General features: G+C 41.8%; 4 protein-coding genes across 5 annotated transcripts; 1 reads left to right on the top strand and 3 right to left on the bottom strand.

Annotated features, from left to right (window-relative positions):
- Nucleotides 1–14,861: 14,861 nt before the first annotated feature.
- On the bottom strand, nucleotides 14,862–146,937 carry clmpa (CXADR like membrane protein a). The gene is made up of 7 exons (XM_074672978.1): nucleotides 146,652–146,937; nucleotides 32,464–32,621; nucleotides 31,925–32,123; nucleotides 28,406–28,573; nucleotides 28,124–28,246; nucleotides 23,920–24,061; nucleotides 14,862–21,198 (listed from the first exon to the last, which is right to left on the bottom strand). The coding sequence occupies exons 1-7, from the start codon at nucleotides 146,683–146,685 to the stop codon at nucleotides 20,826–20,828; spliced, it is 1,197 nt and encodes a 398-aa protein (XP_074529079.1). The 5' UTR covers nucleotides 146,686–146,937; the 3' UTR covers nucleotides 14,862–20,825.
- On the bottom strand, nucleotides 46,815–66,764 carry LOC141791691 (uncharacterized). Its single transcript, XM_074672321.1, has 12 exons — nucleotides 66,632–66,764; nucleotides 66,229–66,309; nucleotides 52,160–52,222; nucleotides 51,908–52,038; nucleotides 50,064–51,080; nucleotides 49,867–49,944; nucleotides 49,679–49,768; nucleotides 49,460–49,534; nucleotides 48,670–48,762; nucleotides 47,878–47,970; nucleotides 47,192–47,281; nucleotides 46,815–47,044 (listed from the first exon to the last, which is right to left on the bottom strand). Exons 5-12 carry the CDS (start codon nucleotides 51,046–51,048, stop codon nucleotides 46,815–46,817), a joined length of 1,734 nt encoding a protein of 577 aa, XP_074528422.1. The 5' UTR covers nucleotides 51,049–51,080; nucleotides 51,908–52,038; nucleotides 52,160–52,222; nucleotides 66,229–66,309; nucleotides 66,632–66,764.
- Nucleotides 146,938–207,407: 60,470 nt separating the features above from the next.
- On the bottom strand, nucleotides 207,408–217,660 carry smfn (small fragment nuclease). Its single transcript, XM_074672581.1, has 7 exons — nucleotides 217,351–217,660; nucleotides 216,236–216,319; nucleotides 216,082–216,159; nucleotides 211,286–211,397; nucleotides 211,095–211,203; nucleotides 210,572–210,625; nucleotides 207,408–207,837 (listed from the first exon to the last, which is right to left on the bottom strand). The coding sequence occupies exons 1-7, from the start codon at nucleotides 217,612–217,614 to the stop codon at nucleotides 207,705–207,707; spliced, it is 834 nt and encodes a 277-aa protein (XP_074528682.1). The 5' UTR covers nucleotides 217,615–217,660; the 3' UTR covers nucleotides 207,408–207,704.
- Nucleotides 217,661–217,893: 233 nt separating this feature from the next.
- Nucleotides 217,894–249,969, top strand: hlcs (holocarboxylase synthetase (biotin-(proprionyl-CoA-carboxylase (ATP-hydrolysing)) ligase)). Of its 2 annotated transcripts, XM_074672871.1 has the most exons (11): nucleotides 217,894–218,470; nucleotides 220,754–220,894; nucleotides 225,629–225,791; nucleotides 225,875–226,887; nucleotides 226,992–227,171; nucleotides 229,912–230,189; nucleotides 245,351–245,418; nucleotides 245,521–245,681; nucleotides 245,808–245,922; nucleotides 248,623–248,836; nucleotides 249,001–249,969. In XM_074672871.1, exons 1-11 carry the CDS (start codon nucleotides 218,201–218,203, stop codon nucleotides 249,170–249,172), a joined length of 2,775 nt encoding a protein of 924 aa, XP_074528972.1. In that variant the 5' UTR covers nucleotides 217,894–218,200; the 3' UTR covers nucleotides 249,173–249,969. The 2 variants fall into 2 exon arrangements, with proteins under 2 accessions (XP_074528972.1, XP_074528973.1); XM_074672872.1 differs by lacking the exon at nucleotides 220,754–220,894.
- The last annotated feature ends 7,009 nt before the right edge of the window (nucleotides 249,970–256,978 follow it).

Genomic DNA, 256,978 nt, shown 5'->3' with positions numbered 1-256,978 from the left:
ACTACTTTCATAAGCAGTTTGTAGTATGACTGTTCAGTTGGGTTAATTTTTGTAGTATGCTACGCTGGTCTTCAGTTCGAAGAAAACGGAAGTTGGCTATGGCTGACTTTTTTTCCCAAAAAAACTTCATTGAAAATGTAGAAAATAAACGAACCACGAGTAACTTATCTGCAAATATATTGCCAGAGAGAGCATTTTATATTAACTTTCAGTGGTGGAGATGATGAGGATTTAAAGATAAAAAAAGAAATGGCTCTTATATTTATATTCCTCTGCTACTCCGGTTGTTGTTGCTCCGCCCTCTGCCATTTTCACTTCTGATATGGGACCAGGCCCGTTGCATTGTGGGTAACAGTATGGGAAGCAGACTGGTCCGATGCATACCGTGGATTTTTCCCGATTCAGTATATCATCCGGGTGTTTTTCTCATACTACAACTCTGACATTTGTTCGCCTACTGCATACTGCATACTGCATTTTGGTCGAATCAGTAGGCACTGCTAGTATAGTATGCGAATTCGAAAACAGCCATGGTGTTTAAACTTTAACAGCTATGTTTTGATTGGCTTATGATAGAAGCTGAGACAATGTGATTGGATAAAGAGAAAAGCTGACATGCCCCTGGTCAGCTGATAGTGAGGGTGTAAGAGTGTGAGCACACAGATGGTCTTCCTGACTGAACAATGGCTAAGCTTCATTTTAATCAGGAAGGTTTTACACCAGAAAAATTTATGCACATATTTATTGAATAAATGTTAAACAAAGTTTGGTGGTTAGACCCCATCAAGTATTTAGAATGATAGATGTAGGGGGTGTGATGACGTTATGAGTTATAAATATCTCCTCAAATAAGTAAAAATACTTACTTGAGGAGAGTCCAACAATTCTAGATAAATTCAGAGAGAAGACACAGAAATAAAGTTCAGATGATACAGTCAGATGGGGTAGCCACTGGTGGAGATTTTGAAAGGAAATTTATTAATAAGTAACCCAACTGTGAAGTTAGCAATGACAGAGTTACTGAGGTCTGACATGGATATGACATGATAAAACATGGATGTAGCCTCCGTGATGTCACCTGTCTGTTCCTGATACTGTGAAATAAAGCCAATGGGGCACCTGGGCTTTGAGCTTTCTTTCTTACAGCTGTAAGGCGCCTGTCAGTTGACAATCAGATGATCTTAATAGCTAGTTAGTAAAAAAAAAATCACCCAATGGCGATAATAGCCAAAATGAAATCAGTGTTTTAGACCCAAGCTGTATTTTTTAAATACGCTATTTAACATCCTCTGAATGGCTGAGTAAGAAAAAAAATTAACCCCAGTACAGTGTGTGCTGATGGTAAAAACTAGCAACTCAGACTGGAGACGTTTTTTGAACCAGGCTGTCTGGTTAATTTGTGCTTTGAAAATGGTTTTTTTTGGCTTGGTGTGTTTGTGACTTCTGGAGCCAGACTCAAGCGGACACTTGAGAAACAGCAGAGTTGTGCAAGCTGTGCGAGTTGTGCACGCATTCGGCATTGTTGATAAACAAATAACCTCTCTATACAGCAGAAGAGTTTCCTCAGATTGAGACATGCAGTCTTTGCCTTCATTGAATGTGTGGTAAGGGTCAAGTCCTCAATACCCAGGTTTCCACCAAACTTCAGTTTGTTGAAAATCTGGAACAAAGAGTCTGATGACTCATGATTCCACTCTTGAGACTTCAACGTCCAAACAATTGAAGAGAAATGAAAGTCAGCTTTTACAGTTTTAGTACTTACAGGGAACAAAATTTTTAATGGCTCATCGAGTTAATGTTTAGCAAATATGGGCCATGTATTTTAGCCGTGTTAACCGTGTTTATAACCTATCTATGTGTCTGTATCTGTGCCGAATGCTTATCAGCACTTAGAAGTGTTCGCCTCGCCAATCTCAGCTCATTTTGATGACCTTTGAATCAAGGTAAGTAGGCTACAAGATGCTCCCGCTCTTAGGGCACAGTCGTGCACAATAAAATGTGTGCAGACTGGTGTATAGTTGTGCATAAATAAAAATTTGTAAACTCTTGTTTGAATCAAATCATTTACGCAATGTGTTATGTATTTTCTCTTTGAGAATACAACTTATGAAGTTACAACTTCACAAAACTACAAATACAGATTGTGCTTTTGCCGATGTGCTTTTTCGTTATGAATATGAATCTGAGAACCAAGACATGACTGTCAAACTATGTCAATTCTTCACACTGTGCATGTGCTGTAAGTCTGAGCACTGTTTTGATTGCGTGGCAGCTGAATACAATACAATGTACTTTGCTAATCCCCAGAATCACAGCAGCAAAACAATTAAGTAAAATAAGGTATATAGTGCAAAAATTCAAGAATATATAAATAGAATAATATAATATGTGTCAACTAGAAGAAAAATGTCCATCAGAGACGACAGCTTGGTCAGTCAGCTTCCTCTTCCACAGGCTCCAGGACTCAGCTGGCATTAATGGACGGGATGAATTAACATTGATATACCAATAATGTGATTAACAGTGATGGAAACTTTTGCCAAAAAACTCACATGAAACCTCGAACTGCTGCTAACATCCACCCACGCTTTACTCTCTATTAAAGAGGGAAAAAAAAGTGGCAGGCTTCCCAAGAGTTCAGGTGACAGGTCCGTGACAGTTTTTTTTTGGATAATTTTTACGCATGAGCAGACCAAAGCCAAGGATTGGCTTGACAGGTTTCCATATCTTACAGACTGGTTGAAACGGCTGATATATAAATGAAGTGAAGAGCTGCAGGTCACTCTTATCTCACCAGAGGGACGAGGAACTGAAAACATGTCTGCACAGGTAAGTTTCCTGCAGCTGGAACTTTTGTCGCTATAAAGATTAGGTGTATCAGAGGAGGCCTGAAGTTCAGTACCTGTAACATTTTGCACTTTTAGAAACACTTTTAGTCTTTTACAAAGCTGGCATGCGCTGTATAGACGGACATTTTATTAAAAGTTAAACTTTTTGTTTTATTTTTAGGCACAAAAGCAGGAGCATAAGGCAAAACCTGGAGACCTGATCAAGATTTACTGTAAGGGGTATCAGCACTGGGTGGTTTACATCGGGGATGATGAAGTTGTCAGTTTCCTTGGCCCCAGTGAGTCTTAGACGTTCTCTATGAATTTTTATCAGCATTAAACACAATATGAATTTCTTGAGAAATACAAGGGATTCAGGTTTTTAGTATAATCTGTGGTCAGATTTTGAAAATCTTAATCAGCTACATTGACTAAATAACTTTAACTTTTGCCTTTTCAAAATCAAAACAAACACTTTTTTCCTGAAGTCATAATTTCCACAGCATCACAATGCATATATACCTGACTGTGTTTATGGATCACATAACAGCTTGTTTAAAGCACTGGATGTGGATGGATCATGTAGACTAATCTCTGCAGACACAGTCAGAAAGTGTCATCCAGTGACTTGTGTGATGCAAATGTGAAATAACAGCTCAGATGACGGCTTGGAAAAGCTAAGAAGTTCTTCCTTTAGATTCTCTTCATTGGTGATTCTTTTCTCCTCATACTGACTTTCCTCTTCTTTTCTGCATCACTCTCTTATATTTCAAAGAAGAAAATGTCGATGGTGCCATTCCATCTTTGGTCAACGGTGAAGCAGAGGTGTCACGTGAGAAAATCTGGGATGTGATTGGAGATAGTCAATTCAGAGTGAGCAACCTGTGGGATAAAAAGAAGAAACCTCACAAAAAAGCTGTCATCGTTAAAGAAGCCTGCAAGAGAGTGGGTCAGAAACTGGAGTACTGCTGGTCAGATTACAACTCTGAGCAATTCGCCAAAGAGCTGCGATACGGGGACCAGGTGTTCCATCAGGTGGGTAATCCATTTCTTTGGTATTTCCATTAAGTTACCATTCCTGAGTGTTTCACCTTCTGGTAGAAAGTGGTCTCTGCGCTGGACAGCTATTTAAAAGTAACTTTTACCTGAATACAATAGTTTTTATGATGCAACTGCATGTCAGCCTGTGTCAAGATTTTTTCCTCAAGTGTTTTTATTCTTCTTTGGAGATTAAACAAAAGGCTCATTTTCCTCCTCTTCAAATGTTTCATTTTGTTCACAAAGTTACAGACAAAGATCAGAGGGCTCAAAAAGCTAAACAATACTATGATCAATATAATTTTTTTTTGAAATATTTAAAAATGTTTTGAAAAGAAGAAAAAAAAGAGAAAGAAATTAAAGCGGCAACCAGCAAGCCCTCACTTTATGTGCCTCTGTTGGGGCGTGTCACATTCACTGCATGTGCAACAAGATCTGCCTCTGCCAGAAGCTGCATAGATACATGAGGTCTGGTCTCTACAGCAAGCATACATTGTTTATATGAAACATGGAATAGACTGCAGTGCGACTGTTGACTACCAGGTATGACTGTGACTGTGGGTTTAGAAACTCCAGTAACGTGAGTGAGAGACATAGACTGTATAAAACATGGATGTAGTCTCGCCGACGTCACCCGTCTGTTTCTGAAACGGAAAATGAAGCACATCGGCTAATGCGGCCATATTGGTGGTGGCAAGAGCTTCGCCTACAGCCATAGGGCGCCGGCCGTCACGTGACCCTCAGCTGTGCCTCTTATTGGTGGAGCCCGCGATCTTAATATCCTCTGAACGGCCAAGTTAGAAACCCCCCCCCCGCAGTGGGTGCCGGTAGTAAAATTAGCGACTCAGACAGGAGATGTTTTTTGAACCAGGCTGTAAATAGGTTAATTTTTTTTTTGCTTGGTGTGTATGTGACTTCCAGTACTTCTGGAGTCAGCCTCAAGCGAACACTCCAGAAACAGCAGATTTCAGCACTTCCGCATTGTCTCATATTCTCAGACCGGGGGTTGCCGCTTGGGGAGAGATTATTAAATAATATGGATGATTTGAAGTATGTTTGAAAGTGTTTGTGGTGCTCAATATCACACTTGTCCAATCTGTGGCACTTTTCCTATTCCCCAAATCAAATTCAATATGAGACTAGGGCCCTGTTAACACGACAATGTTTCATCTGAAAACGCTAAAATGCAGGGGAAAAAAACTGCGTTAAGATAGAGACGCCGAGGTACTGGAAACACTGCAGTAAGCATGCCAGGCCTATAGTCGGCGCTAAAACTGTCTTGTCCAAAAGCTGCTTTTGGGAAATCTTCACTGAAGTAGAGTTGGGCCGATCATCTGGTGTATTGACGACAGATGCACATTTTGTTGAAAGACAGTCTGCAAATTCAGCAGATTGAGCAGCACAAGCACAACACGGCAATCGGCGACGATCGTGACAACGATGCTGTTGTCGTGTTATATGCACTCATGCCAGACTGTTCACACAGCAACGGTGTCGACAGTGTTTCAGATTGATCCTACTCTGGAGGCCGTTTTCAAAAGTTTGCGTTTTAGGGCGGCTAAAACGCCTTTTTCAGTGTAAACGCAAGGCTGAAACGCAACAAAACCTTTGTGTTTCAACCACTGTCGTGTAAACCCCCCTAAAATGGGACTATGATCACGTGTGTTAAATTCAGAACAGATTGGAGAATGTTTGTGAAACACAGTACCAAGCATTTCCAGAAGGTGGCACTATTGCAGTAGCAGATTTTTAAGCTGAAACGTATCAGAAGCTAGACCTTGATGATGTGTGTGACATTTGAATTTTGTGGCACGTTTCACTTGCACGTTCATTAGCATTTGAAGCACTTTGAAGGCACACAATTGGGGTAGGCAGCAGAAACAAGGAAAGAATAATAATAACTAGAAAAGGTGCATTTCCTTGAAGCAAATGTGTTGAAATGCTGACACTAAATGCAGCAAATTTGAAATAAAATGTACAAAAGCAATTTATTACAGCTCAAAATGCAAAACAGAAAATGTGGAAGGAAAATACAGAAAGGCTCTAAAACATTTTGATTTTCCAGTTGCAATAAATAGTGTGCTGTGAAACCGTAGCCTCTACAACCACCTGCTGGCTTTGAAAGCAGCAGAGATGGTTATACTGCAAACAACCTGGAGGAACCACAAAAGTACTCTAACAAAAGGGCTACAACATCACTTATTTTAATAAAGATGTTTGTCTGTTCTACCTTTTGGGGTTGCATGCTGACGCCTTATTATGATCTAATCTGTGTTTTCCTCCTCTCTCCTAACAGCCTTCACAGTTTGAGCAGTGGACGGTGCCGGCCAAAAAGCAGCGGGTCGAAAAGCCGTTGGATATCAAACCAGGAGAAAGACATGTGAGCAAATACTGTGAAAAAATTGGCAGAAGCTTTAACAAGATGATTGTAAACTTAGCTCACTTTTTGTTTGGGCTTATTAAACTATTTGGAAAGTGTTCTGCAGCTATGTTCATTGGGGTTAAACTAAAGGAGCAACATCTGGTTAAAAAACCAAAGTCTTTGTGCAAGTATGGAAAAAAACAGACCTTTGTGACACTAAAAAGTCTATTTACGATCTGGTTTAAAAAAATGACTTGGGTCTGAAACATTAATTTCACTTTTAGCACACACTTTATAGGGCAATGGTCTGCAACCTGTGGCTCTGGAGCCTCGCGTGGCTCTTGGACTCCTTTGCAGTGGTTCCTTGTAGCTTTGGAAAACAAAAAACAAAACAAAAAATAAAATAATATATATATATATATATATATATATATATATATATATATATATATATATATATATATATATATATATATATATATATACATATTCATATGTAAAGGAATAAAGATATATTTTTTAATTTTTCTTGTAGACTTGTACTAAGCCAGAGCTCTTTACATTTTGCACAAACTCAACTTTTAACGTCTTTGAGTTAAATGAATTAGAGGATGCAAAACCAGATTAAAGTTATAACATAGAGCAGAAGAATAATTTGAAATTTGAGATAAGAAATATTTGGGTATAAAAATGTTTTCACTTCAAATATTATTGCTCATCACTGTTGACTTTACTTTGTCAGATTTAGTCAGATTCTTTTTATTTACAATGACGTTGCAGGCGAGGGCATTCCGCTGTGAAAGAACTCATGACGCAAAGCCTGGAGACCTGATTGAGTTTTTCCGTTGGTGCTATCGGCACTGGGCTGTCTACGTTGGGAACGATGAAGTCGTCGGTCTTACTAGTCCAAGTGAGTGAAGTGTGCTGTTTAGTCAAAGTGTCTCAGACTTTCTCCATGGCTGTTCCTCAGCCTCCAATAAAAGAAGTCTTTTGGAGGCAAACCCATCATCCAGTTACCCGTGAAATGTCAAAGAAAAGTAAAACAATAGTCCAGGGGACTAGATTTACTTCAGATTTTCTTCATTAGTTGGTCCATTTTCTTTGTGTACTGACTTCACCCTGACTTCTTCCCTGCACATCTTTTTTTTTTTATTTCACACTAACAGACCAGGGTGATGGTGTTCTTCAAAACCTGATCAATGGCGAAGCTCTGGTGAAACGTGAGAGCCTCTGGGATGTGATGGGAAAGGACGATTGCAGAGTCAACAACCTCTGGGATTATGATTGTGAACCTTACAAAGCAGAAGAAGTCGTTAAAAAGACCCTGGAGATGGTGGGTCGGACACTGCGCTACTCTCTGCTTTCTCATAACTGTGAGCACTTTGCCACAGAGCTACGATACGGAGAGGCCAAGTCCAAGCAGGTGGGTCATTCATCTCTTTGACATTTCATTTGCTAACAACTCCAGATTGTTTAACTCTAACACATGATGTTTTCTCTTGTTTTTTAAAAATTTATTGACTCAGTTACCTATTTGATGAAAAAAAAAGGCAGGAGTGTCCACTTTGGTCTGAAAATCAAATCCTCTAAGGTTGATCTCAAATCATGTCAAATTGATTCTGTTGACTCGGAGGAACTTCTCCTAAAGGGACTAATGATGCAATAAATAGATAAACATGATGTTAAGATGCAGCAGTTTATCTCTGTACTCACACGCTGGTTGTGGTTGAGTATTCATCATTTGTTATCCAAATCACTCTGATTGGATGTTTTCTGTTCTCAGAGATGTTGAAAACCTTATGGGGGATAAATGAAGGAGCATTTCTTTAAGATAAGCTGTATTCATTGATCTCCTCTTTGCAGGTCTACTTTTATACTTTGGGGTTTTGGAGTTGAGGGGTTGGGAGTGTGGTTCTCTGTTCAGCCTCCCTGGACGAAGAAAAGAGTCTGGCCCCACCGAAGAAGAGAGAAGCTCCTAAATGATTTCATTTAAAGACCTGACTCTGTAAACAAATACTCAGAGATGTGTTTTCTCAAGTATCAAAATCAAACATTGGCAGTTCTTGTTTCTGTGCTTAAGTTTTTATTGCTAATCATTAGGGCTGTGACTTTAACTCGTTAATTAGATTAATTAATTACACCGCACATTAACGCATTATAAAAATCAACACAAGATTAACTCATTAGCTATTTTCAGAGCATCTTGAATGATCTTTTAAGACCCAAATAATCTTGTTTTCTATGACTATATAAACACCAAAGTTACTTAAGAAGAGTGGACTCTCTTCTTTTATGTCTCTCTTGGTCCAAAAAATAGACAAATCAAACTTTTTTGATCGCATTCATCTCAGGCGCTCCATCCCTTGCTCCTCTCCATGATCTCCGTCGTCTTTTCTCACGATGGCGCCGCTTTTTCTCTCTAAGCTACAGCAACACATCCTCAGTTGGAGCGTGAGCTGCCTGAACTTTTCTGACTTGCAGCGTCTCTCTGTGTCTCTGTCATCTCACATTTCTCCTCATATCCATGCTGAGCTCTCGTCTAAAGAGCGCACCGCTGTCACCCACAGTAGTTTACGAGCAGGAGTTTGATTGACAAGCTCCACCAGACCCCGCCTCTCTCCGCTGAAAAATATAGTTTACTTCTATAAACGCAATAAACAGTAATCGGATGTCAATGGCAGGAAACACGGACATTTTAATTAATATTGTCCAGTTGAAAAAAAAAAGGATTTACAAATCTTCTCTTTTTCGTGTATTCATTCGACTAATTCATTCACTCATTAGTCATGCAGTATGATTTTGTAATGCCTTAGATTTCAAATTCTTTATTATAAACAGATATAAGATTAAAATGTGATTAATTAGATCAATTAATTACAAATCCTGTAATTAATAAGATTATTTTTTTAACCTCCTGACAGCACTATTTACCACATAACTGCTGATGAATGTACTTGAAAGTAGTGTCCTCAAAAAAACATCTTCTGAACAAAATAAACAGGATTTTGTTGTTTAAACTTGCGTATGAGAATATTCAATGATTTAGTCTTCTACCAAAATCTGTTTGAATTGAAAAATGTTGCTTCTGATGTTAAATATTGATGTGATTAAAATGTGATTAATTACGATTAATTAATTACAAATGGCATAATTAATTCGATAATTTTTTTTAATCAAGTCCCTCCACTACTAATCATTCAACATTGTTTTGCTTAGCAGATGTGTTAAAGTGATAAAGTGTGATCAGAGTCTCTGCAGACATTTGTTCACACCACAGTCTGAGAAATAAACAAATGTCACCTGTTACTAAATCACTGTTCTGTTTTCAACAAACTTGATTCCTGGGTAAATAAAACAAGGTTGCTATTGGTATTTTGTTTTCTTTATGCACGCTGTTTTGTGAGGTTTAGGGGCTTGGGAATCATGTTGGTACTTGTGTTGAAGCTGCAGATGTGCAACGTGTGTGTGACATTTAGCTTCCCCCCAAATGGGGCTCAAACTGACTCACCTTGGAGGGAATGAGTCTGTGTAGGAAGGAGATCCAGGTTCTCTTTGTTTCCTTTGTGAAGTTGTCTGTATGGTTTTAGGAAATCTTTAATAAATCTTTTGCATGCCTCACTGCATACATCTTATTTTTGGTGACATCCAGGAATCTGCAAAGACTGCAGACTGCTTTGAATGTTTTTTTTTTTTTTTTTTTTTTTTTTAATTTATCTTATTATTATTATTATTATTATTATTATTATTATTATTATTATTATTATTATTATTATTATTATTATCATTATTATTATTATTATTATTACTTTTAACAGTTTTATCTGTGGCTCTTTCTCTGTACTCTAAATGACAGTTTTGACCATAATGCAAAGACTCTCCTTTGTCTCTTGTTATAGCAGCCCCTCATCACTGGAGGGCAGCATTGGCTTTAAAATGGATAGTACTGGTTGTTCATGAGTCACAATAATGAGTGAAGGGCTGAAATAGAAGAAAACAGGCTTTAAGGAGAGTTAGTCCATACTGACTCAGACTCCTCTATTTTCTCTGAAGGGATCTACAGAGAACCTGAACAGCTGTTTTATTCCTCAAACAGGTGTGCACCCGGTTACACATAGACCCTGTATTACCTGTCGTATAGGTTTGTACTGTGTCTTGTAATCTGTGAATCTCTCTGTGTTCTTATTTTGTGTATATCATCTTGTCCAGTTTGGATGAATTTAAATCGATCTCTGAGTTTGATCTAGAGCACAGGCTTTGTCTTTTTCATAGATGCTGTTGGTTGAAAGACTCAGCACCATCACCTCACCTCTGCAGTGTTAAAACGGGTAAACCCAAGTTTGTCCTCCAACATTTACCTGAGTCCACTTGTTGGTGTGTGATTCAGAAACCAAAGGAGCACAGAGGGTTGAACTAATGCTCATGGTGTCATCTCTTTCCTTCCTGTATGAAGCTCTGTTAGCAAAACTCTTACTAAGACAGATAAGGGTCAGACCAGGCTTTAGTTTGAAGAGGACTGAATCAAACCTAGTTTGGGGTTCATACCAAAGACTTGATGGATGATGGCAAAACCCATTAACACCAAACACATCTGATGTGTTTTGTGCTTCTGACCCCTTACAACACTGAAACATCTGAAACTTGGAGTGCCTGCAAAACCAACCAGCTGACACTGTAACTTTGTGTATAAAAATAGTGTAAAACTTTAAAAATTAAAAATAAAAAAATGGCTGATCTCATAAAATCATCCACACACTTTTTTCATTAAAATACTTGCTTAATTCAAGAAGTTGCAATATAAATAACATCTAAATAGGTACTCATTTTTTAAAATGTGTATTTTCTGCATTAAAACAATACATATTTACTTGAAAATACAGCCCTATTTATCAAATGTGATATGAAGAAATACATCACAGATAAGATTTTATTGCATTTTTTGATAAAAGGGTTAATAAATATCTCTGCTTCTAATAAAATATACTTTTTTTTTCTTTTTTTTATGGGTCAGACACTACAGGGTTAAAGCTTTTTTTAACTCAACCATAACTTCTGTGACCTGTTAAATAGTTCCAATCAGGCTGCGAGGCCATGTCGTCATATCCTCATCATTTATGTTAGACTCACTTTTTTGTTCAGTCTTGTCTTCTGTTTGGTTTTGTAGTACTGTGTCTCCTTTTGTTTCAGGAAAACGTCTCTCATGTGTTTCCAGCCTTTGTGATTGTTATCCTCGCCCTTATTGTTTCCACCTGTGTTACATTGCCCTGTGTATTGATAATTATTGCGTCCTTTGGTCCTCTGCCTGTTTGTCTTGCCATTTCAAGTTGGTTTCTGAAAGTCTGTATCTGGTATCCAAATTTTTCCTTTAGAATAAGTTAAACCAAAAAAAATAGTTACTTGGTTTGGTTCTTGTCACCTGTGATACTTTTTGCAGAGGGCACACAGATCATCCTTTGACACAGTAACTGAAGGGGCTGTGTTTCCAAAAACCTGACTCTGAAGTTTGTTTCTGTCACCCAGAACAATGTTTCTATGTAAATGATCAGCCAATAAGAGTCAAAAGTTTACTGTTGATTATGTTCCCATGTAAACAGGACTGTAAAGGAGGGCAGGGTGAGCAAGTTTATTTTTCCTAGGATGAAATCGGGAAATCCACGCCCCCAACCCAATGTGATTGATTTCTGCAAAGTCTCTCACTTCCACACGCTTCTACCTCGAATGCTCGAATGGTCTTTAAATTTTCACTGCAATTACATTGCCGTTCCCATCATGCTGTGTTGAAAGTGTTTAGTTCTTGAATTGAAATTTAATATGCGATAATTGTATAACAGTGTGAAATTTTAAATGTTATTAATCTTTGACGCTTTTTTTGTTTGATGCTTTTACTTTTCATTTAAAAAAAATAGGCTTGGTTAATCATTTCCTTTTTTTCTGTTAAACTCTGAAGCACTTTGAGCTGCATTTCATCTCATTAAAAGTGTCCTTCACACTACACTTCATCATCACAATTATCACCACCATAACTACTTACCCAAATTGTATAACTAGATAATAATGCATAGATCTTCAGTTAATAGGATACTACATGGCTTCCTTGAAGTTGGACCACCAACACTCCATCAGTCAGAACCATATGTAGCCGAAATGTTTTGAAGAAAAACTGCATTAGCTTTGGAAGGTAGGCGCGCATTTCCACTAGATGCAAAATAGCATACAGATGATGCTGTTACCGAACATAATTAAGTGCAGAATATTCTACTTTAACATAATTTCTAATCTCCAAAAGCGGACTTTTCGAGTCTTCGCCTCCTGGCCTCTTGCAATGCTGACAAAAGATAGCCATTGCAACAGGAAAATATTCAAAATCTGCGCATTTCTTCTTGTTCTGATTTTATATATCATTCTGATAGGTAAATGTAAACTACCTGCGAGGCGCCTCATTTCCCTCGGAGACCGATGGTGGTGCATGTAATGCACTTCGATGTCAAATCAGCAGGATTACATAGTAGAAGAAGAGATGCTACAGGAACCAGTCACATGGGTTGGGGGCGTGGATTTCCCGATTTCATCCTAGGGAAAAAAGTCTCGCGCAGGGTGAACCATCAAAGCCTAAGCTAATTAACTAGCTAAATGTGTCACTAGCTAACCTCAGCTGGTATTTATCCAGGATTAAGTTTTAGATTTAGTCTTAGGCTTGCCAGGCCATGACCATCTTGAAAGAGTAACAGCTCTGCTTTTAAGCTGTATGAAGTGGTGCATTAAAAACTACCTGTTGTGTTTTATTTATTTGCCATAGAACTGTCTTCTTGTGGAACCACAATTCCAGGAACTTAATGGTTCCTCTTGCCTGTTGTTATTTACCAAGGCCAATGGAGATTATAAAAATCAGTCCAGTGCTATATATAGAGAAATATAAAAGTAACTGCACTACACCACCAGACAAGCAGAGGGCAGTAGGACGACACAAAACAAGCAGTCAGACAATCAGTAAGTTGCACGCAGCAGTCCAGCTAAGGCCATAGCTAGATCGTCAAGTTTGTGTATACATGCAGAAAAGAGAATTGCACTTTTGGCAAATAACATCTCTTTTTTTTTGATAAGCAGAGCTGGTGTGTAATATTTTTTGGTTTGCCTAAAGAGGAAGCAACATCATAACAACAATGCAGCTGTAGCCCCTTGTGTTTTTATGGATGTATGTGCCATGGTGTTTGTTAAGCGTGCTGGAGCCATAGACTGAATGAGCGCAGCAACCCCATTTATCGTGGTCATCTACTTCCTCTCCCAGCCGAATGCTGAGGTGTACCGAGACCTGTCGAGTCCTACTACAGTCTGATTTCAAACATTATCTAGGTGTGTCTCTTCTCAATCTGACTAAGCTCTTTACATGCAACTTAATAGTCTGATCTCACGATGATTAAGCTCAAAGTCCGATTTCTTAAGCTGCATGTAAACGTACCCACAGGTGAAGGCCATTTAGCAGAGATGACAACAGAGAAAGAGAAGGTATTGGCTATGTTAACATGCAGACAATATTCCAGTTAAGGTCAGTATTCTGGTTTCTGGAACCTTCTGAATAACTTTTTTACATCCGTGAGCAAACAGGGTTATTCCTGTTTACATGGTATCCCGATCAAAGCGGCAGAACACAAATTAATGTTCCTTTGGATGGGGATATCCTGATAGGTGTATACATGACCAAATAATCAGGTTAGAAAAGGAGTATCCTGGGGGTATTTTGGGGGGTTTAAAAAAAACAGAATATGAGTATACTCCCTTTTTTTTAAAGGGTTATTGGTGTCTACACGGCATTTGTGCAACCAGGCTATTGCTAGTATTCCAAATAAGCAAGTGTTAATACCTGCATGCAAGGAAGCCATTGCTATATATGGCACTTCAGTTAGCCTGTTAGCATGGAGAATATCCAACCTGTGCTGGTCTTGATTGTACTTTATTTCACTGCATTGATTGGTCGAATCAGCACTTGAAAGCATTTTTAGAATGGCTACGACTCTGCAAAAGCCAGTCAATCTCTTCCATTTACAGAGTGAAGACAGCAGAGATGGACCGATGTTTCAGCTTAATGAGTGACCCTGTTGACTGTTGACCTTCAGCATCCTTTTCAAGTGTGTTCAGATCATCATTAAATGCTTACTTAGATAAGGATATTATGACATATCTTAAAATAAACTAGGATGTGTTCCTGAGGACTTCCTCTGTGTTTGAACAGCAGTTGTAAACTGGATCTCCACTGACACGTTCAGCTGAAGGTCTCCAGTTTACAGGGCTCTTTAAACTGGAACACCAGGAGCTGACAGAGACACATCCACACCATCAGGCTCAAAGAAGACCTCAGTTCAGGAGGTACTAAACCAAGTCCATCACAGCTGGGGTTCATCTTATTGTAGATGAAGGGAGGGGGGAATAAAAACACTGTGGCTGCTCCACCAATCAGAAATGTTCAGCTTGCAGGCCCCGCCCTTAAAGTCCCTGGATCCCATGGTTGTTTCAATGGGTGGACCAATAATTCCAGAACTAAATGACCCAGTTCCTGTGGTTGAAAAACACCTTTTGTATTGATTTCATCCAGTCTGTGTTTGTGTGTGAAGAAGCAGCTCAGCGTGTATCAGAATAACCACAGCAGCTCTGTGTGTTTCTCCATCCAAATTTATGTTTTAAAAAAAGGGCAAAGAAAAAAACATATTACTCATATTCTGTACAAATATACATTGATCACTCAAGCAGGAGCTATAGTCACACCTTTCTTCAAAATAGAAGCATTGCACTGAGATCAGGGGGAGAGAAAACTTCCAGCCTCTCTTGGCACCGTGTTGTTGCCGTACTTTGAAGTTTTTCATATTTACATGAAGAAGACACAGAGAGTACAAAGTACTTTGTATTTAATGCACATTATTAACAGATTAGAATCAAAACGAAACAAAATATAAAAAACTAATGACTTAACATCTTGATTTATATATGACCTTTATATTTAATCTATAGAAGTATAGTTCTGTGTAATATAAGCTTTGAGGCAATAAAGAACAAAATTCTCCCAATAGATAGTATCTGTAACATGCATATAATCATCATTCCTTAGCTTTACCGGGGGTTTCACCACAGATATCTCTTCAGACAGTGCGATGTGTGGGCGACAGCTGAGGAGACACCATGACAGGGACGACGTGGACAAGATGAACAAAAAGAGAAAGAAACGCTGAAATGAAGGCCGCTGCACTGACTCCCTGTGTGTTTGACACTGTTCATGTATGTTTCTGTGTTACAGCACAGTAAACGTGTGTCAAAGCTAACACCGTGATCACGACACAATCACAGCGGTGGGTTAAGAGTTAGGGGGTGTCTTCTTATCTTGATAATACCTTAAGAACAAAACGAGCCAAGAGAAAAGAATCCTCGCTCTGAGCCACAAGATGACAACATCTGATCTTAAGTGGATTGTGGGGGATTAACCAGTGACTATTAAAGATGACTGTGAGTGGGATACCCTGAGTGTGGTACTGTCAGTTCACCAAGTTCCTGTTCATCTCTAGGATCAGGGAGCTCAAGGATGAATCCTCTGACTGTGTGACTTCTGGTTTTGGTAACTAACAGGATAAGAGCCAACTTTTTCAATCAGTTCAAACTAGACATTAACATAGACAGCTTTGACAACATTCATGAGACACTGTGCAGATACAACAGGGAAACACATCAGCGTCACGTGCAAAAACAGAACAATGTTGCAACAGGAAGGACAGAACCAGTCCAGACCAAACACACATACGGAGCCTTCTCCAAAACCACTGCCCATCCAAAAACAAACAAGTTGGGCTGTAATATTTTGTTGAACCATCTTTAGCTTTAAGCACTGCACACATTTGCCTGAGTTGTAATATTTTACCGCCAAGATCTTGTGCTGATGATGGGAGAGTTGGACAGCTGTGCAAACTTCTCTCCAGTGCATCCCAAAGACTTTGACCTGGCCTGAGTTCTGGACTCTGTGATGGCCGATCCATGTGTGAAAATGATGTCTCATGCTCCCTGAACCACTCACTCACAAGGTGAGTACGATGAATCCTGGCGCTGTCCTCTTATGATACACCTGTGCCACCAAGGAAGAAAAACTTCATTCATGGAAAGACCTGGTTCTATGTGCACGTTCAGACATCAGCGATGAAAACGGATCGTTTGTAACAATAGTGTAAAAATAAAATGAAAATCAGTTTGGGGTTTACATGAACCAGATTATTGCCCCAACAGGGCTATGGTTTTATGGACCCCATCATCAAAGGTGCTAATGGCAGGATTATTACCTGTTCATCTGCTTTACAGAAGGTGGACATCGTGCTATTTCTTTAGATTCTTGACTTTGGTCTTGGAAACGCCACATGCATTTACCCTGTTTGAAGTACTTTGCCAAACTTTCCCTTTATCCTCATTTGCTGTTCGCTGTTTGTCCTGTATGCGGCTAACGCAATGGCCAAATGGGTCTTACCATAACCGCTTGTTCTGACTGAAGACCCATTTATCCTCCCTTTACATATGAGAATGTCATTTTCAAACAATGTAACTGTCCCTGCTCACATATGTCCATGTGCCCTTTACTTTGTCATTGCTGTAAACCAATACATCCACCAGGGGGGAGTCAAAAGTCAAAAGTTTTAAACAACAAGAAACTCGAAAACAAAATGGCGACTGTTGAGGCGAAGACTGGCAAGGAGGTATCGCTAACTTACCTTTTGCGTCAAATAAAAAAATGTTGGGAGAACTTTCTAACCAACTCACAAAGTTTTTATCACAAAGTTCCACCTTTGTAATTTCTTGTTCGTGCCTCACTTAAGCCACATATCGAGTGGTAACAGCAACACTGCCCCCTACACTGCCTCTGGTGGTACTGCTCTATTTAGCTTATATCCGTTAGCTTAATGGAAATGTACAGAAATATGGACGAGAGCACAGACAGAAGGCAGTGTCTGTATCTTGATGTGTATTTAACGTTGAGTATAAACAGGTAATAATGGTCCTGTTTGTGTAATGACTGGACGTGCACACAGGCCCTGGCCATTCAGAATGTTTAGGTAGACAGTTGACCTCATTCTTTGGGCTCATAATGTCCCTGATCTTCAACCTTTCCAACTGCAGCAACCCTGGATCAGAACATTGCAGGCGTTTGGCATGATGTATGGATCACTTCTCTCCTTACCCTGATCCTTCCATCACTCAGGAACAGATATCTGGACTTAACAAACCACACAGTCTTCTTAAATTCTCCACAGTCCAACCTTTGTGCTCCTGAGCAAAGTGAGGCATTTGTTCTGATTAGCCTCACTGATCAGTGGTTTTCCATGGACTTAACAGCTGTTAAGTCACAATCCCTTGGAATCCCTTTGCATTTGGGTACAGAAATACTCCTACTTTCACTATCAAACATAACTGTCAGTTATGCTGTTGATTTCACCAAACGTTTCCTAGGACCAAGGTCATCCAAGAGAACAGAAGATGATGGTGGTGATTTTATTAGTTTCAGCAATCCTTGGTTATTTTCTATCTTGATGCAGGCTGATAGTTTGACCCTCCTGAAACAGGTCATCCTTTCCATGACGATGGGATAAATCTTCTGACATGGTTGTTCTAGAAATAGGAAGCTTAGCTGTTGCAAAAGGGAGGCTCTTTCTAACTTGCTTGGTTAAATCCAGGTGGGGACTATTTTTTGGAAGGGAAGTGTAATCTCTGTCGTGATGTGAGCACGCTCGCTGATTTGCAGCTGAGGTCAGATGATGACCTTTGGAAATGGGGAAGGTCCACTTGTGTTGACGGTACATCAGCTTTGGGTCGATCAGACACAGCATCCCACACACCTGAGCTCCACTGGTATAAAACACGACAGTTACTATCAACTTCAGAAGCTCTCTCCTTGTTACACAGATGTTCATCTATTTATCTTTTATAGTTGTAACATTTCAGAGCTTTTATTGCTTCCTGGATTGCTTTATCTTAATATCCGAAGTGGGTGCTGCTGTTTTCTCATCTCCTCTGGCTCTGTGTTAAATTTATCTCTTCTCCGTCATTGCAAACTAGACAGATTTATTCAGAGAGTATGATGTGAAGTTGCTCATTAATGAGTGCTAACTCAGACGTTTAGCCGTGCAGGTGCAGATCTGACACCCTGAGGTGCGCGGCTGCTGTGTGTGAGAGTGTGCAGGCTGGTTTATCTCCTCACACCTACAGGAGCAGACTGTCAGTGCGAAGCTTCCTGTGAGGGAGGAGTGGAGCAGGTTTGTAGCTCTGTGTCTGTTTGATCATTAGAGTGAGCATGCTGTGACTAAAAGCAGACAGAGGGATCATTACATCTGATCTGAGGTGCAGAAATAAATCTGATTTGAAGTCGAAAAAGGAGAGAAGCCTCACATTCATACAGTCTTTCATGACACAATGAAACAAAAGTGGGATAGAAGAAAGTAAAGACATGTAAACCATCATTATGTGGCACTTTCTCAGCCCTGTAACTATCTGTAAAATGATCTTCACACTCTATAATTACCCGTCACACTCTGAGTCCTCCACCGTGTTGACTAACAGTGTGTTTTGAGCTGCTTTCATCTGTTTTTTTACTTCAAACCGGAGCAGTTCAGCATTTTCAGAGATCTGCAGAAACGCCCTCAGCATCTGCTCAGTTGGAAATAGTTTGAGACGGTTGTTCTGAAGACGTATGCATGTTTCAAACATCTCATTCTGCTCGGTGAAGCCTGTTGGGCCAAGCTTGAGGTTACAGGGTGTTTTCAGAAGCACTTGACTGTAACGATTTCTCTCTCTCAGCGAGACAAAGACAACCAAGGTAAGCACCTGATCCATTCTGTTTATCAGACTCCAGGCTGGATCAGAGCTGCGTCTACGCATCCTTGTGTCAATCATTGATGCAAGGTAAGAGTTTATGAATAATGTTCCCACTGAACAGCCATATCTGGTTAACTTGCCTCCAACTTCAGCTCTAACTCTGGGGTTATCATGCAGATGGAGGGTCTGACAGATCAAACCTGGCATTGCACTCCACTCTCTTTCCTGTGCACCATTAATGTCATTTCTTCTTGACTGAGCTCTACATAAAGTATTTCAACGTACGCCACCAGAGTCTCCTGAGTCGGAGAGTTAAGTCTGTCGATACATTCCACTCTTACCAGGGCTGGGATTAAAACCAGCCCATTCCATTCCCCCAAACCACTACAAAGACAAGTAGTAAGTGCTTTGTACAAGTGGACCAGTTAACTGACCCACTGCTGGCTGACTCCCTGGTGATCAAGGGTGGCTGATCAAAACGGAACCTTGACCGGATCCTGAGGTGAAGTATAATCAGTGTGTAAGGAGGTTCTTGGATCACATAGGAAGACTCAGGTGTTTGGGGTCTGGACACAGCCTGTTTATTGTAAAGGTTTATGAAAAAAATCAGAACCGTTTGGTTTAACTGACTCAGTTTGGGGGAACGTGTGTTGTTCCGTTCATGTTTTTCTTTTTTGTTTTGTTGTACGACTCAGGGGCCGTACACGACAATGGTTTTAGGGGGAAATGCGAAATTATTGTTGTGTTTCAGCCTCTTGTTTTACGCAAACTTTTGAAAACGGCCACCAGAGTGGAATTTTTCTGAAAAGCTGTGAGGACCGTTGCCGTGTTAACAGTAAGCCGATGTTTTCAGTGGAAACACTGACGTCACACTCCGCTTCCCGCAAGCCCATTCAACAGTCCAACGGTACCATTGTTACGATTGTTGTGGACCACCATGTCGTGCTTGTATTGCTCAATCTGCTGAATCTGCTGACTGTCTTTCAACAAAATGTTCTTCTGTTTCTCCACTTCTGCTCTCAGTGCTCTCCAATACACCAGAAGACCGGCTTGACTCAACTTCAGGGGAGATCTACCAAAAGCTGCTTCTGGACAGGACAGCTATGCAAAGAAAAGATTGGATGAGAAGATCCACTCAAACATTTCTCACCAAGCTTCAGTAAATGATGTGACTGAGCACAAAAATCACTGTTAGTGGACACAGCCTCAGATCCTCAGGTGTGAACATGACGACCACTTCCTGTTTGAATTCAGAATAACTCTACTGAAGATGACTGAAGACCATGATGAAGCTCATCTACCTACGAGCTCATGTGAAAGCAGAGACATACTGTTTGTTACAATGTGACACAGGTGTGTATGTATGTGTGTGTATCTATGGGTGTGTTTATACAATCAGAGCGGTTTGTCCTGTGTTTGTACAGTCTCCAGCTCAGTCACAGGTGCAGGGTGTTGAAACCTGTCCTACTGCGTGGAAGAAGGTGTCTCAGGTGGTTCAAAAGATACGCTAGTGGACGTGCTTGATTTGTCCCTGCTCCACCTCAGTGTCAACCCCGTCTCTTCAGGTGTTGGTTCAGGTGTTGTTCAGGTGACAGTGTGTCTCTAAACACCGGCAGGTAAAGCTTGTTCCTATAGTGTTAGTAGAAAGCAGAGACTCAGTGAGAGTTGAGCTGCTGCCTGTCTCCAGCGGCCTGTGACGTTGATTTCAACAACAGAACTGGGTCTTTATCCTTTCCTGAGGCTGCCTCTTCCCATGCGCCCCCTTTCTCCTACACAGTCTGGAAGGCCTTGGTTTGGGCTGGGATCATGACAGGAGTGGCCCCCATGCGGGTCAGGTTCCCAGGACTCAGTTTAGGGGGGGTGCTGGGCTTAGAGTTGGAGGTAGAGGTGGAGGTGGGGGTGCAGCGGGGCTCGGGGGTCTTGGGAACAGTCTGATTGTAGCCAGGTGGAGACTGGGGAAAGGAGGCTTGGCAGTTTTCCTTCAGGGCTGCCACAGCAGGGATGCAGGGTCGAGGGCCCCGGGGCCCCATGTTGTGCACCATGGACTGGGTGGAGGAGGTGCCAGAGCGAGAGCTGCCAGAGCGTGACGAGGAGAGGGAGTTGGGCTTCATCAGTTTGGCTTTGGGGGCCTCAGCATCCTCCCTGCAAAGACCACATGGTTCATTTAAAGAGGCTCAGAGATTCATCAGATCTGTGTTTACCAGCAGGAACCAAAGACTCTGAAGAGAGCTCTAGATCTGCTTCAGTGAGAGGAATACACACTGAGAAGGTTTTCAGGATTAAAAAGCGTCTGACACATCCTCTGGCTCAAACTAAAGGAAATGTTGGAACTCCATCACTAAATTCCTGAGCTTCTTGCTGGAATCTGATTGGTTACAACAGGATGAATCCAAATTAGCTGACTTGACTGCAACGTAAGTAAGTATCATAAATAATTCTTCATTCTAGCCAAGGTCTGTGGGCACTCGTGCTGTGGGGATGCAGCTCCCCCTGGTGGCGGCTGGATGTGACATCTCTTGTGAGGAGCTTCATTAGCTACACATCAGAACATCAGAACACAAAGCCACGTTTGGTGCCCTGTAAATCAAGGTAATAATCATTTATTCAGAATCACTCTCAGAGTGAATATACTGCTTGCTTATTAATTTCATGTGTGTTAGATCACGCGTGTATGTAAGTGTACATAAGGCTATAAGTAAAAATTCATAACTAAAGTGATGGTGAAAATATTGAACTTTTGCGAGACAGCATTTCTCTAAACTACTTGTTAAAAGGAAACAGTTTAACTGTTGTGAAAAGAGGGAAACGTGCGGATTATATGTAAAACAATCTTTCCCTCCTTCATTTGAGTTGGCCTACAGTAGTAACATAACATTAGCTGTAGCAGCAACAAAAATAATTGCTAACAGCTTTTTGTGTTGTTTTTATTTCAGATATGCAAAGTTTTTTGCCATGGTGATCCTTGTGTGCTGCTGGTTTGCGTGACTTCTGTTTTTCTGCCACTGGCTGTTTGATAGGTTTATCTGTTCGCCGCTTGCTGGTGGTGTGCAGGACTTGTGTTCATCAGCTGAAGTTGTTTGATCTATCCCACTCACTGACATGTCGGGGGTAGTGAGATTTTGGGCTCTAATTTCGTAGACCAGGCGCAAGCGCAGGCGCACCTGCCCTGCAGTGCCAAGAGAGGCGCAGTCAAGGCGCAGAGGAGCGCGTCCACGCTTTCCACCACGCAAATGGCAGAGAGGGAGGAGAAAAGCCGTGAGTGGGTTTAACACAGCAAGGCGCTGTTTTCACCAATCAAACGAGCGGCTCTTCTCGCCTTTAAATGCGCTCTGGCCGAGGCGCAGCGTCTGATTGGTCTAACTGATCCCCGACTCACTGAAAGTATGCTGGAAAGACCCGGTAGTGGAGACGGTCAGAGCCACTGTCCCTGCAGCAGGACGATAGACAGCGGGGCTCATCGGAGAACATGGAGCGTAGCACCGTGTGGCCAGCTCCCGGGACAGATTTAATCTGTTCCTTTGTCATTAATAGGAGTAAAAAATGAAGAGACAGTTACACAGCTGGCTTATCCATTCAGAATACTTTTGATCCACCTGCACTCCTGGTTTGTCATCACCAAATAGCAGAACCTTTGGTGATATACTGTATACTCTCCCGGTGTCTCCGCCTCATCCTCCTTACAATTATGTACTCCATCTTTTTAGATCACGTTAAAAATAAAGACTAAAACAGAGAAATATGGGAAATCACAGGTAAATCCTGAGTGACATACATTTATTTTGTCTCTTTTTTTCTTTGTCTTTTCTCTCCCTCTTTTCTTTGAATTAAATGAAATGAGAGAAGCCAGATATATACTCAGTATCAGATGTTAAGGCTGTTTATTGTTTAATTGTAAGATGTGCATCAAACTTCCAGCTGCCGTCAGGTTAACTTTCCATTATGACAAACAGCTTTAATCTGACATCAGATGTGACGGGACAGTTAATATAGATACAAATGTTTATGCTGGTTCAGACAGTTACATTTAATAGTGACTTCTGTGATTGTTTATTGCATTAAAATGTGCCTGACACTCTGGAAACCTGCCTCTGAGGTTTTGATGACATGTGCGCACACGTCACCAAATTACAGCTGCAGAGGGTGCGCTCCGCCTTGGATAGACCAGGTTGGAGCTGGCGAGCTTTCAGCGCACTTTCTGCTCTTTTTTTGGCACGAAATGATCACTGCGCCAACATGAATCTGCTGACACCTCCCCCTGGTGCGCCGTCAACTCCCCCTGGTGAGCTGTCACACCCATCTCTGCGCAGACGGTCTAATAAATTGTCAAATTGGCAGTGCACGGCGGTGCGCCGCACGAAATTAACACTGCGCAAGTTGCGCCAGGCTTGCGCCCCCTGCGCTGCGCCATGAAATCAGAGCCCTTGGAGTTTAGACCGACTTGACTGTTTCTGCATCTTCAGCACCAAGGACAGCTCTTAAAACAAGGATGATTTACTGCTGTCAAAGTGATTTTGTTTTGGTCTGCTCTTGTCATAAGATGAATTACTGTCAGTCTCCTTATGGAGAAACAAATTGAAAAAAAAGAGATGAAAAAATTCAAAAATTGAATTTAAAATTTGAAACTTTTTTGTTTTATTTGTGTGAAGTCTAAGGCAGCCAGTCAGCAGCCTAATGAATGGCGATGTGCTATACAGCAGGAAAAAAATACAATCACGTCACTCATTTGTTCATGTAGTTGGAAGCCCACCCTACTTAAAACAGCTTCCTGCACGTCTAGCTGTGGGTCAGTGTGTGAGTCGGGGTCCTGATCACGTTTTTCATTATCATTAGAAGAAAACATTCCCCCCCCGTGACTCAGCCAACCTGATTTCATTGGGAGTCTCCTCTTCTTCGTATTTCTTCATCTCCTTTTTGCGAAACACCAACCAGATGATGAGGATGATGAGGAGGACACCGAAGGACACACCAACCACTGCTCCTGCAACCACACCCATCCCCCTGACATCTGCACACACACACACACACACACACACACACACACACACACACACACACACACACACACACACACACACACTGTGTTACTCAGTTCCCTGAAATAACAAACTGATAAAAATAAACTCCTCAGAGGTGGAAGCCGTCTCATGTAAGGGTTAGTCTCTAAAAAACTAAAAACACTACGACGCACAGACTCGCCATAAACACCAGTTATTGCATCAGACTTGGAGCTTTCCAGTGAAAATCTGTTTGTTTCTGCAACATCAGGAGGATTTTCTTGTGGTTGTGATATCCAGATTACTTTTACGGGATGTGATTGTCCCTTTCAGTTAATTGGGCTAACTGAAGGCCGCCATCTTTGTTTTGGACTGTCTTTAAATCCTGCTGTAGGTTTATGTATCGTTACATGCATCTATTGTATGAAATCAATCAGCATCTGTTTTATGAGAACAAGCACTGGAATTTAGTTTGAAGAAGGTTAAGCCAGTTTAGGTGAGTCAAGTTTAAGCTTAAGTTGTTTTGGAGCGTCAGGACTCAGGTCGTCGAGTGCTCTTTCACTGGAGTTTCAGTCACTCTCTCAGGTACAATAGGAGAGGTCAGCTGACGTGGGTCACACCGTCTATTGAACTGACAAGTGAAACCAGACAGTGGCAGTCCAGCCTAGTCCCATCAGCCAAGTGGGAACAGCTGTGACTCTGCCAGGTATACAGGTGCACAGACTCTGCTTGAGTGTTAGCCCATATTGTGTGGAGACCAGAGTTGGGATCCGTTACTCAAAAAAGTAAAGAGTTACCCATTACTCACTACTTTTGAAAAAGTAGTGCCTTACACTACTTGATCACTCCATGGAAATAGTAAAGAAGTTACACTACTTTATCCCCCTGATACATCTTTAGATGCTTCAAGAGATTTGAGGTTATATTCCATGCAGTATTCAGCCTCTTATTTCCTGGACATAACTTGCATTTTACGGTCACGTTCTTCTCCTTTTGCTCTACAAAATCAAAATAATGTGCATATCGCCATCCCTCAAACTTTGTTTTCTTTCTAGCCAGGGGCTCAGCATTCGCCGCTTTGACTCTGTCCTCCTCCATGCTGTTCACTATTTTGACTTGACTACAGAAGTGCCCCAGAAGTGTATGTTACATGCAAATTGGTGTCTTATGGCAGTAGCGCGGTCTGTGTGCATTTCTTTCAATTCAATTCTAATGAGCTTTATTGACACGAGAAAACGTCCGTTTAAATTGTCAAAGCACGTACAAAATACAAAAACAGTTAAAAGGGGCATTTGCAGTGGGAGAGAGTGCAGTGTTGTCAGTGGGGCACAGATTTATATAAGGCAACCAATTTTACAGTGACAGTTCCAGCAGCCCTGACTCGGAAGAGACAGCGAGTAGTTGCTCGTATGGCCACCATTCCATCCATGAACTCCACTTAAATAATAATATTTTGGTTGCTCTATTTGCAGTCATTGTAAAAGTAACGATTGTAGCGTTTCATTTGTAACTCTAGTTTAACTACCAATCTAGGAGGAGTAGTGCCGTTACACTACTTGTTCCTATCAAAAGTAATTTAACTACTTGTAACGTTCGTTACTTGTAGTTATATACCCAACTCTGGTGAAGACCACATTGGGTGCGAGTCTACCTGCAAAAGTCCAGCGAGAACACTGGCTGGCTGCTTCTGTCTGGATCTCTTTTCTTGTCACTTTTAAAACAGTCTATTGCATCATGGTCCCTTCACAGATCCCCGTCATTATGGGAAACAGAAAAAAAAAAACATCTTTCACAGACAAAGAAATCCACAAAACCTGTCCGCCTGTTTAAAATGTGATACAAAAGTAGCCTCGATTACCTTTGGCCTCTGGAACTGTCAGTCCGCAGGAAACAAAACTGAATTTATCAGTTCAATGATTAATCTCAGAAATTCATAGGGGTGTGCATTGGTCCTGCTCTAACAATTCAATTCAATTCGATTCGGCAAGGTCACGATAAGATTCAATTCGATTCTACGATGCATTGTGATGCATCTAATTCTATATTACTGCAAACAACATGGTTCATTTTTTTATCAGTCATGAGTAAATACAAGTAGTCAGATAAACTTAACAAAGTTTATTAATAGCTAGCCTCTGTGGAAAGGAAGCCACTTAAAGTGAGGAATCAGGGCAGAGTATGAAAGAAGGAAGAATTCTCCCCTTCAGTGTATTGTTGCTGTGAAATACACTTACAAGACAGTTAAATCAGCTGCAAACAGCAAAACATCAATTTGTAATAAAATAAATTAAATTGTAGACCAAAAATACTATTCATTCTACCACTGAATATGGTCGTAGATCTTTCGCTATGAAACATCCCACCACGCGCGTGATCCTCTTCGCTCTCTCTGATGTGGACGACAACATGGACGTGAGTGACTCGTCTATTTTTGGCTGGGATGGCTCAACTGGTTTTACTTTTGAATTCAACTCAGGATGCCAACGGTGAACGTGGTTCTTATGGTTCATTGTATTGCCGACATGTTTAATTTTAGCGTGGCAGGTTTTACACACCACGTGAGCTTTGTCCAGTTTTGCATCGACTTTGTAGAATCCGAAATGTTGCCAGTTGTCCGCTTTCAAAGTTTTAGGGGTGTCTTTTAGCACTCGGCTTCCCAACTCCTCCTCTTTGGCCAGCTCTCGTACTGTTCTGCTGCTATTTTTAGCACTGCTGCGGGACGCGGCTGCTTATCATGGAGCCGAAGCCAGAGCTCTGGAGCACAATGGGCTGTGTGCTTACGTTATCGTAACGTTACTCCGGAGAAGCCCCCTGATGTAATTGAAAGTTAACAAAAAAAAAATTGACACATATGATTGATTATGTGACGTTGCCGCATCGATGTCGAATCATGCAAGCCCCGCAGAGCGATGCATTGCTGAATTGATTATCGTTGGCGGGCCCAGAAATTCCGGTCCTAGCTCTGACTGAGACATGGATCTACCCAGAAAACACAGCGACACCAGCTGCGCTTTCAGTGTCCTCAGCATTCTGTCATACACCTCGCTCTGCTGGACGAGGAGGTGGTGCAGGCATGCTTATTCCAGACAGTTGGAATTTTACCGATCTCTGTCCACTGAGCAACAACACAGCACTTGAATATTGTGCTTTAAAAATTACTGCGTCAAAGTTAGTATATGTTCTGGTTGTGTCCACCAGGGGGTCATCTGGATAGCTTTGTCTCAGAACTCGACTTGTTACTCTCTGACATCCCCGATGATGGCACACCACTGATTGTCATGGGAGACGTGAGCATTCACATTGACAAGACACGGGCAAATGACCCCCCCCCCCCCAAAAAAAAAAAAAATTAAAATAAAAATAAAATAAAAATAAATAAATAAATAAATAAAATAAAAAAAAGTCCTGCACTTAATGGCAGCATCATTCACAGCCTTCCTGATGCCTTCACTGAAGTTATTCAAAATTTAGGGGGTTTGCTTTACCATTTTTTTTGTTATATTTAAATTTTGTAAAATTCTAGGTGTAATGGAAATGGAACTATTTCATTATTTTAATTCGAAGTCTTCCCTACACCAGTATATCGTTGGGTATAACTAAAGCCCCACAGGAAGCTCAAAACTGTCAGCTTCTTGTCCCCACCTTCACTTGTGTCACACGCTGCCTCAGACTAACAGATAAATAAAACAGCAAGACATTTTGAGAGGATGTTTGAGATGAGGAGAACTTTTTCAGTCTTTTATCGACCGGCTGGATGCTCAGCTCAGTGTTGGTGTCAAACAGAGTTTACAGCTGGAGAAATGCAGCCAACAAAACCTCAACAGAAAATATATGAGCCTCAGCCAGCCAGTGATGTCAGCAGTGTGAGGCAGCATGTGTGTGTGTGTGTGTGTGTGTGTGTGTGTGTGTGTGTGTGTGTGTGTGTGTGTGTGTGTGTGTGTGTGTGTGTGTGTGTGTGTGTGTGTGTGTGTGTGTGTGTGTGTGTGTGTGTGCGTGGTCGTTTACTGGTCAGATACTGTAACTGAGGGAGAGCTGGTGTGAAATGAAACAGGTGAAACTCTGCCGTCACTCACAGTGCATCTTGACCTCCAGTGTGCAGCTCTCCTCTCCCACATCGTTGCTGGCTGTGCATTTATAGACTCCTGTGCTGTCCTTGGTCAGGTTCCTCAACGTCACAATCTCTGGGTTTTTAAGATCTGAAGGAACCAGCAAAGAAGAAACAGGGATTATGACTGAGACCTGGTCCTCTGGTCTTACAGTGTGGCTTCAGATGTACTAGATCAGCTTGGAGTCGGTGGTTAGAAAAAGACAGTTAGGGGATGACCTTTATAGACACAGTAGGTCACTGGACTCACCTATGAGGGCCAGTGGAGGCAGCTTGCCCACATACTTGCCCTTGTCCAGCAGTCTCTCCCATTTATAGAGGAGGGGGTCCGAGCCATCTGCTGACTTACAGCTCATCCTTACATCAGCGCCCTCCAGCAGTTTACCCTCCATCCAGCAGCGCGGCTTCGACGGCTTCACTGCAAACACACCAGAAAAGAGACACAACCCCTGTAAACATACACACATGGAAAATAAAGTGTGCTTGAAGTCTGTTTCACATTGGACTGGTGTGGCTGTGGGCTGTACTGGCCAGCAGGGGAACAACGTAATTGTGCTGGAGTACAGCCCGGTTCAGATGGCCAGTGTGACCTCGCATTAAGTGACGACCTCCAGAACTGAGATGAAACCATTTTTTGCCCCCTCCAACAAAGAGAGATTATCATTAAAAATCTGAGCACTCTGTCAAAACATAAACCTGGGTATCATTTTTGACCTGTGCTTTGAGCCACATGTAACAAAGGTCAGAAATATAGCAAAAGTAAAGTTCATCATGTGACAAAAAATCTGGAAAACCCAGCATGCTTTCATCTTCTCCTGTCGCGATTACAAAAAAAAAACACAGTGTGCTCACATCACTCCAATTCTAGCTAACCTGCACTCACTGTGTGCTGCTTTAGGATTGATTTTAAGATTCTTTTCATCACATTTTAAGTGATACTCCGGGATGGGACAAATTGGGTCCTATCACAAGGTTTAGGGCAGAAATTACCCCAACAGCAGTGTTTTTGTGCAGCAGAAGCCCAGAGCGCTCACACCAAACACCCCCTCCCTGCTCCTCTGCCGGTTTCCTCTGCACTCAGACGGGGCCATATTTTACTTGACCAAAAACACAAATAAACAGACTCCCACCAAAAAAATCTGATATCGGTCTGCTTTCACGCTATATTTAGAGAATTTTCAGCGCGTTACACTCACACAAAAACACCGCTAAATAAGGCTCTAGTTCTCATCATGTCTCTTCGTCCTGGCAGACTACCTGCGTTTGTTCATATCTGGCACGCCGCGTGTGGACTGATACACTAAGCGCCTCGTAGGCAGCTGTGGCTCTGCAGCAGAGGTAGCGCCATTTTACGACACGATGAGAGGATATCAGATTTTTTCGGTGGGAGTCCGTTTATTTGTGTTTTTGTGTCAAGTAAAATATGGCCTCGTCTGAGTGCAGAGGAAACCGGCAGAGGAGCAGGGAGGGGGTGTTTGGTGCGTGCACCCTGGGCTTCTGCTGCACTAAAACACTGCTGTAGGGGTAATTTCTGCCCTAACCCTTGTGATAGGACCCAACTTGTTCCATCACGGAGTGTCACTTTGAGGCCCTGCAAGGATGGATCATCACTATGGGCCTCAAAGTGATACTCCGTGATTGTTCAAAGAACATCCCAGATCTGGAAATACCATTTTCTGCTATCCAGGATCAGGTAATCCGTCTTAGTTTTAATACGGGTTTTCAAAGCAACATTGGATTGGATCATCCTGATCTGGATACACAGTTTTCTAGATTACCAAATCCAGATTAGCTGAGCTCTAAATGGGACCACGCATCACGATGTGGGCTACCAGCTCTGTAAAAAACCAACAGGTAGAGGAGCCAAGACTCACTTTAAGAGTTTCTGATTTTGAAATAAAACACAGAAACAGAAACATTTACTTCTATTCATTTTTTCTTTTATGAGCCCTCATCTGAGCCAGAACATAGAAAAAACAATTATTCATTAACGGAAACAGTGTGGATATTTTGAAAACTTATTGAATTGAAGAAAAGGCTAAATGACCAAAAGTGAACAAAATAAAGAATTTCAGGAAAACATAATACACATCACACTTTAGTGTATTGTTCTGCACAACCTGGCTACCAGGCTCAGTGTCCCTCCCTTTGGTGATGTTTATGATGCACCTGAACCTGCTGAAGAACCGGACCAACCTCTGGCCTTCTGTAAAGAATGAGGGACTGACTGGACGTTGACTAAGGGATGCAGTTGTTAGGAATTATTTTGACAGGTTCATCTCTGATGATTGTTTCTTTGAAATTAACATACTGTGACAAATGACTGAAAAATTTAATTTATTATTTTTGTTTATTATTAAAATCTGTTTGGGGGATTATTTAATGGGGGCAAGAACATTTTTATTTCATTCTTACTTTAATGAAAGGCTTTATCAGTGGCCTATGTCTACTTTGTCCAATTTGTCACTGTGACAGTTTAACAAGTCTGGTGTAAAGCAAAATAAAAGTATATGCTCTAATCAATACAAATTTTGTATTATTTAACCAGTTTAAAAGTTTTCTTCACACTTTCTTGCCCCCTGTTGGGATCAGGATAATGTTATCCAAATCCTATACACAGAAAACCTTTTATTTTGTGATTTTATCTTTTAGCTTGTTCTTATCTTATTCTATTTTACTTGATCTTTGTTTTTGTTGGTTTGCTTCTGTGTTAACTTATGGGTTTGTTTTATTTCTTGGCCGCTTCTTTTATTCATTTTTTCTGTTTAGTTTTCATTTTAACCTGTTTTGACTCTTTATTCTGAAGCACTTTGTGGCTCATACTGAAAACTGCTCTATAAATAAAATAATAATAATAATAATAATAATAATAATAATAATAATAATAATAATAATAATAAATACTTTTGACTCACACTCTTTCACCTATGGGAAATTTTAGAGTGACTGATCAACCTGATTAGCGTAATACCACTGTGTGAGGAAGCCAGAGAGGAACCCCACATGCTTGGGAAGAACAAGAAAACTCCACACAGACAGACTCCTCCTGGGTCGCAAGCTGTAGCTCGGCTAAGCAGCTGGTAGGGGGGTTAAGGTTGTCAGAGAATTAAGAAACCAAGTGATGATGGATAAAGAAAGAGTGACCAGTGAAGCACAAGAATAATGTGTGCCCAGGAGGCGAGGAGGTGTTTCTGTTTTAAAACATTTAACATAGATCAGAAAAACAGTTTGTTGTAAAATATGTCGGGCATTTGGCATCATGGCTGTCTGATCCGGGACCATTATTTTCCATGAACTGAGGTGTAACAGGGCAGAAACGCTCCTTCCAGCTTTCAGCAGAGCTACAGCTCATGAGCTTTACCCAGAATGCCTTTGTGAATTGCAACAACACAGTCATTAAAAGCGTGAGTGAGGAGGGAATGTGGTGCAGTGGCAGACCTCTGACAGTCTGTTGAAATCACATGGATATATTAGCCCACGATGCTAAATTAGAGAAATACCGTGATTAAACCATGACACAGCCTGATCTAAATTTACTCTCATATTGCCCAGCAGTCCTAACAGTATGAACAAAAAACAACAGATCTGCTCTCTGCAGCAACTTCTAAGTCCCATTTTGTTAGCCTAGCAGACAGGAACCCCACTGGGTAAGAACGTTATTCCTAATCTTTGATTGCACATTGCAGCAGGAGAATCAAATCATCAGACTTCACTTTGATAGTCTTAGTAACCCCCGGAGCTTCGTGACAGCAGAGTTTCTGTGTCTTACCCAGGACGATGAGGCTGATGGTGCTCCAATGGTACTGAGCACCGTTCTTGACTTTGCAGCTGTACTCTCCTGAGTCAGTCAGAGTCAGGTCACTGATCAGCAGGGACGCGTCGCCCTTCAAGTACTCTCCAGCGAAGGCCACCCGGCCTCGCTCCGCTTCGTTGGGGTCAAAAACACGTCCAGCGAAGTAGGTGATGACCTGATGAGGAGGTGAGAAGAGGGGATGGGAGGGAGATTTTCTCTTTGTGGGGAAGTCCACGCCACACATGCTCAGAATGCCTTTGGATGGACATATAAACTGAATATTATACTCTTATCACTTGATTACAACCTTCCTCTGGATCACTTCAAGTGAGACTTTCATTTGATGAGTCATTGGTATAATTTGTATCTCTGATAGTTCACAGACACCCCAAGAGGAGCTCCCTGTGATGAATACCAGACTGAGTTTTAAAAATGTAGATGAAACCAACAGAAAGGTAGCTCTCAGATTAAAACCTGTCTTTGGAAGAGAGGAGTATTCACATTTTGACACTCACCACTCTCTGCCTGTTAGTGGGCTTCAGAAACAGCCACTCGATGTCCAGCGTGGGGTCATCCCCCGCCCAGAACTGATGGTGGCAGGGCAGCGTGGCATTGTCTCCAACCACCCTCTTCATCTCGGTCTGGGCACATGTTGCCAGGACATGCAGAAGAACTGTGGACACACAGGAGGTGCAGAGTTACCACTTGCTGCCACACATATCAACCAGTCAAGCATCAGTCTCACTGGGAGTGTGTGGGGCAGAGGAAAGAAGTGACCTGACAATGAAAGGAACTTAGATATGTAACAGAACACTCAACCCACAACACCGCTCCAGATGTTTGGTTCACACAACAGCTTTAATGTTTTTGGCCAAAACTGTACATTCAACATGTATTAAGTGTTTGCAACTTTACAAACAGCATCCTGTAGTGACTCCTCAAATGTAAAATTGAGCTGCTGTTGCCAATAACAAGTAAAAGCACTGGTGCTAAAATAATACTCAAGTAAAAAGTACACAGCACTCTTCTCAAAATCTATCAGAGTATTGATTACATTTTAAATGATGAATATTTTATTATTATCAACAGCAGACATTCACATTGATTTGATGAGATGTCGCTGTCAGAGTGATGTCATGGTACTGCTCAGTCTTTGATGGATGTTTCCTCTGTAGAGATAAGCAACAATTTCAGCTCATGTTTGATTGTTTAGCATCATATGAATGAGTGGATTTGGTTAAACTTTGCAGATATATTGCTGTATCAAGTCACAAGTGTGAACAAATTTTGGAACATTGAAAAATAATCTATCTGTATCTGTGTGTTTGAGAGTTTGACAGCAAAGTCCAAGGATACTCGCATCAACCTTGAAAATGATCAAAGACACGAACGTCTAAAGATAGAATGACTGATTGATTGATTTATAGATATAGAGAGTGAGACATTGATTTCCACATGATGACTTATTCCAACATGCAGGCTTAATAGTAGCTCATTCAACATCTCAGAAAGTGATGGAAAGCACTCAGGCTAACCCATGCATCTTTAGGCTGTCTCCTGTTCTTACCCTGTACATGAAAAATTACCCCAGGTACAGTGAAAGAATATATAGCCCATGTAGACATGTTTTTATTAACAATACTATACAGATGTGCTTTTACTAACTTGGTTGTACACGTGCTCATTGTTCTTGGTATGTATTGCAGGACACTTGAGGGGGGCTGGGGATTCCTGAGATTTTATGGAGCACCCAGAGTAGAGAGTGACCACAAGTGAAGTTAATGTTTATACCCAATAATAAAAAGAAGTAACTGTGTAACACTAATAACGCAAATCAGTAATTACTCTTTTAGAGTTGAGGTGTTTCAGTCAAAGTGAGGAAGGTAAACAATTAAAGGAAGGAAGGAAGCGAGATTTGTGTGTCTAAAAGTTTCTCTACAGATAAGTGAAGGGGGGCTGATCACCCACTTGATGAATGCCAGTCACAGACAGAGACAGAGGACGGCCAGCAGCCAATAAGAGGGGGACAACACCTGGAGAGCCAATAGGAAGACGACTGAACCTACATTCCTTAGAGAAACTCTGTTAGTGACTTTATATTGGTGCTGAGAGAGAGAGTCAGGGTCAGTCTCATGAACTATCTGCAACATGTAGGGAACAGGGGAATGAGGCTGCACCAGAGATCTCTGTAAATGCATATTCTTTACCTATTGGTAATAAATTTGTGTTCAACTGAGAACCAGGAAGCCTCCTGATCCTTCCCCATCAACGAACTGCGCGGAAAGAGGTGAGAGGAGAATGGAGCCAGATTAATAATTTTGAGGTATTTTGGTCAGATTGATAGCATCACATCTCCAACAAGAAGTAGTTTGAGTATTTGATAAATTTAGAGCTAAGACATCATTTTGAGTGACAAACTACCTGTGAGGTACCCTGTCAGGATCGCAGTGTGGGAACATGACTTAGTGCACAGTAAAAGGTACCCTGTAAGGCAGTGTGGAAAAGTACCCTGTCAGGATCGCAGTGTGGGAAGATTATTGAGCACCCAGTTAGAGGTACCCTGCAAGGCAGTGTGGGGAAAACAGTAGAAGTAACACTTAGATGTATGTCATACACCTCACGTCTTTTCCAACAACAGCCACTCCTAAATTATCAACCATTGTTGGTATATTACCTCCAGAAACCTGTGCTTGCAGTGGCAGAGTTCCCTTTGCTTACACCATTGGCACGGTCACCATCAGACAGCCTTACTGGCTACACTATGCAGATTGGAAGGTTTAAATATTGATACAGATGGTGGCGTACTCAGTGGACACTTGTGATTTTAGATATAATGAAGTAGATTATATGGTGTAAATCGTACTGAAGTATAAGTAAAATTAAACACTAAAAACAAATACTCATGAAAGTACAAGTACCGAAGAAATCTACTCAATTGCAGTAAATTAAGTATTTGTTATTTCTTACTTCCACCCCTGCACATCTACTTGTGTATTTACCATCCTTTATTGTTATAAGTACGCGAACTGTATCTCTATATGGCCCAGCGGTTACATATGCTTCTGTTCATCTACAGACAATAAAGATGTAATCACATCAAACAAGAGAAGTCAAAGGCAAAATGTGACCATCTATCAGTGAGCGATGCCAGAACCCTTTAACCAATGACCCTGTTCTGTTCGAAGGATGCAGGTTTACAGAACAGTGCCCCTTCTATGATGTGCATGTGTTTAAAATATGAGGCATCAGGTTATTGAACTGATAGCTGCACAGGCTGACTGAATGGCACACTGCATGGTGACCATGTGAAAGGAAGGTATGAAAAACCAATAACTGTGAACATTATCAAAGTCTTTATTCCCACAGTGCCACCCCATTCACACTCACACTCACACATACACACACACTCACACTCACAAAGACTACAAAGAGGATGTGTGAGCTCCAGTGGGGGTATCAGAGCACAGCTGTTCACAGTGATACTGGCCTTTCAGAGTGGAAAGGATTTACCCAGAGATGAAGAGAGAGCCAGAGCCAGAGCATTGTTCCCCGCTTTATTTATTCATCCGCTCTTTGGACGTTCATCAACTGTGTGGGCTCTGATGTCCCACCGCATGGACACAAAGGTGACCAGAGCCAAGATACAACCCTGAGTCTATGTTTGTGTGTGTGTTTGTGTGTGTGTGTGTGTGTGTGTGTGTGTGTGTGTGTGTGTGTGTGTGTGTGGGATGAAGTCAAACATATGCTGCACTGTGTGTGCTGTGTGTGCTGAATGTACTGGAGTGATTGTTACATAGTGTGTATACCATCACTGCAGGTGTGTAAACTGTGTGTAGGAGTGTGTATGCAGTGTGTGTGAATTCCTGTTTATGGATGGAGGTGCACCACACGGTTCGCTTTAAGGCCCCCTACAGTTTACTATTTAAACACATGACCTGATTTTCTCTTTGAGTGGTTGACATGCTCCACCTTATGTCCGTGACCCTACGCTGTATTGAAGCTCTGATTCTGAACAATGTGTTTAAATGATCTTCAAGAAGCTCTCATCAGCCTCAGACTGCTTCTCAATGTCAGTCAAATAAATGTTGGCCTGTAATTTGCGACAGATACTCAGCCTCCTGAACAGATATAAATCCAGTTACCCTCGGGGACAGTTGTCCATAAAGTAATATTTTTTGCCTCTCTTGGATCATGTTAATGTAAGTTATCATCATTATACAGTGTCAACTCTGAAGCCCTTTGTAAGACTCTATTTATCATCCTGCTCTCAGGTTCATTAACTCAGACAGATTTACAGCTCATCACTGTGTTCTCCATTAGAAGAGGTGCTGCTGGTCACCTTTCCTTTCCACATCACTATTCATATTTTTCCAGGCCCTTCCTGGTCTTCCCTCCTTACCAAACAAACTTGTCGAAGAGGCTTTAGAGAACCTACATGACTGGCCAGGTCCCAGAGTCCCTCATGCTTCCACTGATCTCAGTTAAAGTGCCCATCCCTTTGATGCCCTAACTCAGTGAATAGCCTCCAGATAAGTCTAAAGATTAAAGTTTGGCCCTACTGCAGATTTAGGACTTTGATGTCTAACCACTGGGTTTCTGTCTGATTGTACTCGTTCTTTAATATTTCATGTTCAGTGTTTCTCAAATGTCAGAGGCATCCATAAGTGACACTACAAAGTCTGAAAATAAAGAAATACAATAAAATGAATCAAATTAAAATAAATAATGCAGGTGTGTATGCTGTAATAACAGGTGCATATGCTGTTATCAAAGTTGTGTATATTATTATTACAGGTCTTTATACAGTTAAAACAGGTGTGTATACTGTTATCAAATGTGTGTACATTGTTATCAAAGGTGTGTTTACTGTTATTAAAGGTGTGTAAATTATTAAAACAGGCGTGTACACTGCTTTTATAAGTGGGTTTATTAAGAAAACAGGTCTCTACATTGCTATAACAAGTGGGTATACTGTTATCAAGGTGTGTGTATAAGAGTATAATTAGGGATGGGTACTGAATTAGGTACTTCTTTAGGTACCGACTGAATTCTGTAAAAAGTACTAAAATCTGCTGTTTCTTGAGTGTCCGCTTAAGGCTGGCTCAGGAAGTACATGGAGTCACATACACACCAAGCCAAAAAAAGCCATTTCCAAAGCAGAAATTCACCTATTTACAGCCTGGTTCAAAAAAGGGTTAGGTCCTGTCTGAATCGTTAGTTTTACCACAAGCCCACACTGTACGGGGGGTGAATTTTTCTGACTCAGCACTTCATAGGCTATTAAGATCACAAGCTTGCCCAATCAGAAGCACAGCTTGGGGTCAAGTGATTGACAGGTGCCCTATAGCTGTACACAAAGCCCTTACAACTACTAATATGGCCATGATAGCCGATGTGCTTCATTTTCCGTTTCAGAAACAGGCGGGGGACGTCGGGGAGACTACGTCCATGTTTTATGCAGTCTATGGTAGCGATTCAGGTAAAATCAAAGGTACCATTTTTGGGTACCTAAATCCATCCTTGTGACTTTGAGGAAGTAGAGGAGTAGGTGATTTTCAATGCTGGACAGGAACACAGCATTACAAGGTTATATAGTAAGAATAAACATGTTAGATTTATAATATTTTACATTTTATTATCAGAAAAATTGATCTTTTTTATCACATTAACACGCAAAAGCACCAAAAATTAGGTACTGTTCGGTACCAATACTGATTGCCAGGTACCCGGAATTGGTACTGTATCATTTCAAATGTGTAAGGTACCCATCCCTAGTTAAAATAGGTGTGTATATTAGTAAAACAGGTGAGTATACTATTAATACAGATGAATATCCACTGTTACAGGTGTGTACACTTGAATTACCAACTGGGTATGTTATAATTACAGGTGTGAATATTATTATTGTAGGTGTGTGTGTGTATATGTGTATATCTATATCTATATCTATCTATATATCTATCTATATATCTATATCTATATCAATCTATTTCTATCTATCTATCTATCTATCTATCTATCTATCTATCTATCTATCTATCTATCTATCTATCTATCTATCTATATATATATATATATATATATATATATATATATATGACTTGAGGATGGAAGCAGGTAAAGTTTGTCAGATATCTGTTTGTGAGCCATCAAAGCTGCTGCTTAATGACAGATGAGGATGAAGTGTTGGTGGCTCTCCTCTGTTTCATCCTCTGACTTCTAACTCCTGATCAGAGCCTCTGAGAGGCTGCAGGCCAGGTCTCTGTGAGCATCGCAAACAGCTTCATAATGTCTGAAACTGGTCATTTACATTTAGACAGGAACTCCTTATGATTCAATAACCACCCACAGCATTAGACAGTCTTTAAGGCCAATGCATTCTTTGTGAAGTATGACTTATTTCATATGGGATATTTTCACGCTGATGTAGAAGTGAGCTGGTGAAAAGTGATCTTTGAGGCTCAGTTAAAGCTTGTTAGAGACACTCTGGATTGAATCTGCGTCTGTGCTTGGTCTCTAAGAGGAGAGAGAGGGGACAGGGTTTGTAGGTGTGACAGCTGAGACGTTTGAGCTAAAGACAGGCTCACGTTGTCATGAATAAAAAATGCGTGTGGATGGTTTGAGGACAGCCTGAAGGTGACCGACAGTCAGACTGAAAGGTGCAACAGAAGAAGTGTTTGTGCTCCACAGACAACATCAAGTCACAGATCAGATCATTGGTGTATTGCCACCTTTAGACCTGTCAGTCTACAGTCTCTCTCTTAACCTTCCAAACAAAAGATAAGCAGTTTAGTAAAAAAAAACACTAAAAAAATAACAACAGGAGGACATGATGTCCTTGATAACTTTGGTACCTGAACACTTGTTTGATTTTAGGGCAACCCCAATCCTGATCATAAGACCTGGTTGGGTTTTTTTTTTTTTTAAATCTATGTATTTATTTTTTAATCATCACTTTAGTCAATCATCTTATCTGGTTTGTGGCAGAATAAAGATTTAAATCAAAGGTGCAAAAAGATGACATGAGATTTGCGTTTGTTGCACCTTTTCGTGTGAGTTGTGTTCAGGGGCTCCTTAGATACAGACACAGTTTTGGGTCTCTCTCCCTGGAGAGCATTAAAAAATAAGACTAAATCTCCTGGAATAAGTTACAAAGAATAAGCTCAAGACATATTTTTGTGTTTATTTCTATTTCTTACTCATTACCATTTAAACCCAAAAAAGAAGAAGTGTGCAGCTGCACGCTTCGGATTCAGTATCGCTAGATATTCCGTAGTAAAAATTCAGATCAGACCAGCAGCCAAAATGCTGTCAGGACACCCCTTTCTGATTTATGAAACAGACTGCAGATTGCTTGGGAGGAGAAGAAAAAGAAGAAGTGATGACAATCAGAGGGCTCTGCAGCAGAGCTCCTCAGCTGTGTCTGTGTAAAGCAAACAGATGGATGCTCATTGTTTCTGTTCTGCTCAGAAAATCTAAATGTACACACCCACCCGTCAGCTTCACCGCTGCTTGATTCCATCCGTGAGAACAAAGAGGTGACTGGATGAGCTCCAGCTGTGTGTTCATGACTCTGAGCTAATGACCTCAGTGGTCTCCACCCCGTCCCTCTCTGCAGTTTACTGAGCAAAGTAAACAGTTCAGTTCATTAAGAGTGTTTGGATAGGTAGATCAAACACATCTGTGCTCAATAAAACAGCCACACTACACCCTTTTCTTTTTTACACTGACCTGAGGAATCATGGAGTCCTTCCTCTGAATATCAGCTCTAATTTTGTTTGAGTCTGTCACAGTTTGAGCTTTTTTCTTCTTCTGGGTCCAATAAAACATCTCTGGCACAAAGCAGTCGTTTCACTTTTTACAGCCAAACAATGTCAGAGGAAGCTGACAGCATCCTGCTGCTTCTACAAGGTGCATTTAATAAACACCAGCTACCTGCCCCCTTCTCTCCCCCACCCGCACGCTGCAGAGTGACCCAGCACACTGCACCAAAATGAAGTCATCACATGACACAAACATGAAAACCACACACAGCCTGAACCAACACGTACTCAATCTGTGACCTGCTGAGCAAACATGAAGCCTCTGGACCCTTTTCCAGCACCAACCACAGACCAGAGGAACTGGATCAGGTTTGAGGCTCTGGCTAACTTTGTTTCAGGGATGACTTCAGTAAAGTGGAGCTGAGTGAGCGTACAAAGTGAGCTGGAGATGTTTGCAGAGTATTATTAATATGCATGTGTTGTGACGTGTCTCCTCCCTGCTGCTGTACCTGTCTCTCTGCACATTAGCTGCTCTGTGGAGTGTGCAGAAACTTCGAGGAGGAGCAGGGGAGCGGGCACTCACAGTGAATCATCCTTCATGTCTGTAGCTACAGCTGCTGCCGTCCCATCCTCTGGGTGGGGGTGGGGGGGCTTTCTGGTTAAATGTTTAATCTGTGGCCTGAGCATGCTATCAGAAACTTAACGCTTCCATCGTCTGTAACTGTGTGTTCTATTGATCCCTCACCATGCAACAAACACACAGACATCATGTGTCCAGCTTTGAGCTCAGGGCTCCTTCACGGTGTGAATTGATTAAGAAGTCAAATGCTGAGCTTAATGTGACGTCTCTGCTGTCCTATCCTGGGTTAAGCACCCTTTGGTGCCACAGAGCGGTTGGTTTGTGGGCTTCGATTGTAACAGCTCCACATGTTATCCTTTTCCAGGGACTAATGACAGGAAACAGACTGTACAGCTGTCTCAACTCAACACTGTAGGCGTGCTGCAGGTATCATCAACCTGTGTGACCTGCCCAACATTAGTGTAGGTTGATATGACATCATAGACAGCAGCAGCGGTGATTGGTCCATTAATGAGACACAGCATGTGTGCATGTTTACTGGTCTGAAGTCATATCAGTCAGGCTATACTGTCTAACAATCATAAACATGTTGGAAAACTTGAATCCTAAGTGGAATAAAATCACTCTTTTCTATCTTTGCTCTCCTGTATCAGACCCTCTGTACTTGCATGGAAGCAGTTCAGCACACCTAAACACAGGACAGCTCCGAACACAGCTCTCACAGGACAGTGTGTGATCCCTGATGCATCTCTACGATTGTACATATTAAACATTAACAAGACTATTCTGTTTGGTCTTTAAACCCTCTCAGGGACATTATCTTTTACAGCACAGATCGTGCTGGTTGAGCAGAAAGCTTTTCCTGTTACTTAACTGTGTTTTATGTTTTGAATGTTGTATCAGATTTTTAGTTCTGAATGCAGCTTTACTGCTACATCCTCATGAGTTGATGGTAGAGCATAAAGTCACGGCTGTTGGCAGAGCCGGCCCTTGGCATGGGCAACCTAGGCGGCCGCCTACTGGTGGGGGTGTGAATAAACATCTGTTCGGTGTTCATTTTCTGGCGTGAAATAAAAGATGAGGAGGGATGTCTGACCAATGCCGACTTGGCCCTTTTATTGCTGGACTTGTTAGTACTTGTTGATTGTTTACCATCTGTTTACAGTATTCTTGATAACGAATGAAAACAAACTTGGAAGTGTTATTACTTTTTTAAAATTTTTATTATGGTTCTAAACATTCCAATGATGTGCATTTTTTGCTAATTGCACTGGTTTGAAAAGTTTTAAGATTTGCTGTATTGTTTTTATTTTCACAAAAGTTCTGTTTGTAAAGTTTTAGTGCACATTGAAGTAATAAAGAATGTAAATATGTTTATCTTCACAATTTATTATGTATTTATTTTATTGTATATATGTTTGAGTGTTTGCCGCGGAGGGCGGAGGGCGGAGGGCGGAGGGCGGGGGGCGTGATTTGGCGCGTTTTTGTCTTTCAACTAGGGCGCCTGCTGAGCTAGGGCCGGCCCTGGCTGTTGAGCTGTTTTCACTTTCTACTCTGATATACAGGTGTTAAAAAATTGAAAAGTCTCTTTACCATTTAAAAATATGCCTCAAGGTCAATTGATGAGACATCTTAATCAGGTTTGTTCTGTGTACTCAGTAGTTATCAGGGTTTTTAATTACATTGTATTTGTGTATTCCAGGTTTCCTGTTGTTGAAATAAGTTCTGTTGAATGAACCCCTAAAAAATGTCTACTCCACAAGAAAAGGCATGACGTGTCACAGTTTATTAAAACAAAATAAGATAAACAGACTCAGAGAAACTACAGAACAAAGTGTGAAAGAGATCTACTGTCAGTTATGGAGACAGGGACAGAGTTGGAGAAAGGGAGGAGTGGACGACTCCTCATTTTGAAACAATTTGCACATATTTGTTCAATAAATTAATCAATATTTTTTTTTAAGCATAAAGAGACTTAACGGACACCCTGCGTTTCCAAACTGCTGACACTGAAGCAATTGCTAATGCTTAGCTAACTGACTGTTTGTTTGTTTTTGCCTTTTTGAACTGTATGTCCCTGGAGAGTTACCGTAGAGATGCTGTAAAGCAGGTGTTATTGCTGTAAAGTGTCTGGTTGTGCTCATGCGTGGTTCAAGATCAACGGACCAGACATTGTTTCATTACTTTATCATCATCTTTACAAGGCTGGATAAACTCAGAATTTGAAGGGATTTTTATTACTTTTGGGAAAAAAAAATTCTTCCTTTTTGGTCAAATACACCTTTGGATGACCTGTATGATGTCATCAACATGCTGCAGCATTGATATTCAGATATGGATGGTAGGTTCTGGGTAGAAGTATGTTTATTAAAGATACTTGTGCTCTTGTCTACAGCTGTAAATCCCTCAGAGGTGTCTTTAATTTCCCGCTGTGAACAGTTTGCAAGAGTTTGATCTGTAAGATCTGACAGAGTCTGAAACACAAGAAAGAGGAGATTCAGCTGGTGGTTGGAGGATACATGTGTGGGATCTGTCCCTCCTCTCCCTGACAATAAAAATGTTTAATTAGCGTTTAAATAGAGATATAAAAAAATCAGCTGCAGTTGTTTTGAACAAAGTTGATTTGATCAGCTGTATCTTATTCCAGGCTCCAGATTTACATCTTCCATTCTGTCTGTCTCTGTATTCTTCCTCTCTCTGTCTCTGTTCCTTCTCATGGTAGAATCTGAGGAAGTGATTTTTAGACTTGTTAGACAACAGTTTTCCTCCAGTGTTCATTCAGCCTCCTCAGTGTTTTCAGAACAGCTGCTTAAAGAATCGACCTCTCCGCTCAATATACAACACAAACCTTTAACTGCTAAGTCCTGAGCGCTGACTGTGAGTATGACAGGGATCACTGCAACACTAAACATCAGCTGTCTTCCACTCACGTTTCAGTAACATTAGAAAACACACACCCATCGAGTGTTGCAGCTCATGTTTGGATCTGACGTCAGCCCTCTGCTGAGAGGAGCTCTTCCCCTGATCGAGCTCAAATACGTCAGGACACAGATGACGAGTTGGAAGTGGAAGGAGGGAAGTTTATGAGTTTATCCTGGAGTCTCCAGAAGGGATAAAAGTTTCACTGTCAGTGAACAACAGCTCCACCCATGGAGAGGAAGTGAAGATATGATGATTTCATTGAGCAGAAAGTGTGTCCATATGTGCTGGGGTGGACCCACTGGCTGGATATTTAGGAGCCTCCATCTTTGGGAGACGGCCTGCTGACATACAGGTGAAGCTGAGGCAGGAGTAATGTGACCCGTGCTACTCTACATCTCTAAAAAAAATAAACTACTCCAGGTTTCTCTGCATCTCTGTAACATGGGTGGAAGAACTGTTTAAGAATGTGTCAGATTAAAAAAAAAATCTGTTTAATTAAATTTACAAGACTTGACTTTCCAGTGTTAATGCACCAGAAACTGAGTGAGAAATGATCCTCCTCTGTTGTAGATGAATGGTTTAACTCACAGACCACCTGTTAACATTGGAGAGGGAGCATGAAGAACTTCCTGAGTCAGCCACCAGGGGGAGCTCTAACATTTCTATCTTCACCCAGATAGCTCCAACTCTTTCCATTTTCTATGAAATCAGAGGGATGAGACTGAGACCAGCTCATACACGCATGCTGATTTAGGCCTGAACCACATGTATATGGATATTTTTTTGATCAGATATCTTTGTCCTCATTTAAAAAAAAATCTTCATCCACACCACAGAAATATCTCTGTCCATAGGAAGAGGCCAAACTGAAAACGATCGAATCTGAAGCCTGCAATGCCATGCCTGGCCGATAAGTGGCAGGTTAGCAGGGCATTAACCGTTGCTACAGTTACTTGTTGCTAGGCGTTTGACGTCATCGCGTCAACACCAGCTCCGTTTAACACCACTACACGGATCCACTCAACCGGATCATTTTTTATTTCTTCACTTTTTTATCCGTTTTTAAAAATCTCTGTTTATGTGGGTGAAATCGCTGTGTTCGTGTGGTTGAGAGGCCAAATCGGACAGAAAAATGTGCGTTTAGGAATATATCCATATACATGTGGTTCAGGCCTTAAGCATACCCACATTTATAAACAAAATCTAAGACGCAAGGGTAAAAAAATGAAAAGAACTCTTCAGCGCTGATGGAGCAGAAGAAGGTTTGAAGTTGAGCTTTGAAATGCAACAAGAAGAAATAGGAGCAAGAAACTAAAAACAGAAAGCAGGTTAGCCACTGAAAAGAGCACATGTCTGGTTGGGTCGGATGGAATTGATTTATGGCACATAGTTTCTATGACAACACCACACCAGCCAGCAAAGTTTTGTAGTGATGCTGAAAACAATTTCTGTGATTAATTTTGTCGTGATGGTTGACACTGGAGCCTAACTGTCACCTTTCAAACAATAGCTCCATATAAAGACTTAACCTCATCGCTTTGCATCCTGGATAAAGTTGTCTAGAACAAAGAACAGTAGAGCTAAAAAGAAGATCTGCGCTCCAAAACAGTTGGGTTTGGTAAGAGTCACGTCCTCAAGACAGTGGGTTCCAGTGCTCATGGGAAATGAAGTCTCAATCTCTGGCAAACACAAGCTTTTCCAGACAACCCCCAGAGCTCTTTTGAACTCAAACAATGATGTTTATCAGTGGATCAGAAGTTTAACAACAGAGCCTTGAAAAGATAAAAAGAAAAAAAACTAAACAGAGCGAACAGTGTGAAAAAGCTCATGATCAGGACTATACAGAAAATATTTAACTGTAACCTACTGCAGTCAGAGCTGAACCACCACACACACCTCTGCGTGCTTATATTACAGCTGCTGCAGCCACACACACACATACACACACACACACACACACACACATACTCGTTTATCTGGCCTGGTGAGGACAGTGGACGTAGACATGCCTGCTGGGGACCACCTTTTCTAATGAAGATACAGCCATGGTTTTAAGTCCAAAAAATCTTTTTCAATTTTAGATTTTCATTTATCACTTGAAATAAAAAGATTTCTCATTTCTAATTTTTCACGTATTGCGTCTCACTTTTCCAACACTATGGGGACGGTAGGGGCCTGTAATGGAAAATAGTGGGAAAATAGACATTTTCCCACTATTTAATTGAAATAGAGACTGGTCGTGCTCCAGAGGGACGTATTGAATATTAGTAAGTAAAAATCTTAGATATAGCATACTGAACACTTATAGAACAGAAGGAAGAAGAATGAAAAGTCTAAAATAAAGTATTAAAAACAACTAAATTATACAAACAACACAAATGTCTGCTGAAATGTCTGTCACTTTTAATTTTTAACAGCAGGCAACAAACTGTGAAACTCATTAGATGAATGATAAAAGATTCTGTACATCAGCCCAGTTCATCACTCAGCTGGTACTTAAAAGAAGTGCATTAACATGGAGTCTTTAATATCAAAATACATTATCAGTTAACCCTCCTGGGTCAAACTAAACCAAACTGTTTTAACTTGTCCTTCTTTCCTTCCTTCCTTTATATCTCCCTCCTTATCTTCTTTAATCTCCTCTTACCTTCTGTATCTTCTTTCCTTTCCCTCCCTCTCCTTCTTCCTTTCTCTCCCCCTCTCTTTTTTCCTTGTTCCTCCCTACGTACTTTTCAATTCCTTCTTCCTTCCTCTCCCCCACTCTCTTCCCTGGTTCCTCTCTACTTACTTTTCACCTCCTTCTGCCGTCCTCTCCCCCTCGCTCTCCTTTTTCCTTTTCTACTTAATTCTCATGTCCTTCTTCCTTCTTCTCAACCTCTCTCTTCTTTCCTTGTTGCTCCCAACTTACTTCTCACCTCCTTCTTCCTTCCTCTCCCCCACTCTCTTCTTTTTTTGTCTTCCCAACTTACTTCTCACCTCCTTCTTCCTTCCTCTCCCCCACTCTCTTCTTTTTTTGTCTTCCCAACTTACTTCTCACCTCCTTCTTCCTTCCTCTCCCCCACTCTCTTCTTTTTTTGTCTTCCCAACTTACTTCTCACCTCCTTCTTCCTTCCTCTCCCCCACTCTCTTCTTTTTTTGTCTTCCCGACTTACTTCTCACCTCCTTCTTCCTTCCTCTCCCCCACTCTCTTCTTTTTTTGTCTTCCCGACTTACTTTTCACCTTCTTCTTCCTTCCTCTCCACCACTCTACTTTCCTTGTTCTTCCCTACTTACTTTTCACCTCTTCGTTCCACTCTCCCAATCTACACTACTACTTGTGCAAAATTAACTACAGCTGTTAAATAACTGAAGTGCAAATTAACTACAGCTGTTACATAAATAAAGTGCAACTTAACTACAGCTGTTACATAAATAACCAGTAAGTTAACCATAGCTGTAATCTAAATAAAGTGCAAAATAATAACCTGAGCAGATCACTGCTGTTAGAGGAACTCCAAACACAGCTTCAGGTGGCACAAATCAAACGGTCACTTTCTGAGAGCTGCATTAACAACCTCTCATTCAAACGTAAAACAAGAGAGAAATAATCAACTTGCAGCATTTACCAGCATTTCTTTGTAGATTGCCGCTTCCAAGCGTCTATACGGTTCTTCACATAGAACTTCACAGCATCCCAGGTCCTATCTTTAAGTTCCTCTGGAAATGCATGAATACACTCAAGACACTGTACTTTACCAGGAACCTTGCCAGTCTTAATGCTGTGCATCAGCTTTTTTTCCACAGCTTGGACTTCCTCCTTGGTCCACATCTTTCTCTTTCTCCTGGATGTATCTATAAAAATAAAACAAAACCAAAAAGTTCACACTAGAACAGCCAAGATGACCTCAGAAACCGTTTTGGTTTTTGTCCTGTCTGAAGCTTACTGAAACACCAACAATTTCTGTATGAGACTAAAAAAAAAAATTATTGGTGAAATACCGCTGCTTGGCAGTGATGCGGTCTCAGACTCATCATCCTCCTCTGTTCTCCTTTTGATGGGTTTCTTCATCTCTTTCACAGGTTCTGGCCCTTCTCAAAAACAAAGAGATACAATGGTAGAAAAGTTCACTAAAAGCACTGATTGCAACAAGTTGGCGGATAGTTCATCATTTCACAAGTAACATAATATAGCCAAAATGGCATTTTTAAAAGTAAAGAGTTTTTTAAATAAGGCTTGGAAGTAGATTAAAAAAAAAACAATAAATCCTTCCTTCTTTGACCCCACACTATGTTCCCTTTCTCCTTCCCTTTTCCCTTCCTTCCTTCCTTCCCTGTTGCCCTTTGTTCTTAATTTTTTCTTTCCTTGACCAAATCTGTTCCCTCCCCAAATCTTCCCTCCAATTCTCTTTCCTTAATTTTTCCCCTTTTATCTGTCCACAATACATCCTCTCTTTCTACCTTCCTTCCTTCTTTCCCTGTGTCCTGCCCAACTTGACCCACAAGAACAATGGGACAGTTGAAATAAACCAAGGTAATAAACAGTGCAATTTAAAAAAGGAGCACAGCTCAAAGACCAATACATGACAGTAAAAGCAGTCTGATGTGTAAAGAGTTGCTCAACATAAAAACTGAATTGTGCATTAAGTGGCTTGTTACACCCAATCAACCAGTTATCGGTGACATACCTCTGTTTGGCGGTGATGCGGTCTCAGACTCTTGGTCATCCTCCTCTGTTCTCCTTTTGATGGGTTTCTTCATCTTTTTCACAGGTTTTGGCCCTTCTCAAAAACAAAGAGATACAATGGTAGAAAAGTTCACTAAAAGCACTGATTGCACCAAGTTGGAAGATAGTTCATCATTTAACAAGAAACAGAAGATAGCCAAAATTGCATTGTTGACAAGTAAAGACTTTTTAAAACAAGGCTTGGTGGTAGATAAAAAAAAAACAATAAATGACACTGTAGAAGTGCCATTATATAACAAGATTTGATTATTTTTTTTAAAAAAGTAAAGTGGATTACACCCACTGAAACAGGTCCCTCTTTCTCTCCCTTCATCCTTCCTTCTTTGACCCCACACTATGTTCCCTTTCTCCTTCCCTTTTCCCTTCCTTCCTTCCTTCCCTGTTGCCCTTTGTTCTTAATTTTTTCTTTCCTTGACCAAATCTGTTCCCTCCCCAAATCTTCCCTCCAATTCTCTTTCCTTAATTTTTCCCCTTTTATCTGTCCACAATACATCCTCTCTTTCTACCTTCCTTCCTTCTTTCCCTGTGTCCTGCCCAACTTGACCCACAAGAACAATGGGACAGTTGAAATAAACCAAGGTAATAAACAGTGCAATTTAAAAAAGGAGCACAGCTCAAAGACCAATACATGACAGTAAAAGCAGTCTGATGTGTAAAGAGTTGCTCAACATAAAAACTGAATTGTGCATTAAGTGGCTTGTTACACCCAATCAACCAGTTATCGGTGACATACCTCTGTTTGGCGGTGATGCGGTCTCAGACTCTTGGTCATCCTCTGTTCTCCTTTTGATGGGTTTCTTCATCTTTTTCACAGGTTTTGGCCCTTCTCAAAAACAAAGAGATACAATGGTAGAAAAGTTCACTAAAAGCACTGATTGCACCAAGTTGGAAGATAGTTCATCATTTAACAAGAAACAAAAGATAGCCAAAATGGCATTGTTGACAAGTAAAGACTTTTTAAAACAAGGCTTAGTGGTAGATTAAAAAAAAACAATAAATGACACTGTAGAAGTGCCATTATATTACAAGATTTGATTATTTAAAAAAAAAAAAGTAAAGTAGATTACACCCACTGAAACAGGTCCCTCTTTCTCTCCCTTCATCCTTCCTTCCTTCTTTGACCCCACACTATGTTCCCTTTCTCCTTCCCTTTTCCCTTCCTTCCTTCCCTGTTGCCCTCTGTTCTTAATTTTTTCTTTCCTTGACCAAATCTGTTCCCTCCCCAAATCTTCCCTCCAATTCTCTTTCCTTAATTTTTTCCCTTTCATCTGTCCACAATACATCCTCTCTTTCTACCTTCCTTCCTTCTTTCCCTGTGTCCTGCCCAACTTGACCCACAAGAACAATGGGACAGTTGAAATAAACCAAGGTAATAAACAGTGCAATTTAAAAAAGGAGCACAGCTCAAAGACCAATACATGACAGTTAAAGCAGTCTTATGTGTAAAGAGTTGCTCAACATAAAAACTGAATTGTGCATTAAGTGGCTTGTTACACCCAATCAACCAGTTATCGGTGACATACCTCTGTTTGGCGGTGATGCGGTCTCAGACTCATCGTCCTCCTCTGTCCAGGTCCTTTTCACGGTTCTTGATCTACCTATAGACAAACAGATTCACAGTAGAATATTTTAAAAAGCTCCTTCAGTAAAGCACTGATGAGGGAACAGCTGACCACTTCCAAGCACCATGAGAGATCAAGTACTGTGCACATAAGAGAAGTAAACAGGTCATGTTTAAATACCTCTGGTAAGCTGCAGCGAAGCATCAGACTCTGGGTCCTCCTCTGTAGGTGTCCACTCAACAGGCCTGTTCTTTTTGTCTGATCTTTGACCTTCATTGAAAAACACAAAGATGCTTTGTTAAAAGAGGCTTCATCCTCCAAGGGGTACCCAGTCCCTGAGTTGAGAACCACTGGTTCAGTGAAAATACCTGATGAGTTAGATGATGGACTCAACATCACATCTTCATCTTCACTTCCAGATAGAGAGCTGTCTTCAGGTACTTCCTCTGAATAAACACAGCAAAAAAACGTTGTGAACTAGTATGTCAAACTAATGTGTACATGGCACCTATAAACCATCACAATTTAAAATGATAAAAATAGTGCGTGCAATGACAGGTATTACCATCAGGATCAACGCTGATCTCGTCCAGAGTCATGCCTTTAAACTGTGACAGTTCTCCTCTCCCGCAGGCCATAAGCAACTTTGCAACTTTGGCAACTTGTAGTGTTCCTTCAGGCAGCCGGTAATATTGTCGATGGACTCTGATGTTGTGACCCATAAAATCTGCTAGGCAGTCCTGCTCGTTGTCTCTCAGGTTTAGAACTTGTGACATTGTTGCCATCTGTTTCCTTAATCTTGTTGATGTCAATGTTTGAGGGTCCTTAGCTCCGCATTCACATGCCATTGCACGGATGGCATCAGATCCTCTGAGGTGGCTTTCTGCTTCTGGTCTCCCAAACAAATACAGATTCTCATCCGGCACTTCACATTTCCGACGATAATTCACCAGCAACTGAATGGAGGACACCATTTCTGGGCTGAGTAAGACAGGAACCTTTTTGTCCCGCTTACCTCTGATTTCCACCCGCTCAAAGTATTTGCAGAGCTTCTTTTCAACATCGCTCAAGGCAAGGTCAAGATCTGGATTACTGGCAAAAGTGTTTCTCAACATGAAGTCATTCAGAGACATCTTCGAGACCTCACCCTCTCTCCTTCGATTGAAGACGATTACTTCACAGAGTGTCAGTTTAGCAAGACGTAACCAGTTGCTCTTATTTTGTTCATTTTTGAGACTGGATTGACACTTTGACCTTTCTGCGTCAATATGGTTGTGAAGTTTCACAACATCTTCACAGTAGGGGATTAGAAGAGGTTTATTCCATTTTGACTCTCTGAGGTTCCTCAGTGCGTGCGAGGATACCCACTCATCCCACTTTTTTTCTTTCAGTGTCCTGAATGTCACCACATTTTCAAGGGCCTTCTTGTTCTCAGCCATCCTTGCATCAACCTCTGCAATATCTGCTATTTTGGTTAGGCTATGACCAAGTTTGAGCGCCAAAGACGGAATCTTGAAGCTGCTGGTATCTTCACTCCATCCACAGACCATCTTCACAGCAGTCACAACATGGCAGAAGTTTGCTGGGAGAAAGAAGTCATCCATTGTTTTCAGCTTGCCAAGGGTCTTTGCTCGGAGAACTAACCGTCCCATTTCTCGCATCTTTTGCCTGATGTATTGGTGTTGGCTTGTGTCTGTGCCTTTTTTGTTATAGAAGTGTTCTCCTAGCTTCAGAATATATTTTTGTTGCCGAATTATGTCTGTTATGTTGTCTTGATTCATGTCATTTACAAGGGCCCAGACTTTGTCATTTGTCCCCTTTGGGACAGGCTGTCCAGCAGCACAAAGTGACTGCACTCTAGTTCTGCCTGGTTTTCCAGCTTTTCTTTTCTCTGCCAGTTTGCATCTTTTCAAGTGGCGCCACAATGCCTTCCTTTTGAGGAATGCCTCACAGTATATGCAGTGTAGATACTCTTTCACATCCACTGGTTTACTGCTTTGCTGAGAGGGTACCATCACCCCTTTTCTTTCCTCCAGGACTTCAAAATTGTGTCGACGATTGCCTTTATTTCGAATAAGATTTAACTGCACCTTCCTCTCCGCTGATCCTTTTGGAAAAGAAAATGCTCGTGCTACCTCGGTCAAGTTGCTGTGTTTCATCTCCAAGTGTCGTGCAATTTTTGCATATGGTTTAGAACAGTACATACAGTAGTGCCTCTTATTGTACACTCTACTGCCGTTTTTCTTCTTTTTCAACCTCAGGACTTGAACATCGCTGTCCCTAGAGGATTCGGAGATCTCCCATTCTCCTGTGGAACTGGAAGAGGTCAATGTGTTCTTTCTGGTTTTTACACGCTTGACACAACTTTTCTTCAGGCATTCATCATCCGAGTTTCTCATTATACTGTACTTTATTTTAGACTTTATCAGCTTCGGTTCCTCTTCTGATTCTTCCGTAGAACTAGGCACATACTCATCCTCACTTATTTCACTGCTTATCGGAGAGTCATCAGTGGAGATCCCAAGCATTTCCTTTGTAAGCTAGAAAAAAAAGTCACATGTGACATAATTACCACATTTTTAAGAATATATCCTATTTAAAATTTTAATCCTACCATCAGAAGTGATTTTAGAATACACACTGGTTTGTCTGCATACTTACAACCACACTCTCAGTACTGCTCAGCGGTGAAACGTTTGCATCTGAAGGGCACTGGTCCATTTTCTGAATGAGCAACCAAAAACATAGAACATGTCAACACATACCATTCCCAATCTAAAAGCATTTTCGCTAGCATTAGCTAAATTAGAATGCTAGTGTGGGAGGGGCTTAACTAGCTTGGGGGATGCTAAAAAGCACAGAAAAGCACTGATTATCATTTTTGCTAGCTTTCAAGCCCTCAATGGTCTTGCCCCTTCTTACCTGTTTTACTTTTATTGTTTTATTGTTGTATAGCTTTATCACAATGTTCTTGAAGCAATTATATTGCTTTTATATTTTGATTTCTATGCTTTTTGTACAGCACTTTGATTGACTGCTGTATTCTTTAAGGCGCTCTATAAATAAACTTGACTTGACTTGCATTAGCTAAGTTAGCATACTACCACTGAATGGGAGAGCTTGGGAATATCAATTAACCTAAGAAAAAAGTAAAAAAAAAAAAGTTAAAAAAATTAATTATATATATGATAATTAGCAATAAAGTTAGTGTATGCTATTTAATAGTGCTGTCAGGCGATTAAAAAAAATAATCTAATTAATTACAGGATTTGTAATTAATTTATCTAATTAATCGCATTTTAATCTCATATCTGCTTAAGGTCCCAAAATAAAGAATTTGAATTCCAGGACATTAAAATTACATTTAAAAAACATTAAAAAATGAGGTGGGAATATATACAACACACTTTTGAGGACCAGGGCTAAAGGCTAAAAACTGTGAGGAACTATGTACAAGACACTTAATTCAAGTCTTGGATCAAAGAAAAGTGAAGTATTCTCAGTTTAACATGCTCTGAACACACAAACAGTTGCTGATTGGTGCAGAGCAGCCCCAAGCTGAAACATGACACCAGGAAGATGGAAGGAAATTTTCAAAGAATTCTTTAGATTTAAATACAGGACAAATATCGATCATTCAGGGCTTGTTTAATGCAGTAAAAAGTGTAGAAATATCTGTTTTTTACAGAATTGAGCTAGAGCAAACGGTTGATTTTCTGCAGATTTTCAAAAAGGACTTGTGAATAAATGAGATACATTCAGGGACTGTCGGAAATTTAAGAATCTGACGAGAACACCACTTTTTCCTAGTAGGACAAACTGTTTGTAAATGTCAGACATTTGAAAATAAGTGCGTCTTTGAACGCCCCGTGGGTTTGGGATTCAGATTAATCTGTGTTAATTTTTATAACGCGTTACTTTGCGGTGTAATTAATTAATCTAATTAACCCTTTAAAATGACAGCCCTACTATTTAATTGTTTTCCCCATTGACCACCATTGGTCTAACAATTTGGGCAAAAACCTACTTTCACATCTTAATACTAACCGACAGCCTAGTAGGAGCTGAAATTGCTCATTTGTGACCTTACTGTAGACTGCAAGAGGCAATTACATCAAATGTGAAGCTTTGATAATGAGTAAGAAGTTGCAGTCTTCGTTCTTGTTCAAACAAGTTGAAACATGAGAAAAAGATTCTTGGCTGTTTTGGATAATTCTGCATTTACAAATATATGAAGTCTCAGCTTTTATACAATGTCAACATGGATATAAAATTCTAATGATGAGTATAGCTTTAAAACTCTTAAATATAGCATTGTGAAAGTTTTTTGTGGCACACAGCTGTTAACAGACAAAGGCTGAATGTTGTGGTTGACAGATAGTGGTAGAAAGAGCTGGCTTTGTTTAATGGAGACTGAGATAGCTGGGAAGTACAAGTGGAGCAGCAAACTTCACAACAGCAGCCCCTGCTACCTGCTATTTACTCCGGAGGAGACATGAGAAGACACCACCAAGTTAAAGAGATGATGGTAAGTGCTTAATATTTAGCTAAAATTATTATTTTTTTCTGTTTGTAAAGGCTATCAAACCCGCCAGAGCAGGTTAGGAACGCTGCTAATAAGTGTGATAACATCAGTTTGTGTAACATTAGCCTAGGTGTCTCAGGTGTATGCTTTCTCACAGAAATTCCATTTAGGTTATTAACATGATGAGGAAATGTAGTGTTTCATTCAATAAAAAATTGTCTGACTAATCGAGGCAGCCACTGATTTATAGCCACACAACACAAGAAATTTTTTTAACAGTAATATACAAACCTCATGCCTAGGACACAGGGTTGCTGTGAGAGACTGAGGTGAAGATGTCATTAGACTATTTAGCCAAAATAAACAGCATAAGGTATGGTAAATGTATAGTAAAAGAAATGGGGTGAAAGTATTATGAATACGTTATGTTTCTGAATATTAGGCCTGTGGAGTCTGTCTATCTCTAAATTATACTGACCATGTTTTACTTACAATGACATAAATGTATCAAGCAGATATTCCTTACATGTTCCTGCTGTAAAAAGAAAGAAGAAAATTTACAACCTAGATGTGTTGTATAATATTTTCAGTGACAATGAAAAAAACTATTAGATTTTTATAGGGGCTTAAGCTGTTGAACAAGAAGTATGCATACAGACCAACATAAATTCCAGAAGGTCTATATGGTAATGATCAACTGATTTAACAAGATTTAGCTGCTTAGCTAGATGTTTGTATATTTAACTAGCCAAAATTGTTCATGATCTAATTTTTCATTTATTGCCATTTCATTTATAGAAACGTTCTCCTTGAGAAATCAGCTCCTATATGACTCTGTCAAAGGACAGGGCGTGAGATACCAGCAGCACCAGAGGACTGCCAACTTATTTAATTCATGTGACTGTTTAAAGGTATAATTGGTAGTTGGATTTAGATACACTTTTTGTCATGCTGATGAAAATGATCTATATGTACCGATGGCAAGAAATACATGATGTGTTTTTAAAGTAGAGCGGAAAATATCCGCTATCTACAGCAGGAGTACAACAGGGAAAACACCAACCAATCATCATCCAGGGCCACCTTGTTTGTAAACCAATCAAATCCCATCGCCATTCTGCCTGCCTCCTGCGCGTACATTTCACTGGCGTGCACATGATTCAGTGCGCGTGGCCGAGCTGAGAAGGAAGGAGCAGTGCTGCAGAATGGCGGAGAAGCTACCTATACCTCGATTGCCCGTTGCTGCTCCTCCAGCTAAACAGAGCAAGAAAAGAAAGACAGAGGCTTCCTTTTCTTGCTCTGTTCCCCTGCCTCTAACTACTGTTCCTCTCGCTCGACCTCGGGCCTGTCCCCTCTGACCCGATGAGGTACTTGGCTCTGGGCTTTAGTTTCGGATCAGAGTCTAATAAACTCTCACCACAGGGGCTCTGACAATCAGAAAAAAAAAAAATGTGATATTTGGTAAGTCCTAGAGAAAATGTACATGTACTATTTGTATTATAGCTTTACTCCTGATATCATGTCACAGGTAAAAGTGGACTATTCTAGCTTGACAGTCGCGAGTACTGACAAAAGCCATGTTTGTTTGTTGTTTTTTTAGCTTTAAGTTTTAACATTTTGGTGTTTCCTTACCTCTAAATGAGACATGACTCTACGTAGTGCAAAACATAAAATGATGTGCTGAGTCCGTCTCTTAGTCACTCACAATCATAGTTGGGAATCAGCGGCGCCCGTGCATGTAAGCGGGGGCGTTGCTTTGAGGGAGCTCCAAGGGGAGGGGGAGGAGGGGCTAGGGGGAGTCCTGAAGAGATGCTACATTCAAATTCATGCTAGTTTTTCAGGAATGCCAACACTGCCTTTAAGTATGAAATAATAACATATAACTGTTCAATAATATCAAATATATTCTGTATTATTGAGACATTATAGGGTAAAACCTTGTGGGAGTGGTAATTTTTAATAAAATATTACCACTCTGCATAAGCCTTACTGGTTACACAACCGTAGCAGCCGTTATCAGAGAATATTTTGATTGTAGATTAGTTACAGTCTGTGAGACTCAGCCTTCTTAAATTCCTTCAATATCCTCTTTTAATAAAACTAAAGTGCTGCAATATTACTTTAATTCTAAAGTCTTCAAAAAAGAAACATTCTTCTTGTATTTTGCCAATAACATTCCCATAATGTGCACACTAAGCTAGTTCAAAGTTTAAGAACTCATTCTTAACTGCAGTATGCAGCAAAGCATTTTATCCTTTCTCCACACCTGGATCGATTTCTGTCCATAAAGAACAAGCATTTGACATAAGCTCTGAATCTCCATACATATCTAGTAATTAGGGCTGTAAAGTCCAAGTCGACTGGTCGACTTATTGGCCGATGCGTGCTCAGTCGACCAAAATTCTGATTGGTTGACCAAATGTATCAATTTATATTTTCCCCTGCAGTATATGGTTCATTTTATCGGGAGAACTGTATCAAGTGAACCATTTCACAGGAAACAGCCTATCTTTTCATGTCTTTATCGTTCATGTCAATATTAATATTATATTAAGAAAATTTCAATATTCTAGTCTAATAATCCTTTATTCGCAGCCGCTGCTGCATGCGCTCTGTGCTCTGCCTTCTGCAGCGGGGCATCCCTCACCCAGTCCGCACTGGATTTTATGCCTCATATAAATATCCAAATGCAAAAACGACATCATATGTGAAATTGTCAATTTTATTTCTGAGGATATGAGGGGCATTGGTGTCGTGGAAGGCCAAGAAAAACATTGGAACGCAACACAATTACGCACGCATTAACGGCAAAATACGAGGGAGCAAAAAATAGAAAGTTTCTGAGTTAATAAAGATAACAGATGTGGATGTGTCTTTGAATGGAGTCCTATATGACAGTGACTGCCCATTTCACTGATGAAGACTGGAAAGTAGGGCTGAACGATTTTAAGAAAAGATTGAATTGTGATTTTTCAGGCAGATATTGTGATTTCAATTCGATTCACGATTTTCTTCTAATCAAGCTTTGGGATATTCACATGTAGGGCTGAACGATTTTAGGAAAATATCTAATTTTTCTGGCAGATATTGCAATTCACGATTTTTTAATCATTAATAGTGATGATAAATAATCTGTTTTTATCAATTTCTACTCCTAACTAGAGGCTTTGTGTTGTTGACCTGCTTACCAGCACTTTTAACATATAGATTGTCTACAAATTTGGAAAACAGAATGTGTATAATACTTGACACAACAGATCCTGAGTCAGTCAGGAGCGCTGCAAAAAATTGCTCCTTTGGCTCCATTGCATTGTCTAAAATTGAGATTTCGATCTGAAAACGATAAACTGTTCAGCCCTACTGGAAAGCAAAGAGTCTTCTGCTTGAGAGAAGAAAAAAAGGAGAGGCGGACACAGGAACAAACATCTTTATATGAACTTGCAGAGTTTGAGCAGAAAAAAGTGTTTATTGTAGTGAACAACGTGGCTAATATGGGACTCTGTGTGGAAACACTAAGGGAGTCCCATGAATGGTTTAAGATGCAGGGCATTTGGAGGTGCACCGGGCACACCTTGCAGCTCGGTATGAATGTGGCGCTCAAACAGTCGCGCTGTGGCTGCAGCACGTCATGTTCTGGCGTATTTTAATAAGGAACACAAAGCAAAAACTGGGCTAAAACAGAAGTAGAAGCAGGTGCTGATATAAGTTTAATCCAGCAGTAGCACGTCATTTTGTAGCACATTCTAAAAAGGGACGGAAAGCAAAAAAAACCTGGGCTAAAACAGAAGCAGGTGCTGAAATAAGTCTTACTGTGCCGCACTTCGCTGACCTCCCCCCGTGCAATTGGTCGATTTTTGGTTGACAATTGCTGTGCTTTGGTCGACCAACAGTTTCTTTGGTTGATTACAGCCCTACTAATAATACACAACCTCTTGGGTCATGGAGCTGTCTAAATATCTGGCTTTGTTATGATTTATTTGTTTTTATCATACAGAAGCTTCATAACCCAAAAGGTTAGAAAACACAGAGCCTAAAATGTGATTTGTAGTCTCTCTCTGCGCCCAGCATGTCAGCATCTATCTCAGGTTGTATCACCAGTAACGCTTATGTTTAAAAATCACACTAAAAGTAGAATAACTTAAGGCACATCTCTGAAGCACATATGCACACCTCATATGCTTTCAAGTTTTGATTGTTTAGCTGTTACAATGCCAGAAAGCCTTTTAACATCGGAAATAATTTTAAGGAGTTAATTTACAACAACACATTGGCTAGTTGGGGTGCTGGTTTGGCTGAGTGGTTAACAACCAGGCACCCCATGTACATGCTACTGTCGGTACAGGTTTGAATCCCGCCTGTGGTCAGTTAGCTGAGTGTCTTCACTGCTCTCCCTTCCCCCCTTTCAAAAGCCTATGCAGTCTCTTTCCTATCAATAAAGGCAAAAAAAATGCCCAAAAGATACATTAAAAAAAACATTGGCTAGTTATGGTGTTGTGAAAATGCCTGACACATTTAGGGCATTTTTAGCATTTATATATTTATAAATATATTTTGATTTAGGTCCATTTTTTTTTCTTTAAGGCTGAAGTGGATGCTAAGAAGTGCACATAAAGAATCAAAGTAACCTATATATGAAACATTATATATTTCAAGACAATTATGTATGGGTGCTTCTTAATTTGAATTTTGCTACTGTCTCAGAAATATGGATTGGTAAACCCTGGATTAAAAATATACAGCTTCTTATTAGCACAGTCTTGAAAGTTATATTTTCAATGTAATTTAGTAGATATTACTAAGCTCCACACCACAATAAAGTGATAACTTTCCCAGATTTGTGTGTAGGTGTGTTTGACGTAACTGACAAGTGCATCTTTATAATTTAATAAAGTTTAAGATAGCACCTAAAACAACTCAATTTTATGCTGAAAATGTTAACCCCATGATAAAACACACTGGAGAAAAATTGTTAGTTTGGAAGGAGCTTCCCATATCCTTTCTTGTCAGAGTCAGTCTCATCAAGATGATAATTCTCCCCAAAGTTATTTACCCTCTATCCATGCTCTTCATCTTTGAAGAGAAAAAACATTAACCCTTTAAGGCCCAAGACCATAGATTATAGCCAGAAAATTAAAAAAAAATTTGGAGCTGAAATGTTTATTTCACTTTCTGCTAAAATCCATAAAAATCAAAATGTCCATAAAATTCAACATGTAGTTTTTTTGTATCTCATTTGATACATTAGGTGTTTTGGGCAACTGATAACTCATTTGAGGAGTTTTTTTTATCATTTATTTGATTGTATCCAGATGTTTTTTTGTAATTTGCTGATCATGTTGAGTAAAAGGAGGTATCATAAAAGTATGTATCAAAAATGATACAATTGGCTGTATAGGGTTAAAGATATAGATAAAGCTCTCTCTGACTTTATATGGGCTGGCAGAAAGCCTAAAATTAAATTAGATATTTAACAACTACCAAGAGAACAAGGAGGTTGGGGCCTTCCCAACATTACAACCATTCAAACTCAAAACAAGCCATGATTATATCAATATGGGAAACTACTCAACCAAAGCCACCATAGTTTGAGATTGAAGCAACCTTCTCCAAACCGTACTCTCTTGTCAACTTGCTTGATAAATGAAGGAGTGAACTACCAATCATGGTAAATGATAATTTTTTAATTACCAATGCGAGCAATGCTTGGAATTATCAACGGAAATTATTTAGAACTAAACATAAACTGAATTGTTTAGCAATGATTGAAAATCCTGATTTAACTGGACGGGGCACTGGATCTAATTTCAGAACGGGTATGAAGCAGGAAGTCCCCATATTTATGACTGTTGGGACAGAGGAAAAATTAAAACATTTGAATCACTACAGGCTACATATAAACTACAAACAAAAGAATTTTACAAATACCTTCAGGTCAGACACCATGTATTTACTAAAATGGATACTCTCAGTCTTTCAGATGACTTTAATGTATTAGACAAGACAATCTTAGATAGTTTTAAACAAGGTCACTTCATCTCCAAATTTTATACTTGGCTGCAAAATTTAAATTCAGATAGACCGTCATTCTTACGGAAGTCATGGGGGACTCAGCTGAAAACAACAATAGAAATGGAAACCTGGGAGGAAACTTTACTTTTACCTTCAAAAATATCTACATGTAATAGACTCAGAGAAATGCAATATAATATCTTACAGAATATATGGACATATATCTCCATATATGTATGGTAAATATACAACTGGGACATCTCCAAACTGTCCAAAAAGGTTTATTTTAGGAACAAGATTACACTGTCTTTGGGAATTTGAAAAGATCCAGCAGTTTTGGCAAAATGTATGTGATGAGGTTGGTGTGATAATCAAACAGCAATTACAGCCTAACCCATTATTATGTCTATTGGGATGTATCTCTGATTCACTAAGACTGCATAAGAATATTGTACATTTTTTGCTTATGTTGGGTTCGAAGGCTGCTACGATTAAGTGGGTAGGAGATTAACTTCTGTCGATACATTTGTGGAAATCGTTGGTATCAGACTATATTTCTCTGGAAAGGCTGAGATTTAGTATTAATGGTCAAAGAGACCCATTTACATAAAAGTTTGGCAAAAGGTTGGAGTACCTAGGAACTGTGTGCGCAACTACCTGGTATGAAACACAATGAGAATTTGTAAGAACATTGTGGATGTATTCTGGATTTGCTACATATCTCATTTAATATGTATATACACTGTACTGGACTTTTATAATTATGAAAATGTTCAATAAAAAGAATGTTCCAAAAAAAAAAATAAAGTTGAATATTTGTAAAATCCTACAGTAAATAGACCGATAAATACACTTGTTGCAACATATTTCATCGAGTTAAACACATGTAACTATATTTATGGCTATAATCTTTTTAAAGATCAACTTGTAACCGTCAACACTAGTTTTTTTTTTTTTTTTGTGAATTAGTATTTGTCTGTTGATCCAAAATAGTTGATCCATGTCAAATTTTTCAACATTTAAATTTCATTTAAATTAAATTTAATAGTCTGCAAAAAATTAAATGAAAAGATGGTAATTCAATCTTGATTTCTGAGATGTTCCCTTAACTCTACTCATGCATGTAGCCTGTTTCAAATTTATGAGATTGTTAATTCTGAAATCAGAAATTGGCATTTATCTCGTCTAGAAATATTTTTCAGTGAGAAAAACACCAATTATCTAAGCACATGGAATTATTTATTTTTTCACTCAACAGATTAATACGGTCCTTCAGAGATCATCTTTTATCATTAAGTTATGTCAATGCTTGAATTTTGTTTGAGAACAGTATGCAAGATTACCTTGTAAACAAATGAAATGCCGTATTATTCCAAGTAATACAGCTGTTGCTTTTTTGTGTGAAGTAGCAACTTGCTGACAATGAATTTATATACGGTTGGCTTTAACTATATAATGTTTAAGGGTGAAATTTATTAATTCTTTATACTCCAGATGATAAAGATGCCATTTCAATTTTAAAAAGTATCTATCTGCTATTGACAACATTAAAAGTTGTTTTTGAAATTTTTATTTGTTCAGAAAATAAATCGTTATAAGCAAATTGTTCTTACTCCCATGCTCAAGATTATTCAAGACCCTAAATCAACCTATTGCAACCTATTTTTGTGATTGATGTTTTCTCTCAAAACAGTATTGGTTTTTGTCTGTCTTTGTTTTTTTCAACCTGTCAGAAGACATATTCCCATTTAGTTTGCCAAATGACACAGCTTCATTTCTCTCTTCCTCTATTGATGTGTTTTCACACTCCAGTACAAAGAAGTCTTTTTTTTTCATGTGTCCCTGTACGTATTAAATTCTGTGGGTTAGGCCATCTTAACGATGAATATAGGGTAATGTTATTTTAATGTAAGTTCCCACCTGCAAGATTTATCAGTACCTGATCGGGCATATGCCGTGACTGGCAACGGTATGCATTTTTCATAAATCACATGTCACCATTGCCATAAGCTTGAATCTACATACAGATCTGTACCAGTTTCAAGGCAAGATTGATAAATGAGGGCCCTCTGTGTGACTGCAGATATATCACTTTTGAGTTACGTCAACACTTGAATTGGTCTTAATTGTTACATGATGCTGGTTTGTCTGTGATGATGCCAAATTCATATTTGACACATACAATGCAGCCTTTACTACTTGGACCTTTCCAAAGATTCAGAATGTTCATGGGAATTTCTTTGCCTCGCCTGAAATGATTGAATTTAAAATATTTTTTTACAGTCATTGACCTTTTCAGAAGAACTTTTTAGTAAGTCACATCACCTGTCATATTTTTTGTTAATGTCAAAGAATAATGTGTACAGATGTTACAGGGGCTGAGGACTTTCAAAGAGACCTTGAAAAGAATCTAACTTCTAGTTATATGTCTGACTGTAATCCACAACTTAAAATAAGATTATCAGAACCAGAGCAGGTAGTAGTATTGGTCACTGGAACTGGACTGTTAGACCGTTAGTTAAAGGATGTCAGAGCAGGACAAAGCTAAACAGGAGAGTGATAGATGATGGGATAAAACAAGGATTAAGCTGTTAGTGATACAGATCATTGCAGCTCACGTGCCGTTATACTGCAGTGCTATGATCAAACTTGAGAGTCTATAAATAAAATGAAGAGCCAGGTTACATTTTCTCTGCTTGATGAGGCTGGAGTTGATAAATGAGCACTGGTAGGACACAATCAGGATTCACTTATGTTACATCTGGGCTGTGAGTAGCACTAAATATAGACAACTACTAAACAACGCTACAAACTGAGTTTACAAAGTTTGATTGTTCTCACGTGTCAAACAGCAGCACTGTGTAACTACAAATAAATGCATGACCTCATAACTATGTATCCAGTAAAAATTTGTCTAGAACAAAGAAAATAGAGTTAAAAAGATGATCTGCTCACTACTCATTTGCTTTCAAAACAAACACATACCTTGTACCTTTCAAAACAAACATACCTTGTAAAAAGAGTCACATTCTCATGACAGTGGGTGCAAGTGCTCATGGGAAACATCATTTTTATACCAGAAAGCACTCGCTTTCCCAGATAGTCTTCACAGCTCTTCTAACGCTGATGTTATGTAGCCTTTACTATTTTGACTAATGTAGTCTTTTTTTCAGACTATAGTTATGGACTTCAAGTCTGTCAAATAAAGTAATAATAATAATTAATATAAAATTGGACACAGACATAGGTGTAATCTTTGTTTTAAAATAATATATTTTTAAAGAAAATAACCTTGTTACCGGTATATTATTGAAAGTATTATTACAGTAAAATGAGTAGTAGGAGATGGGTGTGTATTACTTTATTTCTCCATACTTCAGATGATCCACACCTCTCTGACCTATGCATAGCAAACTTGCTTTAAAGGAAAAGTTCGGTTCCTGCATTTTTCACATTATGTATACAATGAAAAGGAAAAATATACTCACCCAGAAGGCTTTCCTGATCCAAACAGTGCTTCGGGAGATATTTAGATCCAAAATCGAGCGAAGGACATCCGTATAATGGTAGCATGTAGGGCATAGATCGCTGCGCCTAAAACTGCATTAATCATCCAAAAACTTGTGTTTTCACCAATATTTCATCATGGTCCGCTCACGCTACTCCTCCATTACAGTCTGTGTCACTCCAGACAGCGCTGTGTGGCTGTGCTGACCTCTGAACTGAAGAAGAAGACTTTGGCCGGCTACACAACGACTTTCTTCTTCCAGTTTTGTGCAAAATGAATATCTATGGGATGAAGATGTTGGGAAGGAGAACTGTGAATATGATGGATGTCCTAACAGTTTCCAGCCAGAGTTTACAGATGAGTAGCTCATTGAAAGGAGGAAGCGGAGGCAGCACTCCAGAGAGTACTGCACATGTGCGGAGGCAAACATTCTTCTTCTTCAGTTCAGAGGTCAGCACAGCCACACAGCGCTGTCTGGAGTGACACAGACTGTAATGGAAGAGTAGCGAGAGCGGACCATGATGAAATATTGGTGAAAACACAAGTTTTTGGATGATTAATGCAGTTTTAGGAGCGGCGATCTATGCTCTATGTGCTACCATTATAGGGATGTCCTTCACTCGATTTTGGATCTAAATATCTCCTGAAGCACTGTTTGGATCAGGAAAGCCTTCTGGGTGAGTATATTGTTCTTTGTCATTCTCTAAACAATGTAAAAGCTGGAGGAACCAAACTTTTCCTTTGAGACTATCCAAATAAGAATATGTTCTTTATTGGTATTTTATGTCAACTAAAGATCATATGAACATTTCCCTGGGACCATAACTGTCCATTCAATGTCAGAGCTCAATGACACCTCACCCTTCTTTGACTTCAGTGTTACAGAAAAAATGCTGTTGACACCAAAACTATTCATACTGCTGAAGTGAAACCACTCTTGACTGTCCAGACTGAACAATTGTGCAGATTGTAATTGTTATGTAGCAATAGCAGAATTACATTCAGGATAATTATATTAACGCAGCATTGTTGTTGAAAAAGTCTAGAAAAATTATCAAATTTTTAATAGCATATTTAGTGTTGGTCTTCACACTACTTATGGTTTGATGTTGTTGTTCTTTTTTTTTTCTTTTTTCCCTTCAAGTTTTACAGTGCTGGAGAAGATTGTTCCCATCACGTAGAACCTGATATTACAGCAGCTCACCTTGAGTGAGCTCTTATTAAAGTAATTATGGCTATATTTTATTACTTATAAACCTCAAGGTGGATGCTCTCTCCTGCCAACCCTGCTGATGACAGATCACTGCTGGAGAGAAAAACATCTCAGAGCCATAGGTGAGAGCTGAACAGGTGAAGGAAAAAAGGCAAAAGTTTAGTTTTGTCATCTGTTCTGATGTTTCTTACTTTGTCTGAGAGCAGATCAGACAGGAGCAGACTGTTCACTGACTGACGCTGTCTCTTAGGAACATAAGGTCGCGCACAAATGCGTACAGGTGAGATAGACAGCGGTTTCATCAGAGTCTCAACGTCCTATAGACTGTAATTTTAGTCTGATTAATCCATTCAAAAAGTCAGCGCAGAGTTCATAAACTAAGTTTATCAGATATCATAATTCAAATGTATGATTCGTTCACGTTTATTGTGTGCATAATGGAGACGACAGTCGATTGCCCCAGCGCTCTCTCACTTTTTCTCATCACTTCTCCTCTTATGCATTGTTTAATCAAGCTTGTAGATGGAAAAACAACTAAAAGTTTTTAATGTAGGACTAAAAATACATAAACTTTTTAAAAATCATGTCTATATTAACCTCTGATTATGTTTTTTTCATGTATAGTGTATATCATGTACAATACATAGTAAATTGTATTTCAGTAGTCGGTCACTACACTAGCCAGGGGGCTGAGAGGCACTCCAACAGTTTGGAATGTTTACATTTGAAGTGTTTATTATAAATGTCATAATACTTTATTTAAGCCAAATAATAGTTAAGACCAAGAGGCATTGTCATAATATAGTTTTAAAAGCAAAATAAAGGGAATCTTTTGGAAAGTCAAACTTCTTGTTTTTTTTAATGCAAAACATGAACTGAAACCAAACCAAAACCGTGATCCCAAAACCGAGATACAAACCGAACCATGGGCTAACTGAACCGTAGAGCCACAACTAACCCCCTAGAGCCACAACTGTTGATAAGAGAGGTTCATGTTTTTCATTCAAAATGATAACATTTAGCAACAAGTTTATGCTGTGGAATTAAAAAAACACTGCTAACCCATGTTTGAATTAAAAGAACTTTCTTGAAAATAAAAAAAATTGACCAGCTGAAGAGCATGGATGAATATATCTAATGCAGTATTTGGTGTAGAAACATAATGTTGGTATTGAAATCATTGAGAGTTTTCCTCTGCAGATAAGTATAAATCTCAAAATGTTTTTCTGGGTCAGTATGACTCAAAACAATGGAGCAGGTCACAAATGAACTTCGCCAATAAATCCTGTTTAACTGTCCACCTGCAGCGCTACAAACTTTTTCTTTGTGCTACGAAAACTTGCTAGCCCAAGCACCACAAGCTAAAAAAGTAAGCATTACACCCCCCCCCACCCCCACCCCCCCCCCCCACCCCCCACCCCCGGGTGCTTGAACCTGCTTCATTGCTCTTTACCTGAAACACAGGCAGCACTTACCTCTTCCAGCTCATCTGTGTCATCTGTGTCGTGTCCCTCCTCCTGATCTCCTGACTTTTCATGCAAGGTTTGGCCCTGTAACTGAAATCAGCACATGCAAAATACCAATCAGCCCTGAAATAATGAAGCATGTATGTTTACAGGTAGTCTGGATCATTCCTGTAGACTAAAGATTTATTCTTTTGGACCTTAAATAAAAAAATGACACTTTTTTAATTTATTGTCAGGTAGCTAGGGTTGCAAAGATTGTTGTGAGTTCATTCTGCTGTCAGCTTTAAATAAAAAAGCCTACATTTGTTCTATTACTGCATTTGAGTTTTTGTTTTATTATTGTTGAAGATTATCAAATCAAAATTTACATATGCCTTGCAGGTGTTGAAAATTTTGCAGGGCTGCATCTCACCTCTCTGTTCTTCTCCTTGCCTACGAGTAGGTCCAAGTCTTCCATCTGGTTGATAGAAATGGTGTCAGTGGTCATCTTTGGGGGCACTATGTGCTGCTTTGACAGATCCGGGCCTGCCGACCCCTGCTGCTGCTGCTGCTGCTGCTGCTGCTGCTGCTGCTGCTGCTGCTGCTGCTGCTGCTGCTTTTGTTGGTCCATAGCTTCCACCTAGATGAAAGAGCAGGAGAGGATAGGAGCTCTCACTTTATGTTCATATCTTTTTTATATACTTATATATAATATACTTGTATAATCAGCCAAGCTATTCCAAATCAGCAATTTGGAAATATAAATTTGATAAAAAACATTTTGATAAATCAGAACTTTATTTTATTTCCATGCAGAATAAAAAATTCACTTACTTCATGTTCTTAATATAAAAAAAATACAGTCGGCACATGAGAAACAACCATATCAGGGCTATGTATACTATATATAGCCAACTATATCAGGGCTGTACTGTGTGACGGTTTTGATTGCCTTCCACTATTAAAGATTATTCTGTGAGACAACAAATATTTAACCACTCATATGTGTGTGAAAAGGTTGGGCTGATCTCTCAGTGTTTCCTTTACATGCTTTTAAAAGTGGCACAGTGCTGTAGCTAATAGATTAATGCCCCTGATCAGATTTTACATTAGAAATAATGAGGACTGCGTACTACTGTTAAAAAAGGCTGCCTGCAGGTCTTTGCAGTCTTTATCAGCTCTGTGTCAAAATTCCTCCTCTCTTGAGGCCTCCTTCCTCTGCTGCTGGTACAGAAGGGCTACGCTGCTGTCAGCCTAATGTCTACAGCAACTGAAGTATAGTCTGCTACAGGCAACTGGAGCTGCGCTGCTTCACCCACGTGACATGACCATACCAATCATCCACACTCTCCACATCTGGCACAAGATTTAAATTTTAAAAAGGAACCCAGCTTCCTCATTGCCTGTCACTGACACTGCTGCCTCACAAGAAACATATTGCCTTCCTTCAGTCCCTCTGCCACCCCAGCATCTACCTGAAGTCATACATTTTATATCTTATTCCCCAAGCCCTGACACCAAACTCATTCATTCACAACAGAACAATACATGCTTAAATGACAAATGATGTGAGCTGTCTGACTGAACTCAACTTATTTTAAGATACTTAGACTCAATCATTATATACAGTGAATGTCTGTTTTAAGTCTGAGTAACAGTCCACTATCAGCCCAACCTCAGCACACAGAACACAGGAGAGAGGCTGAGCATAAAACTCCCTTTTTAGTTCACATAAGGCTGTTTCATACCGCAGGAGTTCCTCCGTTGACGCGGAAACAGGACACGGAGAAGAGAAGGAGGAGAGGAGCGGAGCAGGGCAGGAGAGTCGTGTGCTCCATCACCCCACCCCACCCCACCCCACCCCCATGTGCTCACAGGCAGTCCTGCCAGGCCATGCTACGCTATAAATCGTTCTAAAGTTAACCTTACTGATTTTTTTCAGCAATATATAGTGGAAATTTCGCGGGAAAGAGGTTATAGAAAGATATAGTTTGCTGCATTACAGTTGTCACACGCCGCTTGGAGTAAGCAGAATAGTTCGTTCCAAGCTACTGAGCTAGCATAGCTCCATCTACATTCAGTAGGCTAATGCTGCTGTTTACCATAACTCATTGATTAAAAACCACGCATGCATGTAAACTCGAGCCTGTGATTAATAACACGCATTTCTGTTTTTTTTTTTTTACTGGAAACGAAATCTATAACACTAACTCTACAACTTTTTAGTCCGTTTTGCAAAGTACAATTACAAACATGTTAAGATTAAGAGAAGTTAAATTCTTACCAGCTTCTGATGCCGTGTTAAACATCTATCATGATGAGTCCGTAGCTTCTTCAGTCTTCGGTCGAATCGCGCCAGTCTAGCTGCCATCTCATGCGCCAGGCCGCTGTGAGAGGAGGCGGACGGAGGAGGGGGATGGGCAGCAGAGCGCGGCTCTCCAGTGCACATGCAAGTGCAGGGGGCGGTGTCCCTTTGAAGCTGATGGCTGACGATCAGCACGCTGTTTCTCCACTCCTCACTTTACTCTCCACAGAAACTGTATTAACCCTTTCCTTTTCTTGACAGAAATAATCTAGTTACAAAAGAACCCTTATCATTTTAGCCGTAATAGATCTAGTACAGCTGAAAATATATTAAAATAAATATGTATATTTTAAATATTAAACAATTCATTTCTTTCATTAATTTAATTAATGATGCATTCCAAATATTCTATAAATCTAAAAAATAAAAAAAAAATTCACCACTAAAATATTACTATGTCAGTACTATGAAGCTTCTGATCCAAACACCCAATGACTTATAACAGAAAACGGAAATTGTCAGGGGTGCCCAAACTTTTGCATACCAGTGTGTGTCAAACAAAGCTGCTCTGACCTGATGACATTTTCCTCATCAGGTACCCTTACACTCATTTACATTTTTCTTAGGCCAGTTGTTTTTCAAGGGGTCTTAATGACACATGACTTGAACATTTTCATGTTGGGGGAAAAATGGGGATAAAATGTGTTGATTGTAGTTGAAAACGATAATTAAAAAAACTGTCCTGGACATATCAGAGCAGCAGAATACTTTTGAAAAGGAGCAGAAGTCTGACGGAGAGTAACAGAAAAGCTTGATTTTAAATAATTGTCTCAAAGGGTTGTCCATCAAAATATTAGTTTACATGTCCTTTTCCTGTTTGCTTTGTATATAATATATATTTCTGTTGAACTCCGGTGCTTCACATTACTCAAGATTTGGGGCTTTTCAGAAAATATATTGGGCGTGGGGCCCAATAGTCACCGATGCAATAAAAGATTGATTGGTTCAAAAGTAATCAATAGTCTGGGTAGTTTATAAGAACAGTACTTTGTACTTTTACGTAAGTATTTTTTTTGAACACCAGTACATTTACTTGTACTTGAGTAAAATTTATGGTTATTGTTGTGTGTAAAGTTGTATTGTAATAAGCAATTGAATTGGGCTCCTTTTGAGGTAGAGCTCTGAAAAAAAACATGGAAGGTCAGGGGCTGGCCTTGTCTTATTGTCTCCGATTTGGTGTCAATAGACCCAAAAATGATGGAGCAGGATTTTTTTTTTTTACACATTTCCAGCCTCAGGCTTCATCACTACTAGTAGGCCTCACTGCTGAAAAGAGGGACTTACCATGGGGCTAGACCCTTGAAAATTTATACAGTGCTTCATTTGACTGCCCTGAATAGTCCCACTAAATATCAGACTTCAGTTCCACTGAGAACTAGTTTTATGTTACTTAATATGTTGTACAAAATGTGCCCTTCATTTCCAGATGCTTTCTGAAGTACTGATAGTAGCCAAAATGGAAGTGAACTTCTTGATTGACTCTTAACGTTTTCAAAGTTGTTTTCACTGCAGATCTGCTCCCAGAGCTTTCAGTCTGCCCTTCTGGATGACTTTGTGCCATTTTGGTGCACTTGAGTCAATTGTCCAGTAAGAAACAGGCCTGTACTCTGGCCCCTTTTGAGGTAGAGCTCTGAAAAAAAACATGGAAGGTCAGGGGCTGGCCTTGTCTTATTGTCTCCGATTTGGTGTCAATAGACCCAAAAATGACAGAGCAAGATTTTTTTTTTAACACATTTCCAGCCTCAGGCTTCATCACTACTAGTAGGCCTCACTGCTGAAAAGAGGGACTTACCATGGGGCTAGACCCTTGAAAATTCATACAGTGCTTCATTTGACTGCCCTGAATAGTCCCACTAAATATCAGACTTCAGTTCCACTGAGAATGAGTTTTATGTTACTTAATATGATGTACAAAATGTGCCCTTCATTTCCAGATGCTTTCTGATGTACTGATAGTAGCCAAAATGGAAGTGAACTTCTTGAGTGACTCTTAACTTCATCCAAGTTGTTTTCACTGCAGATCTGCTCCCAAAGCGTTCAGTCTGCCCTTCTGGATGACCTTGAGCTGTTTGGTGAACTGTGATTGTTGCTTTCATTGTTTTTATTAAAGGTTATACTGCATTTTTAGAAGATAGACCCGGTTAGCCTGTCTTTTTTTGCTCCATTGTTGGTGTTTAAGCTCCTATGGGTATGAAAATGTACACCAGCATTGCCATAGGACACAGCATCAAGCAAATTGCCATTTGGTCCAAATTGGTTGAGGAATCTGAGAAATTTTGACCCTTGTTGGCCTTTTGGACATTAAAGGGAGACACCTCCAAACATCAAACCTGTGCCATCTGGCTCCCTGTTGGTTTAGGAGGCTAATATTGTAGATTCTGACTCTTGGGGGGCCCCAGTACTTGTCTTTAAAATTTGGTCTCAATCGGGTTAGTAATAAGGGTGAGCATCCATTCCCACTGGCAGGATGGTCTCAGGGTTTAAAAGGCTAACAAGCCCTGATTTTCCCAGTAGGACCATTGGTCATTTTTTTTTTCTAATGGGACCTCGGGGCTGATCTTTTAGTATGTTATACTAGGTTTTATTTGGAACTGAACTGTGGTGGTTTGGTGTCTCCATGACCTTCCTGTGACCCCTGGCGTACAGTCAAAATTTCACAATTTTGGATTCTGAAGCTCCATAAATTGGAATTTTTTGCATCAAATGAACTGAAACTTTTAGGGGAGATTCAGGTGAGCTTTGTGAGCATGTGATTTCAGAGCCAAGTCTCAAGGTTGTTTCTGTAGCTACTTCTTGTTTGGGAAGGGCTAGCCAGACAGTTCCAGCAGAGTATGATTTTAGAGTTTTCAGAGGTACCAGATCCGAGGTTTCAGCTCTCTAAGTGTTACGGAAGTGAAATGAGAGCAGAAGAGGAACATTTATTGGGAAAATGTGTCCTTTTGGCCCTCATCCGTCTCTAAGAGGCCCCTGGAGGTCTGAAAACGTGCATGAGTAGTCACATTATCCCCATTATGTACAACATGTGCAGTTTGATGCACTTTGGTTTAGGAATGTGTGAGATTTTGACCCTTTTTGGCCATTTCGGCCTTTTTGGACAATAAAGGGTTAATCGTCCAGGGAGAAACAGGCCTGTACTTGGGCTCCTTTTGAGGTAGAGCTCTGAAAAAAAACATGGAAGGTCAGGGGCTGGCCTTGTCTTATTGTCTCCGATTTGGTGTCAATAGACCCAAAAATGACAGAGCAGGATTTTTTTTTTAACACATTTCCAGCCTCAGGCTTCATCACTACTAGTAGGCCTCACTGCTGAAAAGAGGGACTTACCATGGGGCTAGACCCTTGAAAATTCATACAGTGCATCATTTGACTGCCCTGAATAGTCCCACTAAATATCAGACTTCAGTTCCACTGAGAATGAGTTTTATGTTACTTAATATGTTGTACAAAATGTGCCTTTCATTTCCAGATGCTTTCTGAAGTACTGATAGTAGCCAAAATGGAAGTGAACTTCTTGATTGACTGTTAACATTTTCAAAGTTGTTTTCACTGCAGATCTGCTCCCAGAGCTTTCAGTCTGCCCTTCTGGATGACTTTGTGCCATTTTGGTGCACTTGAGTCAATTGTCCAGTAAGAAACAGGCCTGTACTCTGGCCCCTTTTGAGGTAGAGCTCTGAAAAAAAACATGGAAGGTCAGGGGCTGGCCTTGTCTTATTGTCTCCGATTTGGTGTCAATAGACCCAAAAATGACAGAGCAGGATTTTTTTTTTTTAACACATTTCCAGCCTCAGGCTTCATCACTACTAGTAGGCCTCACTGCTGAAAAGAGGGACTTACCATGGGGCTAGACCCTTGAAAATTCATACAGTGCATCATTTGACTGCCCTGAATAGTCCCACTAAATATCAGACTTCAGTTCCACTGAGAATGAGTTTTATGTTACTTAATATGTTGTACAAAATGTGCCCTTCATTTCCAGATGCTTTCTGAAGTACTGATAGTAGCCAAAATGGAAGTGAACTTCTTGATTGACTGTTAACATTTTCAAAGTTGTTTTCACTGCAGATCTGCTCCCAGAGCTTTCAGTCTGCCCTTCTGGATGACTTTGTGCCATTTTGGTGCACTTGAGTCAATTGTCCAGTAAGAAACAGGCCTGTACTCTGGCCCCTTTTGAGGTAGAGCTCTGAAAAAAAACATGGAAGGTCAGGGGCTGGCCTTGTCTTATTGTCTCCGATTTGGTGTCAATAGACCCAAAAATGACAGAGCAGGATTTTTTTTTTTAACACATTTCCAGCCTCAGGCTTCATCACTACTAGTAGGCCTCACTGCTGAAAAGAGGGACTTACCATGGGGCTAGACCCTTGAAAATTCATACAGTGCATCATTTGACTGCCCTGAATAGTCCCACTAAATATCAGACTTCAGTTCCACTGAGAATGAGTTTTATGTTACTTAATATGTTGTACAAAATGTGCCCTTCATTTCCAGATGCTTTCTGAAGTACTGATAGTAGCCAAAATGGAAGTGAACTTCTTGATTGACTGTTAACATTTTCAAAGTTGTTTTCACTGCAGATCTGCTCCCAGAGCTTTCAGTCTGCCCTTCTGGATGACTTTGTGCCATTTTGGTGCACTTGAGTCAATTGTCCAGTAAGAAACAGGCCTGTACTCTGGCCCCTTTTGAGGTAGAGCTCTGAAAAAAAACATGGAAGGTCAGGGGCTGGCCTTGTCTTATTGTCTCCGATTTGGTGTCAATAGACCCAAAAATGACAGAGCAGGATTTTTTTTTTTAACACATTTCCAGCCTCAGGCTTCATCACTACTAGTAGGCCTCACTGCTGAAAAGAGGGACTTACCATGGGGCTAGACCCTTGAAAATTTATACATTGCTTCATTTGACTGCCCTGAATAGTCCCACTAAATATCAGACTTCAGTTCCACTGAGAATGAGTTTTATGTTACTTAATATGTTGTACAAAATGTGCCCTTCATTTCCAGATGCTTTCTGATGTACTGAAAGTAGCCAAAATGGAAGTGAACTTCTTGAGTGACTATTAACTTCATCCAAGGTGTTTTCACTGCAGATCTGCTCCCAGAGCGTTCAGTCTGCCCTTCTGGATGACCTTGAGCTGTTTGGTGAACTGTGATTGTTGCTTTCATTGTTTTTATTAAAGGTTATACTGCATTTTTAGAAGATAGACCCGGTTAGCCTGTCTTTTTTTGCTCCATTGTTGGTGTTTTAGCTCCTATGTGTATGAAAATGTACACCAGCATTGCCATAGGACACAGCATCAAGCAAATTGCCATTTGGTCCAAATTGGTTGAGGAATCTGAGAAATTTTGACCCTTGTTGGCCTTTTGGACATTAAAGGGAGACACCTCCAAACATCAAACCTGTGCCATCTGGCTCCCTGTTGGTTTAGGAGGCTAATATTGTAGATTCTGACTCTTGGGGGGCCCCAGTACTTGTCTTTAAAATTTGGTCTCAATCGGGTTAGTAATAAGGGTGAGCATCCATTCCCACCGGCAGGATGGTCTCAGGGTTTAAAAGGCTAACAAGCCCTGATTTTCCCAGTAGGACCATTGGTCATTTTTTTTCTAATGGGACCTAGGGGCTGATCTTTTAGTATGTTATACTAGGTTTTATTTGGAACTGAACTGTGGTGGTTTGGTGTCTCCATGACCTTCCTGTGACCCCTGGCGTACAGTCAAAATTTCACAATTTTGGATTCTGAAGCTCCATAAATTGGAATTTTTTGCATCAAATGAACTGAAACTTTTAGGGGAGATTCAGGTGAGCTTTGTGAGCATGTGATTTCAGAGCCAAGTCTCAAGGTTGTTTCTGTAGCTACTTCCTGTTTGGGAAGGGCTAGCCAGACAGTTCCAGCAGAGTATGATTTTAGAGTTTTCAGAGGTACCAGATCCGAGGTTTCAGCTCTCTAAGTGTTACGGAAGTGAAATGAGAGCAGAAGAGGAACATTTATTGGGAAAATGTGTCTTTTTGGCCCTCATCCGTCTCTAAGAGGCCCCTGGAGGTCTGAAAACGTGCATGAGTAGTCACATTATCCCCATTATGTACAACATGTGCAGTTTGATGCACTTTGGTTTAGGAATGTGTGAGATTTTGACCCTTTTTGGCCATTTCGGCCTTTTTGGACAATAAAGGGTTAATCGTCCAGGGAGAAACAGGCCTGTACTTGGGCTCCTTTTGAGGTAGAGCTCTGAAAAAAAACATGGAAGGTCAGGGGCTGGCCTTGTCTTATTGTCTCCGATTTGGTGTCAATAGACCCAAAAATGACAGAGCAGGATTTTTTTTTTAACACATTTCCAGCCTCAGGCTTCATCACTACTAGTAGGCCTCACTGCTGAAAAGAGGGACTTACCATGGGGCTAGACCCTTGAAAATTCATACAGTGCATCATTTGACTGCCCTGAATAGTCCCACTAAATATCAGACTTCAGTTCCACTGAGAATGAGTTTTATGTTACTTAATATGTTGTACAAAATGTGCCTTTCATTTCCAGATGCTTTCTGAAGTACTGATAGTAGCCAAAATGGAAGTGAACTTCTTGATTGACTGTTAACATTTTCAAAGTTGTTTTCACTGCAGATCTGCTCCCAGAGCTTTCAGTCTGCCCTTCTGGATGACTTTGTGCCATTTTGGTGCACTTGAGTCAATTGTCCAGTAAGAAACAGGCCTGTACTCTGGCCCCTTTTGAGGTAGAGCTCTGAAAAAAAACATGGAAGGTCAGGGGCTGGCCTTGTCTTATTGTCTCCGATTTGGTGTCAATAGACCCAAAAATGACAGAGCAGGATTTTTTTTTTTAACACATTTCCAGCCTCAGGCTTCATCACTACTAGTAGGCCTCACTGCTGAAAAGAGGGACTTACCATGGGGCTAGACCCTTGAAAATTTATACATTGCTTCATTTGACTGCCCTGAATAGTCCCACTAAATATCAGACTTCAGTTCCACTGAGAATGAGTTTTATGTTACTTAATATGTTGTACAAAATGTGCCCTTCATTTCCAGATGCTTTCTGATGTACTGAAAGTAGCCAAAATGGAAGTGAACTTCTTGAGTGACTATTAACTTCATCCAAGGTGTTTTCACTGCAGATCTGCTCCCAGAGCGTTCAGTCTGCCCTTCTGGATGACCTTGAGCTGTTTGGTGAACTGTGATTGTTGCTTTCATTGTTTTTATTAAAGGTTATACTGCATTTTTAGAAGATAGACCCGGTTAGCCTGTCTTTTTTTGCTCCATTGTTGGTGTTTTAGCTCCTATGTGTATGAAAATGTACACCAGCATTGCCATAGGACACAGCATCAAGCAAATTGCCATTTGGTTCAAATTGGTTGAGGAATCTGAGAAATTTTGACCCTTGTTGGCCTTTTGGACATTAAAGGGAGACACCTCCAAACATCAAACCTGTGCCATCTGGCTCCCTGTTGGTTTAGGAGGCTAATATTGTAGATTCTGACTCTTGGGGGGCCCCAGTACTTGTCTTTGAAATTTGGTCTCAATCGGGTTAGTAATAAGGGTGAGCATCCATTCCCACCGGCAGGATGGTCTCAGGGTTTAAAAGGCTAACAAGCCCTGATTTTCCCAGTAGGACCATTGGTCATTTTTTTTCTAATGGGACCTAGGGGCTGATCTTTTAGTATGTTATACTAGGTTTTATTTGGAACTGAACTGTGGTGGTTTGGTGTCTCCATGACCTTCCTGTGACCCCTGGCGTACAGTCAAAATTTCACAATTTTGGATTCTGAAGCTCCATAAATTGGAATTTTTTGCATCAAATGAACTGAAACTTTTAGGGGAGATTCAGGTGAGCTTTGTGAGCATGTGATTTCAGAGCCAAGTCTCAAGGTTGTTTCTGTAGCTACTTCCTGTTTGGGAAGGGCTAGCCAGACAGTTCCAGCAGAGTATGATTTTAGAGTTTTCAGAGGTACCAGATCCGAGGTTTCAGCTCTCTAAGTGTTACGGAAGTGAAATGAGAGCAGAAGAGGAACATTTATTGGGAAAATGTGTCTTTTTGGCCCTCATCCGTCTCTAAGAGGCCCCTGGAGGTCTGAAAACGTGCATGAGTAGTCACATTATCCCCATTATGTACAACATGTGCAGTTTGATGCACTTTGGTTTAGGAATGTGTGAGATTTTGACCCTTTTTGGCCATTTCGGCCTTTTTGGACAATAAAGGGTTAATCGTCCAGGGAGAAACAGGCCTGTACTTGGGCTCCTTTTGAGGTAGAGCTCTGAAAAAAAACATGGAAGGTCAGGGGCTGGCCTTGTCTTATTGTCTCCGATTTGGTGTCAATAGACCCAAAAATGACAGAGCAGGATTTTTTTTTCACACATTTCCAGCCTCAGGCTTCATCACTACTAGTAGGCCTCACTGCTGAAAAGAGGGACTTACCATGGGGCTAGACCCTTGAAAATTCATACAGTGCATCATTTGACTGCCCTGAATAGTCCCACTAAATATCAGACTTCAGTTCCACTGAGAATGAGTTTTATGTTACTTAATATGTTGTACAAAATGTGCCCTTCATTTCCAGATGCTTTCTGAAGTACTGATAGTAGCCAAAATGGAAGTGAACTTCTTGATTGACTCTTAACGTTTTCAAAGTTGTTTTCACTGCAGATCTGCTCCCAGAGCTTTCAGTCTGCCCTTCTGGATGACTTTGTGCCATTTTGGTGCACTTGAGTCAATTGTCCAGTAAGAAACAGGCCTGTACTCTGGCCCCTTTTGAGGTAGAGCTCTGAAAAAAAACATGGAAGGTCAGGGGCTGGCCTTGTCTTATTGTCTCCGATTTGGTGTCAATAGACCCAAAAATGACAGAGCAGGATTTTTTTTTTTAACACATTTCCAGCCTCAGGCTTCATCACTACTAGTAGGCCTCACTGCTGAAAAGAGGGACTTACCATGGGGCTAGACCCTTGAAAATTTATACATTGCTTCATTTGACTGCCCTGAATAGTCCCACTAAATATCAGACTTCAGTTCCACTGAGAATGAGTTTTATGTTACTTAATATGTTGTACAAAATGTGCCCTTCATTTCCAGATGCTTTCTGATGTACTGAAAGTAGCCAAAATGGAAGTGAACTTCTTGAGTGACTATTAACTTCATCCAAGGTGTTTTCACTGCAGATCTGCTCCCAGAGCGTTCAGTCTGCCCTTCTGGATGACCTTGAGCTGTTTGGTGAACTGTGATTGTTGCTTTCATTGTTTTTATTAAAGGTTATACTGCATTTTTAGAAGATAGACCCGGTTAGCCTGTCTTTTTTTGCTCCATTGTTGGTGTTTTAGCTCCTATGTGTATGAAAATGTACACCAGCATTGCCATAGGACACAGCATCAAGCAAATTGCCATTTGGTCCAAATTGGTTGAGGAATCTGAGAAATTTTGACCCTTGTTGGCCTTTTGGACATTAAAGGGAGACACCTCCAAACATCAAACCTGTGCCATCTGGCTCCCTGTTGGTTTAGGAGGCTAATATTGTAGATTCTGACTCTTGGGGGGCCCCAGTACTTGTCCTTAAAATTTGGTCTCAATCGGGTTAGTAATAAGGGTGAGCATCCATTCCCACCGGCAGGATGGTCTCAGGGTTTAAAAGGCTAACAAGCCCTGATTTTCCCAGTAGGACCATTGGTCATTTTTTTTCTAATGGGACCTAGGGGCTGATCTTTTAGTATGTTATACTAGGTTTTATTTGGAACTGAACTGTGGTGGTTTGGTGTCTCCATGACCTTCCTGTGACCCCTGGCGTACAGTCAAAATTTCACAATTTTGGATTCTGAAGCTCCATAAATTGGAATTTTTTGCATCAAATGAACTGAAACTTTTAGGGGAGATTCAGGTGAGCTTTGTGAGCATGTGATTTCAGAGCCAAGTCTCAAGGTTGTTTCTGTAGCTACTTCCTGTTTGGGAAGGGCTAGCCAGACAGTTCCAGCAGAGTATGATTTTAGAGTTTTCAGAGGTACCAGATCCGAGGTTTCAGCTCTCTAAGTGTTACGGAAGTGAAATGAGAGCAGAAGAGGAACATTTATTGGGAAAATGTGTCTTTTTGGCCCTCATCCGTCTCTAAGAGGCCCCTGGAGGTCTGAAAACGTGCATGAGTAGTCACATTATCCCCATTATGTACAACATGTGCAGTTTGATGCACTTTGGTTTAGGAATGTGTGAGATTTTGACCCTTTTTGGCCATTTCAGCCTTTTTGGACAATAAAGGGTTAATCGTCCAGGGAGAAACAGGCCTGTACTTGGGCTCCTTTTGAGGTAGAGCTCTGAAAAAAAACATGGAAGGTCAGGGGCTGGCCTTGTCTTATTGTCTCCGATTTGGTGTCAATAGACCCAAAAATGACAGAGCAGGATTTTTTTTTAACACATTTCCAGCCTCAGGCTTCATCACTACTAGTAGGCCTCACTGCTGAAAAGAGGGACTTACCATGGGGCTAGACCCTTGAAAATTCATACAGTGCATCATTTGACTGCCCTGAATAGTCCCACTAAATATCAGACTTCAGTTCCACTGAGAATGAGTTTTATGTTACTTAATATGTTGTACAAAATGTGCCCTTCATTTCCAGATGCTTTCTGAAGTACTGATAGTAGCCAAAATGGAAGTGAACTTCTTGATTGACTCTTAACGTTTTCAAAGTTGTTTTCACTGCAGATCTGCTCCCAGAGCTTTCAGTCTGCCCTTCTGGATGACTTTGTGCCATTTTGGTGCACTTGAGTCAATTGTCCAGTAAGAAACAGGCCTGTACTCTGGCCCCTTTTGAGGTAGAGCTCTGAAAAAAAACATGGAAGGTCAGGGGCTGGCCTTGTCTTATTGTCTCCGATTTGGTGTCAATAGACCCAAAAATGACAGAGCAGGATTTTTTTTTTAACACATTTCCAGCCTCAGGCTTCATCACTACTAGTAGGCCTCACTGCTGAAAAGAGGGACTTACCATGGGGCTAGACCCTTGAAAATTTATACAGTGCTTCATTTGACTGCCCTGAATAGTCCCACTAAATATCAGACTTCAGTTCCACTGAGAATGAGTTTTATGTTACTTAATATGATGTACAAAATGTGCCCTTCATTTCCAGATGCTTTCTGATGTACTGAAAGTAGCCAAAATGGAAGTGAACTTCTTGAGTGACTATTAACTTCATCCAAGGTGTTTTCACTGCAGATCTGCTCCCAGAGCGTTCAGTCTGCCCTTCTGGATGACCTTGAGCTGTTTGGTGAACTGTGATTGTTGCTTTCATTGTTTTTATTAAAGGTTATACTGCATTTTTAGAAGATAGACCCGGTTAGCCTGTCTTTTTTTGCTCCATTGTTGGTGTTTTAGCTCCTATGGGTATGAAAATGTACACCAGCATTGCCATAGGACACAGCATCAAGCAAATTGCCATTTGGTCCAAATTGGTTGAGGAATCTGAGAAATTTTGACCCTTGTTGGCCTTTTGGACATTAAAGGGAGACACCTCCAAACATCAAACCTGTGCCATCTGGCTCCCTGTTGGTTTAGGAGGCTAATATTGTAGATTCTGACTCTTGGGGGGCCCCAGTACTTGTCTTTAAAATTTGGTCTCAATCGGGTTAGTAATAAGGGTGAATATCCATTCCCACCGGCAGGATGGTCTCAGGGTTTAAAAGGCTAACAAGCCCTGATTTTCCCAGTAGGACCATTGGTCATTTTTTTTCTAATGGGACCTAGGGGCTGATCTTTTAGTATGTTATACTAGGTTTTATTTGGAACTGAACTGTGGTGGTTTGGTGTCTCCATGACCTTCCTGTGACCCCTGGCGTACAGTCAAAATTTCACAATTTTGGATTCTGAAGCTCCATAAATTGGAATTTTTTGCATCAAATGAACTGAAACTTTTAGGGGAGATTCAGGTGAGCTTTGTGAGCATGTGATTTCAGAGCCAAGTCTCAAGGTTGTTTCTGTAGCTACTTCCTGTTTGGGAAGGGCTAGCCAGACAGTTCCAGCAGAGTATGATTTTAGAGTTTTCAGAGGTACCAGATCCGAGGTTTCAGCTCTCTAAGTGTTACGGAAGTGAAATGAGAGCAGAAGAGGAACATTTATTGGGAAAATGTGTCTTTTTGGCCCTCATCCGTCTCTAAGAGGCCCCTGGAGGTCTGAAAACGTGCATTAGTAGTCACATTATCCCCATAATGTACAACATGTGCAGTTTGATGCACTTTGGTTTAGGAATGTGTGAGATTTTGACCCTTTTTGGCCATTTCAGCCTTTTTGGACAATAAAGGGTTAATCGTCCAGGGAGAAACAGGCCTGTACTTGGGCTCCTTTTGAGGTAGAGCTCTGAAAAAAAACATGGAAGGTCAGGGGCTGGCCTTGTCTTATTGTCTCCGATTTGGTGTCAATAGACCCAAAAATGACAGAGCAGGATTTTTTTTCAACACATTTCCAGCCTCAGGCTTCATCACTACTAGTAGGCCTCACTGCTGAAAAGAGGGACTTACCATGGGGCTAGACCCTTGAAAATTCATACAGTGCATCATTTGACTGCACTGAATAGTCCCACTAAATATCAGACTTCAGTTCCACTGAGAATGAGTTTTATGTTACTTAATATGTTGTACAAAATGTGCCCTTCATTTCCAGATGCTTTCTGAAGTACTGATAGTAGCCAAAATGGAAGTGAACTTCTTGATTGACTCTTAACGTTTTCAAAGTTGTTTTCACTGCAGATCTGCTCCCAGAGCTTTCAGTCTGCCCTTCTGGATGACTTTGTGCCATTTTGGTGCACTTGAGTCAATTGTCCAGTAAGAAACAGGCCTGTACTCTGGCCCCTTTTGAGGTAGAGCTCTGAAAAAAAACATGGAAGGTCAGGGGCTGGCCTTGTCTTATTGTCTCCGATTTGGTGTCAATAGACCCAAAAATGACAGAGCAGGATTTTTTTTTTAACACATTTCCAGCCTCAGGCTTCATCACTACTAGTAGGCCTCACTGCTGAAAAGAGGGACTTACCATGGGGCTAGACCCTTGAAAATTCATACAGTGCTTCATTTGACTGCTCTGAATAGTCCCACTAAATATCAGACTTCAGTTCCACTGAGAATGAGTTTTATGTTACTTAATATGTTGTACAAAATGTGCCCTTCATTTCCAGATGCTTTCTGAAGTACTGATAGTAGCCAAAATGGAAGTGAACTTCTTGATTGACTCTTAACGTTTTCAAAGTTGTTTTCACTGCAGATCTGCTCCCAGAGCTTTCAGTCTGCCCTTCTGGATGACTTTGTCCCATTTGTTGCTCTTGAGTTAATTGTCCAGTGAGAAACAGGCCTGTACTTGGGCCCCTATTGAGGTAGCGCTCTGAAAAAAAACATGGAAGGTCAGGGGCTGGCCTTGTCTTATTGTCTCCGATTTGGTGTCAATAGACCCAAAAATGACAGAGCAGGATTTTTTTTTTTTACACATTTCCAGCCTCAGGCTTCATCACTACTAGTAGGCCTCACTGCTGAAAAGAGGGACTTACCATGGGGCTAGACCCTTGAAAATTCATACAGTGCTTCATTTGACTGCACTGAATAGTCCCACTAAATATCAGACTTCAGTTCCACTGAGAATGAGTTTTATGTTACTTAATATGATGTACAAAATGTGCCCTTCAATTCCAGATGCTTTCTGATGTACTGAAAGTAGCCAAAATGGAAGTGAACTTCTTGATTGACTCTTAACGTTTTCAAAGTTGTTTTCACTGCAGACCTGCTGCCAGAGCATTTAGCATACTCTGAGGAATGATTGTGAGTGTGATCTGGTTCACTGTGATGCTTGTCATGATTTGTTTTCACTTATTTTGTTTAACAATCCTGGCTTTCAGTGGTTGATGCATTTTGGGCTTCTCAAAAAGTAGCCCAGATTTAACTATTCAATTTGGTCCACCTCCTTAATTATTCTAATGTTTCCCCAAATGAAGTGTTCAATTTGCTTTGAGCTTTTGATTCAGGTGGGGAATTTAATCTGGTAACAAAAACATTTTGTAAAGGCATTTGTCCTGAACAATGAGCCTGTGTGGCTGATATTTCACATGGCATTGTCACATGTTCCATTAACTAGTGGCTAACTGTGAAAAGCGTGGCAAAATATCTTTGTAAATTAAAAAAATGATTTGTGAATTGTAAATAGCATACAAATTTTAACAAATAAACAAACAAAATCAAACTTTATTTAATATCCATTCTATTCTGATCTATAATATTAAATCAGGGACAGGAAAATGAATTAAAGGGTAATAAAAATATACTAATAGCAAAATGGTATTCAGTTGCATAAAAGAGTTTACACATTGAAAAATGAGTGCTGGTGGGGACTTTGTTGAAATCCTGCAATACCTGGTTCGGCCTCTGGGATTGCTATAGAACACACTCACAATTCCAAAAAGCCAGACTGCTGAGGACTTCACATACACACTGCAATACCGGGTTCAACCTCTGGGATTGCTATAGAGCACACACAAAATCAGAAAAAAATAGCCTGCAGGGGACTTTTGTGAAACTTCACCAGTCATATTGAAATCTCATTTCCTATTTGCTGGTGGGGGTTGACCCGTGGGGACCACGTTTTTGTCCCCACGGGGTTTTCTAGTCCCCACGGTGTTGGTGTGTATACATGTCAATGTCCCCATCGGGATAGAAAAGCGAACGCACACACACACACACACACACACACACACACACACACACACACACACACACACACACACACACACACACATTCCTTGAAACTGAACTTAATACTGCTGCACCTTCTGACTACGCCCACACATCCATCAAACGCTTTACACTTACTACGAAACACACGCACACACACACACACACACACACACACACACACACACACACACACACACACACACACACACACACACGCACACACTGCACTGACCAACTGCTTATCTGAAACATGAGAATGTGTGTAACTGAAAACGTTGGTGAATGTGTCGAAAGTTCAGGGATTCATTTTTCTACAGCCCCCCATTCACTCACACACACACACACACACACACACACACACACACACACACACACACACACACACACACACACACACACACACACACACACACACACACACATTCTTCTTGGCGTTCTTATCTCGGCAGATGGATTAGGGGTGCGGTGGTCTGGACCGTGTCCTCCCCACACACTGGGGGGACAGCAGGACAGGAACTGGACTGGGTGGGAGGGGTCTCCCCAAGGCCCCAGCACTCACAGCATGCTGGCAGGAATACACCGTCTGTGTGTTCAGTCTTACATTCTGAAGTTTACAGAAACCTGAATGCATCTCAAACAGGACACGGTGTGACCAGTCCGGTTTGGGTCTCAGCGTAGGAACCTGATCCAGATCAGACCCGAGTACTGCACAGGTCTCTGTTACCAGTGGTTAAAACTCAAGAGTCATCAGCAGGTCGGTGTGCCATCAGGGTGGAGAGTGTTCTGCCTGCTTTTGCTCCCCTTACAGACTGTTTGCCTGCTGACACCTGATTGGCCAATACACACCCAAATCCAGGCTCCTGGATCTCCTGGATCTCCTGGATCTCCTGAGTCCGGACTGCATTTTGTTGTGTCCATGATCTGTGCACATTAGTGCAGGCAGACCCTGCACAGGCTGTAAGCTGGCACACGCAGAGAGGACCCACCCTCTAACACACCGCCTGTTCTACTGCCTCCCTTTAACAAGAAACACATGCACACACACACACACACACACACACACACACACACACACACACACACACACACACACACACACACACACACACACACACACACACACACACACACACACACATGCAGACACACTCATGTGCACTGAGGGGCTGATCTGGGGCTCCAGCAGGAGGCAGGAGATAAGGGCAGATTGAAATCAGATGAATGACGCCTCCTCCCTCTGTCTCCTCCTCACGCGCTCACACTCCCAGGTTGAAAATAGAAGTGTTACTTTTACTCTAATTGGAGGTTATGAGTGGTGCAGCGCTTTCCTGACATTCAAACCAGCCTCATCCTGAACAGTCGACCCAGAACAGAGAGTGAATCTGATTCCTTGGAATGTCCGTCAGGTCATGGGACACAAGACCAACTGACACTGGAGGAAACAGCCAGAGAGCGAAACTGGAGTGTGGAGAAGAGGCGTGGTGTAAATGTGGTGTCTGTGAGCAACAGGATGAACTCAGAGCCATGTGGATGAAGGTGAACCAGCCAACATGGCCAAGGACAAGTAGCAGGTCCTGAGCAAAGAGACATCATAGGAGGAACCATCGGAGCCAAGTGAATGCTTATTTCTGCTCCATAGACTCTTTACTGTTTGAAAACAGTTATGACTCTATGGCAACAGAAGTACTATGGAGTCCAACAGCTTGTCAAGATACATAAGAAGGTTCACAACAAGAAGCCATACTTCATACCTAAGGAGCTCACTGTATAAAATGACCCCCAGCTTTGAACATTTACAGACCTTTATATATCAGGACATAAACCTGTGTCATTAAACCAGAAACCCTCCAAAAGCAAAGATGAGCACACAGAGCTCTGAGTCTTAGACCTAGGTCATAATAAAGGATCCAGAAAACTACGTCAAGACAGAGACCTGCTGCAAATGCAACAAAATAATCACAATCACTTTACTGATCCCTGAGGGGAAATTACATTTCAGTTTCATCCCTTCCAAGAAATGTAAAAAGACAGTGACAGCAAAAAGTAATTATTTTACATTTTAGGATTGATAATTATTATAGTTGTCAACACGTAACCATGGCTTCAACGTGAACTCAGCTGTTAGCAGCCTGTAGCATATCAATGCTAACTGGTGTAAGGCCTGATGTCTTCCCACAAGGTGAGGAGGAGGAGGTGAGGACGACGTGCTGGTTCTTAGGTGAGGGCTGAGAAGTGACGACATGGACCTGTCCTTCCATCCATTGTTATTGGAACGTAAGATCTATCTCCAATAAGATGGACGAGCTAGCTGTGCTAACCCAGCAACAGAGGGAATACCAGAGGGCAGAGTAGCATCATGCTATTCACAGACATGGCTAACGGAGCTAACAACAGACACCAACGCCACATTGGAAGAGCTTCACCTGCTGTGAGCAGACAGGATCCAGGAGACAGAGATGGAGCAAGACGACTGAAGGAGCTCAGTCCTGGACCCTGTGGAGGTGGAGGCTGGCTGACTGGAGAATGATGGACAAGCTGTCAGCATCTATTTTTTTATGGACCTTTTTGCACTTTCTAAACACTTTCTGTACACTTTCTTACTATTGTTTTCTTGATTGCTGCTGTGACTTCAATTTTGTTTTTCTTGTTACAATGACGACAAAGTTCTATTCTATTCTTTTCTATTCTATTCTAACTTATTTTCAGTTAGACCTGGTGAACTGAGGCTGATACAGACACACATTTAAAACCTTGCAATCACAGACGGCTCTGGTGTTCCAGGGCGTGGTTCCACTGGACCTATTCAAACATGACTGCCCCCCTGCAGCGTCGTTTCCCCACTGGTTGGTGCAGCCTGCAGTCACGCTAGTCCAATACAAACCCGACTTCAGCACGATTGTGTCATGATTCAAAACATGGTATATTGCCTGTTGTACATGAGCCATCACGTCCTTATAGGACACACGCCTGCCCATCTACATCTTTGTGAAGCGTCTGTTCACAAAAAGTGCAGTCTCATCAGAGTCAGTACAATCAGACACAGAGAACACAGCTACAGCTGTGACCTTTTGGTTTATGTTGAGTCGTTTTGGTCTGACACAGCCCTCTACCACCCCTCTTATTGTTTAAAATGATTGTTGAGAGGAGGGGTCAGAGTGATCATATGTCGAGGATTATACAATATGCCTTTGTTGAGTCTGTGTGCTTGTGCTCATATAGAAAGCACACGATGCCGTCACACTGACCAAACAAACTAGACTTTAGGGTTGAAGTGGGCTTGGGCACAGTACAGATGGCCAGTGTGATCAGGCCCTCACTGTACAGTGTGACACTGTCAGTTAGTGACAAGAGAAAAGTTACTTCTACTCAGACATTATTCTAGTTTCAAGCAAACTTTTGAACATTTTTTTTGTTCCATTGGCTGATTTATTTTTACAAGTTTCAAGCAACTAAGACCTAATTTCTGTCTTTAAATGGCTCAAAATGACATTTGTCTGGACTGGTCAGTTAAATGTGGCTCTTTTTGAAAGTAATAAGACAATTTTTACTTAAAATTAGACAAAAAAACTTAACAAGGTTCAATTTTTTTTGCAGTGAACTGTCAAAATACAGCTCAACAAACAGTTCTGACATGGCCTCTTTGTCCACAGGAATCTGGACTGGACCTCAGACCATGAAGTCACAGCATAACAAAGTCCTTCACACACATGTATCTGTACTCCTGCTGCAAAAAGGAGAGTGTGATGACGGGGTCCAGGCATCTGACCCCGAGGAGGAGGACCCTGCATTCTTGGAGGTGCCTCCTTAGCATGAACTTGAGTGAGATAAAAGCTTCAGAGTCATCACTTTGCATGTCCCTCTCACTGCACACACACACACACACACACCCTCAGAGGATTCAGTGATCCACAGCAGACTCAGGGAGGACTCTGTCCAGCCACAGAGAAGAAGTGGAGCAGATAACTTGAAACTCTGGCATGTGGAGCACATTACTGAGAGATGAAAAGAGAGCAGGAAAACTGAAGGCTTGTATGAAAGTGAGCGTGTGTGATTAAAGCTCATGTTTACTGTTTAACTTCTAATCCCTCCATCGCTTCCACCCTCTCCTCTCCACTTAATCTCTCCCTGTCCTCGATCCTTTCCTCACTTCCTCCTGTGATTAAGTGCATACCTGATCTATTTTCATTAAACTGGAAGGAGGGAGGGGGGCAGGTCTATTGAAGCACTTAGAGTATTATAGTACTTGGACTGTAATCAATGCATCGGGCCTTTTAGCTGCAGACAACACTTTGGAGTCTAAAGTAAATGGATTTTCCTTCAGCAGCAGGAAGAGACACGTCCTCGCTGGGCTTCAGGGTGACCAGCTCTCTGCAGCGCTCAGAGAAGACAGAGAGGAAGAGGAGGGATGAGGAAGAGGAGGGATGAGGATGAGCAGGACATCATGAGACGAGGCAGAGCTACGTGAAAGTGAGTCTGTGTCACTTTGGATGAGAGCGATTTGTGTGATTTAAAACTGAAGAGTCAACTTTAAACAAAAGGAGCTCGATCAAACCCAATGTTGATTCAAGCTGACGCTGCAGAGTATCAGAGAGGAGAGAAAAAACAGATGAATTATGAAAGTTAAATGAGAGGAAGGAGATCAGAGAGGAGATCAGAGAGGAGAGGAGAGGAGAGGAGAGGAGAGGAGAGGAGAGGAGAGGAGAGGAGAGGAGAGGAGAGGAGAGGAGAGGAGAGGAGAGGAGAGGAGAGGGGGAGAACAAACAAAGCAGAGGAGTCCCAGAAACTAAATCTATCAGCAGAGAGACAGAGAGGAGGGAGCACAACGCCATTTCTCTTCTTCTACTCAGCAGCAGACGCTCCCTGAACCCACACAGAAAGAAAGAGTGTGTGTGTGTGTGTGTTTGTGTGTGTCAACATGAGTTAAAATCAACAGCCCACTGTGCAGGATCAGCAGGATGAGGTTAGGCCATTTGTCAGTCTGACAAAAAAACAGCCCCTGGGGTCAAAGGTCGTCAGTGTGACAGAGTCCATGTGTGTCAGAGACGTTCAGAGCAGAGCAGGGCTCACATTCGATTCACTCACTTTATCTAATCAAACATCTATATGTCTGTTTTATGTCTGGACTTCTGAAAACAGGAGGCACCAGAGAGTGTGCAGAAATGAGCAGCAGCCCGTGGTCCCCCCTCAGGTCAGACCAGGCCCTGAACATCCTCCACAGAGGCTTAATGAGCAGACCAGGAAGCTCCCAGAGTCCGTCCGTTCTAAGCAGCCTCAGCCCGGGCACACACTCCCGGTACAGACACTCTGCTGACGGTTCAAACATCCTCGTGTTTCCTGTGAGCTGCACGTCACATCACTGAGGTGAGTTTCGTCTGTCAGAGAATCAGTGGATTCAAACTTTAACATGAGCTCCTCCAAGCTGAGAGCTGTGGACAACACAGCTGCACAACACAGGTAAAAAAAACAGTACTGATGTATTTCTTCTCCAAGTGTGCTATGGAAAACAAATACACTCTATAAACGCTGTGCTTTTATGATCACGATTAAAAATTAACCATCAGAGTTTGAGTATTTAGGTCTCCTTATTGCTGACAAACAAAAAGCAGAGACGGATGAGGACAGAGCAGGAGGCAGAGACAGAGGAAGAAACTAAGTCTTTAAAGGCACTGTGAGGAATTTCTAGGTGGTCTTGAAAAAGTCTCTGTTCTAGATATATGCCTGACTGTAATCCACACTTTAAAATGAGGTTATCAATGCTGGAGAGAGGGTGAAAATAATAAGTTAAACTTCTTTCCACACCTTTTTGAAAATGTAAAAGATTGTAAATCAGGGATTTAAAATATTATTATTATTATTATTATTATTGTTATTATAATTGTTTATTATATATATATATATATATATATATATATATATATATATATATATATATATATATATATATATATATATATATATATATATATATATATATATATATATATATATATATTTATTTATTTATTTGTTTTTTTTTTGTTTTTCTTCTTTCTTTTGTTGGCTGTGTCTACAAAGTCATTCTTCTTCTACATTTTCAAAATAAACTTTCATTCATTCATTCATTCAACATAGGTTATTTCCAAATGCCATTTCTCAGCTTCCTGATCGGGTTGGGCAGGAAAGGATTGATTCACAGACCAGTGTTCCCTCAAAGGTAGAGGGTTAATACATCAGTGTAAGCAGGATCAGGACTGAGCACATTAAGAAAACATGCTTTTCAAGCTGCTCGTATTTGGTACTTTTTTTTTTTTTAATCTTTTTTCAAATTCAAGCTCTTTCTTTCTTTCTTTCTTTCTTTCTTTCTTTCTTTCTTTCTTTCTTTCTTTCTTTCTTTCTTTCTTTCTTTCTTTCTTTTAATCTATAAACTGAATTGGAAAAATGTTCCCACTTTTCTCCAGTAGAGAGCCATGTGTTTCTTTCTGACTTACGTGATGTGCATTTTAGGGGAAAGTATGGCTCCTGAAATAGTCTGTAGATATTATCACCATCATATAAGTTTTTCCCAGGGTCTGGTGTTAAAAAACAAACTAAAAATCGCAAAAATCGTAAATATTGAATAATCACAAAAAACGTAAATATTGAAGAATCGCAATTTAAATTGAATCTTCTCCCCAAAAATCATAATAGAATCGAGTCGGGAGAACAGCATATTATTTCAGCCCTACTATAAAGGATATCACAAGGTGACAACCCTATGAAGCTTTATTCATCATAGATTAAATTAAAAACTAACATACTTTGGCAACAGTTCTGTATGATAAATATTGTCTTTGGTGCAGATCAAGGTAAGTAAAATCTTTTTTTTTTTCATTCCCCACTAGGGATAGGTACCAAATTAGGTTCTTCTATAGGTTCCGACCAAGTTCTATCAAAAGTACCGATTCATATACAATCAAAAGGTACCATGTTTAGGTACCTAAATCCATTCTTGTGTGGCTGTGAGAGTTTGGAAGAGTGGGTGATTTTCCATCCTGGACATGACAGCATTACAAGATTATATATTGAAGAGTAAAAATATTGACAAAAAAATATATATTGTTAAATAAATTGATATTTTTTACCAGATAAACACAAAAAAGTACCAAAAATCAGAGTACTGGCACCATGCCAGGTACTGGGCATCGGTACCATATTGTTTGGAATGTGAAAGGTACCCATCCCTATTTCCCACGTCACAGCACAATCACTCAAGATGATCTCTAAAGCTCAATATAACAACATCTTGGCTTTATCATGAAAATATGATACAAAAAAGGAGCTGCAGCTCAGAGACACTCTAACAGCTCAATCTAACAACATGTATGTTTCAGTGTCTTCATGACACACTCAGAGAGGAGAGGAGGGGGAGCAGGGGCCTGGAGACAGGCGGGGATGTCTCACAGTCATCCCTGTGGATGAACTGCACTTAACCCTACACACACTCTGACACGCACGTGCGCACACACACACACACACACACACACACACACACACACACACACACACACACACACACACACACACACACACACACACACACACACACACACACATACACACACACACACACACACACATACACACACACACACCTCCCCCTCTGTTCTCTTTCTCTGCAGTTAAATTCCCACATCCATCAGTGCTCCTGTTCCTCGAACTCCTCTCTCATGCCTTCATTTCTAAACTTTGTCGTCATTTTTCCATCTTTGATAACCACTCAAGTGTTTGAGACTCAGACCAGAGTCTGTGACATCAATACAAACCAGTCTGGTAATTTAGACCAGACTGGCCCACCACATTAAATAACACATCCTTTTTTGGTCTCTTAGGTCTCATGCATTTTACCAGAAAAGCGATCCATGAGCTTCTACACAGCACACAGAATAAACAGAGAGCAGGTTTTCTTCATGGTAACGTGTTTGTTAAACAGGTTAAAGGAACAGACAAATCTCTGTTACTGTTTCTGTTTAATCAGAGTTATTACAGCGCACAAACGCACAAACAGCTGTTGGAGCTGACTGACAGATGATCCAGAGGTGATCAGCTGATGCCGTCATCACTGAAACACGTTGCTTCATGTGACGCTCTGGAGGAGAGGATGTCCCATTGCTCTAAAAAGGAATCTCCTCCATCCTCTCTCCTCTCTTCATTTCCTCGCGTGTCTCCCATGCATCTCTGGTGGGAGGGACTAAGACGCAAGTGAACAACGCATGTGGAGGAAGGAACTTTGGAGCTTTGAGACGCACCCCTGGTAATAAATCTTAAACCTTTGTAAAGTCAATTTATTTCTCCTTCAAACGGTGACACATATGGGAGGAACACGTGTTTATGGGATGAGCAGTCCCGCTGCTACCAATCAGGTATCAGGCGTCTGATTGGATGATGATGATCATTTTTTTATCATCCTCTATTTGAGCTAAGTTTAAACTTCCTTAAGTCATATGACATTTTTATCACACTTCTCTCTACTTCAGCGCTTTCCCAGTCTTTACTGTGCTCCATGTCTACATTTATCAAGCTGAGCCATTTAATCCCAGGTTATCCTGACCAAAAGATATCTCACTGTTCAGAAAAGAATCAAGTTTTCAACACAGGGAGGTTTCTTACAAAGCTCCAGTTTGTAGAACATGTAACGCAGGAGTCCAGCTCTCAGCTCTTTCCTGCATATCATCCTGACTTATCCTCATAAAAGATTCTGCACCATTCACACGTTTCTATTTACTTCATCTTCACCCGATTCATCCTCACTCAGTTTACTGCCACACAAAGGACTCGAGGCCTGTGGCAAAACAGAACACGAGCACACTGACATGAAAAAGATAATTTGTTGTGTGTGTTAAGCAGAAAAGACGTCAGCTTGTTGTAAAGTGAGTTCTTAGAGCCTGACAGTCAGAGCTGAGGGCGCGGAGGAGAACAGAGGAGGAGACTGCAGAGAGCTGACAGCCTCTAAACACTCTCTGATCATGATGGATGTGCACAACAGGATCCTTGTCTCTCACACAGTCACACACGATACTGTCACTCACACACAACAACTTCTGATGCAGGAGACAAAAGTGTGTGTGACTGTGTGACTAAACTCGTGCTGTTCATCGATCGCTCTGTCAGGAGACAGGTCGCTCAAAAATCCAGAGTTTTCTACAGAGGACAGAGATGACATGTCAGAGCGGCACGGACATCCTCATCATCACTGTCATCATCGTCACCGCCGCTGTCCCCCCGCTGCCCCCCCGCTGCCACGGCACTTAGTCACAGCCCCGTCACCGTCTTGTCACGCAACCAAGAAGGATTCGCCCTTGGTCAGTCAGAGGTCAGCGAGCTGGGGGTGGGGGGCGTTCTACGGTTCTGATGAAGAACCAGGTTGTCTCTAACTGAAGCTGTCCACAGGCTGGGGACGGACACTTAAAAAAGCTCAGGTTAACCTGAACAAAGGCATTAGACATGAAATCAGGAATGATAATAATCTTAAAATTATTCTCATATCAAATATTATCATCTCTTCTTTCAGAGGGTCAGTCCACCTCAGCGTGCAGTGATGACCCTCTGAACGGCTCAGTGTGCGTCCACACTCCTGCTTGGCCTGACTCCAGACCTCCAGCCCGTCTCAAGCAGGACTTAGAGGACAGCACCTGACTGCAGTGCTGCCTGCTTTCTGTGCACAATGAGCCCTGAGTGCTGAGCTGAAACTTGTTTTTTTCTGAGTAAGCAGCTGACTCGCTCCTTTGTCTCTGGCGGCACAAGCTGTCATGTCTGTCATGTACGACTGCCCTGAGATATTAAGAGAAATATAAAACAGCAGTCCCTGCAGCATGGATGGATATGTTGTGAAAGCATCTGCTCTGTCTCTGTGGATTCAGGGGGTTTGAAAACATTTTAATTTCTGAGTACACCTCGATTTCATCATGATAAATACTGAAGCTCTCCTGAGGGCATCGTGCATGCTTTATAAATGAACACAAGTCATAAAATTAATCAAAGCAAATCTAAACTGAGATTGGAAAAATGAGGGATGATATCAAAAACTTCCCTTGTTTCTGCAGAAAGCTGCTTCAAAAAGAACTCTTGTTAAAGATAAATGTTGAGTTTTCATATTAAGACCAGTACATCTGGTTTGAGGTGTGTATAGGAAGAACTGGTTCAGATGCATGACCTGGTGTAGCAATAAAAACCATGGTGACCGGTGAACCCAGCCCTCCATGTGCTCGCCAGAGGTTGCCTGACTGCCATTAGGTACTAAGATAAGATCCTCAGACCCCTTGTGAGACCATGTGCTGGTGCGGTTGGCCCTGGGTTCCTCCTAATGTAAGACAATGCTAGAGTTCATGTGGCTGGAGTGTGTCAGCAGCTCCTGCAAAACGTAGACATTGATGCTATGGACTGGCCCGCCCAGACCTGAATCCAACTGAGCACATCAGGGACATCATGTCTCGCTCTATCTACCAACGCCACGTTGCACCACAGACTGTCCAAGGAGTTGGCCTATGCTTTAGTCCAGGTCTGGGAGGAGATCCCTCAGGAGACCATCCGCCACCTCATCCGGAGCACGCCCAGGCATTGTAGGGAGGTCATACAGGCACGTGAAAGCCACGCACACTACTGAGCCTCATTTTGACTTGTTTTAAGGACATAACATCAAAGTTGGATCAGCCTGTAGTGTGTTTTTCCACTTTAATTTTGAGTGTGACTCCAAATCCAGACCTTCATGGGTTAACAAATTTGATTTCCATTGATAATTTTTGTGTGATTTTGTTGTCAGCACATTCAACTATGTAAAGAAGAAAGTATTTAATAAGAATATTTCATTCAATAAGATCTAGGATGAGTAATTTTGGTGTTCCCTTTATTTTTTTGAGCAGTGTATTTCCCTATGGTTGTATCAACAAGCGTCCATGAAGAACCACAGAATGAAGAACACTCCCTGTAAATCATGATGACTGTACCTGGGCTCAGCACACCTCAGAAATCCAACAAGCCATGTAGCATTCAGTCTGCAGTGCTGCTGGACTAACGGAGCAGAGGAGGGAGATCTCTGTCAGTGTGAATAATGTCAGTGTGTGTGTGTGTGTGTGTGTGTGTGTGTGTGTGTGTGTGTGTGTGTGTGTGTGTGCTGCTCAAGGAGTCATTTGACATTGGCACAGTGGGCGGTGTGTTCATGAGCAGGCAGACATGAAGACGCTCACCTCAGAGCATGTCAGTGATGTGTCTGCAGTGTCGCCGTGCCCTGTCCCCGCCCCCTCACACACACACACACACACACACACACACACACCCACACACAATCCTGCACCGTAACAAGCCATGAAGCACAGGATACACTGTCTGGGTGTCAGGAAGACCAAAGGAGCCTTTTAATATTTCAGCTCACAGAAAGACTCTTCAGACAGCAGAGGTGTTATCTGAGGACCCCTGACGTCAGTGTGTTTACTGTGGTGTATTCAGACTGGATGAGGGTCGTCTGTAAATTAATTTACTCTACGGCCATCTTTAAACCAAACACAAAGGCGCTACATAAGATCCACCTGGTCTCTGAGGGCAGCATCACACCCTCCAGCAGTCGATCTGCAAGAAGATCATAAAACAAGGGACCGCAGAGACAGCAACATGCACAGATGACCTGCTTTAAAACACTATAAAAACCAATGTGACACGATTTTTATTAACTTCTGGTTTTGAGCCCCACCCACAAGTTTTCACTTTACTTTTAACATTCAAATATTAATTACATAAAGTGCTCGCTTGGTGATTTATGGTTTCCAAATGCCAAAAAATGACTGTACCTTATTGTTAGTCCACACAAAAAGGTAAAGACACACTTTGTGTTGCTGTTCTGTATTTATACTTTATTGCTACAAAGGTGATGAAATAAAAAGGACAACAAAAGGCTCAGTCTGCTTATTTTTGTGAAGCCAGAGTCCAATTTATGTTTATGTCTGCAGCTTATTAAAGCCTCTGTGAGGAGGTTTAGCCTTGAATGCAGTGACAGTGTGGTAGAAATCAGAAGTGTTTACAGACGACAGACTCAGTTTCTAATGAGCTCCATCACCAACTGTTACCAAGGCGTGCATCCATTTTGAAAAGCAGATCTTCTTTTTAACTCCACCTTTCTCTTGATAAAGTTTTTTTTTTTTCGTTGCTAAGCGCTGCCCAAGTAGCTACCTGTTGCAGCAGCTCTCTCTTCTTTGTCCGTTTCTTGCAATTTTTTTCATCTCTTTTTCGTCATCTTTGCATTTAAAGTGGATCATTACTTTGTATGGTTCATTGTTGGTCATGGACACCAAACTGGTTTTGTCTTCAGTGATATTTTTACTACTTTTCTCCTGCGTTTGTCTGGAGATCCTACATGTATCCATGGCTGCATTGTTTACATGTGAAATTAGCTGTTAGCAGCCTGTAGCATGTCAATGCTAACATTTGTAAGGCTTGATGATTTCCCTCAAGGTGAGGAGGAAGAGGTGAGGACAACGTGCTGGTTCTTGGGTGTGAGCTGGGAGGTGACGACGTGGACCTGTCCTTCCATCCATCGTTGTTGGGAACGTGGGATCTATCTCCAGTGGGATGGACGAGCTAGCCGTGCTAGCCCAGCGTCAGATGGGCTGCTGGAGGGCAGAGTGGTATTGTGCAGTTCACGGACGTGGCTGACGGAGCTTACATCGGACGCCGGCGCCACATTGAAGAAGCTTCACCTGCTGTGAGCAGACAGGATCCAGGAGACAGAGACTGAACAGACTGCTGGGGAGGCTCAGTCCTGGACCCTGTGGAGGTGGAGACTGGCTGACTGGACAATGATGGACAAGCTGTCGGCATCTGTTTTCTTATGGACCGTTTTGCACTTTCTATACTCTTTCTTACTTTTGTTTTATTAAATGCTGCTGCGACTCCTGGATTTCCCCTCTGGGATAAATAAAGTATTTTCTATTTCTATTTCTCTTTCTGTTTCTAATGCGTTTATTTGTAGTTTAAAATGTGACAACAATCAAACTTTGTAAACTCAGTTTGAAGTTTAGTGTCCAGAAGGTGAGCAGATTATCTGCTTCGTGTCACTCACAGCACAGTGCTGTAACTGCCCAAATATACCAGAATCCTCTCTGGTCCAGCTCTACTCCTTCATGGTTTTTAATTCAGTCAATGTGTCCCCACACACTGGATCCACTCTGTTGTGGTCTGGCTGTGTCACTGCTCCAGCAAGATAGAGCTGGACACATAAGACACACAAGCCCCTGTTTAACCGGACAGTAAGTCCAGAATTCTGCGGCACAACTTTCAACAGGAACCAAAGAATGTGAATGTTCCCCAAGTCTTGCGTCTTTGCACTATCTTCCTGTTAACTTTAGACCTGATTTTAAGATTTTATTCTTTGTTTCTGCATCGTTGAGTGGACTGGCCCCACAGTACATCTGGGACCTTATCCACATGTAAACATCAGCATATGCCATGAGGTCTAAGCGCCAGCTCGTGGTGGGTAAGACGTGACTTAAAACCAGGGAGGACCCAGAATTTTCTGTAGTCGGCCTTGAAGTGATACTCGGGTATGGAACAAGTTGGGTCCTATCACAAGGTTTAGGGCAGAAATTACCCATACAGCAGTGTTTTTGTGCAGCAGAAGCCCAGGGCGCTCGCACCAAACACCCCCTCCCTGCTCCTCTGCCGGTTTCCTCTGCACTCAGATGGGACCAATTTTTACTTGACCAAAAACACAAATAAACGGACTCCCACCAAAAAAATCTGATATCAGTCTGCATTCACGCTTTATTTAGAGAATTTTCAGCGCGTTACTTTCACACAAAAACACCGCTAAATAAGCCTCGTCTTAAGACCCAGTTTTATTCTGTAGCTTTTAACACTGCGTGAGTCGTGTGGTCCCCTTTGTCTCATTGTTTTTAGTATTTATATTTATTTCTTTTAGTTTTCATTTCCTGTTTTAGCTCATTTAATTGGTGGTATTGCTTTTTGGTTTCGTAATTGTTTAGTTTCTAATTGATGTTTTTTGTGCAGCACTTTGGAAACATCCAGTTTATAAAGTGTGTTTGAATAAAGTGGATTGGATTGAAGCTGGGTTTGTGACACGTCAATTTACAAAAATCAGACCAAGTGGAACAGGAACTCATGCACAGAAACCATCTTAAACACCCAGTGACTTTCAAGATAAAATGAACCGTGTCAAAACCAGATTGTTTTTAACTTGACTACAACAACAAACCAACATAATAAGAGGAGCCAGACCAGTAGTCAACAGGTTTGAGGTTTTACAGGGAGGGGAATGGAGGGAACTCTTTGGTCTGTGACTCCAGCTGTGTGGAAGTCCTGCACTGTGCTGGATTGAACAAGCAGCCGGTGTGAGTTGATGGATGAGAGAGCACGCAGTCATCACGGAGCAGAGTCAGACCAGAGACACATCTGGTGGTCAGACGTGTCTGTAGCATGTATTGTTAGTGAATCCTGCTTATGTCTGACCATTTCTCTTCCAGCACATTCTGTTCAGTCTGTGTGAAGTAAATGGATTCATGTTGTCCTGAGAAAATCCAACCTGACTGCAGACTCTGAGAAATGTCATTTAGAGACAACAGATTAAGGAGCTGATAATCTCATTTTAATTTATGGATTACAAACAGACAAATACATAAAGGTGAGACTATTTCAAGATCACTTGGAAAGTCTTCACAGAGACTTTAATAGATTCAAAGAGGTCTTTTGTATTTCTACCGCCTGGATGTAACCTGAGTCAGCCTGCTGCGTGTGAAGTATTCAGATATTCAGCTGACGAGGATCCTGTTGGTGTGATAATGTATTCATAATCAAACAATGGTGTTATCATATGGAGAGGGTGTTTTCAGGCGCTGCCTTTCTTTCCTGATGTCTGACCTTTCCTCTTTATGGTTGGTACTCAGCAGGACACCTCCTGCTTGCTCAAGGCGACTGCATTTGTCCCTTCCTCCTCCCCCTCCTCCTCCTCCTCCTCCTCCTCCTTCTCTGTCCCTGTTGCAATCCTTCTTCCCTTCCTTCTGCTTCTCTCTGGCACCGCGCTGAGTTATAGGTCCATAAATCGCTCCGTTTCCAAGTCTCAGCATTTCTCGCTCGGTCCGCTGACCCTGCTTTATTACCACGTGCCCCCGCCAGTAAATTTGATCAGCGGCCAGCCGACCCATGTATGATTTATCCCTCACCTCCAGGAAGGATCAATCTAAATCCTTTCAATGATTCAATAACGGGCTGCTCTCCAGAGGAAAGGAAGTATCAGTGTTATTAAAAGTAAGGGACCAACATTCAGAGACTGAAAACACATGCACAGTTTTCAAACACTCACACACACACACACACACACACACACAAACACACACACACACACACACACACACACACACACACACACACACACACACACACACACACACACACACACACACTTACTTGCAGTCTTTGTTTCAAATTTTCGTGCAAGCCCCAAAGTTGAAACTGAACCAGAAGTCACGCTTGATGCTGCAATGCAGTCTGGGAGGTGGGGACACCAAGAACACAGAGTGAGTGTGAGGAATAAGACAAGTGTGTGTGTGCGTGTGTTTGTGTGTGTGTGTGTGTGTGACAGAAGATGGTGTTTGACACAAAGCGTTGTGACTGTGTGCCAGGTCAGCTGGATGTTGCTGTCTGTATCTGCACAGGACAAAAGCTAAATAGTTTTTTTTTTTTTTTTTTTTTAATGCATGTGTGTGTGTTCATACAAGCATCCACACTTGAGTCCAACAGTTACACAATCATCTGTAGCTCAGATTTTATTCATCATTCTCTGTCAGATTGGGTCTGATGGAGCGCCCACACAGTCTTCGTCTTTAACGTGATGAAGATGAAGTTCATAGACCACATTCATGAAACTATCTAATCTGTTACACTCCTGGCTGTTTGAGATGCTTGATTGCTGATTGGTCAAAACTCACAATGATGGTTATTAACTTTCTTGAACCTTCAAACATCAGAGGAAAACTGATCACATGATGATAGATCAATGAATGAATGAATGCTGAAAGAGTTCAGCACATGTGGATCAGTACAGCTTGGTATGGCTTGGATTGGTAAAGCCTGATCCTGTTTGTGTCTCCACAGCCAACTGTGCCCTTCTTGGTAGGCAGCGTGTAAAGCTGGATCCTGATAGTCATGTTGGCTTCATAATACTGTGACACAGTGCACTCTGCTAATGAATCCAACAAAGAAGAAAAACGCGACACAGTAAACAAAGAGCAACGATTGAAGACATCCAGCAATTCCTTGTCTTTGTGATTGGCGTTTGGCTCTTTGTTGCAAAACGCAATCAAGCTTCGTTTCAGAGAAGGCTGTGTGCCACCAGGGGAAATACAACAACTGCTGTCACATAGGAAGTGACGACTCTTTCGGCCAATCAAAGGACTTCAGTGTTTTAGCTCCACCTTCTGGGGTCTGATCAGTTTATCCAGGACCCAACAGTAAGGTACCAAGATGTGGGACAGTATGGGTCGTGAATTTGAGGACCTGTCCAGAAACTAGTTAAAGGAAAAACCTGAAAATGCATGCCAAGATGAACCAAACTGAACCACTTGGTGGAAACAGGAGTTTACTTTCAAAAATGAGTCAACCTCAGAGCTTAGAGAAGAAAGAGCGATGAATTAGGACAGTTTCATGGTAACTCTACCTCTTCAGATAAGAATCCATCACCTGGTACACATATGTTCATCAAATCACCGGGAATTTTTTGGAAAAAAGTTTCAGAAAAATGTTTTCATCAATTATTTAAATCAATAAAATAATCTACTATTTAATGTTTTTTGCAAATGTCTTTGTATTGTAAGTAACTCATGTGGTACTAAAGCTCCGCGTCTGGGCTTTGTCAGACCCACTGAGTTCATTCATTTATTCATTCATTTATTTTCTGAACCGCTTATCCTGTTCAGGGTTGTGGGTGACTGGAGCCTATCCCAGCTGTCATTGGGCGAGAGGCAGGGTTCACCTTGGACTGGTCGCCAGCCAATCACAGGGCTGACACAGACAGACAACCATTCACTCACACACTCACACATATGGGCAGATTAGAGCAGTGTTTACCAAACTTTTTTTCAGGTGACCCACTTTTTGGGTGGAATATGATGTTTCTGAATCATCTTTCATCTTTTGTACCAGCTAACAGGCTTAACATGTTTGACAAATGCATTGCAGCTTTGTTAGGCTTACACTCTGAAAATACTTGCATTTTTACTATAGGGGTTAGCCTGCTTGCTTTTCAGAATTGTATCCCATCATGTCATGTGACATACAGGACAAGATATTAAGATGCACTGTTCATCCAGAATAAAGGTTACACCATCCGTCCATGCCTCTTTTTCAGTGTGATGTCACTGCACTGATTCTGACTTAACAATCAAAGTAATGAATGGGTCAGCTCTTTCATATGTGTGATGATGACACAGTGACAGTGTTTTCCTCTGAGTGCTGTAAAACAGTAGGAAACATACGGTGGTGTGGCTTTGGTTGTTTGAGTAGCGCCAGCTCACAGCTTCAGACTTTTGAAAAACAGTTACATGTTTCCAGTTACAGTAAACATTGTTGATGACCCTTCACAATGAAAACATAACAAGCTATGACAGTGTGAGGGGCCAATCATCAGTAAACAAATTGGCAAGGGGAGACTTCTTCTGGTTAAGGGAGGCATGAATTTCATGTAAACATTTTAAAAACGAATTTGGTGACCCATAAAAAATCTCAGGCAACCCACCTTTGGGTCAGGACCCCGACTTTGGGAATGACTGATTTAAGCCTAGTTTATGCTTGACGCAGTCGCGTGGTCGCATGGTTCGCGCGCCACGAATGACGTCAACGCGCACCTTGTGACAGTCGGCGCTGGCGCTTCGCATGGTCGTGCACCTCCAAAATTTTAAACGTGTCGCAAGAGCCACGAGTGGCGCTTCTAGATTTTCAAAATGGACGAAATAGAGGGTAGACTTGCTGAGCTGGTACGCTCATATGAGCATTTATATAATCCATCATTAAGCAGTTATAAAGACCATCAAATGGCACTGAACTCCTCATCTAAAGCCCGCATGGGTTTCACGAGCTGGGTGTGTTCCCCCTCTAGATGTCTCGCTGCATGCAACGGGCGGACAGACCACCTTCTTCTCCGGCGCTGCTTTTGACTGCTCAACAACAGTAAACATAATAATTCCTCCTCCTCCATTCGTGACTTTCGTGCAGCCATTGTTTTGGTCCTTATGTTTGGTCCATGTGACTTCACTTCTTCGTCTTTTGGTTGCTTTTACTGCGTTCTGCAACATTTTTTTCTCTACTGCTCCCTGTCTTTGCGGCAAATATTACAATGGAGAATGCGCCAAGCATAAATGCCACTGCGCTCTATTGAGGTCCGGCGACATCCGCAAACAGAGCCAGGCAAAAGTATAACTAGCCCTTTAGAGTGCCCAATTAACCTGATGAGCATGTTTTGGGACTGTGGGAGGACCTGGAGGACCCTGGGGAACCCAAGCATGCACTGCAAGCACATGCAAACTCCACACAGAAAAGCCCACCAGCCTAGGGAATGGTGACCGGTGACCTTCTTTCCGTGAGGCTGCAGCGCTAACCATTGCGCCACCATGCAGTTCCACTTTGCATTCAATTTCACAAAACAATGACTCACAATACACCATCAAGAATGGACTAGTTCATCAAAACTGAACACCAGATCCACATAAGACACCATCAGCAGTCCGAACCCTGTGATGCCTAATTTAGACGAATCAGCTGGAATTAGAGTCACCAGAGAGTGACCTCTGCTGTCAAAGACAGGTATCACTATTCTGTTTTCATCTCTGTAAATTGACTTAAGAGTGTTTACGAGAAAACACTCTCATGTTTTCATAAACAAAGACAGCTTATATTACCGTTAAATCAAACTGTGGGTGTTTAACCTTGAGAAAAGGATGTTCTCCTCTCCATCTCTCCATCTCTCCATCTCTCCGTCTGTAGCTCCATCCCTCTGTGAAGTTGACTCTCAGCTGTGCCTCAGTGGAAACTTTGCCTTCATTTCACTCTTTGAATAAGGTGACATTGAATTCCCATCAAACTTAACAGAGCACTTTCCTCTCTCACAGAAGTCCCAGCATGCATTGCTGTGGCTCCGGTGGTAAACCTCTTGCAGATGGTGTGTGACTCTCGGGAGAGCAGTGTGTGTTTGGTCTGAGGCTCTGCAGGGCGCTGCTGCACCTCTAAACACCATCACAATGAGGCTGCAGCCGTCAGGTTAATGCTCTGCATCCATCAGAGAGGGAGCCACGGCTTTCTGCTGCTGTCAGCACACACACACACACACACACACACACACACACACACACACACACACACACACACACACACACATACCACACACACACACACACACACACACACACACACACACACACACACACACACACACACACACGCACACACACACACACACACACCACAAAGCCGTAGATCAGAGGCGTCCTGGCTGCTTTTCTGTCCCAGCAGAGACATTGATCAGAACAGACAATATTCAAAGAATGAAATATAACATAAACACACACACACACACACACACACACACACACACACACACACACACACACACACACACACACACACACACACACACACACACACACAACAGAAGCGACAGCATTATGAGGAGCTGCTCCTGATCTGAGGGAAAACACAGGTTGATTTTCTCCCTGAGTGATTTTTTGTTATTTCTATGAATCTTTATTTCATACAGATTGAATTCAGTTCCCTCTGCTTTGCCCTGAGCTGGTGTAAATAAAAAGAGACACATTTTATTTCAATAATAATGTTATTAACACATTCCCAGTCTCCTTACAGCATGTTTTTATATCTATGCTCACACACAGTGTTTCTTTATTCCCAAATGTGATTCAAACCATACCCGCAAAGATGTGATCAGGTCTAAATTTATGGATTGGACAATAACACAACATTCTGAGAGGATTCGTGGAGATCTACTGGAATATATCTGTATTTTTTGTAAAGTGAAACGATAGCTTTAGCTTATGAAAATAAAAATCCCAGCAGGGTGGAGGCTAACTTCCATCACATCCATGTTTGGTACGTCTCTGCTCATTCACACAGCAGACCTTGGGAGGTTTTGATGTGTTCACCTCCACCAGCTTTGCTCTGCTGTGTTCAGGCTCCCACTCAGCTCCTGCTCTCCTCCTGTTTGATCCACCAGACTTCTATCTCTGCTGGAGAACAATTACATCGAACAGATACACACACTCTGTGTTGAAGATGAATATAAGTCTCTTAACTACAACAGAAAACCTTTATAATGAGCCGAGCCAGGCTCTGAGTCAATAGGTCAGAGGTTTTCACAGGTCAATACAGAAAATATGGACGATGGGAGTTCATTATGGATGTAAAAAAACTATGATTCAGTCATTTCCCTGACTCCAGCTGATCTGCTGTTTTAGAATAGAGCCAGCAAGGGTCAACAAAAACAAGTTGACCCAAAGAATCACTCTGAAGAGGACTTTGCTGGTTTAAAATGTTTTATCCATACAGTCAAGGAAATAACCCTTCTCATAACACTTCCGCTATTTGTTTACTTCAGGAAAAGGCTTCAGAGCCCCGTTCCTTGTGCATGTCTAACCTGGTTGGCTGGATAATTTCAAGATTAAGCGGACATCACTGAGGCTTGTTCAGTTCCTTGAAGTAGGTTGAGCTAAATGACTATAGCAACAGATCGAGTAAACTCCTGAGAAGGTTTAGGTTTTCAATAAGCTGGATCTAAAGACACATGCCCAGGCTCCCTCCCTGTCCTGAGATCATTGATTTAGGAGCAATAATAATCCACGCTGCATTTCATAGGGAAAAACTGATCTGGGATCACAAAGGTCCTTTGATTTTGGATTTAAGATTTTTTTCCCTTTTTTTTTTTTTAAATGCTTCAGGCATCATTTATTTGCAACATCTGATAGGACCAAACATTGCCAATACTGCTCACTGCAGCAGTGCATTTCATGTACAGGATTCTGTTTTTTTTGCATCAGCACGTTTTGAAGTAGTGTTGGGGTTGCAGAGAACATCAGGAAAGCTGCTATTTGCTGTTTAGTATGTAAGGTGTATCTTAAGCAGAAGACATTCAGCAGCGTCTGGTGCTGGTGTTCTCTGCATCCCCAACACTAGGAATGGGTACCAATGGGTACCAACACTGGGAATGGGTACCAATGGGTACCAACACTGGGAATGGGGACAGCGCCAAGTTTATACCTTAAAAAAAATAATATTTTAAACTGAAAAACTTTGAGATTTTATTATGAAACAAATTAATATTTATTACCTCGTAAATACAGAAAATTGGTACTGTTTAGTACCAATACTGATTGCCAGGTTCAGAGCATCGGTACTGTAACGTTTCAAATGTGAAAGGTACCCGTACCCAACACCATATTAAAAAATTCGCCAATTTCAAAAAAACTGGAATCCAGCACACAAAGTTTGAGTGAAAGTAAAAGTAAGTGCACAGCTGCGCCAGGATGTATGACCCTATCAGCTGATGCAGATTAATAAAAAATTATTGGCGACTGCAACAGCAACGCTAACGCACACACACAGAAAAAAAATCTTCAGAAAATAATGAAAGATCAGTCCGATCAGTCTTTCCCTATAAACTGTCTGGGTCTTTCGAGATTAGATCGGCTTCCTGAAACAAATCTGCAATGTAGCAAATTAGTTCATTCATTTTCTAAGCTGCTTATCCTGTTCAGGGTCGTGGGTGGCTGGAGGCTGGAGCCTATCCCAGCTGTAAGTGGGCGAGAGGCTGGGTACACCCTGGACTGGTCACACACCTACTGACAATTAAGAGTGCCCAATTTACCCTAAAGGGCTTGTTTTTAGACTGTGGGAGGAAGCCGGAGTACCTGGAGGGAACCCAGGTTCTGCACGCGTTCTCCCCACACATGCATGGGGAGAACATGCAAACTCCACACAGAAAGGCCCATCGACCAAGCTGGGAATCAAACCGGTGACCTTCTTGATGTGAGGCTGAAGCAGTACCTGTTGTGCCACTACGCAGCCCCTTTAATCATGATAGAAATTAATTAACCTAGATCATTAGGCTACGAGGTTGCAGCAAACACAATTAAATCAAAAGCCTAGACTTTAGCCTTATATAGCAAAACTATACACATTCCTTATTTAAGCATTTAACTTGTCACCAGTCCCTTTAGCTGCTTGAATCATTTTTGCTGCAGCTTAAGTGTTTGATTTCAGTTACAGTATAATGTTTCTGTATTTTTCAAACTTGTTTGCTGCTCTGTTATGTGGAAAAATGTCACCCTTATCTTATTTTTTACCACAAATTATGACCTTTATTATGACAAACGATGGTGATTTCTGTGATCCACGCCGCTCCCTTTTCAGGTAAAACGGGCACGCCCATCACTCATGTCGGGATCCAATTAACCAGACTGATTCAGCCTTGGAGGAACAGACTAGGCCAGCCTTCAATCATCCCATCAACTGAATCAGGTTAAAAAGACATTAGCTCAGATTATTTGAACCACATATGAGGAACGTAGCTCGTTATGAATTACTATGTTGACATTTCTGACCTCATTCAACAGAAGACTGTAGTCACCAAAGAAAAAAATTATCTTCTTAATGATGCCATCAGGATCTCACAGTTACTTTAGAAAAATGATGATAAAACTGTTTATAACAGGGTGGGTGATTGATTTTTTCCAAAGGGCCACAGTAGAGACTGGGACTGTTGTAGAGGGCTGAATCAAAAGGCTAAGTCAGGCATGTTATCACTTTAAATGAATAAATAATGAATAAACACATTTTATGTTTGTGAGGATATATATTGAACAAAAACACATTTTTTTTGTTTTTGCTCCCATTTTTCACAAGCTGAACTCAAAGATCTGAGACTTTTTCTATGCACACTGAAGGACTATTTCTCCGAAATGCTTTTAGCAAATTTGTCTAAATCTGTTAGTGAACACTTGTCCTCTGAACTCCCTCCTCTGGTTGGTGCCAGTGATAAAAAGTGACATATTAAGATCATTTTACACTCATACAGGGGCAGAGGTTGCTGCTATCATAGACACAAAACCTGACTTAAGTGTTTTTTCTGTTAATTCACAAACAATGCCCGTGCTTCCTGGTACTTTTCTGCTTGGCAACAAACGCTCAGTGGGAGCAGTGCAGGTAGTTGTATCAAAGTTTCATGTAGGTCCATTGATGTTTTAGTAATACATCCACGTGTGCATGCCGGACCAGGACAGCCAAAAGCCAGAGGCAGGATGTGGTCTTATTTAAAGGGGACATATCGTGCTTGTTTGTCCTTTTCACTTTGCCAGACTAGGATGCCTGTAAAGCATTTCTGCCCTCAGTACAAGTCATTTACTTCCTTCATTGCCCCACAATAACGTTCTCAACATCCTCATTTTAGGTCATTCTAAAGGTCTCGTTGAAACGCTCCATTTTGAGAATTTTGAGAGTAACCTCGCAACGTCACAGCCCTTTGTGCTCTGATTGGTCAGTTCTATCAGAGGGGCGGAGGGGGTAGAGTCAGGGGGCGTTTTTTGCAGCATGGCAGTATTTACAAAATCGCCATATTGGATGGGGCAGACCGAGCGAGTTTGCTGTTTGCCAAAACTTCACCGTAAGGCATTGATAGCACTAATAAAATGGCAGAGTGTAGGATACGTCCTTTTGTATTGGACCCCGAGTCAGACCCGGACGGTTCTGCAGCTCAGGAGGAAGAAAATCAGTTCCTCACTATGTTATTACCACAGCATTATTGTGGTCCAGGTTCACAGTGCATGTCAGAGCAAGCATGCAAATATCACAGTCTCACAAGTATTACGACATCTGCTAAAACTACAGTGTTTTAACTGCTAATTCACCATGTAAAGCCGAGCTGCTCCGCAGAGCAGAGTCCCTGCATCCAGCATCTGAGGGGGGATACTTGGCTCTTGGTGGGTGTATCCCTCGGTGGCGGTTGTGTGACTAATAGTGCTGCACGATTTGGGGAAAAGGTGCGATTTGCGATTAGGTGGACAATATTGCGATTGCGATTGTGCTTGCGATTTAATAAAAAAAGTGGTGTCATGATGAGTCTACAGACTTGCTTGGTTATCATGGAGAAAAATCTGAATTGCATGTGCTGACATTGCGATTGCGATTGCGATTGCGATTGCGATTGCGATTGCGATTGCGATTGCGATTGCGATTGCAATAATCGTGCAGCCCTAGTGACTAACCGACATCACAGAGGAGGAGCTGCTTTATCAGATTACTCCAATTAAAAGAAAGGTACCTCGTGTCATCACGACGGTCCAACTGGCAATGACCTATTTTCAGAGGCATCAAATCTCGTTCTAGGATATCAGACAAAATTCAATATCTCATTTTTTGAAAATTCAGGGGGTGTAAGGTGTTGTTTTTAAATTCATTATATTATATGTAAGTATTAAATCAGGCATTAGCATGATATGTCCTCTTTAAAGGATAATCTTTTTTTTCAGATTTTGGTCCTTCCATGTTCATTGTAGTTGCAAAGAAAGAAGTTCTCTCTGGGTCTGTTCGGGTTCAGTTTATTTAGACTGACTTCATCAGACATAGACACTGGAAGCAGTCATTGAATAAGAGCCGTCAGGGCGCTGGTACAGTATAGCCTAGTGGTTTAGGTGCGCTTCAAGTGGTCCTGAAGCAATTTGAGTCTAACCTTCCTGCATTTCACTTCCTACTCCCACTCTGTTTTCTCCTCTAACCTGAACTTTCTGAATTACTTTAAAAATAAAAATAACAGCTGTGGTGTCAGCCAGGGAGTCTCCCCTACAGGGTCAGTGATGTAGATAATGGAGCAGAGAGGATGTGGTCAGAACAGGGTTTACTTTAGTTCTCCATCCTGAGCCATCAGTGGGGTTCAGACCACTTCCTGTGAGCTGCAGGGTCCCACACAGGACACAGACTCAGGGGGAACCTCAGCCAAAAGTTTCAGTTTCAGTGAAGATACTGTTTCCCTCATCTTTCTGTGATTGTTTATCTTTTCATTTCTTTCTCTTATGATCCTTCAGACAGTCTTTGCGATCCATACCTTCAGATCATATCGTCTTCATCTTAAACAGGCCATGGCAAACTGATCTTCCATAGGCACCATCACACTGCAGCCCCTCTCACCGACTCCCCTCCCCTCCCTGCAGCTCTCAGCCAATCACACTCTGAGGCTCAAATACGTGAAGCTTAATTTAAAAACTGCTGAGTCATTTGCTGGACGTCATCAAAAGGCCTTTCACAGAGAGGCTGTGTCTCTACTGAGCCTGTGCAGAACTGTGTTCCCCTGCACCGGCTCCTGCAGAAACAAACAGTGTTGTGTTTCTTTCTTTGCTGCTGTGAACACATTGGTTCAAAGACCAGGATCATAATGAACGGTCATGACTGTAATGATAAAGAGGGGGGGTGCAGAGACACAGGCAGCAGGAGACCATCTGTCCTGCCAGGTGTGAGGACAAACACCTGCTGTTACTGTTGTAGCCTGTCGAGGAGCAGAGGAGGACGGTCTGCTCCTGATGTCACGATGATCTCCGTACACGGAGGCCATGATACAGGAGGAGAGAGCATTATGCAGACAAATGCTGCAGCAACTGTTCACAGCTTCTGTTTAACACCAGGATAACACAACCTTCACTCCATCAGACCAACACAGGAAAGAAAAGCAGAGGAGGGTCTGAACACAGCTCCCTTTGTACTGATGTCGCTCTGAAGACGAGTCCTCCTTCTTCTGCGCCAATAAATCCCTCTGAAAATTGTGTTCTCTGGTTTTCTGATGGTCATTCACAAAAACCAAATAGGTGACCCAGTTGATCAGGTCCACCCTTTATAGTTTGTGATTGGTTGGCTGGAACAGACAGAGCAGTACCTTGTTAAACAGATACACCTGAAGATAAGCATGTGTTAAGCATGTGTGCAGCTGCATGTTACCTTGATAACATGTCTATGCATGTGCACGTGCACTGCTGCGTGTGCACACACACATGCAGCGGGGCTTGTCAGAGGATCATGAGAACAAATACAACTCTTTATTATTATAGTCCTTGCTACAAACACAAGAATATGGACAGTAAGAAGAGTGAAGGCTGCACTGAAAAGGCCAGAAACGACAAAAGTAACGCACAACAGTCTGAAGTGACCATAGGAGCCAAACTAAGACTAGCTGCAGGATGAAAAAGAAACTGCAGATGGAGAGGATGAAATGGGTAAGGTAAGATGTAAGAGAATACAACGCTGCCTGCTAACTATACTACCTGTAAGGTCTGTCTACAGCCCCCCAGCAGCAGCAGCAGCAACTCAGTAATTCAGGAGAAGAACTCATACCAGTGCAAAAGTTTACACAGTCTGCAGTTTTTCACAACAGTTAGGTTGTTTCCATTATGTTTGACTAAAATCTGCTAAAATGTAGTTGACAAAAACTAGACAAAGAGTAAAAGTTTCAAGACTAGATGAAGACTCAAACTCTCATGGTGTTTAGTTGACTAAAACTACATCCATCCATCCATCCATTTTCTATACCGCTTATCCTGTTTTAGGGTCGCGGGTGGCTGGAGCCTATCCCAGCAATCATTGGGCGAGAGGCAGGGTACACCCTGGACTGGTCGCCAGTCAATCGCAGGGCTGACACATAGACAGACAACCATGCACGCACACACTCACACCTAGGGACAATTTGGTGTGACCAATTGACCTGGTAAGCATGTTTTTTGGACTGTGGGAGGAAGCCGGAGTACCCGGAGAGAACCCACGCATGCACGGGGAGAACATGCAAACTCCACACAGAAAGACCCACCGGCCGAGGTGGGGAATTGAACCGGTGACCTTCTTGCTGTGAGGCTGCAGCGCTAACCGTTGCACCACCGTGCAGCCGACTAAAACTACACTTTGAGTAAAAGGTTTCAGATGACTAAAATATGACTAAAACTAAATATTGTGTTACTTAAAAGATTAAGACTAATTCAGAATAAGCTGACTTAGTTAACACTAGTTTAAGGCTGAGGTTATGGCTAAATACAACTCTTAAGACTCAACATGAAGAGAGAGTTTAAAGAAACAGATTTTATGTTCACACTTAAAACTACAGTATATTATCCAACTATTTACTATGATAATTATCGATCTTGGAATATAAATGTATTATTATTGTGAAAAATTTGGAGCAGTTCTCTGGTCGTAGTTTTCTGAAACCTTCATTTAGACTCTGGTCCTACACCAATGACTTGTGGGTCTAACCTCCTCTCTGGTGTGTATGTTGGGTTTCTTTGCCAAAATGTGCGACTGCTGATATGTCCTCTGAGGTTTACCATTTTTAAAAGTGAGCTTTTTAGTTAAAAGTTGGGTTTTTTGAAGGTTAACCTCTTTGCATAGCTTAGTACCTCTGACAGAGCAGATGGCTGTTAATATTGATCTCGACTTTTTTAACAATGAGGGGAAAACGTCTCAAGAAATGATGAGCAGAGCATCCATTGTTGAGGGTTTCCTTATCCACCCTGAGTCTAGAGCCCTTAGTTTGTTTCTCACTTCAATCCACCCACCTGTTCCAGGCCAGGTGGAGGACGGACACGAGGGTAAAGGAGGGACACGAGGGTGGAGGTGTTGGTGGAAAGCACCAGAGACAGAGGAGGGAGGCAGAGCAGGTGAGAACAGCTCAGACTGTCAGAATCAGAGCGTACTGACCTGAAAGGTTCCCATTAAAGATTCAGAGTGCTTCAAGAATTTAGGTGTGTGGTTAAATGTCTGAGAAGATGAGTTTTCAGGGTTTCTCATATCATACAAGGAGGGAAAACTTTCATCATTTGTCTCCTCATCGGATCTTTCTCCTTTTTCACAAAAACACAACCAGACACAGCACAGTTCAGGTACAGCCTGTTCTTCATCAGGTGTAAACTCTGCTGCTGGACCCACATACACCAGGACACACCATCCACCACAGAGAAGAGTTTATACCACTGAGACATGTTGTGCTGCACAGAGACAGGAGATGGACCAGCTGCTGAGTGGAGCTGAGTCTCAGAGAGATGATAGACACTGAGATAATGAAACTTCCTCCATCAGTCCATGGTTCATTTCTTCTCTGCAGACAAACACAACCAGCTTCACCTCCACACAATACCCTGGAGCTCCTGAGGGTCTCAGCTCACGTTGCTCAGTCATACAGCTGCATTATATATTTTTGAGTGATATATCTGCATGTATGCATGCATCTGTACAAGTGTCGAGGTGGTTCCGATTATTAAATGCTTGGATTAAATCTGGTGATACACTCTGCAGTGAGATTGGGCTGCTGGGACTTTCAGACAGGTCACCACTTTGTGGTATCAATGCATGACCAATGAGACACAAAACTCAGCTTACTTCCTGGAGCGATTCAGTGACAGCTTGTCTGTGCCTCAGACAACTGCAAACTGATTTAACCCTGAATACCACAATAACAGTAATGATAAAAAAGATAAACAGACCTCATGTTTAGGTTTCATAAAAAGGTTGAACCTTTTTATTAAGAACAGAAAGTAGAAATTCAACTTCAAGCTCTAGCGTCCATGTAATGCTGCAGTGTGGCTCACTACGGCAGTAAGGGGCATATTTTGTATCAAATCACTGTTTATTTTAGTATGTGAAAATACAACATTTTGCACATATTCTAACTCTCCTGCACATGCTACGTGAAATATACCTGTAGCTCTTAAAGTGGGGGTCAAGATCCCCTGGAATATCTTAAAACACCCACTGGGGTATCTCCAAATGCCTTCCAAATCAAAAACTTTTTACACCTGCATATTTCATCCATTGCTGCCTAAATATAAACAAGTGCTTAAGGGGAAAACCTTAAGTGGCCCTTTTGTGACAAGATTGGCCCTCAGATTATTTAAATTTAGACCCCTGATATAAAGACTGCCCTTATAAGTGTTACGGTAGAGTCTGCAGAATTTTCCGAAAAAAATAAAATGTCAACTTTTTACAGGAGTAATCCTGCTCAATCGTCACTTCTGGACCTCAATACACTGAGTAAGTGTCTGTGTCTGCCTCAACCCTTCCTCTGCCTGTTTGTTGCTGTTTTTGTTTGTGTTGAGAGCATAGACTGTATATCACTGATGCAGTTACCAGGACTTCATGCATCTGTTCCTGAAACAGTGAAATGAAGCCAATCCACGGATGCAGCCACATTGGATATGATGCAGGCTTTGAGCTTCCTTTCTAACAGCAAAAGGGCACCTGCCAGTCACATGAGCTGAGCTGTGTCTCTGACTGGACAATCACACGACCTTAATATCTGTGCAAATAGTCTGTTTTTCTGGCTTGGTGTGTACAGGGTTTCTGTTCTTTCTGGAGCCAGTCTCAAGCAGATTCTTGAACAGCAACTCTTAGCACTCCTGAATAGGCTTCATTTTTCTGAACTGGATGTTGCCCTTGGTCGGGAGTAAGCGTGCACCTCTGCCAATCACAGCGCACCCAGTGTGCAAGCGTCTTTGCTTGTTGACAATTGAGAGTGGAAACGCTATCCTGAGTACGATAGTGGGCGTAGCACAGAGGAAGAAAAACAACCAAAATGAAACAAAACATCCAAACAGATAAAGTGTTTTACTAAATGAGGGCGAAGCTTGGCTCAATGTGCACTTGCTTTCAGGCACTTGGAGAGCACCTTGGGATGAAGAGCAATAGAGGTTGGCTTCCTTTTAGCTCTCTGCCAAGTTTGTGTCAAATACCTGTGGTTAGCTTGTGCTAACATGCTAAGTCAGGTGCACAGCTCTCGAATCTCTCCCACGAAGAAACATGCCACAGGTGGTTGCTGGGCTTGTGAGTGTGTTCATATAGACGCGGTTTGGAGGCTGTGGGTGTGTGCTGCCGCTGGCACTGAGCCAAGGAAGAGGAGCCAAGTTTGAATGTTGTGTTCACTAACAAATAACCTAATTTTCTGCAGACCCTACCTTTAAAGGAGTTAAGATTCTGGTTCAAGATTCAGGTATCACTCTAAGGCTGTATTCAGACCAGAAAAGTCCTTTGGTCCACTTGTTTGGTCTGGACCAAAAGCGGACTTTATTTTTTTCGTTTGGTGCGGTTCATATTCAGATTGTACTTTTTGCAAGTGGACTATATTCTGTAAACACATCCTCATGTGTGACGATCAGTGCTCTCATTGGACAGCGCTGACAAAGGGCGGCACACAGAGTACAGACCTGGAAATGGAGGTAAACATGTGTGTTTGTGCTCTTATTAGAGCTGCAAAATCATTTTCAGTTTCAAGAGCAGCTCCTTCAAAGAAGGCTTAACAACACCGTTTCAAACAGCAAAGACGAATGCACACAGCAAGGAGACGCTATGCTCTGCGTGAACTGACCCACAACATGCTAGCAACAGCGTGGCTAAACAGACAGAGGATCAGGTATGAACCAAAGACGGTTAGGTTACGGTGGCTTTATAGGCCCAAAAGGCACATGTATCCTGTAGTTAGTTCAGATGGACCTTGGTTTGTATTGAGACCTGCACCGGAGAACCACAAACAGCACCAGAGTTTGTTTGGAAGCGGACCTAGATCACCTCAAAAAGTGGGTTTTGGTCCGGTTGTTTGATCCGCACCAGGGTTCGTTTGTGTCTATTCACACCTGCATGAAAAGTCTGCACCAGCGTGGGAAACTAACCCTGGTCCATTTAAAGTGGACCAGACAGTCCAGGTCTGAATACGCCCCAAGTTTACTGTGTAACTTTGCATGTTTGAAAATATCCTGTATCATGTATTCTTTCTGTGAGCTTCACCAAGTAAATTTGTCACTCAGAATTTACTAAATTATGACCTTCATGAAAAAAGGGAAGTTAAGATTCTTAATGAGAGTCCTGGGAATTTATCTTTGTTTCTTTGTGACTGCGCGTATCCCTAAAGAGAAAGGTTTGACATACAGGTGACAGAAAACATCTGAGGTTGAAGGAGAAACACATCCATCTGTTTACATGTAGCACTAATACACAGCATAGCTCTCATCCTCCATCCTGTTGTAAACATCACTCTGTGACTCTTACAGCATGGACTGACTTCAGGCTGTGAAGCTGTGTGAAGAAGCAGCTTTGAAACATTTTGGAGCAGAGCTTCTTCAGCTTCCATGTGCATGTGTGAGACATTTGGCATGTCAGATCTGTCTAAATAAAGCATCTTAGCTTCTACTAAAGCAGTAATGAACACAGCACACACCGACTAAGGAGACACTTCATCAAGTGCTGACAGCCTTTCAGCAGCACAGACATCATTCATCCAGTGAAGCTTTTAACTGTAGTCGTCATAATGAGAACACACTGTGTAAGGTTTATTAACTACAAACGTCTTCCAAAAAGCTTCCACTATCTGTCTCTCATCCTCTGATAACTCAAACAGTGACATCCTGAGCACCACAGAAGAACATGCCATCATTCTCTGAACCACATGTCATCAGTGATTAATAATAACTGCATTAAGGACATGAAAAATGTGAAGCTGCAGCCAAAACACCAGAAGAGCTCATGATGGAAAACGACGTCTTTCCTTAAGTGAACTCCATCCTCTGTGAGTCTTCAGAGTTCAAACCCAGCAGTGAAAAGTGCTCATCCCGAGCTGCATCCTGTAATAATCCAAAGAGTTTCATTCTCCTCAATGAAGCATCTTTCAGAAGTTATTGAGCACCTTTAATCCCCATAAAGCCTGATGCAGTCATTAGCAGCAGAGCGCTAAATGAAAATCACTATTTCAGACAAACAACGGCACTTAAAGGGAAAACAGAAATCAAAGGACTGCTGGGCGAGTCACTGGAGAGACACAGAGTGAGTCAGAAACGCTCCAGCGACTCTGCGAGGACTCACAGTTAAATGATTTGACTAAAAATAAGAGATAGAGGCCTCTGAAGAGGTGCAGGATTCCTCCCTGAGCGAGTGTCGGCCCGCTGACGCTCCGCTTTGATCATTGTTGGTGTTTGGTGATAATGAGGGAGCTGCTTCCTCCGCTGCAAACAACAACCAGATAAACACTTAAAATTCAGAAAATTAACATGTCGGCTAATCACAGAGACAGACAGAGGGAGAGGGGGCAGTGATGGGACAGGAGGGCTGCTCTTTCACACCGTTACAGGGTTGTGTATCATCATCAGCAGGTGGTCACACTGAGGAATGAGCAGGTATCACACAAACAGGAACCCCTGAGGGAGGCTGGTTCTTAAACTGATCACTGACAAAGAGTCTGGTGGTCTCTCTCCAGGTCAGAGGACACAACATCCATAGTTTCCAAATCTCAGCTTCGGATTCATCCATCATTAGCCTCTCTCTGTGATCTGTGTGTGGTTCCTTCTTTACATCAAACTGCTTTAACCTGCATTTAAAACATACCTCCACTGGTTCTTTTATAGAGAAAACATTCAAACTTAAGATCCACACTACCTGACAGCCTCCCAGTACGTAGACCCAACTATCCCACATGATCCCCCCTCAAATCAGGTGTAGAGCTGGAGCCAAACGAGCCCACTTCCAAACCAGGGATCGATATCTGAGGCAAGGTGGGAGCAGTTTCAAAATGAGTGTTATGATGCATGCTCTGCTAATGAGGTCACATAGGTTGGGTTGGTGTGAGGAGGACCATTAGTTTTGGTTGTGTTTGTGTGTTTGATTTTATTGGAGGCAGTTAGTGTGTTGTAGTAATGAGGAACAGAAAGTATATGTTGTTATGTCTGTTTTTTAATGTAGCGGTTTCCACTGGAGCTGCAAAGTTGAGTAAATGGCATGATTGGGATAACTTGAACAGTATACACGGTTACATGAGGAGTTTTTCCTCCTTGACCTTGAAATGACTTTTCAAAAAACAATAGTAACATGGAAAGGAATATTCCAACCTCTGGTCTACATGCGCCGCTGTAATCAAACAGAATAATCAATGAGACATGCACAGAAAAATGTAAACATCACAAACAGTGTTTCGTTCACTTGTTGGAATAACTCTGTATTGCAATTTTTTCATCCGTCCAGTCTTGAAATTATGTTCATTTCTTTCAAAGTTTGGATCAAATACAAACTTTCCTCCAGTGCTAACGGATCGCCACCATTTTTAAAATTGAGGAACGTCTCTAGCTGCGTCTTACGTCATATCTGAGCATTCGTTGAAAGAACGCACCCTGACAATTTTCCGTTTGAGTGGATACATGATACCTCAATCGGTTTGGGGAAAGGAATATTCCACCCCTGTGAAATCGATTAAATGTCCATTCGGATTGGCACTTTTCTTTCAGAATGAGGTGTATACAAAGGTTAAATTCTTTCCGTTTGATCAAATGAACCAAATGCAAGCGGAATATTTGGGTCCATGTATACGTGGCTATTGTTGTGTTTTTTTTTACTAAAATGACGATCAGAGGTTGTTGGTTGTTGTGAAATGTGTATTTCTTAATTAAGAACACAAATTTCCCGTCTATAAATTTTGATATTTTAAATAACAACCAAAAAGGGCTTGTAAAGTACTGTTCACAGTAAACTGCAGTAAAATTCTTAGTTTTATTTTATTTTTCTCTGCTTTATTTTTTTAGGATTTTTCTTTTAGTTCCCTTTTATGTTTTTTTTTTTTTTTACGTTTTTTTTTTTCTGTTTGGGGCTTTTTTTGTTTGTTTGCTTTGTTTTTCAGTAAGTACATAACTAAAACAATAAATAGTATCTATTGCAGTGTGGGCTCACAAAACTCTTCCCTCCTGCTGAAGAAATCATTGCTCTGGTTGGGGGGCCCTCTGTCAAATGTCTGGACGCACCCCTGCTCGAGAGCATGTATCTCTTTACATGTTATGTCAGGTTACTTTCTTAGGAACAGATGGATTAATGCTAAACAGAGGGTTCAGCTGATGGAGTGGGGAAGGTTATAGGGAAAGAGATGTTTTTCAGTTCGATGGGGGTTCCCTGAGAAAAAAATTATATATTTCTAAAACAATCTAAAGCAAACTCTTCAAAAGTCAGGCTGCTTCATGTCAAAGAAAAACAAGAACATTTCTATGAAAATTTTGTTATTTCATTAGTTCTCACTAGAAGTCGTAGCCACGCTCAACAAAAACTCATAGAGTCAGAGCAACCCCAAATCACAGCCTTTTGTGCTTCTCAGATTGTTTGGTCCGGACCAAAAGCGACTTTAATTTTTTTTTGTTTGGCGCGGTTTGTATTCAGATTGTACTTTTTGCAAGTGGACTATATTCTGTAAACACATCCACGTGTGTGACGTTCAGTGCTCTCATTGGACAGCACTGACAAAGGCAGCACACAGAATACAGACCCACAAATGGAGGGACCATTAAAGTGGACCAAAGAGTCCAGGTCTGAATACGCCCCAAAACAAACTCACACCTTGACAAGAGTCATGTCCCTGAAAAACACTACAGGTTCCAGCTACAGGTGTCACTGCAGTCAGCACCAAACAGAAAGTCGTCACAGAGCCTTTAAATATTCAGCACCCTCATTACTTCCTCTGTATTCCCCTTTAAAGACACCTGAACTGACCTGCTCCATAGAAGAGCCCAGAGGCCAACAGGTCAGCTCCCAGGTGTGTGTGTGTGGAGCCAGTGAGTGTGTGTGAGTCTCATCCTGCGAGCGGAGGATTAACTTCCTGAATAAACACAGCTGTTTTAAATGGTCCCTGATTCTTAATCAGTTTCTCTGCTACACAAACCTCCCCAGCAGTTAGAGGAAAGACGATCAATGGAAGCAGCTGCTGACAGGACATAAAGATTGTGTGTGTGTTTGTGTGTGTGTGTGTGTGTGTGTGTGTGTGTGTGTGTGTGTGTGTGTGTGTGTGTGTGTGTGTGTGTGTTCCTGTTGAAGAAGGGGAAAAGTCTGGCCTGCTGCCAGCGCCTCCCACGTGGTATGAAAATGAAGATGAAGATGAAGATGTGTTTCCAGATGAACAGTGGGTGCAGGGTTCCTAATGTATGCTGAGGCCCTGGGTGGGCTGTGTTTGCTGCTGCTGCTCACGATGCATTAAACATTCAACAATGGAAGTTAAATAGATGCAGAGTGAGAAACACACACACACACACACATACACACATACACATACACACGCCGTGCTGAGCTCAGGACCAAGGTGCTGCTCAAGCATTTTCTCCAACCATGCATCTCAATGATTTTATACAGATTCATTGCTCTGCTGAATGATTAATGAGGCCCATTACTGCTACCAATCCCTAAAGATAACACACACACACATCTACACACACCTACACACTTACACAAACACAGGTAGTGTTGGTGCGCTAGGCCTGCAGTGTGCAGAGCGTGAACAAAGTGTTGTGTTACCTGCAGAGCACCAGACTGCAGGTGTCACTGCGTGCGTGTGTAAGTGTGTGTGTGTGTGTGTGTTAGCATTGGTCTTCCTGCAGAACAGGTGGGAGCGTGCCAGCACTGCAGAGGTGTTACAGATGAAGGTGGGGGTGGTGTCTTTATCTCCTGTAACGTGTTGTTTCTTCTCTTATTCCTGCTCCTCCTCCTCTCGTCTCTCTGCTCTGACTCCAGCAAACAGACGTCACCTTTTTCTGGCGTACGCCGCTGACCTGAGCATCTTTACTGCAGTATCACAGCAGATTGTTAAGGAAAAAAAGGCTGTGGTAGAATTTTATTTTTTTGTGCTGTAACCTGACAGCCTGAGGTCCAGTTTCTGAAATGTCAGCACAGGTGTGGGGTAAGAAGTCTCCCTCTGTTAAAGATGGTTGGTTAATCAACAAATGTTTAGTTGTGGTTTGGGTCCAAGCTGATCATGATTACCATAATGTTCCCAGTAAAATCTCTGATGTAGATTGTCACGGTTCACTTCCTGCTCACTGCACAGCTAACTGAGCAGTGGCAGCTGAATGTCAACGTGACTTAATAAGTTTACACATTCATGTTTGTGGAAAAAACAACAACAAAAGGACAGTCAGGACCAGGGCTGAACAATTAATCGAATTGAAACGGACATCGCAATATGATGTACTGCAATTTCCAAATCACAAAATCTGCAATTAAAAAAAGAGATTGATGCATACAGATCTGGAGGAAATACAGTAATTTGTACAGAGATCTGGAATAAAGAGCCATACCCTACAGAAGAGGATAAGAGCCACTAAAAAACAGGAAATTAAAAAAAAAAAAAGGAAATTAAAAAAAGATGTACAGCTTTTTGTTTCTAACTCATTTTTCAAATAATAATAATAATAATAATAATAATAATAATAAAAATAATAAAAAAAGTCTAATATTAAATTCAGAATTCTGAGATTTAAGTCAGAATTCTGTGGAAGAGGATTAGGGCCACGGACAAAAAAAGTCAATTTTTTTTTTTAATACTTTTTTTTTTTTTTAAATAAGAATTCCAAGATTTAAGTCAGACTTCTGAGATTAAAGTCAGAACTCTGAATTTTCTCAAGATATTTTTATTATTTTTTTCCCCAGTGGCCTTAATTCTTCTTCTTCCTTAATACCGTTTGTTCACTTTGTTCCATATAGTTTGTTAGTCTTACCGACAACTGGCGGTCAGCGAAATTTCACAGTGTTTCTTTTTCTTTTTCAATCAAAAATTGCAGGAAAGAAATGTTTATATACGTTGACAGTATTCTTTGTCATGTTGGTTGTGCTATGGAATGACTTAGTGCTTCTGTAAAGTGAATAATGCAGAATAAATGTCCCTCCCCAAAAAAATCGCATGCTAAATCGCAATCGAAAAATTGGTCAAAAAAAAAAAATGATTTCCCAAAATCGTTCAGCCCTAGACAGGACAGAATACATTTTGGAAAACTATTTTAAAATTCTTACCCAACCCTAAGTACTAAGGAATAACATGTAACCTGTGATATTGTTGCTGATAATCTTATCTTAAGGTGTGGATTACGATCAGGGATATATCTAGAAAGGAGACTTTTTCAAGATCACTTAGAAACTCCTCACAGCCCCTTTAGAGGACCCAGTCATCATCTGAATTCTCTTCACACAGGCAGCATTATGATACAACACCCAGTCATATTCATATCACTGAAACCCAAATCATTTCAAAAATACTTTGTTTCTATTGTCCTCCATTCACTCTGTCTTTAAACAAACCACCTCTACACACAGATACACACAAACACACACACTAACACTCAGCTCACCTGCTGCTCTGCACACACTGAACCACAGGTGAGTCCAGTCCAGTTCCTAATGAAACAAACTGCTGCAGGGCAGAGGGAGCTGCTGTTTGTGTGTGTGTGTGTGTGTGTGTGTGTGTGTGTGTGTGTGTGTGTGTGTGTGTGTGTGTGTGTGTGTGTGTGTGTGTGTGTGTGTGTGTGTGTGTGTGTTTCACAAACAGGGTGTCTGACATGTGTCGAAGTGATGTTAATGACCTTTTTCTGTCCCAAATACAGAAACACACGGAGTCACTGCTGCAGTGCATCATGGGAACATACACGCACACACACACTCACACACAGATACACACTGTGTCTGATCCACAGCATGGGGGTGATCACCTTAAACCCACTTCAGTCCGGTTTAGTCTTGATGGGAATTCTGCTCTGAGCAGTGTGACACACTCTGTTCAGACAGCACACACTGAGCTCGGTAAAGAGGCCTAAGAGCCGCACAGAAAGGTGTGTGTGTGTGTGTGTGTGTGTATGTGTGGGATAATGGGGGCTAACATTTTAGCCGTAACACAGTGTGAGTTCAGTTAAATGCTGTGAACACGCTGCAGCTCGTGGTGACAGAGTGTGTAAACATCACACAGACAGCGTGCAGAGACGAGACGCTCTTAGGGACACAAGCTCACACCACACAGCAGCACATTCACTTATTCACTCATTTCTTCATTCATTCATCTCTGACCATCCTGAGCACAGCAATGTGCTGCAGACAGAAACCTGGAGCAGACCCGGGTCAGACAGGAATCAGAAGAGATCCTCCACTCTGAGCAGAGGGGCTGCTGTTTTTGTCTCTGCTGCTTGTTTTCACACTTCCTCCTACGTGCTGTCTCTGTTTCCTTCTCATGCTCAGCATCACACCTGCTGCTCTCAAATCCAGACATAATGAAATCAAACGCAGTGATTCACAGGTCACAGGGTCCTCTAATGTCTCAGAATGATGCACATGTTGGGTTTACGCCTGGTGCATGTTGCGTGTTGACGTGTCTTTGATTTCTTTTTTACGTGTATTGATTTATCTCGAGTTTCTCAAGATAAATCTAAGTTTGTTGCCTGCTCAGAAGTTCATAGAGACATGGGTGAAAGACAGAAAAGGAGGAGCAGCGGCTCTACTCCGAGCTCCTCCCGGATAGCCAAGCTTCTCACCCTATCTCTGAGGGAGAACCCGGCCACCCTCCGGAGAAAGCTCATTTTGGCTGCTTGTACCCTCGATCTTGTTCTTTCGGTCACTACCTAAAGCTCATGACCATAGGTGAGGGTGGGAACGAAGATCGACCGAGAAAGCTTTGCCTTCCGGCTCAGCTCCCTCTTCACCACGACAGACCTGTGCAGAGTCTGCATTGCTGCAGACGCTGCACCGATCCGCCTGTCAATCTCTCGCTCCATCCTCCCCTCACTCGTGAACGAGACCCCGAGATACTTAAACTCCTCCACTTGGGAGGAGCAGGATCTCATCCCAGACCCAGAGAGAGCACTCCACCCTTTTCTGGCTGAGGACCATGGACTCAGACTTCGAGGTGCTGATTCTCATCCCAGCCGCTTCACACTGGGCTGCGAACTGATCCAGAGAGAGTTGAAGGTCACGGCTTGATGAAGCCAACAGGACCACATCATCTGCAAAAAGCAGTGATCCAATCCTGAGGTCACCAAACCAGACCCCCTCGACACCCTGGCTGCGCCTAGAAATTCTGTCCATAAAAGTAATGAACAGAATCGGTGACAAAGGGCAGCCCTGGCGGAGTCCAACCCTCACCGGAAACGAGTCCGACTTACTGCCAGCGATGTGGACCAAGCTCTGGCACCAGTCGTACAGGGAACGGACGGCTCGTAACAAGCAGCCTGACATCCCATACTCCTGGAGAACCCCCCACAGGACTCCCCGAGGGACACGGTCGACTGCCTTCTCCATGTCCATAAAACACATGTGGACAGGTTGGGCAAACTCCCATGCACCCTCGAGGACCCTGCGGGTATAGAGCTGGTCCACAGTGCCACGGCCAGAATGAAAACCACATTGCTCCTCCTGAATCTGAGGTTTGACTATCCTATGGACCCTCCTCTCCAGTACCCCTGAATGCGGGCGTCGGTGGCGCAGTTGGAGAATGCGCTTGGTCGGTGAACGGAAGGTTGTAGGTTCAAGCCCAGCTCTGGGCGACACATGGCAACGTGTCTTTGGGCACTGCTTTATCAGAGTTGTGTGAATGGGTATGAAAGGACACATCTGTGTTAGACATACTGATGGATAGCTACCATTGTAAAAATTGGATCCATCAGTGAGTGAATGAGAGCGCGAATGGGTGTGGATGGGTAAGTGTGACCTGTGGTGTAAAGCAGCTTTGAGTAGTCCATGACTAGAAAAGTGCTATAAAAGCTCAAGCCCATTTACCATTTACCATAACCTTACCAGGGAGGCTGATGGGAGTGTTCCCCCTGTAGTTGGAACACACCCTACGGCCCCCCTTCTTAAAAAGAGGGACCACCACCCCGGTCTGCCAATCCAGAGGCACTGCCACCGATGTCCACGCGATGTTGCAAAGTTGTGTCAGCCATGACAGACCCACAACATCCAGGGCCTAAAGGAACTCTGGGCAGATATTGGATGTTAGATCCAGTATCTAACATCCTCAGTTAAAATGAATCAATCAAAAGGTTGATGGATAAATTAACACGTAAATAAATAAGAACAGTACAGGGATCAGAGGAACAGGAAAATCAATAAATTAAAAGCATAAAGATTAAAAAGAATGAAGACAGAAAATCATAACTGAAAACTGAAATTAAAATGCATTTAAAAAAAAGTCAAATAACGCTCAAAGCGTGTCTGTAAAAAGGAGTTTACTAGAAACAGGTGACAACACTATTTGAGTCACAGTTTGATTTTCACGAGTGTCAAACAAAAGATGCACACAGACAATGGCAGGAGGGATGCTGTGTGTGTGTGTAGACAACCAGACTCCAGGTTCGTGTGTGTGAGTGTGTGTTCTAAGATACAACTGAAATGTAACGCTCCTGAAAACAGTGTGTAACTTTGTCTTCTCTCTATTGTGAAACGTGTTTTTAAAACACTGAGAGAAAACTCTGTTCCCCACCATCTCAGCATCTCAGCATCTCAGCATCGTGACAGCTGTTTTTCTGAGGCAAACACACACAACAACTAACAAGTTTGTGTTAAGACCAAACAGACAATGCGGGCCCACACAGACCTGATCCAGCTCTTCTTCCAGCAAACTGTCATTCTTACACTGAGTTTGAAGTTTCAAATATTTCAAACTCTCTCAGCTGAAACTTGACTCTTTGAGTTCTCCATCAGACACACACATGAGCGTACACAGTCAGTGACACACAGCATCATGTGCGGCTCAGCAGGGAGCTCCAGAGAGAGCTCAGATGAGTCTCTTTAAACACTGATCAGTGACACACTCCGAGGTGTTTACTGTAAACAAGTCTCTGATCACTTCATCCTGTGTGGACCTGAAGACAGACACGTCTTTGGCATGTTCACATGGCTCCACGCTCACATGAGACGAATTCCCGTGTCCTTATCTCTAGCAGCATTCACACATTTGAATAACTCACATCCAGGTAATCTCCGTCTGCACATATTCCAGGTTAATTTCTCTCCTCTGAAGCTCTAATCCCTCCCCAGGAGGAAAGACGGACAGCCATCCCACAACCCCACGACCATCCGTACTCACTTTGTGCTTCGCTTTCATCACAGAGAGAAACGTGAGGATTCATCACACGGAGGAAAGCATGGATTACTGACCCACACACACACACACACACACATCCACAGGGGCACACACGAGATCCGTCAGTGGATCTGGATGAAGCATGGTCCCGGACCAGCTCCAACGTGTCAACATAAATCTGTCTGCTCTGATAGAAGAGACACTCCACAGGCTGAGACTAATCTGCTGTCTGTCCTGGAGCTCAGCACAGTGTGAGAGAGAAATCAAAAGAAAGCAGATCACAGGCACACAAACAGGATTTCATCTGTGCCGCTGACATTTCAGCTCCATAATTTGATTAGTCTGAGTGTGAATGTGCTGAAGTGGTTCCTGATCGGACCAGTAAGCTGCTCTGTGTTCAGGTCTGAGGTCAGGCTGCCCGGCTCCTGGGGGGACAAGCTTTCCCTGGGTGTTGGTGACCTTTTCTGCTCCTGGTAACAGCAGGTCAGAAAGCTGCTGGTCACTCTCTGGACAGAAGAAACCAAGTGTTCAGGCTTTGAAATGAGATTTTATCCAAAGAACCAGTCGGGTGTGACGGCAGGTCAGTGTTTCTACTTTACTCTGACACAACTGTGAGCCAGAGGGCCAGTTAGAGAGGAAGAAAGGGAATGTCCCCGGAAATATGTGCTCTCAACCAAAGGAACTGGAGTGTGACTTTAGTTCTAGGGTTATTGATCTGAAACCGCCTTTCCTGAGGAGGTACTTTTCAGGTTTACAGGAGTTTCAGGGGCAGAGCCTGCAAGCTGAATGTTTCTGATTGCTGTGATGGTCTTCTCTGAGCCTGATAGTGTGAATGTGTCTCTGTCAGCTCCTGGTGTTCTAGTTTGAAGAGTGACCCTGTAAACTGGAGACCTTCAGCTGAACGTGTCAGTGGAGATCCAGTTTACAGCTGTTCAAACACAGAAGTCTCCAAGAATACATCCAAGACAAGTTGTATATACATGTCAGAACCCCCTTATCAGACTGTGACAGTGTCACCAAAAAAGAAAATTTGATTTAATGAGAGAAATAACTCTGAATAAAATTAATGGAAGCGCAGTCAACAAAATGAAGGTTTGGTTTGCAGTGTGATAAAAAATGAATCCCTGTAAGAAAAATGTAAAGATATGTTGGGGTCTGGGTTTCCGTTTTATCCGGTAATTACCAGACTTTGACCAGTAAAATCTGCCAAAGTCCGACATATTTCAACGCCACCAGTCAAAATGTCCTGTGATAAATATTCCCTCTTATTTTTTATGGATAGGCCTGGTCTATGTGGACCAAAACTTTTTTTTTTTCAGGTGGTACTAAACTCGTAGCACAGGTTTCATTTACTCTGACAAAGCGTGCAGTACAACAACAATACAGCAGGAGACACATGTCGAAACAGGCGAAACTTAAAGACTTTTTTACTAAACAAAATAGTTCAGAGGACAAAGATGGTGGTGAGGCTGAAATCCCAGAGGATGCAGCAGATGATGTCTTGCCTCCTGCTGTGAAGAAAAGGAAAAGTCGGTCGTTTCAGACCGAATGGAAGCTTCTGCTGTGCAATATTAATTTTAGTTAACCAGCTGAGTCAGTTGATGGCACTCATTTTATTTGATACAGCCTATGCTTTAAAAGAAAGTTTTATGAATTGACATGTTTTGATATTATTCTTATATGTACGTCGTATCATTTTAAGTCTGCCCCTTAACGTAAACATGAGGATCCATGTAAACTTAATGGCATGACCTTAAAAGCATCAAATTAGTTGCTTTAACGAATTTCGTTAGTAAATAATGTGAAGACTTGTAAAATATAACTTCCATGAGGCTATTCACTCATGCAGTGACAGATCACCCTATAGAGCCCAAATGTCATAGTCACTGTCAAGGTGCGGATCCTAACTGTCATTGTTTGGGAGCTGTCCGCGGGACTCCGCTGTTGGACATTACCTATTGACGCACAGTGCAGGGTTTTATAATCAGTTTTTGGAATCAGTCCACTCAGGTTGTTACACAACTTTACTTTGAATATAGAACAAATGTTTCTAGGACCAAATTATTTATTTTTTTAAATCGCTTTGTCACGTATAGTGATAAAGATTACATCGATTGAAAATACACCTCCACTTGATAACAGGAATAGTCTGCACGAAATTTGACAGGCAAGACCCCCCCCACACATACACACACACACACACACACACACACACACACACACACACACACACACACACACACACATACACACACGTTGTCCAGTGCCATTTTTTTATGTGGGAAACCCTGGTTGGGGTACCTATTGTCACTGTGTCTGAGTTTGTGTATGAGTAAAAAATGAAAATAAGGACGAAATCTTAAAGGGAGGATGTAGCATCAGGGAAGAGGCGGAGGATCGCGAGGGAAAAAGAGACAATAGAACAGGCATGCCTGGAGTAAGGGCCTGAAAAGAAAGAGAAAGACACAAAAAAGCAACAAGCTGTCCAGAAAAAGGGGCAATAAACTTAAAAATAACGAAACGGAGGGTGGTTACTTGAAGGTGCCAATCCAACATCCCAGCAGATCCCAGTTGATTTTTTCTCCCGGGGACCAGGAGTGTGCGCCAGGAGCAGAACGTCCTGTGTGAATTAAGGTTAGTTGGGTGGTGCGATTGTCTTTCTTTTGGCATTTTTCCCTGGTATACCAATGTTTTTTGTTGATTGATCACAAACTTTGGGGTTTTGGGGGTTTTTTCCTATGTGGATTACTTTTGGATTATGTAAGGATTTCTCCGTTTTCCGTTGTGGGCAACGACAAAAACTGTGCCAAAGACATTTTAAACTGACTCAAGAGGGACAAGTGGGTACATTTTCATTAGGTTTGGATTTTTATATTATTTAGGATTAGAAAAGACTGTGTTTGGGGGCATTATTCAGGCAGATTTTCATGTTAGATTGTCATTATGCGCCCGGAGCACAGGAGACCATTGTATTTGTTTTGATTAAATGGTAAACTTTTCGGTATTCAAATACCGTCTCCCCGGAGTCGGTTGGTTTCATTCATTAAATATTATTTATATTTGTCTACTAAAATGCTCTTTTTTTTACAGGGTTTCTAGGTTTCCTGAAAGTTTCACCTTTGAGTGTTTTTGACTCTCTCAACTTGAGCAGGGACGTGTTGTTACAAGATAAATCCATCATCAATCAGTGGGTTCGTTCTTACACCAAATTCTTAAGGAAGCAGAGCAGTCAAAACTATTTGGGACTTTTTTTTAAATGATTTTTCCTGCAGAAAGTTCCAGCAGAAAGACCAGAAACCACAGAAAAAACCACCAAAAAAAAACAGCATTAAAAACACTTTTGCAGCTTGGTTACGGCTTTGGTCTGAAACGCTGATTTTGCTATAAACATACACTGTACAAGGGGTAATTTTTTTTTTAATATTAGAATCATCTGGTTATCCAATCATACCAACAGCCCTACTGCTGTTGGAAAGGAAGCTCAAAGCCAATATCGAAACCAATATGCCACCTGCCAACGATCGGCTACATTACTCTGCATCAGGAACAGACAGGTGATGTAGTGGAGACTATGTCCGTATTTTATACAGAGTAGTTTCAGAGTATGTTTTAACTAGGCACCACTTTGTCACTCGCAGTCACCTTCTTACAAGTGTCAACAAACCCATCTGTTAGGCAGTAAATCACGATCAAAACCAGCAGGGACTAAATATCCTCCATGCTAACAGGCTAACTGCAGTGCCACACATAAAGATGTCTGGTTATCTTCTTCCGTGGTATCATCTCTGCTGTATGGCCTTTAGGTTGTCTCACTGTCCTCTACTGGTCTGGTGGTGTGTTGCAGTGACCTTTATTTTTTTTCTCCTTTACCTAACTGGTCTGAGTTAAATGATCTACCCGGGTTTTCTTAGTCCATGGTGGAAATGCAAACAATGGGCCAAAGAAACAACTTAGCTCTTGGGAATGCTTTTCCAGGGTCCAAAAGTTCCTGGTCTTTTTGGTCAAAAGGGAACTATAGATGTCCACGATAAAGGCCGTAGACAGAGACCCATGACTGTTATCACTGATGAGAGTGATGCAGCTCCTTCACAGCTTTACTGACAGTAGGACTTAAAGAGAGACCTCGACCCTCGGCTTCAGCTCTCTCTTGCTCAGGTGGTTTCTGTACTTTCTTCCACTTAGGCTTCATGTTTGTTCTTTGGATGGCATTCAGAACGAATCATTTTGATGCTGAGGAACTCTTAGGATGCTTTGATCACTCAGAAGACAAACTGATGCAGCTGATCACCCATGATCGAGACATGTTGCTGGATTGAAGTCAGTTTAAACTCCTGTTCACACAGACAAACTGCTGTGTCTGTGTGTCAGCAGCATCAATGATAAGTAGTTTACATCCTAATCCTGCCTTTTGTAACAGAGCAACTCAGTTCTTCACATCCTGAACCTGAGGAGACATTATACCATTCCCTCCTTCCTTCAGATCCTTTTAATGACCCCTTTCTCCCTAAACACCTCTTTTCAGCACAGACAAAGCCTAGGTAGAACTCAAAGCAGGACAGGTAGCATTAAACTGTTGCACCCTGCAGTTAGCCTGTCAGCCTGCGTGAGCACCAAGGTACAGAGTCCAGAAATAGACAAGAGAGAGACGGCTGGTGAGAAAACCACTAGAGAGCAGGGAGGGAAGCAACGACTGCAGTCTGCAGCGAGTGACTAAATACTTTCACAGGGTCTGGTCTGGTTCTTGTATTGGTTACTGTTATACAGTGAATACTTTAAGGTACTATATATGAAAAGAAAGTGTCTGAAAGCCTGCTCTGATTCTCACAACAGGATCAAAATGCCTACAGTGCTCTATCAGTTATTGACAGGTCTGCACCACTCAGTGCACTGGACCACACAAACACTGACTGCCTCTAAAATATTGACGTCTTTAAACAGAAGCACAGGAATAAAGACAATACCCCGACACCTCTCTGTATTGTTAAGATTTTAGATCATCTCTGAACACACAACACGTCCAACCTTGAAGTGGGCTACAGCAGCTGAAGACCACATTGGGTCCCTGCCTTGGATCAACGCTTCAGCCTGCTGCTGCTGTTGCTAGTTTAATGGTGTGGGGGAGATTTTCCTGGCTCACTTTGGCCCCCTTAGTACCAACTGTGCCTGGTTTAAAGTCCACAGCCGACCTGGGTCTTGTTGCTGACCATGTCTATCCCTTTATGAACACAGTGTACCCACCTTCTGATGGAGACTTCTAGCAGGATAACGCTCCATGTCATAAAGCTGGAATCATCTCAGACTGGTTTCTTCAACATGAAAATGGGGTTCCCTGACTCCAACGGGCTCCACAGTCACCAGATCTCAGTGCAACGGTCAAATTATGGTTCACGTCATCAAAAATGTGCTTGTGCATTTTGGCAGTGGAAGCGGCGTTACACTCCATTCATTCAGACCAGTTACCATTCTTTAAACACTAAATTAAAGCTGTATGCAGCACAAAAATCTTGTGACTGTGAGGGAGTGGAAGGGTAGCCAATTTTCCATGCTGGACATGAACACAGCATTGCAAGGTTATTTAATGAAGAATAAATATGTGTAGTCAAAAAAAAATTGTATTTTATGACTAAACAAATTGGTATTTTTTACCACAGAAACACAAAAAAGTACTGAAAATTGGTACCGCTGAGTACCGGTACCGATTGCCAGGTACCGGGCATTGGTACCGTATCGTTTCAAATGTGAAAAGTACCCATCCAGGGGATTCTCATCATGGATGTTCAGCCCATAAATCTACAGGACCTGTGTGATGCTATCATTTCAATATGGAGCAAAGTCTCTGAGGAAGGCCTCAGCAGCTTGAGTGTGTTGAAGGGGTCTGGGTCTGAGTCTGTTTCTTCCCTGTTGCAGCTTTAATAACTCACACCACAAACAGGTTTTCACGCCCTGTGCTAGAGGAAGCAGTGACGCCTCGTGTCGTATGAATCTGTCCCTGCTTTACAAGTTTATTGCACCATCTAACCGCTGACAGCAGAAATGGATTATGGGACGCTGAGCTGTGCAGAGGACACTGGGGTTTGTTCTGATACTGAGACAAAAGGAGCTGTGTTCCCGCGACTGCGTCTCTGTGAGCAGCCCTGATCTGGGACACGGCATTAAAATGTTAACCTACATTTAGAGAAGAGATGTGTTTCAGATAAAACGGAGCAAACATCAGAGATATGGAAAGGTCTGAGAGGGAGAGGAGGAGGAGGAGGAGGAAGAGGAGCGCTATTCAGAAAAACAATGAGGGAACACAGAGAGAGAGAGATCCATAACCTCAGAAAAACAATCAATTCATCTCTCAGCTTTTCTTTACACAGTGTATCAGCTTTCCTGGAGTCTCACAGCTCTCAGCTCGCTCCGACATGACTGACTCTGTTCATTATGTCTGCAACAGCAAGCTACGCTAACAACCAGAGCACAGTGTGAGCTGCTTCACACACACTGATCCTGACACACATCCTCAAAGTGTTAAGACAAGAGCTGCTTTCTCTTTCTCTGCAGAGCGCTTATTAACACTCCAATTATCTGACACACACACACACACACACACACACACTCACAGAGTCAACTACACACTACATCACGCACACAGAGTCAGCCTTAGCTTTAGCATTAGCTCTGCAGGTGTGCTCGTATATCACATGTTAGGGGTTATTAGACTGTGTGTGTGTCCTGGTGAGAACACACACACACACACACACACACACACACACACACACACACACACACACAGCCTGCAGCAGTGTTGTCACATTGATCACACATTGTTGATTTCCAGTGTCACTCTCACAACCATCAGTCAGGACTCCTCACACAAACAGGAATAAATTACATTTCCTGCTGTGTCACTCGCTGTCACTCACTCACAGAGGGAGAGCACGATGCTGCATGTCCCCCGAATAAACACACACACACACACACACACACACACACACACACACACACACACACACACACACACACACACACACACACACACACACACACACACACTCTCTGAGGGCCCACAGTGATCCAGATGAGCATTAACGAGCAGAGAGCCAGCAGTCCGAGGCCGTCTCCTCTGAGTTTTCACTGAATTCGGACTCACAGTGGCAGAAAAACCTGCAGGACCAAACAGAGCTGTAAATCTGCAGGAACTGCTGGACTGAAAACTGCTAGACAAATATTTTAGAAATGAAGCTCTGGCTCATTTGTCGGAGAGAAAACACGGAGCACATCTGGTCCCCATTACGGCGCTGAGGAGTCAAACAAAAGGCTCTCAGAGCAGCCGGGTGGAGCCTCCGTCACTCTCACATTTCACTCCCAGCAGCTGAGGGTGTGAACTTTGATTAAAACATGACCTGCTGAATATTATTAAAGCAGAAGAATGTGCTGAGCTGACGGTTTCAGAGCACTCAGATAAACAGAGCGGTGTGTCACATGACGCCGTGAGAAGGCGCTTCAGACGGCGAGGCTGAAGAGCGGATTCAAGATGAGTGTGAAGACAGACTAACATCACACTCTGTTCCCTGCCTGGAGTTTCCTCAGGTGTGGATAAACACAAACACAAGTGTTTGATTAGAAATGAGTAATTATCAGACTGTCCTGCAGGGTGTGTGTGTGTGAGTGTGTGTGTGTGAGTGTGTGTGTGAGTGTGTGTGTGTGAGCAGACGGTGGAGGAGTTTATTCTCAGAGCGATAAATAGCCGCCTGAAGCTGTTTGTCTGCTGTTTACACACAGCCAGCAGCCTGTATGGATTATATAGCTGCTCCCCAATGTCTCCACTTCTGTCAGAATAAGAGGGAAGGTGGGGGGGGGCTAGGAGGAGTGAGTGTGGCTTGGTGAGGGGGGAGGTAGACATGAGAAGGGTGGGAGAGGAGGAGAGAGACGACGTTGTCACAGCGATTTTTGTCAGCTGGTCGAGGAGGCGCTCAGTAAGATGGTCCCTCCTGCTGCTGTGCTTGGCTAATTAAAGCCCACACACACACACACACACACACACACACAAACACACACACACACACACACACACACACACACACACACACACACACACACACACACACACACATTGTACGGCATAAGGAGTGTGTAAGAGTCACTTAGCTTCAGATTGTGAGACAGTCTTTGTGTCCTGGTTGATATTGATCACAGGACATTAGAGGAGTCTTAAACCTGTTTTCTCTCTGATGCAGGAGGAACCTCTCTGGATCATGACAGTCACTCTGATAATAAAGAAGTCTACATTAATAAAAATTCCTAATATTGTTTTATTTAATCCCATAGGAAACATTTTTATAATTAAGTTTCTAGTCTCAGTTTTAAGTTTAAAGTCAAAGCAGCCTGGTGTTCGTTTCATCCAGTGTTTCTCAAACTGTTTCAGACCAAGGACCGCCCCCCCCAAAAAGAAAAAAAAAAAAAAAAACCTCATGGACCACTAAGCTAAGAAGCCCCAGAACAACAGTCCAGATATCAAACTGATGTGTTATAAACTTGCATCATACTTGTAACAGCCAAAATACCATAGTCTCAGGTCTGGCTTCGCTCCGTCACAGCAGCAGATCAGATCCTTTTTATATATATTCAAGTCAATGTGTCAGCTCACACTGGATCCACTCCATTGAGGTCCGGCTCTGTTCTTCTGTTTTGCCGGATGTCGGAGCTGTGACGCATCAATTCTCCATAGAGAAGATCAAGAAGGACAGCAAGTTGTGACCAGAAACTACCTGAAAATACCCAGTGACTTTCAAAATAAAACAAACTGTGTCAAAACCAGATCATATTTGTTTTGACCACGTCATCAAATGTGGAGTCAACAGGTTTGAGGTTTCACAGCCAACCAGGAACCAGGAGAGGATCATCAGTGGAGTGGGGAGCGCAGGAACTCATCTGTCTTGTGATGTCTCAGCTGTCTGGTGTTCCTGCAAGGTGGCGGACTGAACACGCAGCCGATGTGAGCTGACATACGCAGTCAACACACAACAAACTGGAGACGCATTCTGTGCATTCCCGACTTTACAACTCCCATCATACATGTGACAATGTTTATCAACAATTCTTTACACCGCTCTTTTCCCCACCTCTATTCATACACCTACAGCCAGTGTTTTAAAAAGCACTGCTTGTCCAGATTGGCCCATACACCCAAGTTCCTCCGACCGGAAAGAAAGGGTGTTGTTCTGAGTGAGTCCCAGCAAACTTGCCTTTTTAGTTTGTTTAAATGTTAAAAAAAGCACATTTTACTCCCCATCCTGGCAGACCCCTAGAGGATGCTGGTGAGTCACAACTTAAGAAAGGGTCAGCAACATGTATTCATCTTTCTGTCTAAGCTGATAGGCTTTTTGGAACCAAAATCAAAATGATAAAAAACAGGTGCCTAAATCAGCCCAGTGATGTACTGAGGAAGAAAATAAAGTATTTGCAACACGCTGCCAGAACAGTAGAGGGCAGTAAGACAACACCAAAGGCCTTTCAGTGAAAGGGACAAAATAAAGTTTGGCAAACAAGCTGCAAAACCTCAGTTAGCCTGTTAACATGGAGGACATTCAGCCTGTGCTGATTTTAGCGAAGCTGTTCCAAAAAAAACCTGAGGACACGGTTCTTAAGCATGATTGGCTCCCAGCACTGTTCCCCTGCTGGCCAAATACGGCACACTTCTCCAATATGAATCAGACTTGGGCACAATTGCCTCTTGTATATACATCAACCTTTTACCTTGAATCTTTTTCTGACTTAAGTGACTTTTTGGCTCATGTTAGGTTGTTTTGGTCTGACAGCCCTCTAACACCCCTGTCTTTGTTTAAAAGAACTGTTGAGGGGAGCGGTCACAATGGTTTTCCATCATGGATTGTTCGTCAAGTCATTGTTGTGTACACATGCTTGCGCTGGTACATTAAGTGTACCGCACCAAAACACACCTCCCCAAAGTGTGCCAAAGCTAGGGAAGTGAATCGTGTTTGAGCACAGCACGTAGCTGTTACACTGGCCAAATGAGCTGGACTTTAGGGTTGAAGTATGCTTGGACACAGTACTAGGGATGGGTACCTTTCACATTTGAAACGATACAGTACCAATGCCTGGTACCTGGCAATCGGTACCGGTACTCAGCGGTACCAATTTTCAGTACTTTTTTGTGTTTCTGTGGTAAAAAATACCAATTTGTTTAGTAATAAAATACATATTTTTTTTGACTACACATATTTATTCTTGATTAAATAACATTGTAATGCTGTGTTCATGTCCAGCATGGAAAATTGGCTACCTTTCTTCTCCCTCACAGTCACAAGTATGCATTTAGGTACCTAAACATGGTACCTTTTGATTTTACATGAACAGGTACCCGGTACTTTTGACAGAATTCGGTCGGTACCTATAAAAGTACCTAATTCAGTACCCATCCCTACACAGTACAGATGGCCAGTTTGACCCCGCCTTGAAACAGCTACGAAACATCAGACCACTCTGCAGTCTAAAGCAAGACAGCAGAAATCACCAGTGTTCTGCTGAAAGAGCTGCCCTGTTAACTGACAACTCATAGGCAGATACATCTTTCTCAAACCGCTTTAGATCATCATCAAATACTGACCTGATGAGACTTTGACACATGTATCAGACTAAAGCAGGATGTATTCTTGAGGACTTCTGTGTTCAAACAGCTGCTGTAAACTGGACCTCCACTGACACGTTCAGCTGAAGGTCTCCAGTTTGCAGGGTCGCTCTTTAAACTGGAACACTAGGCGCAGACAGACACATTCACACTATCAGGCTCAGAGAAGACCATCGATTAGGAGGTACTAAACCAAGTCCATCACAGCTGGGGGTCATCTTATTGTGGACAAAGGGAGGAGGAAAATAAAAACACTGTGGCTGCTCCACCAATCAGAAATATTCAGGTTATTGGCCCCGCCTACCAAAGTTCCTGGACTTCTGAAAAGTACCACCCTACTAGCCAGGGCCATTTATGAGCCTGTCCCTTAGAAGGATGACTTTAACGACTGCACATTATGTTTGAAACTAAAAGAAGGAGACAGAGAGATGAGATCAGGTGTGCAGCAGAGAGGAGAACCCAGGTGAACCCAGGCTGAAGAAGAAATGTAATGGTACCTATTTGAGTGTGTGATTGTCAAAGTCACCTACAGAGCCTGACTGCAGAGGCACGTGACGGGGGGCTGCAGCCTGAGATTTGAGTCCAGAGTGCTGTGGGATGTCACATGGTCACCTCTGGCTCCGGAGACTTCTGTCATCTCCACACTGACAGATCGTGTGGCTGCCGCTGGTCATCTCCTCTAAATATAGAGACGGTTACAGCACCTGACACACACACACACACACACACACACACACACACACACACACACACACACACACACACACACACACACACACACACACACACACACACACACACACACTCACTCACACACACACTCCCTCACACACAGCTCTGAGGATCTCACAGGCACAGAATAATGGTCATCATCAGAAAGGTCACAGAGGAAGATTTCTAAAAATAGAGTGTGAAGAGAGCGAGGAGAGGAGAGGAGCAGCACAAAGACACATCCCAGTCTCCTCCTCATCGTCTTCATCGCGCAGACATCCTGCTGGAGTCCTTTACTCAGCCTGACACCGTCAGGACATCAGTCACTCTGAATCACTCTGCCTCTGCAGCGCGTGGTGAGAACAAAAAGTCTCATCAGAGCTTCTTCATGGACCCACACAGAGTGGGGACTCTGTGGGACCGTTACAGACACACGTACAATTACACATGATTTTACACACAGGTGGACACACACACAGAAACAGGCACAAGTGATTTCTCAAAAAACTCGAGATTTTCACAAAAAAGTAGATTCACACACAGCTAGATTTACAAATGCAGACATCACACACATCCAGGAAAGTTTACACAGACAGGTACATTTAAACACAAAGAAAGACACACACACACACACACACAGGTTTTTTCACAGAAAACAGTAAAGATTCACACACAGGCAGGTAGACTCTCTCTTCCTCTCCCCATTTCTCTCTCTCTCACACGCACGCACACACACACACTCACACACACACACACACACACACACACACACACACACACACACACACACACACATACAGGCTGCAGGCTGACTAAACATCAGGGGGAAAGTGTCCCATGTTCTGATTGATCAGTGAAATCCTAGGAGCCATATTCATACTGATCCTTAAACTCATGAATATAATAGAATAGAATAGAATAGAATAGAATAGAATAGAATAGAATAGAATAGAATAGAATAGAATAGAAGGATATAGGGGGAAACATATGAGATAGATGTAGGGGGCAGGATGTAGGTTACATAATGTAAAGGACAGGATATGATAAGGGATGAAGGGGATATATTGGCAGTGATAGGAGGTAGGCTATATGATGTAAAAGTAAGGATGTAGGGGATATGGTGTAGGGGACAGGATGTAGAGGCAGGGTACATGGAATCAAATCGAATCATCGGGGGATAATATTTAGGGGTTAGGATGTAAGAGATAAAGTTGATGGTATAGGATGTAGGAAATAGGATATAGGGGATAAGTTTAGGGGACAGGATAGCATATGATAGGATAGCATAGGATAGGATAGGATAGGATTGGGCTGGGCTGGACTTGACTGGACTGGACTAGACTGGACTGGACTGGACTGGACGGGACTGGACTGGACTGGACTGGACTGGATAGGACATAAGGATAGTTTAGGATGTAGGGGATAGGATTTAGGGAGCAGAAGTACGGGATAGGATGTAGGGGATAGGACACGTGGGATAGGGTGTGGGGATAGGGTGTGGGGATGGGGTAGGAGTTAATAGACATTTCAACAGGCATGGGTATTTACAGGTTCATAATAGAATAGAATAGAATAGAATAGAAAATACTTTATTTATCCCCGAGGGGAAATTCAGGAGTCACAGCAGCATTTAAGAAAACAAAAGTAAGAAAGAGTATAGAAAGTGCAAAAAGGTCCATAAGAAATTAGATGACGACTTCCCGTCCACCACTCGTCCACCACTCTCCAGCCCAGCCAGTCTCCACCTCCACAGGGTCCAGGACTGAGCCTCCCCAGCAGTCTGCTCAGTCTCTGTCTCCTGGATCCTGTCTGCTCACAGCAGGCGAAGCTCCTCCAATGTGTCGCCGGTGTCCGATGTCAGCTCCGTCAGCCACGTCCGTGAACAGCACGATGCTGCTGGGTTAGCACGGCTAGCATGTCCATCCCCCGGAGCTGGATCCCACGTTCCCAACAACGATGGATGGAAGGACAGGTCCACGTTGTCATCTCCCAGCTCACACCCGAGAACCAGCACGTCGTCCTCACCTCCTCCTCCTCAGCTCGAGGGAAATCATCAAGCCCTACACTAGTTAGCATTGGCATGCTACAGGCTGCTAACAGCTGAGTTCGCATGTAAACAATGCAGCCATGGTTACATGTAGGATCTCCAGACAAACACAGGAGAAAAGTAGTCAAAAATATCGCCGAAGCCACAAAAAGTTTGGTGTCCGTGACCAACAATGAACCATACAAAGTAATGATCCACTCCAAATACAAAGATTACGAAAAAGAGACGAAAAAAAATTACAAGAAACAGACAAAGACGAGAGAGCTGCTGCAACAGGCAGCTACTTGGGTAGCGCCTAGCAACGGAAAAAAAAAGGAACGTGTTCTGAAAGAAAATTTTGAAAAATAATAAGAAAAAAAGAGTAAGCAATTCAGAGAATGACCTTGATATAAAACACTCACGATGAATTCTGAAAGGAGACACTGTATAAAGGTAAGGACGCCATCTCTGAGTTAAAAGCGTTCTAACTGCCAAGTTGGAAAAACTTGCCATAACAACAGTATTTCTGTTTATTAACATTGAATACTACTATGTATACGGCTGAAACACAAGTTTAAAAAAAGATTATAACAGGAGCTTCCTTCTGTGAACTCGAGGGTGGTGTGGATGCTCCGACTTACAAGTCAGAAATTCCTACCTGGGGGAGGGGCTCTCCAATTGAACGTTCCCACTTGAAACTTGGGAATTATAAATTCCGAGTACAAACAGAATGCATCAAAAGACCCTTATTACCCAGCTCTCTAACTGATCTACCAGCTGTGTAAGAGGCTCACTTCTAATTGGTCAAACCCCTTTACAGTGGTTATCAACCTTCACTAACATAAGACCAGAGACTGATCACATCACGACAAATCAATCCACTGAAAAGAGTTCAGAGAGTTTAGCTTCTAAATGTTAACAGCACAGACTGTGAGATAGGGTAAAATTGTTAGCTTCTGTTAGCATCATATAAGCAAATTTGTGGTTAAAACATTAGCCTCTGTTAGCATGGGTGCGGCACAGAAACTGTTTCAACACATTTTGTGTATGATATTAATCACATAGGAACACTAACTGAAAATCACCAAGACAATTTTTTAAATTAACTCAATTGTAGATTATCTTCAATAAGTGAAATAATCTTTTCATTAACGTTCTTTGTCATGTGAAAATCTAAAATGACATGCAGAGGTTTATTTCTACAGCTCCACATCTAGAATTATGATCTATCATATTGTTTTTTACATTCAGATTCATACTTTCTTAGTACCTTCTCTTGTTTTGTTTTGTTTTTTTGATAGAAAAAATGTGCATCATATAAATAATTCAAATACATTTTCAGAATCTTAAAGCCTTGTGGGTTTTTTGTCTATACTAACTGTAAAGTAAAGATTAAGTCAGAAAGATAATGATCACATGCATATTTTATTCTATTCTACTCTAATCTTTGCTTTTCTGTGTTCTCGTATTCCTTTTTATCCTATCAAAGGTCTGAATGAAACAGCAGAACTTGAGCGTCTCTCTGGCCTCTTCTCCCTCACTGAGCTGGTTTTAATGTGTCAGAAGTCAGAGTGTGTTTCTTTCTGCAGAGAGGAACGGGCGAGTCCCCGAGCAAAAACATGGACCATCTCACTTCCTCTTATAATGCAACTAATGAAACCCCCCTGTTACCCCTGGACAACTGGACACACACACACACACACACACACACACACACACACACACACACACACACACACAAACATAAATGTGTGCTCTTGCAGTGGATTCACTGGCTTGAAGCTTGTTAAACTTCACAGGGACATTATAGACTGTAGCCTGGATTTCATCCTGATCATCAGAGTTTATTTGAAGCAGAGTTTATGACGGACTCCACACTGGAAATGCTGACTCAACCTAGCTTACTGACGACCAAACCAAAAACACAGAGGCTGAGTTACAGACGGCTTTTTTTCCTCCTCTCTAACAGCTACAGTGTTCCCGTCTGTCAGTCAACTCAGCCGTGCTCTTAATTATGCAAAACTTGTCGTTTTTATATCTTCCCAACTAATGAGCCTTAAGAAGTCCTCCCCCACACCGCGCACACTGATAGAGAAATGAGCTATTCAGGCTAAAATAGTTTTTGTAGCAGGCTCAGTTTTTGCTGTTGAGATTGGTTTCTTTGAATGGGTGGGTGTGTGTGTGGATGTGTGTGTGCTTTCCAATGCTTCTGCAGCCAGCCTTGCACTCGAGGAAGTGCAGTTTTTGGCACCTCAGCACTGGCTTCATTTCTCAAGAGCAGAAGTTTCTGCTTGGACGTGATAACTTTCTGCTTTTGTTTTTGCTGGAATTGACAAAAACAAAGCTGGAACAAGGCAAAACAGATCTGGAGCCAACATTGCTTTTACTGGAGACTTTCAGAGAACTTACAACTGTTCAACCGCATGTTTGGTCAAAAAACACGGTAAGAGAATAAACTACAGACACAGCTCACTGCATGTAGACATGATGAAAACAAGCTGCTAAAGTTCAACCTGAGACTTTGAACTTGGAATAGTCGTTGGTCTGAGTATTTGACAAACTGCTGATCTACTGGGATTTTAACCAGTAACCATCTCTAGAGTTTACAGAGAATTTTCCAAAAAGAGAAAATACCCAGTAAGCAGCAGTTCTGTGAGCCAAAATGCCTTGTTGATGCCAGCGGTCAGAGGAGAATGGCCAGACTGGTTGGAGCTGATAGAAAGGCAACAGTAACTCAAATAACCGTTGGGCTACAGCAGCAGAAGACCACTTCGGGTGCCACTCCTGTCAGTTAAGAACAGAAAACTGAGGCTACAATCCACACAGGCTCACCAGAACTGGACCATAGAAGACTGAAAAACGTCTCCTGGGGCCTGTACTACGGGAGCAAGATTAAGTCATCCAGGATAACTCTGCGACAACTTGCTGAACTTCACCGGATCTCTGTCAGCCAGGCTCGTCATCAACTTGATAAGTGAATCCGGCTGGGATCTGTGCGCGCACACATAAAATGGGCGTGGTTAGCGGCCCCGGAGCATTTTCCACAATGGAGAAGAGAGCAGCCTACTTTACGGCGGAGGAGCAGCAAATAATCCTGCAAAAATACGAGGAGTACTGCAGTATTATCCAGGCCAGGAGCAACACAACTGTGGCCGCGAGAAGCCGGAGGGATTGCTGGCAAAAAATCACCGACTCTGTGAATGCATAAATTTCCAAAATGCTGATATTAATAGACCTATCTCATCATGTGACGACACGGGCAGTTAGGTCCTTATTCATTCATGTTGTCAGTCAGTGTGTGTGTGATCAGCATCATATCCCACCTCATAATTAGAAAGAGTCCACTCTCCTAAAAATCCAAAGGAAAACACTCATTATAGGCAGTTTGTATTGCAGATGCAATAGCAGTGGGGAAAAAAGGTCGTGGGAGCAAATAAAAAATAAATATAAAAACATCCTTCAAAGTGGTCAGTATGAAAGATTCCATTTGCACACATTTCTACTTTTCCCTGACAATGTCTCAGTTATGATGATCAGCAAGATATTGTTTGTTCACAGCCCATAAGAAAAAATGTTGGGCCAAAAAGACAGGGGGTGGTCCCGCGCCGGAGGACTTCACTCCGGCTGAGCAAATTGGTGACTGAGCGGTCTTTTATGCCCGACCAAGAGAACCGATTGGTCAGCGGGCGGTCTGTCAAACCTCGTGAGCGCTTATCCTGGAACTTCACCTGCTCCAGACCAGGTTTGGCGTTCAGCATCAGCTACCAGGGCAACGTGTCTGGATAAAAAGAGATCCACATTCGTAGTGCGGAAAACCCGAAACTTATCTTGGAAGTTATCTCTCAAAGAGCTAATCCAGCTTCGTAGTACAGGCCCCAGGTCTGATGAGTCTGGATTACTGCTCCACATTCAGATGGTTAGCTCAGGATTTGGAGGAAACATCATGAAAACACGGGTCCATCCTGCCTTGGATCACTGTTTTAGCTCCTGCTAGTGTAATGGTGTGAGGGAGATCTTCTGGCTGATAAAGGCCCATTTATGCTCAATATAAAATATGGATCCAGATCTGGATGGAGCCTTCTGTCTGTTCTCTGCGTTCCATTTTGTCCGAATTTCTGCACATTTCCATAAAGCTTACAGATATGAGCAGAAATGGAGTAGTACCCCCAGGAAACTGTGGAGGCAGTGTTGTTGCTGTTATTACCTGATACATACCTCTAGTGAGACATAAAGAAAAAATAATGGCGGAACTATTTTAAGAAGAACTTTGCTAGTAGGGGAGGACCTTAAGCCTCTGTTATTGTCTTTTATGCAAGAAGTACATTGGCAACACCTCCTCCACAGTGGCCATGTTTGTTTTTGAGTTTGTTGTTATAAGCTTTTGTAGGACGTATGAAAGTGTGTGAGCAGTGACGGTAACATTGTTTGAAAAGGATCTATGCATTTTGGTGCATAGGGGGAGGATAAATGAGCTTGATTTAAAGTCCACAGCCTACCTGAGCATTGTTGCTGATCATGTCCGTCCCTTTATGACCACAGTGTACCCATGTTCTGATGGAGACTTTCAGCAGGATAACGCAATGTGTCACAAAGCTCAAATCATCTTAAACTGTTTTTTTGAACATGAGAGTGAGTTCAATGTACTTAAATGGCCTCCGCAGTCACCAGAACTCAGTCCAGTAGAGCTCCTTTCAGGCTAACATTGACAACTTTAATTCAAAAAACAAACCAAAAATTTCATATTTAATGTTCCAAACTTCTGCGCCCAACATGATAACACTGACGCTTTGGGGGAGCTGAGGCATCATATTTTGAATATTTCTGCTGCTGGTTTGATGAGCTGCAGGATGAGAACGTGCCAACTAATGAGGAGCATCAGTGTTTATTATTTAGTGACGAACACCAGGATAACTATAAGATACAAGAGGAGTATAGGAGGGAGCAGGACACATGGTTTTCTTCAGAGAATGATCTCAGACATTCAGGGTCAGCACAGAGACTGAGGCAGAGCAGAGATTAAAAACACAGACACAGGGTGCAGCAGAAAACATGAGTCAGCCCAGGTCAGAGTGACGGTGCACTACACCTTTCTCCTTTTAACAGCTCTGTGATCTGATTTATTTATCAGTCTCATTTATTCAGCGGACACATTCAGGCTGTGCAGACCATCACCTTCTTTTACCTCCTCTCACTCACCTCGTCCACAGAGCTGTTCCTGCTGGTTAATGAGACACAAACACCAAGTATGAACGCTAACATCTACACAAAACACAAACACACTGTATGAGAAAGTTCACAGTTTCCCTTTGATCACCTCGCAGCTTTTTACTCAGATTCATTTTAGAAGTTACTGCATGCCAAATACTTCATTTTCCTACATTTTATTTAGATTCAGTAAAATTAGTTTGAAAAAAAAGCCTTTCATTAATGCCAGCTCAAGGCACGATGTGTCTCAGAGCGTGATGCTGGGCCAGTGGAACAGTGCTGCGTGTGTGTGTGTGTGTGTGTGTGTGTGTGTGTGTGTGTGGATCTCCCTCCGCGTGTTCCCCTCTGGAGCCCCAGCAGCACAATAATGTGAACCGGCACCCTGAGACACCAATATAAAGCTGAGGCTGAACTGAGATGAAAGTACAAAGACATGATGACAGCTTTGTTCTTTCACGATACACTTTGAGACTCATGACTTAAAAAATGTCTATGTTGTTATTTTCTCTCCTTTCTCATCTTTTGACCATCCAGTAACAGTTCCTCTGTATTTAGTCTTCAGGGACAGTTTGCAGGAAGTATCTGATTCTGAACACAAGAGCTCGGAGGAGTCTGTGTCCAAAGAAAATTCTACTTTATGGTTATTTTGATCAAAGTAAAGTGCAATAACTTTAAAAAAAAATCTCTGATAATAGAATAGGATAGAAAGAACAGAAAAAAAGTGACATTGTGTTTTTAACAATGAAGCATTCCGTATTTTCCGCACTACAAGGCGCTTCAGAATATAAGGCGCACCTTCAATGAATGGCCTATTTGAAAACTGTTTTCATATATAGGGCGCGCCGCATTATAAGGATAGGATAGAATAATAGGATAGAAGCTACAGTAGTGGCTGGGGTTGCGTTATGCATCCACTAGATAGAGCTGCGCTAAAGGGAATGTCAACAAAACAGTCAGATAAGTCAGTCAAACTCAGGCTACATCCACATGGAGCCAAACATTTTCCTATCCAACTATTTTCTGTGCCGTTTTCAAAAAAAGTGTGCCGTAAAGATGAAGCCGTTTCTGCCGTCCACAAAAGCCGTTTCCAGAGATCAGTTCACATGCCAGACCTTTGGGGGGCGCTGTATTGCTCTAACAATAAACAAGAGAAGAAGCCCGGCCAGCCTGTGAGCTAACGTTAGCACTTAGCAGAATTCCTCTTTACTGGTTCTTACCACTCACTGCTGTTACTTTGGCGATGCCCCCTGACTACTGTACCCAAGATTAATAAATATTGATCCATATATAAGATTATAAGGCGCACTATCGGCTTTTGAGGATATTGAAGGATTTTAGGTGTGCCTTATAGTGCGGAAAGACGGTAGATGTTTTACACCAGAAAGTTCAAGAACTTATAAAACATTCCCAGGAACTAAATGGGTCCTTCAGCCAATAGACTATGTAAGTGCGGACAGTGAAGTACAGAGAAAAAAATTAAAAAAACATAAACGTATTTACAAAAGACCACCACACCAGTAGAGGGCAGTAAGAAAGAGAGATAAAGGCCATTCACCAAAAAATATAAAAACCAACACCTTAGAAGAGACAAACAAACTGTCTTCTTTATATGTAGCACTGCAGTTAGCCTGTTAGCATGGAGCAGACTCAGCCTGGGTTGGTTTTTAGCACTTCCACAGTGTCTTATGGTTTTAGACCAGAGGTTGCCGCTTGGTTCGAACATCTGTTGTAACCTGGATATCCACTGACACGTTCAGCTTTAAGGCTGATTTATGCTTGATGCTTCCACTGGGTCCACACAGCTTTGTGTAGATAAATGATGCCATTTTCACACCTATGCTCCCTCGCCCGGTCCCCTCTACGCCGAAAATTTCAGCGCCACACACACTCAAAAAATGTCTAACCTGCTAGACGGAGACGTGCGGACACGATGGCGGAAGAACGAGATACCCTAGTAGTCTAAGTGCAGAAGTACAGGCTCTTCACACAAAGATCACCGTGATAACTGAGTGGTAAATAATTCATGCTGTGAAATTGCAGCCACTATTGACAGGAACGGGAGATCGGTTAAAAAGAACCTGGAAAAACCTCCGGGACAGATATGTAAATGTGTTATAAACAAAGGCAAACTTCTTCAACTCTTGTTAAGTGCTCTGGTAGACGTAGGTTTGTGATACACCGCCCCCTGTAGTTTAGGAATGGAAACCACACATGAAAAAGATGTCGTGCGGGGTGTTAAAAAGCCTAGAAGCCTCACTTGTTCTCTCACGCAGATCTCGTGCATCTGATTTCTACATGTCATGTTCACACAGAAAGCATAACACAGCCTTTACAAGGTCACGCTTTAAACTGGAACACCGGGAGCTGACAGAGACACATTCACACCATCAGGCTCAAAGAGACCATTGTTTAGGAGGTACTAAACCAAGTCCATCACAGCTGGGGGTCATCTTATTGTGGACAGAGGGAGGTAGAATAAAAACACTAGCTGCTCCACCATTTAGAGATGCTCAGCCTACAAGTCCTGCCCCCAAAGTTCCTGGACATCTGCAAAGTACTACCCTCCAGCCAGGGCTTTATGCATTACTCTAGAACTAAACATGGACCCTAGTTCCTGCAGTTCAGAGCAGCTCTAGTATGTTAATGGACAGCGGGCAGAGTCGAACCTAAATCAGCTAACCAAAAAAAAAAAAAACATTTTCTTCTCAAATGCAGGAATCAAATTTGGACCCTAGTTCCTGCATTTGAGAAGCATGTAGATCCAGGGAAAAGTTCCTGGAGTCAAAAAACACCTTGATGCAATGTACTAAATGTTCCAGGTCTATTTGAGATCTTGGTTAAGACTCTTCAAACCTACCAGAACACCACCTGATACCAGCCAAACCCTCAAGTTGAATATAGGGCAGAGTATCTATTACCGATACCATACACAACTTATTACATGTTTATTTTCAAACCAAAAAGAAGAGACCACATCCTACACAGAATGCTCCATGACAGCTGTTCTTTCCTACCGTGAATATCACATGAACATTCAGTCTCAGAGATTCTAGACGCAGAAAGAAAATTTCTCCATATAATCCCATTGCTGTTATACCAACACTACTCAGTCTTTCTTTTAAACTGTGGGTCTTTGACAAGAAATGCATATTTTAGTGTTACTTGACTTTGAGTCCACTTCAGTTTCTTGCTGTGACATCCATGTTTCTACTTTCTACATCTGCACACAGTGGTGCTTCCTGCCTCTGAAACATGTCAGGAGGAGGACAATCTGAAGATAATGTGAAATAATGACATGAGTGTTATGAATGTTTTAAAGCACTCTGGTAGTCTGTGTGCCTTGGTTAAAAATCTTTAGTGTATCAGAGCTTTTCTTTATCTTGTTCAGTCAAAAGATAAATCCATGAACTTTTTAACACAGCCTCAACAAAACTCACAGAGTCCACATGTCATGGTGACCAGGACCAAAATGAACATATGAAAACTTAAACCTGTGCAGTGACAAAGTATCACTGCCAACAAGATTTTCAAGGTCTTTATGAAACCAGTTTAACCACTTCTGTCAGCAGGGGGCGCTAAAACCTATACAACAGAAAAGTCTCTGACAGGGGCTTTAAATGTCTGATCGTAAATATCATAGATCCATACAGCTCAGTGTGGAGCTTGAGATTAACTAGTGAGACTTACACACACACACACACACACACACACACACACACACACACACACACACACACACACACACACATGGCAGCTTTTGCTGTCAGAGCAGTCAGAGAAATAATGAAACCTCTCGCTCATCATCAGGCTGGTTTCATGACAACACGGAGACTTTTCACCCACACACTGATTAAATAAAGACATTGAGCGACACAACACAGCTCTCACACTCCACAACTTCTAATCCAACACACACACACGCACAGCTCAGCACTGGAGCAATGCACGTGAATGAACTTACCAGAGAAGAGCGCGAGCAGAGGCGCGGCGGACATCCCGGCATGCAGCAAGGACAAACCCACTCAGGAAAGGAGAGAGGGGCCGCGGAGGACTCTGAGAAAAGACCGGCTTGACTTCACCGTGGGTACAGTGAGAGCAGACACAGCAGTGAGGAGTCCCGCGCGTGTCACCCGCACGCCGCGCAGCTTCCGTCCACGCGTGGCAGCAGCAGGAGCAGCAGCAGCATCCTCTGTGACTCTCTCCTTGAGCTCACCCTCAGCTCGTGCGGGTGTTTCCTCTGTGCGCGTCCTGCCCTGCGCTCCGCTGCATGGAGCACGAGGAGGAGGAGGAGGTGCAACAAAGGTGCGCGTGCGGCAGCTGGTGGAAGGGGGACCTCTACAGGTGACGTGGGTGCATAAATCCGTGAAACGGGTCCGTAACACTGCGCGCGCACACGCACGCACACGAAGAGCCACGAGAGAGAGAAAAAGAGAGAGTGTGTGTATTTGTGTTGTGAGCCAAATCATCCTAACACAACAGACGAATGTCACCACAGACTGCCATCCCACCCTGCAGGACGCACAATGAGCCAAGAGGGAGAGAGAGAAAAAAAACACAAAGCACTGTGTAAAACCAGCAAGAAGAATTTATCATCTTTGGTCAAAATAAAAGGAAACACCCCGCACATGTCTGGAGGAACATGAGGTTGAACCTAGACACTAATTTTCAGCCTCATCTTGATTTATTTTAGCATCACAATCAGCTAATGAGGAGCTGTAACAGACTGTCAGACACACATTCATTCATTATCATCTTCAACATGTGTCCTGCACAGGGCCGGCCCTAGCTCAGCAGGCGCCCTAGGCGAAAGACAAAAATGCCCCCCCCCCCCCCCCCCCCCGCGCTGCAAACACGCAAACATACATATAATAAAATAAATACATCATAAATTGTGAAGATAAATACAGTCTTTATTACTTCAATGCGCATTAAAACTTTACAAGCAGAACTTTTGTGAAAATAAAAAAAATACAGCAAATCTTGAAACTTTTCAAAACAGTGCAATTGGCAAAAAATGCACATCATTGGAATATTTAGAGCCATAATAAATAAATAAAAAACAAATAACACTTCCAAGTTTAGTGCAAAAGTCCCTGAGGGGAAAAAATGCAATTCCAAAAACCTCTCTCCCTATTACAACATGGTAACATCGGAAAGAGAACTCAACTACCCATGAGCGCTAGCGCGTACATACTGCCGTAAAGGTACAGATCTGCCGGTTGTTTTGTAGGCCAATGACAGAAGCCAGGACTTCACTCAAAAGTGTTCTTCTGTCTTCAGCGACTGTTTGCAGGATGGATAGTGATGAGGTAATTTATTTAATTTTGACTAAATGACGATGTTTAAAATCTCTAAGTTCAACTGGTTTTATTACCGTGAAGACGCCCCTGTGTTCATCCTGTTTAAGCGATGAAGTGAATAAAAGTAAAGACAACCACAGGCTGGCGATATCACACACTTGAAATAAGTCTAAACAAAACTACATACTGGTACGTTCTCAAGAATACTGTAAACAGATGGTAAACAATCAACAAGTACTTACAAGTCCAGCAATAAAAGGGCCAAGTCGGCATCGGTCAGACATCCTTCCTCGTCTTTTATTTCACGCCAGCAAATGAACACCAAACTGATGTTTATTCGCGCCCCCACCAGCAGATGGTGCCCAGGCAGCCGCCTGGGTCGCCTATGCCAAGGACCGGCCCTGGTCCTGCATTGATAAAACAAACTCAGTAATACATTTCCCCCACAGTCAGAGGACAGTCTCTAACCACTCCTCCTGTGGAGGGAAAATACAGTGTCAGTGTCACACACTATGTTTGGTGTGTGATGGTGGACTCACAAAGGCGTCAGGTCCCTGTTTAGGTTTCTCTATAATGAACACACTTGGAAGAAAGATGCTATTATCCCATTCTACTGTTTCCTGTAACATTCAGTTAGCTTTTATTCTGAGGACACTTCTACGCTCACAGAAATTCAAAAGAACTGCAAAGTTTGTCTTTGGACAAATAGGTAACGGTTACACAACACTACACTACAGATACTATCTGTATTCTGGGAGACAAACAAAAGATATTATTTTACACACACACACACACACACACACACACACACACACACACACACACACACACACACACACACTGTGTCCATTAAGCCTCTTTACAAAAATAAAAAATCAATTCCAAAAGCAAATGAACAGAAACATGTGGAAGTTGTTTCAGATTCAGGGGTAGATCTCGAAGTTTTTATTTATTACACCTCTATATGGGCACCATTAGTTTCACAAAGCACATCAAAATGATACTTGATTTCATGACATGTTGGCTGAAGCAGTCATGGGCTCAGTGATCTTTAGCTTTAGATCAGTGATGTCCTGTATCTTTGTCCATACATGCATACATACATGATGTCTTTACCATTACCTTGTAGTTTCTCTGGGGCCATGTCCACACATAGCCGGGTGTTTGGGAAACTGCATATATTCTTATGTTAATGCCTGTCATCCACACTTAACTGCACCTTTATGTCACTGAAAACAATGTTTTCTAAAAGTGGAGAACTCCGGTTTGTGGTTTCATGTAGATGCAGGGAAAAAGAGTTTTTTGGTTTTCAAACATCATGCTGTTTTTGAAAATATACGGCTTTGAGTGTATCAGACCTGAGACTGCGAATCGGATTTTGTTTCAGTGAACCATGACTCACATTGTTCCTCTTCTTGAGGAACAATCTTTTATCAGTAGAACACCTAAAATATACAAATACAATGTGATTAAAAACTTTGAAAACTACTAAGTGCAGAGAACAAATCTGATTAAGATATCTCATGAACTGACTTTGTAATAAATAATTTTTGAATTGTAAAGAAACTTTATGGACACCCTGTATGCATACATATGTATGAATATGTATACATGTTTGTACGTATATACATAAACCAAGTCAATCAGAACTGTGTGTGATGTTTTTGTAGACAAAAGGGTGAAATTAGAACATTGTGGGTGCTCCACCAATCAGAAGTATTCAAGCTCCACCCCCAATAGTTTCTAGACACCTGGAAAGTACTACCCCCCAAGACAGGGTGGGAGTTATTTCCTCTGGTTGAAACACAGCTAATTCAATGGTTTAAGGAGAAAACACTGATAGGAGGTTTGACTGATTTCATGATGACCTGGGATTATGAGGAATCATTACTTGAGTCTTCACTAAACTGTTGATTTTCTGTCCTCCTTTTACATTTGAGACGATCGTCTTTAAAATTGTCCAATTGCAAAACAATTTAGAATTATCACCTTTTTTTAAATTGATTGAAAAAAATATATATGTCAAAGCTCAGCAGAGAGGCTTTAGGTTTTTAGTAACTGTCTTCAGTTTCAGACACAGAGTAGTTTCAGGTTTTATCCGAAGTTTTCAGACATCTCACCTCCTCTGACGGCGCCCTCAGCTCCTCTGACGGTGACTCCAGCTCCTCATCTCAGTCTGAAGTTTAAAAGTTTAATTTCTTCACTGCTATTCTAAACCTAAACCTCCCTCCACAACTGCACAATACAGGAAGTCTTTCATATTTAATCGCTCTGTTGGAATTTCACTCTCACTGCACACACTCACACACACACACACTCTCTGTATGTCTGTCTGTCTGTCTGTCTGTCTGTCTGTCTGTGTCACACAGACAAAACCCCCTCAGTTCGACCACCAACTATCCTCTGGGACATTTTAGACAAAGGACATTTGTTAAAGGGACTCTGGAGGAAAAGTCTTCATCATCAAAATAACTAAGAGGACACTGAGCGTCTTTGTCTTAATGAATATTTTACTGTCAACATGTCAACAAACAAAAGAGTTTTACACAGACATTTCTTAAAGACGTCTGTTGAAGAGGACTGTGGAAATCTGCAGAACATTTCAAAGTGGTTATATTTATTTATAATAAGAGAGTTATCATTGCTGTTTGTATTGATCTACAAACACTCAGACATGAGGTCTTAACTGTAAGTTATCAATAATGAAGTTTAACTGTTTAACCTTTGGCTAAAGGCTAAAGGCTGGTATACAAGCTATATTAAAGAAAGGTAGCCAACCTCTGCTTACTGGCCATCCTAGCACACGCTCCATACTCAGGTCAGACTTCTGGACTCTGCTGCGTTTGGTCTGAGATTTTACCAGGGATCAGGGATGTCTGCACTAACTTGTGTTAAAAGCCACCAAAGAGAAAGTCTCTGAAAATAATCCGAGTACTGAACTGGATCTCAGTTCTTCACTCACAGAGCAGACCTTGACCCACAAAGAAACCCATCCAAAGTGGGTCACTGTGGTCTATCTGCACTCACACTGAGCAAGCTTCAAGGTCAGATCAAGGTCTGAATACTGCTCTAAGCTCAGCATCACGATGAGACAAGGCTGGTAAAATAAAACCAGAGTAAATGAGACGCCATGGGCTCTCTGGGTGAGACAGGGACTGAGGCTGCAGTTAAAAGCCCTGTGACGACTTTCTAAGTGATATTGAATTTGTCTCTCTTTTATATATTTGTCTGTTCATAATCTATGGTTCAAAATGAGATTATCAGCACCAACATGTGTTCTTGCTACATGCTATTTTCTGGAATCAACTGTAACAAAACATAGACTAAAAGTTCTTTAATGACACTACACCTGATGACAAAGTTTAGCAGTTAGAAGAGAGATCTGTGTTTTCTCTGCTGAAAACCATTTGTGTGATTCATTTTCAATAATGGTGAACATCAGAGCAGAAGAAAGCCAAACAGGAGAGAGATAGAGCACGGGCTAAAACACGGGCTAAACTTTTTGTGATAATGTTCATTCCAACCCACATTCAGCAGTTATTCTGCGGTGGTCTGTTCAAACTTGAGTCTATCAATAGAATGAAGAGTGAGGTTACGTTAGCTCTGCTTGGTGAGGTTGGAGTTGGTCGATGAGCACTGGACTATAAGTTGCTCAGAGTATGAGACCAATCAGTCAAAAATGTGTCATGAAGAGGAAAAAAACATACATAAGTCACCCTAGACTGTAAATCGCATTTATTTAGAATGATTTTGTATGTTTACACTATTTTCAGAGAAAACCACTTACACAAAACTGTAACTAAGGAACAGTTTATATATAAGGAGGTTTAACTATTTTTCAAACAGCACCCCACATCTGTGAGCATTGTTAAGTTTCAGTTTCTCTTCTCCTACATGTGCTGCTCTCACTCCTCCCTTGCTCTGCTGTAAGTATTGCTGATGAGACCAGTGCAGTATGAGCTAAAATTGGCTCCGTCAGATAAATGTCCTAAGTTTTAAAATGTTACAGAAGCTTTGACTCTAGCTTGTGACTCAAATCCTGAAAAAATGTCTGCAACACAGAGCAAAGAATATGCAAATAAACTTTAATTACTCTAAATCATGTTATAAGCCACTAGTCCCAGGCAGTTTGACTCATAGCCCAGAAAAAACAGTATCTAGCCCATGTTTCAATTTTCAATAATTTTTTATTTTTGTTTTTAAATTTTTGCAAATATTTTCTGTTTTTATTTAAGTATTTATTTATTTATTTTCATTTTTTTAAGTATTTAGGTAATTTTTTGAAATTTCACTTTTTTTTAACTTCCAAAAAAAATTTAAATGTTGCAATTTTTGAAATTCAATAATTTTTTGAATTTTTGGCTTATCTTTGAATTTCTTTTGTTTAATTTTTTTTTTTTTGCAACATATAGAAACTTCACAACTTTCTTAAATTTTTGCAAATTTATCACATTTAAAATTTAAAAAAATGTTTAAAAAAAATTGTGAATTTCATAATTCAATAAATTTTTTGAAAATCTAAGGCATTACATGCACAATTTTATAAATTCCAAAAAACGTCTTAATTAGATTATATATAAAATACAATGTAATGAATTCGATAAACTTTTTTTGTCTTAATCGTGAACATAAAGTACATTTTGTGGCTTGTGTGCACAACTTTCTACTGTACAAAAACATATAAATGTCCAGGCTCACTCACTGGGAGTCAGGTGATAAAGGCCTGTAAAGGTGTGTCACGCTCCTCCAGCTCTGTCCTGTTCTGCAGTGAGGATCAAACATCACTTCTTTCTGTCTGTTTTATGTTGAGTTAACACTTTAACTCTACAGTGGATAGAGGTTGACTCTTTTACGTTTAGGGCTCATCCTGAATCAATCAGTTCCCCTCATCACCAGGTTTAGTAGATTTCAGTCCTGCTGCTTTTAAAGGTAGAATAAATGATATCAGAGACGCATTAGTTAATTTATAATTACTTCAAATACAACCTTCGAGCAACCTCACATCTATTTATGAGGATCACCGTTGGTTACGTTGGGCTTATTATTTATTCACCAGAAACAGCTAGCAGAAATGTGAAACCTCCAGCAGAGGAAGAAGAAAAAGAATAATAAATGAAGAATGATAAAGAAAAACAAGACACAGCATCGCCCTCGCCCAGTGAGCAGAGAGAGTCATTATTACAGCTTTATGTAATTTATTACAGCTTTTCAGAAAAAAACCCTCCAGATGTGAAAAACACAAACGTCCCCCACGAAACCTTCAGCACCGCGTACTGAGGACTACAAAAAGGAGAATGGGTACATACATGGGCTTTATATTGTTTACAAAATAAGAGGATGGAAAACGTGGACAACCAGAGACTTAAAGGCACAGCGTTCAGGTTTTAGAATGACTCTTAGCCTTTGCAGATCAAAGGGGATCCTGGAGATGGCGTTATTTATTCTGATCATCATGTTGATGGATGTTGATGGGCATTGATGCTAGGACACATGTCTCATAGCTGGAGAAAAAAAAAGTAGAAAGCTTCATGACAGCCACAGAACCCTCTGATAGCTCATGTTCTGTTTGACAGAGTTAGCCTTCAACACTGAAGCACAAGTCCACCTCTGACTGACATAGAGACAAGAAAAACTGCATTTGTCAACTCACACCGGCTACGTGAGCAGTTCAACAAGTGGCATGAATGACAGACAGCTGAAGTTATGAAATCGAGGAGTGCCCTGGTTTCCCATTCCATTGATAAGTCTCATGTCTCAAGTTTCATGTTGGGCTGTAAAACCTCAAACCTGTTGACTCCTGGTCTGGCTCTACTCATTATGTCAGTTTGCCATTGTAGTCAAGCTAAATACGAATGAATTTTTGCACCACAGGTGGAGTGCAACAGAACAGATCCAGTTTAAGTTGACACATTATTGGGCTCTAATTTCAGGGCGCAGGGGGTGCAAGCCTGCGCAGTCTTAATTACGTGCAGCGCACCGCCGTGTGCTGCCAATTTGACAATTTGGTAGACCGTCTGCACAGAGATGGGTGTGACTGCGCCCCAGGGGGAGTTGACGGGGCACCAGGGGGAGTTATTCATATTCATGTTGGTGCAGTGACAATTTCGTGCCAAAACAGCGAAGAAAGTGCGCTGAAAGCTCGCCAGCTCCAACCTGGTCTGTCCTTGGCGCAAAGCAGAGCGCACCCTCCGCAGCTGTAATTTGGTGACAAGCGCACATGTGCCCACATGTCAACAAAGCCTCAGAGGCAGGTTTCCAGAGTGTCAGGCACATTTTAATGCAATAAACAATCACAGTAATCACTTTTTAATATAACTGTCTGAACCAGCATATACATTTATATCTATATTAACTGTCCCGTCACATCTGATGTCAGATTAAAGCCGTTTGTCATAATGGAAAGTTAAACTGACGGCAGCTGGAAGTTTGATGCACATCTTACAATTAAACAATAAACAGCCTTAACATCTGATACTGAGTATATATCTGGTTCTCTCATTTCATTTAATTCAAAGAAAAGAGGGAGAGAAAAGACGAAGAAAAAAGAGACAAAATGAATGTATGTCACTCAGGATTTACCTGTGATTTCCCATATTTCTCTGTTTTAGTCTTTATTTTTAACGTGATCTAAAAAGATGGAGTACATTATTGTAAGGAGGATGAGGCGGAGACACCAGGAGAGTATACAGTATATCGCCAAAGGTTCTGTTATTTGGCGATGACAAACCAGGAGTGCAGGTGGATCAAAAGTATTCTGAATGGATAAGCCAGCTGTGTAACTGTCTCTTCATTTTGTTCTCCTATTAATGACAAAGGAACAGATTACATCTGTCCAGGGAGCTGGCCCACACTCTGCGCCTTGACTGCGTCTCTCTTGGCACTGCAGGAAATTTGCAAAGTGTGCTGGTCACGCCCTGTCCGCGCAGCGAAGGCCGGCGCAGGGCAGGTCTACAAAATTAGAGCCAATTGACTTCAATGGAGTTCTATCTGATCAGTTGGCTGTGACGGGGCGGAGACAAACTGTAGACCTATCTGAAGTATTTTAGCCGTCAAACATAAATGCATTTTTTAGACTGTATCATAAACAATCAACAATGCATTTAAGAACCAATAAACATTCTAACAGGAACATTCTTCAATATTGAACCTTTACTTGTGGAGCAGAAAACAGACAACTTCAGCCTCGTCCTTCAGACCCGATTTTTTCCTTGATGACCCCCAGCTCTGAAACTCTTTACTCATGTTTACTCTCCTTTTAGTCATTGTCTGTCCCAGTTTCTCTTCATTTCTCCCTGATCTTTTTGGACCATAATGTGATGATTTACACTCATGTGATGCATGTTTGTGATTGTCCATCAAAAAATAAACTCAATACCAATTATTTTGGGGAAAACGAGCAAAATATACTCTCTTCTTCTTCTTCCTCTTCTTCTCCTCTTTCTTCAACAACTTCTGCCTTTTCTGTTGCCCCAAAGTCTTCTGTACACAAACATGGCAGTTAGTTATGTCTGTCTCTGCAAACAGGGCCGGCAGTAATAGAAATATAAGGCTTTTTTCTAACGTAATGAAAAAAAATGAAAGTTTTTGGGGATAATTGTTCACTTATTTCAACATACTGCACATACATATATGAACGTTATATCGCCTTTCTACCTGTTCATACAAATGATACCAACTTCCACGCACTGTACCTTTAAGATTAGAATAAAGATGAGTCTGAGAACCACATGTGGTGTATTTTCACAAGGTCCAAAATTCACGAACAGTTTAGTTCCTGGGAGTTTTTTGACAGGAACTAAATTTTTCCTGGACTCCTGGAAGAAAACGCCACGGTTCCTGGAAAAGTATAGTTCCTGGAACTAAAGCCTCTGGTACTTCTGTTGAAAAAGCACAGCGGCAGTGTTGTAAAGTGTGCTCACTTGTTACTCTTTATCCGAAAGTGACTCTATAGTTTTGATTCTCTGATCACTTCATGCTCTAGAGTCTAGACTCTTCTGGGTCTGCCCGGCTGCCTGTGCTTCAGTCCCTCCTCCAACCTCGACCTCTATCAGAGCCCTCTGATCTAACATCAGTGTGCAAACGCTGGGTATTAGAGCAGCGCTTAGTGCAAACATGCACTCTGACTCTTTTCTCTCAGTGAATAAAGGAGAGTTCATGAACAAATGAGTGTTGACTGTGAAAATCATCCTGAAATAGCAGAGAGCGGAACAAAGACAGACTCATTAAAAATGTATCAAGGGTAGAGCAGCCCCTGTTTTCTCCCTGCTCAGGGATTCTTCATGGCTCAATAAAGGCTGAGGACATTATCATCACATCCACAACCCTTTCATTTCCACTGCTTCTCCTCTGTCTCCAACTGATACAAGGACGCTTTTTATGTACAAATTTGTGCATTGAACCCCTCCCACACACGCCCTCTACCTGTGTATATAAAGCTGAACGCTCATGTGTATGCTGTGATTAGAGCTCAGACAGAGCGCCAGTGTTCAGACGTGTCATCAGAGGTAATTTTAGCCCTCTGATCTTACACTCTGTGGCAGCTTCTTGATATGTGTCACTGTGGGTTGATGTGCCAAGAGATGAAAAGAAGAGGTTTTATCACAGCTGCTGTGACAACTTCCTCTGTCCCTCTGCCGCGGCGTGTGTGTGCCGGGGGCGGCGGCTGACACACATCTAATGACGTCTGTGTGAGTGTGTGTTCCTCTTCAAGTAGTCAACACAGTTCAAACACAGCTCCTCTGTTAACTTCTGATACCTTTGTCCTTTATCCTCCATCAGTCACATCAGAGAGAGGTCACAGCAGCGTTATGATACCTGAGCACAGTGAGCAGGGCCTCTGATCTCTGTCCCCAGGATTTCTGACAAAAGATGTTTTTCCACCAGAAGGTCCAGGAGCTTATAGTCCCTGGTGAAACACTGGCCCATTGTTTGTCTGTGTTTCCATCACAGGCCAAAGATTATTCAAATCAGGCCAGTGACATCTGGAAAATAAAAGAGTAGTTGCAACACACCACCAGACCAGTAGAGGCCAGAAAGATGATAACAAAGACGAAGGCAATTCAGCGAAGACAACACCATCGAAAGAGAAAACAGGCCTGTTTCTGTGCAGCAGTTAGCCTGTTAGCATGGAGGAGATTCAGTGCGCGGCCACACCGGGCCATCCAAACCGTGTCCAAGCACGCTTCAACCCTAAAGTCCAGTTTGTTTGGCCAGTATAACAGCTCCACACGGTGCTCGGGCACAGCACACTTTTTGGCTTTGACACATTTTGGAGAGATATGCTTCAGCATGGTACACTTCATGCATGAGCCACATGACATGACGTATAGTTTATTGCGTACAATCGCTGCGACTGCTCCTGTCGGCAGTCATTCTGAACAAAGGCAGGGGTGTTAGCGGGCTGTTGCAGACCTAAATGACTTAGCATAAGCCAAAAAGTAACTCAAGTAAAGCAGTGTTGTCTGTGTTCTCCATTGTGCTGATTCTGATGAGACTACATTTTGAGTACAAAGGCACTTCATGATGACATAGGAGGGTGTAAATGATGCTATGAACTTTCTACAAGGGGCAACTGTGGAGTAGTGTGACCATGAGCCGTACCAGCCACAGAGGGAATGCCATTATGGGGGTTCCACGGGGGTGCAACCTTCTCAAGTATCTTTGGATCGTCATTAAATACTGATCTAATGAGGATTTTATGACATGTATATTAAAGGTGTAGTCTGCAGGAATTTTTGTGACTTGTTATCAAACACAACATTCAAACTGGGCTCCCCCTCCTTGGCTCAGTGCCAGCAGCAGCACACACCCACAGCCTCCGACCATGACTGCATGAACACGTTCACTAACTCAGCAACCACCTGTAGCATCACTTTTCTAGGTGGGAGAGACTCGTGAGCCATGCACCCGACTTAGCATGTTAGCACAAGCTAATCACAGGTGTTTGATGCACACCTTGTTGGCAGAAAGCTAACTTGCATCGCTCTTCTTCCCCTGCTGCTCTACAAGTTCCCTAAGAAAGGCAGGCCAAGCTTCACCCTTGTTTAGAAAAAAGCTTTATCTGTTTGTTGTTTTGTTTCACTTTCTCTGTGTTTGTCTTCTTCTGTGCTATGTCCATGAACTGCTTCTTCCTCTTGTCATCATCAACACACAAAGTCACGGGCGCATTGGGCACTCTGTGATTGGCTGATGTAACCAGGCTTACTCTCTGCCCAGAAATGTCCTGACACAACCAAAACATCAACTCACAGGCAGAGGAGGGGGTTGAGGCAGACACAGACACTGACACACATGTATAGAGGCCCACAGGACATGATTAAGTGGGATTATTCATGCAAAAGCTCTATTTTGCAGATTATACCTTTAACATTCAGACTAGGATTTGGCCTTGAGGACTTCGTCTGTGTTTGAACATCTGTTGTAAACTGGATCTCCACTGACATGTTCAGCTGAAGGTCTCCAGTTTACAGGGTCACTCTTTTAACTGGAAAACTGAGAGCTGACAGAGACACATTCACACCATCAGGCTCAAAGAAGATATAGTTTAGGAGGTACTAAACCAAGTTCATTACAGCTGGGAGTCATTTTATTGTGGACAGAGGGAGGGGGAATAAAAACACTTTGGCTGCTCCACCAATCAGAGACACTCAAATGGAGGCCCCACCCCTTTAAATTCCTGGAAACCAAAAAAAAAAAAAAAAAAAAAAAAAAGTACTACCCCTCAGGAAAGGCTGTTTCCAAGGGTAGATAAACTACTCTAGAACTAAATTTAGACCCTAGTCCCAGAGGAAAGTTCCTGCAGTGGAAAAACACCTGTGAGGTCACAGAGGTTGGGGCTGTCACCTGTGAGTTATTAGTTTTCAGGTACAGGAGTTCACAACAGAGGCAGACTGAAGGAGAATCCTTCAGGTGTTTGTTTCTCATGCTGTGTTATCTGGAGCTGTGCAGAAAAAAGTGTCCCTCAGCAGAGAATAGGTTTGTGTATTCTGCACCATACTACCCATGATGCATCATGCTCAACATGCTCTATGATCCATTTTCATTAGAAATACTCAACACTGAAGGTCTTTCTGGAGCTGAATCTGAAAAAAATGACATGAGAAGCTGCAAAGCATTGATTCATGTTAAACATGTTTCAGTCTTCAGTTTGTGGTTGAGGTGAACATGGCTGTGCACCGTCGCTCCCTCATGAAGATGAACACTGACTTGTCATCTGCACGCTGGAGCTGAGCTGATGCTTATGGATTGTGAAAAGTCGTCATTAAAGACAACTTGGGAGGATTGCGGTCTGAAGAGTGACTTTGTGCGATGTGACTGACTTCTGATGGAGGCGTGGAGCACTCCATGTGTCAGTGCACACGGCGTGCTCAGTGTGAATGTTGAGGGACAATTATTTGACACTGACTGGAGCTGACTGTGGAGCTGTTTGTCCACTCTGGGACTTGATTTGTCTGCGGGGCGTCTGTTTGAATCTCGGAGTGTGAGATTCCCTTTGAAGGGTGTGAAAGTGGCGTAACGCTACTTGAACAGCCTCTGAGTGAAATTAATTTGGACTTATGTTCTGTGGAAAACAACGTTCCTCATTTATGTTGTTTTCATGTGGATCACCCCCCCCACACACACACACACACACACACACACACACAGCCCCTCCCCCTCCTATCAGAAGTGCTGCTAGCTGCTCATTACACAGAAGCATCCAGCAGAAAGTCCGCCGCTGTGCACTGAACTGCGACATGACTCATATGATGAAGAGCCTCCCGTCCAGTCAGCTGATGAGCTGCATCATGGTACAGTAACCTCTGTCCGTCTCCCAAATGTGCAGTCATCACTTTAAGACTCAGTGCCTCCTTCAGCACAGCACATTCTGCTTTATGAAGCTAGCAGAAAAATCAAATAAAATGCTATTGTTTGAGTATTTTCTGTCACTGCCGTTTCTCTGTATCAGTAATAATGGCCCTGACTGAAAACAAACAGTTATCTGCTGTGAGACAAATGAACACATGTATATGCATCAGCACTTTGCTTGCAGCAACAGTTTGCCAGGTTTGTGTCTGTGCAGTGGTCATGCATCTGTATCTGCAGTCTCCAGCTGCATTGTGTCTGCAGGAGCACGGTATCTGCAGCAGGATCCTGTCTGCAGGAGCTGTATGTCTGCTGCAGCAAGCTGAGTCCAGTGACTGTTTCTCTGCAGCATGTGCAGCAAAGAGTTCACGGAGTTGATTTTCACACTTTTCCAGAGTTTACATAGCTCCACACTCTCTGAAGTTTAATTAACACTCCTGAAATAGTGGCATTTTTAACACTCAGAGACAGGTACCTTAAAAAAAAAAGAAAAAAAAGACTGCTTTCCAAAAAATGTTTGGCTGTCTGCATTAAAAAGTGTCAGAAAATGACTGTGAGAATGAGTTTCAGTAAGGAAAGTCCTATTTTAACAGTGGAGTTTAATTAGTCTGTTTAAACCACAAATTGCATCCAAAAGCTAACATAAATCCAACACAAAATGTGCTTTGAAAAGTTTGTCAGATGTCCTGAGTGAGCATTTTGTCTGGCATCAGATGAGATGCTCACCTATGATCACACAAGCTGTCAGTCTTGCTATTCTGATGTCTAACAGCAAGGAGGTGTAGGGGGTCACATGGCTGGTTGTGAGATGCTCCTCCTCTTTTACATGTCTTATTATAACAACATAGATAGCCTAATGTGGCAGGGCTAAGATGGACAGGAGAGCTCGGCAACGCCACCTAGGGGAGTATCACCCACAGGAATGTAGTTTGGTTTTGTTTGACACTTTAATGAACCTGAAAGTAACGCAGCCTGACACCAAACCAGCGCTGTCCTGCCACGACCGGAAGAAAGGGGGGCAGGAGGGTGTTGGCCCCCTTTTAAAGGTGCACAGCACACCACCTAACACCTTGCACCAAAGGGGAACCAGCACAGTGCCACTCAAAGGCCAGGAGTGCCCCCAGCAAGAAGATCACCAGATCCAATCCCAGTTCAGGCAAGATGGGTCTCTCTGTGTGGAGTACGCATGTTCTCCCTGTGCATGGGTGGGCTGCCTCTCACAGTCCAGAAACACGCTCATCAGGGTAACAGCTGATTTTAAACTGCCCTTAGGTGTGAGTGTGTGTGGAAGGTTGTCTGTCTCTGTGTGTTAGAGACTTATCCAGGGTGAACCCTGCCTCTCACCCAAAGACAGCTGGGATAGGCTCCAGCCACCCACGACCCTGAACAGGATAAAGGCCGACGTTACTCACGGATGGGGGCTGCGCCTTCTGTCCGTGCTTTGTGGTCATTTTGTCTGTATCTCTGTACGTTTCCATGAAGCCTAAGGATACGGACCATACGGAGCAGTACCACTGGAAGCTGTGGGGGCAGTGTTGCTGTTACTACCCGATGTGAGGCTTTAGTGAGACGCAAAGAAGAAATAACAATGGTGAAACTTTTGCGGTGTATTTAACTGGCTCACCGACCACCACCTCCCACAACGCTGCCTCTGTTTTTACTTTATATGCAAACTGTACCTTATTGATACCTTCTGGGAAAAATAACAGCTTAGGATTTACAACCATTATGTTGCGGTACAGAGTCAGACTATCTCAACTTCACACAGACACAGCACAGGACATGACATAGAAAATAGAAATAGAATAGAAAATACTTTATTTATCCCCAAGGGGGAAATCAGGAGTCACAGCAGCAATCAAGAAAACAAAAGTAAGAAAGTGTATAGAAAGTGCAAAAAGGTCCAGAAAATAGATGACGACAGCCCGTCCACCACTCTCCAGTCCAGCCAGTCTCCACCTCCACAGGGTCCAGGACTGAGCCTCCCCAGCAGTCTGTTCAGTCTCTGTCTCCTGGATTCTGTCTGCTCACAGCAGGCGAAGCTCTTCCAATGTGGTGCTGGTGTCTGATGTCAGCTCCGTCAGCCACGTTCATGAACAGCACGATGCCACTCTGCCCTCCGGCAGCACCTCTGCCGCTGGGCTAGCACGGCTAGCTCGTCCATCCCACCAGAGATAGATCCCACGTTCCCAACAATGATGGATGGAAGGACAGGTCCACGTCGTCACCTCCCAGCTCACACCTGAGAACCAGCACATCGTCCTCACCTCCTCCTCCTCACCTCAAGGGAAAATATCAAGCCCTACGCTAGTTAGCATTGACATGCTACAGGCTGCTAACAGCTAATTTCACATGTTAACAATGCAGCCATGGTTATATGTAGGATCTCCAGACAAACACAGGAGAAAAGTAGTAAAAATATGACTGAAGCCACAAAAAGTTTGGTGTCCATGTCCAACAAAGAACCACACAAAGTGATGATCCACTCCAAATACAAAGATGAGGAAAAAGAGACGAAAAAAATCACAGAAACGGACAAAGAAGAGAGAGCTGCTGCAACAGGCAGCTACTTGGGCAGCGCCTAGCAACAAAAAAAAAAAACTCAGATAGGGAGTGATTTGTTACTAGTTATTAGGGAGTGAAAAAGATAGGGAGTGATTTGGGACACAGTCTCAGTCTGCAGACTTAAACCCTATGGAGCTGGTTTGGGATGAACTGGACAAAAGAGAGAAAGCAAATAAAGCTACAGATGGCCAACATTTAGAGGAGCTTTAGCTGGAACAGAGCTGGAAAAACGTATCACTTGATTACTTGATTTAGTTTAAAGTCCAGTTGTTTCAGTGTTCAATGCTGTCATTTTGTTGGACAACCAGACATTGAGCTACATCACTTACATAAAAAACTAGGCTGTTCTAAAACATTTGACATGTTTAACTCTGAAATTTCAAATGTCAGATACACAAACGTGATTTCTGTGACTCTCATTCTAAGTTTGTCCAAAGTTTGACACAAACTAGTTATTTGATGCTTAAAAGAGAAGACGCCACATCATGATTGACGGTTCAGCTGACAAACACCGGCTCCTGCAGAGTTTTGTACCTAATTTTTAGAGCAGAGGAGGAATGGTAGGAGAGAAACTGTAACAAACAATTAAACCAGATTTAATGAACATTTCATAGCCATACACATCTACTTCAGACCAACACGTGTATCTGTACGCTTCAACAGACCTGTGTTACTGATCAGCGCAGTTTAAAGGACCAGAATCTGGGTCACCAGGAGTTTGATTGTCCCCATGTGTTTGTGAGAGTGCACCGAGGAAAAGAAACATTGTTATTGATCAGACTGATCAATAACACTGTTTCCTTTGTGTTTATGAAACAAATATTATCTCAACCTGCAGGAAACTCTCAGCTTTACGAGGATGAGCTCCTTCATTTGAGGACGGTCTGAAAGACAGTCTCTCACAGTGCGGTGTGAGCTCAGGACTGTAACATGGATTGTGATTGGTTGTTGTGTGTTACAGTGGACTGACACAGGTTGTTATTTCTCTGCAGCACAGAAACAAACACGTTAGTTCCACTCAGCGAGTTTGTCTTCAGCAGAGATCTCGTCCTTAGACATGCGATGTTTTATTCCTGCAGACAGACATTTTCATCCAGCTCACCCAGGGACTCTCCTCTTCCCTCTCCTCTCTTTCCTCTCCTCTCTTTCCTCTCCCCTCTTTTCTCTCTTCTCAGCGTACATTATTTCCTCTGTTTTGTAAAATGGTCAACTTCAAAAGCCTGGCTGCTTTGGCCTCCCCCCACCAATTATTCATGAAGGTCTTTTTGTAGGAAAAAAAGGAGCGCACAGAGGGAGTTAGCAACTTATTATCATGACCTGATTAAAGCTCTGTAAAGAGTGGTTCAGCGCGGCGCATCCAGGCGATGTTAGGGTCCACAGCAGGAACCAGAGACAGACAGGAAGAACAAATAACACAGAGCTCACTACAAGTCTTATTATGCATGTAATGACAGGACTCAGTCTTAGGCTGAGCTCAGTGTTTGCCCCCTAAGGATGAACTGCGTCATAGAAAAAAAACTAAAAGGAAACCAGGCAGCTTCGTTGATGTGTGATTTAATGATTGGAATAGTAAAGAAGCATGAGATGTGATGAGAGCTTTAGGTTCCTTCTGTTTATCCTCGTCCTGATGGCTGCAGAGGCTCAGACTGTGGTCCTACAGGCCTGCTTCCTGCTTCCTGACAGTCTTCATTAACTTAATGAGCTGACAGCACTCAGCCGGCTTCATTAGGACGGGCAGCTGGCTGACAGTGAGTTAGCAGGATGAATGTGTTCATCAGCGACAGAGGGACTACAGCGCGGCTTGAACATAAATGAACAGGTAACCCTTTACTGTACCACAAAAACAACAACAATGAAAGGTTCAATAAATAATAATAAAAAAAAACAAATCACTCAGCTGCCTCCTGATGAGGTCCACCTGTCCAGCTGCTCCTTACCACAAGTATCTAATCAGCCAATCAGATGGCAGCAACTCTACAGCATCCAAGGTGAAGATGAGCTCAAACTGAGCATCAGGATGGAAGAAAAGGGAGATTTAAGTGATTTCACACACTGCATGATTATTGAATGGTCACAAACAGAGCAAATTTCCAGAGAGCAGCAGTTCTCTGGGACTAAATATCTTGTTGATGCCAGAGGTCGGAGGAGAATGGACCGACTGGTTTGAGTTGATAGAAAGATAACAGGAACTCAAAGAAACACTGGTCACTGGAACTGATTTACGTTTGTGCTGGTGGGTGCTTAAAACTTACATGACTGCTACTTTAACTGAGCGGATAAAATGGGTGTTTGAGCACGTTTAGTTATTTAGGAGCATTGCAGGCGCACAGACATGCACCAGGATACTACAGCAGCAACCTGCACAAATGCACACAATCACGAAATCTCACACAACACCAAGTTTTAGTTCTTATCATTGCTGTTTAATCAGTGCAACAGGCAGAAAGGATACACACAGTTTATAACAAATCCTCCAAAGACTTTGGGCTAACAGGAACGGAGCTGTGTGCAGTTCTAAAAGTCAATGCCGTGAATCATGACATGCCAGTCTGCCAGTTATCAGCATTCTCAGCATCTGCAACGGTTTATATGAATGAAGTCTGTAGGCGAAAGTATAAGGAGGCTGAAACTTCTCAAAGTTGAAGGAGATTTTTTAAGAGAAGCTTTTAAGTTTTCAATGCATTTCAGATGGAGACTTTTTTTCAGAAAAAGCTGAATAATTCAAAAAGTTTAAGGGTTAGATATGAGAAAAGCCATAGCACACATCTCCAGAAGAAGCTGAATAGTTTAAAATTTGAATGGTGAAAATCGGACAAAGTTTGAAGGAGGAGTAGCGAACCAAAAAACGTACGGAAGAATATTGGAGAGGAAGAATAAAGTCACAGGATAACAATACATTGAAATGCTGAGTCAGCATTTTGACATAATTAAGATAAATCGTTCTGCTCTTACTGCTTACCGTGGAGCTTCAAGGAGACAGGAGGCAGATTACAAAACAAAGTTTACAGGGACATGCTAGAAAAGTAATGACCTCTCTGTTGGCATGATTGGCACACAGTGCTCTGGACCTTCTGTGTGTGCTCGGTCTGCAGAAGAGCATCTCTGAACACACACCACATCCAACCTTGAGGCAGATGGGCTACAGCAGCAGAAGACCACACCAGGTGCCACTCCTGTCAGCTAAGAACAGGAAACTGAGGCTGCAATTTGCACAGGCTCACCAAAATTGGACAATAGAAGATCTGAAAAACAATTCCTGGTCCAATGCGTCTGGATTTTCGCTCTGACATTCAGATAATAGGGTCAGAATTTGCCGTCACCAACATGAAAGCATGGATCCATCCTGTTGTTGCTGACCATGTCCATCCCTTTATAACCACAGTGTACCCATCTTCTGATGGTTACTTCCAGCAGGATAACGCTCCATGTCATAAAGCCGGAATCATCTTAGACTGGTTTCTTAAACATGACAATGAGTTCATTGTACTCAAATGGCCTCCACAGTCACCAGATCTCAATCCAATAGAGCACTGTTAGGGTGTGATGGAATGGAAGATTCTCATCATGGATGTTCAGCCGACAAATCTGCAGCAGCTCTGTGATGCTATCATGATAATGTAGAGCAAAATCGCTGAGGACGGTTTTCAGGATCTTGTTGAATCTATGACACCACTACAACAGTACAGCTCTGTAGTAGAAGAGTCTGGAAGCTGAAGTGACCTGTGTGCAGGGCTGACTTGACACACAGATGTGAAACAGATATGAGGACCCAGAAATACTGGTCCGTGATTAACAGAACAACAACACTTGTTTTCATCATTATTTATGTAATGGACAGTGTTGTACAGCAGCTCTGTTTAGGAAATGCATGGAGGAACATGTTTTTCTGAGTCCAGTGGGAGGGGGTCACAGAGAGGGAAGCTGAAAGAAGCCACACAGTAAACTGGTTTATGTGCTGTGCTTATCCATTAAATATCAGCCTGATGCAGCTGTAAAACTCTCAGGTTTATCTGTGAAGAGTCATATCACAGCCTGAAAAATAGATCTGAATATCTTCAATAGTCACTTTAAAGGTACGACAGCAGCCGCACCAATCACAGCGAAGCTCCATTTCAACGACGGTCTGAGTGATTTCCTGTTCCATAATTTAAAACCATACAGAAAATAAAAAGCTAAATTAAACATCATACGAGGATCCACAGAGGAGCATGTTAGCCTGGATTCCTCGGTGCAGGTCGGGGATAAATGTTCGGCTCCGCTGGAGGAGAAAAGTTTTCAGCTGAGTGTTTAAGAACAAGAAGAGACAGCCCCAGCCTGAGCAGCCACAGCTCTCCCCTGAGTTTTTATTTATGCTTGTAATTTATTATCCCTTATCAAACCATCAGGGGCTTGGCTAAATGTTTAATATATGCTCTTTGCTCTGGTGGTTTTCTCTATAAAAGTGATGTAGGGACTCGTTTGAAAAAAAAGGGGATGAATAAAACATCACTGAACAATCAAACAAAGGAACCCAAAAGTGAGAGGGAGCGCTGCGCTCAGAACAAAGTCTGGAGCTCAGAGTCTGCACAGCTGCAGCTCAAGATGCTCTGACACTCTGAAGGTTTCAGCTGAAGGATCTGATTGCAAAACACATTCAACATCAGCTTATGTAACAGAGCAGAGGTTTGTATCTACCTTTAGATGAGTGAAAACATCACGTCTTCTGATTCAGGTTCCAGCGCTCTAACTGTGGCCTTCAGTCTGCGTTCACAACCTCTGAACCCAGACCTCAGGCTCTGAGCTCACCAGGCTTCAGTCTATCTCCATCTGCCGTCATCATCATCTTAGCGGAGCTTCAATCTGAAGATCATTTAAGGATTCATGGGCTGTTTTCAGAGGGAACACACTCGGGAGTAGGATAATAGGTCACCTTAAAAAATAGATGTGATGCAGACAAAAAGTAAAGGAATAAATGTGCTCTCAGAAAAATACAGTGTTGTGCTGTTTTTGGGCAGAGTAGCTACAGGCTATCACTTTAAATTGAACAATATTTAGACTCTAATGTTTTCATTTCAAAGACATAAATCCATATGCAGAAGAGGGACCGGGAATATTGTAACACAGGTCAGTTGTAATAGAGTTAAGCCAAAATACGGGCGTCATTGGCAGCCATTGTGCAGCCAGAGTCTGTGCAGTGGAGGCTCTGAGAGATAATCTTAGTGGAGCCAGGTGAAAAAAATAATATTAATTTTTTTCTTCAGAGAGTCTAACATATTTTTGGCTCCCAAGCATATTTTATAATCCCAGAAGAAAATACTCAAGAACGGCAGCTGTCAATCCTTGTTAAACGTGTTGCAAAGCCTCATTTTAACCTCTAATAACTAATGAAAACTAAATTCTTCAGGAAAAAAGAGGAGTAGAATATAAGGCAGCCAAATAGTGTGAGTAATATGTGAAAAACCTTTCTACCAGGTTTATTAATTCTTTAAAGTTTGACAACAGCTCATTTAAAATGACTGGGGAGACAGAATTTTTGACCAACACTGCAGCCAGCCACCAGCGAGAACAATTTTTTGGAGACTCCTCACTTGGAACCAAGATTTCTTATTAATTAATTAATTAATTTATTTATTTATTTATTTATTTATATATTTATATTTATATTTGATTTGATTTGATTTGATTTGATTTGATTTGATTTGATTTGATTTGATATTTTTTTGTATTTTTTTATTTATTTATTTATTTATTTATTTATTTATTTATTTATTTATTTATGGGGGGTGAGATGTTTATGAGCTATTTAACAAAATTCCCCCAAAATATATTGCTATATCATTTTGTTAATGACATGTTTTTGTGTCACACTTGATAAGTGTGGGCAGTTTTGCCAACCTTAATAATTTTAAGTTTTTTGTTTGTTGTTTGTTTGTTGTTTGTTATGTTTTTTGCAAATGTGCATTCTTTTAATGCAGAAAATACATTTGTTAAAAATAAGTAACAATTCAGATCATATTCTTACAACAGTTTTCTGAAAATTACCAATAATTTTCCTGAACAAAAGAGTGTGGATGTTTTCACAAGTGCAGCCATTTTGAAAAGGGACAAAATACAACTTCAGCTGCCTGTAGTGGAATGATGATCCTCAAGGGGGCAGAATACTTTTTTCTAAAAAAATTTCAGCATAGAATAGAACTTTATTGTCATTGTAACAAGTACAGCAAAATTGAAGTCACAGCAGCAATCAAGAAAACAAAAGTAAGAAAGTGTATAGAAAGTGCAAAAAGGTCCATAAGAAAATAGATGACGACATCCCATCCACCACTCTCCAGCCCAGCCAGTCTCCACCTCCACAGGGTCCAGGACTGAGCCTCCCCAGCAGTCTGTTCAGTCTCTGTCTCCTGGATCCTGTCTGCTCACAGCAGGTGAAGCTCCTCCACTGTGGCGCCGATGTCCAACGTCAGCTCTGTCAGCCACGTCTGTGAACAGCACGATGCCGCTCTGCCCTCCGGCAGCCCCTCTGCCGCTGGGCTAGCACAGCTAGCTCGTCCATCCCACTGGAGATAGATCCCTCGTTCCCAACAACGATGGATGGAAGGACAGGTCAACGTAGTCACCTCCCAGCTCACATCCGAGAACCAGCACGTCTTCCTCACCTCCTCCTCCTCACCTTGAGGGAAATCATTAAGCCTTACACTAGTTAGCATTGACATGCTACAGGCTGCTAACAGCTAATTTCACATGTAAACAATGCAGCCATGGTTACATGTAGGATCTCCAGACAAACACAGGAGAAAAGTAGTAAAAATATGACTGAAGCCACAAAAAGTTTGGTTTCCATGACCAACAATGAACCATACATACTCATGTATCAGATATGATATGTTTGGCATCAGAGGAGTTAAGTCCATTACTCTTCAGAACCACAGCAGTAGCTCTTGGTCATGGTCCTTATTTCATCATGTTAGATTTTACCCCAGAGTACGCTACTGACCCAGGCTATGGGGTCAATTAAAACATTTCACCACTTGTTTCTGAGAGATGTGTTTTCTGTTTGTGTTGCACAGAAATTTTCTAGGCCATTTATGAGCAAACACTTGGAGCAGTTTGAAGACACTGGGTTAAAAGAGCCCAAAGTTAAAAACAAAATGTTACCACTGTCCCTGGCCTCCCCTATATATTCACAAGCTAGAATTTGCATGCCTGACTCAAAGATATGTGAAGTGTCTGGTTCCAGCATGAAGCAGTGAGTATGTGAGCTAGCAGCAGGGTCAGGTCCAGGTCCAGGCTCGTGTCTCACTGCTCAGTCGCTCCTGTCTGTGCAGTGAGACGTGTGTTTTCACACTGATGACAGGTGTTAATTTAATCCTCTGTGAATCAGCCTGCAAAAGTTGCCGTCAGACACACACTTCATCAACACACACACACACACACACACACACACACACACACACACACACACACACACACACACACACACACACACACACACACACACACACACTGCTCTAATGCAGTTAAATGAAAACACTGAGTAAAAGTGTTTTTTTTATAAATCCAGTCACAGATAATTAAAATCGCTCCAGTTTTCTGATATTTCATCACCTGACTGGACGACCTGAAACGTACCAAAGAGAACCTGTAGCCACGAGCACACACACACACACACACACACACACACACACACACACACACACACACACACACACACACACACACACACACACACACACACTTCCAGTGGTGTTGGTATAGAAATAGCAGTGCTATATTTAGTCCCAGTCCCACCTGGACCTGCACAGGACCAAGAGCTCATTACAGTGTATCTCTGAGCCAGTGGAGCGTCACACGCTGAATACCCAGGAGCTCTGTTTTGTTGCAGTGAAATTGTGCGTGATGTGATGAGCAGCAGACTGCACAGATTCCGGATCCTTTCTTCAGGATGATTCACGTCCAGAGAAACTGGAGACTTCCAGAGAGATGAAATGTTCCCTGTGGCTCCGATCTACCGGAACATTCCTACTGAAAGATTCAGGGCTTTTCTACAAATACCTCCCTCTCTCTCTCTCTTTTTTTTTTTTTGGATAGCTGATTCAGGTTCAGACCCTGCCCACTGCACAGTTACAGATAACATGAGAGCAGAGCTGCTTTACACTGCAGGAACTAGAGTGTAAGTTTAGTAAAAGCAGCCCTGGCTGGAGGGTGGTACAATTCAGATGTCCAGGAACTTTTGGAGGTGGGGCCTGCAAGCTGTAGCAAAGACTGTTTCTGATTGGTGGAGCAGCCACAGTGTTTTTGTTTCCTCCTCCCTCCATCCACAATAAGATGACCCCCAGCTGTGATGGACTTGGTTTAGTACCTCCTAAACAATGGTCTTCTTTGAGCCTGATGATGTGAATGTGTCTCTGTCAGCTCCTGGTGTTCCAGTTTGAAGCGTGACCCTGCAAAGTAGGTAAAAACAGGACTCACTTCTTCTGAGATCTGCTGAGCTCCAGCAACCATCTGTGTGTTTCAGGATCAGGATTTGAAGGTAAAAAAGTTCAATACTTTCAGATCTGTCAGGGATTATGACAGTTTTGGCCACCACTCTATAAATGTGCCAGAGTTATTTTTTAAACCAAAACTAAATGTCATGCTTTTGAAACCACAGCTCATTGTTTTTCAGATGCCTTTTTGGGCTTTCGGTCTTTAAATGAGCGGGTTCTGTACTCCGCATGCGCAGTGACGCGCTAACGCCTGTTCGCCCCTCAGCTTGTCAAAATAGTCCAGCGTCCAAATGGCGATCATGCGTCGCGTTACAGGCGTAACGCGAGTTCGCTGGCTGCTGGCCTGTTCTGCCCCCAAGTGTCCATTTAGTGAAACAACATGTCCTTGTGTGCATCTCTGTGGTTTTTATAACTAAATCAGACATCATGAGACGACATATCACAATTGTGATAAACAAAAAATATGACTATAAGGAAACCAAAAAAATAATAAAACATAAACAAGATACTTAAATTGTGAGTATCACACAAGTATTGTGGGGAAGCTTTAAAAAGAAGTCCGTCATAGCATGATGGACATGGACTACCCTTATTAGAACCCTATGGAATAGGAAAGCAGTAGGGACCAATAGAAAAAAGGGGGAGCGAGGGCAAACAGGATGTAGTGGGTTAGGAGGGTTTAAAAACCAGAAGTGGTGAGGTTGGGAAACTCTGCTAAAAGCTCCACTATAGGCACATACAGGGCATTCTCGTCACTAAAGAGGGCACATAGTGCGCACTTTTGCCACCCAAGAGGGAAGTTTAGCATGTTTTTAGCACACGTTTTGGCTCCCAAGAGGGTATTTTAGTATAATGTTGCCCAAGAGGACACTTAATGCATGTTTTGGCCCCCAGAAGGGCACTTTCACACGTATTTGTCAATAATTGGGCCTCGAGAAGGAGGTGACTGTTCCCCTGCCCCCCTTTTGTGCACGCCACTGTTCAAATGTATCCCATCATGCACCTCTTTAAATGTAGTTCTATCTGAAACAATGCAGAGGGTAAGCCAAGCCCTGGGGTTTGACTGCTGAACAGAATCATAATTTCTGAATTTACAACATTTCCAGTTTCAGCGCCCACACTAATTCAGCAGCAGGACGCTCTATCTCCTCGGCTGTCTCCTCTTTTTTATTTATGCAGTAATGTGAGTACAATTTAACTGCTGCCGACATTATCAGCTCCAGCTCCATCATCACACACATTCAGTTTTTGGTGCAGGAGTTGAAAATGTAGCCTGATGATTGAATGAGCACAGAGATCAGGTGGAGTATGACGCAGACACTTCTTCATGGAGGCGTTTGTGGGCGTAGCTACAGTGTAGAGTCCACACAGAGGTCTGAACCAGGCCCAGGCCTTCTCTCTCAGTGTCTGGCTGATTTTACCCCTTTGGCTCATTTGCTTTGTTCCACTTCAGATGAAAACAAAGATCCTTTGTTTCATCTTTTCCTTCGGTTGTTGTGTGTGTTCTTTCTGCAGTGAGGTAAAAGAGGCCGCAGCACACACCGTCACAGCGCTGTCCTCACAGAGAAAGTGTTTGTCACATTAATAAGCTCTGTGTGGAGACGCGGCTCTCTACATCTGCTCTCCACAGGGGTCCCTATAAAGTGCGGTTTGAGTATTTGAAAGTGCACAAAATAATTAGCATTTATCCACCATGAATCCTCCAAACACATTTTTCTCTACTGGCCTCTGAAGATTAAGATGAAGGCGAAGAGAAGGCGCAGTTTACTTCAGCAGCTAATGAGCCGCTCGTCTCCTCAGCCTCTGTGTGACTTCAGAACAGAGCCCGTTAGGATGAACACGGGGAAATCAGCCGAAGAAGAAGACTGGCCTGATGACCTCAGGCTCTGTGTGTGTGAATTATTAATGTCCAGCAGTTTGGGAAACAATGAGAGAAATGTTGTCTACATAAATCATGAAGATGGGGCTGAATGATGATCATCATGCAGCTCATGTTCTCCTCTCACCGTCTGAAAACAACAGCCAAAGGTCAGCTTCATCCGTATTCACAGTGTGTGTGTGTGTGTGTGTGTGTGTGTGTGTGTGTGTGTGTGTGTGTGTGTGTGTGTGTGTGTGTGTGTGTGTGTGTGTGTGTGTGTGTGTGTGTGTAGGGAGGGGTGGGGTGGAGTGGGACACAGACATGATCTTATAAAGAAAATCCACAGTCAGCTGATTCCCCTGATGTACAGGTGAGTCGTGTGTCTTCATCCACTCAAACACAGCTTGTCTCACTGAGCTGCACCTCAATGAAACACCAGCTTTCACCCTGTTCCATCAAATCTTCCTCCCACATGTTTTTGGTAACTTGAGAAACTAAAATGCTGCGAGGAGAAAGTAAATAAAAACCACATTTGCCTAATGAACTACCTGATGCTCCAGCTCCTGACAGAAGTGCAGGAAAAAAAAAAACGCTGAGTAAAGTGTTTCCTACAAATTCATGAGTACAGGAGGGTTTTTGCATTTCAGAGATATTTACAACTTTAGCTTTGAAGAAAACGAAGAGAATATTAGAGAGAATACCGAGAAATTCACAAAAAGGAACAGAACATTTACATTTATGAGTAGAAAACCAGAAACTCTGCAACTAATAATGATGTTAGACACTGTGAGAAGCAGTTCAAACTTTGTTTTCCACTGGTTGGAAATTTGACGGTATTGGTGCATTAGGAGACTGAAGAGCAGAGATCTGGGAGCTTACTGAGCAAAAAGTCACCTTCGGTCTCCAGTCTGGACCTTTGGACACCCTGACGAGCTCTAAAGCCGCGTTTCCACCGAGCAGACCGGTTCAGTTTGTCTTGGTATGGCACGCCTTTTTGCAGCGTTTCCACTGACTTATCCCGGGACAGATCCCTAAAAACCGAGACGAGCCAGCCTACTTTTTTGGGACCCTTCCGTATGGGTGCCAGACTGAACCAATCCACTCTCTGAAAGTGGAGCAACACACTGCAGATTGTTGATTGGTCTAAAAGAATCGTCACTTACCCCGACAGCCGCTGTATTTCTCCTGGCGGCACACAGACTTCTCTGAAACAAAGCTTGATTGCACTTTGTAACAGAGAGCTACATGACAATCACAGAGAGGACGAAATGCTGTGTATCTTCCATCTATGCTCTTTGTTTACTGTGTCACGTTTTTCTTTGTTGGATTTAATAGCAGGGTAAGCTGCCACGGCGTCACGCTATTGTTTAACAGCTGCGGCTTCCGGCATCCAGCTTATGCGCCGCCTACCACGAGAGGACACAGTTTGCTGTGGAAACGCAAACAGGATCAGGCTTAACTGTACCAAACTGTCCCAAACTGTACTGAACCGACCTGGACTGCTTGGTGGAAATGCAGCTTAAGACTGCATCAAACCACATATGGGGATATAAGCTCAGAAACAAAGTGGTGGTCCCCTCAAAAGTGAATCAATGTAAATGTTGTAAAAAGTTGAGCTTCTGCATTTAGACCTGTTTAGAGATGATGGACTACACCTTTTTGTTTGTTTGTTTGTTTGTTTTTTATTCACAGGATCTGTCCCAGAACTTCATTCACTTTAATGAAAGGACCTTTCCACGACGAACCAGTAACTAGAAGTCAGATCCTCTGAATCCTAAAAACTGACTGTGATGAGCCTTTGTGAGGACAACATAGCTCCTGATACTGCTTATAGACTTCATCATTTAACTTTTTCCTCATGGTCTGGTTTTAAAGAAAAAAAAATACTAAAAAACACTGCAATCAGATAAATCAAAGAATTGTAATTTAAACTGAATCGAATCACCACAAAAATTGAAAATGAATTGAATTGGGAGAAAAGCGTATTGTCCAGAGCCCCAAAAAGCCTCAACTACAAAATTTTGGGGGGGTTATTAAGAAGTATATTTAGCCATATGTCTGTTGGCTGGGGTCATACGTCCACATGTGTGCATGTGTGAGCGCTCTCCAGCACAAGAAGGAATCAGGAGGCAGAGTTCCTCCCCAATGTGTTCACAGACACACCCACACATGCGCGCCCTCAACCCACACACACAGATGAGCCCACTCTGTGTAGTGGACAAAGACCAGGAAAAATAATGTCCCAAACATGGCATCACCCCCCCCCCCACCCCCCCACCCCCACCCCACCCACTGTAGCAGCACAGATGTGGACAGATTCCCCTCACCGGGTTTTTCGCACACAAGATCTACCCTTTAAATCGTGAGGAGGCGGGGCCTGCAAGCTGACTGTTTCTGATTGGTGTAGCCATCACCCTGTTTTTATTACCCCCTCCCTCCGTCCACAATAAGATGACCCCAAGCTGTGATGGATTTGGTTTAGTACCTTCTGAACTATGGCCTCCTTTGAGCCTGATGGTGTGAATGTGTCTCTGTCAGCTCCCTGTGTTCCAGTTTAAAGAGTGACCCTGTAAACTGGAGACCTTCAGCTGAACGTGTCAGTGGAGATCCAGTTTACAACAGGTGTTCAAACACAGAAAAAAGTCTTTGTGAACACATCCTGGTTAAGGTTTCAAAACATTCTTATCAGATGCATTTTTAATGATGACATAAAGCTATTTGAGGAGGATGCACCCTGCTGAAAGTCTTCAATCAGTGGGTTCAGTTCTTTTGTTTGTTTGTTTTTAAAGCTGAACCATCAGTCAGTCTCTCCCATCTTCGTGCCTTAGACAACAGAGAGTAGTGATTCATCTGTGTTTTATCTGTTTATGCTATTTGGAGATTTTAGAAACAGCTTTTACTGCCAGCAGTTTTAGCATCAGAGCTTGTCTCTTCTCAAGTGTCAACAACGATCAAACCAGCACAGGCTGAATATCCTCCTTGCTAACAGGCTAACTGTGGTGCTACACTTCATAAAGATGTTGGCCTGTCTTCTCCTTCTACGGTGTCATTTTTGCTGTATGCCTTTGTTGTTTTTGTCTTGATATCCTCTACTGATCTGGTGGTGTTTTGCAATCACTTTTATTTTATTTTCTCCATACGTCACTGGTCTGATTTGTATAATCTACCCAGGTCTTATCCTGCAGTTTCTGTGTCTTCTGGTTTAAAAACACTTGTGTCATTTTCGTCTTCATCAGATCTATAACCATATTACTGTTAAACCTTTAAGCTGATGCACACTTACTCTACAGAACAACATTTTTTTATTATTATTCAAAAGTCTTTATTTGCGTTTTGGTGCCTTTATTGAGAGAACAAGGTTTTAGAAAAAAAGCAAAGGACTTGGGAGAGAACTGGAGGAGTGACAAACAGCAAAGGGTCTCTGCTTGGACTCAAACCTGGCCTCCCATGTTGAGCAGAGCCTCTGAGCACGCAGCTTTACCGCTTCACAGAGCTAAACCAGAATCCTGAATGAGAGAAACTGTCATGAACAGGTGCTGAGGTCCTCCTCCTGATAAACGACAGGAGAAACGTGAATTTCAAAGACGTGAGCATCTTACACTCTGTGAGTGAATCTGTGCGCACAGTTTGACTCAGAGTGTCTCACCTCTGCTGGCAGAAGAAACAAAGAAGATATTCCCCATCTGTCCTGGCAAACAAGAGTGTGAAGTGTGCCAGGGTCTTATTTCCTGAGACATTATGCAAATAGGCAGAGCCTCCTGAATACATTAGTCACAGGCTAAATTAAACTACATTTCATTTCCCACTGAGATTTATTTTTAATCTTTATGTAATCAGGCGCTGAGTTGCATTCAGATTAAGATCTTTTTTTTTTACAAAAAGAGACTTAAGAACAAGAAACAAACAAACACAGCAGCATGATGATCAGGTGCAGGTAGCACAATCAAAAAAAAAAAAAAAAAGATCCCAGCTGATAGAAATCTGTGAGGCTAACATGAGACGTTCACTCTGAGAGCCGTTTGCAGATTCTCATTTTAAAAAGGATGAAATACCTGAGGCCACTTCTGCTAACAGGGCCGGGAAGACGAGGGACGTGTGAGGTGAAGAAGTTTTAAGAGACGGAGCTGAAGTCAGAAGACGTGAGCATGCAAGCCTCGAGCAGTCGGATTAAGGAACTTTAAACAGAGCTGAGGAATGAAAGCGGATCCAAACAGGTGAGACAGAAACCAGTGAAGAGGAGCAATGGACAAAAAGGATTTTTGACCTGAAGTTTGAATCATGAAGGATTTTGTCTTAAAAGGGACATATCATACTGATCCCTGATTTGATTCTTACATATAATATAATACATTTGAAAACAAGACCTTTCACCCCCTGAATTTTCAAAAAAATGTATTGTATTTTTTCTGATATCCTAGAACGAGATTTGATGCCTCTGAAAATAGGTCATTACCATTTGGCTGCGAGATTTCGACCGTCGTGACGACACGAGGATCCTTTCTTTTTATTGGAGTAATCTGATAAAGCAGCTCCTCCTCTGTGATGTCAGTTAGTCACACAACCACCACCGAGGAATACACCCACCAAGAGCCGACTGACTGAGTGCTGGATGCAGGGACTGTGCTCTGCTGAGCAGCTCGGCTTTACATGGTGAATTAGCAGTTAAAACACTGTAGTTTTAGCAGACGTGGTAATACTTGTGAGACTGTGATATTTGCATGCTTGTTCTGACATGCACTGTGAACCTGGACCACAATAATGCTGCAGTAATAACATAGTGAGGAACTGACGGTAGAGGCGATCTTTAGACTACACTTTCAGCATGATGGATAAAACAGACAGAGAAAAGTGAAGGAGCAGGTTGGAGCCCTGTTATAGAAATAGTTTATTGGTGAAGTCTGCCTATATTTCCACGTATAAACTATACATGTTACAGTACCAGTTTGACTCACCACACTGAAGCGTCCTGAGATGACCTGTGTCCAGGTGGATTTTCTTCCTCCTGAGCTGCAGAACTGTCCGGGTCTGACTCGGGGTCCAATACAAAAGGACGTATCCTACACTCTGCCATTTTATTAGTGCTATCAATGCCTTACAGTGAAGTTTTGGCAAACAGCAAACTCGCTCGGTCTGCCCCATCCAATATGGCGATTTTGTAAATACTGCCATGCTGCAAAAACCGCCCCCTGGATCTACCCCCTCCGCCATTCTGATAGAACTGACCAATCACAGCACAAAGGGCTGTGAGGTTGCGAGGTTACTGGAGGTCATTCTGGAAACGGAGCGTTTCAACAAGATCTTTAGAATGGCCTAAACTGAGAATATTGAGAACGCTATTGTGGGGCAATGAAGGAACTAAATGACTTGTACTGAGGGCAGAAATGCTTTACAGGCATCCTAGTCTGGCATAGTGAAAAGGAGAAACAAGCATGATATGTCCACTTTAAAAACTGACATTAATTCCTCCCCAGTGACATCTCAGAGTCCCCCCTACAGCTCAGATCTTCAGCTCTTAGACTTCCAGGACGACCGCCATCTCTACAGCTGTCAACACTTGGAGAGTGTGTTCTCACTTTGTATCTCTGGACGTTTGCTCCATCTGCATTCATACTCAGCTGTTATTGCCCTCACTGGGGATGCTTTATGTGTCTTTAATTATTGAATCATTGCACATTTCCTCGGTGTCAGTATCAGAGTTAAGCATGGGGTGGAACATAAACTGCTTTCAGGGCAGACAGCGGTATCAGCTCACCATCAGAGTCACTCTCACTGATCTGTGACAGAATCAGAGAAAAACAGACCTGCTCCTGTCTCTTTAAGATAAGACTTTATTGATCCCTAGGGGGAAATTCAGGTGGGGCATCACGGACATGGTAATTTAGAAAGATATACAAAAATGATAAATGAAAAAATTAATGGAATAAACTAGAATGAAACCAAATGAAACTAAAACATAAAGTTCAGATGTCAGTTAGTATGGGAGTACTCTGGCATGGAGTGTTATCCTTCTGGAAGTCTCCATCAGAAGATGGGCACACCGTGCTCACAAAGGGATGGACATGGTCAGCAACTATAGGATGGATCCATGTTTTCATGATGCTGACTGCTATCATGACCTTAGCTGATAGGAGTGCAGCGCCGTCGTATAGGGGTAAAGGTGATGACGATTATAAGGGCCCACACACAGCCCCCAGTAGCTTCTATGAAAAAATTATCATACATACACTGAAATAATATATATTTATACAAATGAATTTGAATTAAAACAAAGCCACAAGACATACAATATTCTAATTTTAATAATTTCAATAACCGCCTTTGCCCCTTCTTAAAAAATGGTTTGGTCCACACCAAGATTCCTTCTTCCTCAGCGACAGTAAGTGAGCATGAGCGAACTTCAGCAAGGCCAGGATGGCCCCCAAAAAACACACTTCTGGACACTAAAAAAGAGTTGAAAAGGAGTCCAGGAGTAGAAGCAGCAGAGCAGGATCCCAGGACATCAAAAGCTTTTTTTCCAAGAATGGTGAGAGTAAAACTACTGAAGGCGGCTGAAACACTGCCTACTTGTTCATTCGTTTAATGTCTGCAACATTAGCTTACCTTTAAAGGGGCGCAGGCTGGAGCCCACGTTAGCTGTCATCTGGACAAGTCGTCAGTTCAATAAAAAAAAGTCGCCAGTTCCTAATTATTACTAATTCAGAGGCTACTGCAGTAACTGTGTGTTTCACCCATATTTTCAGACAGTGCTCCAGTAAGCGCCCACTCAGAGGCTGCATTGAATTGTATTATGATGCATTCAGGTTCTGCGCAGTAATTATGAGCATCCGACCAAGGTCAGCTACGTTACCACGATGTGTTCAATGCGGTGTTGTAAATGTGTTATTAGTTGAACATTTGAGTTGACTCAATACAAAAAAATAAATGTTCAAAGTTTTGTTGTTGTTGTTTGTTTTCATAGGAGCATAAAACAACAACAACATAATAGCTGACAGCAGCAAAGAAAAAAGACTATTTAGAATTTTGGACAGTTAACACTGATTTTTGAATTGTTTAAAAATATTTTTTTGTCTGGGAAAGTGAAGCTGTAAACTTAGAGCTATGGTACTAAGCAGCCCATTTGGATTTTTTCCATAAATAGGTTAGTTCTGCATCAGGTTTTCCATGAAACACAATATTTAATGTTTATTTAATGTAATATACACAATGGAACAATAAACCTATATGTTCTGTCTATGTGAGGAAGATGATGACGTCCTCCAAGGATTAGCATCTCAAGGGTCCCCATAACATGCAACATATAAGTGTCAGAAAAAATACAGGAGGATTTCAGGATAGATCACAGATGGTGATATAAATGAAGTAACTGGGATAAAGAAAATTCTTTTTCATGATTTTTTCCAGGAAGACACACACTCGCTATATTACAACAGCATGGCTCTGTAGTAGAAGAGTCCAGGCGCTGTACTGACCTGCCTGTTGAAAGCATCTGTAGCATTAGCAGAGTGTTGTTACCCTGTGATGACCCTGCCACCAGGCCCCTCTCTGTCTCTGTCTGGTTACTGTCTGTGTCTGTGTGCAGGGGACATGTCCTGACTGGGGGTCATCAGCTACACGAGCTGTACATGGGAATGGTGCAATGTCGTTGTAAATATCTGCCTCCCCAACCATGGGCTGGTTCTGGTTCTGTTTTGCAGATGACTGATTGCTTTAGTAACATTCTAAACACACACACTCAAACTCACACATTGAACACTACTGACAGCATTGTTATTTAAGTTCATTGTCTTTTTGAAAACTAGGAAAGCACTCAGAGCGTGCAGACCTTCGTCAAGCAAATTGTGATTGTGACACAACACTTTAGTCCTACTTTAATGTTATCCAGTACATATTTTATATTTCAGATCTTAGTATCCAGAATATTGCCAGGATCTGGATCGTACTTTTACATCTGTAAGAAATTATTGTGATCTTGTCTTTGAGGGTTTTGCAAAGCAATCCAACCATATATTATGGAGTTATATACACATATGGTGAAAACGACCCTATCTAACAATGATAAAGAATCCTTTAAAAAGTCCTGGATCCAGACAGTGATCCATATCACCGCCAAAGTTTAATCACTTCCTCCTTATCCCATTTTTAACATTTCCTGAAAATTTAACCTAGATCCTTCTGTTACTTTTTGAGTCATGTTTTTCACAGGTAAACAAATAAACTCTCCCAAAAACATGACCTCCTTGGCGGGGGCAATAAATTGCTCCTTTTATTTGCTAACTGTCTCTCTCCCTGTCTCACAACCTGTGAGTCAGGTTGTGACGAGAAAAGACTAGTGTCCCAACTTTGTGAAAAAGCAAACCATCAAATTCTGTTTGTAGTAACTTTCTTTGACATTCAAGTGACACTCCGGGATGGAACAAGTTGGGTTCTATCACAAGGTTTAGGGCAGAAATTACCCCTACAGCAGTGTTTTTGTGCAGCAGAAGCCCAGAGCGCTCGCACCAAACACCCCCTCTCTGCTCCTCTTCCGGTTTCCTCTGCACTCAGACGGGGACATTTTTGACTTGACCAAAAACACAAATAAACGGACTCCCACCGAAAACGGTCTGCATTCACGCTTTATTTAGAGAATTTTCAGCGCGTTACTTTCACACAGAAACACTAAGTAAGGCTCTAATTCTCACCGTGTTGTAAAACAGCGCTACCTCCGCTGCAGAGTCACAGCTGGCTACGAGGCGCTCGCCGCTTAGTGTATCAGTCCGCGCCCGTGGCGTGCCAGATGTCAACAATCGCAGGTGGTCTGTCTGGACGAATAATGCAATGACAACGTAAAGATGAGGGATTATGAGAGCGAGGACGATACGCCATTCACTTTGATTAAAGTGTGAATGCAGACCGATATCAGATTTTTTTGGTGGGAGTCCGTTTATTTGTGTTTTTGGTCAAGTAAAATATGGCCCCGTCTGAGTGCAGAGGAAACCGGCAGAGGAGCAGGGAGGGGGTGTTTGGTGCGAGCGCTCTGGGCTTCTGCTGCACAAAAACACTGCTGTAGGGGTAATTTCTGCCCCAAACCTTGTGATAGGACCCAACTTGTTCAATCCCGGAGTATCACTTTAAGCCACAAAGCACTCATTTTGTAATTGCACTGTATCTTTAAGTTTTTAAAAATGTTTTATTTGAAATATAAAACCACAAGATATGTCTCTACCCAAAAAGAATGGGAGTTTGATGGGTGAGATGATTCATCAGGACATGGGGATCCCCTTTTTTGAGACAAACCTGCACAGGACTCAGCCTAATGAATTCATAAGCTTAATACTGTTTTCGAACCGATCAAACTAAAACAAATCTTTGTCAAGAAAATTATGTGCATGTACATTAATAAGTTAAGAGTTTTTGTTTTTTGATTTTTTTGTTGTTGTTTTGTTTGTTTGTTTGTCTTGTTCATTGCTCCAGAGCAACATTATGCAGTTGGACTACTATCACTGGGGCAGTCATGCCAAAACAGCAGTACGTCCTGTGTAAAGCCTTGTGTTCCTTGGAAGCTTTTACAGAGCAATGTGGAGCCCATCTGTCCTTCATTTCATGTCATGCTCCACATTTTTCCCTGTCTCACAGTGTTTACAATGTTAACCGTAGTTTGTTTTGCCACTCAGTCTGACTGAGCATGGGAGAGACTCGATAGCTGTGCACCTGACTTGGCATATTAGTACAAGCTAATCACAGGTATATGACGCAACCCTGGTTAGCAGAAAGCTAACTCGCACCGCTCTATGTCTCATGCTGCTCTCCAAGTTCCCTAAAGTGAAAGAAAGCTGAGTCAATCTTCACCCTTTTTTAGGAAAAAGCTTTATCTGTTTGGCGTTTCGTTTCACTTTGACTTATTCATGGTGCTATGTCCATGAATAGTTTCTTCCACTCGCCGTCATCAAACACTTCCAAGTTTAAAGGCACCAGTTTTCAGACACTTCAGATGCTTTACCTCAAGTGTTGAAGTAGACGTAATCAGCCTTTACTTGTTGCCCTCATCATCCGAACCTACAGAACACAGCAGCTGGTCTTTAACAGTTGATGGAGGTTTCATGCTCCATACTTTGATTATGATTAACATCTTAACACGCTGTGATTGACCAGAAGGGGGCGCAGGGGGCGTCAACCTCTTCACCCATGATTACATAAAGGGTGAGTGCCACACTGCATACTATGCTGTACTTAGAAACTACTCTAGTCAAATCTTGCAAAAACCACGTCACTTTCACGTGGTCAGAAGTCATCAGCAGATCACTCCTAGAGGAAATCCAACATTTGGATGAGGAAAAGTTCATGTTGGAGGTGGAAAACTTCATGATTCTATACACACCAGACATCCTTTCTCTAAGGACAACGACAGAAAGAAGAAGACATGGACTGAAAAAATACCAAAGGTCACACAGGATCATGTGGGTTAGAGGGTAGGAGGGGTGGCAATAGTGATGAGGTTGACAAACGGGGGGAAGTCTTGATGAAAAGGTGCATTTTAAGAGCTGTTTTCAAGTGTACAGGGTCAGGAAGCTCAAAGCTGGCGTTATATTGAATGTGGCTGCGTCCGCGGATTGGCTTAATTTCACGGAACAGACAGGTGACGTCATGAAGACTTGGTCCATGTTTCATGCAGTCTATGGTTGGACCTGAACACTTGCACACAGTAGCCTCAGATTCCATCGAACTCCATTGAAGCCCAATATCCCAACCACAAAGCCTCCAGGTTGACAAGGACATGCAAACTAGAGCAGTTCATAGACTTCAGATTTTATTTTTCATAGCTTATTTCACACGTAGAGGCAGACTGAAAGAGAGCAAAGGTTAAATTGTTTCCTCGTGCATGAGTAATACCATTAATGATTTGGCAATTAACTGGACACTAAACCTAACCCTAACCCTAACCCTAACCCTATAAATTTCAAATATACAGTGCCTTGCAAAGTATTCACCCCCTTATGCTTTTTATCTATTTTGTTAGATTCCAACCTGTAATTGAAATGTTTTTCATCTGAATATATCATGTAATGGATCTGCACAAAGTAATTAAGTTAGTGAAGTGAAATGAGAAAAATATATATAAAAGAATAATTTTAACAAATAAAAAAGTGAAAATTGGCATGTGCATATGTATTCACCCCCTTTGCCATGAAGCCTCTTAAAAAGTGCTGGTGCAATCTATTACCTTCATAAGTCACAGAATTGGTTAAATGAAGTCCACCTGTGTTCACTCTAAGAGTCACATGATGTGTCAGTATAAACACACCTTTTCTGAGAGGCCCCAATGGGCTGCAACTCCACTTAGCAAGAGGCATCACATCATGAAGACCAAGGAGCTCTCCAAACAAGTCAGGGACAAAGTTATAGAGAGATACAAGTCAGGACTGGGTTATAAAAAAATCTACATCTTAGATGATCCCCGGAGCACCGTCAAATCCATAATCGCCAAATGGAAACAACACGGGACGACAACAAATCTGCCAAGACAGGGCCGACCACCAAAACTCACAGACCGGGCAAAGAGGGCATTGATCAGAGAGGCAACAGAGAGACCATAGGTAACCCCGAAGGAGCTGCAGAGTTCCACAGCAGACACTGGTGTGTCTGTCCATAGAGCTACAATAAGCCGTACACTCCATAGAGCTGGGCTTTATGGAAGAGTGGCCAGAAAAAAGCCTTTACTAAGTGTTAAAAATAAGAAAGCGTGTTTTGACTTTCCCAAAAAGCATGTGGCCGACCCCCTAAATGTATGGCAGAAGGTGATCTGATCAGACAAAACTAAAATTGAACTTTTTGGCCACAAAAGGAAATGCTATGTCTTGCGGTAACCCAACACTTCCCATCACCCCAAGAACACCGTCCCCACAGGGAAACATGGTGGTGGCAGCATCATGCTGTGGGGATGTTTTGCAGCAGCAGGGACTGGGAAACTGGTCCGCATAGATGGAACCATGAATGGTGCTACAGGACCATTCTGGAGCAAAATCTGTCTCAGTCTGCCTGTGATTTGCGACTGGGACGGAGGTTCACCTTCCAGCAGGACAATGACCCAAAGCGTACTGCTAAAGCTACGCTTGGTTGGTTTAAGGAGAAGAAGTTAAATGTGTTAGAATGGCTTAGTCAAAGCCCGGACCTCAATCCAATTAAAAATCTCTGGTTTGACTTAAAGACTGTCGTTCACAAGCAGAAACCATCCAACTTGGAGGAGCTGGAGAAGTTTTGCCATGAGGAATGGGCAAAAATCCCACTTGCAAAATGTGGCAAGCTCATAGAGACTTATCAGAAGCAGTGGCGTGGCGTGGAGATTTTTTTTGAGGAAGCCAAGTGAGACAAAGCCTGTTATCTGTATTTTTTTTAGGGAGTGTGGTACATAAAAGGCTATGTTGCAGTTTGTATCGCTATTTCATGTAACGGAACGACCTGTTAGAGCGTCCAGACAGCGCTCGTTTTACTTACTTTGAACACCGACACACGCCCTTTAGCTCTCCCACCCGTCATTCACACACGTACATTGTCCTCTTGACTCAGCTTAAACATCTTATTAATTAATTCAACCGCCCACTGAAACATACAACCGGCCGCTTTATGCACACTGCTCATGTGCTAACCTCCCTGATTTCATTCAGTGGCTCGAGGATGACGATACTGTGATTTGATTGGTTTGAGGCCAAAGACGGGGTGGCTTCCCTTGGCACAGTCTTGGCCAATCACAGATGAGCAGTGTCATGACCGCAGCCTCATCTGATTGGTTAATCATTCTTGTTTTTTTTCACCAAGGGACGCCAACTCAGCTTAGCTTCCTTGCGGACAACAGCGTGCAGTATCGTATTTTCACCACGCATTTGACACAGAACATTTACGAGGGCGCTGTTTTACACATTGTAAAATGCTCAATAACTAGAGGAGAGGAATAAGGAAGATATGACAGTGACAAAACACAGAAGAAGTATCGAAACTGTTAAAAAGGAATATTTTCAATAAATCACAGCTACAGTCTAAAAAAAAGAGAGGAAGCATGGCTTCCCTTTGCCTCCAGGAGAAAACGCCACTGATCAGAAGAGACTTACAGCTGTAATTGCTGCAAAAGGTGGCTCTACAAAGTACTGACTTCAGGGTGGTGAATAATAATGCACATTGAAATTTTTGTTTTTTGGCCTTTTTTTTTGTTTGTTTGCTTCACAATAAAAAAATTTCACATCTTCAAAATTGTTGTACATGTTCTGTAAATGAAATGATGAAAATGCTCAAACAATACATTTTAATTCCAGGTTGTGAGGTATTAAAACGTGAAAAATTCCTAGGGGGCTGAATACTTTTGCAGGGGGCTGTATCTAATCAATTTGTTTTCTGAGGTTGAGTTTGCAAAAAATGGTGAGTTTTGGACACTTTGCTTGTTCTGGATTTGTACCATCCTAAAAACATGTCCTTTTAGTCACAGTTATTGCGATTGAATTTCTATATTTTCTGGCCTAGAATTTAAAACATCCTCCTTCTCTCTGGTCTATTTCTTAGATGCACACAGACTTAATCGACATCCTCTTTTCTCTCTCCCAGTTCTTACTATCAGACATTTGATATAAATAAGATCCGCTGTGTTCCTCCAGGACTTACGCTCTCCTTCAGCAGCAGCAGCAGCAGCAGCAGCAGCAGCAGCAGTAGTAGAGGCCGTCTCTCTCTGCAGCGCCTGTCCTTGCCATCTTGTTCCAGTGGATGGCAAGAACGTCAATATTCAATCCATAACGTCACCTCATGAGATGAGACAATCCCATAAAGGCAAGGAGCTGCTTCAGCATCTTTCTGAGCAGGGCCCACACACACACACACACACACACACACACACACACACACACACACACACACACACACACACACACACACAGCTTCAACTTTGCTCCACTGAGGTCCCCAACAAAATCAATGTACCTAATTTTTCTGCTGCCATGGAGGGGAGAGGAAGACACAAGGTGGGGAGGGAGAAGAGGGGATAATAGAGGAGAAGGTGGAGGTGAACAGGGAGTTGGAGGTGGTGACGGTGCTTCTATTTTTGATTGTATGTGTCATCTTATTAAATGGCTCTCAGCCAACGGAGGGACAAGAGACAACAAGAGATTTCATCGCAAACGTAAAGGGAAGGAAAGGGGAAAGACGGAGCAGAGAGCGGTAGGGCCTTCGGTTAGTTTATGATGTCCATTTTCTGAGAGGACGGCGAAGAGAAGAAGAGTAAGCCGTCATAGCCTCCCTGAATCCCACACTGTGCTCTGATTAGTTCTTGTGTTTTGTTCCTGTATTTGGCACCTATATTTGGTTCCTGTAATAAGTTCCTGTGACAGCTGTGTGGCTGATGATCTTCTGTAACACCCTGCTGTAAGAGCTTGGTGAGTAATCTCTGCTCCGATTACTTGATGGACTACAGACGAGCAGGGACGTATTTAATCGTTTGGGGGCCCCAGGCAAACCCAGCCAATGGGGCCCTCCATGTCCTTGTAACTCATCTTCCTCAGAGCTAGACTGGCCTTCCCTGGGTCCACTGTCTCTTTCTGAGAATCAAGGCATGAGACAGTGCTAATCTTGTACATGGTAACTTAACACAACTAAATACATTTCCTCAAGTTCTGTAGTTTGATTTTGAAAAAAGTGAATCCATAATTTAGTCCACTTTGTCCTGGATTTGAAATCTTTTATGGTCAATTGACAGCTTATTTGTCCCACAGTGGGGAATTTACAGAGTAATAGTAACAAACAAGAAAGTATGAAGTAACAAACATTACAATAGGTTAATATTGAAAAAAATAATTTAGTAAAGAAAAAATATGTAAATATCAAGCGCAACATAAAACTGGAAAAAAATCTACTGAAAGAGGTGATATTTACAGTTACCATACTTTTTGGTACTATTATTTTAAAGTTAATGTATTTTTATTTGACCCCCTGTCCAGTGAGTTATGTATCCAAAAAAGATATTTTGTACAATAACGTTTATCACCAACTCAAAAAGTTTGATTTTGAGAAAATGATCCTGTTTCCTGGGCTAGATAAAGTCCTTAAAATCCTAAAAGTCTGATATGTTTATGTCAGATCTCAGAGCAACATTGCTTTTATTTCCGACTTGGTTGAAAATAAGAAAAAAATGGGGGGGGGGGTTTCCTGAATCAAATTTTCAGATGTGTTGTAACATGGAATAGCCCATTGAATAAGAAGGGAGGGGGAGTACAGATGAAGCCTTTTGATGTATTTTGAAGCATGTGAAGTAAGATTTAGAAAAAAAGAAATGCTTTCAAGAGAACTTCATAAATCAATTTTTAAGAGATGCTTTGTTGGCCCCTGGGAATCTTGGGGCCCCAGGCAACTGCCTGTGTTTGCCTAATTGTAGCTTCGCCCCTGCAGATGAGAACAGCGCCATGTTCCTATTGCCTCAAGTACATGAACCAGGAAATACAGTCGCTCTGTCCCCTTCCCCAGCCTGAGTTTGTGGGACTGCACTCTGCGCTGGATTGAAGGAGCAGTTTCTCCTGGTTTGCAGCACCTTTGACATCACATCTGTGTGACCAAGGAAAGGCCTTTTTGATACAGCTTGTACATGAAGAGGTGAGACCAATATTTTTACCAGATAGATTACAAAATTGTGTCCCAAGGCTCTGCCATCTGAAGAGACAACATTGTCATGAGTCATAAATAGTGAGCTTGACACAGAAAAATTAATCTCACAATGTCATGAGCAGTGGGGAACCTTCAGGGACTTCTAGGCCTTCAGAGAAGGCCTTAAAAAATCTGGATCAAAAATATACGTATCATATATCTATATGTATATAATTTCTCATTTAGTTGAATAAAATACATTTAATACATCATGTAAGTTTTAAAATTAAGTGTACTGCAAAGTTCACTTCAGCAATGAAAGGGTTACTGTCTTGAAACACGTTATCTCTATCGGAGCCCGGTTTGCTGGCTCATTAAGTGGTTAGGACTTCATGAAGGCCAGGCTGTATGTTTTGGTTTGGAGAGTGACAGGAAAATTGACCAATCACGATTTGATTTTTTGGGGGCGGGACAAAAACAGAAGAGCATAGGCCTTCGTGAAGTCCGAACAGTGGGCAGAGTGGTGAGAGCGGTGAGAGGAATGGCAGAAGACAAGAGCGAAGTTGTGGCTAGCTTATTAGCATTTTTTCAGCGTGTGCGAGTAAAAATTTCATCTGGTCGCGCTCGTGCGAGTGGATATGTCTTAATACTTCATCTATCACGGGCACTGTAAGGGACATTGTGGTTTGAATTATTCCTGTCTTTCACTGGCTCAGTCAGTCTCCTCCACCTGAACTCTCCCCTGTTCTAAAGAGAGAGCGCTGTCGCGTACACACGCAGCGCATATGAGCATCACACACCGAAGACAGACAGAACTTCACAAAGACACACGTTTCACTATTTTAGAGTCAGCCTTCTTACTATATGATTCACGTTGCTCTAGACTCTCCTGATTGAAGAGGATGCTGCGTTAGAGCAGAGCTACATTAGTTTAACTCACGTCATGTCATGTCAACACCAAAAAAGAAAGATAGAAAACAGCTAAGGCTTTGATAAACTCTTTATCAACAAGTGCAGCACAGTGATCTGTTTCCGTCTCTGAGGTCTCCTGCAGCGTCTTTGGGTCAAACCAACTAAGAGAGAGGGGGTGGATGGTTTTTGAGTTTTCGATATAACGCCCAAGTACGGGACTTGATTCACTTTCAAAAAATATTAGCTATCACAGGAGCATACTTAAAGTTGGGGAACAACCAGGAGAAATCACAAGCCAGGAAAACAGCCAGAGAAGGGGTTTAAAAAATGGGAGACTCCCTCCATATTCAGGAGTGTTAGCAGGCTGCCAGTACTCTCGATGGGTAAAAGTAACGAGTTTATGTATGACACAGATTGACAAAGATAAAAACTTAAGACATTTTCTTCATCATTTTAGGTTATTTTAGAAAGTTTTGTAAACTCACTTCATAATGTTAGTCATTGTTTTATGTAAAGCCTCTTTTTTAATTTAATTTATTCAATGAAAATGTTTTATGTTAACTACTTTTTTCCGCGATGATTTCTTTTCTGGGCTGTGAGGGCTGAGGTGAAGGCCCAGCTGTAGTACTCACGGTTCGCCACTGGTCATGAGTACCATAAAAGCAGGATCTGCAGGAAATTTCATAACTTGTTCGTAAACACAACTTTCAAACTGAGCTCCTCCTCTTTGGCTCAGTGCCAGCAGCAGCACACACCCACAGCTTAGGACCGTGACTATCTGAACTCACTCACTAGCCCAGCAACCACCTGCAAGATTATATTTCTACATAGGAAAGCCTCAGAGCTGTGCACCTGACTTGGCATGTTGGCACAAGCTAATCACAGGTATTTGACACATACCTGGTTAGCAGAAAGCTAACTCGTTGCTCTTCATCACGTGCTGCTCTCCAAGTTCCCTAAAGTGAGAGAAAGCCAATCTTCATCGCCTTTCTTCATCTGTGCTACATCCATGGTTAGTTTCTTCCAGTCTCCATCATCAAACACTTCCAAGTTTAAAGGCACCCGCTGTGTGACACTTCAGATGCTTTACCTCAAGTGTTAAAGTAGACGTAATCAGCCTCTACTTGTTGCCCTCATCATCCAAACCCACAGAACACAGCAGCAGGTCAAAGCTGGTCTTTAACAGTTGATGGAGGTTTCATGCTCCATACTTTGGTTATGATTAACTCCTTAACATGCTGTGATTGACCAGAAGGGGGCGCAGGGGGCGTCGACCTCTTTACCCATAATTACATAAAGGGTGAGTGCCACACTGCATACTATGCTGTACTTAGAAACTACTCTAGTCAAATCTTGCAAAAACCACGTCACTGGCACATGGTCAGAAGTCATCAACAGATCACTCCCAGGAAATCCAACATTTGGATGAGGAAAAGTTCATGCTGGAGGTGGAAAACTTCATGATTCTATACACACCAGACATCCTTTCTGTAAGGACAATAACAGAAAGGACAAGGCATGAACTGAAAACAGGAGGGGTGGCAATAGTGATGAAGGCGACTTTCCTACAGGGAAAAGTCTTGATGAAAAGGTGCGTTTTGAGAGCTGTTTTCAAGTGTCCAGGATAATGGTGCTGTAGATTTCAGGAGGGAGTTTTTGAGAGTAGGTGGTGCCACACTGAGGGCTGTCACTAAAAGTCTACAGCCTAGTATGGGATTTGAAGAGGAGACCCAGGTCAGAGGACTGTTGGTTCCAGGATAGACTGAGCTGGAGCAGGAGGCAGTCTGAACTTTGACAGCAAATTCTGATATAGTTGTAGTCTTAGATTTCTGTATAACATAATTTATTTTCATTCATATATTAGTCATCTGAAACCTTTAAAGGGGACATATCATGCTGATCCCTGATTTAATACTTACATATAATATGATACATTTGAAAACAAGACCTTACACCCCCTGAATTTTCAAAAAAATGAGACATTGTATTTTTTCTGATATTGTAGAACAAGATTCGATGCCTCTGAAAATAGGTCATTGCCAGTTGGCCGCGAGATTTCGAGCGTCATGACGACACAAGGTACCTTTCTTTTTATTGGAGTAATCTGATAAAGCAGCTCCTCCTCTGTGATGTCAGGTAGTCACACAACCGCCACCGAGGGATACACCCACCAAGAGCTGAGTATCCCCCCTCAGATGCTGGATGCAGGGACTCTGCTCTGCTGAGCAGCTCGGCTTTACATGGTGAATAAGCAGTTAAAACACTGTAGTTTTAGCAGACGTCATAATACTTGTTAGACTGTGGTATTTGCATGCTTGTTCTGACATGCACTGTGAACCTGGACCACAATAATGCTGCGATAATAACATAGTGAGGAACTGATGGTAGAGGTGATCTTTAGACTACACTTTCAGCATGATGGATAAAACAGACAGAGAAAAGTGAAGGAGCAGGATGGAGCCCTGTTATAGAAATAGTTTATTGGTGAAGTCTGCCTATATTTCCACGTATAAACTATACATGTTACAGTACCGGTTTGACTCACCACACTGAAGCGTCCTGAAATGATCTGTGTCCAGGTGGATTTTCTTCCTCCTGAGCTGCAGAACCGTCTGGGTCTGACTTGGGATCCAATACAAAAGGACGTATCCTACACTCTGCCATTTTATTAGTGCTATCAATGCCTTACGGTGAAGTTTCGGCAAACAGCAAACTCACTCGGTCTGCTCCATTCAGTGTGGCGATTTTGTAAATACTGCCATGCTGCAAAAACCGCCCCCTGGCTCTACCTCCTCCGCCCTCTGATAGAACTGACCAATCAGAGCACAAAGGGCTGTGACGTTGCAAGATTACTGGAGGTCATTCTCGAAACTGAGCGTTTCAACGAGATCTTCAGAATGGCCTAAAATGAGGATATTGAGAACACTATTGTGGGGCAATGAAGGAACGAAATGACTTGTACTGAGGGCAGAAATGCTTTACAGGCATCCTAGTCTGGCATAGTGAAAAGGAGAAACAAGCATGATTTGTCCCCTTAAAGCCCAAGTTCAGCCTTGAGTCTTTCATTCTTAGTTGTCACAGTCTTCGTCATCATGAGGAAGAGGAGTGTGTAAGTGATGCAGAACTTGACAGCTAATGGAAGTGGATGAGAGTGGGGGTGCTGTGAGGAATTAGTGTGAGTGAGAACCCTGGAGTTCTGCTCATATTGGAGTCTGTCCTGGGTCCGCATGTACGTCCAGCCGTTTGCGATGAAAACTGATCATTTTAACTCATGGTTTAAAAACTGTTGAGCGGTTTTCATGAGCCAGGTTAACGCCCCGGCAGAGCATTAAATTTGATGGTGGTAGACCGCACCATTACAGGTGCTAACAGCAAGATTACAGCACCTGTTAGGCTGTTTTAAAGATGGCTGTGTTACCGTACACGACCTTCTGCACCTGCTTCACTTTCATGGTGCAATCAGTTAACAGCCAGTTTTTGACAGCTGTGCATGTGGCTAACACGGGGACCAAATGGGCCGTTACTTAACGGTACATTAAGACTAATGATCCCGTGTGTAATGACTGAACGTACATACAGGCCCAGATCATTACTGGGTGCCCTGAGCAGGACTCCTTAGTAGTAACCCGACCAGGAGGTGATGAAGGTGTGAATGAGGGTCTCAGCCATGGAGTCTGACAGTGATGGTGGGGGACAGAGATGTTTTTAAGGTGATAGAAGGCAGATTTGGTGACAGGTTTGGTGTGTGACTGGAATGACAGGGTGGAGTCAAAGATGACATGCAGGTTGCGAATTTCGAGAGACGGGGAGATGTTTCTGTGACATTTATTTGAAGCTTCTGGTACCCTAGGGGCGCTTGTGTGCATGGTTCCTGCTTCAGTGGTCTCCAGGTATCTGCTTGAAGAATCTGCCTGCCACATTTGACTGATCCTGGATGTGTTCTGTGAGGTGCAGCATCTTCAAGGTGGTGTTCTGCAAAACTAAGACGCAGCATTTTTATGAGGAAACCCTGGCACCATCTCCAAAGAGAAGGCAAGATTCCATAGAACAGGTGGGGATGTTTGATACCTTTTTCTTTTTCAGACCAATACCAGTAAGAGTACTCCCTTTTGAGTACTCATCGACACCAAATACCCGATACTACGAGTACTTTTGATCAGAGGTGTCAAAAGTATTCACAGTCGTCACTCAAGTAGAAGTATAGATACTAGGGTTTAAAAAGACTTCTGCAAAATGTGAGGCCTGAAACCGAAAGGTTAAACACTCCCCTCTGTAGGCAGGGCCAGGTGGGAGCAATCAGTGCCTCCCTTTGTCTGAATCCTGGTAGCAGTGTGGCAAGACTGCTTGTTGTGTGCAGGTAAAGGAAAGCTGGGGAGAAACTCTAAAAAATGAGATTCCAGTCTGAAACCTAATGTGTTGTTGTAAATTTGGTATGCTGGGAAGCTGTTATCTGATGAATCTCAACTGTTGAGCGCCTGGTAGACTTATGGTAGGCTATAAATGAGGATTTAATGTTAGTCATTACAGGCTGAACACTAATAATGCCATTTATTCTCTAGGACCGTGTTACCCAACCCTGGTCCTGGGGGACCCCTGCCCTGCATGTTTTAGATGTTACCCCACGCCAGCACACCTGATTCAAATGAATGGCTCGTTATCAGGCTCGAGCAGAGCTTGATAACGAGCTCATCATTTGAATCAGGTGTGTTGTTCATCAGGAAGATAACACAAGAAGTAGACTGGTTCCTCACCCTGTCACCACCCAGGAATCAAAGTCAGGTCAAGACAGACACCTGTAAATATAAGTAGAGGTAATGTGTTGTGTAGTCTGAGTAAGAGTGAAAATCAGACTCCTGTTAAAGACCAGAAGTTTCTGTCATAGCCCTGAAACAAACACAGCATAGTGTGAAAACAGAGATTAAATGCCCCTGAACTTTCTGGCATCAGACATCTTTCTATGTTTCAGATGAAGAGCTGCTCATTTCAATGTGACAGACTGTCTTTAAAGCTCTGTCATGGACACAGACTGACCTTGTTGGAGCAGTGAGGCCTTCACTGTGCATCTCTCTGTCTGTCTCTCTCCCTCCTAACTTTGGAAAAGCCATGACAGCCCTGAACGAGGTGAGCCGGGGGCAGCATGTTCACAACGCTGCTCAATGATTCATGGCACATCCTGGGACTGTGGAAGTCACTGGAGAGGAAACAGAACCGCTGCACTCACTGGATGTTCATCTAAACTTAATCATTTAAGAAACTCACCAACTTGTAATTCATATTGCATATCAGACAGGGCTTCTCCGTTAGCACACAGATATATTTAGACTGAGGAAAATAAAGACAATCTCTCAATCAGGTTATCTTATCAGAGAATGGTGACTAATTATGAGAACTGATCTCTAAGAAGGACGTGGTCACGAGTCACAGGAACAGATCCTCCGTCTTCTTTAACAGGAACAGATCATTAAACTTTTTATTTAGCTCTTGACTGACAGGTGGACACACTGAAGCTGTTAGCCAGGAGGCCAATGGCCAGCCTGGGGGCTGCCTCTTTGCCTGTTGTTGGGTCGACTGAAGGTTTAGTTGAATCAACTTTTCAGACAGTGTTCAGCTTTGGGAACCAATGAGTGACCTCACTGAGACTATGGTATCGGACAACCAGTGGCGGACCGGGACTGAAAACAGCCCTGGACTTTAATGCATCCCCACAGGCCGTTCATACACAGACAGTACCTGCATCCAGCACTCAGTCAGTCGGCTCTTGGTGGGTGTATCCCTCGGTGGCGGTTGTGCGACTAACTGACATCACAGAGGAGGAGCTGCTTTATCAGATTACTCCAATAAAAAGAAAGGATCCTTGTGTCGTCACGACGTTTGAAATCTCGCGGCCAAATGGCAATGACCTATTTTCAGAGGCATCAAATCTCGTTTTAGGATATCAGAAAAAATACAATATCTCATTTTTTGAAAATTCAGGGGGTGAAAGGTCTTGTTTTCAAATTTATTATAATATTTGTAAGTATTAAATCAGGGATCAGCATGATATGTCCCCTTTAAAAGTAACTCAAAATAATCCAGTTTGCCAGAATAGTTGAAGATTTTTTATGGTTTGAAGGTATAAATACATAGAGAAACAAAAATTGCACAATATAACTTTTTTTGTCAAAAGCTGGTAAGCCCTGAAAGTCCTGTCAGCTTAAAGATGAAGCTGCAAAGGCAAACAGTGAGTTCATCAACATTTCAAGAGGAGGAAACCACAGAGAAAGAGCTGAGCTGTGGATTAAGACAGACACTGTTTTGTAAGGAGAACAAGAAGAAACTTCACACTTTGGATATAATTTCAGAGCAAACAAGGGCACAAAAATTAAACTCCATTAACCTGTTAACAATGATGTTACTTTAACAGTCATATCCACATGTTAGGTTTATAAAGTATAACTCATTAGATCCACAGAGATCTATGGTTTGTGCCAAATATATACAGGCTGTTTGCTCCAACAATATAACAACAACAACTGTTATTATATCAGCACGTTAGCAAGTTTATTCATATAGCACATTTTGGCAGAAAGGCAATTTAAAGTGCTTTACAGGGATACAAATACACAGTGAAAGGTAGAAAAACATCACAGTCTTTGGGAACCCAATGGTAGAAGCAAAGGAGAGAACTCAACTCAAACTTTATTCATAGAGCACATTTAAAACAACCTAAGTTGACCAAAGTGTTGTATAGATCTAAAGCAGCACAAATAACAAGATACAATACTAACCTTCACCAATACGTAAAAAAAAAAACAATAATAATAATTTAATAAAAATTTAAAAAAACAGAGCAAATAAAAATAAAATAAAATAAATGAAAAAATATGCCAGATGTCCATTCAAACTTTGATTAAAAGTCAGGGAGAAGAGGTGAGTCTTAAGGGAAGATTTAAAAACCTCAGTTGACCCCACAGAGCGGATCTGTAAAGGCAGGTTGTTCCACAGCTGGTGGGTAGCCGACTCAAAGGCTCTCTTACCTTTAGATTTGCGTCTGGTTTTGGGGTGACCGGAAGCAACTGAGTGGTGGATCTCAGTGTCCTGCGGATAAAGACGTTTGGTCAGGTAATCAGGGGCTAGGCCATTAAGAACCTTAAAATCAAACAATAAAATTTTAAAATCTATTCTAAAAGCAACTGGGAGCCAGTGCAGCAAAGCTAAGACAGGAGAAATGTGATCCATTTTGAACCAGTTGCAGGCGATGTAGAAAAGAGTTCCCCAGTTCAAAACACATGGAGTTACAATTATCCAATCTCAAGTTGATAAAAGCTTGAAAAGAGAAGGAACATCAAAAGGACAGGTGTAATGAGCTTAATGTTATTCTTCAGTTGTACTCGCAGCTATGCTAGCTTGTTATTGGTTGATAGTAATGTTTGGCTTTTTAACTTCTAACTTCTAAAGCAACTTAACACACCTGCAATGAGGTATGCTCTGACAAGCAGGGGCAGGTCCAGACTTTTTAGACTGGGGTGGCACTGACTCATGTAGGGGGGCCATTTGTGTGAGCCTGAACCCCACTTAATAGCAAATCTCTTTGTTTGTTTGTTTGTAGATAATCAAAACAAGGATTTACAGGCTACAGCTTTAACAAAAAATAATTTAAATAATAATGAGGAAAAAATAATAAAACTTAACTAGGCTAAAACAATTTTATTAAACCAAAACATTTCTGCAGTGCGCTAAAAATTCTTCTGTACACACTTTCTTTAGTTTTTATTTTAAAAATCAAAACATAGATCAATAACAATTTATTTATTGAAAGATATCGTTTTGCAACAATAAAAGATCTATCTATGTTCTGTTCTAACAAAGCCTATAGACTTAATTTACCATCTTTTATAACTGCAAATTGTAATATTGTCCAAAATAATCCCAATCATACAATTTTGCGAAGTAGTTATGTAAAATGAGTTACGTATTCTCCTATAAATTTAAGAAACAGTTGGTTGGGTAGGCACATCCTCTCTGTTTCAGGACAGTGCTCGTACTTCTGTGTTTAATATCCCACAGCAGAGTTTGTGACGGTGGTACAAAGGACAGGCAGCACAGAGCGTTTGTTGCCTTTGTCTCCTGGCATCATTAAAGTGCTTCCACAGTTGAGCCTCTATTCTGGGGAACCAGACGATGAGGACATGCTCATCCCTCTCCCAGTCCCCTCCTGGTTCACCTCAGGGAGATTCTTGTTAGAGCTCTGCATGAGCTAAAAACTGCAGCTCCACACACACACACACACTCACACAAACACACGGAGAGAAATAAGTGCACCTCTCAAACATGATTAAGTTCCTGTTAGACTGATGATCAGATATTTATAGAACGTCTCTGGTGTCCATTAGGCATGTCACAGTGAGTGGTAGACATTGGAAGTGAACACAGACGTACAGGTTACCTTTGTTTGATGATAAGCACATGGGGCAGTAATGCACAGCAGATACTGATGATCCTTTCACCGTGTCATGTCCTTTTAATGATTGATAAGAAGTGCTGTTATACTCAATGTGTGAATTTGCTCAGTTTTAAGAGACAGTGTCCTATTTATAATACAAGAGGAAGTGTGTGGAAAAAACCTGGATTTCTGTAAAAAAATACTCGTGAAATGTGTTCTGGTCTTCATATAAGTCACAACAAAAGACAAACAATGCATCACCCACCTTCCTTTGAGCTTCTCTATGTCCACAGATGGCCTCAAGTTCTCCTGCTAAATGTCTTGATAAACTAGGAGATTCATTTTTCTCCTGATGTTTGCAATCTGTCGGGGCTCTAAGACAGCAAAGCAGCCCCAGACCATGAGTCCCCAAACCATGACCCCCCTCTACCAGACCTAACAGGTGGGATGAGGTGTAGATGTTTGTGTGTTCTGCCTTCTTTTCCTCCACTCACTGTGTTGTGTGATCACTAACAACTTACAAATACTTTGCCAGTAGTGCTGTGGAACATCCAGGTGCTCTAGACATGCAGCTATGTGGGTTTTTTTTTTAGTTGTTGTTGTTTTGTTTGATTTTAGACAGCAGTGGCATTCTTGTTTATCATTATATATATACCTCATTCATCAACAGAGATGTTGGCGTGTGATAGAGAGCTGTGTAAGCCTTAAGATGGCCCTCTCTGTCATCTTTCCCATACAGCCAGAGGCAACAGTTCTGAACTTCCTCCATTTATAGAAAGCTTGTATGACCATGGACTGATGAACATTGAGGCTGTTCAGGGTGGCTGGCTGGCTGGCAGGGCCGGCCATAGCTCAGCAGGCGCCCTAGGCGAAAGACAAAAATGCGCCACCCCCCGCTCTCCGCCCTCTGCGGCAAACACGCAAACATACATACAATAAAATAAATACATAATAAATTGTGAAGATAAACATACATACATTCTTTATTACTTCAATGCGCACTAGAACTTTACAAACAGAACTTTTGTGAAAAAAAAACAATACAGCAAATCTAAAAACTTTTCAAAACAGTGCAATTAGCAAAAAATGCACATCATTGGAATGTTTAGAACTGTAATAAAAATAAATAAAAATAAACAACACTTCCAAGTTTAGTGCAAAAGTCCTTGGGGGGAAAAAGTGCAATTCCAAAAACCTCTCTCTCTATTACAATATGGTAACATCCCACTTCTTGTCATTAAAATAATCAACAAAACAATACAACCAAGGCAAATCGGACCAGAAAGAGAACTCAACTACCCATGAGCGCTAGCGCGTGCATACTGCCTTAAAGGTATAGATCTGCCAGTTGTTTTGTAGGCGAATCACAGAAGTCAAGACTTCACTCAAAAGTATTTTTCTGTCTTCAGCGGCTGTTTGCAGGATGGATAGCGACGAGGTAATTTATTTGATTTTGACTAAATGACGATGTTTAAAATCGCTAAGTTTAACTGGTTTTATTACCGTGAAGTCGTCCCTGGGCTCATACTGTTCAAGCGATGAAGTGAATAAAAGTAAAAACAACCACAAGCTGGCGATATCACACACTTGAAATAGGTCTAAACAAAACTACATACTGGTACGTTCTCAAGAATGCTGTAAACGGATGGTAAACAATCAACAAGTACTTACAAGTCCAGCAATAAAAGGGCCAAGTCGGCATCTGTCAGACATCCCTCCTCGTCTTTTATTTCACACCAGCAAATGAACACAGAACCAATGTTTATTCCTGCCCCCACCAGCAGATGGCACCATGTGCAGCTGCCTAGGTCGCCTATGCCAAGGGCCGGCCCTGGTGGCTGGAGCCTTTTTCTCGTGTTGTGACCCCGTTCAAGATCAGAACACATTTTGTCACCAATTTATGTAAAAATCAGCAACCTCCAAAGGGATAAGGGCAATATCACTCATACTGAGTGGACAACAGCAGGAGCCGCAACCTTTGTATGACTGTTTGACCCTCAGGATGATGATCCAAGAGCTAGGGATGGGTACTGAATTAGATTCTTAATAGATACCGACCAAATTCTGTCTGTGGTACTGAGTACCGATTCACGTAAAAACAAAAAGTAACTATGTTTAGGTACCAAAACACATTAGAGTAAAAGAGTAGGTGTCTTTCCAAGCTGGACTTAAACACAACATTGCAGGGTGTTATATTCAAGAAGAAATATGTTAAATAAAAAAAAAACTCTGAGATTTTATTATTAAAGATTTTAATGTTTATTTCCATATAAATATAAACAAAAGTACTGAAAATTGGTACTGTTGGGTACCAATATCAATTGCCAGGTACCAGACATTGGTACTGTAATGTTTCCAATGTGAAAAGTACCCATCCCCATCAGCAGCAGTTGCAACATGTTTGGTTCACTGTTTGACACACAACTACGGTGCACTGCTTTTGATCACATCTTCATCACCTACATGTTAGTGTGTTAATGAACACAGTCAGGAAGTTAAGCCACAGGCAGCACTCCTACAGTTATTACATATAATCATCAGCAGTCAAACACAGGCAGAGCGGGCCATGATACAAACAACACGTCAAAGCTTACTGTGAATGACAGGTTACAGTGGAGAGACAGACAGAAACCTGGACCAGGACAGACCTCCTCATTTTGGAGACGGCGCTGGAGTTAGAGAGAGATGAATAACATCTTCACACACAAAGCGACAAACACACACTGACTGGCATACACAAACACACTGTGAAACACACACACACACTCACACTCAGTGGTGAATGGTCCTCCATTCAGAGAGCTGAGTGGTCAGCAGTGGTAGCCCTCCTGCACCAGCAGGTGTCACAGGTGAGTGACAGGTGAGTGAGAGCTCTGCAGCCTGAGACAGATGACTCAGTGACGGCTGATGGACAGCACCGACAGAGAGAAGCCGGCATGTTGGCGTGTCTGACAGCTGGACTGCTGCAGCACTCTCAGGTCAGAGGGAGTCAACCTGTCACACCTGTCACAGCAGACACACTCAGCTGAATATCTGTGTGTTCAGGCATACAGATTCATCTGCTGCTTCTGTGGAGTTAACTTTTAAATCTGTCTGTCCATTTAGTTGCTACCTGTTTCCTTCAGTCCAAAGTTACTTGATATGAGTCTTGGCTATTGTTTTCACTGGAGCCGAAAGCCTCAAAACAAAAACTAAACAAATCACTTTGGACTGGATTTCATCAGGCACTGTTAATGCTTACAGAGCAGGAGAAGGATGTGCAAAGTTATCACAGCGTTGTTCCAAGAGTTAAGAAGTGGAGTGGGAAAAATCATCAAGAAATTTAAAGTGCGAGAGAGAGCCACACAGTCCAGAAGAAGTCTGTCAGAGGAAGGAAGACAAAGGTTTCAAAGTGAACCCTGGAAAAGAAACTAGTCAGAGAGAGATATGTACCTCCAAAGAGCCAAAAAAAAAAAAAAAAAACTACCAAACTAGAAGAGTTTATGACTTAGCCGAGTCGGGAATTGTCAAAGTGTCAAAGAGGACCGCAACTAGCGCCCTGATGTCCCAGAAATGGAAAGTCCACTTCTACAGGAGAGAGAGAGAGACCTTCAAGCTAGCAAATTGAAGGATGGTAAGGACCATCTGGAGGTGTATTCTGCAAACTGGCTGGCAAAGTGTATTTTGGTCAGATGAGACCAAACTAGAGCTCTTTGGAGAGCCACAAAGACGTCACCCCACAATTAAACACAGTGGTTGGAGCACCATGCTGTGGAGATGCTTCAGGGTCTAGTATGGACCTGGGAATCTCCTCAAGGTTAAAGGTTGAACCGTGAAAGAAAAAGGATATGTGAAGATTAGGAAAGAAAACCTCAAGTTGTCTGCAGAAAAACTGGGTCTGGGTCTGGGCCTTGTCTTCCAACATGACAACAAGCCGAAACCTATGAGGCCCTTGGTGAAGAACTAGCTCCAGAAAACCAAAATGAACCCTATTGACCACTGGGACAATAATGAACATTCAGTGACAGTGCTATGACAGGTGTCACTGTAGGAGACATTTCACAGGATGCAGTTGATGATTTTTGGAGACAGAAAGATCACAGATCCTCTAGAAGCCACCAATAAGTTTGAAAGTCCACATTGGAGGGATACATGAATTATTTTATTGTTGAGGAGGTCGATAAAAAGCCTCAGTTACAGACTTAATTTACAGGTCCCAGAGCAAACCTGATAAACAGCATCTGTTAGCATCAGCATCCCAGACAAGACAGAGGATCAGCATTGGTCAGGACAAAAATATAATCTCCTTTTTACCATCTTTACCAAGAGTGTCTCTGTTTGTTTGGCGCTACAGTATTTACACTGAATCATTTAGCACGTTTGACAACCTTTGTTATTTCGGCTATTACAGATAAGCTAATGAAGCTAAGCTCCAGAAGCTAACGTTAGTTAAACTTGAGCCCTTTGGACAACAGCTAACAATGATGTACAATCACCAAAGAACAAAAACTAGATCAAAACAGGTCAAAGAGACATGATGAACAACGCAGCTAGGAGCTAATGTTAGGCTAACTTTAGCTAATGTTAGAGAAAATCCCAAAGTGTCTATCAGACTGCAGTGGTAGTTCTAGTGTTAAAGAAAACTATGTATTTCTTTACAGCAAAGTCACAATCTGCTGCCTCAAATACGATGTCAGCTCACCTTGGAGCAGATGGAGACATCCTTCTTCATTTGATTCACACAGAGTTGATGTTGTGCTCTACTGCACAACTCTATCCAAAGAAGACACTTTTCTCTGTTTAGATGTGTCTTAGGAGAGGGTTAAAAATATACATCATCGCCCAGCCTCTCAAGATTCTTTGTGATGGAGTTGTATGTCCCCCATGAACACTGTTTGACTATTTTTACATTTAAAATTAGAAAAATAAGCTCACAAAACTGAGAAAAACCTGACTTTCTGCGATGCATTTCAATGGATGTCTGCCCAGATAATGTCTAAGTGTGTGGGGATGGCTATACTTACTGTAATGGGCTTGTCCTATTTTTAATAATAATAATAATAACAATAGTTAAGAAGAAGAGAGAGAAAAAAAAAACGAAATAAATAAGAATAAAGAAAAAATATTTTTTAAAATTATAATAATAATTATTATTAAAGTAATCATAATAATGATAATAATAATAATCATCATAATAATAATTACCATGAACAACAACAACAACAACTAAAACATTGATATATTATATAATATAATATTAGTGATGTGAGGAGTGGCGGAGGGGACGGGGAAACAATTTACCCCTTTAAATATAACACAATATGGCAGCCTCGGGCCCCATGGGCCTGTAGGAGCCCAGCCCGAAGCCCCCAGGCAACCCCAGCCACCCCCCACCCCCCAGCCCCCAGCCCCCGGAAGGCATGCAATACATCCCCTTACCCTGTGTCTGTTTATTTTCCTTATTTTTTGAGGGGAACATTTTGGCTTGTCCTATTTTAAGGGCGGGACTAAGTCATAGGTCAGTTGACGGGCTTGCACAGCCCTGACTTGAATCCCATTGAAAATCTGTAAGAGGGGCTGAACTGAAGACCAGGGTCCAGGCCAGAAGATCTTAAATTCTGTAGGAGCTGGAGGAGAAAGGGCTGTAAATCTTCAGGAGACGTGTCAGAGACAGGTTACAAACTACAACAAACAACTACACGTTGTTATCAGTAAAAAGGACTCACAGCTGACTGTTTGCATCAGGGGGTCTAATGATTCTGACCCTGGTGGGTTTTGGTTTTTGTGAAACCATTTTGTTCTTGTGTGCAAAGTAAAAGTAAGGCATTTGGAAAAGCGGTGTTAAAAATTCACTGATCTGTTGTTTGATGCAGATCTGTGGATGTGTGAGTGACAGCTGACTCTGATGAGGATTGTGCTTAACCAGTTAGCTCTACAGGACTCTGACCAAAGGCGTCTTACTTTCTTTTTCTCATTACAGTGCCATTTTTTATATTTCTATTGAGAGAATAGAAAAGCAGATTGAACAGGAAACTCACAGAGAGAAAGTGCTGAGTGACATGAATAAAAGGGGTCACAGCTGGAATCCAACCTGAGCTGCCTACTTGAGGACAAGCACTTCTGTGCTTGGTGTGAGCATATTTAATATTTAACACAGTCAACCAAACCATGAGGCTTGGTTTCCTGTGTGCTGCATTGTTCAAGTCTGACTGACAATCTGAGAGGCTGGAACAGAGCTCAAAAAGAGGTTTAATAAGTGCGTCTGGATGCACAAATCACTCCGTAGACATGATCTAAAGCTGAATCCATGTTAGATGTTGTGGATTTATATAATGACAGACTGTTCTTCTGCTTTTGCTCTGTATATAGTCACTGACACACTGATAGAGGATAATCATGGTGTCACTAAAGGAAACCAGAGCGTTACTAAAAACACTGTTTGGTCTTTTGTTTCCTTCCTCTTGTTGGTGGCTATCTGTGTTTTCGTTTTGTTGTCTTTAAGCCTTACATTACTGCTGTCATTATACCCTGATTGTAAACAACGTTTTAACAATGTGTTTTTATTATTTGTGTCCAGCTGAAGATCAGTTGACCCTGATCCATGTTAAATGCCACAGAATATCACTTAGAACTTTTTTTAAGACTTTTTTAGTCTTTTGTTGTGTTGTTGTTTTTTGTAAATAATCAGCATGTCACTGATTAATTTTTACTCATTACTGAATGAAACTGTTTGAGCTTCAAGCTGGTTTGCCACAAGCCTGGCCCTGCCTCCTGGATCCTGAATGGAAGATAATTCCAAAGGAGAGGAGCCGGATCACTGAAGGCTCCACCTCCCAGACTACTTTTAGGCCTTAAACAAACATAGGCAGGTATTTTCAAATATTTAAAAAAATACTTTTGTTCACACGTAACTGGGCAAATCTGACAATGAGTGTGACTCGAAGCACACCAAACCCTTACATGGCAGTGTTTTTTCAGATACGAAACCCATGCCAGCCAATCAGAATGAACCCCCCATCGTTTAGCTGTGACATTTCACAAGCAAAAACTCTGTTTCTCCGCCTATAGTGTTTTCGCAAGTTGTCATCACCTGGAGATCAGCCATGTTGGAGGCACTCTCACATCAGAACAGAACTGGGTTATTGCCTCTTGTAGCATGCTATTGGTGTGTTCATGAGCTTTGGAATTTCTGGATTACTGAAAATGACTGGGGTTACAACAGCTTACACATGAAGGATTTGAGTGCGGTGGAGACAAATTGACCCCTGAGTAGTGATGGGTAGATGCAGCCTTGTGAACCGCTGCGGCACATTACCCAAACTGTATCAATACTGTCAGTACTGTGTAACTGAGTTGCTTAATACTGACACCTGCTGGATCTTAAACATCATTGCAAGCAACAGAGTTGAGAAACTCAGCTGGTGTACTGGTTCAGTGATATAGAACACACATAAAAATATTTGATTTATATTTCATATGGTAAACTGTATTGTAATCTAAATTTAATGTATCTTTAATGTCTTTAAAATATTCAGTCAACAAATTACATGAACACATGTTCTAAAAACCAGAGTGAAAGTGTTGAAAATGATGACGTTGCTTATGCACTTGTTTTTGAGGCAGACACTCTCAAATAAAACTTTCAAATAAAACACTTTCAAATGAAACTGAATGAAACTAAGAGGAACAGGATGAAACAAGGACATGAAAACAAACACTGTATTCACCGTATTCACCCTATTCGGATACAAGATCCAAACGGCCCCACACGACGGAAACCTTACTTTTTCTTTGGGGCTCCATATCAAAATGGCTTAAAGGAAAGAATTTATGATTCTTGTATCAGGGTGGCCATGGCCCCCCCAGCCCCCCCTTGATGGCACCACTGCCAAAGGTCTGTCTCCAGAGGGATACCATCAGACACATTTAGCGATGCACGTGTTCAGCAAGTTGGCATCAGAGCAGATTTGCTGCTCTGATACAGCCCACTACCACACCCTGCTGATCAGTTTGGGACAGACTTCAGATGGCTGACCCTCTGTGAGAGTGCGCAACCGGAGGGATAGTGGGTAGGGTGACAGTGTAGGAGGCGGTTTGAGAAAGACCCATTGGCTGTTTCCCAAAGCCCAGGTACCTTGCCTTGCCTTTGAAGGCAGTGCCTCCGAAGCCACTTCCTTCCAATCTAAGGCAAGTGTCCTGCCTCTGCTCAAAAGGAGATGCTAATGGAACAGCCTACAAAGTCATATTTCACCATCAGATTCCTGTCACAAATGTATATGTAATTGGAGTTACATTGTCTCACATAACGTGTTGCACTGTGGACAGTGCTTGGAAAGTTTATACAAACGTGGAAGTAGACCGTATGCTCAAGCTGCTACAAATATTGTCATGGCTTGCCACTTTTGTACGCTTTTTGCTTTTTTATTGTCACATCATTGACACTCTGCAGGTGCAGCTTCTCAGTAATTATAGTTACGTGAGTGACACACAAAAGAGTTAAGTGGTGGACATGGTATAAGTTGTTATTTTCAAATGGTGTAGTTTTTTCCTTACATTTGAATTGGAATTTACTGCTTGCCTCCGTTGGAGCGTCTCTCTCTGGAGTGTCTCTCTCTGATGCGTCTTTTCCTTCCATTTTTTTCCTTTTTTGTAGATTCATGTGTTGCATGTTGGGTATTTATGGCCGTGGCAAGGCAGCGAAGGATACACTTGTGTATCCTTGGTCAATTAGCCACATGCTAACCAAACGGAGGACATATGCCTCCAGAGGACATGAACATTGGAACAGCACTTCGGCAGCGACTGATGATGTGGATACCTGCCCACGCCCACATCAGACCAAGGCAAGGCAAGGTATCTGGGCTTTGGGAAACAGCCATTGTTTACATTTGTGTATTTCTAATATGGCCGCACATCCTGGTAACTGCCTAAGTTGTGATGTCAGTGCAAAAACTCTATACATGAAACCACAAAACTAGTTTTCCCAAATCTTTACTTTGGCCAGAGTTTCCAGAAAACATTGTTTTTAGTGATGTAAAACTGTGGTTTGGTGCAGATGACAGACCTTAACGCAGAAAAATATATGCAGCTTACCCAGCTAAGTGTGGACATGGTCTTAGAGACTGGAGGTACAACAACCAGGCCTGCATGCTGGGGGCTCAGTAATGCAGAAAAACACAGCATGAGGAGCTCTTAAAGATAGGTCGGTTGGATGTGGCAGTTGAAGAATGAGCATGCCAGGCTACTGCCATCTTCAGCAGTTATCTCATCATAAAAAAACTCCCTCAGGTGTTTAGGTCTTAGAGCAATGACTTCATGTTTTCTGAGTCTAGCAATAAAAAATTCTGCTCATCCAGGTTTTTAATTTTTAATGCATGTTTCCAAGTAAATCTGTCTCTCAGGGTCTATTCTTTACCCTGCAGCTCCCCGACAGATGACACCTCTCTCCAGCTGATCTAAGTCAGGTTGTAGCATGTTTTAAAGTCTACATGGAGCCTCCAGTGTCTCTTTATGAAGTCATTCTGATCCTGGACTTGTGTTTTAGTCATCTGTCTGAGCCTCTCTATATTGTCTCATCAGTTTAGTATTTGAATATCCCTTTCTCTTGTAAAGAAACTGTACAGCATTCATAATTTCATGCCACACACTGCCATCTGGTGTCCAAATGATTGTACTGCAGCACACCTCTGCACACAGAGATTTAAAGACAGTAAATTTTTTGGTTTGCTTTTCAGAAAATAGTTTATGTTTATAATTGCCTCTATTTGGTGACATCATCCTTTGTGCAGTGTGAGGCAGATGAATATGACACAGGTGTGTTGGAGCAGTTTATTTGGTTTCATTTTAAAACAGAAAAAATGAATTTAGTGTAAAGAAATATGAATCAACGAAAAACTGCAAACTTCTCAAGTTTATATTCAACTGTTCCTCTTTGAATTACCTGTTACTAACCCATCTAACGGACATTTTAATGTGAACATATGTAACAACTGGTCCTGGGTTAGCTCCTCTGAACAGAACTAAAGTGAATGGAGACGGGAATCTCTCTGATCAGATGATGAAACAGCTCCTCAGTCCCTCATGGTTGCTGGCCGTTGTTTCTCTCTCCGTTCTCTGCGATCTTGCGTTTTTTCTCCTCTGTGGACTCTCTGAAGATGTTAGCTCGGTAGTACTGCAGCTCTTTGATGCTCTCTTGGATGTCGTCCAGCGCTCTGAGGGACACAGACAGACCTTTAACTGCATGCTCAGGACAGCTCAGCTGACCTTAGAACCCTTTAGTTTACTCTGATTTACACAGAAACATAACTGGAAGAAAAGATGTTTCTAAAATAACTCTGGGGTTTCTGTGCAGGGCTGTTTATTCACATTGTCAACAAGAACAATAGTGAGTGCAGCCTTTAAGGTGTGGTTTCCTCATTTCCTCCATAACTTGAGTGTTTGGAGGGAAATCCCAGCAGCAAAAAGCAGAGCAGGATGTTCTGTCAGTGTTTATTACTGTTCTTCATTTTGCTCTTTGACAGAGATTTTCCTTCTAAGACACATCTCATGTCCCTTTTTTGTAACTCTTAGATATTTTTTTTCCCCGAACTAACACTATCTGACAGCTGCTGAAATTAACTGCGGAAAAGATTTACACTGGTCCATAACTGGAGTTATGGAGTGAAGAGAAATATGCCAACACCCAACCCACTCGCTCCAGGAGAACTTCCTGACTTTGACCTTCTGTGTTCCCACATCAGCTCACCTGAGATCCTGGATAAGTTTCACTACAGGGCTAGCAGAAAAAAGGCCTGGAACACTCAGTGCTGTGTGTGTTCACACAAACAGATGATAAAATCAAAAGGGGCACCGATGAACGAGACAAAAGTACAGATCAAAGTGTCATTTACTATAGTTTCAGTCACTGCACCACACACCATCAGAGAGGTGAGGTTATATCAGGTTATATAAGGTTATAATATTTAACTAAAACGAAACTTAAAACGAAAACTAAAATTTACAATGCAATACATTGCAGTTAACTCAAACTAATAAAAGCTAGAAAAGAAAACAAAAACAATAAGTAAACTAAAACTGTATCTTGTGTTCACAAAACTAACTGAAACTAACCAAAATTAAAGACAAAATGTCCTTAGTTATAGTTTTGACAATGTTAACAGCCTTTAGGATTTAAATTAATCCGACACATTTTCCCGACCAGTTGTACGACAGTTTTAGGCAGTTGTCAGTGCCGCACAGCACCATCACAGCGACGTACTGGGACGAGCTTGTTTACTGCACTGACTGGCTGTGCGCTGTGCTGCTACAAAACATAGAGGAGCAATGAATTAGAGCATCTGTAATAATTTAATTGCATGTGAGTCTGACTTTAATTGTATTTGTGTCTGCCTTTATTGTTACAGAGTCTAAGTTTCTAATTATTAAAGCTCATATTATATTGTTTTATATAATTTATGTTTATATTATTTCTATGTAATTTATGTTAACATTATTTCTACAATTTATGTTTATATTTTCTACATTAAGTTTATATTATTTTCTTGTGTTTAAGGCAGCAGCCAACAGTTCAGTATGAGCATTGACTGAGCAGTGAGCACTATGTTGGACTTGAAAATAAACAGTATGACAAAATATTTGACCTTTTTGAATCCTGCACCTGGTTAATAAGGTATGAAAAAACTAAAACTAAACTAAAACTAAACTAAAACTAAACTAAAGCTAAACTAAAACTAAGCCTTGTTGCAAAAATCAAAACTAAATAAAAACTAGAATGCCCGCTCTAAAACTAATTAAAACTAAACTGTAATGGGGACAAAAAAAGTCAAAACTAACTAATACTAAACTATAATAAGAAAAACAATGTCAAAACTAACTTTAATTCCCTCAAACCTCTGAAATAATGTTTTAGATGTCTCAGATTTGCTTAATGTAGCTTCTTTGTACATGTAAAACCAAGTGGTGTATACAGACGTTTTGACAAACAACACATGTTCTCACCACCCAAGAGGGCAATTTATATTTTTTTTCTTATATTGGAAGGCGCTTTAATGCACATTTTTTGCAACCCAGGAGGGTACCCAAGCCATCACTAAGACTCCCCAAAGGGCATTTAAGCACACATTTTTGCATCCCCAGAGGGCAATTAAGCACAATTTTTCGCCTTCCAAGTGGGAACTTTGGGACATATTCTCACCAACCGGAGTCTTTAGCGTGGGTTTTCCTTCACAAGGAGGAACTTTAACACAGATTTTTGCAACTTAGTGTGCATTTAAGCCCCCTAGGAGGGCATTTAGGGGCACATTTTTTGCCTGCCAAGAAGGCACCATAAAGTGCATTTTTATCCCCCAAGAGGGCACTTAAGCACGTTTTTTTCCACCCAAGGGGGCAGTTTGTCATGTTTTAAATAGCTGAGAGAAGAGTTCAGTGTGGTTTGCCACACAGGTGGGCACTTTAGCACATGTTTTTGCCCTCAAGAGGCACTCTGGCCTGGGTTTTGGCTCCCATGAGGACACTTTAGCCTGTGTTTTGGGCCAAAAAAGGGGGTTTCATGCATTATAGTGCATAATAAGTAATGTCAGATGCTAGCATGGGTGAAGGACTAAATTCTGATTATTTAAATGTGACCCTCCTGCTGTAAGAGACAAAGAACATGTGCCCTTTGACCTCCATTTCATTCAAGACCACCTTGTTTTTTCTCTCAGAATCTTTATTCTGTCTGCCTGTCATGATTCACTGTGAGAACATTTGATCTGACTGCTTGTTTGTGTGCAGTTTCATTCATGAGGATCTTTGTTGGTTAAACAAACAATGGTGCAGTTTTAAAAATATGAATTATTTCTGATGCACACTTTTACCTGGGTTTTGTTGTAAGAACACTCTAAGAACAGATCCTACAGATTAGTGCATGTGTGAAAGGGGTTATTCTTGTGGACAGTCGATGTGTACCTGTGAGATGCTTTCTTCTGAGGTGCCATCTTGTATTCTTCAGGAAACCACCGTCTGAACACACAGAGGAACAAACATTAAGCTTCATTTGCATCAAGTCTGTCAAATACAGAGGATGTGCTGTCTTTAATTATCCTGATGAAGCACTGAGTAGATTTACTTTAACCAGGCTGTAATGAGATGAGCAGGAAACAACTGTCAGCCGGGCTGGAGCACAAACTAATCTGATTACTAAGGCTGTGGTTATCGACTGCTTCCACATCACAACTCTACCTGCACACTTCACAGAGGACAGGTGTGAGACTGATGAGGGACAATCTGAATGAAGGCTCACACAGATAACTACATACACACACACACACGCACACGCACGCACACACACACACACGCACGCACGCACACACACACACACACACACACACACACACACACACACACACACACACGCACACACACACACACACACACACACACACACACACACACACACACACACACACACAGTGAGAGTGTGAACACTGGCCTGCTCAGCTCCTTGATGGTGCTGACATCGATGATCCTGTAGTGAAGGTGGAACATGAACTGGGGCATGAACTTGTCCAGGAACTTTTTGTCTGCGTGCACAGAGTTTCCTGCAAGAGGACAAACACATGGTTCCTCTAGAGGCTCAGTTACTTCACAGATGTGCTGCTGGTTGTTAAAGAAGTCTCTCACCTGCCAGGGGACACTGTCCAGGAGGCGTGTGCTGTCTGATGAACGACAGGAACTCGTACTCTGCCTGCTCCAGACTGATTTTACTGTCCCGCACAGCCTGGGTCAGTCCTGACTGAAGCACAAAGACACGGTTACCCTTCAACCCTTTACATCACTAGTTCCTGATCCTCCAGTTTGTGATTATGCCTCATTGGCCTTATACACATTAACACTTCGTATCATTGGATCACTTCAGGACAGGTGGCCTGATATTTCCTGGAATGTTTCCGTTCACACATCACATGCACCTGACAGCAGGAGATGATCTGTGATGGATCCATTCTTACAACTTATAGCTCACTGGTCACATTCTGTGATAGACATGAGCATCATCACAGTAACCTCAGCCTGTGGTTGGAGAGGGGTAATGACACCTGATGATGCTGAGAAAAATTGTTGTATCACTGTATAGAGATTTTTTGTTAATTTTTTTTTTCCAAGTGTAAGTCCTTCATTTTACTCTTTCTCTATAAGCTGGGTTAAAGAAAGCTGAGATGTCAAATACCCTGAATAAATCCTACAAACTGACTTACATGTGATGTTCATTCAAAAAGTGGACTAATAATCACAAAAATAGTGAATATTAAATATTAAATTAACAATTTATATCAAATCGGCACCCCAAACATTGTAAAAACTTGAATTAGGACAAAAGCAAATCCTCCCAGCCCTGATGCTAACTCAACCTAACTTTTGATCCACGTGAACCCAGTCAAAGAGGTGGACTATGAGCAGCTACAACACACCAGAAGTCGATTGAAATCCATTATTAATGGTTACTTTAGGTTATAGTTAGTTAGAAGCAATTCCAAAGTGCATAATCTGTTACCTATTAAAGGGGACATATCATGCTTGTTTCTCCTTTTCACTATGCCAGACTAGGATGCCTTTAAAGCATCTCTGCCCTCAGTACAAGTCATTTAGTTCCTTCATTGCCCCACAATAGCGTTCTCAATATCCTCAGTTTAGGCCATTCTGAAGATCTCGTTGAAACGCTCCGTTTGGAGAATGACCTCCAGTAACCTTGCAACGTCACAGCCCTTTGTGCTCTGATTGGTCAGTTCTATCCGAGGGGCGGAGGAGGTGGAGCTAGGGGGCGGTTTTTGCAGCATGGCAGTATTCACAAAATCGCCACATAGAATGGAGCAGACCGAGCGAGTTTGCTGTTTGCCAAAACTTCACCGTAAGGCATTGATAGCACTAATAAAATGGCAGAGTGTAGGATACGTCCTTTTGTATTGGACCCTGAGTCAGACCCGGACGGTTCTGCAGCTCAGGAGGAAGAAAATCCACCTGGACACAGATCATCTCAGGACGCTTCAGTGTGGTGAGTCAAACCGGTACTGTAACATGTATAGTTTATACATTTATACTCGGCTCTTGGTGGGTGTATCCCTCAGTGGCGGTTGTGTGTCTAACTGACATCACAGAGGAGGAGCTGATTTATCAGATTACTCCAATAAAAAGAAAGGATCCTTGTGTTGTCACGACGGTCGAAATCTCGCAGCTAAATGGCAATGACCTATTATCAGAGGCATCAAATCTCGTTCTAAGATATCAGAAAAAATACAATATCTCATTTTTTTTTCAATTCAGGGGGTGTAAGGTCTTGTTTTCAAATTTATTATATTATATGTAAGTATTAAATCAGGCATCAGCATGATATGTACCCTTTAAAGATTTACAATTTAAATTGAATCGGCACCCCAAAAATTGTAAAAACTCAAATCAGGAGAATAGCAAATTGTCCCAGCCCTGATGCTAACTCAATCCAGCTTTTGACCCACGTGAACCCATTTAAAGAGGTGGACCATGAGCAGCTACAACACACTAGTAGTTGATTAAAATTCATTTTTAATGAATGTTAATTGATTCATATAGACATTACTTTAGATTATAGTTAGTTAGAAGCAATAAACTGCATAATTCGTTACCGATTCAAGTCAAGACAGTAACTGTTAGTTGATTGGATTTTCTGTCATTTAAGGCTTGTTCTTCATTTAATATTACAACATGATGGATTGATTCCATGCACCTGACATGCCTGTGGTCAGTTCCAGTTGCTCCTGCTCCATTTTTCTTCTTTCCATTATTTTACCCCTTTTTTGTATTTGGATAAGCTTGTTAGATTTTTTTTTTTTTTGCTGGTTTCTTTGAGCTGTGTCCTCTCTGGACATGCAGCTGGAAAGAGATGTTGACTGTTTTCCCTGCTGGAATCATGTTTTAACTTTTAACTCACTCTGTTGTTGCTGCTGTTGATCCTTTGTTTACTCCATGCTCAGATGGTAGCTCTGAAGCCTGAACCCTGGGTATTAAGATGCACTGATGATGGAGAGGAGGCAAGAACTAGGAAGGAAGAGAGCTGGAGCAAGATGATAGAGGCTTTTGGAGAAGCCACATCAGCTGTGTCTCCTCTCTCATTGTGAACAATGTGAGATCTCTGCTGAATGAGATGGAGGAGCTAACAGGACTAACCAGGAGTCAGGTGGAGTGTGGAGACCGCAGTATGAGAGGTCTTACGGAGACTAGGGCTATACTGTCAACACCAACAGCTTCCAGGCTCAGCTGACCAGGAGTACACAGAGATCTACTTACATCAGAGCTTTCGAGGTTGAGGTCGTTTTAAGGGTACATATCATGCTGATGCCTTATTTAATACTTACATATAATATAATAAATTTGAAAACAAGACCTTACACCCCCTGAATTTTTCAAAAAATTAGATATTGTATTTTTTCTGATATCCTAGAAATTTGATGCCTCTGAAAATAGGTCATTGCCAGTTGGCCGCGAGATTTCGACCGTCGTGACGACACAAGGATCCTTTCTTTTTATTGGAGTAATCTGATAAAGCAGCTCCTCCTCTGTGATGTCAGTTAGTCACACAACCGCCACCGAGGGATACACCCACCAAGAGCCGAGTATAAATACAGCTCCCTTCTAGCTCTGGCTAACTTGAATGAGTGCTGGATGCAGGGACTCTGCTCTGCTGAGCAGCTCGGCTTTACATGGTGAATTAGCAGTTAAAACACTGTAGTTTTAGCAGATGTCGTAATACTTGTGAGACTGTGATATTTGCACTAGTTATGACATGCAATGTGAACCTGGACCACAATAATGCTGCAGTAATAACATAGTGAGGAACTGACGGTAAAGGCGATCTTTAGACTACACTTTCAGCATGATGGATAAAACAGACAGAGAAAAGTGAAGGAGCAGGATGGAGCCCTGTTTTAGAAATAGTTTATTGGTGAAGTCTGCCTATATTTCCACGTATAAACTATACATGTTACAGTACCGGTTTGACTCACCACACTGAAGCGTCCTGAGATGATCTGAGTCCAGGTGGATTTTCTTCCTCCTGAGCTGCAGAACCGTCCAGGTCTGACTCGGGGTCCAATACAAAAGGACGTATCCTACACTCTGCCATTTTATTAGTGCTATCAATGCCTTATGGTGAAGTTTTGGCAAACAGCAAACTCGCTCGGTCTGCCCCATCCAATATGGCGATTTTGTAAATACTGACATGCTGCAAAAACCACCCCCTGGCTCTACCCCCTCCGCCCCTCTGATAGAACTGACCAATCAGAGCACAAAGGGCTGTGACGTTGCGAGGTTAATGGAGGTCATTCTCGAAACGGACAATCCAACCAGATCTTCAGAATGGCCTAAACTGAGGATATTGAGAACGCTATTGTGGGGCAATGAAGGAACTAAATGACTTGTACTGAGGGCAGAAATGCTTTACAGGCATCCTAGTATGGCATAGTGAAAAGGAGAAACAAGCATGATATGTCCCCTTTAAGCTATTCTGTTTCTTACTTGTCTTTTTTTTAATATTAATTGCTTCTTTTTTTTAACTTTCCATTAGTACCCTGATTTTACTTGTTGTATAAAGGTAAGTGTAATGACTGAACTTCATCCTGGGTTAAATAAAGTATTTCTGATTTCTAATTTTGGAAACAGCCTTGAGTGCCCACTCAAAGAACAGTAGATATTGGCACTTCCACATTGGTTTGATACTTCACACTAAAGGTTGACAGCTGGCTTTATAACACTGTGGCTCTGAAGCTGGTATGCTACTTTTGGGTAAAGAAGGAAATTTGTTTTAAATTTCAAGTGCAACTTAAAGGTCGATTGTTTCACAAGATTAATACGTTACTGTGTCTGAACACAGCCTCTGAGACAGTGAATAGTTGTTTTCATATAGGTGATAAACAAGGGAAGGGCAATTGAGAGGAAGAAGCAGTCACTTTCAGTGAAGCATCATTCCCAATAGTCAGAATGTCTCTCCTTAATACTCTTTCCTGCTTGCCTCAGTTGTGTTTGTGTTATGGAAACATCCTTGAAGATGTTGTAGTGATACTAACACAGTAACAGGAGACATTACTCATCACGCCTCCTACAAGCTCTACACCCCTCTCCACCAAACTGTGTATTAAATGCTGTATGTGAAAATGTGTGTGACACTGACTGTTCATCTGGTGAATGTGTGAGGCAAGTTCCTGAAAGCATCAGGGCTTGAACAACCTGAAACTATGTTAAAATTTAACAGTGTAAAAAGAATAAACTGATGTATATTTACTTAGACTGAATGCTATTACAGCTGGAGTACAACCATGTCAAGAGTTCAGGTGTAAAAAGGGTTGAGATGCACGGATGAGAAGATAAATAATAACTCTTGTCAGATGCACTCTGACTGATGACTGATACCTGGTGTCATGGGGAGCATGTGAGAGCGCAAACCCATAGCTTACCTTCCCATGATGCTCCTTGCACCACTCTGACATCTCATCCAGCAGCTTGTCTGGCTGCTTGATGATGAGGTTAGGCCCCTGCAGAACCAAAAAACATCATTTACCTCAGAGGACAAAGAGAAGACAAATCTGCTGCTGTTAGTGTGTCAAATACCTCAGCTATAATGTTTAGGTCAGAGTCTGTGATGATACAGGCCATCTCAATGATCTGATCCTTCTCTATGTCCAGCCCCGTCATCTGAAACACACACAGGAGTCGACGAACCCACAGTCATGTCCTCTCTCCATCAAATTTACAGCTGCAAGACAAACTATGTTAACCTTTGTAATTACCTAGATTTATGGACATTGAATGTGTTCTGATCATCATCTACGTCACAACAACAGCCAAACAAAGCCTGCTTCAACTAATATTTCAGAAACATTTATTATATGTTTTCTTGTTTTTTTGGTTCATTGGGGGAGGAAGTCAGTGCTGTGCTATATAAAAAGAAAAATAAATCTTCATGTTTGAAGTTTGCAAAAGAGCCTCTGGGTGTTCCACAGCACTACTGGCAAAATATTATGTGGACAGCTGAAACCAAAGTTGAAATGCTTGGAAGGAACACACAACACACAACAACTGTGACGTATGATGGAGGAGGCATCATGGTTTAGGGCTGCTTTGAATTCACAAGATTATCTTTCCTCCTCCAAAGGGTTCGCATGCTTTTTCTTGCAACCGTGGGTTAACATTATTATCTGCCTGTAAAGTCACTGGGAGTAAAAACTCTATGCTAATATGATACATCACTGCTTCTGTGCCAGTGTGATATCAGGTGATATGAAAACGTCAGAGAACACAGAAACACCTGGAGCTTCAGATATAACATGGTCAGCAGGTCAACACTGAGCCAGCTCTGCTGTCGGTGGATCAGTTTACTCTCACTTCGTCACATGTCAACACGGAAGCATGCTACAGGAGACATGTCAACATGCCACAGGAGATATGTCAACATGCCACAGGAGATATGTCAACATGCTACAGGAGATATGTCCACATGGAAACATGTCAGAGTGGACACAGGAACATGTTCCATGTCTCCCTAGCGGTTGGTGACCGTTACCTACCTTTAGTGATCTAACCATTAGTTTGCTGGCCCAACGCCACTTCCCTGTTATCATGTGAACATGCTGGGTTAGCTCCGTGTAGCATGTGCTAACTTTATCAAAAATACTGACACTGAATTAAACCTCCCAGCTATAGACCAGCCCCAGCCCCACACTCACCTCCAGGTCTACCCAAACCATCCTCTGAGATATAGCTGTAGACGACATGGACGCCTGGACGTTAAACCTGGAACCGAGTGATGTTATAGTACCGGGGCCCGGAGCAGTGGTGTGGTAGATTGTAAAGTCCAACGATGATTTTTTCTGTAATACTCTCCCACGGAGTGAGTGATACGATGCCTTTGTACACCGGGCGAAGAACTGCCTCCTCTTGCAGAGAAACTCCGAGAAAATCCACGCTGCGGTCCGTGAACACACCGGCATCCTGAGCCGACTTCTGATCTCAATTGTCGTAAATACAACCTCTTCACCACTGTCATCTCACTTATCAATATAATAAAACAAAGGCACTCAAAATACGTATTTCTGTAATGCGATTTGTTTTAATCTATCCATATTAGTATTCATTATATAAAAATATTTGAAATATTATCACACAATCGTATTTGAAAATATAATTTCTATCCAGAAACAGAAAACCTTTTCATTTTGTCACTGCCAGGGGGCGGTATTTGGTCCTTACATGTGCCGTTATAACTTCAAATTAGTCTATAGAGGAAGAATAAAGGTCGCCTCAGGTATCTTAGGAGCTGACAGGCTAACTCTGGCACCAGGGCTGTTTTCAGTGACAGCGGTTGTGTTTTTAGCTCCTCGGTTTGGATTACAGGGGAGTTTTACAGCAGTGGACGGTTAGCTTTTTATTTAGTTCTGCGGCTAGGTCTGAGAGCAGAGCCCAGTGTCAACAGTCGTGACAGCTAGCATAACAGTTAGCATCACAGCTAATTCTGACAGCAGTGTCCGCTGTCAGGAAGAAGTGCCACCATGTTCTCCTCCGTGTACGTGGGCTAACATGTTAATAACGCTGTGCTACGTCTACCTGTGGGTGCGGTTCCACAGGTGTTACTCTGTGCTCATCCGGAATAGTCTGCTTAGACTGAACAGAAGCCGCTTTAGCTTCACCTTCAGCCTATGCTCCAGCCCGGCCTCTGCCCCGCCGCCTGCCGGACCCCGCATCTTAGCCCACCGGCATCCCAGCTCTCATCCCCCCGAGGACCAGGGGCAGGAGGAGCGGGTGTTCCTGCAGCTGGGGGACAAGGCCGTGTACGTGACAGAGCCGCAGGTTAGTGTTGTGCAGTTTGAGTGTCATTAAATGAGAGATTCAGTGTGTGAAAAGGTGCCCGACACGTCCTTTTTGCATTCAGATACCGGACCACAGCAGTCAAGAGGCCTAGTGTAGCCCTAACATGTGAAACTAATGTTAAAGTGCGCTTTATCTACCGTGTTGGCATCCCTCTGCCTCTTATAGGAGCAGCACAGTTTTACTTAGAGTAGCTACTTAAAGACTATCAAACCAAATACCTGGTTTAAGACTTACAACTATGTTTCTGCAGTGCACATTTGTATTCATCAAAGACCCCATCATTTGCCTTACATGGTCCAGGTTGAGATATTACTGCAGAAGTATTGTTACTTTCTCTATACTCGTCTGTTTAACACGGCATGCTTCATTCTCCACCCAACCCTACAGCCCTGATTCCAAAACATTTGGGATATAGAGTAAAGACAAAATACAGAAAATGTTCAGTGTTTGATATCACTGTCCCATCGCCTCATTTTGCTTGTATCAAATTTACATTCAAATACAAAAAGAGAAAAAAATGATCATTTTACATTTGATGCAAGCTAAATGAGGTGATGGGACAGGGATCTCAACACTGAACATTTCTATAATGCTAATCTAACACATCAAGAAACATCTTCTAGTTGATAAGGTTAACTTGCTCTTGGTTGTTACCATGAACTGGTATAAAAAGGACACTTTAGAGAGGCAGAGTCTCTCAGAAATAACTACTCTGTGAGAGACTGCATCAATGCTTCATGTAGATTCCTCAATTCCTTGAATGATTCGAGGTACTCAATTACAAAAAATACTCGAGTAATTTTCTCTGCCTCAAGGAATCGTTTGCTTTTAAAAAAGATCAAAGAGTGGTATTCAAATAGAGCTGAGGCCATATTAAGAGAGTTTTCAGACCCCTCAAGCTACCTCTTATACAAAATAGCAACTAGCAACAAATCTAGCTTCTTTTCTGGAGTTTGGAGACTAATGGGTCATTCTACGAAACGGGTGCTCTTATTGACATGCTGTATCAAAAAATCTATTTCTTAAAGAGAAAAATTTTCATTCAAAAAATAACTGCTCTTTAACTAAACAAAAATGTATTGTATCCGATTACTTGATGAATCGATGGGATATTCAGTAGAATACTCGAATACTAAAATATTCAATAGCTGCAGCCCTAGCCTCATGGCTGTTCTCTGGAAGGATGGGGATCACCCGGCTTTCTGTCACTGTATGGGGCTGCATAAGAGCTCATTTCATAGTCAGCTAAACACCTCTGGGAAACCACTGAGACACGATCAATGCGGAAGAATTGTCCAATGGAGCAACTTATGATGCCAATCAGATAATACCTCTTCCAGATAAGACCTTACATAATTAAGAAAGACAATGCAAAACCCCATTCTGTACATATTTGAAGAGCATGGCACTGTGGCAGAAGAGTTTGTCTGACCTGCCTGCCTGCATTCCTGATGGGACATCTATTAAAAACATCTTGCTGGCATGACATGAAAACATGGCAAAGTACGACCAAATGTTTGAGCAGTTGAAAGCTAATGTCAAGCAAAGATAGGCAACATTTTGTCTTCCAGACTGCAGAAACTGGCCTAAATGTTGTGCACTTTTAAGGAAAGTACCGTATTTAAGGTTTTAGGATTCAAGCTAATCATGCAAGGATCTTATGTCACTTTTTTAGTCTCTGAAGTTAGTCTCTAAATAATGCCATTGAATTAGTTTCTCTTCACAAACCTGTGGCATAACCAGTTGTGTTGTGTCCTTTTCCATGAATTGATTAAAATCATATCGAGAGCACGTTGCTTGCTAAAATAATTGTCTTCAATGAATTGCAGTGTGTGTAATAACAGAAGTTATCTGTTATTTATTTTTTACCAGGTTAAAGGAAAAAAAAAGTTTTGCCCTATTTGGTGCAAATGACTGCACTTATTGACCTCAAGGTGGTGCTGTGACCCCAAGTTTACTGTTTCACTCTCATCCCTGATTTTTTTCTTAGGGTTCATTTTTGTATTAATCCTCACAGTCTTCTGTAGATTCTCTGCTTAACAGGTCGAATACTGCACTTTCTGTGTGTGTGTGTGTGTGTGTGTGTGTGTGTGTGTGTGTGTGTGTGTGTGTGTGTGTGTGTGTGTGTGTGTGTGTGTGTGTGTGTGTGTGTGTCCTGCATGACCTGACTGTGACCGTCACTAACCACTAATCTCTGGGTAACAGGCTTGTAGTGCTGTGAGTTCCTACCACGTGTCTGTCTCTCCTCTGTGCCGTCTACAGGCATGTGATGACCTCAGCAAATGGACGCTGCTGCTGGGCTCCTCTCTGATCTGTGGCCCTCGAATAGAAGATATTTCATTCATCATAGAGGCTACAGGACACAGAGTGGGCTACCATTCTGCTCACACATCCAATAAGAAAGTAGGCATCACACATTAACACTAACAGCAGAAACCATCCGTCTCATTTAACAGAACTGACTCTGGATAAACACGTTAGCTCTGACACACTCTATGAACTCTGTAACAGTAGATTTAACCATCACTACTTCCTGTTTGCTGACATCAAACTTTACAGAGCTGATGGCTTGTCCTCAAAGGTTGGTGGACTTTCCATACTGAAGGTATGACAGTGTTCTGCTCCTGGTGTGTGTGGTGTGGTTTGTGTTTGCATGTGTCGATGACATGCAGAGTAAACATGGATCGGTCACAACGAGACAGATTTCAGTCGACTCCAGTGTTACTTTTCACATTTTCATGCATCAAAACTGACACTCAGCAGATGGATGGATATACACTCGTCGGCTGAAAAATAACATGTGGAACTAATGTCCATCAGAAAAGTCCTGGTAGAGCTCCTTGGTCATCAAACTGGGCTCTGATCGGTCTCGAGTAGCTAGAAGCTGCAGAAAAGCTCAACCAGAGAGTTTATAAAGGAGGAGGAGGAGGCATTAACCAGGTGGTTCAGGTTCTTTGATTTATGTCTCCTGTTTTATTTACATCCTGAATTTAAAGGGGCTGTGATGAGTTTCTTAGTGATCTTGAAAAAGTCTCCCTTCTAGATATATGCCTGATCATTATCCACACTTTATAATGAGATTATCAGCACCAGTATAAGTTATTCCTAAATGCTACTTCTTAGTTTCCCAATCGGGCTCGAGCAGAACCGGATAGATTTACAGCACATCGAGGTCTCCATGTCAACACCAGGCTGGATGACAAAGTTTAGTAGTGAGAAGAGATATTTGTGTATTTCTCTGCTGAAAATGATTTCTGTGATTAATTTTGTAGTGATGGTGGACACTGGAGCCTAACTGTCATACAGAAAAAGGACAGAAGAGCAGAAGGAAGATGAACAGCTGAGAGTGATAGAGCACGAGCTAAAAAGCATAAACAGGGGCTAAACTGTTTTTGCTAATGTTCACTCCAACCCAGAGTCAGCAGTCATTCTGCAGTGGTCTGTTCAAACTTGAGAGTCTATTAATAATTTGCAGATGACACTAATTTGTTTTTTTTCCCACAAAAACCCAAACACACTGGAACAAATCATAAATAGTGAATTAGTAAAAATAGATACATTGTTTAAATGCAATAAACTCTCTCTAAATATCAACAAAACAAATTACATTGTTGTCCACTCCCATAAAAAAGATGACATTAAACAAATTTCCCTTGAAATAAATGGACAAAATATTGTAAGGGTCAGCTCAACAAAATTCCTGGGGATCTACATTGATGAGTTTCTAATTTCAAAAAAACATACCGAAGATCTCACAAACAAACTGTCTAAATATGCTGTCCTGTTTTTTTCAGTTGAGACATTATCTCCCTCTCTCCACACTTCTCATTTTGTACAAATCTTTATTCGAACCTTATTTACAATACTGCAATATTATATGGTGTAATACATTTCCAACTCACTTAAAAAGCTTGAGATACTCCAAAAAAAAGTCATACATGCCTTAACATGGTCCAAAATTAATGCATCCACAAAACAGATTTTCCACCGCTACAACCTTCTGAGGCTTAGTGAGTACAACTACCTACAGAATGACTGTGTAATGTACCAGACTGTTCACATGTTAAACCCTAAACTATGTGACCTCATCCCAATCTGTGCTCCTCGGCACACCTATGCCACCAGGAATAAGAATCTAATTGCTGGGAAAAAACGAAGGCTAAAATGTACAAGCTGTAGCATTGTATGTAAAGGACCACAGATTTGGAACGAGCTTGATGAAACACTAAAAATGTCACTTTCCATCTCCACCTTCAAGAAAAAATTAAAAATCCACCTTCTAGAAAAGTATGTTTAGTATTTAATGTGCTGATCAATATATTATATGAATACCCGTCTCTTTTGCATCTTTTCATCTTCCTTAGCCAACACTGTTACCTTAACTCACATTAATTCAATGTAACCAGAATACTGAGATTGTCTATTATTTATTGTATGTCTATATGTATGTTGTCTATGTTTTGAGGATATCTGGCCAATATCCTATATTCATGGAAAACCGGGCCCCCTATTAAAAGCTTTAAATAGCTTCATTGGGGAGACCCCTTTCACACACCTGATTGTATATGAAAATAATAATAATAATAATGAGGAATAGATGCTTGTTGTATACTCCAAGTATTGTATTGTATCTTCTGGATGATGACTTGTGTGTGTGAATAAACTAAACTAAATTCAAATTCAAAATGAAGAGTGAGGTTACATTATCTCTGCCTGGTAGATGACTGGTTGGACATAACCAGGATTCACTAACGTTACACTCCTGACACGTCTCAGAGCACCGGGCTGTGAGTAGAGCTAAATATAACTGGCTACTAAACTATGGTATGATCTGACAAAGTTTCCTTGTTATCACAGTCAAAGCATAGCTCTACCTAACTGTTGATAAACACCTTACCTTGTGGTGTTGTACCCAGTAAAAAGTTGTCTTAAATAAAGAAAACTAGAGTTTAAAAGAAGATCTGATCTTCATTAATTTCCAAAACAAGCAAACGCCTCGTTGAGTGACGTCTTCAAGACAGTGTGCGTGAGACTCCAGGCCAAAAGGTGTCACTGCTATCCACTTCTCACATGTTCTTTAACTAATGAGAATAGACACCGATAAGCCTGCGAGCCAAAGGCTGAGTCCACCAACATTTGTTCTGAACAGAGCTGCATCAAGTCAAGCAGAGCTTACTCAGCAACTCACGTGTTTTCAGTACGCCTCTGTGACACAGGGCTGTGGCTTCAGCCTGATTTATTTCATCAGTGTAATATCATTGCCTCTAGCCTAAACTGTAGGTCTGCATAGCCTGTGTACCTACCCAAAGGCCTACGCACTTAGCCATTGTGCAACTGCAAGCCCTGTGAGCAAGGTCATGTTTCCAAAAGTTACATCTCTGGAACCCCAGCACATCATTCATACATTTCATCTCCTCTCTATTAGACCTGGTTATAGTCACATCTAGGCCTGTCACGATAACAAATTTTGCTAGACAATAATTTTTAAAATATTATTGCCGATAAATGATATTATTGTCAATATTATTTTGATATTTATTTTGATTTTTTTCCATTTTTTCATTGATGTAATTATGATAAATGGGATAATAAAGTGAGTACACCATATCAAAAGCAAGAAACTTTAATTTCGTAAGAGTATTTAACTGTTATTAAAAGGTCAGGATCTTTTAAATAAAATAAATTAAACAAAACATATAGTAAATTTAACAAACAAGAAAGAGAAAAAAAAATACAATGAAAATGAAATGGACTCTCTTTTAGAAAAAAATACATGTCAATGAAAATAATTAATACTAATCAAAAACAATAAAACATAGACCGTGTCTCTAAAGAAAAAATGAAACTCAACAACAATAAAAACTATAGCCTAAATAAAAGGAAGTTTATACAGTTCCTGAATTGTTTGTAACATGTACTTTTCCCAGTCAATCCGTACTCTCTGTCAAACATTTTGAACATTTTTGGCTTTCAACCGTATTGAAGGGCTGCATTTCTTTGGCAATGCATCTGTCTTTGAGCGCCCACCATTTGGCGCTTTTATTTCTATTTACTTTGCAGACCAAAAGCCTCAGTAAGAGCGGATTGTCAAAGATCAAGGCTCCGCTGCACCTCCCTTTCTTCTTCTTCGTCGCCACTATTTTCAAACAAATGCGACATATCAGCTCGTAGGTGTTCATGAGCTCACACTTTGTTCATTCTGATAAAAAACAGAATATTCCCACACTGGGACTGTGGCAGGCAGCTTAAGAACCGTATCTTTCGTGTCATCACTCATATTAGCGTGTGTTTCCTCCTTACCCCTCAGGACGCTGGCTTCAGCTCTCTCCGTGTGTGCGCGCGAGCAGCCCTGTCTTCACCCCAAAGATCGCATTTTTGACAGATGCTCACTCCGCTATAAATCCGCTAAATCCGCTATAGAACCTATGCACCCCGATGTTAGGAAAGATAGACGTAGTGAGCCATCTTCTCATTCAGCCTCTTTGGTCGAAAGAGAGGAGGAAAACAAACATGCATGCAGGTGTCAGTTTATCGAGGCTGGCAAACTTACCGAGGACGTTTTTATTTATCGTTCAGTTAATTGATTTATTGATTATCGTGACAGGTCTGGCTACAGCGCAGAGTCACCACAGAAGTATAAACCAGGCTTTAGACTGGGTGTGAAGATAGAAATGTCCAGGAGATGACATCCTGTGAAGCCTTCAAACTCACCAAAGCTTTTAAAACAGAAATATCAGTGGCTTCATTTAGTTAACAAGATGCTAATAACAAGCAGACACTTTCATCCACAGACAAACTGTGGAATCCTGTCACTGCAGCACGTTCTTCATGCAGCTCAGACATCAGTATGTCTGTTGGATGTTTTTTTAAGACTGTTTGTGCTGTATGCCTTCATTCAGTGACAGGACAGAGAGGATAGAAGAGGAAACTTGGAGCAGAGAGTAGAGAATGCAGCTCACTCCACTTTAGCCTCTAAACATCCTGTTCATGAGGTGGTTAAACCAGCCCCCCCTTTAGCATCAGTACGTGTTGCTGCCTGCCTCGACGTCTGAGAGCTGGTGTTTGTATCAGACATGATGAAGTCTCCACTCTGTGCTCTGTGGGTCTGACACATGCTGTGTGGTGTGTTGTGTGCAGGTGCTGAAGTGGTCTGACTACTGTCTTCCTCTGGCCTGTAGCCCTGGCACGCCGTTCAGAGCGGTGGCTCAGGCCAGCGTCGATAACTTCAGTCGTCTGGGAGTCGCTTTCATTGAAGATCGCCTTCAGCTGGACGATGGACTCCTGCCATCAAAGATAATCCGTGAGTTTCCTCTGATGTCCACGCTCTGATTTGGTGTTCTGTCATGTGATCAAACCTCTGACGTGAGCGTGTTTTGTCCTCAGCTGTCCTCCTAAAAGAGTCCACTCTCAGTGAGCTGCTGGCCAAGCAGTGTCCCGACACCCCGAAGACCGAGAGGTCGCCATGTGTGTGTAACCCTGAGCCTTCACCCCACCTCCTGTCAGCCGACCACCTCCACTTTCAGTGCCGTAAAGGCAGCCTGCTTCTCCCACAAGAGGCAAAGAATAGGTTAGAGGAGCGCCGAGGGTCTGAGCCACTCAGAAACACCCAGGAACTGGGGCCAGTAGGCAATCTTGAGGACCACTCCTTAGGGAACCACCACCACATGGAGGGTCACGGACACCACCTCCACCTGTCCAGCTGTAACGAGTGTTTGGAGCTGGAGAACAGCACCATCCTGTCTGTGAAATACGCCTCAGCAGAGAACATCCCAGACCTCCCTGATGATGACTCTGTGGGGCTGGACAGTGGGGATGAGATCCCGGACTCAGAGGACTCGAAATCAGGCGGTGGTCACAGCAGCAGGTCTGACTGTAACAGGAAACCGCCCAACGTGCTGGTGTTCACAGGCGGCTCTCAGGAGCGCTTTCAGGCTCTGAGCAAGCTGCTGTCAGAGTGCATCAACACTGACAACTACACCATCTACCCCCTCCAGCCACAGCAGGCCCTCACTGACCCCTGGATGGAAAACACCAGGCTCCTAGTCCTGGCAGAGGAGGACACCCTGACCCCGCAGCTGCAGACCCGCTTTCTCACTTACCTGAGCCAGGGGGGGCGGGTCCTGGGGCTTGCCTCCACCCTGTGCCCCGCAGGTCTCTGTCTGGAAGACCGGCAGAGGAGAGCTGGGCAGGTCAACCGGCTCAGCTTCACCAGAGAGGACAGCACAGAGCTGGAGCTGAGTGTGTTGGCCAGCAGGAAGGTCTACATCAGGGACAGTCAGGGAGGGGGGCAGGTGGAGTTGTGGGGGGAGCTGAAGGGGGACGTCCCTCATCAGAGGGACATGGTTATTGTGAGAGTGACTCATGGAAGAGACGGTGGAGAGGCTGTCCTGTGTCAGGTAAATGTGTTTTGACCCGTTAATGTTCAGAGTGACAGTAATGCACAGTGACAGTTCAGGGTCTGGTGTCAGAGTGTGATGGTTTCAGTGTGTCCCCCTTTCAGGTCCACCTGGAGCTGGCTCCTGACTCCCCTCACCTGACCTCAGGAGGGTTTGAGGAGCTGAAGATGAGTAACGCTCTGCGCTACGAGGTCCTGACAGAGATCCTCTCCTCTCTTGGTCTCAGCTGTGAGCTCAGCCAGACTCCAGCCCCGACTCCAGTCCACCTTTTGACTGTCTCACAGGTAAGACTTCACCTTTAGCACCAAACACACACACACACACAGGTGGAGATCCTGAACAATCCTTACTTACATCTCATTCTTCATTAGACAAAGAGCTGTGATGAATTGTATAAAAAGAAGTTACCTTTTAGTTGTATTTTGTAATTATGAAAGATTTATGTTTTAGAATGTCTCTCAGACACATAGTGAAAAATGCTCAACACACACTCACAAAGCATGTTGTGTTTTTCACATTAATTGTCATAGCAGAGGCACAGTTATTCTTTCTTTGTGCTGCACATGTGGAAACCTTCTCACACATACGTACATAATAATGATGATGATGATGATGATGATGATGATGATGATGATGATGATGATGTCTGCAGCAGATCTTTGGTTAGGTTTACTGACTGTGTGCAGACCAGGGGTTTGTTCTGTGGAAATGTTCAAACTTAACTTTGTCCTGTTGATATTTGATTTGATTAATGAAAAACATACAGAAAATTTTTTAGAATGAATAAGAAAAATATTAATACATTTAAAACAAACTTTGACACAAACCTGTTAAATGAAAACTCACCAGATCGAACATTTGAAATGCTGAGATTATAATGGAGGAGTGTTGTTGTAGTACTTGAAAACAGCCACTGTGGGGCGACAGAGAGCTGCAAAGGATCATGCTCAAAAGCAGAGTTTTGAAGATTGCCTTTCAGCATGTTTACTCCTTGAATCAGCCTGCCTCCTTAACCACAGGTGTAACACACTGAGGACACATTGAACAGATTTTCAGATCCCTCACTCCACATAGATTTAACTTTTACAATCTTTCAGTCTCTGCTTCAACACTTGACAAACCTTCCCATTTTTTCAGATCCTGGATTATAAAGATATCAGCAGAATTAGCTTTTATCTCGCCTGAGTTATAGAGTTTTGAGGTTGTTGTTTGACCTTTGACCCTGCTGTCGTAGCCACTTTGTTCCTACAAGCAGCAGGCCAAAGAAATGAGGGTCTGCAGAATAGTTTCCAGATTGTTGTGTGCAGGGAGTTTGTGCTCACACTGAGCCACACTCTGCTGGCAGAGCGATGCGGACTATATCAGGCTTCAGAGACGAATGATTATTAGAAGTCATTGATCCGGGCCTTTAGAGGGTTTTTTACCAAAGGCAGCACCGTCAGCAGGACTTTGGAATCAGGATATTTATGTTACAGAAATCTGCTGATGACAAAGAGAATACAGTGACTGAGTGAGGGACCGCACAGGAGGACTATCTGTAGACCCAGTCTGGATCAGCATTCAGACTGCTTGCCTCAGTGTGTGTGTGTGTGGGGGGGGGGGATTCCAGCAGGATATGATGTTAATGTGATGAGTTTTTGATTAATGTGAAGAGTCATCATCGCTCTGAACACATCACAGCCCGTTAGCTCTCTTCAGAGTGACTTCATGTCCGAGTCAGATCCAATCACGTTCAATCAGCCTTAATCTAATCAGACAGAGTTATTACCTCCCAGACACAGAAAGAATAATAACATAAAGTGATAACTTTTAATATAACATGTTTGAGGACTCCTGATTAATGAGAACAGAGCTGACCAATCACACCACAGCTTTGACATGTTTTACTCTAAACATCCATGAAACACATGAAACACACTGGACAGCTCAGAGATCATATCAAACACATTTTTCTGTAAAGATAACTGATCCTGTCATAAACTCACACAAAGAAGAAAACCACAGCTTTGGACACGGTGTCATATTGATAGGGATGGGAACAGAATTAGGTACTTTAAAAGGTACTGACCGAATTCTGTCTGAAGTACCGAGTACCAATTCACATAAAACAAACAGTAACATGTTTTGGTAGCTAAACACATCCCTGTGACTGTGAACAACTGGAAGTTTAGGTGATTTCCAATACTAGACATCAACACAAGTTTATATATTGAGGACTAAAAATGTCAAATTAAAAAAACTTTGATATTTTATTATTAAACATTTTAAAATTTGTTTTCACATAAAAACACAAAGAGTACTAAAATAGTACCACTAAGTAAGTACCAATACTGATTGCCAGTTATTGGTATTGGTATACTGTATTATATACCTTACACGTAGTACGCCCTGAAATTATATAAATACGAAAAAAAGCTCCTAAAACAAGATTTCACAACTGAACCCTGTCAATTAAACCAAAAAAAGTAAACAACTATAATTTATAAATATATATAAATATATATAAATATATAAATATATATATATATATATATATATATATATATATATATATATATATATATATATATATATATATATATATATATATATATATATATATATATGAGTCTGTGGAGAGTCTGAAACTGCATACTAGACCAGCAGTACTTACTGATTTGCCGAAAATGTAGAATGAATTGGGCAAACAAGAGCAAAAATTTCCCGGTGCTACCTTCAAAGGCAGTATGTAATTTATTCTACATATATAATACAGCTGTAGGTAGTTTATAGTTTGGTTAACAGCCTATGTGTTTGCTTCTGTGTCTTACTTTATGTTACGGAGAAAAGTTAAATATCTGAATGTAGATGACAACAGCGCCTCCCAGTGGCCTGGGTGTTAAAGATAAGATGAACCAATGATATCAGTCTTTGGTCAGTTTTGGAAATTTGTACTTATTTGTCTGTAGTTGGTAAGTCAAAAAGTTTTTGTAACAGCTGATGTAAAGACCCAGTTGATGTTGTTCTGGTCTCTTTGTGTCTCAGGAGGTCAAGTCCATGTTCCTGAAGTGGCTGCAGACACGCGCAGACCCTGAGGGCCTGGTCAAGGTGTCTAAATCCCCCATGAAGATGGTGTCCTGGTCTGAGCTCCAAGGATCTGACCAGCCTCAGGACTCTCTGGTCCTGGTCACAGACTCTCCACAGACTCAGAGCTGGACCCACTTCAGTATGGAGACCTACAAGCAGAACCTGAAGAGCAGCCTGCTGGGTCATACTGTGCTGTATGCTGAGGTGGTCACATCTACCATGGACCTACTGGAGGGGTAAGACTCAGTCCTGTCTGTCAGTTTGATCAGCCTCAGGAGAAAAACAGTCTGACCCTGACTCTTAAACACATTTTGATCATAGATTAAAACAGATTTCTTTTATTGAGATATAAACAGAACCTTATCATGGAGTTTTCAACACTCATATGTGTGTGTGTGTGTGTGTGTGTGTGTGTGTGTGTGTGTGTGTGTGTGTGTGTGTGTGTGTGTGTGTGTGTGTGTGTGTGTGTGTGTGTGTGTGTGTGTGTGTGTGTGTGTGTGTGTAAATACACACACAGAGGCTGGAACTGATTATGCTGGTGTCTGACCTGGGTGCAGCCAAGCAGGTCTGTCTAATAGAGTCTTTGTGTGGAGCTGTGCTGAGGGTGGAGCGGCTCTCCGCCTGCAGGTGGGAACAATTAAAAGTGTCATAAAGTTTGAAAAATGGCCGGTGGAGCAGCGCTGAGCTGATTGAAACAGACACTGTTGTCATTTAGCTTCCACACAAAGTGAACCCCCAACCTGTGTGCTAATATTTGACTTTCCAGATGTTTCTGAGCAGCAGCTTGATTAATGTTATTATGAAGGAATGCTTGTTTTATTTCTGTAGCACATGTGTTGATTAGGCTCTAAGTATGATGGAGAGAGATCAGCCAGGAGGCTGAGCCGACAGCGCAGAGTGAGGGGAAGGGACGGAGCCAGGGATGCTCTGGTTTAACCCCTGCAGCACTCCAACATTTAATCCGGAGTGTGTTTTAAAATAACACTCTTTATTAAACTCATGTTTGTGTTGGACTGTGTGGAGCTGACTGGATCCCACTCGGGCAGAGTCTGATCAGTCATGAGAACAGTTTGTGCTGCCAGAGCCCACCCTTCAGTTTTTGCCTTTTAATAGTAATCATAACATTATCAATATTTTCTTATAGTGTTGTTTTTACTGTTGGTTTTGGTTGTTTTGTAGACCCAGCTGTGTTTAGAGTCACTGATTGTCTATCATGAGGTGTTAACTGTAAACAAAGCAGCAGCAGCAGGCGATTTAAATGCTCATAAAGTGAACTGTAGCTCTGTTTCAGCCTGTTTGGATTTGTTTAAGGGAACTTGAAAACGTGTCATTTCAAGTTAGATGCCTGATCGTTATTTACAACTTAAATTTAGATTGTCAGCACCAGAAAAGGTTAGTCCTAATTCTAGTATTTAGCTTTCCTATAAAGCCAGAGTGGACCGAAGTGATTACAGACAAAGCTAAACAGGATAGAGCACAGCTAAAGACTAAAGGCTAAAGGCTAAAACGCAGGCTTAAGGCAAAAAAATACAGACTACAGCCTGAAACACAGGCTCAAAGCCAAAACACAGGCTAAAGGCTAAAACACAAGCTTAATGAAAACAACAGGCTAAAGCCTAAAATACAGATTAAAAGCTAAAACACAGGCTAAAGGCTAAAACACAAATGAAAGGCTAAAACACAGGCTTAAGGCAAAAATACAAGGTAAAGCAAAAACATAGGCTAAAAGGCTAAAACACAAGCTAAAGGCTAAAACGTGCTAAAGACTGAAACATTGGTTCAGTGTTGGTTCAGATATTATTGCTGGAGGAACAGGTGCTCTGTTCATGGAGTCCTTGTCACTTAAATAGAGCTCCACAAACGCTGCTGCATCAGTTTAAGTCATACGGAATGTGGCCTCCTTTGAAAACAGGGGTCTGCAGTCTGTTCCATCATCACAGACTGATAAAACAAAATGTTAACTGTCCCTTTGGGTGTCTCTTGATCCCTGATGATCAGTGGTCAGTTTGTCTGCAGTGTTACTCGTGTGTAACCATCAGCAAACTCTGCTTCTGACCAAGGAACATGTTCTCCATTAGGGGGCGATATGGAGAAAATACGTCAGGATGTTTTTGTGACAGGATCAGGATCTGGATTTTATCAGGATTGTTTTTCAAATTCAGACTATTTTGACCTGAAAACATTTCAGACCCAAATATTTCTGACTCTGCTTTCTGAGCTCATTTTTCAGGGTGTCCGCAGGGTCTTAAAAAGTATTACAAGTTGATAAATCACTTTTGGGAAAATTAAGGCCCTTAAAAAGTATTAAAAAAGTCTTAAGTGTGGTTTTATGAGGTATTAAGTTTCATAGGTCTTCAAGCTTTGACCCAAAAAATATCCATGAGTATTTATCTTCCTCCTTTCAACCGTCCCCTGATTGGGACGTTAAACATTCAGCCGATAAAGTTCTAAAATAGAATAGAATAGAAAAGAATAGAGTTACTTTATTGATCCAAAACTGGAAAATTGTTGTGTTAACAGCAGAAATCGATGGAGTCAGTAGAAAAATACAAAAATGAAAAATAAAAAATTAAAAAAGTACATAAAGACTCTAGTTACAATTAAATACAACAATATGGATTGTGAGCGGTATAAACACCAGCTATAAATTAACGTCATTTCTAGTTTCATAAAGAGAAATTGAATACAACATTAAAGCAAATCACACTATCTATGCCATATGTCCTAAATTTTAAAAATGATGAAATAATTTCTCATTTTCTTCAGCAAGTTGGCCTCAAATAACTGCTGTTTCTTGTTGTGGGAGTGTGGATAAACCTGCCTTTAGTTTCATTTGTTCTTTCAAGCTTTATCCCTCCTTAGCTTACATCATTTGTATCTGTAAAAATGTAACCTACAACTGTTAAAAAGGGGATGCCAACAACAACTGAAAGTTGCGATAAAGACTTAAAACTTTTTTAAAGGTTTTTGAAAAAGTCTTAAAAAGGTATTGAAATCCACCTCAGGATTTTAGCATATACCCTGTTTTTGTACCAGTTTTTCTCTTTCCATTTCATAACTTTAATCTGGTCTTGTGTCCTCTGGTGCTCTTTTTGGACCCTTTCATTTTCATATAGTGATTATCCTCAAATCATGATTAGAACACACATAATAACTGGTTATCACATTAGTGTAAGCTGATGTGTGTTAATGTGTGTGTGTTAGAGACTCCCTGGTGTTGCTGTTTGTGCTCGGTTAATCTAGCAGACAGAAAGTCCTCCTGTGTTCAGCTCACATTCCTCAGCACAGTGTGTATAGACATGCTTATGCGGTTAATCAGATGGTCAAACAGATGTTGATTTCAGAGCAGATAGTTATTAGAGTCCTTTGAGGCCACAATGACGGCTTCTTTCCCTCTGTGTGGACGATGAATGAGGCTGTGCCAGCTAACACCGTGCTGCTGCAGGTCAGAGCTGATGAAAACGGCCTCAGAGCCGCGGACTGAAGCCCAGGATGAATGGACGGCTCACTCACTGTTTGTTCTCAGTATTAACGCTTTGTTTGGCTGCGCCGGCTAATAATAGCTGCACAGAGACACAGAGGAGTGTTCTCACAAGGTCACACCTCGCTGGAATCTCAATGAACCTCCATCAGCAGGGACACACACTCACACACACATACACACACACACCTCTGCAGTAACACAGGCTGCTCATTACGCTGCAGGGTTTAACACATATTATTACAACTCATTTAATTTTCAGAGCAGAAGATTTCTGACTGTTTAAAACACAGCTACATTATTGGCTGACTAGCTTAGCTTCACACAAAGATCAGGAGCACTCAGCTAACAGGAGATTTAAATCCTAAACCCTTTTTCCTGATGATCGGAGGGAAAGTCAGGTCTCACTGTGCTTCTGTTCTGTAAGGGCTTTAAAGATCCAGTCTGAGACTTCCTTCAGGGTTTAAAACCAGGAAAGAGTTTTAGGTTTTAACTAGGGCTGTGACTTTAACACGTTAATTAGATTAATTAATTACACCGCATATTAACGCGTTATAAAAATCAACGCAAGATTAACTCATTAGCTACCAGCCATTTTCAGAGCACCTTGAATGATCTTTTAAGACCCAAATAATCTTGTTTTCTATGACTATGTACACACCAAAGTTACTTAAGAAGAGTGAACTCTCTTCTTTTATGGCTCTCTTCCTGTTTTTGGTCCAAAATTCTCTGTCGTCTTTTCTCACGATGGCGCCGCTCTTTCTCTCTGAGCTACAGCAACACATCCTCATTTGGAGCGTGAGCTGCCTGAACTTTTCTGACTCGCAGCGTCTCTCTGTGTCTCTGTCATCTCACATTTCTCCTCATATCCATGCTGAGCTCTCGTCTAAAGAGCGCACCGCTGTCACCCACAGTAGTTTATGAGCAGGATTTTGATTGACAAGCTCCACCAGACCCCGCCTCCCTCCGCTGAAAAGTATAATTTACTTCTATAGATGCAGTAAACAGTAATCGAATGTCAATGGCAGGGAACACGGACATTTTAATTAATATTGTGCAGTTGAAAAAAAAAAAGGATTTACAAATCTTCTCTTTTTTGTGTATTCATTCGAATACATTCATTCATTCATTAGTCATGCACTATGATTTTGTAATGCCTTAGAATTCAAATTCTTTATGTGGGGACCTTAAGCAGATATAAGATTAAAATGTGATTAATTAGATCAATTAATTACAAATCCTGTAATTAATAAGATAATTTTTTTTAATCTCCTGACTAATACTATTTACCACATAACGGCTGGTGAATGTACTTGAAAGTAGTGTCCTCAAAAAAACATCTTCTGAACAAAATAAACAGGATTTTGTTGTTTAAACTTGCCTATGAGAATATTCAATGATTAAGTCTTCTGTCAAAATCTGTTTGAATTGAAAAGTGTTGCTTCTGATGTTGAATATTGATGTGATTAAAATGCGATTAATTATGATTAATTAATTATAAATGGCATAATTAATTCGATTATTTTTTTTAATCAAGTCCCATCACTAGTTTTAACAATTTGGATGCACACCCTGCACAAAAACCAGCCAGCCAAAAAGAGAAAAGTTGAAGAGGTGACAGGTCTGCAGGAAGTGTTTGAAACAGATGCAGATCAAACTCTGAGGCTGGGATGACGCTGCACTTTAACTTTAAAATTTAAGAAAGTGAAAAGAAAGACCTAACTTACATAATATGTTATGAAATTACCTTTTAAGACTTCTTAAAGTTTTAACAAGATCAAAAAGGATAAATAACAGCCAGAATGTTTGAAATCACTTCTAAGGTAAAATGTGACATGTATTATACGTGATGTCCTAAAGTAAAGACTCTATAAGGTATAATATTTTAAAGTCATGTTTGTTTTCTCAGTAGTGAGTAGACTGCTTTAATACCAGGTTGAAGTTTCTATGGTGAATTCTTTAAAATCATTTGAATGCAAAAACTGTTGACATAATTAATTTCATGTAGACATAGAAGAATAAATGATATTAGTCTTTTTCTATGATGTTATGAGTTTTAGCACCACAGGGTTCAGATTTTAAATTCAGATGTTATAACAAGACAAATAACACTAAACAAAACTTAAACATAACCAATTTAAGACACATTTTCCCTCATTTTTGCTGTAACCACTGATGAAAGGAAGAATTAAGAGTAGAAAATAATAATAATAAATAATAATCTTAACTTAATTCTAAATTTCATTTATCTACTCTACAACCATCACTGGTTAGACTTTAATCTGTTATTTATCCGCTTGAAGGGCAGGTTTGTAACATCTGTCTTATTCACTGAGTGTTTCTTTTACTGTACACACTCTTCATAACAATGAAAAACACATTTTGACAGAAAGCAAACCCAGGTGGATACACACCCATTTTTCACTGCTGTTATTATGATTCTTGAGGTATAAATCTAATTGATGCTTCGGACCATGTGAGGTTTATTAATTTTTAAATGATCTTCTCCATCATCCGTCTGAAACACGTTAATATCTCTGGGTTGTTAAACACAGCGTTCCTCTGGTTTGCACACATTTTGTGCAGATGTTTTATGGATGGAGTCCAGCTGCTGTTACTTAAGTCTGTATGATCTATTCATGCTGAAACAGTTTGAGACGTGTTTTTACTGACTAATTAAGAGCGCCAGCTAAAGCTGCTTCCCAACCTTCATCAGAAAATACAAATGGTAAATCTGACCTTCAAGAGTTCAGCGTGAGCTCTGGATTGTCAGTCAGATATTGGCTAAATGAAATTAAATCTTATACCTTGTGTGGGTCTGATTTGTGCATTATCTACCATTTATTACTTTATGTATTGGCAATAATTTTATTGTGTTGATTTATTCATATTCATAACATTTACAAGCTTCAAAAAGGGCTATGCCAACTTTTTTTTCCAGAAGTTTAAAAACATATACTGGCATCAAAACACCTTTTCAAACCTTTTATAGATTTTTGTAAATCTCTAAAATAATAATGACACCTTTTGAAAGAACTTCCGAAACAAGTGAGGAGGTGAAATTGACTTAGATCTTAACATTGTCAGGATTATTTCATAACAGAATAAGTTTTTGAGTTTCATGACATTGGAATGTAGAAAAAACGGGGTCAGTGTGAGAAAAATTAACAGTAATATCAGTCATTTTTGTAGATGCACAATTTAATTTTTGATTGTTTTATGAGCAGATATCAACTTTACACAATAAATCATGTAAGAAACTTCAGTGAGCAACTTATCATATGTAGAGCATTATTCTTTGATATATGTCTTTACTTACACCAAATTTTTAAATTTTGTCCAATATTAACATAACAAGTTTTTAACAATTCAGCTATCTTTATTGCTTCTAATTTTCAAAAACCATAAATTTAGTTTTTTATGTTAAGAAACAATTTAGGAACTATTCTAATTCTATGTTACTCAAAGAAATGTTTTCTTTTTTGGTTAGTAAAGGTTTATAATCAGTTGTTAGTTATTATTATTTCTATTTTATCAGGAAAATGCACATGGAGTAAAAAATATGTTTTACAATGAGGCGAAACAGTGTTCCCAATGATTGAAGCTTCATTTATAGAGCAAGACAATGAGAGCACTGACACAGGTAGGGGTGACCAGGGTGTGTCTGCAGTGTGTGGCAGTGACTGTCCAATCCTCACTGTCTACTTTAACTACCATCAGTAAAGTGCGGAACCTTTATACATTATATCCCTGTGAATAATTTTGGTTTAAAAATCTATAATACAGAAATATGCATCAGCTAGTTACACATACTTAAGGTCATTTTTTATGCCTAAAAATTAAACTTTAGCCTTTAAATTTCTTTTCAATGAAAGCTTAATGAGCATGCAACATTTATTATTAGATTACTTTAATTTTTTAACAAACTTTTCATTCATTTTGAAAGTCTTTGCAGGTGTTAATCATCTAATAGATGAATGTGGTAGCTAGGCCTGTCACGATAATCAATAAATCAATTAACCGAACAATAAATAAAAACGTCCTTGTTAAGTTAGCCAGCCTCCATAAACTGACACGTGCATGCATGTTTGTTTTCCTCCTCTCTTTCCACCAAAGAGGCTGAATGAGAAGATGGCTCACTACATCTGTCTTTCCTAACATCGGGGTGCATAGGTTCAATAGCGGATTTAGCAGATTTATAGGGGAGTGAGCATCTGTCAAAAATGCGATCTTTAGCATCTTTTGCAACGGGGCTGCTCGCGCATACACACGGAGAGAGCTGAAGCCAGCGTCCTGAGGGGTAAGGAGGAAACACACGCTAATATGAGTGATGGCACGAAAGATACAGCTCTTAAGCCGCCTGCCACAGTCCCAGTGTGGGAATATTTTGTTTTTTAACAGAATGAACAAAGTGTGAGCTCATGAACATCAACGAGCTGATATGTCGCATTTGTTTGAAAATAGTGGCGACGAAGAAGAAGAAGAAGGGGAGGTGCAGCGGAGCCTTGTTCTTTGACAATCCGCTCTTACTGAGGCTTTTGGTCGGCAAAGTAAATAGAAATAAAAGCGCCAAATGGTGGCCGCTCAAAGACAGATACATTGCCAAAGAAATGCAGCCCTTCAATACGGTTGAAAGTCAGAAATGTTCAAAATGTTTGACAGACAGTACGGATCCACTGGGAAAAAGTACATGTTACAAACAATTCAGAAACTGTATAAACTCCCTTTTATTAAGGCTATAGTTTTTATTGTTGTTGTCTTTTTTTGGGAGTTTCATTTTTTCTTTAGAGGCAGGGTCTATGTTTTATTGTTTTTTATAGTATTAATTATTTTCATTGACATGTATTTTTTTCTAAAAGAGAGTCCATTTCATTTTCATTGTATTTTTTTTTCTCTTTCTTGTTTGTTAAATTTATTATATTTTTTGTTGAATTTTTTTTATTTAAAAGATCCTGACCTTTTAATAACAGTTAAATACTCTTAAGAAATTAGAGTTTCTTGCTTTTGATATGGTGTACTCACTTTATTATCCCATTTATCATAATTACATCAATGAAAAAAATTGAAAAAAAAAATCAAAATAATATTGACAATTATATCGTTTATCAGCAATAATAGTTTGGAAAATTATCGTCTAGCAAAATTTGTTATCGTGACAGGCCTAGTGGTAGCAATTCATTTTATTGTCATTGTAAAATATTGCAAAATATAAATAAAAAGAACAAGAAGATGACTTGACTAATCGGTAGATAAATTCAAGGATTCCTCGACTACCAAAATAATCTGTTAGTGCAGCCTTAATGACAACATCAGTGAATTAGCACTCAGGTGCAAACGGCGCATACATCAGTCAGATCGTCCTCAGCCCAGGACTGAGAATCTTCTATATGTACGAAATAATCCAGTTTCAGGTGACCTTGCAGCTCAGATTAAAATGAGAGCACATTAAAAAGACGGGGGGGTCTGAGGAATGACAAACCTGATGTGTCCACAAGGCTGTGGGTTAAACGACAGAGAATTTGAGTGTAGAGCTTAAAATAAGACAGCGCTTCATGTAGTCTGCAGAACAAAAAAGATAAATTAATGCTCTGTGAAAGGAGCGCAGACCCACTCTGTCACTCAGGACACAGTCGATGTTTATATGTTATAATAAAGTTGGTGTAAGTAACGACACATGTTTATTCCAGACACTCTGACGAGCATCAGACCCAACGTGTCTGTACCTCCTCCCTCAGAATGTGATTAATGAAGATGTTAATGAGTCAAACACACTCTGTACTCTTTGTATGAGTGTTGTCTGGATTATCATCTGTTATAGTGAATGCAGAGTGTGTGTGCGTGTTAGCATCACACTGCAGTGTTTATGTGTGGACACCTTCTAATAACCTCAGGAGGGGGGGGTCAAGCAGCACTTTGCTGGTCTGAAGAACATAATGATTCTTTTCCTGCTCGGCTGAACTTGATCCCTGTGCCTGCAGCTACACACTTCCTACCTATTGACTTTTTCTTCTCAGAGCTTCGAGCTCAGAGCTGAAAACCCGAGGGCCCACTTTCACCTCACTTTTCTCAGCCCCTCCCCCTCCGGCCCCTGTGCTTTTTCCTCCTTCAGAGGGGCTCCGAGGAGCAGAGGAGGAGCAGGAATGGATGTAGATGTAGTTCTGATTATATTCCCTGATACACACATTCTGCTCTCCATGCTGTGTGCACATGTGGAGAGCATGTACACACACACACACAAATGAACACACACATACCAGAGACTGACTCAGATCGGTGCAGCACCTGAACCTGAAATCAGGCTGAACAGAGGAGTGTTCTGGAGAAAGCTGCTCCACAGAGCCTCCTGATCACTGTTTGTTTTCACAGGTAATCCAATATCCAAACTGACACTGTATGAATTAGGGTCCTGTTTCCTGTGAAAAATACAGCCCACTATAACCACGGCAACAGGTTCAACCATAAAAATCTAATTGGCTCAATTGACCTTGCATGCTCCACCTGCAATTATCAAAGATTGTAAGCAGATGCCTGACCGGGGGAACATATGGAGCCGTGTTTGACCTGAACTCTCTGTGTCCACTGGAGGTTCAGCTACACTCCACAGCCCTGAGACCCCCTCTGACAAGGAGGGCCCTCCAGCTCAGTGCGGGGGCCACAAACCGCAGCGTCTCATTGTAGCTGCACCTGAACGCTCTGATAGGAGCAGAAACAACAGCCCCAGAACCTCAGAGGAGGGCCTGGCATAATAGAACCAGGCTCCCCAGGGCCTACATCAACAGGGAACCAGGCCCTCAGGGGCCATGGTACAGGAGACCTTAGGTTTGTATTTTCTGATTGTGTGTTGCCCTAAACACATCTGTGCAGGCCTAGTTGCCTGCTAAACTAAAACCACCTCACATTGGACTGAACAGCTAAACCATCTGACTTTGTCTTAGTGAGCTGCATGGATAAACACGAGCAGATACATATTTTTTTTTACCACAAACTACACACGTTTGCAGTCGTATTTTTTTTTACTGTTTTTGTTCCTGTGTGTTCGGGTAGCCTACATGTAACAATAGCAGCTGTTAGCAGCCCCTAGCATGTCAATGCTAACCGGTGCATGGCCAAATGTTCCCTGTGAGCCGAGGAGAAAGAGACAAAGGTGATGTGCTAGCTAAGAAGAGACGTTAACTCAACCTGCAAGTCAACCCAACTAAAGTTAGCTCAAAAAGTGAGTCGATTTTAGACTATTTCTTTGTTGTAACAAAGCTTTTTGGTAATGAATCTTATACTTTTGCAAAGTCTGTTTATTTCCTTTTAAATGGAGACACGTTTGTAAGGAGCATGTATTTGTGGGATGTAGGAGCTGAGTCTGTTGGTTGTGTCCATGAAAAACTGTCCAAATCTCTGCGAGTGCCAAACAGATTATTCTACCAATGACTCTTCTTTGTTGTCATTTGGTGGATTGGAGGATGACGTCTGAAGAAGAAAAAAAAATGAGGTGCGAAACATTTTCAGCACCTCAAGGTACCAGAAGCTCAAAACAAGAGTCAAGAGCAGAATAAGCTTTAAGAATAAGAAGATTTGGCAAAATCCTGATGTAGATATAGATGTGTCTCTATTCAAAAGAGAAATAAACATGTATTACAACAGTAAGGGAAATTATTACCAAGAACTGTTACAAAGAAATCATCTGACAAACACAGATGGCCTTATTTTTGTGCTTATTTTAGTTGGAACAACCTGCAGAAATCTTACTCCTTAAGGTTGACAGGGAAAGTTCTGGTTAGAAACTAAGGCCTCTTTATTTTGGTGAGGACGTTGTTCATGTTGAGCAGAGTTTCTGTTTTATTTTCCTCACTGCTCGCCTAAGTTGTTTCTATTATGTTTACCACTGTTGAGCTCATACTGGGGTAACTTAAAGTTGCAGTTTGGCGTTTTAGGGGACATTACTCTCCTCCTCAGTAGCACTCTACTCTGGCTCCCTTTCTTGCTTGACTAACACTTGGTAAATCCATTTGTGAGAGGACTGACTGAGGAAATCTTGAGCTTCTTGTGTGATGGAGTAATTTTCAGCAGCTTGTGTGTGAAAGGTCTGAACGATCGTATCTGTGCACTGACACACTGAGTGCTGATGTGTTTCTAACTGAGCTGTTCAGACAGCCGCTGACAGGAGGACAGCGCCTGGCTCCGTCCTAACAGAGAGAGCTCAGAGTGGACACCTGAAGGTGTCTGCAGCTGAATGTGACTGCGGTCCAGAACCCAAGCCAGACCTGCAGCCAGGTCCAGACAGGAAGAACAAGGTCAGCGAGTGGAGCCTCAGCTGCCCTGTGCTAATGGAGCGGCCTCTCTCATTGATCACCTCCAATGGTGCTATTTGGAAATGATCATTGGTGCTGTCCCTCAGTAAACAGGATTAGCTCAATTAATCACATTTACAGATTAGTTTGTCCTCTCTTATTGATCAGGCCCTGCACGCTGCTCAATGATCAATGCAAACACGCTTATGCACCCAAAATCCTGTTTCAAAAATGAGCATCGACGGCAGAAATAATCTTTTAATCTGAAATATTTTAATCTGGGGAGTGAGAGGGTTTGGGAGGGGAGGATAAATGGCTTTCAGGAAAATGATATTGTTTCTGACAGCATCAAACTCTGCCTCCTGATTAGTCTGATTATGAATGTGTTAGGACACATCTGAACTGGGTCAGCTGCTTCACTTCAGACACCTGTGTACACAGCATTGAGGGGTTTCAGTTCACCTGTGACGGGCTCACCTGTGTTTCTGTGTTTCTACCAGCTTCAGAGTGCTGCTGTCACTTTCTGACACACTCACAGCTTCTTGTCACACCTCCTCCTCCTCCTCCCCCTCCTCTGACAGATGACTGCTGGGGTGGGCTTTATCCTCTTGACCTGTGCTATCAGGAGGGGCTGACCCCTGAGGCTTAGCTGCCCCCCTAAAACAAAGAACCCTGAGCGAGGATTTAGAGGCCCACGCTCCTCATCAGGAACACGTCGCCTCTTTCTCTCCGTCAATGGTCGTGTTTTGTCCGTCTTTGTCGTTCTGTGTTGGGATGAGTCGAGCACAATGGAGGCCGAGATCAGAGGAGATCAAACACATCTCAGCAGTCAGAAACACCACCCATTCTCTGCCCTCCTTTTTATCAAACCAAGGTTACATTTTGGTAAAGCCCTCTCAGACTTGTCTTCCTGGTTCCCTGATGATCTTAACTAACCATCTCTGCGTCTGTACCTCATGATGAACGATGAGATATTCTCCTGTAAGCTTCTGTTCTCACTCATGATTCAGTCACAGCATTTCACAGCAGTGCGTCTGGCTTTTCTCCCTCGTATTTAGTTTGCATTAGTGATTATATGTTGGCAGTAACTTGGCTGCAGTCGAGTGATCGGGACAAAATTTCCTCCCCAATCAGCTTCAGTTCAGTCAGTGAATTCCTGAGGCCAAGCTTTCCTCAGAAGTTATTTTTCCTTTACATGCCGGACATGATTGAGCAGCCACACACATCTGGCTGACCAATTTGCATAAATTAAAATATTAGAGGTTTTTTTTAAGCAGGCTTTTGGATTTTTTTTCCTTTATTTCAGACTGAGACCAATCTGGACTGGCTCAGACCAGAAACAAAGCTGCAAACTGTCACATTTCCATTTCCATGCAGCCCACAGCTTTCATCTTACAATGCATTGATTATATCACTGAAAAAAACACATAAGGGGACATAAGAAGAGACTTAAGGTAGGGTCTGCAGTAATTTTTGTTACTTGTTAGTAAACACTGCATTCAAATGGGGCTCCTCCTCCTTGGCTCAGTGCCAGCAGCAGCACACACCCACAGCCTCCGATCATGACTACATGAACACACTCACAAGCCTAGCAACTACCTGTGGCATCACGTTTCTCCATGGGAGAAACTTTAGAGCTATGCACTTAAATTAGCATGTTAGCACAAGCTAATCACAGGTATTTGACACATACCTGGTTAGCAGAAAGTTAACTTGCATTGCTCTTTACAATAATCAAGTCATGGACTAATGAATGTGCTAATTGCCTTCTCAAGATCCTGCTGATTCAGAAAGGGCTTCACTTTAGCCAAAAGACGGAGCTGATTTTTTTTTTTTTCTAACAATAGAACTGATCTGTCTATCCACTTTCAAGTCATTATCAAAAGTAACCCCAAGTTATTTTACTTGTTGTTTAAAGAAGGGAGCAAGAGTGCCACGGTTTGATGTAGAAGCATTAGGCATAGGTGAAGTGCTAAAAAAGATAGATTCTGTTTTGCTGTTGTTCAAGTGCGGGAAGTTATGTGCCAGCCACTGCTTTTTGCAGCTAATACAGACCAGCAACTTATTAAGGGGCCGTTTACACAACAACGGTTTCAGGGTAAGATGCAAAGTGTTGTTGCGTTTCAGCCTTGCGTTTACACAGAAACAGTGTTTCAGTCAACCTAAAACTCAAGCTTTTGAAATCGGCCTCCAGAGTGGGATTTTTCTGAAATGCTGCCGACACCATTGCCGTGTAAACAGTAAGCCCACTTTTTCAGTGGAAACGCTGACGTCACACTCCGCTTCGCGCTTCACGCATACAACAGGACAACAGTACCGTTGTTTCGATTGTCACGATCTACCATGTTGTGCTTGTGGTGCTCAACCTGCTGAGTCTGCTGGCTGTCTTTCAACAAAATGTGCATCTGTCGCTCCACTTTTGCACTTAGTATTCCCCAATACACCAGATGATTAGCTCAACTCTACTTCAGTGGAGATCTCCCAAAAGCGGCTTCTGCGCCGACTACAGGCCTGGCATGCTTTCTACAGCGTTTTCAGTCCCTCTGCATTTCCCTGTAAAAGCAGATTTTTTTCGCTGCGTTTTAGCGTTGTCGGATGAAACGTTGTGATGTAAACACGGTCTAAGTGAAGTGCCTTCATTGGGTTTCATGGGCAAGTGTTACTGTATGTCATCGGCATAAAAATGAAAAGACAGGTTAAGCTTGTTTCGATTGATCCCAGTGGAAGCGTGTACAAGGGAAAGAGAAAAAGACCAAGAATAGATCCCTGTGGTACCTCACAAAGGAGAGATGCATGGGATGAGCAGAGGTCACCAGTCATCACAGAGAAGCTTTGGTTTGTCAGACAAAAAAAAAATTCAAACCACAGTTTGAATACAGCAGCCAGTGTCCTCAGCCCTCTGAGCACAGAGTAGAGATGGGTACCCAATCAGGTACTTTTATGGGTACCAACCTAATTACGTTGGTAGTGTCAAGTAACAATTCACACAAAAACAAACGGTACCATGTTTCAGTACCTGAACACATCCTTGTGGCTGTGAGAGAGGAAGACTAGATGATTTTCCTACCGGACATGAACACAGCATTGCAAGGTTATATATTGAGAAATAAATGCGTTAAATTGAAAGAATTTGAGATTTTATTATTAAACATTTTAATATTTATTACTACATAAACACACATAACAGTACCGAAAATTGGTACCATTGAGTACTGATACTGATTGCCAGGTTCCAGGTATAGGTACCGTATTGTTTCAGATGTGACAGGTACCCATCCCCAGCAATGAGTGTGTTATTACCCCTATCCTAACACACACATCAGCTCTCTGTGGCCCTCACACTGAGACTGATCATAAGCTGATTGAAGCTGGCTCACTTTACATCACAATAGAGGAAACCCTGTGCTCTCCCTCTCTGGAGGCTCCACAGTCTGTGTTCACAGAGTGATGGAGGGCGCTCAGCCAATGTTAGAGGATCAGCTTTGGTTTATCTGGAGGTGATGGAGTGGTCAGTGTACTGATAACACCATGCAGGATGACTACAGCTCCACAGCGTCTGCATGTCCATGTGATGTCTCCTGGTGCTGATGCTGTTCATCTGTAAAGTCTTTTTGATGATCCTCTCCTCCTGCAGGCTCAATCTGCACTCACCAAAAGACGCGGGTTTGATTGCAGTCGCTGCCAGACAGAGCAAAGGTCGAGGTGAGTGAAAGCACAGTACAAACCAGATCACACACACCTCTGATGTTTTATGAACGTACAAATAACTGCTCACTTAAATAACTGTGTGTGTGTTTGCTGCAGGACGGGGGGGAAACGCCTGGCTCAGTCCTCTGGGGTGTGCCATGTTCACTCTGAGTGTTCAGGTAGAGCTGGGTTCCAAACTGGGTCAGAGGATTCCATTCCTGCAGCACCTGGCTTCTCTGGCTGTGGTGGAGGCTGTACGCACTCTACCTGGATACCAGGTAACTGCAAAAACTGGCTCAACTGCACGTTAGCTGTAATGTGTGTCTGAAATCTGAGATGAGAAAAATCAGAGTGATGGTGCGTCAGGTGCAGTAGTTTGTGTTAACAGCTCTTTGTTTTGTTAGGACATCGACCTGAGGGTAAAGTGGCCCAATGACATCTACTACAGTAACCTGATGAAGCTTGGGGGGGTCCTGGTGACGTCCACGGTGATGGGATCCACTTTTCATCTGCTCATTGGTAAAAAAAAAAAAAAAACACAATATTTTTTATGATCACAATTTTTATTAATAACAAATCTTTTTTATTGTGATTGGTTAAACTAAGAGTGTCTAAATTGTTTTCAAAGAGGGCCTTAGTTTTGTGAAAATGATCATGGACCAGCGTCTCTGATGTATAATTGCTCTGTTTTTTAACCTCCATCTTTAGTGATTTCTGTAACAACCAGTCTCTCTTTGCTCAAACCTCCTTGTTTCACAGACTGATGAAATCAAAGCTCACCTGTTCCTCAGGTGTCTCTTGATCCCAGATGATCAGTGGTCAGTTTTCTGCAGTGTTACGTGCTGCGTAAACATCAGCAATCTTTGCCAAGGAAAATGTTTTCCATTAGGGGTAGGGATGCATCGATGCCAATCCTGGTGTCGGGTATCGGGGTATCGCGCCCCTCAAAGCTGGATCAGTATCCGTAGGAAGGTGCTGATCCACTCTCTTTGTTTTTCACTGCATTACCAGTCTACAGGGTGTAAAAGTTTACAATTGAATAGAACTTGTGTACATTCTGAAGCTTTGTTTTGTTGGTAAACATTTTAATATTTTATAGTTTAAATAATTTTTAGCTTGATTGATTCCAAAACATCACCAACTTTTATCCCATGGTCCCATATCCCATGCAGGTTATTAAAGGGGACATATCATGCTGATCCCTGATTTAATACTTACATATAATATAATACATTTGAAAACAAGACCTTACACCCCCTGAATTTTCAAAAAATAAAATATTGTATTTTTCTGATATCCTAGAACGAGATTTGATGCCTCTGAAAATAGGTCATTGCCAGATGGCTGCGAGATTTCAACCGTCGTGACAACACAAGGATCCTTTCTTTTTATTGGAGTAATCTGATAAAGCAGCTCCTCCTCTGTGATGTCAGTTAGTCACACAACCACCACCGAGGAATACACCCACCAAGAGCCAAGTATCCCCCCTCAGATGCTGGATGCAGGGACTCTGCTCTGCTGAGCAGCTCCGCTTTACATGGTGAATTAGCAGTTAAAACACTGTAGTTTTAGCAGACGTCGTAATACTTGTGAGACTGTGATATTTGCATGCTTGTTCTGACATGCACTGTGAACCTGGAAGATAATAATGCTGCGGTAATAACATAGTGACGGACTGACGGTGGAGGCGATCTTTAGACTACACTTTCAGCATGATGGATAAAACAGACAGAGAAAAGTGAAGGAGCAGGATGGAGCCCTGTTATAGAAATAGTTTATTGGTGAAGTCTGCCTATATTTCCACGTATAAACTATACATGTTACAGTAGCGGTTTGACTCACCACACTGAAGCGTCCTGAGATGATCTGTGTCCAGGTGGATTTTCTTCCTCCTGAGCTGCAGAACCATCCGGGTCTGACTCGGGGTCCAATACAAAAGAACGTATCCTACACTCTGCCATTTTATTAGTGCTATCAATGCCTTACGGTGAAGTTTTGGCAAACAGCAAACTCGCTCGGTCTGCCCCATCCAATATGGCGATTTTGTAAATACTGCCATGCTGCAAAAACCGCCCCCTGGCTCTGCCCCCTCCGCCCCTCTGATAGAACTGACCAATCAGAGCACAAAGGGCTGTGACGTTGTGAGGTTACTGGAGGTCATTCTCCAAACGGAGCGTTTCAACGAGATCTTCAGAATGGCCTAAACTGAGAATATTGAGAACGCTATTGTGGGGCAATGAAGGAACTAAATGACTTGTACTGAGGGCAGAAATGCTTTACAGGCATCCTAGTCTGGCATAGTGAAAAGGAGAAACAAGCATGATATGTCCACTTTAATTAACACTGGTATCAGATCAACACCTGTCAATACCCAAAGCCAAGGTATCAATATTGGAACCAGAAAAGTTGGATCAGTGCATCCCTAATAAAGGGGCAATATGGGGAAAACATGTCAGGATGTTTTTATGTCAGGATCAGAGTCTGGATTTTTTTAAATATTCAGACCATTTTGACTCAACAACATTTTTGGACCCAATTATTTCTGACCCTGCATTCTGAACTATTTTTATGCACCAGTTTTTGTCTTTTCTGTTCCATCTCATAACTTTAATCTAGTCCTGTCTCCCCTGATGTGTTTTTTTGAACTCTCACATTTCCACATCCTGATAAATCCATTCATTTAACACGTCAGCTGTGAGAGTTGTTGAATTTCTGCAGAATGTACAGAGCTTTAGCTTTATACAAGTGGCCTATGTACAGTCCGGGTGTAGTTCAGTGAGACCTCACAGAAAAACTTTGGTTGTAGATCACAACAAAAAACGTTAATGAATGCAGTGTAAGATGAGAGCTGGAGGCTGTATTTAAATGGACCCCAACCTGACTTTACAAAGTAAATAAACATCCTTAAAGTAAACCTCTGTGTTACTGATTTATTCAGAGCCCTTCCTTTTTCAGGTGGCCAAACTAACGTATTCTGAGACATACAAATCTGAGCACAACTGATGACGTTGTAGCTCTACTTATTGAATACTAAGATCAAGACATCCCTGGTGTCTTGATCTGGAGTCCTGTCCCAAGTTTGTCCCAGAAGTGAAAATGTTTTTATTGTCCTCTTTACTCAGGTTTTAAGCCCTGAAGAGAAGTCTTTCTTCATGCCAGTTTCAGTCTCTGTCTTTAGTACGAACCTGCAGTAGTGAACAGGTGTGTTTTTGTCTTCAGGCTGTGGATTCAACGTGTCCAACAGTAACCCCACGGTGTGCATCAACGATCTGATCCAGCGCCACAACACAGAGCACGGCAGCAGCCTGCAGCCGCTCAGCTGCCCTCAGCTCATCGCCCGCTCTGTCAGCTGCCTGGAGAGCCTCATCAGCAGCTTCCAGAAGGGGGGTCCTGACGCAGTGCTGCCCACATACTACAGCAGATGGATCCACAGGTGACCACACCCTACCTCTCTGCAGAGTCCAGCGTCCTTTAGTTTACACAGCACACCGTCTGTGAACGTCTTCAACTCGTGTTCTGCTCTGTTTCTGTTTTCCTCCTCACATGTGTCTCTTAAACTTCCTAAATTAACCTCCTTTCTCTCTGTTTCATCCTCAGTGGGACTCGGGTGCGTCTGTGGAGCGAGGACGGCCTGGAGGTGGACGTGGTGGGTCTGGACCACAACGGTTTTCTGCAGGTCCACAGCAAAGAGCAGGGTCTGGTGTCCGTGGAGCCTGACGGGAACTCGTTTGACATGCTGAAGAACCTGGTGGTGATGAAGCAGCGTTAGGACCAAAGTCTGAACCAGAACAGACTGGGTTAGTTTACGTTCAGACTCAGAGAGGAGGACTGGCTTTCAGGCAGCTACAAACCAACACCTCCATCAGCGATGACTCAGCAGCATCGCTGTGTTTGGGACCACAGATTAAAACTTCATCTAACAACCTGTAACAACACAAATCCTTTAACCTGATGTGAGAGAAGAGCAGAGATCACAGCCGCTCCCTCTGCTTATCAGACAGACAAATAAAGATTTACACAGACGCATGGTGCTCCATTCTTGCACAACACACCAGGTTTATACTCAACCTGTTCACCTGATACTGATCCACTACACACCTGACCTGATTCACAAAATCCTTGTTCACTATGGAATCCTGAATCTGGTCAAGAAAAATCTGATCCTGGTCTGTAGAGTCCTTAAATTGGTGAACAATCCAGATTAGCTGAGAACAAAGTGTCTCAGAGAGGTTTTAACTTTGAGTGTGAGAAAGAGCTGGTCTGATAGAGAAGTGAATATCTGTTTTTAAATACAGGGACATAGAGAGTTTAAGTTTAAAATACCTAAAAAAAGACATTAAACTTACTGAATTCTGTGAAGGACAATTCTTTATCGTCTTTTTTCTTGTTTGCTTCAGATGCTTTTCTTAAAGTGGACATATCATGCTTGTTTCTCCTTTTCACTATGCCAGACTAGGATGCCTGTAAAGCATTTCTGCCCTCAGTACAAGTCATTGAGTTCCTTCATTGCCCCACAATAGCGTTCTCAACATCCTCAGTTTAGGCCATTCTGAAGATCTCGTTGAAACGCTACGTTTCGAGAATGACCTCCAGTAACCTCGCAACGTCACAGCCCTTTGTGCTCTGATTGGTCAGTTCTATCAGAGGGGCGGAGGGGGTAGAGCCAGGGGGCGGTTTTTGCAGAATGGCAGTATTTACAATTGCCATATTGAATGGAGCAGACCGAGCGAGTTTGCTGTCTACCAAAACTTCACCGTAAGGCATTGATAGCACTAATAAAATGGCAGAGTGTAGGAAACATCCTTTTGTATTGGACCCCGAGTCAGACCCAAACGGTTCTGCAGCTCAGGAGGAAGAAAATCCACCTCAACACAGATCATCTCAGGATGCTTCAGTGTGGTGAGTCAAAGCGGTACTGTTACATGTATAGTTTATATGTGGAAATATAGGCAGACTTCACCAATAAACTATTTCTATAACAGGGCTCCATCCTGCTCCTTCACTTTTCTCTGTCTGTTTTATCCATCATGCTGAAAGTGTAGTCTAAAGATCACCTCTACCGTCAGTTCCTCACTATGTTATTACCGCAACATTATTGTGGTCCAGGTTCACAGTGCATGTCAGAAGAAGCATGCAAATATCACAGTCTCACAAGTATTACGTCTGCTAAAATTACAGTGTTTTCACTGCTAATTCACCATGTAAAGCTGAGCTGCTCAGCAAAGCAGAGTCCCTGCATCCAGCACTCAGTCAAGTCAACCAGAGCTAGTAGGGAGCTGTATTTATACTCGGCTCTTGGTGGGTGTATCCCTTGGTGGCGGTTGTGTGACTAACTGACATCACAGAGGAGGAGCTGCTTTATCAGATTACTCCAATAAAAACAAAAGGATCCTTGTGTCGTCACGTTTGAAATCGCGCGGTCATCTCGCAATGACCTATTTTCAGAGGCATCAAATCTCGTTCTAGGATATCAGAAAAAATACAATATCTCATTTTTTGAAAATTCAGGGGGTGAAAGGTCTTGTTTTCAAATGTATTATATTGTATGTAAGTATTAAATCAGGGATCAGCATGATATGTCCTCTTTAAATGTTTAGATGATCCAAGAATAAAAACCTGCACAGTAGTAACAGACCTCTGTTGATTAACTGAAACCCTTTATATCATGTCCACATTCACAGATAAGTCTTTATCACTGAAAAAGAAATGAATATATCAGGTAGTCCTGTGGCAAACTGTCTTTTATTCGGTTATTTTTGACATTTAATGTGTCCATCACAGAAGAAAGAGGCCTAGGTTATTAATGCTAAAGGTTTATTCCAGCTGATCCCTGAGGTTTTCTGTGTGGTTCAGGTCTGAAGAAAGTGCAGGCCGCCCTGTTTAAGGTCCCCTTAGCCTCCAGAGATGAGACCTGGATGAGCTGGGTCTTTGTGATCCATGAGGATGAAATCAGGCCTGTGCTGCTCATGCTGAGGCTCTGTGACTGGATTAATGATGTCATTCAGGTAATGTGGGTTTGTTACAGTGACATTCACAAACTGTAGAGTCACTCTGTGTTAACTAGAAACACCTGCCCAGACTCCTAACACCTCCACCTGCTCAGACTGTAACACCTCAACCACCACAAGGCTTGTTTTCCAACACAAAAAAGACTACTGCAGAGCGTTGGCGTCCATGGTGCCTTCACATGGTGAATGAACTGTCATCAGAGACCAGCATTACGGGCTCACTGGTGCCTCATCCAGCTCAAACACTTCCTGGTCAACAAAGAGGACAGTCCCAGGCACCCTTTTAGGCCATGTTTGATGTCAGTTTGTTGCTCTGCACAGGCTCTTTTGAACTACAAGTAAGACACACCGTTCATTCTGATCCAGAGGAAGTTTCAGTTTTTCAGGATCAGCTGAGCTGGTGTGGTGGTTTCACTGAAATCTGCCAATGTATCTGAAAATCATGGAGGCAGGCTGAAGGTAAACGAGCCTCTGTTGGACTTCAAGGTGCAGATGTCTGAGTAATTCAGTGAAAACAGCTGATTTTTTTTCTCCATGGAGTGCTTCCATGACTCCAAAAATAAGCACAGATATTTGTTATAAGGAGTATATAGATTGTAAACAGCAGTGGCGTGCATAGACTTTTTGAAAGGCACGGGCCAAAAAGAAAAAAGGCACATACAGCGCATGTTTTTGCCACTCAAAGAGGCACTTCAGCGTGCGGTTTTCAACAACTGAGTCCCATAAAAATATTCACTGGGAATTTTAGCTCAGGAATTTTGGCAATTTTCAGGGTTTTGTTGCCGCTAACTTGTGAATTTTGCTAAAACTTCCGTGGTAATTTGGAGGGTCATCAATCATTACTTCACCAGCCTCCAGCATTTCCACTGAGACCACATTTCTGAATCTGGAGTCTAGAAGTCCTGTCAGGTAAGTCTTGATAATAGTGCTGAGGGGAACATATTTGATGGTTTGGTTGAACTTTAAAGATGCTATGAGGAGGATCTGTTTTGATTGCACTCCCTCACCATCTTGTGGCCAGGAGTCTCTGCACACTGTCGTAAATGACTTTTAGCTAGTGGTGTGTTTGTTTTGGAATTAAATAGAGATCAGATCAAAGAAAATTTTCTTTGTTGAAGACAACTTTTTACTGGATACCACTCGCAGAGGTACGGTATTTATCACAGGGTGTCCGCAGGGTCTTAAAAAGTATTAAAAGTTGATAAATCAGTTGTGGGAAAATTAAGGCCCTTAAAAAGTATTAAAAAGTCTTAATCCTAATGTTATGAGGTGTGAAATTCTATTGGTGTTCAAGCTTTGACTCCAAACATACAAGCAGAGCTAATGTAACCTCACTCTTCATTTTATTGATAAACTCTCAAGTTTGAACAGACCACTGCAGAATAAGTGCTGACTGTGGGTTGGAATGAACATTAGCAAAAACAGATTAGCCCCTGAGTTATAGAGTGATACAGCCCCAGCTAAAAGCTAATTAGCCTTTTGTGCAGGCTGTATCACTCTCCCATTTATCTTTCTTCCACTCTTCTGTCCTTTTTCTGTCTGACAGTTGGGCTCCAGTGTCCACCATCACCACAAAATTAATCACAGAAATCATTTTAGCAGAGAAAAACACATATCTCTGTGTGTTATCTCTTCTTACTACTAAACCTTGTCAGCCGGTATGATGTTGTCATAGAGACCTAAAGGTGCCTTAGATTAGTCTGGTCCACTCATGGACCACCTGAACTGGATGCTAAGAAGTAGCAATTTAAAATAACCTGTAATTAGCAATATTGGAGCTGATAATCTCATTTTAAAGTATGGATTATGATCAGGCATGTATCTAGAAGGGAGACTTTTTCTAGATAATTTTCAAACTCCTCACAGACCTTTTAAGCAATGGACACATTCAAGCAAAACTAACAAATGCTCAAAATGTATCATTTTAAGAAGATAGCTAGCCAGTTAGCTAGCTGGTTCTTTGTTAGCTTAGCTTAGACCACCAGCAGTCAGACAAAGGTAGTTGACATTGTAACTGGTTATATTGGTCAAAACCACAGCAGCTTGCCACTTGGGTCTTGATGAAAGCAAAGTCTTTGGTAATCTGGGTTGTTGAGGGGGCACAAAGGCCTTTAAATACCAGAACCTTCTTTTATTTTTCACCATTCATGGTTTTTGTTGTTCTGTGAAAGAAGCTATTGAACAACTACAAAATACAAAACTAATACAAAATACAACACGTCTTTACACGACAGGATAAACATGGACATGTATTGCATCATTAAATCACCATCAACCATTCAGGAACACACTGAAACATCCATTGAACTGGTGTAAAACTGAGAAGAAGATAAACATTAACAGAAACAGAGGAGACAACTTCTGTGTAGTCGTTTTATTGGTGTTTTTGGCATGTTACAGATCTCACTGACACTTTGGTTTCAAGCTGCCTGATGATGGGGTTTAAAGATCTTAAACATCACAAGGAAAGGTTTTTAAAAGTGCAAGTAGATGACTGAGCTGAGCCCGGAGAATGTACACAGGAAGGACTAACAAGAGGAACAAAGTGCTGATGGAAACATATTCTGATAGCTCCTGTAGTTTCTGTTTTTAGGACCTTATACTGATTCACTTTTTGGTCAATGTGGGAAAGAGATGGTGCTCCAAGATAAGCATGAATGGATTGGGACACAGGGAAAGAACCCCAAACTGGTCTCTGTGGGCCTACAGAGGTGTGTGAATGAGCCCCAGTATATCAGAGCTGAGTGCCCGGCTGGTGGATGGGTGTGTATGTGTGTTTGTGTGTGTTTGGATGTGTGAATGTAGACATGTAGGGCTCTAATTTCGTAGACCAGGCGCACCTGTCCTGCGCCGACCTTCGCCACGCGGACAGGGCGTGATCGGCACACTTTGCAAGTTTCCTGCCGTGCCAAGAGAGGCGCAGTCAAGGCTCAAAGGAGCGCAGAGGTGAGCATCCACGCCTCCCTACGCACAAATGGCAGAGAGGGAGGAGAAAAGCCGTGAGTGGGTTTAACACAGCCGAGCGCTGTTTTCACCAATCAAATGAGCGCCTCTCCTCACCTTTTAATGCGCTGCAGCCGAAGCGCAGCGTCTGATTGGTCTGACTGAACCCCAACACCGCAGAAAGTGTGCTGGAAAGAGCCGGCAGCAGAGACAGTCAGAGCCGCTGTCCCTGCAGCAGGAGAATGGACAGTGGGGCACATCTGAGGACACAAAGCGCGTCACTGTGTGGCTCAGCTCCCGGGCCAAATTTAATCTGTTCCTTTGTCATTAATAGGAGTACAAAATGAAGAGACAGTTACACAGCTGGCTTATCCATTCAGAATACTTTTGATCCACCTGCACTCCTGGTTTGTCATCGCCAAATAACAGAACCTTTGGTGATATACTGTATACTCTCCCAGTGTCTCCACCTCATCCTCCTTACAATAATGTACTCCATCTTTTTAGATCACGTTAAAAATAAAGACTAAAACAGAGAAATATGGGAAATCACAGGTAAATCCTGAGTGACATACATTTATTTTGTCTCTTTTTTCTTTGTGTTTTCTCTCCCTCTTTTCTTTGAATTTAATGAAATGAGAGAAGCCAGATATATACTCAGTATCAGATGTTAAGGCTGTTTATTGTTTAATTGTAAGATGTGCATCAAACTTCCAGCTGCCGTCAGGTTAACTTTCCATTATGACAAACGGCTTTAATCTGACATCAGATGTGATGGGACAGTCAATTAAGATAAAAATGTATATGCTGGTTCAGACGGTTACATTAAATAGTGATTGCTGTGATTGTTTATTGCATTAAAATGTGCTTGACACTCTGGAAACCTGCCTCTGAGGCTTTGTTGACATGTGCGCACATGTGCGCCTGTCACCAAATTACAGCTGCGGAGGGTGCGCTCTGCTTTGCGCTGAGAATAGACCAGGTTGGAGCTGGCGAGCTTTCAGCACACTTTTTGCACTGTTTTTGGCATGAAATTGTCGCCAACATGAATCTGCCGACACCTCTCCCTGGTGCACCGTCAACTCCCCCTGCCGCACAGTCACACCCATCTCTGTGCAGACTGTCCACCAAATTGGCAGCGCACGAGGTGCACCAGGCTTGCGCCCCCTGCGCTGTGCCACAAAATTATAGCCCATAGTGTAAAGTGCTCTGAGTGGAAACAGCTCTGTAATGCGGTCCATTCATCAGTTCAACAAAAAACACGGCAGAGAGACGTGAGCACACCTCAGCAGCTACAGCGTGTGACCTGTGGTCCAGGTTGCATCAAACTACAACTTTACGTTAAGCTAGGATTTATTTATCGTCCACAGACTGGAGGGCTCTACACATCAGCCCACTCAGGACTCTGGTGTGATGAACATTTCAGACTTCAGAGGGCTGGATGCTAACACGCGTCTGCACAGTACTCTAAGAGTGTGGAAGTCTTGTATGTGAATGAGGATGTGAAATAAATACCCAGAGGATCTGAATAAAAAGTGCATCAGAAGAAGTCACTCACCCTCAACTCTTTCTTGTTGCATAAAACGAAACCAGTTTCTGTCCAAAGCCTGAATCAGAAGGAGCTCCTGGTTGCTGCCTGATGTATCACTTAAAAAAAAAAAAAATGTCTGACACGGTGTGGTTCTGTTTGACTGTCTGCACCATCAGCAGGACGCTGTGATGATTCAGATGTCCTCCAGTGACTGAGTCATTACTACAGGTATAACATCATTCTCCCTCTGTCTGCTGGGGCGGGGGCGGACACACTGAGCTCCTGTTTCCCTTTGTCCTCTGTCTGTCGCTGACTTTGAATCTTAATGTCCCATTGAAATTACTACAGGCCCATGTGCATGTCCAGTCCTAACACAAACGTGACCATTAGTCTTAACATACCATTATGGATTGGCCTCTTGGGTCGTAGCGTTAGCCGCATGCAAAGCTAACTGCGCTATGAAAGCAAGGCAGGTGCAAAACATCATATGTTCAGGGGAACTTCCTAAAAAACCTCTTTCCAACAAATTCAGATTGCACAAGTGTTCTCCACATAAACAACAATGAACATGAAAAATGTTGTCTCTTGAATCTAGATTTGCCGTTTGATGGTCACATCTTTCCATACTTTACATATCTGTTCTGTTTGCATGTTTTGCCTTAGACCAGGGATCTCAAACTCATGCCATGGAGGGCCAAGAGGCTGCAGGTTTTCTTTCCAACCAAAAACTTCACCAGCTGGTTTCACTTATTAGTCCCTGCTCTCTACTTGAAGTTGAGGTAATCAGTGGAACCAGCTGGTGGAGTTTTTGGTTGGAAAGAAAACCTGCAGCCTCTTGGCCCTCCATGGCACGAGTTTGACATCCTTGTCTTAGACAGTAACACATGAACTCAATGTCGACCATCTTTAAAAAGCCCAACAGGCACATTACAACAAGTTACTGTAAATTTACAAGAAAGTTTTAACAGTAAGATCCTGTTATGTCTAGATACAGCACTTAAAAAAAACTTGACTGTAAAATAACGGTGAAATACTGGCAACCCTGCTGCCAGTATTTCACCGTTACTTTACAGCAAAGTAGTTTTTGTTGTGA

This window comes from Halichoeres trimaculatus, unplaced genomic scaffold (assembly GCF_033239565.1).
Source record: "Halichoeres trimaculatus isolate MK-OKI-2021-1 unplaced genomic scaffold, fHalTri1.1 fHalTri1_scaffold_6, whole genome shotgun sequence".
NCBI classification, from domain to species: Eukaryota; Metazoa; Chordata; class Actinopteri; order Labriformes; family Labridae; genus Halichoeres; species Halichoeres trimaculatus.
Note: the sequence above shows the minus strand (reverse complement) of the source record. Positions and strands in the feature narration are given on the sequence as shown.

Coding starts and splice junctions, on each gene's coding strand:
- clmpa (XM_074672978.1), bottom strand. CDS start 146,685: ATGTCCGCCGCGCCTCTGCTCGCGCTCTTCTCTG. Junction 32,622..146,651: donor TCTGCTCGCGCTCTTCTCTG/GTAAGTTCATTC, acceptor GTGTGTCCACAG/TTCTTCTGCATGTCCTGGCA. Junction 28,247..28,405: donor GCCTCCACTGGCCCTCATAG/GTGAGTCCAGTG, acceptor TGGTTCCTTCAG/ATCTTAAAAACCCAGAGATT.
- LOC141791691 (XM_074672321.1), bottom strand. CDS start 51,048: ATGGTCTGTGGATGGAGTGAAGATACCAGCAGCTTCAAGATTCCGTCT. Junction 47,971..48,669: donor CGCATCACCGCCAAACAGAG/GTATGTCACCGA, acceptor GTTTTTGAGAAG/GGCCAAAACCTGTGAAAAAG. Junction 47,045..47,191: donor CGCATCACTGCCAAGCAGCG/GTATTTCACCAA, acceptor TTATTTTTATAG/ATACATCCAGGAGAAAGAGA.
- hlcs (XM_074672871.1), top strand. CDS start 218,201: ATGTTAATAACGCTGTGCTACGTCTACCTGTGGGTGCGGTTCCACAGG. Junction 227,172..229,911: donor ACCTTTTGACTGTCTCACAG/GTAAGACTTCAC, acceptor TTTGTGTCTCAG/GAGGTCAAGTCCATGTTCCT. Junction 245,419..245,520: donor CAGACAGAGCAAAGGTCGAG/GTGAGTGAAAGC, acceptor TGTTTGCTGCAG/GACGGGGGGGAAACGCCTGG.
- smfn (XM_074672581.1), bottom strand. CDS start 217,614: ATGCCGGTGTGTTCACGGACCGCAGCGTGGATTTTCTCGGAGTTTCTC. Junction 211,398..216,081: donor GCAAGGAGCATCATGGGAAG/GTAAGCTATGGG, acceptor TTTGTGCTTCAG/TCAGGACTGACCCAGGCTGT. Junction 211,204..211,285: donor TGGACAGTGTCCCCTGGCAG/GTGAGAGACTTC, acceptor GTCCTCTTGCAG/GAAACTCTGTGCACGCAGAC.